The sequence below is a fragment of the Myodes glareolus genome, chromosome 6 (genome assembly GCF_982192425.1).
Source record: "Myodes glareolus chromosome 6, mMyoGla1.1, whole genome shotgun sequence".
Classification (NCBI taxonomy): Eukaryota; Metazoa; Chordata; class Mammalia; order Rodentia; family Cricetidae; genus Myodes; species Myodes glareolus.
This window is the reverse complement of record NC_142031.1, coordinates 18,151,439-18,392,288: the sequence shown is the minus strand read 5'-3', so window position 1 is coordinate 18,392,288 and position 240,850 is coordinate 18,151,439. Positions and strand designations below refer to the sequence as shown.

Below are 240,850 nucleotides of genomic sequence, written 5' to 3'. Positions count from 1 at the left end.
TCACCAAGGAAGACTGCTCCAACAGGAGTTTAAGCTAATAGAAAACCTTTATTAGCCGGCTGGCCACTACTGGGTGTTCCAGATTGCAGTGTAGCCCCCAGCCTTTCTCCGGGTGAGCTTCTAAGCCAAAAACACCATGTTCTAGGTTGACATACTTCAGTTAACAGGAAAAGTTAGGCGGAAGCAGAACCACAGAAGTCAAAAGGCAAGGCTTATTCCAGAACTATGGACGTGGATGGATTAGGCCTTTGTTTTGGCAGATGGTGCTGTCTATGTGCTGAGTTTTACAGCCAGAGCGGTACTTTTCCCCTTGGAGTCAGTTGCGCTAGCGGCCCAGGGCCTCCTAAAGTCTGGGGCCCCGGTACAGGTGGCTTATTTATTTATTTCTTCCACGGTGGGGAAGTTGACTAACAAACAGTAGGAGACAATTTACTGGAGGGAAATCCCATCCTGGGATTAGGGTGATGTTTACAAGGGTGTAAGGATCCATTAGAACTCATTGAACTACACGAATAGATAGGCCTTAAAGAAAAAAAAATGCAAGAAAAAAAATGTAATCAAGGTACAACTTATGTCTTGTGTGTGAAGCTTGTCCAAAATCAACAACATCGTGCTTCTGATAGAACTATACTGAGGGAACGGAGGTGAGAGCAATTTAGGGAAGGGTTGAGAATGTGGGCTGTGGGAAGGGCTGCCTGGGGCTAGCTAAGCCCTGCCCTCCCATCATACATTGCATAATGTTCAAAAAACGTAAGCACATTACTCTCCCTTCTCTCCAGTGGCTGGCAGCCACTCTTCTACCTTCTGCCTCTATGAATCTGAACTAGCCCATAGTTCAAGGTACACGGTGGGGTAGGGGAACCACGGCACCGGGAGCAAGCTGGCCACATCACGCCCACATCACCAAGCAGAGAGGGGCAGTTCAGCTCCCTTTCTCCATCTCCTACAGGCCAGCCTGCCCTTCCCGCTTCAATTATCATAATAAAAACCCGCCCACCAGAGGTGAGTCTAGGTTCTGCCACTGAGGCTAACTAATCATCACCGTGTGCGAGCAACTCAGCGCTGAACTGCATCTCCAGATCCCCACATTTTATTTATCCGTTCATTTATCAATGCAGAGTTGGTTGCTTCAAACTTTTGGCTTTTATTCCTTTTCCTTTTTTTGTTTTTTGGTGTTTTGTTTTGTTTTGTTTTTCGAGACAGGGTTTCTCTCTAGCTTTGGAACCTGTCCTGGAGCTCACCCCATAGACCAGGCTGGCCTTGAACTCCACAGAGATCTGCCTGCTGGGTTTAAAGACGTGCGCCACCACTGCCCAGCCCTTTCCCTTATTTTTAAAAGCTTTTAAAACTGAGTATAGTGCCTCAATCCCAGCACTCAGGAGGCAGAGACAGGTGGATCTCTGTGAGTTCAAGGCCAATCTGGTTTACAAAGTGAGTTCCAGGACAGCTAGGGCTGTTACACAGAGAAACCCTCTCTCTCTCTCTGTCTCTCTGTCTCTGTCTCTCTCTCTCTCTCTCTCTCTCTCTCTCTCTGTCTCTCTCTCTCTCTGTCTCTCTCTCTCTCTCTCTCTGTCTCTCTCTCTCTCTCTCTCTCTCTCTCTCTATATATATATATATGGGGGGGTGTCTGCCTGCTGTAGCATTGGTTTGGAAGTCACAGGCAACTTGCAGGAGTCAGTTCTCCCCTTCCACAACATGGGTCCCGGTGGTTAAATTCAGTTTGTCATGTTTACCTTCTGAGTCACCTCACTGTTATACACACATATTTAAAAAGTTAACATCTTCCAGGCATGGTGGCACGTGCCTGTAAGCCCAGCATGCAGGAGCCTGAGACAGGAGGGCCACACACTCTAGATTAGCCTGGCTACACAGGAAGATCTCTCTCAAAAAAAAAAATCAAACAAAATAAAAAAGTTAGTGTCTTAGTTAGGGTTATTATTGCTGTGATGAAACACCATAATCAAAAGCAACTTGGGGAGGAAAGGGTTTGTTTGGCTTGTACTGCCACATCACTGTTTTTCACTGAAGGACGTCAGGACAGGAACTCAAACAGGGCAGGAACCTGGGGGCAGGGGCCGATGCAGAGGCCATGGAGGGGAGCTGTTCACTGGCTTGTACTCTCTGGATTGCTCATTCTGCCTTCTTAGAGAACCCAGGACCACCAGCTCAGGAGTGCCACCACCCACGATGGCTGGTTCCTTCCCCATCAATCACTCATTAAGAAAACTCCCTAGGCTTGCCTACCTCTCAGTCTTAAAGAGGCATATTCTTATTTGAAGTTCCTTCCTCTCAGATGATTTCAGCTGTGTGTGTCGAGGAGACATAAAGTTATCCAGCACAGTTAGCAAGCTAGTATCTGACTTTCCATAGTAAGGCCACTAATCAACATCAGAAGTTAATTAAATTCTGGGGAGATGGTTGCATGTGTAAAGTGCTCGTGTGCCAGTGTAAGGGACGTGAGTTTGTATCCTAGCATCCATGTGAAAAGCCAAGTATGAGTGTATGCTTGCAGTCCCAGCACTGGGGAGATGGAGACGGGAGAATCCCTGGGAATCGGTGAGTCCCAAATAAGGTGGAAAAAAAAATAAGGTGGAAGACTCCTGAGGAACAATAGCCAAAGTCGTTCTCTAGCCTACACATACACACACACACACACACACACACATACACAAAAACAAAAGCAAGCAGGAAGTGCCACTTAGTAGGTAAAGGCACTGGCTGACAAGCCTGGCAACCCGGGTTGGATCCAGGAGACCCACATAGTGGAATGGTCTCATGCAGTCACACATACACAAACAATAAATAAGTATACTTTTAAAAGCAAATCAAACGTATGGCCTCCATGGACTTATTGACAGTATTCCAGTGTGGCTACGAGCATGCACACAGCAGTCTGCTTGCCTTATCTCTGCATTATGGCTAAGTTTCCTTTGCCATCCCCCCCTTTATGAGAGCAGGTGATCTGGTGGCATTGGCCATTTTGTTCCAGGGGGTACCCAGAAATCTTCAGTGAGAAGGGTACTACTGAGACCTACATCTCTTGGCTGCCACAAGCATGTCCTGAGATGATGCCTGCAAGCTGCCTGCCAGAGAGCCTTAAGTGGGCCCTTAAGACATAGGAGTACTTATTGTTATGCGACAACCAGGGTGGGGGTGGGGAACTGGTTATGAATCAGAGGAGTGGGTGGCCCTGCCTCCTGTCATGGAGGGGACTGCAGCAGGGTCCTGGGGCCTGTGCCCCTCTGTGCCATAATGCTGGGGGACCTGATATTTTTTCTGAGGAGTTTCCATGGGTTTCTTGCTTCTTCTGGCACCATAGGAGCCATCTTGGCTTGGCTGATAAGCTTTAAGCCAGCCTTGTTTGGCTTCCTCTTCCTTCTGCTATTGCTCAGCAACTGGCTAGTCAAGCATGAACTCAATCAGGCTCCCTGCCAGCCCCTGACGGTGAGCAAAAGGGTGCTTAGCTTCAACTTGGGTTATGAGACACTCAGAGCGGGACTGGGGGTGGGGAGGGGAGGGTTGGGGGGCATGGCTCAGCGAAGGTTAGTGGGGCCTCAGGATAATGGGGTCACGCTGAAGAATTTTAAGACTCCAGGCTAAGACCATGCTCGTGGCTTCCTCTTGGATGGTGGAGGACAAATCTTTTCAGTAAGGGATCTGCTTCAGCTGTGAAATAGGGGCCATACCAGAATACCAGACTCTCCTATGCCATTTTTCATTGTGTTTCAGCAACACTATCAACTATTTCAAGTGGAAAAAAACTTTAGATCAATGTACATGTACGTATATAATGTATATTTTTTTTCTATAATAGAACAATGAAGACATCAGAAATGCACAAATTGGGTCAGTTTCTTTTACCGCACCCTCTACCTGAACTAGTCATCTTATGAAGACAAGAGGGTTTTTTTGGCTCAAAATTTCAAAGGTTCTGACTTTTGCCTGGGTGGACTTGTTGCTTTTAATCCCCTGGCAAATGAATTATGGGAAGGAAAGGGCAAAAACTGAGCACGTCTGGCCAGGAAGTGAAAAGGAGCGAGGTAGTGGGTATTCGCTCCTCCTCTATCAGATAGCCCAAGGTCATGGGCGGAGCGAGTAACCACCACAGGGTACTGGAAACAAATCAGGGTTCTGTGTCTCCCTCTGAAGGCATGCCTGTGGAACTCCATCTCTTAAGGGGGTTCACCACTCCTCAAAGGCACCAGGGATTGAGCCCTTAATTTAATGCATGGGCCTTTGCGAGATCTTCTGGATCTTCATTTTAGCAGATATGTTAGCCTAGGCAGTGCTGTAAAATAAGGTCATCTCTAGGAAGGATGCTCTTGATGTGTGTGTGTGTGTGTGTGTGTGTGTGTGTGTGTGTGTGTGTGTGAAGAGGGAAGGGAGCACTGTTTAGCAGCTTCTCTGGCCTCTACATTAGGAAACACTAGTATCACTTTCCACCCACTTTGCCACAATCTAGAATATATCCAGATGTTGCCATGTGTTACTTGAAGAGGGCAAAAGAGATGGCTCATCCTTTAAGAGCACTTCTTGCTCTTGCAGAGGACCCAGATTGGGTTCCCAGCACCCACATGGTGACTCACCACTGTCTGTAATGGGATCTGACGCCCTCTTCTGGCCTCTGCTGGCACTGCACGCACCTGTTGCACAAACATACATGCAAAACTACCCATACACATAAAATAAAAATAATTTGGGGCTGGAATGATAGCTCTGTGATTAAGAGCCCTAGCTGCTCTTGCAGTGGACCTGAATTCAGGTCCTAGCATCTACATGGTGGCTCGCGGTTGCTCCTAGCATCGCACTTGCTCCAATTCCAGGGATCTAATGCCTTCTTCTGACTTCCACAGGTACCCAGATGGCGTCTCAGCCATCCATAATTCCAGATTCAGGGGATCCAGTGCCCCCTCCCAGTCTCCTGAAGGCAAAACACTCATAATCACAAAGTAAATACATCTAAAAATAAAATAAAATAATTTTAAATTTTTAAAAAAGCATCAGGGTTAGGGATGTGCCCCATTAGGCAAAGTACTTGCTGAGCAAATGTGAGGACTGGGATTGGATGACCATTACCCACTTAAAAACAAGTAGGTGTGGTGGTCCACCTGCAGTCCTAGTCTGTAGCAAGCAGAGACAGAGGATCCCCAGAATAGGCTGGCTAGCCAAAACAGTGAGCTGTGGGTTCAGGGAGAACCCTTCCTCAATATATTGGGTGGAGAACCATGAGAAAGGCACCCACCATCAGCCTGGGGCCTCTTCACACAGGAACACACACACTAATACACATGCCAGTGTGCAAATACACATGCACACCATCCACGTATACATTTGCAAACAGAAACGTGCATTCAAACACTAAAGACCTATTTCAGGGCTATAACCGAGGAAGTGACATTTGTGGGAAGGGAACCCCAGGGGAGAAGTTCACAGACATTTCAATTATATTTGTGAAATTTCCTTCCTCCTCCTGCCCTCCCCTTCTCCCTCCCTCCCTGCTCTCCCACCGAGCTGCAGGCCCAGCTTTTGATTTAGGTTGCTATAAAAAAGCTGGGAATTTGGAGTGCTATTTACTATTGCTCCTCACGTCATTTTACCTTGCCTACTGAGGCAGGGTTTCATGTGACCCGGCTGGCCTGCAGCTCACTGTGTAGTCAAGGACGACTTTGACCCCCTGATCCTCCTGCTTCCATCTCCTGAGGTGCTGGAATTATAGGTGTGTGCCACCATACCTGGATTATATACTGTTAGGGTTCAAACCCAGGACTCTAGTTATGCCAAGCAAACAGTCCACCAATTGTGTTAGTTAGATTCCATCCTGCAATAGTTAGTTTTAAAGTATTTCTTTCTGGTTTTATTTATTTTTATTTTTCGAGCCAGGGTCTCTCTGTACAACAGCCCTAGCTGTCCTGGAACTAGCTCTGTAGATCAGGATGGCCTCGAACTCACAGAGATCCGCCTGCCTCTGCCTTCCGAGTGCTGGGATTAAAGGCATGTGCCGTCACCACCTGGCACATGTGTGCAATTTTTAAAGACCAGTAGTTTGTAGCTTCATCCAAAGAGAGGAAGTGTTACTATAAACTGGGGGGCGGACTCATAAGGACTTGTGAGGGCTGAGTGCTTAGGATGTCTAGAGACCACCGAGACACTGCAGTTTGAGGTCTTACTGATTCTGACAAAATGCTCAGAAAAAAATTGGAAAATGAAGATTTTGGAGATAGACATACATATTTATGCAAAGGGCCTTAATTTTTTCTCTAATGTGTGCGGGTAATCTTGTGCCACAGTACACGGCAGGGTGACAACTTGCAAGACTTACTTCTCTCCTTCCACTGTGTGGGTCCTGGGGATCAGAGTCACGTCTGACTTTGTGGCAAGAACCCTTACCCAGTGAGCCATCTCGTCGACCCACAGAGCTTTATGTCTCCTACAACTGGCAGATCGTCCCTATGAGACAAAGACACCCGTGGGTTTTATTCATTATTTTTTGTTTGTTTGTTTTTGTTTGTTTGTTTGTTTTTTGAGACAGGGTTTCTCTGTAGCTTTGGAGCCTGTCCTGGAACTAGCTCGTGTAGACCAGGCTGGTCTCGAACTCACAGAGATCCACCTGTCTCTGCCTCCCTAGCGCTGGGATTAAAGGCGTGTTCAACCATGGCCCAGCCAACCATAGATTTTAGCTGTTTGGAGAAGGAAGTGCTGGCTGTAGGGTGATGAGAGTGATTTTCCCTGACTAGATCCCAATTCTCCCTTTCACGAATTCCGGCAAAGTTGCTCTCTCCTTGACAGAGGGCCTGAGAATTGATTAAATGGCCTGGAAGGCTGGGACTGTAGCTCAGTTGGTAGAGTCTAGCATGCATGAAGCCCTGGGGGTTCAATTCCCAACACTGCATAAACAGATGTATGCATGCAACCCCAGCACTAGAGGGGTAGACGCAGGAGGATCAGGAGTTCCAGGCCAGCCTGGGCTAAATGAGACCCTGTCCTAAAGTTGAAAAGTAACAGGGCCTGGAGCAGGTGTTCTGTGTTGGGAGGAGTGATCATTATGAATTGACTCTTTTCTTCTGATGGGGCTCCTAGAAGGTGGCAGAACAAACGACGGCTCCAGAAGTCAATCCCAATTATGCCACAGACAAGAGAGAGTTGGAGAAGATGAACGTTTGCTTCGCTCTCCAGGAGAAGGTCCTGCAACGGCTGCTGTTCAGTGAGATGAAGCTGAAGGCCTTGGAAAATCAGATGTTCATCATCTGGAATAAACTGAATCGCCGCCGGTGGCACAGCAGACACCAGAACTTCTCCAGGAGGCGGTACAGGCAGAGAAGGAATGGCTCTGCTTTCTCCACCGTCTCTAACTACACCACCAACACCCACACTGACTGCGGCTGAAATGGCCTCGCCTCTGCTGATGTGACCGTCACCCAGTGTCTGAGTCTGTTTTGTTGTCATCGCTCTAACAAAATACCCGAGCCTGGGAACTTATAAAGAAAAGAGCTTTGTTTAGTTCACAGTGCTGGACGGAGATTCAAGAACGTGAAGTGAGCAGTGGCTTTTTGTGAGTTCTTCAAAGAGGATAGCATCACATTGTGTGTGTGTGTGTGTGTGTGTGTGTGTGTGTGTGTGTGTGTAAGAGAAAGACAGACAGAAATAGAGAGACAGACAGACAGACAGACAGACACACACACACACACACACACACACAGAGATAGCAGTTGGTGTGAGAGGAAATAAAGAGAGCCAGGAAAGCCACAGCTGCTTTATGACAACATCTCCCGCATCAGGGGATGTAGTTCAGTGGTAGAGCACTTGCCTGTGATGTGGAAGGTCTTGGGTTCAATCCTCAGTATTTCCAAAATGAAGAGAACACGCTACTCTCTTCAGCTCACTGGGTTAAGGCACTTCCCATCAAGCTACCCTGACAGCCTGAGTTCGATTCCTAAAACCCACGTGGTCCAGGGAGAGAACTGACTCCCACAAACTGTCCTCTGACCTCCACACTTGTCAGGAACAGACACATGAACACACACACAAGGTAAGAAGTAACATAAAAGCCACAAACACCTTCTCTCCTTCTCGAGGTAACCAGTCCAGTCCCAGACTGTTGCTAGGATTAAAAACAAAACAAAACAAAAACCAAAACACCATGATTAAAAGCAACCTGGGGAGGTAAGGGTTTATTTGGTTTACAGGTTACATCATCAAGGGAAACTGAGGCAGAAACTCAAGGCAGGAATCTTCTGAGGAGCTGAAGAGAGAGCACGGAGGAACGCTGCCTACTGCCTCAGTCAGCTTCCTTTCTTTTTATTTTTTTCTTTTGAGGCAGAGTCTGGCTACACAGACCCAACTGGCCTAGACCTGCTCTGTAGACCAGGCTGACTCTGAACTCACAGAGATCCATTTGCCCATGACTCCCGAGTGCTGGGATTAAAGGCATGCACCGCCATATCTAGCCCTCAGCTACCTTTCTTATAAAGCTCAGGCCCACTTCCCAGAGATGCTGCTGCCCAGTGAACAATCAAGGAAACGCCTATGGACCAACTCTTAAGTTAAGAGTCCCTCCTCCTAGGCGTTGCTCTGACAACCAAAATTAGCCACCACACCACTCTCGCAGAGGGCCTAGATCCTGTTCCCAGCGCCCACATCAGGCAGCTCACCACCACCTGCAGCTCGAGCTCCGGGGGATCCGGTGTCGTCCTCTAGTCTTCCTGGGTACCTGCACACATGTGGGATACACATACTCACACAGGCACACACACACACAAATTTAAAAAGAAATCTTGACACATTTTGTTTCAGTTCTTTATGCGTGTGCAGGCGTCCTGAGGATCCAACTCAGGCTGTCAGGCTTGGCAGCACGCACGGAATTGTCTTGCTGGCCCTGAACTGTACTTTTAACTTTGTGTGCGGCAACTCCTTAGACATGTTTCTCAATTTTTCCTCCGGTGACTGGTTAGAGTGAATTTAGCAGCAATACAGCTGCTACTGCTCTGAGTGACAGCCGGAGCCGTCCATGCAACTTCCCACTTGTCCCTTTGCCTAGGAATCTCAGCTAGAGGATGGCCTACAGTTCATCACTCTTCTCTTTTACATTCTAGCGTCTCCTTTTTAAATATGTACGCGTGTTCTGCCTGCGTGTGTATATATGTACACCACCTCTGTGAGTTTGAGGCCAACTTGGTCTACAGAGTGAGTGCCAGGACAGGGTGCTGGTGTAGGAGGTCCTTCTGTCTTTGTGTTGCTTTCATTGGTTAATAAAGAAACTGCTTTGGGCCTTTGATAGGGCAGAACTTAGATAGGTGGGGAAAATTAAAACAGAATGCTGGGAGGAAGAAAACAGAGTCAGGAGGGCTGAAGAGATGGCTCAGTGGGTTAAGGGCACTGGCAGCTCTTCCAGAGGACATGGGTTCAATTCCCATCACCCACAAGACAGCTCACAACTGTCTGTAACTCCAGTTCCAGGGGATATGATACCTTCATACCAATGCACATAAAATAAAGTTAAATAATATATATACATATATGTACATACACACACACACACACACACATATATATATAAAACAGAATCAGAGAGACATCATGGAGCCTCCAGAGACAGACATGCCAAATCTTTCCTCGTAAGCCACTGCCACGTGTCAATATATAGATTAATAGAAATGGGTTAAATTAATGTAAGAGTTAGCCAATAAGAAGCTAGAACTAGCCGGGTGGTAGCATGCCTTTAATCCCAGCAACCGAAGGCAGAGGCAGGCAGGTTCTCTGTGAGTTTGAGGCCAACATGGTATACAAAGCTAGTTCTAGGACAGGCTCCAAAGCTACAGAGAAAGCCTGCATCAAAAAAATAATAATAACAATAATAAGATTTAATGAATACAGTTTCTGTGTAGTTATTTTGGGGCTAAGCTAGACTGGTGGCCGGGATGAACAAGTGAACAAGCGGGCCCTCTACATGTAACAGGGTGCAAAGCTACAGAGAAACCCTGTCTCAAAAAACAAAAGCAAGCAAGCAAACAAACAAAAAGGAGAACAAGCCTAAGACAAGCTGAACTTCTCTATTTAATAGTACAGTCTCCTGCTGTGGTAAATGCTCTTGGAAGATTTGCCACTCATATTGGTTTAATAAAATGCTGATTGGTCAGTAACCAGGCAGGAAGTATAGCTGGGGGAAACAAACTAAGAGAATTCTGGGAAGAGGAGAGGCAGAGAGTCAGTTGCCACCCAGACATGGAGGAATGCTGCACTGATAAAAGGCACCAAGTCACGTGGCTAAACATAGGCTGATAGAAATGGGCTAAATTAAGAAGTCAGAGCTAGCTAGACTATGCCTAAACCATCAGCCAAATAGTATTGTAATTAATATTGTTCTGTGTGATTATTTGGGTCTAGGCATCTGGGAAACGAAAGAGCAGTCTCTGTCAACAAATGACACACAATGTGGGAGGTTTGGATACAGCTCTGGCCTGTGCCGGTGGCTAAAAAGCCTCAGGCAAACTTTTTTTTTTTTTTTAAATAAATTCATGCCCCAAAAGTTGAATGCCAAATAAAACATGATTAATAAAAACTCAGAGACTGGGGGGCTGGAGAGATGGCTCAGTGGTTAAGAGCACTGCCTGCCCTTCTAAAGGTCCTGAGTTCAATTCCCAGCAACGACACGGTGGCTCACAACCATCTGTAACGAGGTCTGGTGCCCTCTTCTGGCTGCAGGCATACACACAGACAAAATTATGTATACATTAAAAAAAAAACTCAGAGACTGAAATTGGGGTTCAACCTGAAGATCTGAAAAGCAAAGAGGCCAACCACTGGCTCTTTCCTTGACCTCAATCCGAAAATAGCAATCCTGCCTCCAGGAATCTCAGAACAAGACTGTGTCAGAGAGCTGTTTCCCGCCATTTTATACTCCTCTTCAGGGCTGGGATTAAAGGTGTGCACTCCTGGGATTAAAGGCATGCACCACACAGTTTCTATGATGACTAGTACGGCTACTGGGATTAAAGGTGTGTATTACCACTGCCTGGTCTGTAAAGCAGACCAGTGGGGCTGTTTTGCTGTCTGATCTTCATGCAAGCTTTATTTATCAAGATAACAAAGGAATGCCACTACAGTCTCCATGTCATTATTGTGGGCTGTGGTCCTGATGAGAAAGTACCATTATAGCTTTCCCCAGTAGCTCACGATTTGGAAGCTTGATTACGAGGTGACCTATATCTGGGCGGTGGTGGCGCACGCCTTTAATCCCAGCACTCGGGAGGCAGAGGCAGGAAGATCTCTGTGAGTTCGAGGCCAGCCTGGTCTACAAGAGTGAGTTCCAGGACAGGCTCCAAATCTACACAGAGAAACCCTGTCTCGAAAGACAAACAAACAAACAAAGAGGTGACCTATAGACTCTGGAGATGAAGTTGAATGGTGGAACTCTTGCCCGGCGTGAGTGAAACCCTGGGTTCCATCCCCACATTTCAGAAAAGAAAAAAAAGTGGCATAATTGGGTCATGAGAGTTCTTAGTCTGATAGGGAAAACTGGGAACACGTGTGGCTATGTAATGAGTACACGAAGTGGTCTAGGGATGTATCTGGATGGCACAGCACTTGCCTGGTGTGACTGAGGCCTGGGGTTTCTGTCCACAGCCCTGCAAAATCGATACATCCTGCAAGTTGTCACCCCCAGGACGCCCCTGTCTGCCTCCCAGTGCTGGGATTATAGGACTGCACTGTTGCATCTAGCTCTCCTCCACCCCAGCCTGTGTGCTCAAGTACTTTGCCCACCGTGCCATCTCCCCAACCCTGTACTTTTTGAGACAGGGTCTCACCAAGTTGCTCAGACAGGCCTGGCACTTGTTTGATAACCTTTGGCAGGCTTTAAGCTTTTGGTTCTCCTGCCTCGGCCTCCTGAGTGGGTCACTTGCCACCAGGCCTCAAGACTTGAGTTTGATCACTAGAATCCATAAGCTAAGAGGAGGGAACCGACACCAACAGGTTGCCCTCTGACCTCCACGTGCATGACTGCAGGCACCCCACCAAAAATAAATAGATGTAATTTTTTTTTTTTGAGACAGGGTTTCTCTGTGTAGCTTTTTTGGGACCCTGTCTTAGAACTCACTCTGTAGAACCGACTGGTCTTGAACTCGCAGAGATCTGCCTGCCTTTAATCCGAGTGATGGGATTAAAGGCATGTGCCACCGCCACTTGGCTAGGTGTAAAATTTTTAAACTTTAAAAAATGACAGAGTTGCCAAGTGGTGGTGGTGGCATGCCTTTAATCCCAGCACTCAGGAGGCAGAGGCAGGTGGATCTCGGTGAGTTCTAGGCCAGCCTGGTCTACAAAACCTAGTTCCAGGACAGGCTCCAAAGCTACAGCGAAACCCTGTCTCAAAAAACAAAACAAAGCAAAACAAAAGACAAAGTTTATAGAAAATAAAACTAAAAGGCAGCTGTGGGGCTGAGTAGGGCGGTCATCTCTCCGCTGAGAGAAGAGGCCCACAAGGGAATGGCAATTACAGAGACTTGGTTGGGCTCTCTTGCTACCCGGCGGCCGCGTGCTCCTACCTGTGACTACTGTGTTACTAAGTGTTCGCGCCCACATCTCTAGGGTAGTGTCTTCAATCACCCATGTACAGCTGAGGTCCAAGAAGAGACAGAATAGCTGACCAAAGTCACACCATTACTAAGGAGCACAGCTGGGTTGAACTGCAGCATGAATTCGAATGGATTTTAATAATAAAAACCAGGAGTCAGATATGGGGTGAATGCTGAAAGATCAGAGAAGCAGAGCAGCCGGCCACTAGTTCTTACCTCTGCTGAGTCCTCAGACCGAAGGGCCTTACATCCCCCCCCCCCAGCCACAGCACTTCCTGTCTCCACCTCCCTAGCGCTGGGATTAAAGGTGCTGGTTACCACTGCTTGGCTGTGTCTCTTTTAGATTGATTTCAGTCTCGTAGCCCAGGGAGGCCTTGAACTCACAGAAACCTGTCTGCCTCTGTGACCTGAGTGCTGAGATTAAAGTGTGCCACCTCTGCTTGGCCTCTATGACTAACTAGTGTGGCTAGCTCTATACTCTGATCTTCAGGCAAGCTTTATTTGTTAAAGCACAAAAAATATCACCTCACTGAACTCTGCACAGGGGTCCTGCAATGGGTAAGCCTACACTGTGCAGTCAAAGGAGCTTGTTTCCCCAAAGATCAAGAGACTGCTGGAGGCTGGAGAGATGGCTGAGCAGTTAAGAGCCCTGGCTGTTCTTCTATTGGACCTGGGTTCAATTCCCAGAACCCACATGGTAGCTCACAACTGTCTGTAACTTTAGTTCCTGGGGATCTGACACCTTCACACCAATGTACATATAATAAAGTTAAATAAACTATAAAAAAATTTCAAAACAAAGAAGAAAAAGCAGGTGCTGCTTTTGCAGAGGACTTGAATTTGGTTTCCAGAGCCCATGTCAGACAGCTAAGAGCTACCTGTAACTCCATCTCCAGGAAATATGACATCCTTTTCTGACCTCCACAGGGCACTACGCTTCTGTGCACAAAGCGGTATATGCAGATAGATACACAAACGCAATTAAAAAAAAATGTTTAAGGAGGAGGCAGCTAGTATAATACGAGATATCTCATGTAGAAAGAGGATGCATAATTCCTCCCTTCCTGGTGTGTGTGTGTGTGTGTGTGTGTGTATGATTTTTCTTATTTCATGTTTCTTCAGCCCGAAATCTCTAGTGAAAAAGGGACACAAGCGAGGAACGAGATTTTACCTGTGTACATATGCTGCCACCTAGTGGTTATGTTGCTGTATGACATGGTGTGGATTCTCTTCTGGCTGTGTTGTGAATAACCCTGGCCTTGCAGGTGAGAAAAAGCTGCTTCAGGAGCTGGGTCAAATTAAGTATCCAGGAGGAGCGCCACAGAAGACTGGTGGGTATCCCGAAGGGGAGGCTTGCAAGCTCCTGCAGTGAGTTAATTGACTCAGTTTATCAGCCCTAGCTCTGAGATGTTATCCTTGTCCTGAGAACCTCATAGTCGGTCAGATGTGGGGCAAGAAAGGCGTTCCCAGTGGCGCTCCTGTGCTCCAACCTTAGCCCTGGCACTTCCTGGGAATTTCACATCTCTGAACGTCAGCTTCTTTGGATGGGAAGTGTGACAAAATATTCTGCTTTGTGTAACTGCAGGACAGGTCAAAGACACAGACAATGGCCTGAATTCAATCCCTGGGACCCTCACAGTGGAAAGAGAAAACCAGCTCTTGCAAATTGTCCTCTGACATTCCAGAAAATCCACTAAGAAAAATCTAAAGTCAGCCTTAGGATCAGGCTGGGGGTTTGATACCAAAGTCAACTCATGGGAGTCAGCCTTGGCAGGGTCCTTCCTGGAGCCAGGTCCCCAGGCTTCTTGCTTTACAAGTAACTCGCCCCCTCTTAATTAGGTGTAGTTATTATTGTCCTCAATTGCAAAGAAATCAAAAGAGTGCCACCTCCAGGTCGCCAGGGTGCTCCTGCACGTATCAGAAGTGACTGGGGAACTGGCTAGAGGTTTCAAAGTGGTCTTGGAGGCCTCTGGGTCAGATCCTGGTGGCAGTCCTTTGTCACCTCTTTTCTACTCTGGGCCTACAGAGATGCCTGGAGAGAGAGTTACTTTGGGCCCACACTGTCCCTTATTTCCCCATCTATAGCTCCAGAGGTCACATGGAGCATCTGACACATCTGCCCAGCTTCCCTGCTGCTGGGGCTTCTGGGAGTTAATCCTCTAGGCAGAGAGCAGGGAGGGATTAGCACGGGAGAAATGAGGGTCACATCTGTCACCGCTGGGCATTTGGGTAAAGCCCAGGCAGAGAACCCAGGAGGACTCTCCTTTCTCTCAGAACCCTGTGAAAGGCCGAATTGTGGGGCCTATTGGATCCTTCCAGAAGTGGGTAAGATGTGAGACTCGGGGGGGCCTGGCAGATCGTTGTGGGACAGGCTGGGGAGGGGACTTGGAATTAAGTGCCTGGGTCTGTTGGGAGATTTGGGGTAGGTAAGGTGCCCACCTGCTCAGGTTTGTCTGAGATAGAAGGGTTTGGGGGAATGTGGGTCTTCCAGTATAAAGACCAGGACAGTTCTGGCCAATCGGGCAATGTGAGTTGACCTGGCCAGGGCTTCTGAGCTTGGGAAGGGTCCTCTTTCCCCTACATCCAGTTATTCTCTGTCCTCTCTTCTCCCAGGACCTTTTATTATTATTATTTTACATGTGTGTGAGTGTTTTGCCTACATGTGTGTTTGTATCTTGTGCATGCCTGGATGCAGGGAACTGTGGTTACAGCCTGGATGCAGGGAATTGAACCCAGGTTCTCTGGAGTAGCACCCCGTGATCTTAACCCCTGAGTCACCTCTCCGGCCCTCATCTCCCTACTGCTCCCACCTCCTTTTGCATTTGCTCCTCTTGTCTCCTGCCCACAGGTTCTCTTGGGCTACAGGCCTGAATCCTCAAGGATTTGGAATCTTCCATGCCTTAGAGAGGATGAAGACTCGGGTGAGGCTCAAACCAGAAATCATGCATCATCTTGGTCACCATCCTGGTTCCTCCCCAACCACCCGCTCAGTGACTCCACCCTCCTCCCCACCCTGGTTGGTTCACCTGCACCCCTCACCAGAGCCTCTGCCCTTGCCTGTTTCTCTGTGGAGCAAGCACAGCAGCTGTGAGGGCTGCGCCAACTCTTGTCAAACGACTCATTCACCGGCCCATATGCTTGCTGCACAGCCTTCTAGGGGCTTCTATCGCCTGAGCTCTCCAGAGGAGGGGCTCCAAGAGGTGAAGTAATTTGTCCAAAGCTGGAAGGCACAGAGCTGAAGTTAGGTCTGTTTACTGCCCTTCCCAGAGTGTTATGCAAGTGGTGTGCAGTCTGCCACTCTTTGAGTGGAGCTTACTCTGCTTAGCCCCGTGCCTTTGAGATTCATCCACATCACTGTATACATCAATACTCTATTATTAGCTGGGCGGTGGTGGCGCTCGCCTTTAATCCCAGCACTTGGTAGGCAGAGGCAGGTGGATCGTTGTGAGTTCGAGGCCAGCCTGGTCTACAAGAGCTAGTTCCAGGACAGGCTCCAAAACTACAGAGAAACCCTGTCTCAAAAACAAAACAAAACAAAACAAAACCTCTACTCTTTACATGTTTGTGTAACATTCCATTGCCTGGATGCCTGTACCATAATTTGATTTCTCATTCATCACTGAGAAGGGCATTTGGGTTGATCCAGGCCTGTGAAAATTTGTAAGTAGATAGGGAGCTGGCTGAGTCAGGAAAGTGTAAGCATGAGGACCCAAGTTCAATTCCCCAGTACGGCGTAAAAACTCCGGGGTACAGTGGTGTGCTCCTTCACTCCCAGTGTTGAGGAGGCAGAGACAGGTTGATCTTTGGAGTTCTCTTGCCAGCCAGCCTTGCCTAATCACTGAGCCTCATGTCCCACGGAGAAACCCTGCCTCAAAAAACAAGGTAGAGTACAATAAAGAAGATGCCTGACTTTGGCTTGTGACCTCTACATGTACAGGTACACACACAGAGGAAGCTTCAATAAAGAACGGCTTCTGTGTGGACCCCAAGCACTAGAGGTAAAAAAATAATTCTGAAGCCCACTGGGATTTCCAGATATAAAAATAAAGATGTGGCTGGGGCAACGGTGATATACGCCTTTAGTGCCAGGCAGGCGGACCTCTGAGTTCTAGGCCAGCCTGTTCTACAGAGCAAGTTCTAGGACGGCCAGGGCTACACAGAAAAGCCGTGAAAAACAAGCAGATGAAGAAAGACTCAATAGAGAATTCCATCCTCTCCTTCACACTGAAGAGCTCCCTCCCCCCATCCCGAGGGGTGCTGTCTAGGGTCTCAATGGATCCAGGAAGCAGGGCTAAGTTTGAACTGTCTTTTAACGTGCCGGCAAAGTTCAATGCTTTTTAATGTCAAAATGTTTCCCGAGAGGCAGGGAAATAACAGTTGCTGCTTGCATTGAGGTACGAGGATTAATTACACGGACCTGCTGATGTGTACGTTGGCTGTTACCGCTGCACCAGAATGGTCGAGTCAGCTAGCTAAGGGTCCAAGATGCTCTGTGCCCACAAGCGTCACAGGCAGCAGGCACTGTCTGGGTGGCAGCTCCGTGAGGGTGGAGATCCCTGATGCCTCACTCCAGGAACCTGGCACAGTGCCTGGTGCCTAGGGGCTGCTCAGGAAAAAGGTGTTGCTAGGACATGGACAAGGAAGAGACCAAGGAAGGTCAGATGCAAGCCACCTTGTCAGATACAAGGGTTGAGAACTGGGCAGAATGGATTTACTCTTGTTGTGTAATTTCCTGGGGAAACTCAAACAAACATCCATTCACCCCTGAAAAAGCACCAATGACAGACCGAAGAAATGATCCCACCCAAGTGAGCTTGTGGGGTCATGCACAGGAGTAGGGGTGTCCTAGGTTCATTCTGTTCACCGCAGAGGCTTTTCTACCTGTTTCGGAAGACTGGTACAGTGGTAGGATGTTATGAAGAGCCTTCTAGAACCACACTGAGTAGTACCCACATGCTGGAAGCTTCAGGCATGCCCGCTGGGGGCTCTATCCTAGGAACCTGGAGATGCAGAAGAGGCAGGTGCCCGGGAAGTAGGGTGTGACAAGGCCTGTGCTGTGCAAACCTCTGACATGTACTGAGTAACCAGTACACCAAAAAGGCTAAAGAAGAAAAAGGGGACAGGTGCCCCTGGCGTGGAGGATTCACCCATTAGGGAGGCTGGCAGTGGGAAAGGTGGGGAGGTATGCCATGGTTCTACACTTAGGAACTTCTATTTAAACTCCCAGGGTCACAGGTGAGGCAAGGTGGGGAAGACTTCCTAGAGGAGGCAGCATTTCAGTGGGGCTCAGGATATCTTAGGTGAGGCGAGGAGAGGCCAGGGCATCAGGGCCAGACAGGCGTGGAGAGTTGATGAGGCGCTTACCCTGGGGAGGCCCTCGGCTTCACGGGTGAAGGTACCCTCCTCTCCCTGCAGACCCTAGAGCCCATGACCTGTGCCTTTGCTTCCCCAGGCCTGCCACCAGCCTCGTCTCCTAAAAGGGAAAAAGAAATGGTTTTCGCGGGCCCTCATCGGCTTCCTCTTCCTGTTCTCAGTGGCCATGACTGGCTGCTTCCTGTGGCAGTACCATCTCCCCAAGCTGCAGACTGGTGAGTGAAGAAGCCACTTGCAGCCACCCCCAGGGCTTGGGTCCCTGTTGGGCCTGGAGCAGCCAAGGACGCGAGGGTGAATAGGGACAGTTAAGATTTAGACTCAGGAGCGGAGGCCTCTTCGCTCCAAGTCACACTGCTTATCTCTGGCCACAGGGCACTCTGCACGCGGTCAGGTTCTTTTAAACAAAACGAGAATCCTATTGTCATCAAGGTTTCAGAAGCCATCCAGCTTGGGGGTCAACTCAGGGTTCCCGAGATGCTCAAGCAGAGGCTGGTGAAATGGCTCAGTGGGTAAAGAAGGGCCCTTGCCAAATAAACTTGATGGCTTGAGTTCAATCCCCAGAACCCATGTGAAGGTTGAAGACGAGAATTGACTACGTAGATTTGTTTCTTTGACCTCCACATGCGTACACACGACATGCGTGTGTACTCCTGTGTGTGTGCCTCAGATGCATATACGAATTTAAAATTTTGATTTTAAAAATCCAAGTTGAAGGGCTGGAGAGATGACTCAGTGGTTAAGTGCTCTGGCTGCTCTTCCGGAGGTCCCGAGCTCTTCCCAGCAACCACATGGTAGATCACAACTATCTATAATGAGATCTGGTGCCCTCTTCTGGCCTGCGGGCATACATGCAAGCAGAACACTGTATCTATAATAAATAAATAAATCTTAAAAAAAAATTAAAGTTTAAACAGTGCTTCCCTTGCTCAGTGAGCTGACCTGGCCCTTACCCCTTCCAAAGACCTCCTTGTTCCTTCTAGGACTCCACAGGGGCAAGTCACAGATGGACACCACCCTGTTGCCATAGCATCCAGCACCCCAAGTCTCCGCTGTATCAGGGAGCATCTTCTCCCAGTCCTGTCACTCATATTGCCAACTTAGAGCTCAGCCGATGCCTGGGGCTCCCAGGGGCCCAAGAGCCTTCAGCAGACTCAACCCCTCTTACCAACTCCCCAGTATCTCCACCCCCGACCCCAGTCCTTTCTGGGGTAAATTCCTTTTCTTTTTTTTCTTTTTCTTTTTTCTTTTTTTCTTAATTCCTTTTCAAGGGACTTTGTGGTTGCTCAAGCAAACAGCCCACAGCTGGGTAAGCATTCAGGACCACTATTCTCAGACTACCAAGCCTTAATGGCCAGGTGCTATTATAAGTCAACAAAATGAATTCGTCGTGGGGAAACTTCAAGACATTTGAAGTGTGACCTGAGCTGTGTGAGCAGATCCAGTGGGTGCAAAGTCAGTGTCAACCTACTGCAAACTTTCCAGAGTCTGGGTAGACCAGATGGCTAACTGGATAAAGGTACTTGGTGGAAGAAGAGGAAATTCCTACAGGTTATCCTACTGATCTCTACACTCATGCTGGGGCAACCCCCAACCCTACCCCAATGTAGGCGCTTTCAGGCCCCACCCAGATTTGTTGACTCGATTATGTATTTTGAGGCTCCCCGGGGCCATCTGTGTGTAGGGCTACAGATGCCAGACCCACCCAGATCCCAAGGTGACAAAGCTAAGGCTCTGTTCAAGACTTCTACTCCAATGACAAAACCCGCACTATCTACTTAATTATCTGTCTAAGGAATAAACCACCCCAGGGGCTAGCAATGTAGCTTAGTGTCTGCCTACAGTGTACAAGGTCCTGGGGTCTCCTCAGCACCACAGGGGAATAAACAAACACACCAACATCACCAGCCGATTATTGATCATGGTTCTGAGAGCTGGTTGACAGTTCTACTGCTGGTCTAATCTGCTCTCGTCAGGGAAGAATGCAAGTCACTTGGGATTGGAACCTCCTTAGGATCTTGTGCTCTCGGGGATAATTTCTCAGATTTGTCCATGTGATGATGGCCACTACCTGGACAAGGACAGGAGAGACTCACCCCATGACCAGTGCCTGTATTCTGGGAACAGAATAAGCTGCCCCTACTGTTTCAGGCCTGAAGCCCCACTGGGGTTTCAAGCTCATGTAACCCAAGCATACAAAACTAGCAAGGTTTTTTTGGATGGGCAGAAGGATAGATGGACAGATGGATGGATGGATGGATGGATGGATGGATGGATGGGGCTTAGCCTGTCAGGAGGAAGGGAGGGTGGGGACTAGTAGCTAAGATCTGAAGGGGCTCAATCTATGACACTATGCCTTGGTCCTTGGTCCCTTGGCTGGCCCATGACTGAACATTTTCTGGGAAGGCTCCCACTGGTGGGAGGATGTCTCCCAAGGCACAGTTCTGACCTTTGCTGCAGCCTTCCTGTCTTCTAAGATGTCCCTTTGCCCTTGATCTGACCTCTTCTGTATTCACCTCCTGATTTGTCCTCTAGGTTCCTTGAAGCCAGAGGTGACCCCAGCCCCAGTGAAGATGTGTCCGCGTCACCCCGAGCTTGTGCCTCTGGCTCACCCCCTCCCGGTACTGAAGGAGGCATTGGAGAAGGTTAGTGATAGCCCAGGAGGTTATAGGTAAAGCTTGGCAGAGAAGGAATTGCTCTCCATGCTGTGGCATTTATCCATCCATCCATTCATTCACTCAGCATGCTTATATTTGTTAGTTTTTGGTTTTCAACATGTTTTCTCTGCATAACAGTGCTGGCTGTCCTGGAACTTGGCTTTGTCGATCAAGCTGGCCTTGAACTCCCAAGTATCCACCTGCCTCTGCCTCCTGAGTGTTGGGAATAAAGATGTGAGCTACCACAACCAGTTTTCAACACAAATTTGAGTGCCTGTTCTGTGCCTAGAATTCTGGTGCTAGGGAGGAAGAGGCAGGAGGATCATTGCAAGGTGGATGCCAGCCTGGGCTACACCAGAGCAGGGTAGGGACAAACTAACCCCTAGTCAGTCTGTTAGGTGAAGGAAGCAGTTAAGATAACACACATTTCTGACTAAGGGGCAAGAGTGAAAATTAGGAGCCTGGGGTTGGGGTGGCCCGTGCTTTTAGTCCCAGCACTTCAGGGGCAGAGGCAGTCAGATCTCTGAGTTCAAGGACAGTCTGGTCTACAGAGCAAATTCCAGGAAAGCCCAGTCTACACAGGAAAATCTTGTCTCAGGAGAATTAAAAAAAAAAAAGAGTGAAAATTAGTTTCTTAGTTTCTATTGCTGTGAAGAGACACCATGATCACAGCAACTCTTGTCAAGGAAAACATTCAGCTGGGTAGCTTACAGTTTCAGAGGTTTCGACCATTATCATTATGACTGGACATGTCGACATGCAGGCAGACATGGTAATGGAGAAGGAGCTGAGAGCGTAGGAGATACATCTTGATCTTCCAGGCACCAGGAAGTGGTCTGTGACATTGGGTGTGGCTTGAGCATATGAGACCTCAAAGCCCACCTTCACAGTGACATACTTCCTCCAACAAGGCCATATCTAATGCAACAAAGCCACACCTCCTATGAACTCCACTCCCTATGAATCTATGGATGTCAATTACATTCAAACTACCATAATTAGGAAAGTTTTAGGGACTGTGGGGCTGAGATGTGAGGTCCTGGAGGCTGGCAGGGCCCTGCAGGGCCAAAGTGGAGATTTGAACAGGTAGAGGATGTCCGATGACATATGTATGGTAGAGAAGTTGAAGGAGTGCACTCCAAACAGTGAGACCAACATATGGAAAGACCCAGGGGAAGTGGAGTGAGCATGGGGCACATAGAGAAGTCGGGAAAGATGAAATGGGAGAGTGACGGAGTCCATGTCACAGAGGCCACTGTAACGTGGTCAAGCGCACGCATGGGTGCACACACATACGCACACCAGGGCACAACTTGCGCCACTTCAGGCTGGCTCTCCTTGGTGTCAGTCAGTTTCTACTGTGTGGGCCACTCATCTTAGGAGAAGAGACACAAAGGGATCAGGGTCAAACATCTGGGCAGCTGTGCACTCTCTGATGACCAGGAAAGGGTACCAAGTTCACAGAAGTATATATCTATATATATTTTTGGTTATTTTTGTTTGTTTGAGACAGAGTTTCTCCGTGTAGCTTTGGAGCCTGTCTTGGAACTCACGCTGTAGCCCAGGCTGGCCTTGAATTCACAGATATCTGCCTGCCTCTGCCTCCCGAGTGCTGGGATTAAAGTCTGCCACGCGCTACCACGGCCTGGCCATATAAGTTTTATACTTAAAGCTAAACAGCAACTTTTCTAGTAGTGCCAATGACAGATTGCTTTTATTCCTGGACTGAATTGCTATTCTTATTCCCTGTTATAGAACAAGGGAAGGCAGCCCATCTCCAGACAAAGGGTCTCGGAAGACACTCTGACACAAACATACTTGGGTCCAAAATGGTGGCGGAGATGACTCCACTTCCACAGCAGCTCAAACAGCACACGACAATTTACTGATATAACTTATGTCACAGGGCCACAGGACTCAATGACAAAGCAGCCTCCTCCTGCTGAGCACTGGGGTGTCAACCAGGGCTATGCGATCCCTTTGTATACATGTCTAGGGAATCCCTGACTACATCGGTGAACTGAGCGCCCCCCCCAAGACTGCTTAGGGCATGTGTCTAGGGAGAAGGAACTTAGCATGGGGCAGGAAAAGCCACGGGGCAAGGTGTCTGGTAACTGATTAAGTAGAGGGGTTGGAAAGATGGCTCAATGGTTTGTGCGAATATGAGGACCAGAGTTCAGGCACTCCACATGGGTGTAAAGGCTGGGTACGTGTGGCCTTCCTGAATCTCAGCGCTTGGGTGGAGAGAGGATTCCCTTAGAGCAAGATGGCTAGCCAGACTAATTGAGCTGGCAAGTTCTGGGTTCAAGTGAGAGACCCTGATACGATACATAAAGGTGAAGGGTGTTTTAGACATCCAGAGTCAGCTTCCGGCTTCTATGTCACGTGCACACATGAGCACCCCTCTCGTGAACAGAAATACAGACACATGCCAACCACACGCACACCCCCAAATCCTTTAGGGAGCCCTATGTCTAAAATCGGTGGGAGGGAAGCTGATGAGAGAGTTAGCCCTCACAGGGCATGGTACTGGAGTTGCGAGGTCTGGAGCTTCCGAGGGTACAGCTGTGGCAACAGGTGGGTGTGCTGAGACAGGGGCCTTAGCTGTCACTCTACCCACCTTCTGAGCTCCTATTCTTCTTCCGCCAGGTGGATGGGATTCTGCGCAAGGCGATGTTGGCCCCAGGCCTTGCTGCCATGTCTGCCCTTGTTGTCCACAACGACACTGTGCTCTGGACTGGCAACTTTGGGAAGAAGAACGGCTCGGATCCAAATTCTGGGACCCCTAATGAGTATACGATATACCGGTTAGTGGGGTGACCTCCGGGGTCTCAGAGGGGATGTGGAGGATGGCGAGCCGAGCAGAGATAGGAGGCGGGGACATTCAAGAGAACAGTGGCTGGGGTCCCAGCTGCCAGGGCCTGTGGCTCAGTCCTGATGACTCCATAGGAGACAGTGGTCCAGAGGAAGCCAGGAAGTCCAAGTGCCCAGTGCCATACCACAGGGACCACAGGCACAGGCACAGGAAAGAAGTCCATCTCCTCGCCTCTCAGTGTGCCACCAGGAGCGATAGCAGCTCCCAGGCCTGTGAGTCAGTATCACTGGCCCAGCTGGAAGCAGCTGGAGACACTTGGCGGCGTGCCCAGAGCCTCTCCTTTCATGTGCTGTCTGCAGAGTCCTCAAAGCTATAACAATGGATACATTTGATCCCAGGGATGCTGTGGGGACTTCAGGGGCCTGATGGGATTTAGTCTCACACCGCACCTTTGTGGTGCCAGACACAGGGCCCAGAGTTCTATTTATCTTGCTTACTATGTCCTCGTCACCTTTTGGCCATGCTGAGTGCTCTGTGAGCGTGTGTACTCGCACACTCACACACATGCACACTCACACATACATGTACATACTCACACACATGCATGCGTATGTGTGCACACACATATCTCACCCCCCATTTTACCACACGGAACCAACAGTCAAACTCTCAGAAAGGTCTAGTAACTTGCCCAAGGCCACATAGTCAGTGAGAGATAGGATTCACCAAATCCAGGTCAGGCCCCTGGTACAAGTGGGCCTTGATAAAAGGCCTAGCATGGGGCAGGCGCTGAACGGTCCATTCTATCTCAGCTTCTGGTACACTCTACGCATCCCAAGGCTCTCTCCAGAGGCTGGGCCCAGGGTGGGGAGTAGGTCGGGAGGGTGACAGGTTGCCCTCCGTACTCCTGTCCCCCAATACAGGATTGCCAGCATCTCCAAGATCTTCCCTGTGCTTATGCTGTACCGCCTGTGGGAGGAGGGCATCGTGGCCTCCCTGGACGACCCTCTGGAACGCTATGCCAGCACTTTCTCCATCAACAACCCGCTGGGCAAAGCCCGAGACCCTGAACCACAGGACCCAGAGGGGAAATCTGAAGAGATGGGCTCCCTCCTAAGGCCTTCTTCTGTCACTCTCCGGAGGATGGCCAGTCAGCTGTCAGGTGAGCCTCAGAATTGCCCAGCTGAGCCAATCCACATCTGAGGGCCTTAGGGGGCAGGCACAGGACACAGATTACCATCCATTAGGACTCTGCTCTGGTTCCTGAATGGCCATGGGTGGTAGCCATGGTAGGAAGAGCCATGGATAGTTTCTAACTTGTATTAGAAATGTGTGTTTGTGCATGAGTGTATGCCATATGTGTGTGTGTGTGTGTGTGTGTGTGTGTGTGTGTGTCCATAGAGGTATGCATGCACTAGACCCTCCCCAGCTGGAGCTACCGGTGAGTGCCGTGAGGTGAACTTGGGTCTTTGGGAAGAGCGGCTTTAACTGTTATCTCTCCAGCACTGGGACTTACTTTATTTGAGACAGGGCCTCCTGTAGCCCAGGCTGGCTCCAAATTTGCTGTGTGGCTCAGGGTGACCCTGAACTTCTGGTCCTTCTTTCTCTACCTCCTGAGTGCTAAGATTACAGGCATGTGCCACTCCGTTTTGGATGTATGTCATTGGGGGAGGGAACTCAGAGCTTCACACGTGCCAAGCTAGCATTGCACCAGTTGAGCTCCGTCCCTGGCCCAAACCTGGGAATACTGATCAGGCAGAGAAAAGCCCACGGACAAATGAGCTGGGATCTGTGTATCATGCCAATGGCAAGGCAACAAATGAAAACTGGTAGGGAGCTCTACAGTGAGGACCTAGACTCCCTGAACACACACATAAGGGACACATGGAAAGCCACAGCCCACAGGGGACAGAGGGGGAGGACAGGGAAAGACTGACATGGCACAGAAAAGGCTGTGGAGTATTTAATGATGCCAACCCTCGTTCACCGAAACACACACACAACTTAAAACCACACGGAGACACACTGTTCGCGTCAGACTGGCAAGATCGAAATAGTGGGTGCACTGATCGGGGAAACCATGGAGATGGTGTCCTCGTCCACCACAGTGGAGGGAATTTAAACTGACTTAAATTTAGCCCCCCCCCCTTGCTGGCTAGTGTTTTGTCAACTTGACACAAGCTAAAGTCATCCGAGAGAAGCGAACCTTGATTAAGAAAATGCTGCCATTAGATCTGGTTGTAGACAAGCGTACAGGGCATTTTCTTAATAGTGACTGAAGTGGGAAGGCCCAGCCCATTGTGGGGGATGTCACTCCTAGGCGGGTGTGGTCCTGGGTTCTATAAGAGCTGAGCAAGCCAAAGGGAGAAAGCCAGTAGGTAGCACTCCTCCATGGCCTCTGCATCAGCTCCAGCCTCCAGGTTCCTGCCCTATTTTAGATCCTGCCTTGGCTTCCCTTGAATTGTGATAAGTAAGTCAAATAAACCCTTTCCTCCCCAAGTTGCTTTGGTCATGGTGTTTCATCACAGCAACAAAAACCCTAACTAACCCCCCCCAATAAACAGACAAACAAATGACTCAAATCTGTATGAAGGAAAATTCAAATATTGATCACAACAGTGCTCTGTCTTTCTGAGTTAGTGTCTCAAGTAGCCCACACTTGACACTTGAGAGTGTGGGGTTCCTCACACTCTCTAGGTAGCTGAAGAGGACCTTGAACTCCTGATCCTCCTGCCTCCAGCTCCTGAGGGCTGCCACCACCCCAGTCTGTCACCAGTAAATTAGGCTGGGGGTCAACAGTACAGTGTGCACTTGGCATGTGAAAAGCCCTGGGTGGAGGCCCAGCAACAAAGGGGAAAAAAAAGAGCATACATTCCCTTGGACTGAGAAATTCCACTTCTAGAAAATTCTGCTGCAGATGCAGTCACCCCATGTAGCATATTCACTGAATAGTGTTTACAGTAATGAGGGGAGCCAGTGGGAAGATACGTGTAGACCAGCACTTCCAAGATGGAGGCAGGAGGATCAGGAGGTCAAGGTCACCCTGGGCTCTCATGAGACCCTCTCAAAACACAAAAACCAAAACAAGAAGAAATGACCTACATGTTCGTCACTAGGGGAATGCAATCAAATACAATAGCTCTAAACCAGTGGTTCTCAACCTTCCTAATGCTGCGAGCTTTAAAAATAGTTCCTCACATTGTGGTGATACCCCCCCACTAAAATTATTTTCGTTGCTACTTCGTAACTGTAATTTTGCTACTGAATGGTGTCTCAGTTCCTAAAAACATTCGGAAATATGTGTTTCCTGATGCTGTCGACCCACAGGTTGAGAACCACTGCTCTAAATGACGTTCTTTGTTTACTGATATAAGTAGGAGAAAAGTTCATGTATTATGTGCTGCTACAGAAATAAAGATAAAAGTTACGTAAAGACTATACAAACATGCCAATTATAAAAACATGTTTATGTATGAGGCATGTACAATACATATGATTATATACCATGCTATGTATGATATGAATATTAATTTCTTTTTACATTTTTTTGTCCGTGTGTGTAGTGTGGTAGCGTGCACACCATGGCATTTGTGTGGATGTCAGAGGACAATTTACAGGAGTTTGTTGCCTCAGGACCGCCACAGGGGTCCTGGGGATTGAACTCAAGGAGTCAGGCTTGGAGGCAGGCGCCTTTACCGGATAAGCCATCCTGCCAGCCCTAAATATTAAATATTTCAGGTTGTATTAAATGCCTTTGGAAGGCCTGGTCTTGGTGGCACCTGCCTGCAATCCCGGCACATGGGAGAGCGGAGAGAAGAAAGAAATGAAAACAGTTTGCTTCCAGGAAGGGGAAATCATGGCCTGCTGGGGTGGGAGGGTAGGGGAGGCTTGTGAGAAAAGGTGATTTGGTGGTGGTCTAGAGATGGGACTTCCCTAGCAAAGCACAGGTCCTGCAGGCCTGACCACTGCTCTTCCCTAGGGCTTCCCCGAAGGCTGCGGGGCACTTCGCTGTTGTGGAGGGGGAGCACCCAGGAGGCTCTGAACCTGCTCAGGGATGACGTGCTGGTGGCTGACCCAGGAAGCAGGTGAGGAGTGTGCCCTGAAGTCCAGCTACACTTGAGGAAGTGTTTCTCCCAGATGGTTAGAGTCTGCCGGGATCTGGGAATCACTAAATAAAGTTCATCTTACAGCCAGAAATAGAGTACATCCTACTGAGGGCCCCACGGGCAGGCACAGCGAGGCCTGGAAGAGCTGGGCCCAGAACCCAGGTCTGTTCCAGTCTCCAGGTCCCTCAGCAACTGAAGTGTTTAATAAGCATCTGCTCTGGGGATGGCGTGGTTGTGCACATTTGTCATCCCAACACTCGGGAAACTAAGGCAGGAGGATGGAGAGATGGAGGCCAGCTTGGGCTGCACAATTGAAATTGTTTAAAAAAAAAAAAAACGAACAGGACACAAAAAGCAATTAGGGCAACTACTCCACCCAGAATCTGCTAAGCGCTGGATATACCAGCAAACATTTAACCAAGGCCCCTTGCTTCAGTTTACACTGATGAGGGAGACACAGTGAAGAAATAAACGACACAAATACAGATTTTGCCACGATGGATGATGGTATGCAGATAAAAGTCTGACAGTTGAACAAGAAGTGTAGTTTTGAGAGCTTGAGGGTGGGGGTGGAGGACGGACAACATACATATGTCAGACAGAGGCTGCTGGCACTCCTCTGACACACTGAGCCAGATTTTCCTCTGCTTCTCCAAATACTGAAGGTCATGTGTTCTTTCCCTCCTGGCGCCACCACACTGTCCTGGAGATCATATCCTGGACCCCGCCCCGATGCCCCTTTGTCTCCCTCCAGATGCCACTACAGCACCCTGGCCTTCTCGCTTCTGGCCCATGTGCTCGCTGCTCACACGGCGCAGGGCAACTATGAACGCTGGGTATCTGAGCAGGTGCTGGAACCGCTGGGGATGAGCGACACTAGCTTTACACTGACTGGAGCTGTGCGCTCTCGCCTGGCTGCTGGCTTCTATGGCAGCGGCCGGTCTGCGCCACTCTACGATCTGGGCTGGTACAGGCCATCGGGCCAGATGTACTCGACGGCTGCAGACCTGGCCAGGCTGGCGGTTGCGCTACTGGGCGCAGGGCCCCGACGGCTGCTGCGGCCAGACAGCCTGGCCACGCTGCTGTCACCGCTGCGCGCCTGTGCCCAGGGCTACTTCGCTCGCGAAACTGGTACACCCTGGGAGTTCCACGAGCAGCGCGGATACCGAGTGGCGCGCAAGGACGGCGACTTGGACGGCTACGCCGCCAGCCTGGCGCTCGTGCCACCGCTGCGCTTAGGGTTTGTGTTGCTGCTGGCGGGGCCGCGCCCACCCACGCGTGACCTGGTGGCTGACGCCCTGGACGCGCTACTGCCTGCTCTGGAGCACGCTTTGCGCGATGCTGAGCGCGTCCCTGCGCCCCCGCCCAGCGCGCGCCCGTTTGCCGGCTTCTTTACCTTTGCTAACCGCACTTTCTACGAGGTGCGCGCTGCGGGGCCGCGTGGCGAGCTGCGCTTGCGTCAGTTTGGGCCACGCGTGGAGGCGCTCGTGCCCGCCGCCTTCCGATCGCTCGCTCTGCGCCACGTGCGCGGCCGCATCTTCCAGCTGCACGTGGCACGTGAGTTCCCGTGCACGCTGCCGCTCGCAGACGCCTGGCTGTCTCTGGAGGCGCAGCACGGCCAGCTGGTGCGTTTCTATCCACTGGACCGCCACGGGCTGGCGCCAGGCTTCGACGTGCCCGGACTCAACACTTATGGAGTGCTGCGCTTGCAGCGCAGGCCGGTGTTCAGCTCCCAGTGAGCTGGCGATCCCTGCGCGCGCCCTAGCGCAGCTCCCACCCATGCCTTTGCACTGCTCATGCATGCAACCATCCCCATACCTCCAGCCCGTCCATACCATCCTGATGCTCTCCTCTTACCTGTAGCCTCCTCCTGCAACCTCCCCCTCTAGCCTCTTGCTTACAGCCATTCTCCCTGACATTGCCTGCCTCCCTCTCACCTTCCGCCACTGCAGCCTTGCCATACCTGCAGCCTCCCTTCAGCCTCTCTTCCCTGAAGCCTCCGCTGCATGGGTTTGTCCAGCTCCAACCTTGCCCTTCCTCCAGCTTCCCACCCGAGGTTGGCAGGGAGGCCCACCAGAAAACACAATAGTTGACAAAGTGGTGTGTGTGTGGGTCTTCCTTGGACCACAGCTGGTTTCAAACGGCCCTTATTCACCTGGGAGGAGGAGTTATACAAGAATTTACAGTGAGCATTTAAACATGTAAGCATTGCTCCTCCACAGTGATACAAGTCAGCACTTGGGAGAATCAGGAGTTCGAGGCCAGCCTGGACTGCAGGAGACTGTTCAGACAATCAAACAAATTCTGAAATATTATTTTTGTGTCTTTTGAAACAAAGACAAAATACCGGGACCAGTGCTGCCTTTTAAAAACAGCTTTTTCCTTCTGGGCTGGGAATGTAGCTCAGAAGGTAGAGCGCTTGTGTAAGACTGCTTAAACACGGTATGGTAGCACATACCTGTAACTCCACTGTTGGGGAGGTGGAGGTAGGAGGATCAGGAGGTCCAGGCCAGTCTGAGCCACATGAGATGCTGTTTAAAAGAACAACAGGTTTTTGTTTTGTTGTTTTCGAGACAGGGTTTCTCTGCAGCTTTGGAGCCTGTCCTGGAACTAGCTCTTGTAGACCAGGCTGGTCTTGAACTCACAGGGATCCGCCTGCCTCTGCCTCCCAAGTGCTGGGATTAAAGGCGTGCGCCACTACCGCCCAGCTTTGTTTTTGTTTTTAATTGAGTTACAATTTGCCTAATATTAAAGGCACCATCAGGTGCAGTTTATATATTCATTTAATGGGGCTGCAAATAGAACCCAGGACATTGCATACTAGGCAAGTGCCCTACCAACTGAACTACATCCCCAGCCTGAGTTTAAACGATTTAGAAAAATCTTTATACCCGTCACCACAATCAAGGTCCGTGAGATTTCCATCACCCCCAAAGCACCACCCCTGCTATTCCTTTGCAGTCACCTCCCTCTCTCTCCCCCTCCCCCAGCCCCAGGCAACCACAGGATGGTCTCCTGTCATTTTAGATTAGTTTCGCCTGCTCCTGAGTGTGGTGTGAATGGGATCACACCGTAGAGGTTGTGTGTGCATCTCCTTGGGCTCAGTGTGCTGTTTTTGAGGTCTGAGTCTTCATGTGCATCTGTAGTTCACTGCTTTTTATTCCACGGCATGGCGGTGCCATTTCATCCCTTCCTCCGCTGATGGACATTTGGGTTGTTAGGGAAAGACGTTGTGTGCAAGTTCTCCTGTGTGCATAGGCTTTCATTGGCTTGGGTAAGTTTCTAGATGTGACTGCCAGGCAGTCTTCCAAAAGCTTGGTGCCATGTTCTATCCCCGCATGGAAATGTGTGGTGGTTCTGTTGCCCACGTATGTGGCAACACTTGGCTCTGTAAGTCTTTTTAATTTTAGCCATGCTGGTAGTTCTGAAGTCATATCTCACTGTGGTTTTAACTGTATTCTATTTATTGAATTGTAAAAGATATATATATATATGATATATATGTATAGATGCACACACACACACACACTCTCTCTCTGGATACAGTTCCCTCCACTCTTTGGATTGATTTTTTTCATTTTCCTTTGTTATGTACATCAGTACTTATATATTTTGAGACATAATCTCCCGTAGTTTAGGCTGCTGTGGAACTCACTCTGTAGCCCAGGGTGACCTTGAACTTGTGAATCTCCTGCTTCCACCTCCTGAGTGCTGAGATCATGGGCATGTACCACCACACCCCATTTATGCAGTACTGGATACAAACCCTCAGGGTTTTATGCATGCTGGGCAAACTGTTCCATCTGAGCTATACTACCAACCCCTGTTCCTCTTTGTAATATATATATATTTTAAAAGTTTATACGTGTGTATGGTAGTTTGGGATATGTTTTCATGAGTGTAGGGACGATGTCAGAACTGGAGTTATGGACAGGCTACTGTGAACCTGTGGGTGTGGATGCTGGGAACTAAATTCAGGTCCTCTGCAATAGCAGTATGAATTAATTTTTTAAAAAAATGATTTATTTATTCTTATTTTACATGCTTTAGTATTTTGCCTGGATGCATATCTGTGTGAGGGTGTCAGATCCCCTGGAACTGGAGTTATAGACAGTTGTAAGCTACCATGTGGGTGTTAGGAATTGAACCCAGGTCCTCTGGAAGAGTAGCCAGGACTCTTAACCACTGAACCACTTCCCCAACTCTCCCATCCCAGGTTTTAAAATTTTAAAGACAGGGTCTCACTACATTGGCCAAACTCCCTCTGAATTCCTATCTCCTTGGCCTTCTGAGTTGCTGAATCACAGTTATGTGCCCTGTGCCCATTTTCTTCATGGTGTTTTGAAGAACAGAGTTTCAACTTTTTTGTTTGTGTATTTTTTTGAGACAGGGTTTCTCTATGTTAACAGCCTTGACTGTCCTGGAACTCTCTTTGCAAACTAGATCGGACTCAAACTCACAGAGATCTGCCTACCTCTGCTTCCTGAGTGCTAAAATTAAGGGTGTGTGCCATCATGCCTGGCAGGTTCTAACATTTTGATGAGATTTATGCCTGTTAAAACCAGTGCAAAGCTAGGGGTTACATTTTGTATCACACACACACACGCACACACACACACGCATGCGTGCACACACACATACACACGCATGCACACACACGCACACACACACACACACACGCACACTGGAGTGTGAAGCCAGGGCCTCACACTATGTGTGCTAGTAGGCAGATGATCTTCCGGTACACAATATGCCCAGCTCCTGTGTGTCTTTTAAAAGCTTCTGCTTTTAATTTTGAGATAATTACAAATCTCCATACAAGTGTCAGAAATAACTGGAGTAGCCTTCATGCAGTTTCTTCTCCCAGGGACATCGTGCAGAATGTTGTAAGACACTGATCTAATGCAGCCAAGATCCAAAGCTCTTTCCTCAGCGCGACAGCCCTGCCTTCCCCACTCCTAACCGTCTCCACCTGCTCTCCCAGCTTTGCCCTTTCCTTAAGCCCCAGCAAGCACAGCCTGCTCTGTATTTCTGGAATTCTGTCATTTTAGTACTATCATCACATATTAGGGGCTGGCAGGACGGTTCTTCGGGGAGAGGTGCTTGCCTGACAGCCTGAGTTTGATGCCCAGAGCCCACACGATAGAAGCAGTGAATCAACTACCCTGAGTTGTTATCTGGCCTTCACCTGTGTACCATGACACCTGTGTGTAGACACACACACACACACACACACACACACACACACGGATACATATATGTGCACAAGCACACTAAATAAATGAAATATTTAAGTAAGGGAGGGGGCTGAAGAGATGGCTCAGCACTTGAAAACACTCGCTGCTCATGCAGAGAACTGGAGTCTGATTCCCTCCTTAAGCAGCACACAACTGTCTATTACTCTAGTTTCAGGGGGTCTGATGTGATCTTTTGGCTTCTGTGGGCACATGCTACATGCACACACATACACATAAAAGTAATTGCTTTTTTTTTTTTTGAGACAGGGTGTTTTTGTGCAGCCCTGGTTGTCCTGAACTCATTCTGTAGACCAAGTTGGCCTCAAATTCTGAGATCTGCCTCCCTCTGCCTCCTGAGTGCTAGGATTAACAGCAAACACCCCAAATAATAATAAACTCTTTAAAAAAAAAAGGAATTTCAGGTATTAAATGGAGTTGGGAGGAAGCAGGTAAACTTTGGGGATTTCCCCCAGCATTTAGGATGGGTTTCCAGGCATTTCAAGTGGCTGCAAGCATCAATAGTTTGCTCCTTCTGGTTGGAGAGTAGTGGCTCCCTGGATGAATGGAACACTATTTGTCTAACCATGCGCCACTTCTTCCTCCTCCTCTTCCTCCTTCTCCTCTTCCTCCTCTTCTTCCTCCTCCTCTTCCTCCCCCTTTCTCCTCCTTCTCCTCCTCCTCCTTCTCCCCCTTCTCTTGTTTTCGAGACAAGGTTTCTCTGTGTAACAGTCCCAACTATCCTGGAACTCGCTCTGTAGACCAGGTTGGCCTTGAACTCACAGAGATCGCCTGCCTCTGCCTCCCGATGTGCCACCACCGACTGTTGATCATTCACTTCTTGAAGGATGCTGGGCTGTTTCCAATTGGCAGTTCCTATGAATAAAGTTGCTATGAGCATTTGTTTACCCACATTTATGTGAACTTGCTCTTATTTCTCTGGGATAAATGCCCCAGGAATGCAAAGAATTGGGGGCCAATGGAAGTATTCATTGTGGTCCAAGCTGGCCTCAAACTTGTGGTACCTCAGATGAGACTCTTAGGTGCTGGAATTCCAGGCATGCACTACCAAGCCCAGCTTATTTTAATCATTTTAATAGATGCCACTGTGATTCTAATTTACAATTTCCTAAAAGCTAATGATGTTGAAATTTTTTATGTGCCCCTTCCCGTAGTACATACATCTTTTTGTCTTTGCTCTCGTTGGGTTAGTCATTTGTTGAATGCATGGTTTACAAGTGTCTTCTGGTACATAGCTCACCATTCGATCCTCTTAGCATCGTTTTACAGAGCAACGTTTTAAAATGTTAAAGTTCACTGGGCGGTGGTGGCACATGCCCTTAATCCCAGCACTCAGGAGGCAGAGGCAGGTGGATCTCTGTGTTCAAGGCCAGCCTGGTCTACAGAGTGAGTTCCAGGATAGCCAGAGCTACACAGGGAAATCCTGTCTTGAAAACAAAACAAACAAAACAAAAAGAAAAATTCATTTGAACAAACACTCCGATATACACATTCTAAAACCAGTATCATTATGTGGCAGAAAAGGACTTCAGATGTGATTGAGTTAAAGAGCTGTGAGTGTCTGTGTGCGCGTGCGCACGCACGCACGCACGCGTACATGTACATGAATGTAGAGGCCAAAAGGCGATGGCCGTTGTCTTCATATGTCACCCTTTGCCTTATTTTTGAGACATTCTCTCACTGAACCTAACGTTCACTGACCAGCTAGACTGTCGGACCAAGTCCCAGGACCCTCGTGCCTCAGCCTCCCTAACACCTGTGACTGGCATCACCGCCACACCTGCTTCCCCATGGTGTTGGGTATGAGAACACAGGTCCTCTCATGCTTGCCCAGCAGGTAGCCATTTCCTCAGTGCCTTTGCTTCTCGTCTCCCGTTATTTCATTCCTTGGCTGACTTTAACTTTATTGTGCTTTAATTTTTTTTTTAATTTTATTGCATGCTTTGCCTGCATGTACGCACATGCACCATGTGCATTCCTGGTGCCCAAGGAGGCCAGAAGGTGGCACCGGAGCCTCTGGAGCTAGAGCTACAGATGGTTGTGAGAGTCTATGACAGTGCTGGGAACGAAGTGTAAATAAATCTTTAAGAGTTTGACATCATCCTTGGCTATATTCTGAGGTTTTTTTTGTCAGCCTGGAATACACGCGACCCCGTCTCTAATAAGCACACAAATGAACTGGTGAGCTGAGGCCCGGCAGCTGAGCCTGAGGAGCTGAGTTTGACCCACAGAGCATATGACAGGGAGAACCGACGGTTCTGTCTCTGACCTCGTCGTGCAAACTGTGTTGAATGGCCCCTCCAATAATAAATATGTAAGTAAACAAATATACAAAACCATCATCCACATAAAAGACCTCTCCCGCCAGCCGCCTCACCTCTTTTGGTCTTTGTTTGACCTTCTCGAGAAGGTCAAGCTCTCAGTGGGTGTTTTGTAGATGTGATTAACAGCTTCATCCACTGACTTAAATTAAGGATTGTTGTTGGGGAATATTATTTTAAGGTGTGTGACTTGTTTACGCTGCGTTTGTTTAACTCTGTGACGCTGTGATTCTTTGCCTGTTCAAAACGCCTGATGTCTAATAAAGAGATGAACGGTCAATAACGAGGCAGGAGCAAGGATACACAGGGCTGGCAGACCGAGAGAATAAATACAAGGAGAACTGAGGAAGGAGGAGGAACAAGAGACCAAGGAGAGGAGAATGTCAGAGGTCAGCCACCCAGTTAAACAGCAAGCCACTGAGTCAGAGCGAAAGTAAGATATACGGAAGTAAGGAAAGGAAAAAGCCCAGAGGAAAAAGGTAGTTGGGATAATTTAAGTTAGAAAAGCTGGAAAGAAACAAGTCAAGCTAAGACCTGGCATTAATAAGTAGGAATAAGTCTCCTACTTATTATATGTATGTATGTAATACATACATAAATATAATGTATTTGGGAGCTGGGTGCTGATTCCCTCCTAAAAGCCAGAAGAGTAAAACTGCACAAGAGATTATGGTTTATGTAATCTGGGTGGACCTCATTTAGCAGCGAAGGATCTTAAGAGAAAATGAAGTGGTTAGGTTAGAGAGAGAGTAGCCTCACCATGGTCAGTGGTATCTACCCGCTCCAGGACTTCCTGCCTGCTGCTGGTTGGTCCTACCAAATAGGGATTTGCTGGGGAAATGCTGAAATAGAATAAATCAATCCCCTCCCCCATTTTTGTATTTTGGTTTTTCGAGACAAGGTTTCTCTGTAGCTTTGGGGCCTGTCCTTGAAGTAGACCAGGCTGGCCTTGAACTCAGAAATCCACCTGCCTCTGCCTCCTGAGTACTGGGATTAAAGGCTGTGCCACGGCCGCCCGACTATACTAAATCTTAATGTATGTCCTGCCAGTTCTGTTTCTCCGGAGGACCCTGACTGAGATACTCCGCTGACACTGTGAGGCACGATTAGAGAAGGGATTCCTTTGACAAGCAGAATCACAGTCCCTGCATTCTCAAGCACTCCAAGAGCCTGCCTGTAGCTTACGTATTAACTGTAATGGGTTGGTGGGCAGGGAGGTGTTACTCTAGCTTCACCAAAGCACAGAGACATGGAAAGTAGTCTTCTGAAACTGGAAAGCTTTGCTTGTTCATATTTGTGCTTTTAATAAGCCTGGAGCTAATTTTTAGGCAGGCATGAGGTAACGATCTAGCATTAATCCTTTTGTTTAGACGGATGTTTCTACCACGCCATTGTTGTTTCCTGTCTGTTGAGAATAGACGTCTATGTTCCCATCCCTTCTCTTGATTATTTATGCATCCTTACCTTAAAGCCTCTCCATTATTATTATTATTATTATTATTATTATCATCATTACTACTACTATTATTATTATTATTGGTTTTTCTAGACAGGGTTTCTCTGTAGCTTTAGAGCCTGTCCTGGAACTAGCTCTTGTAGTTCAGGCTGGCCTCGAACTCACAGAGATCCGCCTGCCTCTGCCTCGAGTGCTGGGATTAAAGATGTGCACCACCTCCACCCGGCAAGCCTCTCAATTTTTAAGTGTTTTTTGTTTTTGTTTTTGTTTTTTCTTCCTGAGATCGGGAGTCTCTGTGTAGCCCTGGCTGTCCTGGAACTCACTCTGTAGACCAGGTTGGCCTCAGACTCAGAGATCACCTGCCTCTGCTTCCCGCGTGCTGGGATTAAGGGTGTGTGCCTCCACTGCCCAGTTTTAAGAACTTTTTTAAAAAGTTTTTTTTTTTTAAATTTGGAAAGGCCAATTTTATTATATTTGAATTAACAAAACCCATTTCTCATATTTTTTGAGATTATAATTATAGCATGTCTTCCTTTCCTCTCCTCCAAACCCAACTGGAATTACAACCTGGGCCACTTCTGCAAACAGCTTCCGTGTTGACCCTGAGGGAACACTTCCCAGAAGGCTTCGCCTCAGCGATGCTGCTCTCTTGTTGATCACGGCTGATTCTTCAGCCCCAAATGACCAGATACCATGGATTCTTCACACGAATGGCCCACTACAGTCTTTGCTTCCCTCTGAAGCGCCACAAGCCAGGCCGCCGCCTTCTGCACTGTTCTCAACAGTCTCATCTCCCGAGCTCCCACAGAACAACCCACTGAGCTCTCAACACTCAATGGCTCTTCTAGGCCAAAGTTCCAAAGTCCTCCCACAAGCACCCCCAAACAATATGGCCAGGTCTGTCAGGGCAGAACCCCACTGTCCTGGTACCAACATGTCTTAGGGTTGTTATTGATGTGATGGAACACCATGACCAAAGCAAGTTGTGGAGAATAGGGTTAATTTGGTTTACACTTACACATTATAATCCATCACTGAAGGAAGCCGGGGCAGGATACCTGAAGGCAGGAGGTGATGCAGAGGCCATGGAGGAATGCTTGTTCTTCCTGCTTTCTTATAGAACCCAGGACCATCAGCCCAGGGATGAGACTACCCACAATGGTCTGTGCCCTTCCCCCTTGATCACTAATTAAGTAAATGCCCTACAGTCTGGCCTACAGCCTGGTTTTATGGAGGCATTTTCTGAACTGGCGCTCCCTCCTCTTTGATAACTCTAGCTTGGGTGAAGTTGACATAAAAACTAGGTAGCACAGCATCCCAGCCCTACCTCTGGTTCCCCAGAACAGAAGCCAAGTGCTGGTCAGTTCTGCAGGGGTCTCAGGAGACGCCCTCTGCAGAGTGGGAAGCCACCCATGAGAACACATGGGAAGAGGGAGATTCAACACTGTGACTTTGGCACACTCAAGGCTTGGCAGTATCCTGACCATCTTAGCCTTGGATCTGCTAGATATGTTGGGACACAGACCCCTCCTCTAACAGCCTTCACCTGACATCTCCATGGCAGACACGGCTGAATGTCAGCCTGAGCTGTGTTGTGGGCACAGAAGTTGCATGTGACAGATGTGGCCGTGCCATTATGGGTTCCTGCTCACTTGGCCCTCTTCATGCGCATTTCCTTCATCACCACCCCCGCCCCATCCTCTAGTTAGACGTCACCAGCCCATTTTACGGAGTTGGCAACGAAGCCAAGACGGTTAATCTCCACTCTCACCTTGACTGCACTGAGGATGTCCAGGAGTTTGTAGTGTTTTCAAGGATGTTTCCAGATACGATAGCTCACAGGGCTCTGACCAATGAATGATTTAATTCATTGATAGATTTAGGATGTGAATAGAAGGCCAAGGAGTCATCTTTGTGGGTAAAAGCACTTGCCACCAAGCCTGATGACCTGAGTTCAAGTCCCGGGACCCATGTAACGGAAGGAGAGAACTGACTCCTTCCTCTGATTTCCAACATAAATACGTAAATGTAATAAAATATGATTATCCGAGGTGGTGGAAATGCGAGAAGGGTCCACTGGAGGAAGCAGTCACTGTGAGGTGCATCCTTGGTGGCTGTAGAGACCCATCCTATGACTGCTTTCTCTTTTGTCTGTTACAAGGCCAGAAAACTCCCAAGACACACATTCCCACTGCTGTGATGCTCTGCCCAAGCAAATGTGGACAAGTGGCCATAAACTGAGCCGTGAGTTAAAACAGCTCCTCCTTCCTCAAAGGTGTCCCCATCCGCTGGTGTTTGGTGACAGTGACGAGACAGGCACCTGACACAAGGGCTTAGCTGCTTATGTCATCTCTCCAGGGGCACAGGGGCCACAATGGTAGAGTCTGGAGACATAACCAACAGTAGTGTTCAAGCCTTGCATCTTGTTACTGCTTCCGGGTGACACCCTGCCTTTGCCCAAGCCAAATTCAACCCAAGACTCCATCTTTAGCACTGGCAAACTCCTGATCATACTTCAGAATCCCATTCAGGGCTTCTGGGAATGCTCATTTGGTTCCCTGGGTAACTCTAGAGGAAATAAAATACTGAGCCCAAGAATTTATTTTTACAATTCACATTTATTTTGGAAAAAAAAGGTTCAGCTAAAAATACTCCTACAAAGACATCGGAGTAACAGGGGCAGGGTTGCCATTGGATGCAGCTGGTGAGACTTTCTTGGTCACAGGAGTGGGGTCTAGAGGAGCCCCAGCCACACCCCTTTCTAGTCCCCCACCCCCGACATTGACTAGAGGAAAGGGTAGTCCTGTGAAATCTGCCAGATACCCCAGGCCCTGGTTGAGAATGGTGGCCTGTATAGCACAGGTTGGTGGAGGTGGGGGAGAGGGTCTAGATAGCCCTCTCTGGCTCTGATAGCAGCTTGGGGGGGGGCGGGGTCCACACGAAGAGTGCAATGACCCCCTGGGGAACCTGGGATCTGCCAGACAAAGGAGCTGACCATGGTGAGGGCCGAGTGAGGACCAGTGATAGCAGAGAATAGTGACATACGTGTGTGGTACTGGGGTCCAAGACCTCTTGCTGGCTCTATTGCATCCGTCTCGCGGAGTTGCAGGGCTGTGTCTAGAGGTGATGCACAGAGCCCCTGGACATTGTTGGCACTGAAGAAATAGCAGCTGTGATGAAAACCAAGCAGTCATTGCTCTTCCCCGGAGTCCAGAGACTGCTGGTGAGTGAGGGTCCCTCCCAGGTCCACCGGGGATCAGTTGCCGAGGCCTCAGACTCCTCTGTCCACAGAAAGGAGGACGGACGGATGATCACAGAGCTCTAGGCCACTCACAGCCCTTCTTGGAACTGGTCTCATTGTGGGGGGCAGTGGCTAGAACTGGAAGGGACAAGAGGGCTCCTTGGAGGGAGCAGGTGCTGACAGCCACAAAAACTGCAAGCGTCATAGGGAAGGAACTGGGCTGGAAGTTTGTACGGAGACCAGTATAGGAAATGCAGTCTGGTGCCTCTCCACCCCCCTGCTTCCTCTCTGGGATGGGGAGCTCTTACCCCAGCTGACCCTTTCCAGGCAGAGTCCCCCAGCAAGTGGGTACTGCCCCCTGTGTGAGGGTTTTGAAGAGGAAGCTGGAACAGTTGGGCTGCCTTCTTCAATCAGGCCTGGTGAGGGCTCTTCTGAGTCTCCCTAGAGACGGTGCTGCCCCACACTTCAATGAAGGTTCTGTAGTCCCTAGGGTCCCTCTCCATCCAGATTCCAAGATGAGGCTGTTCTAGTGTTTGGATTCCTCTGTCCCTATCTCTTCTCTCTTTCCCTCTCTCTCTTTGTGCTTTTTTTTTTCCCTGCTAGGGTCCCCATGTTTGGGGAGCAGCGAACCATCGGGCTTGAGATGTCAAGAATTAGCACAGAGTCACCTAGTGTGGCGTCTCATGAACACAACTCTCTTCCGCTGGCATCTTAGGAGACTGAGTTTGGCGGATCATAGAATCTTGGGGGTCTTTTGGCGCTTGGAATGCTAGAATTCTTGGCTCAGCAGGGCCCAGAGTATATGCGGCCCTGGGTTATGAGATGTTTTCCAGCGGCCAGTCCTTCTTGCTCTTCTTCCTCCTACCGAAGCTCTTTTCCCCAGCAGGGGGTGCCAGGCCTCGAGGAGCCCCAGGTGCCTTTGTCCACCTGCTTCATGTCTGTTTGGGTGGCAGAGATGGTGGGCTCTGGGGATTTGAAGGTCAGATTTACCTAGAGGCCCTGCTCAGCCTTACTCTGGTGCACCAGGTCAGGTATGTAGCAAGCAGGACTACGCAGTGGCACTGGAGTGTTGGGCCTCCACAGGGTGGTCCTGGCTGAGATACAGGGCCCCTCTGAAGTATCAGGTTCCCATTTCTTCCAGGATCAGCTTTCCTGAGGCGGTCATCCTGCTGTGAACTTGACTCAACTGGACTCTGGGGCTGTGGGTTTTTTTTTTTTTAATTTTTCTGAAACACTAGCCCAGTCTGAGTACATTCCTGAGGGTCTGTGCCTCCTCCTCCACTGCCAGGGTCTTAGTTTGTGTCTGGGTTCAGGCATCATATCTGATGTGAAGCTCCGCCCTAAGTCTTGCTCTGTACACTTGGCGCAGCTGGTTAATAGGGTTGTGGGGTGGGGGTGGGGGGAGGGAAGAGCTAAGGGGTGGGCGGAATCTCCCACTGTTCAGATGGGGAATTCTGACTCAGGGGGCCTGGGAAAAGGGGGAGGAGCCCTGGAATCCTCAAGTTTGGCACTCAGGAGTGGGGGTGATACAAGCACTTGCAAAACTCTAGCTAGGAGGCAGAAGGAGGCTGTAGGTGAAAAGCCGGGCTGGGGTCCCTGGGGAGTCCCCCCTGAGGGCCGCATTCCTCACTAGCAAAGAGGGGGCAGCAATATTTTGGCACTTGGCATAGGGTAATGTGTTCAGCTATTGGTCCTTGAGGCTTCAACCTCCTGAGATGAGCTTGAGAGGTGGGGGTCGGGGGGCGACACGCTGAACCCACTTTGGCCAAAGTCCTTTTCTATGACCAACACTCCAACCCCGATTTCCTGGCAAAAAACACCCGACTGGGGCCAAGATCATTCTCCAGTCTGTCTTGTGGTAGCAGTCACTGGCTGGGAATCTGAGTCAAGGCTGGTTGGTGAAGCATGCCCATGTGTGGACGTACACCGCTACAATCAGAAGCAGATGGGCTGACGGTGTGGCTCAGTGGGTAGAGCACTTGCTTTCTGTGCACGAAGACCCGGCTTCCATCCCCAGCATTGCAAAAACCAGGCACGGTGCTGCACGCCTGCAATCCCAGCACTCGGGAGGTGGAGGCAGGAGGATCAGAAGTTTAATAATGGCCATCCTTGCCTTTACAGTGAGTCTGAGGCCAGTCGGGGCTATAGGATACTCTTTCAAACACAAAAAAGGATGAAGCAGAGACTATAAAGCCCCACCCCCACTGTCATGAGCAGCTGAAGTGAGGCTGGTTTATCCGTGCTGGTGGCAGAAAGTAAACAGCAGGACCTGGGCTCCTTTGGAGTCACTAGAGCTGTTTTTGGAGGCTCTTTCTTCCAGGGCAGGGATGGCTGAGGAGTTTTGGTTTAATGGCTGAACTGACTCTTCTTCTAGAATCTAATGTCTGTCCTGCGGCTCTCTATTCAAGAGTCTCTGTGGCTGGACCGTAACACCATGCCCTATGTGTCTTCCCTATCTTTACACCAACCCAGGCCTCCCAACACAAGACACCTTTGCGCTGAGCTGTTGAGGCGGCTACACATTAGAGTGACCTTTCTCTCATCCTGCCACCTTCAGGATGGCCTCCCCTGGAGGTGCCTCGCCATCCTGATAGCCCATCTCATCTACCTTTTTCTTCTGAGCCAAAGCCAGATCATCCCTTTGCTTGCCGCATCAAAGTGATCATGCTCCAGTGGGCACCGGAGGGGGTAAACTGAGGCTGTCCCTTTCAGGAGCTGTGACTCTGATCCTCAGTGTTTCTCTTAGGTCCTCTTTGCAGGACTGAGGTGAACAGAGGGCTTTCCAGGCCTGGCTCACCCAGCCTGATGCTCTTGTTTTATAGACGGGAAGCTTTGGCCCAGTGAGCGACAGCATTCTCCTGGGGCCCACGGCCCTAGTTAATGATTGGAGTAGGTAGGTTATATCCTGTCTTTTGTGTTTGTACCACTCCCTGGCTGGGTGATTCCTCTGGGGATCATCCCTGGAAAAATGACAGGGTTCTGGAGAACCAGGAGTGGGTGGTGGCCTGGGGTGGGAGTCTTTCCTGTGCTTCTGCAGAAGTGGGAGCTTCCAGATTTCTGGGTAAGAGCCTTTGATCTGTGAGGGGTGCAAAGTTAGCAAGTGCCCACAAGGGGGCAGCATAGAACTCTCAGGCAGTCACAGAATGGGTGGTGCTCTGGATGCTAGAAAGGGTGGGCATGAAGCCCAGCTGGTAAGTAGATCGCCTAAGTGTCAGATCTGCTCAGAGGCTGTGGGTTCAGCGCTAAGGATGTCACTATTGATCTGTCTTGCCCATGACTTCTCAGGTAACTTTTTTCCCTCCCAGAGACAGGGTTTAGCATGGCCCAGGCTGGCTTCGAACTCACTAAGTAGCTGAGGATGATGTTGAACGTCTGATCCTCCTGCTTCCATAGCCTCAGGACTGGGTTGATAGTCACATGTTACCATATCTGGTTTATGTAGTGCTGGGGATGGAACTTGGGGCTTTGTACGTTCCAGGCAAGCATTCTACCAACTTACCAGCCAGACCCTTTCAATACCATCTCAGCAACAGGCCTGTTGATCACCACCATTGGGGGCTTCTGGGGTGGATGGCAGAGCTTCCTCCTACTTAGTCTGGCCCTGTGTGACTCTGCCAGGCATACTGTCCCAGAGCAGCTGGCCCCATTTCCATGGTGCCCTGGCTTAGGTTCATAAGACAGCTTTCTTTCCTCAAGCAACAAGCCTGCACTGAGCAGCCGGAAGCGGCTCCTGATGCTGGGCAGGTGGGAGCTGGTGCTTGGGGAGGCAGAGCCAGGAAGGGATTAGTAACTAGGCAGCAGATAGCTCCAAGCTGTGTGCCCATGTGAGTGGGCAGCCTTAGTGGAAGGCGCTTGGCAGCAGGGTCTACCACTCCCTGCTGAGCAGTCATGGAGAAGTGGGGGAGGACACTGTCCCACGATTGAGAAGTGAACAGTACCTACACCCAGGACAACCACAGTGATGTCCGTCTGATACCCTGAAGAGGAGACAGAGGGTCTGGATAGCACCCGTATTCTGAAAGGAAACCTGTCAAGTCCCAGGGCTCTACATGAACATACTGGGCTTTAGGGGGGCGGGCAAGCAGGCGAGCTGGCTAGAAGATACCAGCCTAGTGGCTCAAGACAGGAAGCCATCTGACGGAAACACTGACTGCCAGGCCTCATGGGGCTCTGGAGTGGGGGTGGGGGAGGTGGGCTGGGGAGACAGTTAATCTACAGAGCATCAGGGTGGCTCCCACCAGAAGGTGACCTTGTGTGCTGGGACAGCTGCCATCCGTGCTGGGCATCTTTGGGGGCATAAAGGGATGGCCAACGGGCCACTGTTGGCCGCTTGGTGGGAAACTTGCCAAGACTTTCCCTGTGGCCAGCCCCGCTGTCCTCACCCCAGGGACAACTTTCTTCTCTAATCCCTTCCTTCCCTCTGCTCTAAGGACAGGTGAGCAACAGATGACAGGCTGGGTTACGATGGCTTTGCTGACTGTGGGGCCTTTTGCTGGTGGCCCGTGGCCCCAGTCTTCCCCACTGGACAGGCTCCTCAAAGATGCTCAGCAGACAAAGGGAAAGGTTCTGAGATGCGGTGTCTCTGGGATAGATATCCCCTCCTCTTTGACAGACTTATCTGCAGAACACACACTTCCTGCCGCCTCCTACTGCACACACACAAAAAAACCACTTACAGTAAGTCTGAGCCCTTAGCATGGGACAGCACTGCGCGGGTGAGGGGACTGTACCTGTGGCTGAGTGGGGGTCCAGAGGCCCCACATCACAACCACCTGACCACAGCTCACCAATACCTATAGTCCCTGACCTCTGGCAGGGGCATTCTGAGTTTTGTGCATACCCCTGCTTCTAATGTGTCTACCGTGCGGCTCACTCTGCAGAGCTGAGCTAATCTATTGTCTGCCTGTGCCTCTGATGACCCTGAGCTAGGAAGGCTACATGAGCTCCCCCCCACCCGGCCCCTCCATGAATTTCCTCAGTCTGGGCCTTGAGGATCCTGAAGGAGGGGGGAGGGCAACATGGGGGTTGGGAAGAGTCCCTCCTTTGCAAGAGCATTCAAAGTCATTTGGCAGGTCCCAAAAGTGACAGGGTCTTTTTCTCGGAACTTACAGAGTACAGGGGTCATTTTATAACTAAAGCATTTATTTCCATTCAATTCACTAACGGATTGTTCTGCTCGGGTTCCTGCGTTGGCCCACAGGGGAGTCTGTGGCCAGACCCCTTGGCTGATGATGTTCCTCTGGCCAAGACCTTCAGACCTGGGCAAAGGCCTCAGGGAAGGAAGAAGTGAGAGAGAGAGAGTCACATGGTCTCCGGGAGGTTCCCTTGGAGGGCTGGGGTGTCACAGTGAATGATCAGGGTCCTGACGTCCTGGGTAGCCTGCTCCAGGCTCCCAGAGGTGAACTTGGATTTTTTGGCCATCGGAGAGCACCCAAGAACCTGAAGGGGCCTCTGTGCCTGCAAAGTACCAGCTAGAACAGGGCAAAGAGCGTGAAAGTGTGCAGGGAGGCAGGGAAGACTTCCGGCCTAGGAGCTCCATCTGCCTCAGTCAGATTTCCAAGGTGGGATGCTCGGTGCAACTCCTTCCGCTCCCCCAGCCCCACTGAGGTCTCTGAATGACCCAGGTGGCCCTGTGACAGTTGGCTTTGGTGAGGCCTGGCAGCAGGTGGGAGGAGGGAGGGGTGTCAATGAAAAGCATATAAAAATCCAGAAATGTGCATATAAAATCTCGCCCTTGGTGTATTGCCTAAGTCAGTAAGCAGAAAGCACCTTCTTCCTGGAGAAGGATCAAGTCCTCAAAAGGTAGGAAATGTCAAAGTGTCTCTTCATTGTCATTTAAAAAAAAGCCCAACAAACAAACCCTCCCCAGACCAAAGCCACCCCGATCAAAATACCCCCAGTCCATGAATTGCTGTAAACAAACCCAGATGCAAGATCAATGCTTCTCAGTGGCAGTCGTAGCTGATGACAGTCACCCGCAGCATTGTCCTCAGGGTGAGGCTGAGCGGGGAGCAGGCACCCGGGCAGGGCAGGACCTCCTGGGGCTGCAGACCTGGGTGGCTGGCCTCAGGAAGATCTGGCCTGTTGGGTGTGACCTGGGAGGCCAGAAGCTCCTCTTCTGCCTCCTGAACCATTAGCTGAAAGTCTCTCGGAGTTTTTGAAATCGTCTCCCAGGACAAAACTAGTCTCCTGTCTGCTGGCAGCAGCTGGAATGGACTTCCTCGGAGCCTATTTGGGCTGACTGCCTGTCTCTCTGCCCCCTGTGCCTAGGGCTGGGCCGTTAGTGACGCTCCAAGACACAGCTAAGGCCAGGCAAGGAGGGTGGCCCATCTCTTCCCTTCATATTAATTATCCTGGAAATGTTTCCTGGCTCCGGCCAGCTCAACCTTCCCAGAAGGAGCTGGAGAGAAAATGCTCTTGGCTTCCAATGGGACAGACCGTGTGTGGCTCTCCCAAGCCCTTTTCTTTTCTCCCCTAATAACCATCTTCACTCTTCTTATGAGAATCCTCTTGGAACAAACGGTCCTTGCCTGTCCCGCCCCCTCCCAGATCTAGGTGCGTGTTCCCCCCCTTTCCCTTTTCCTTCCTTTGACTTGCATGGGTTCTTGGTGATGTCTTGTTGGCTGGAGTGCTGCTTGGTGCTTCCTGTTGCCTTGTGGCCTCCTGGCAGGTGGCTGACCCTGCAGTGGACAGGGCAGCAGAGGGACCGACGTAGGGGGGGCTAGGGGGCGGTGTGAAGGTAGAGGCGAGCCGAGGCAGGCAAACGTCAAACCTCCACAGACTGGATCTGGTTCATCTGCGCCCGCATCACCTGGATACTGTTCAGGATTTTTTTCTGGTGGCCAGCTAGGGTGACCCCAACCCGGAGAATGTCCCTTGGGGAGAGATGGACACAGTTAGGAAAACGTATGTGTTGAGGGAACCCTTTTGTGCTGAGGGATAGGGAAAGGATGCGGGGATGGGTAATGGGTGTCAAGGCTGGACTAAGAGACTCTGGGGCCAGATCAGCCGATGCAGAGGCAGGAGGCCCGTTTTCCTTCTGCCATCCAAGAAGCATGGATGAACTTGTATTGGCCATGTACCCACTTCCTCGGTTCTCCTTCACTAAACCCTGGTTTGCAGATGAAAACTCTTCCCAGGCTTTTGGGAGGCGCCAGGCGGACCCGGCTATAGATCTGGATGTGTTTGACTCCTTAGTCCCTGCTACCCCTGCTGGGTCACTGCCTACTCACTCTCCCGAGCCCCCCATCTGGCTGGTGGGGTGGGGAGCGGGGGTCAACAGCAATGGGTGGAGGTCGCTAGGCACTTACTCCATCATCATCTGAGATACAACGTCAAAGGAGGTGAAGCCGGCGTTGGCGAAGCTCTCCTTGTACTGGCCCATCTTGATGGCTTCCAGCCACTCATCCACCGTGTTAAAACTGGTGTAGTCAGGGATCGTTCGGTCCAGCAGTGGCAGGTTGATGCTGGGGGAGGGGCAGGGGACAGGGGATGGTCAGGGCACATACTTATAGCCAGGTGGAGGACAGGAATGCGTGTGGTAGCTGTGTGGGTATCCCTGTGTAAACATAGGTGAGTGTGTGTAGGTGTTTATGCAGAGTACGGACATGAGTTAGAACTTGTATAAGGGTGTATCTGTGAGTGCCGGAGGAACCGGGAAAGCCGGGGAAGGCGCTGGGAATCCCCAATTAGAGGAGGGCCTTTGGTTGGACGATGGTGCCAGCTGGTCCCTGCTTCCTCCCCTAGAGCCAGTCTTCCTCTTTCTCTGACCTTGGTAGGTGCTTCCAGCGTCTAGACCACCACCATCAGATCCACCACATGCGGACAAGGCTCAGAGCTAATGGGGACAGCCTCTGGGTGGGCAAGGCATGCACAGCTCCCATGTGGGGAAGGGCTCAGCGGCTTCATCTAGCGCAACAGTTCTCAACCTAGGGGTGGTGATCCCTTTTGGGCTTAACAGCCCTTTCACAGGGGTCACCTAAGATCATCGGAAAACACAGATACTGACGTTATAATTCATAACAGTAGCAAAATTATAGCTATGAGTAGCAATGAAAATAATTCGGTTGGGGGGGGTCACCACACAAGGAATTGTATTAAAGGGTCGCAGCATTAGGAAGGGTGAGAACGGCTGTTCTAGAGAGAAGAATGACTGATACAGGGTCGGGGTCAGGGTGAGGGCCACAGGTGGAAGTCAGCACAAAGACCTCATGGCCACAGGCGGACTCTGACTCAAGGAATCTGGGTTTGGCTGGTTCTGGTGGAGGGGTACCTGGTTGCACACTCTCCCGCTAAACCCCGTGGAACTGAGGGTCCCTGATAGTGGGGCCAGCAGCTATGTGACCCATGAAAGTCATATGACCTGTATGATAGCTGTCTTTGGGTTTCAGAGAGTAAGACTGAGCAGGGTCAGCAGCCACCTGACCTTGTAATAGCCACCTCTGGAAGGCAATAATGGGGCAAGCCTAATGGAGCATATCCTGGGACCTCAGAAAGGAAGTCCCAGGGTTCCTGAACCCTGTCCTGGAGCTGAGCTGGTATTTCCACCCTGGGGACATGTATGTGGTGGGTATGGCCTTCTGAAGTGGGGGGGCATGTATGCACTGGTGGCTATGTAGCTGTGAGTGTGTATGTGTGACCAATCATGAGTGCTTGTGCCTCGCTCTGTGCATGCAGGACTTTGCACAAGTGGTTGTGTGTGTGTACATTTGTACCTGTGCCAACGAGGGCACAAATACACGCTGGGAGGCTCAGCTTGGGTGTGGAGAGGAAGAAAGAACAGAGGAATCTGTGCTGAACACAGCCAGTTACCACTGAGACTCCAGACGGTAGGTAGTGCTTCCTAAATGCTGTCCTCTCCAACCCTGCTTTACAAGGGTCTTCCTCCACCACCCCAGACTGTCACGGCGTAGGGCCCAGATAGCACCCAGATGAGATGGGTGGGGCTAAAGTGAATCACACGCAGAAGCAAGGGCTTGGAGACAAGGGTGGGACCAGGGCAGCCATACCCAGAGGAGAGGGGCGCCATGGCTTTGAGGCTGTTGGGGTTTCTGATCATCTTGTCCAGCGTGTTGACAATCTGGCCAAACTTGGGCCGATGGTTGCGGTCCTTCTGCCAGCAATCCAGCATGAGCTGGTGCAGAGCGCTCGGGCAGTCCATGGGCGGAGGTAGCCGGTAGTCCTGCTCGATGGCGTTGATCACCTGGGGAATTGCAGAGGCAGAGTGGGGCTGGGTGGTTGGGGTGAGGACTTTAGCCCCTGCCAGGAACATTAATCTCTGGAGCATTGCAGACCTGACCCATGGGGACTGCTTGAGCTTCTGAGGCTGCCTTGGGTTCCACCATGGGTTCCACCATCCACCGCCTGTCTGTCTTCTGTGCCAAGTCCTGGCCCCTCTCTCTGCCAACCTTGGAAACCCAGAGACCTCAGGTAGCCTGTTTTCAAGACCTATCAGGGTGACTTTCCTGCACTGGGTTGTCCTTCGTTTTCACCATCTGTGAGCCCCCTTCTGGCTCTAACGGCTGTGGACATCCCTGCTGGCCCCATTTGACTCTAGGGTAGCCATATCCTTAATCTGAGTGCTCACAGAGATCCGGATAGAAAGCTGGGCCCTGAGCTGGCCGGTGACCTTAGAGCCAATACCGGCCCCTCTATCAGAGACAGGAGGTCAAATGTGGCTTCGATTTGCTCTACCACCATAAAGATAAGATTCATCTAATGGAACTTGACCACGGCTTAATGGATTTCCCCTTCAAGGAGCCTCATCTTTCCAGGGCATTTGTGTGAATGAAAATCCCTGGGGTGACTTCAGACTCCTCCCCTGAAGCCTGCTACAGTGTGGATCTCAATGTTACTCAAAAACCCATGTGCTGAAGGTTTGGTCCTCAGTTTGGGGGCCTACGTGAGGGTGGTAACTCTTCTAGGGGATGGGGCCCAGCGGGAGGAAGGTAAACCACTGGAGGCATGCCAAGAGGGGGGCATTGGGATGCTGGTCCCTTCTCCATTCTCCTTGCTTCCTGTGGCTACGAAACAAGCAGCTTCCCTTACATTTTCACAATCACGTACGGTCCTCAAAGAGATGGGCCAACTAGATAGACCGAAACTGTGAGCACAAACAAACCTTTCTTCCTTTAAAGGTGATCGTTTCAGACAGCTCGTTATGACAGACAGTTGACCCAAACAAAGCCTCACTATCCGTTCTGACCGAGCTTCCGCTCCAGGCTCCTGACCCTGTTTCTCATCCTCGTCTTCACACCTTTGCGAGAGCCGTTCTTCCCACCGCAGGCCCTCGCTCGCCAAGGGCTACTGGTTCTGTGGAGTTCTTGGCTGACCTTGTCCTGACTGTCTTGGCCTCTACACCTACAGGGCTTGACACTTGTATTCTGCACTTTGGTACCTGACCATAACAATCCCTGATGCTTGTAGCTGGTTCTCTGAAAAATCATCTTGGGGCCAATGAGATGGCTTAGCAGGTAAAGGCACTTGCTACCAAGAACTCAGAACCTGCATGGTGGAAGCAGAGAACTGATTCCCACAGATTGTCCTCTGGCTTTCACACATGTACCATGACACTTTAGCACGTGTGCACGCGCACGCACAGACACACACACACACACGCACACACGCACACACGCACACACACACACACAAGGCAGCATGGCTTCTTGGGCCTGGCCGCTCCCACATGCTGAGGATTTGCCTATTGGTGGTTGAGCAGGTGGACCTCCCTCATTCTTCTTTGGCAGGTCAAGTTCGTCTGCCTGGGAGGCGGGCCTTCAACCTTAGGGAAATCAACCCAAGGCCCAGAGTCCCTGGTCTTGCACTCCTCATTCTGGCGGCCCAGGAAAACCTTACCCACATCCTAGAGACTTACGTCCTGGTTGGTCATATCCCAGTAGGGCCGCTCCCCGTAGGACATCACTTCCCACATGACAATGCCATAGCTCCACACGTCGCTGGCTGAGGTGAATTTCCGGTACTGAATGGCTTCCGGCGCTGTCCAGCGGATGGGAATCTTCCCACCCTGGGGAACAGAGAGGAGAGGTTGATGTGGGAGATGGTGACCTGTCTGACCTCTTCTCTCAATACTCCCCACACTGCACTCTTTCAGAGCCCAGGAAGAACCTCATTGCTTTCCAAACTACTCAATTATTTTCAACCACGGGACATTCGTATATGCTGTTTCCTCGGCTGGAAAAGCCTTTCCCCCCACTGCCATCTGGACTCCACCTTTTCAACCTTGAGTCCCCAGAAAGTCTTTCCCTGATTCTCAGAGAGTTCCCGCTCCCCCAGAACCCACAGCGTGCTCATGTCTCTCTTGCCTTCCCAGGCCATGTTCTGGTGCCCAGTCCTCCGCTCTCTTCTCCCATCTCCCTGCTTCCGCAGCCTAGGCGACCCAAGCGCCCAGGAGGTTTTCTGTGTGTCCCTTCCCGTCTCCAGGGCCCAGTGAAGGCTTGGCCTGGGCAGGTCAGTGGAGACACACAGCTTGGAGAGGTGGCTATGCCCAGGGACCCTTGCTGTCCTCTTACCAGAGCGCTGGTATAGGTGGGGTCAGAGGTGTCATCCTCTAGGAAGCGTGAGAGCCCGAAGTCAGACACCTTGCAAACCAGGTTGCTGTTGACAAGGATGTTGCGTGCGGCGAGGTCACGGTGCACATAGTTCATGTCTGCTAGGTACTTCATGCCAGCTGCAATGCCCCGCAGCATGCCCACCAACTGGATGACTGTGAATTGCCCATCATTTTGCTGTGGGGAGGGCGGAAAATAGAGTCGGTGGAAGAGCAAGTGTCTGCCACCTCTGTACACACCGCGGGAAAGACTCAGATACCCAGGAACCTCAGCGTGGCCTAGGAGAGGCCAACTTGAGGATGGTAGAGAGAACACTAGTCTTGGTGTAAGCGTGCATAGCTTGACCCCAACTCTGTAAGCTTAGGCACATGACCTACTCTCTGAGTCTAACTGCTCACCTGTTATACAGGGCAGAGGTGACACACATCCCTTAGGGCTGCTCTGACATAAACAGGAAGCTGGTGCTGGGACCAACTTCATCATTTGCTGAATGACAGCTGGCTCGGTGGCACACTCCTGACACCCAGGCCAGAGCTCTCGTCTTGATGACTGACTGTGCTGTCCCGAGGGGATTCATCTGTTGGTCTTATGCTTTGATTTGTCTCCTTTATCCTGTGCAACTTGGGGAAGCTACAAGGTCTGAGGAACACCCCGAATGGGTGTCAACAGCCCTGGCTGTGGTCTAGGCTCTCCCTTTGGCCCTCTGACCCTGGGCAAATGCTTCTTCTCTCTGAACTCTATTTTGCTGTGTCATGAGAATGCTTCTTGAGCATCGACAGGCAGGCACCGCAGGTGGTACAACCCTGAGGGAATGCCTAGGCTTTCCAGGGAACCACATTAAGAAGTACTCTGAGATTGCTTCTGAGTGAGAGGAAGCTCTGGGATTGATTAACAGTGCCTGTCAGGGTAAGACAACGAAGGTGGTGATCAGTAAGCTATTCCTGGCCTAGCGCTTTCTCGAAATCCAATAAATTTATTCCCAGCAGCCTTTTCCTACCCTGCTCATGACCCTGGGGCTCTCCATACCCGGAGAAAGGAATCCAGTGAGCCGTTCTCCATGAACTCAGTGATGATCATGACAGGTGTGCTCTTGGTGACAACCCCCTCCAGGTGGATGACATTGGGGTGGTCGAACTGGCCCATGATGGAGGCCTCACTTAGGAAGTCCCGGCGCTGCTTCTCCGTGTAGCCCGACTTGAGGGTTTTGATGGCTACAAAGATCTCTCTCTTGCCTGGCAGCTTCAGATGGCCACTGCAGACCTCACCAAACTCCCCTGGGATAGGCACATCGAGACAGGCATAGTGTCATGTGGGAAGTGTTACCTCCCTGTGGCCTCCCACTCCCATTGTAGGTGCATTATGACCTCATTCTAGCAAACACAGGATCCCGTTGTGAATGTAGGACCTAGAATAGGCCCAGCCATCTTTGGGAAAGTGGGTCCTTCATGGCTGTTCTGAGGTATCGGGATGAGGACATGGGAAGATTTGGGGAGCTGGGACAAGACCATGGTGGAATGTGGAAAGGACAGAGCTAGGCTCCAGATCCAGTTTAACCTCCAACTTGCTGTACCTATGTCAGCCTCAGTTTCCCCTCCATGCATATGATGGTTTTACAGGATGACCTCTGAGGGTCCTTTTTACTTGGAAATTCTGAACCTTTAGGACGGCCCTCTGTGGTCCTTGATCTTCAACTTATCATCAATTTCAGGGTTACACTGTGATCGCCCACCCACGGCCAAAGCCATGGTACCTTGAGGCGTTTGCCACCTACCTGCTCCGATCACCTGCTCAATCTTGACACAGGAGATGTCAATTTCCTTGGCAAACTCCCGCACTGCCTCATTAGGGTCTTCATAGGTGAAAGGGTCAATATAGATCTTCATGCCTGGGGTCACTGGGGGACGAGATCAGGCTGGGTTACATGGGCAGGCTCCAGAGGTGCACAAATGGGAAAAGGGCAGGCAGTCCCCTCCCCAGGGGAAGGATGCTCCTAAACGGCCCCCTTCTGAGTTCACCTGACCCCATCTAGGTCTCACTGAGTTGATGGGCAGCAAGTAGAAAGGTGGTGGGTGGGGGATGGAGATCAGGAAAGTGACAAATAGGTTCTAGTCTTGTTCCAAGATCACAGATCACTAATAGCTTTCTGGAGCACCTAAAAGACTTTGGGATTGACTAGCGATGTCTGGTTTGATAATGGCATAGAATAAAAGGCTGGACAGGTTTGCTGTCCTGTGATACAGAATCCAGGTGCAAGGACAAGAAAGAGGAAGTTGTAAACAAAAAGAGGGCTTGGAAGATGGCTCAGTCAGTGACGAGCCTACCACTCAAGCACAAGGACCTGAGTTCAGAACTCTGGTACCTATGTTAAAGCCAGGGCAGGAGTATGATCATGTAATCCCAGCACTGGGGTTTGGGACACGTGGATGGAGGTGGGTGGATCCCTAAGCAGCTAACTTAGTCAAACCGATGAGCTTCAGGATCAGTGAGACCCTGTCCCCACAAATAAAGATAGAAAACTTGACACTAACCTTAGCACTCACAAGCATGCCTACATCTATACAAAAAAGCACACATACTCATATTAGCAAGTACACCACAATATACAAACACGCACATTCATGCACGTACACACATACACACTTGCAGCCAGTTCCATGAGCTTGCGGGTGCCTCACTCACCACATCTTGAGTACCCTACACGCCTGTATCCTCACTAGCTGAGGCGCAAGCCTTTCTGGATCCCTGGATTCCCTGGTGAGCAGCCTGAAGTCAGATCCAGGACACACTCATTTCATTCCTGACCTGCTGTCAATGTTTATGTGTGAATTCAGAGAGAGAATCTGAACAGTCTGGACAGCAAAGTCCCCTTCTGACCTGCGATGAGTCACTGAACTGCTGTGATGGAAGGAGGGGCGATCAGTCTGTCTTCCCCTTCCGACTTGGTATCCCGACACCCAGGCCTTCTGGGCTCCCAGCTCCCCACTCTCATTGTCCTCCATGCTGGAAGCTACATCACTGCAGGCAGCCATTCTAGGACTCAGAAGCTGGAGCCCCTGGGTCCTCCCCATAGGCCACCAACCCAGCTCAGCTGTGTGACCCTAGAACCACATGATGACTGTTCTCTGCTTCTACTTCAGACAGCCCATGAATCTGGGAGTCCAGGCCCCTCTGCTTGTGTGACCAATAAAGTTTTATTGGAACTCAGACATGCTCATTGCTTTTATACCAGGGATGCAGGATGGAGCACTGGAAGAGACCCATAAAAATGAAACAGCTCAGCATATGGCCAGCCCTAGCTCTAATACATCAGCTATGTTTGTGACTGTGTGTGTTTTTGTGTGGTGCATGCACGTTCATGTGTGCCTACGTGTTCTAACCTGGCCCTTTCAGTCAGGGGTTACAAACTGAGTCTATGAGCCTTTTGGCAGCCCCTGGATAGGTTTTTAGATGCCAAAGACCCCCAGGTATAAAGTATAATTATTACTGACTTGTCTTTGAATTAAAATAGTAATTCATGAGTTGGCAAGATGACTCACTCAGCGGGTAAAACTGCTTGCTGCATGAGCGTGACAACCAGAGTTTAATTTCTGGAAACGATGTTAAGAAAGTAAAAACAAAAAGCCAGACATGGTGGTAAACACCACTAATTCCAGTGCCCCCAAAAGAGAAACAGGCGGGAGAGAAAAGGGAATAGCCTGGAAGTTTGTGGAGTCTGCAGCATGGCGGGAGCAACATGAGAGGTCCTGCCTCTGTGAGGTGGGAGGACAGAGCTGACGCCAAAAACTTGCCCTCTGATCTCCACACGTATATATGTGCACATCAACGCTTAAACATAGTCATCTGTATACACACCATAATAACAAATAAAGACTGAAGAATAGAACTGAGCCACATTGTTTTCAAAATGAAATGTACGAAGTCCAGAATTATGGTAATAAATATGACAAAAATAAAATATCTTGAAAAATTCATCACTGAGTATACATGTCTAGATTTTTCAGCTGCAGAATGTTATAAATGGGGATGGGAAGATGGCTCAGTGGGTACAAGTGCTGGATCCAGCAGCATCTATAATCCCAGCACTTCTATAAGGAGATGGCAGGAAGGGACAGGAAACCCTCTGGAAGCTCAGGGGTTAACTAGTTTGGAGCATGCCATAGAAAAACAAGAGATTGCTTCAAAGTAGAAAACAAAGCCCAACATCTAAGGTTATTCTCCATCCTCTATACATACACTGTGGCATATGTGTGCCTGCATTTACACACATGCACATCACACACACATACACTGTTTTTAAATAAGAAACTTATAGGACTGCAGAGATGGCTCAGCAGTTGCGGGTGCACACTGCTCTTGCAGGGGACCCAAGTTTGGTTTCTAGCACTCATGTTGGGTAGCTCTTAAGCATTCATATCTCCAGCTCCAAGGAATCTGGTGCCCTCTTCTGGCCTCCACAGGCACCTGCACTCATGGGCACATACCCCAACGCATACGCACACAGACACACAGTGTTCTTCTGGCCGTATGCTACAAAACTTTCAGCAGAGTTGTACAGGAGCCCAAGATTTCACAAAGACAATAAGAAGCACCAGCCAAGAGCGAGGGCTTGGGAGGGGAGCTGGGCACAGGCCCTCGTCTCATTGCTCTCTCCCTGGCACATGTCTCAGAACTCTGCACACAATAGATGCTCCAAGTCTGGAGAGCGGAGGATCCAGGCGACAAAGATGAATTATAGTAGCAGCAGCTGTCACTCGCTGAGCCTTTATCGGAGCCTGACACTATGCCAGGCTCTTTGCATGTATTGTCTGATCTCCCCCTCATCCTCTCAGGAGTTGGGAGACAGAACTGCAGCTCCATGTGCTCAGCACTCAGGCCAAGGCCGCGTATCTCAGGGAGCCCAGGTCTTTCAGATTTGAGCACAGGTGTGATTCTTTTCCTTCTTAATTTTTAAAAGGTACTTATTATTTTTAATTATGTGTAGGTGAATGCATTCAAATATGGCATGTGCACATGAGTACATGTGCCTGCAGATGCCAGAGGTATTGTATTCCTTGGAGCTGGAGTTACAGACAGCTGTAAGTCACCTGATGTGGGTACTGGGAACTGAATTCCTGGATGTCTGGAGGAGCAGCAAGTGCTCTTAACTGCTGAGACAGCTCTCCAGTCCCAAGGTTGATTCTCTTATATTTATGGGACTGGGGATTGAACTCAGGGCCTTGTACATGCTCAGAAAATGCTCTATGACAGAGCTATATATGCCCAGACTTCAAGGATGGCTGTTTAACTAAAAACATTATTTTATAGGTATGAGTGTTTTGTGCCTGCATGTAAGTTTGTGCACCCCACGTATGCAGTGCCAATGGAAGCCAGAAGAGGGCGTTGGATCCCTGGAACTGGAGTTACAATTTGAGCAGCTATGTGGGTACTGCAGAACCCAAGTCCTCTGCAAGGGCAGCCGGTGCTCTCAACCACTAAGCCACTGCTCCAGCCTCCAGGATAGTTCTTTGTCACGATTCTCACTCCTGCTGGCCCTGGCATAGGCTCCCCTAACCTGGCATATGAGACGCATCTCCTTCCTTCCAAGTCAGCCTCCTCAGGGTCAGGAGAAGCCCCTTTTCACTCAGACTCAATACCATGGGTCATGGCGCCTGGCTTTCAGCTTCTTGAGTTTTAGCACAACTCCCGGAGATCCTTTCTGACAGGCCAGCCGGGCAGGGAGGGCAGGAATGAGGTCACTCCAGGAGCAAAGGAGATACTCAGCAAATGTCAGCACCTCTATGGGCAGCAGCCAGAGGCCATCCCAGCCTTAGCAGGGGGCATGTCAGGATAGTGGGGCGGGGGTGGGAGGAAGAGACGACAAAGGTAAGCACCTCTGCAAGTCACTTATGACTGGTCTGACCCAGCCCTCTGCTCAGGTTTGGAAAATGCCTGTTCCTTAGCAGGTCTATATGTATGAGGCTTAGTTTTCAGCATGGCGTGTGAGGTGGTGGGCCCTTTAAGAACTGGGGGAGGAATGGAGGCATGTTTTGGGACCAGGGAGACTAGTTAGTTCTTCTAACTAGTCTAGAGATTAAAGAACAAACCCAGAGATTAAAGAACAAACCAGAGATTAAAGAACAAACCCAGTCCCCCCACTGGTCTTTCTATGTGGCTTCTCCCTGTCACACAGGCTCCTGTCACGAAACCTTCTGCCCACTGCAGGGCCTTCAGCAGAACAATGGATTGAGAGCTTGATTAACCTCCTTTCTTTACGCCTGATGCAGACTCGGGTGTTTTGTGACAGCAGCAGACAGCAGACTGAATACAGGTCCTTTCCTAGGGGCTCCAGGCACGTCTCAGCCCTTCTTGTTTCTGAGGTCATGCTGTTCTTACCCCCTCAGGGCACCTCCTCTTCCTCCCTGAGACCATATCAAATGCCGTCTCCTCTGTGAAGCCTGACTGGACTTCTCCAGAAGGGGCTGTGGCTATCTTTAGGTATTACAGCCCTTCCTCCACTGTCGATCTATGACCCCAGTGTCTGTGACTTTTCTGTCCTGGTCCACAACTTCCAAACACCCATGCCCACAGCTCCCTGCATCCCCTTTCTGGAACTCTCTGGTGCCTGGCACATTTTACCTTCTCCCCTCTCCGCCAGGAAGGCAGAGGTAATTCTGTCTTGTTCCAGCTCAATTCCCAGGACTGGTATACAGCAGGCACTCAATGAATGCTTACTGTAAAATCCCCAGTGATTCACTTATGAACGAACCTCCTTCTCATTTAGGGTCATGAACACCTTTGAGAATTTGGTGAAAGTCACACACAGTTCTGCCCCTTGGAGAAGGATTCCACGGCTGTGTACACTCCCGTGTTCCACATGCAGTACCGGAGTTCACAGTCCATGGCAAGCTCCCATGGTCTATTCCCAGGTTAGAAGCCCTTGCTGTAATGTGTTTGCTTGACCATGAGTGTGAAGGCGGTATAAGCAGATACTTAATAGACACATGCTGCATACACACTCAGCGTAGATTTATTGGGTATGAATCTGTTCTATAAAGTTGGCAGTTTCAAACCCAGCCATCCCTTTGAATGATCCTGCCAGGTAAAATACTATCGGCGTTCATATCTACCTGTGTCTGACTTACAAAAGCAGCAACTTCAGCCAGGCAGCGGTGGCTCATGCCTTTGATGTGCACACACCAGAGGAAACCTTGAGTGTCATTTCTCAAGAACCACCCACCTTGGGTTTTTTGAGACAAAGTTCCTCACTGGAACACGCAGGTTAGGCTAGGCTGGCCGGCCAGTGAGCTCCAGAAATCCAGCTATCCCCGCTTCCCCTGCAAGTGCTGGGATTACAGTTGGGTACCACCATGCTTGGCTTTTTTCCCCCACAGGTTCTGGGGATCAAATCAGGTTCTCATGTCTCATTACACGTACTTAGTGAGCCATTTCCATAGCCCCGGAGAAATTTTCTAAAGGACTTAGCAGAGCATTTGGCAAATAGAAAGCAAAAATAATTGTTGCCTCATGTAAAGTAGACTTGGCTTTTGTTAAATGTTACTATTATAAGGACATTATTATGATGCTAAGATCCACGGATTCATCCGAAGGGCCCATTACTCTTTCTGGGGGCTATAGAAGTATACCAAGGCTTAGAGAGGCTCAGTGCTTTTTCCCAGGTCAACCAGGGACCAGTGGCAAAGCAGAGATGAGAAATAAGGTTAGCCCCTCCGGCTCCGCATCCAGACACCCCAGAGCTTGGTCCCCACTCAGCACATGCTGACGGCTGGGAAATCTGAGTCTGCATTGGTGACCCCGAGCCAGTCACACATTTCTGCCTCTCCACATTCTCCTTCATCTTGGCTGTGTAGGGCTGTTGGAGTGGGACACGGGATCCAGGACACATTCTGCATAGCTCTGAGAGTTCAGGGCAGGGAACGAAAACTCAGTATTAAAGAATATTGATCTCTGAACAAATCCTGGGGTCTACTTTAAAATTTTCAAGCCAGGCGGTGGTGACGCACGCCTTTAATCCCAGCACTCAGGAGGCAGAGGCAGGTGGATCTCTGTGAGTTCAAGACCAACCTGGTCTACTACAGAGTGAGTTCTAGGGCAGTCAATAGCCAATGTTACACAGAGAAACCCTGTCTCAACCCATATACACACATATATATATGTATATATGTATATACATATATATATATGTATATATATAATCTCCATTTCCTTATTAGTGGCTCAGGTTTCAAATTACCATACTCCCAAAAGGGTGGTAGAGCAGCTTGCCTTGCTGTGCTTTGATAGGGTGGACACAGCACAGGGTGGCGGTGGGACTCAGTTCCTTCCCAGATCGTCTGTGGAGTCTGGGTGCTAGAATCCATACTCACAGTGGGACTGTTACAGGGATTGAATGGTACCCATGCATTGAACATGAAAGTGGGTTCTGTTTTTGCTGTTGTATGTATGGATGTGTGTTACATGTATGTGTGTAGGTACGTGTGCATGCGTGTATACATGCATGTGGAAGCTGGAGGTCAACTTCATATACCTTGTTTCCTCACTGACTTGGAACTTGCTAAGCAGGCTCGGCTGTCTGGTTAGGGGGTCCTAGAGAGTCCCAGCACAGGAATAACAGAGTGAGAAATTCAACAGTTTTTACATGGGTTCTGGGAATTGAACTCGGGTCCTCATGCTTGAGAGGCAAACACCTTACCCGTAATCTGTCTCCTCAGGCCATGAAAACAATTCTACCCTTTTTTTTTTTATGTCTTACAAATGTTCTGCCTGCTTGTTATGCGTACATACCAGTTTACATGTCCAGTGCCCAAGGAGGCCAGCAAAGGGCTGCTGGATCCCCCTGAGACTGAAGGTTGTGAGCTGCCATGCAGGTGCCGGGATTAAAACTGCTCCGGAAGAGCAGTCAGCGCTCTCCTCTTCTGCGCCATCTCTCCAGCCCCGACACCTCTTAACACCTAAGCGCACACACTGTGTGTCCATCTCTGACCACAGTGGCGCCAGGACGGAGAGCTGCGGTCAAGACTTCTTCCTAACACGTTAGCTAGTGAAATGTGACCGTGACTTCCCTGTGACCCTTCCACTGTTGTGACGCTTACGATGGCCTCCCACTGCTCTGTTCAGTTGTCACTTGGAGATTTTAATGGAAATGCTAACAGGTTATGTTTTATGCCCAGAGTGATTTCCGAGCCCAGGAACTTCCCTTTCAAACTTTTTGCGCCGGAGGGAGTCTGCATGCCGAGGCTCTGCTATCTTGCCCCACCTCCAGGCCAGCCGGAGATGTCTGAGGGCTGAGGATATGGCTCCCTGGGTACAGTGCATCCTAGCATGCAGGGTTCTGGGCTCTAACCCTAGCACTATGTAAACTGGGCGTGGTAGCACATATCTGTAAACCCAGCACTTGGGAGGTGGAGGTAGGAGGATTATAAATTCAAAGTCATCTTTGGCTACATGGTGATTTCAAGAAGAGCCTGGGTTATTTGGGACTCAGTCACTCACCCATACACACACACACACACACACACACACACACACACACACACACATACACACACACACACAGAGGCTGAATCCAACCACTTCCTACCAATGCCCCTGCCACCTGGTGTAGCCACCACGGTATCTGACCTGGATGACTCCAAGACCAACTCCCTGGCTTCCTAACTTCAACATCTTCTCTCTGTATTCCACACAATATTGAGAGAGCCTTTGCTAGGATTGCAGCAGAAAGTCAGTCCCCAGCTCAGAACTTGCTGGGGCTCCCCACTTCACTTAGAGGAAAAGCCAAAGTTCTACATGATTGACAATCACTCCCACCTCCTATTCCCACCTCCACTCCATTCTAGCCAAGCCTGCTTCACCTACAAGCTTCTGGCTAAACCCTTGGCCTGCAGTGTTCTCATTGGCTAGCCCCCTGGCCTGCAGTGTTCTCACTGGCTATCCCCCTGGCCTGCAGTGTTCTCATTGGCTATTCCTCTGGCCTGCAGCGTTCTCACTGGCTATCCCCCTGGCCTGCAGCGTTCTCACTGGCTATCCCCCTGGCCTGCAGCGTTCTCACTGGCTATCCCCCTGGCCTGCAGCGTTCTCACTGGCTATCCCCCTGGCCTGCAGCGTTCTCACTGGCTATCTCCCTGGCCTGCAGCGTTCTCACTGGCTATCCCCCTGGCCTGCAGCGTTCTCACTGGCTATCCCCCTGGCCTGCAGCGTTCTCACTGGCTATCCCCCTGGCCTGCAGTGTTCTCACTGGCTATCCCCCTGGCCTGCAGTGTTCTCACTGGCTATCCCTCTGGCCTGCAGTGTTCTCACTGGCTATTCCCCTGGCCTGTAGTGTTCTCACTGGCTATTCCTCTGGCTTGCAATGTTCTCACTGGCTATTCCCCTGGCTTGTAGTGTTATTGGCTATTCCCCTAGCCTGTAGTGTTCTCATTGGCTATTCCCTTAGCCTGCAGTGTTCTCATTGTCTATCCCCCTGGTCTGCAATGTTCTCATTGGCTGTTCCCCTGGCTTGCAGTGTTCTCACTGGCTAGTTCCCTGGCCTGTTATGCTCTTCCCTGGAGATAGCTGAGCAGCCCACTCTCCAAGTGCCTTTGTGTCTTTGTTCAAATGAAACACCCTCAATAAGGCCCTGGCTTAACCCCCCATTTAAGCCCACAACCCCCCACCAGCTCTGGGTCCCTCTCCCCACATAGCTCACTCATGTGTGTGGTACCACTATGTACTGGGTGACCTGTTAGTGCCAGGGAGACAAGTTCAGATCTGGAGAAGACCTGCTATATCTGCAGGGAGACCAGGCAAGAGTTAGGACAGTGTCCTTGGTAAGATGGGTGGTACCCACTCAGATTAGGGCTAAGATCAGAATGGATGGAGTAACGGAAAGATGGTGGTGGCGCATGAGGGGGTCATCACAGAAAGTGCACATGGAACGGCAGCTGCAAAAGCCAAAAAGTTAAGAGGCAGCCTGGCACAGCCAGGACCTCCTTGGCCTTAGAGAGGGGTAGGAGAGATGACTCACGGGTTAAGAGTACTTGCTACACATCATGAGGACTGGAGTTCGGATCCCAGCACCCATGTAACAAGCCAGGCGTCCCACAAGCACCTGTCACTCTCGTTCCAAGGGATGTGATGTCCTCTGTGTGGGCATAGTTAGGTGTACATCCCACAGACACCCCACCCCTCCACAGCTCATACGCTCACACAGATGCCTAGACTCATGCACACGCAGACGCATTTAAACACGAATAAATCTTGAAGGAGAAGGAGGAGGAGGAGGAGGGGCAGCAGCAGCTGGAGGGGTCTCCATGGACACGGCAGAGGAGGGCCCCAGGGCGGGTACGTACTGTGGCCACTGGTGTAGTGCTGCAGCTTGTCGGTGTATTCTGAGTCGGCGCGCTCAAACCCCCGTCTTCTGGAACAAGAGCAAAGGGCTGGAGCCACCTGGAGGCACCCGGGGGGGGGTGGGAGCCACAGTAGGTGATAGGGAGAGAGGGTGGGCAAGCCTTTAAGGCCACTTCCTTGCTGGAGGTGGTGGTGTCTAGGTCTGTCCTTTGTCTGCCTTTGCCCTCGTCCCTCTTGCCCTTCCCATTTCTCCCTCCTCAGACCCGGGCTCACGCTGTCCCATCCTTTCTGCAGCCAAGTCCCTTTAAGGGAAGAAGCAAAGTCCTCAGGTTCTGGTTGTGGCTTCTGACGCCACTAAACTCAGGAGCTCTGTCTGTCTGTCTGTCCACCTGTCTGCCTGTCCGCCTGAGCTTACTCTGGCCCTTGGTTGGGAAGTGGGGTTAGGGGGATCTCTTCAGGCAGGAAGCATCTTGGCATCGTGTCCTATGGCCATCAGGGATTGGCTCCTCCCTCCTGTCTCTGCCTTGCCACCCCCACCCATGCCCAGCCCCTCCATCTTTTCAGCACTTCAGCCTCTGCCTGGAACGAATGGCATCTTCCTTCACCATCCCCTTGGCTCCAAGCTTCCTGCCGGCATCTTGCCCACTGTTCTGAAATGGTCCTCACTGCTGAAGTGCCTCCGTGTGCAACCCTGTCCATGTACCTGTCTGGACAGCACCTGATGCTACTGAATGGATGGTCGGCGGTCACCAAAGGTGTCCTGGCCTACTGCAGCCTCTCCCTGCCACCAGTGGCTGACAGAAAGTCCCCATTTGCTCCCAGCTATGGCTGAAGACCAGGCCCAGAAGCCGCCACCCACCTGTTACACACGATGGCAATGACGACCACAGCGATGAGGAAGACTAAGCCAGCAGCAGAGGAGCCGACGATGAGGGGCAGCTTCTCCTTGATGCTGGTCTGGTATTCGGCTGCAGAGACAGTGCAATGGTTATTTCCGTCTGATCGGGGACCTGACCCTGCCTCCACCCTCCACCATGATGGTCTCTGAGGTCACCCCAAGACTCCTCTCTTGCTTCTAACCGAGCAACTGCCTCATAGTGAGCAGGAAATGAGACGTGAGAAGGAATAAGCCTATGACTGGCTTCAATCCTCACCTCCTCATCTATAAAATGGGCATAGGGAGCCCTGCACTCCCACGCTGACATGGTAATAAGCAAGAACGGCTGGGACCCAGCTCCCTGGGCAGGAATCCTGACCATGCCGGGCAAGCAGTCTACCAGCTGAGTAACGGGGAGACTGACAGTTCTCACCCTATAGGATTGTGGGTAAATCTATGACAATCCATGGCTCACAGTGAACACTCAACCAGCTTGGACTCCTATTACTGTTTGCCGATCACTCACAGAGATGTCCGTAACAGCCCTGTGATACGCTCCCTACAGTGGTCACTCACAGAGACGTCCCTAACAGCCCTGTGATGCACTCCCCTGTAGTGGTCACTCACAGAGACGTCCCTAACAGCCCTGTGATACGCTCCCTACAGTGGTTTCTCATGCTTGAGGAAACCAAGCCTATGGAGGTCAGAAAGGGCTTGAGGCTATCCAGGAAAGAAGAGGTCAAAGCCAGCATGTGCGCTCAGCTGCTGGCCCCAGGCTGGGATGTGACTGACAGTGCACAGATGCACTTGGCATCGGCTGGGCAGGTGCCAGCTACCCTAGCACTCTCCCCCAGCACTCTCCTCCATGGTATTATTAAGAAGAGGGGCTTGTCAAGGTCAGGGGGGTGAGGTCATTTTGGGCTCTCAGTGCCTGCACATGGCCTGGCATACAACAGGACCCTGGAACAGAATTGTGGAGTTAATAAAGAGGTCTTGGGACGATGCCCAGTGCCTGGCCAGTGACCTCATCTGACACGGAGGGGCCGCTGGTGAGGAAAGGGCAGAGGGCAGAGAAGGCAAGTGTTGGAAGACAGGTGAACAGACAGGGAAGGCTTTACAGCAGGACAGGAAGTTAGGGTCACCCAAGAGCCTCTGAAAGGTTTAGCCAGATGAGAGCCAATGCCCATGCTCCAAGGTTGGAAGCTAAGACGCGACACTGAAATCTAGCCATGAGAATGTATCCTAGAACTTGGTTGGCTGGTGACAGGCCCCTGGAAAGTATACTATTCTTAATATCTGTATCCTCAAACCAATTCTGAGCTAGGTCCCTGAGACTTATATATGTTTGATGTTCTTGATGATGATGGTAACATAGTTATCATCTCTTATGGATGAAAGGACACGGCCAGGAGAGATTAGGGGACTTGTTTTCAGCTACACAGTTAGGGCCAAGCCAGAAGTGGGATCCCATCTGTCTTGCTTCAGAAGTCCACCCCTTTATAATCTACTATTCCTCAAGATTATTAAAGCAGAAAAGGTACTCAGAAACCATATAATCCAAGATTGAGAAACAAACATAGCACATAGACCCATTCCTTTGTCCAGGGCAGACATTACTAATTTATCCCAGCACTTCTTTCTGTTGAGCTTAGATGGGGCTTTAGAATTCTCAGTCTCATTGCAACTTGCTGGAATTGGAGATGGGCACAATGTTTACTATCTCAACTAAGCACAGTGCTCTTTTGTTTGACAGATAAAAATCCAGAGCAGGGAAAGAAAAGGATTTGATTAGCATGGATTTGCAAAGTAGGTCTGACCTCTTAAGCATCCCAGAAGATGAACCGGTCTTGCTGATCTGTGGTAATAAAGCAGGGACCTTTGTGGGCCACAGAAGTGCAGGCTATAGAGCTATAGGGCTAGCCACACAGTTTGTGCTATGCACAGAGGTTCACATCTGGGAGGGAGGGAGGTGGCTGCTTTCTGGTCGGCACAGGCTTCCTAGCAATGGCGCCCCACATTTGTGCACTGGCTCACTGATTGGCGGGCTGGTGCTTGGTGCCCTCTACTCACCTTCTGTCATGGTTTGGAAGTACATCTTGCCGCTGTAGCGCCCATAGCCTGCAACGGTGCGTGCCCGCACCTGGAAGACATAGATGGCGCCGGCTTTGAGGCCCTGCACAGTGACCGTGTTGGTGGGGCTTTTTATGGCTGTGGCGTTGTACTCACTGAGCTCCTGCTGGGAAACAGAGAAGACGGTTAAAGAGAGCAGGAGCCAACCATCTTCTGCTGCTCCTTGGGGCAGGCCCTCTCGGGTGGTAGGTTTACCCAGTCATGCCTGTGCCGAATAACTCAAGAGTGTTTCCCATGGCGAGTGGAGAAAAATATATAGCTCAATAAAAACAATTAAAAACTAAAATAAATGAGTTAAGAAAGAATGCTTCTCATGGAAGCAGTCGTATGATCTTTCTGTTTTGGATCTGGACAGGTGACCTGCTTTGGCCATGTGAACACTCTAGTAGGCATGGAATGGGGCACAGTGTAGACTCTGCGTGTGCCTGATGGTCTGGCTTGGCTTCCATGATCCCACCATCTGTCAGAAGAGGGGCTTGAATCAGGTTCCAGAACCAGAGAATTGTAGCTGGTTCCAGAACAAAAGATGTGTGAAGACCCTGACCCAACTCTCAGCTGAAAGAGGGCCATTTAATTCACATATGCAAAGCTATGAGGAAGAAAAGTAGCCACCTCTTGTTGTATGCCATGGTGTCTGTGGGACTGCTTGTTTTGCAGCATTATTCCAGCAAGAGCTGACTAATACACATAGGCTGAGTGGCCACTGTGCACAAACTCTAAAGACTAGACTAAGTTCTTGAAAACTGCAGTGGGGAGACCCATTCATCACTTCTGCATCAGACTCTGCCCTGGGCCTTTTTGTTTGTTTATTTTGAGACAGGGCCTCACGAAGTCCAGGCTAGCTTTGAGCTTAATATGCAGTAGAGGATGGCTGACTTTGATCTTCCTACTTCAACCTCCCAAGTACTGGGTTTATGGGGGTGTACCACCACGCCTGGTTTTAGGTGGGTTCTTTGTATTTCAGGCAGGCACTACAGCAGCTGATCCACATCTCGTGCCTTGATGGGTTTTTCAGACGATCCCCTGCTTGGTCTTGGTACCCTAGGGGGAGGTAAGAACCGAGGCTTGGAGAGGGACAATGACATTCAAGTTCACATGTACTGGGTAGTGGCTGCTGTGGGGCTCAAAACCAGGCTTCACATGGAGCCATTTCTAGTGCCCAGGACTTTGAGTACATGAGATGCAACGTTCCCAGACCACCATTCTGACTTCCTGGGTGTTGCCCCAGGCAACCTGAGAACAGGACATAGATCCAGCTGAGCGGTGGGATTGCAGATGTGGCAGGGCTAGTCTCACGTGGTGCACACTTACTTACACATCTGCCAGCTGCTTGACACACCTTCCCCAAGCACCTTCCTTACACGGGGCCTTGGCTGGGTACTAGCGTCCCATAGGAGGCTGAGGGGTAAGCCCCAGCCTCAGAGCTCCAACTAGGACAGATGCATGGGGGTTCAGGCTCTCAAAGAAAAGTAGCTCTGGATCTTTATCTAAGACAAAGACACCCGGTCACACATGTGGATCATGCATGTGTCCCGTATAATAGTGCCCGTTTTTTGTTCTTGATTGTTTGTTTTAACACGGGTGCTGGGAACTGAACTCAGGTCCTCAAAGCTTGCATGGCAAGCACTTTACCAAATGAACAGTCTCTCCAGCCCCCGTGTTGTAACATAACTATACCCTATGCTCTATTTGGGGGGGGGGGCTACATTAAAATTTTCTTCATTCAAATTTAATCTTGGGTCCCATATTTTTATTTATTTCTGTGGATGGGGCCCAAAGCCTCAGACATGCTAGGAGAATGTTCTACCACCAAGACGCACACCCCCTACTGGGTTTTATCAAGTGACCCCCCCACTTCTTTGGACACTAGGCTCTTGACCAGGTTCCCCAGTCTCAAGTGTTCTTTCTTCCTCCATCCAGCTGCTCCCAGCTCATCATTCGAGGCTCAGCACAAATGCTAACTCTGATGGGGACCTTTTGGATGTCCCAGAAGGAAGTAGTGAGTGCAAAACCTCTTCTATTGTTCTAATGCATGTGCCTGTCTTCTCTGAGCATGTGGGTTTCCCGAAGGCAAGGGCCACACAGTTATCTCTAGATCCCCCTCTCAGTACAGAGCACGGCCAACCTAGGACGCAATTCCAAGACTGACCAGTAGGTGTCGCTGTGCAACATGATATCTGCTCCAGCACAAAGGTTGGAGTTCACATTCTGGGTGGGCACTACTTTAGGGACACTTGGGGTTTGAATTCCTAATGATACGAGGACAAGAGATGTAATCTTGGTGTCATAGGTTCCCCCAGGGGGCAGGCAGTAAGGAACCAGATTGCATCCCTAAAGCCAGGCAGAGGATGGAGATGGTATCAGATGCCTTTTTAAATACCAAGTTTCTCTTCTACTTAGTTACAGTGTCTCCTCAGGATGGACCCTTTGCTCCCCTGAGGCTTGGTGTGCCAATCCAGAAAAATGGAGCAATAAATACCAAGCCTCTAGAATAGATCAGGAAGCACATGGCTCATGGAGATGCCAGGCAGACTGTATTGGTCTAGCTTTGTCTCTGCAGTACCATTGGCTGGGTATTACCGGGTGATGGGAGAAATGCAGGGAAGCCTACCGGGGTCACTAGAACCAGGCCCCGGCCAGCCTGCCTGCTTGTTTGTTTCCTCCCTCCCTTTCTATCTCTCCCTCCTTTCCATTTGAGCCAGACTCACACAGCCCAGGCTGGGCTCACCGTGCATCTGAGAATGTGACCTTGAACTCCTGATCCCTCTGCCTCTACCTCCAGAGTGTTGGGATGGCAGGCCTGCGCCACTGTGGCTGCTTTTCGGCAGCCTTGGCCTTCTCATTGGTGAAGGAGGTAACAGCAGTGGGTTAGCCTGCACGTGACTGTGGAGATCCCACAGAGTATGGCTAGAGCTTTTAGCACACAGATATGGCCACTGTGCACAGTAACTCTACAGATGTCAGCTCTCAAGGCCACCGTCATCAGCGCTGCCGCTAGCGAGCATAGCCTTGCGGACGGTCACAAAATAGGTAAAGGAAGGCTGAGTTGAGGGATGCTCAGACGTCTCTGGACAGATCCTGCTCCATTTCACCAAACCCAGCTGGACAGTTCATCCCATGCTCCGTCCAAGGAGGATGCCTCTCTCAGCTACTGACTGGACCTCTCTGTTGATTGACATTGACACGGATGTCAGGGCCCCTGCATCGTCCAGTGACTCTGCTCCCAGCTGTGGAGAGTACGAACCCTTGGGCTCTGGGAAGCTGCTAAAGGAGGCCACCTCCCCAGGGACACTGGGTGGATGGAAATGCATGGTCTGCAGTGAGCCTGCTGCCCATTTCCCCAGCAGCCTCAGGCAGCCTCAGGAAGGCAGCAGGTCTCAGTGGATCAGGGGAAATGCCAAGCTAAAGAGACCTGAAAGTTACTGTCATTCCTAAAGGGCCTTTCTGGAGACAGAGAAGTGGGGAAGGTAGGGGTGGCCCTCTGGTGGGGGGAGGCCCAGTGTTTGTTCTACAAAGTTCTGGAGCCTTCCAGAAAGGAATAGATTGTGGGCACAGGGCAGATCCTAGATGCCACAGCTTGCCAGTTATGCATCCCACTATTGCAACCTGGCCACCCTTACCAGGTGATGCTAGAAGGCTGGACATCAGAGCAAAAGTTGATCTTGCTGCCCTGATACCACCCTGAGTTACTCCTGCCTCCCCTTGGGTCTTAAATGATCCTAGGCTGCACTCTCTGCTTCTACTGACCCTGGCACATGCTTCAGGGTATCCTAAGCCTCCTTGGCAAGTGCCATGCCCCTGGAAGCAGCACCATCCCCAGGGTCATCCTGTCATGTCCCTGGGGACCTGGACATTCAAATGTCTAAACCTGCCACCTCTCACCGACTCTGCTGCCAGCCTTCTCCCAACCCAAGCAGTCACTGTTTCTCACTTGGTGTCTCAAACATCGCTGAGTCCCCCCTCCCCCAGGCTATTCTATTCTCCACACAGTGGATGGATAGATCTTTAACACAACCGGAGTCAGATCCCAGCATTCCAGAACCTTCTATCACACCCTAAATCAAATCCAGACTCAGCAGGCCTGGAAGGCAGGACACGCCCCAGCCGGCCTCACTTTCCAAACGCTCCCCTGTGGCGCGCTCTCTCGAGCCGTGTTGTTCTTGTTGAGATCTGAGATCATTTCTCTGTTCTCCTAATGCAGCTGCTCGGCTCTGCCCCAGGGCCTTTGAGCCTGCTGCGCCCGCTGTCTGAATAACTGCCTTCATCACACATCCCTTTGTGAAATTCTCTCAGTTTTCAAACCTCAGCTCAAATGTCCAGGATACAGGCCTCCCTCACTCATGCCAAGACTGTGGGCTCCTCTTAGATACCTCTTACCCCCGAGGCTTTTGCTGGCCCTTCTGAGGCGGACACCGCACGTGACTATTAAGTGTCTCAGCCTTTGTTCTTTCTCAGACGGTGAAGTTCTCTGCAGCCAGAATCAGCTGGTGATGGTGGAAGTCAAATGGCCCAGTGGCTGTCCTTTGATGGCACATACACCCCAGGCTCTGAGCAGAGGGGCTAACAGAAGGGGACTGGGGCTTATCTACATGTCACCAGTCATCTCAGAAGTGATGAAAGAAAAAAACTGAGAGAAAACTGAGAGGCAGGAACACCAGGGAGACCAAGAAAGAGAGATCGAGGCTGAATCCTTTTCTCTGCCACTCAGCATGGAGTGTTGATAGGTCATCGTGTCTCTGTGCCTCAGTTTCTCCTTCCTTTAGGGCCCCAGAATAACTGTGGCAATGGTGTGGTGTGCCCTGCACACAGAGAGGACTATGAGAAGTGGGTAGGTGGCCACTTGGCTGCCGTGGAGCCATCTAGCCCCCAAGAAAGTAGAGCAGTGGTACCCCAGCTTACACCGCTGCCAGGCTCCCAGGCGTGCCTGTTGCGATAGGAAATGGGTCGCAGTCAGGACTGCACTGGGATTCCTCATTTCCGCTCTGATCTTTGGGGAAAAATACTTCCAGTTTCATTTAATCGCAAAGCTTCTTAATTAGTTTTCCCCCCTTTTTCTTTCTTTTCTTTTAAAAAAAAATCGTTGCTAAGTTGCCCTGCTGGAGGGAGCAGAGACACTGGCTCTGCAAGGCAAAGCTTCCTGGACCAGTTCCCCAGGCTGGCCGCCCCTTCAAAGTACTTCTGGACCCAGTGAGATGCAGGACTGCTTTCCTCAGTGGAGACACTCAGGCCCTTCCGTGACCCCTTCCCCAACATCCAACAAGCACCCGCGGAGCACCTACTGTGTGCTAGGCGTGGGATGCAGCAGAGCTAAAGTCTCACCCTCGCTGAGTTCACTAGGTGCTCAGTGCTATCAGTAGGGGGCAAAGAGAAGGTGAAATGTTGGCCCTGGTCTTGACAGGATGCGAAGGCTTCCCAGAGAAGGTCAAGACGTTGGTGCTGAGACACCAGAGGATGAACGGGGGCTGGTCAGGATGGCGAGGGGCAGGAAGTGACTGGCCCAAGCAGCCAGCCTGCCTCTGGTTCTTGTTTCATTCATAGATTCCATCCCTCACTCTCTGCTTCATCCACACAATGCTCTCATTCATCATTCACACCCTAGGGAGACCAGGGCCCCCGCTGCCAGCATGCAGGCTTTCCAGAGACTGTGGGAAGATGGTCGCCGAGGTAGTGATGGCAGTGTTTCTGTGGTACCCCAAAGATGTTGCTAGGCAGATAGGAGAGACCAGAAGGGGAAGGATGTGGCGGAGAGGTCAAAAGCTGGGGTGTAGGGGAGAGGTGGGAATCAGGGGTGTGCAGGTCTCTCTGGGGGAGACAGCTGGTTGCAGTGACTGGGCACAATGATGAAGATGGGTTCACACTTCACTCAACTCATCCATCTGTTTCTCGGCTTCTGGTTCAGGGCTCTGGGGAGAAGGTGGTGGCTAGAGAGAGGTGGTCCCTGACCTCCCAGACATGCAAAGAAGCCAGTGACTAGGAGCACTTGAACAAGAGGCCAGGTTAGTGTGTGACAGAAGACATCAGCTACCCCAGAAGCTGATGGGGTGCTAGGGCTAGGTGAGGTCTCAGAAAGTGGGTTCCAGTGGACTCAACTGTCACTGTCTCCAACTGTCTTCTCTGAGCCTTGATGGTACGACTCCCCAGCCATTTCTTGCTCCCTGTGGGCTCACAAAGGACTTCCTATCAGTTACTGATACCTTAGTCTGAACAGAAGTTTACGTCACCTGTATCTCCTTTCCCTGGGGTCCTTGTGGTCTCTCTGGGTATAAGTAAGAGAGGTTACCAGTCAAAGGAGCAGGTCATGGGGCCTCTGGTGTTTATCTGTATGGGAGGCCAACCGTTATGTCCACTCTTTCAGCCCTGTAGTGTGTGGACCTCACGCTCTCTGGTCCCATGTGGTACTGCCCTGATGTATTAGGCCACCCTGTAGGAGACAGAGCAGGGGAGCAGGGAGGCCAGGGATGTGCCTGGCGCTGGTTCCTGCCTCCTCTCTTTCTCCTCATGGTCCCCGTGGAGTGCCAGACTTCTCTCCGACCCATCCATGTGGAAATAGAAGCTCAGAGGAGAAAGGACACCTGCCTGAGGATTCGAATGGGTTCTGGCTGATTAGTCTTCCGTGCATGCGTGGCTTCCAGCCACAGGTCCCTGAAACAGCAGTGAGGTCTGTTCGAAAGGACTGGGGAGAGATCTCCCCAGCCAGTCAGCCCAAGGTGCCTCGGTGCAGACAGCGCCACAGCAGACCCAGAGTGGCTTAAAGGAAGTGTAGCTTTCCTCTCAGCCTTTAGGAAGAACCCTCTTGTCCGCTGTCGGCTCACTGTAGGCGCACCCTCAACTGTGTCTCCTATATAACAGTGACCGCCTATTCATCACTGATACCTTAGTTTGGACAGGAGTTCATCTTTCCCAGAGGCCCTTGTAGTCTCTAGGGGTACACCCCTACACAGGCGCCTTTAGTAGGTGAAGTCCAGTTATTATCACTAAGTACAGATTTTTGTTACTGTTTTTTTTTTTTTAAACAACAGTTTATCACAACCTCAGGTCTCTGAAGGTCAAGTCCAAAGAGGTCTTGATAGCAAAAGGATCGAGTGTGGTATGTCATTCAGAGTGTTTGCGGGTCCTCTGGACCAGAACAGTGAGACTCAGAGAGGTCAAGGCATCTGCCCAAGACTTCACAGCAGGGGCAGTAGAGGCAATGGAGAGCCAGGCAGCCTGATCCTGAGGCTGGCAGGAGCCAGGCCTCTAGGCTGAGATTGGGAGAGGAACTCTTGGGGAGTTGGGGCAGGTGGGGACACGGATACCTTCTCGTAATATTGTAGTTCGTAATCCAGGATCACACCGTTGGGCTGGTCTGGCTGGGACCACGACAGGGTGATGCTGTCCACGGTGCGGCTCACCTGATGCATGATGGACACGGCCGAGGGTGCTGTAAGAGAGGCCAGAGGTCAGGGGTCAAAATAGGCATGAGGGAGTGTGGCTTACCTGAGAAGGGCCTGGGTAGATAGGGAACTGTGAGACCAGTGAGAAGAGGGGGAGGGCAGAAAGCAGGGCAGTGGGGGTCAGGAACCAGAGAAAGGACTGATAGGGGGTGCTGAACTGTGGTAGGGGCTGGGGTTTCTCTCATGGCCAGTGACAGTGTGCCAGAGCTAGAGGCGGTACAGTAAACACACTGCCAATGTGTCATACATGTTGAACCAGTCAGGTGTTTGCCACAAGAACTTTACCCTCAACCAAGTCCATCAAATAGTCAATCTACAAACCCCAGCCCACCAGCAATCTGTGTTCTCAGCAAGGGGGCTAAGAGGGGGATGTGAAGTGGGCTGGAAGGATGTCGCAAATTATTTACTCCCGTTTCTTCGTTTTGTACATATGGAAACGAAGACCTCAAGAAAGCCAGGCGCTGAGCCCACGTCAATGCCATTTCTCTGATCTGTTCGTTCTTAACACTCTAGTTTGGTTCTTGCCTCTTCCACCAGGGCACCCTGCACCTGCTGTGTGTCACAGTGGCCCTGCGTAAGGGGGTACATAGTAGTGGGGACCAGGGTGGAAGATCTTCAGAGCCCTGCTCTTCCTTGAGGGGGCCCATCCACGCCTGGGTTCCAAAGTGCCTCTCTGGCCTGGGTTTGTGGTCCCCCGGGGGACTGAGGTCTCCTAGGGCATAGGAAATGCTTCCTAATCTCTTTCCTGGCCCTGTGATGGGCAGGTTTCCCATCCTGGCTAACAAAGAGATTCCTGACCACTGATGCTAACACTTCTCACAGGTCCTACCTTGCTTCCCAGGGCTTTGGCTGTACTGGGCATCAGCTCGGCTTAGTCATTTGGGAGCTCAGGAGCCTCTGACTTTGGAGATGACTTAGCTATTTCCATTCTGCCTTGTCTTCCCCAGACTGCCCTCTGGCCTCTGGCCATGCTGTCGGATTTGCAATCCGGCAGCTCCAGCAGAGAGCTCCAGCACGCTGCCTGTTTCCCCAGACCCCTCAGCCTGGAGGCCAGTGTGACTGAGTCTGCTCACTCCCCCACCACTCACTGACCTGTGGCCTGGACAGGGTCTCTCACCTCGAGGAACCTCAGCTTCCACACCCCTGTCGTATGCAGTAGGGTCACTGTAAATATGGAAGGGATGCGTGTGTGAAGGCTGAGCAGGTAAGAAGAACTCCTTCTGGGAATGCTAGGATCCTTCCAGAGTGAAGCCTCTCCACCCGGCCAGTCAGAGCCATACAGACTCATGGGAGAAAATGTGCTTCTTTCTGCCCGGTGAGTTCCCCTGCCCCTGTCCCCTAGGCCAGCACCACACGAGGTTCTGTAAAGAGGAACCAGAGAACCCAGACTGGAGCCAGGGCCCCCGGCTGCTGCTTCTGGAACCTCCGGTTTACTCCAACTGCAAGGCCGAGTGGTAGAATGGGTCCTGTTGCTTGCCCCTCTTTTTAGCTCGTGCCAGTGTAACGGGGAGTCCTGGATACGCCTCACACTGCCTACCCACCCCCGGATGTTGACCTTGCAAACCTGCGAACCCAGACTCCCAAGCCACTGCCAGGTGAAGCTGACTTTGCTAGGAGCTAGAGCTTGCTCAGAGAGGAGGAGTGGTCTGCCTAAGGTCACACAGCAGGAGGCAGGTCCCTAGCAGCTGAGCCCTGGTGGGGCATATGGTCCACTTTCCAGGTCACCTTTCACAGATGATGCCCAGGTCACACTCTCCACAGTCCCTTTAGCTGTAAGTCACAGAGTGGCCTCTCTAGAGGGGTGGGAACCATGTCGCTGAAGCACGTGGGCCCAGCCTTCGGAGTCTGGCCTTGTCCTGAAAGCCCTGGGGTGTGAATGCCTGTTCCTCTGCCCACTCCGCTCACTTTCTTGGGGGACCCTGTGAGCCCATGATGCCCACCCAGAGGAGGCCCTGGTTACTCATACCCACACGGTCACTTTTCATCAGCTAACTCAGTTAACATGCATGTCGTCTGTGAGTTGGGCATTATTATACCCACTCATCAGAGGAGGAAGTGAAGTCGGGGGTGGGGGGTAAAGAAACATGCCCAAAGAGACGTGTAGCAAGGAATGGACCCCAGATTCAAACCCAGGCAAACTCAAGGCCAATCGGCCTTCTCCCTCCAGTGAGACAGGCAGACGAGGGAAGCCTGCGAGGGCTTGTGAGGACACCTTATGCTCCAGACTGTAGACTCGAAGCCAATCTGCCCCCCTCCAGGCATGGCGGGTACCACAGGCTTGAGGGGGTCTGGGTCGCAGCAGGCTTGGGTTTCAGGCAGATCCTGGGCTCTGAGCCCCTAAGCCCCGTGACTCAGGCATGGAGAGGAGGCGGCATCTGCCGGGAAGATGATCAAGGCAGGCCTGGGGGCTGGCCTCTCTCTCGGAATCCAAGGATTAGAAGTGAGAAAAGGGACAGGCTGGAAGCTGTCCGGAGCCCCTCCTGCCGCCGCGCCCACCCTGGGTCAGGTTACCCTGGAAGTTGGACATCAGGGAATTCTGGTATTTTCAATTATCAGCCGGGCATGCCAGCAGGCTATGGGGTCAGTGGTGCCCTGTGACCCTTGCCAGGAGATGGAGCCCCAGGGGGCAGAACACAGAAGAGGCCTGTGGCCTGAGGGGATGGGGGAAGTCGGTCAGCCAGCTCTCCTGCAGCAGGTGGTCAGGGGGCCTGCTGGCCTCTAGCAAGACCTGGGAAGAGTAGGGAAAGACATCCCTGGCAGGGATTTAGGCCAGCTGAATTCTCTGTGAGTTATGTTTCTTCCCTAAGGCATGGTGGGGCTGATGAGGGATTTCTGAGGGCAGATGAGGAGGATCCTACAAGGTGGTCCCCACAGACTAAGTGGAGGGCCAGCTTTTAGTTCTAGATGCCAGCAGAGGTCATAGAAACAGGAGGCAGGAATGCTGACTGGTCACGTCACACCTCACTTCCTGTGACTCAGGATCTCAGAGCACTGAGGGTGAAGGAATCCATGACCAGGTGAGAAGAATCAGTAAGCTAAGGCACCACGGGGAGAGGTAAGCACACACTGGGCAGTCCGAGGCCCCACCTCAGACAGACCCAGGTAGGCTATAGTTCCTCCCAGAACCATCTGCTGCCCTCGTTCCCATGAATGGCCCCACAGATGCCCCACCTTGCCATGGAGGCCCTGCCTGGTACCTCCTCTTCCTCATCCCCCCTCTCTCAAGCACCATCCATTCTGTTCCTTCACGTTCTCAAATATACTGAGCTCCTTCTCATCTGGGTCTTGGCTCCTGCTTTTTTGCCTGGAAACCTCTTCCCTTCCGCCTTCCCGAGGTCAGTGGCCCTCATCTTCATTCAGGTCTCCACCCAGATGTCATCCGTTCAGAGACATCATGCCTGACTGTCTCTCTTCTCCGCCTGATATACATTCAATCCTTTGCCACCAGTGCCTGGAACAGCGTGTGGCTCAGAGTAGGTGCTTCAAGGGTATTTATTGGCAGGGTCAGCGAGGGAGGGAGGGAGGGAGGGAGGAAGGGAAGAAGGCAGGCTGACTGCAGGCAAGTTTTCACTCTGTCCACCCAGGCTCCTTTCCTTCGACACTTCCTGCTGCCTTCCCAATAGTCAATCTCTCTGACATGGGCAAAATTCAAGTTTTCAGCTAAGCGCACTGTGCCCAATTAAAAGACTACATTTCCTCAACCTCTCTCCTAGCCTGCGTGACCATGTGTGCTTGCCAGTAGATATAAGCTGAACTCTTACATAAAACCTGAAGGAAGTCACTTAACAAGGAAAGCAGTCTCCTCCTAACTCCCATTATCCTCGTGTCTGGGACATGTGTGTGACAGCTGGAGAGGCTGCAGCCAGTGTGGCCCATGAGGATAAGATGTGTTGAGGAGCCTGGGCTCCCGATGACTCCACATTTCCTATTTTCCAATATTTTTTTACACATCAGAGAAAGAACACCTCCATTCTGACCAAGCCACCATGGACTGGCTGTATCGATTGTCCCTCTAGAACTATACCCCTCTGTCGGTCACTTTTCAGGGTTCATTTCTCTGCTTCTGAGACTGGCTATGGGACTTCCTTTGGCCAGCGGGACATAGGCAAACATGACTTGAAAAGGCCCGTGTGTCTGTCTGGCTGCCGTCTCAGTTCCCTGTGTCTGCCAGGAGTTTGTACCCAGGATAACCTGCTAGGGCAGTGGTTCTCAACCTTCCTATCGCTGAGACCCTTCAATACAGTTCCTCATGCTGTGGTGACCCCCAACCATAAAATTACTTGTTGCTTCGTAACTTTAATTTTGCTACTGTTATGAATCATCATGTACCTATCTATGTTTTCCTATGGTCCGAGGTGCAGAGGGGTCACGACCCACAGGTTGAGGAATGCTGTGCTAGCGGCTTCGCATTGCACAGCAGCTGGAGCCACTGCAGACTAACGGACAGACAGCTCTCACCGCCACACAGGGAGCCGAACCCTCACGATACCCACAGGGCCCTGGAGCGGGTGGATGCAAACACAAGCAAGCCTCTACCAGGCCCGAGACTGCCATGGGCTGTCCGGAGACTTGCAAACTTGCTGCATGTGCTTCTCTTCTGTCGCCGGCTTTGTCATTCGGCCTGTCCCACATCCCTCCTGCACCATGCCGCGAGCCTGTGTCGTCATGGATGGCACCTTCAGTCAGCACTGCCTCCCACCTCCAAAGGATCAGAGCACAGGATGCGGTCTCCCTCGCCCTCTCTCTCCTCTCTCTCCTCTTTCCCCAGGCCCCTGCTCGGAGTTCTCTGATCCTCTCCGCCTCCCAGGGAGAGAAGAGGGTGAAGACAAGTTCTTATCAGTTCCAGAGCAGAAGGCATTGTGTGCCCAGACCCAGCAGGGCACCGGGATCAGAGGAGTACGGGACGTAAAGGGCTTTGGAGAGTTCAAAGTCTTTCGTCAAGGGAGCCACGTGGCATGGTGTCATGGACGCAGACCTGGGCAGGGTACCTGCTCTGCTAAGCACGCCCGTGGGATTCTGAGAAGCCAATTAGGAATCTCTCCTGAGCCTCAGTTTCCCTCTGTGTAGCAAGAGATATGCATGAGATGACCTGGGGCCCCTGTAATGTGGGGTATTTCAATATGAACCTCGTTACCTGCTGTGATGAGCAGGGCCATGACCCCAAAAGGTGTCTACACCCCCATCCTGGGGGATGTGGTCCCTTATGTGGCAAGGAGGCCCTTAAGCTGGGAGATTTCCCTGTATTACCTGCATTGAGTCCCAACTTAAAAGAGTGGGGTTTTCCCAGTGGGATGCTCAAGAATTTGGGAGGCTGAAAAAACTGGCACACTGTGGGTGAAGGAGAGCTATCAGGGGTTCTGGGCATGGACTTGAAGGGGTCTCAGTGGCACAGGGTGGCTCATAGCTGAAGGAAATCGAGACATGCCTAAAAGAATCAGAATTTTGCACACTCTCAATATACAAGGGACAGAAGCTGGGTCTGGTGGTCCAGGGGCTATAATTCTAGCTACTCAGGAAGCTGAGGGAGGACGATCTCAAATTCAAGGTCTATGTGGGGGGTACAGAATGAGTTTTAGATCATCCTGGGCAATTTAGGGAGACTCCACTTCAAAATAAAAAGGGGAAAGGTATATAGCCGAGCACCCACGTGTACTGAACAAGTGTGATGGGCTTTGTGCTGATGCAGGGGACCTCTGGGTTTTACCTGCCTGTGCCATGCAGCCTGGTGGCACCGGGGACAGTAGCTGAATCCCTCACCTTAGCCCTCTAAGGAAGGAGGTCCACGGGGAAAAGAGAGCAGACGTGAACTTATTGGCTAGCCCTCGTGACTGAGATGTTCCTCCCTCCACCTTCACGGCCACCCAGCTGTCTTGCTTCTCATTTGGATGTCCACATAAACATTACCTCTTCAAAAAGTTGTCTGCCTCGTCCTGTGGTCTCGCTGCCCTTGTGCGTTCTTGTGTGAAGGGGCAGGATGGCTGTGTGACAGAGGCCAAAGGCTCTGACAGCTGGGCCCAGACCTGGGTCTTTCATTCCTAGATGGTGGGCCTGGGCATGTGACTTGGCATTTTTTTTCTAGTGCAAGGCCTGAAAGCCCAGCCCAGTCTCCCTCCTGAGTCCCCGAGTGCCACTTGTGACTGGGCAGAAGGCACTCCACAGAGGCAGAGTGTGGGTGGAGGCGCGTGACGGCTTTATGAAGTCAGAAGACAGCTCTGGCCCCGGCGAGTGCCAGGGGACTGTGAGCGCAGCCCAGTGCTTGCCCAAACGAAAGGCTTTTTCCTTTTAAGGCAGTGAGCTAGATATTTATAAATTGAATTTTAGGGTCTGTCCAAAACCCACCACTGAATGCACTGGTCTGGACCTGAGGTCCCTGCCTTGTTTCTCTGCAGTCTCCATCATCGCCAGCCGCCCCCCAACCCAGCTCTTCATGTTGTCCTTCCCATCGATGCCCTTGCACAACCCCTCCCGACCGGTCCCCTGGCACAACTCCCCCTCTCATCCCCTTGCACACTTCCCCGAACCAGCTGAATGCTTCTGGACAGCTCGCTGTGGGGTATCCCCTCCTGGGTGCTGGAACAGTCTCTGTGAGGAAAAGCAGACCGTTGCACGTGGGCGGTAATGGTGAGGCAGACAGACAGACGCATAATGACCAGAGACATAAAACTAAATCTTAGCTGCAGGAATGCGAAACCCCAACGCTGGGCTGGGACGAGATGCCTGAGTCAAGACCGTCAGTGTGATGAGCTCAGGTCTGAAGGCAGGCCAGAGCCACACGTGCAAAGGCCCTGCAGCAGGAGGAACAGGGGGCCCTCTGTCCACTACCTCCTGCACTTCTCTCCCTACGGACACCTCCCTCTCTATCCATCCCATCTCTCCAGCCGGCAGAGCCCAGCTCGAATGCTTATTTAATGCAGGAAGTCTCTCGCCTGAGAAGGCAGTGGTCTGCACTGGTGGGCACTCCCGGGTCTCATCCCAGGAAGCTGTGACATGGGCTCTGTATATGGTCTACCTTGTACCCACAGTGGAAGTCCTTACAGGCAGAACCGTTAGTTCCAGGCTGGACTCAGAGGCCACTGGTCCCAGGTTTAAATCAAGAGCTGAGCCGCTTAGTGATAAGATCGTCTCCCAGCCTCTGTGTCTCAGCCTACTCACTGGTAATGTGGGAAGGCTGGATGTGGCTGCCCAGCTTCTGGCTTGGCCGTGAGATGAGGGGCTTTTCAGAGGGCTTGGAACGGACAGAAGTAGGAGAAGGAGTAAAGCCCAGGGACCTGGGCTCAGTTGGACTCAAGTTTCTCAGATCTGAGAGTAAGAAAGACTCAAGTCCCTCGATAAACATCAGATGCCACTCCTAGGCTCTCCCTCAGGAGGCCTGGATGCAGATCAGGAGCCTGAGTTCCGAAAAGCTCCTGTGTGGTACTGGCAGCGCACAGTTTGGTGGGGGAAACTGAGACCCAAGTGAGGAAGTGACTTCATGGGTGTCTCTGGTTCTCAGCCCAGGAACAGCAGGGCCCACTCTCTGCAGGCAGAACACACCTCCCACCCCCTCGATGCTGGCCTTGGCCGTGGACTTGCTGTTACTGCTGAGGGATACAGTGTGGTTCCTGCTACACACCCACCCTTCACCTGGAGAGGAATGAGCATGGGGATGGTGTTGAGTCATAGAAGAGACTGGAGAGAGAGCCTACACCATGGATGCCTGCTTAGCACAGTAGGCCCCGCAAGGGGAGCCAGTGAGGGAAAACACAAATGTTCCTCTAGTCTACTGAGCTTTTGTGTTTTTGTTACACAGCACTACTGCAGTAATAGCTGACCATTGCACTAGGACATAAGTAAGCAAATGTCAATGCTAGGATGGAAAGCCATGTCCTCCTTTAGTTTATGTGTGCCTTCATGTGAGCCCAGAAGTTAGCCTTGGGTCATTCATCAGGAATTGTCCACCTGGGTCTCTTACTAGTCGGGACTTGCTGTCCAGTGAACTCTGGGGATCCTCCTGTCTCTACCTCCCTGGGACTGGGGTTAGAAGCTTGGACCACCGCACTTAGTTTTTATGTAGGTTCTGGAGACTCAACTCGGGTCCTTATACCTACACAGTACTTTACCTCCTGAGTCATCTCCCTAGCCCCTCCTTCTGTTTTTCAATCCTGAGGGCTCCCCCAAGCCTCTCCTTCCATAAGCCTCACCCCTCCATGACCTCTCCTGCACTCCCTTCTCTGAGCATGCCCAGTTTTAGACAGGACAGACCCTTCTCAGCAGCCCAGGCACCAACCTTTGCAGCTAAGCACCAAAGCTCTTAGCAACAGCTCTCCCTCTATCTTGGGTACCCAGAAGGTGCTGGGGGAGTTCTCCAGAGCCCAGGAAGAGCTCTAGAAACTTCCTTTTTTACCTTCTCCCAGTGAAAAACATTGCTCCCTCCCCTTGCTGTAGCTTGGGCTCCAGCTGAGTTTTTTCAAGATGGAGAGCCTCACCACTGAGCCCCATGGGCTGTTATTGGTATCTTGGCCAACAGCTGTAGCTTCTGAGGTTCTGTAAGGTGTCTTACCCCTCTGGACTCCAAACTAAGGAAAGCTCAATGTTCTTATAGTAGTTTACTGCTCTAAACTACTGGATTTGGGGTACATTTGTTACTTAGCATTATCATCTCAGTAGCTGACTGATACAGCCCCTCACATCTTCAGTCAGTTACATCCCACAGTCCCATGAGAAGCCATACTTCTTCTCAGACACAAAAACAGACAGCAGAGCCACATTTATAGTCAAATATAGGCCCTTTCCATTCCCCAGGGCTGAACACACACATGCTCACAAAGGCACATGCAGATAAGCTACAGGGCGCCAGGCAGATACCCTAAAAACATAGTTATCAAAACACATGGACCAGTAGGGCTACATGTTCTGACACAGAACACAGACCCACAGTCACACTCTAGCACCAGAGTCCCTTAGCCCTGACCTCTCCAACTCTCATCAGGGTGCCTAGAGATTCAGTGGGTCCCCTTTCTTCCTTGAGGCCCCCTCCACTGCTGTCCTGGGTTCCCTCAGTTCTGCAAACTATGGCTGCAACAACCCACCTCCTCCAGGAAGCCTTCCTGGTCTTCCCTGAATATCTGCCTCCAAAATCTCCCAGAAAGGAGATTTTCCCAGATAGGGCAAGCTGAGGAGTAGCTTTTCTCTCCTCTGTAGGCTGTAGTTCTGTTGAGGGAAGAGCTCATTATTTGGCATTATACTCCATGGTACCACAATATACCAGGGACACACTGTCTACTCCATGGTACCATAATACATCAGGGACACACACTGTCTACCCCATGGTACCATAATACACCAGGGACACACACTGTCTACCCCATGGTATCATAATCACCTAGGTTATTCCACAGAGTCCACAGTGTGGAGTGTTCCTGAATGGGTCAGGGGCTGTTGCTAAGACTGTTGCTTGACACCCTTCTACCTGAAGGGACGCAGAGTGGACCATGGAAGTGTATCACAGAGCCACAAAGAGTATTGACAAAGAGGAGTTCTGGAGACTCACATCTAGGATCAAACTTGCGCTGGGGTTAGGCTGGACGGGGCTAAGTGTCCTAGGATCAAACTTGTGCTGGGGTTAGGCTGGACAGGGCTAAGTGTCTTAGGATCAAACTTGTGCTGGGGTTAGGCTGGACGGGGCTAAGTGTCCTAGGAAGCATAAGTGGACACTACTGGAGGTCCCTCCAGATCTGCCATGACCACTTAGCCCCGAGACTGCAGAGATGACATCTCACATTCAGGGGACCCAGGAGGCCACTCAACCAAGCCCAGCCACTCTCACCCACCTGGATCAAGCAGCATCATGTCCTGGGGCTCCTCTCTCCTTCCTGACTCAGTTTGGGCAGAGTAGGGAGACACGTGGGTCAAGAGTTCCACGGACCAGACACCCACAATCTGCAAGTCTCACCTCTTCACCTCTTTTTCCTTAAGCCACCGCATGCCAGGTCTTCTTGTGACGTGTGCACCACAAGAGGCAGCCACTATTATAAACTCCAGGGCAGAGGGCCACTTTGTCCCCTTGGGAGTGCTGAAGCACAGGCAAGCCTTTTTTTTTTTTTTTTTTTTTTTAAAGTGTCAGGAATCAAATCTAGGTCCTATACCTTTTAGCCAAGTGCTCTAGTACTGAGCTACACCCCTAGCCCTAACTGTTGATTTTCGGAGACAGGATCTTGCTATGCAGCCTAAGCTGGCCTCAAATCCAAGATCCTCCTGCTCCAGCCTCCTCAGTGCGAAGATGATGGACAGACATGACCATCTTAGCACATAAACAGTCTTGAAAGAGAGACGGCCTCAGTTATCTCCTGAGCCTCGCAGGGCACGATACAGCATGGAGTGACAGTCCCCTTCCCCTGTACCCTCGGGGCTCACCTGCTTGGTTGGTGGTGATGTTCACAGAGGCGAACTGGGGTGAGAAGGGGCTCTGGTCAGTGACACCATTCACAGCCTGGATCTCGAAGGTGTACTGCGTGTGCGCCAGCAGGTCACTGATGTAGATGCGCGGCTCGGTCAGGCCCAGCTGGCGGGGTGCATACTGCACATTGTCCCCACAGCGGGTGCAGGCACCCCGGCCTGAGCCGCAGCTCTTGCAGATGATGTTGTAGACCAGATCCTCGCGGCCCCCTGAGTCTCGGGGTGGGGTCCACTCCAGCATGAGGGATGTCTCATTGACGCTGGAGATCACAGCCTGGGGCGCAGATGGAATTGCTATGGAGAGGACAAGAGGGTCAGTGGAGGCTGTGGGTTCTTCCCCACTCCATGCCCACTGCCTCCCCCAGCCCCAGCCCACTAAAAAGGCTTCCTCCATATCTTTCCATTTACCCAAAGAAGCTTCTAGAACATGCCATCCTGCTGAGAATCAATACCTGCTTCCCTCCAGGCTCCAGCCTCGTTAGTATTTGTTCCTGGGGATGGTGTTTTCATGTTTGGGGTGACACCTACATACTATCATTTCTCTTTCCCTTCCTCCCTCCCTCCCTCCCTCCCTCCCTCCCTCCCTTCCTTCCTGTGTGGTGTGCATGTTCTCCAGCGAGAAAAGGCCAACAGTGTGGGGCTGCTTCTCTCTTTCCACCTTTATGTGGGTTCTGCCGATTGAATTCAGGTCACCAGGCTTTCAGGGCAAGCCCCTTCACTCATGGAGCCATCTTGCTGGCCCTTTCCCTGTACAGCAGAACCCAGTTTCACTGAGGGAGGTAATTTGTGTATCTGAAAGATTACACTTCCCAGCCTTTGTGATTGATCAAGCCACTGATCAAGAGGAGAAGTTGCTGAGTAGTATATTTTATGCGTGTTTATGTGTGTATACACATGAGTATGTGGACATATATGAGTGATTGTGTGCAGGTATGTAAGCATGTGTATGTGTGACTATGTGGGTGTGCTGCATGCATGTGATCACATGGATGTGTGTGTGTGAGACCATGTGGGGGTTGAAGCAAGGATATCAAATATCCTTTTGGATCATTCTCTGCCTTGCTTTGAGGCAGGGTCTCTCACTGAATTGGAAGCTCACTATTGTACTCGGCTGGCTGGCCAGCTAGCTCCTGGGATCAGCCATTTTCTACTTCCTAAGTGCCTGGCCTTTTATATGCTTGTAAGGGATTTGAACTCAGGTCCTCATGCTTGCAGAGCAAAGGGCCCTTACCCACTAAGCCATCACCCTATCTCCCTAGAGCTGTGTCTTAAAATGGAGATAGATGGCTACGTCAAGTCTTTTTCTCCTTTCTGCTGCTCTCTCTCTCTCTCTCTGTGTGTGTGTGTGTGTGTGTGTGAGAGAGAGAGAGAGAGAGAGAGAGAGAGAGAGAGAGAGAGAGGAGAGAGACAGACAGACAGACACAGAGATGGCTGGAATTTCAGTAGCTGTGCTAGGAGAAGTGACTGTAAGGGGGGAAGCCAGATGCCTTAGAGGCCATCATGAATTCACCTTCCACACGACAGAATAGGTCTGTGTGGTCTAAGCCCCTGGGGTCAGCTCTGTGAATGTCATCCCTGACCGACGTAGGGAATAGAACTTTGCTGTTTTCCGAGAGTCCGTTGACCTTTGACCTGAGGTTGCGGCTGCAGGTCCAGCCTGGGCGCTGAGCAGCCCCGTTGCATGTGTCACCTGGCTCTTCTGCCAAGCCTCCTCCTGTCCTTCTGTGAATCGAGACCTCTGAGTGGAAGGGGGTGGAGCCCAGATGCCGACGTGTAGTGCAGATCCGGGAATGGCTTTAGACACCCAGCTCCACCAGGTACCCGACTGCTCTCAGCCATCCCCCTTGCTTGAGCCTTCCCATGAGTGGACTGGGGTGGGGGAGAACGTACTTGTGCAAGGCATGTCTAAGGGGTCCAGGTCAGCCCTGTAGTAGCCGTTGCGGCATACACAGTTGGTGGCGCCCTCAGAGGTGGTGCGGCTGTTGATGGGACAGTGGGCACAGGCCTCATCCCCCTGGTTGGCCTTGAAGGTTCCCGATGGACAACCTGGGAGAGAACACAGGATGGGTCACTGAGGAGGCCAGGTGAGAAGAACAGAGGCTGTAACATGAGGGACCCCTGGCCATGGTCCGGGGGACCCGGATCCCGAAGTTCTGGGGTCTCAGGTGCAGCTTGGCAGTCTGGCGCTGGCCCAGGGTTTCCAGAGGAGCTGTTATTTTTGTCTCTGAATTTGCCTGTGGATTCAGCATCCTCAGCCATCTACCCCTACTGTCCTGTACCTCAGCCTGGAGAGGCTCGGCATAGTCTGGATTCCTAACCTGGTTAGCCGCTAGCTAGCCTGGAACTAGGTAATAGGACTCTAGATCACAGACAACGATTTTGTTACAGAATCCTGGGCAGTTAGACAGCACTGTGAATGACTTGGTACATGCTGAGGGCACTGCTGGAGTCACATAGACCTGAGTCTGAGTCCCTGTCTGTGTCGCTCTGGGCAAGTGGTTTACCCACTCTGCAATGCAGGTTCCTTATTTGTGAAAGTGCCGTCCTAAGGTGAGCATTCTGCACACGTATGTATGATGCCTGATATAAGCCCACGCCAGGTTAGGCATTATATAGTTTGGCCAATGTGTTGAAATAAAAGGGGTTTGCAGTACCAGGTTCAGCCTGAGGGGGCAGTGCCCACACTCAGTCAGCACCTGGCACTCCAGAGCGGCATGGTCTCAGGCTCTTGATGAGCAGCAGCCTTGCAGTCAGGCATGCATGGGTTAGGTTCTACTGCAGGCAGCCATGGGAGTGTGGGTGGTTTCAAATCCACCCGCCCATCTCTGCTGGTCCGGGAAGGGAATCCAGAGGTTGCGGGCAGGGCCCTGTCTCTCTCAGTCTCTAAGTGAGGAGGTGGATGGGAAAGAACTTCAGAGGAAAAACTCCCTGGGATGAGACGCTGCTAGTTTACCTACAGGCCAGGGGTCCTCACCTGGAAGACATCGGTTCCATGTCTGGGTGCTGTGCGACTTTCAGCAGTGACTGCATCTCTCTGAACATCCATTTCCTTGTATACAGATGGCTAACATACATGGTCCTAATTTGTCTTTCCAGCCCTGGGCGTTTGGTGTTTACTTTTCAAGTCCTAGTTTTAGCAATTCATCTTCTGACAGATGAGCCTCCAGGTCAGAGACTCTGCCTTTTTCTGGGGCTTGAAACAAAACCTGAATTCCAAAGGCTTTACCCCCCCCCTGCCATAATGAGCCAGGGACAGGGTTTCCTGGCCATTTTCTCAACTGTCCCAGAACCGAAGCCACACTGAGTGACCACTGCTTGGCTTCTGCCTAACTAACAAGTTGGTATTCAGCAAGTGCTCTATAAATGCTTCCTGAAGCTGCCTGCTTCCGTGGGAAGAGAACTTGAGAGAATTACGAAGTTAGAATAGCAGTGAACACGGGTTAGGAAGCAGGGCGCCTGGAGAATCCCCATCCACCTGGGTGTGCAGTGTGACCAGGGACCCAACCCACTTCTGCGTCCATGAAACAGGGCAACAGCACTTAGGGCTCCTGAGAGCATTCTGCTGGTTCATGTCTGCACAAGATGGTTGGAGCAATCCTGGCATTAGACACACATTCACCAAGTTCAAAACCAAGCTGCTGAGTGACCTTGGATGAGTGAATTGACCTCTCTGGAATGCAACGTCCTGACTGGTGAAAAAAATTTCCTGCCACACATATGGCTATGGAGTTATAGGGAACACAGCACCGGGCACAGGGCAGAGAAGGGGCTCTGCTCTGTACCAAGCTGACCACAACTCCCTACAGACACAGGAAACAGCCCCTCTCAGGCCTGCCTCTCCTGCTGGCTTCCAGGACATAGGTCAGTAAAGACAGTGACCGAGCTAATCGATGGCCACCCAGGCTCTATGGGAACACAAGGGGTTCTTCATCACAAACAGCCAGGCTCCAATGACAGCACCGAGGAGGTTCCCAGGGTACCAACATGCATACAGCAACAGTTCTGAGTCCCCTGGAGAGGTAGCTCTGGCCTAAGGATTTGGCCATTCCCATCTCTGGAAGCTGACTGAGGCTAACAGTCACCCTGTCTCTCTCGCATCCAGGCATGGGAATGAAAGCACGAAGAGGGAGAGGCACTGTCTCAGGATGGGGCTTTGGCGACAGAGCTGGCTGGGGTCAGCCCCAGGCCGTCCGGCTCCTCTGTTCCCTCTACATCTTAGAGTCCAGACTGGCTTCCTTTTCAATCCACCGTCCCCAAGTGTTGGCAGAGAGGAGGTGGATTGACAATCGCTACTCTGGACACTCTCTGGGAAACTCTGCAGCTCTGGCTTTGTGAACCCGACTCCTCACTCACGAGTTCTTGCTGTGGTGGAGTATAATAGGGCTACCATCTCGGCATGGTCCAGGGATCCTAGGGTGTCGCAGCTATAGCGGCTGCTGACTGACACCGGCTCAGGGCTAGCCTCTCGGAGTTTGTGTCCTCTGTACGTGGGAACGTGGGGGCTTGTGGGAGGGTCTAGAACTACCCGAAGGATACCCAAGGATTTGGCCCCTAGCTTGAGCTCCTCCTGGCTCTCTCATCGGAGCGTGTACAGCGCTCAGTGCCTGTTCCATCTGCTGGCCAGTTCCCGTCTGCCTGGCAGGTGGCTGCTCTCTCCCCTCTGTGCCATGCCAGCCATCTGGACCACCTTCCCAGCTGCTGTGCTGGGCTACGGTGTCCCAGGCCAGCCTGATCCTAGCCGGTTCCTCAGTCACCTCCTCCCTCCTCAACCACCTTCAGTCTCTGAACTTCCTCAAACCTTCTCCTCTTCAACCTGGGAGGTCGCCTCATTCTCCACCCGGTCAGCAGGAGTACCCCTTTCCCTGCCTGCACCTCCTCTCCTCCCACCCCCTGCAGCCACTCAATTACCAGGTCTTCCCTCCACAGCAGGGTCCCATGCCTGCCTCTTCTTGGCCAGCTCCCACCCCTGCAGGCATCTAGAAAGCTCTTTCCCACCCACTCCTTGGCCTTACAGGACCATCTGGCCTCCTCCTGCCCAACCTCCCCAGCCAGCTTTCTGAAACACAAGTTGTTCCATGTTACAGGAAAGAGAAGCAGCAGCAGACAATGGAATATTATTTGGCTGCAAAAAGGAACGAAGCCCGGGTTTGTGCTCCCACTGGGGAACCTTGAAAACATTGTTCTCTCTCAAAGAAGCCGGTCACAAAAGTACAATTCCATTTATAGGACATAGGCGCAGGAGAGCCGCATCTGAAGAGACAGGAAGTCGATGTGTGGCTGCCAAGGGCAGGGGACAGGGGAGAATGGGAAAGGGCTCCTAATGGGTAACAGGCTTACTTTGGGGGTGGTGAGCACATCCTGAAATTGATTGTGGTGGTGTTTGCATGGCTCCGTGAACCACTAAAACCCCTGGATGAGCTCCTCTGAGCAGGTGAATTCAGAGGTGTGTGCAGAACGCTTCACTGGGCAGCTGCTGCCCCAAGAGCCACCTCAAGGAGTCCAAGATCCTCAGGGTCCCATAGACTTCAAGCTGGGGCACTGCCCGTCTCTCCTGCTTTGGCTGGCATCCACCCCGTGTCCCTCCACACTCACTCACATGTGTTGCCCTTGCCACCCGGACTACCCTCCCTTGGTCGCTTGGCCAATGGTATCTACTCCAGAAAGTCTCCCTGAGCGGCTGCCTTCATGGCTTTCTTATGAATCCGTGTGCCTGGTGAGTTGTTTACCCAAGAGGCCTTGCCAGTCGCCCAGATGGATGAACAGAGAGTAGTGGGAAGAACTTCAAGGCTTCTATTGGCATTTGGAGAAACTGAGGCCCAGAGAGACTTAGTCAAGGCTTTTGAGACTCAGATTTCCCCTCCTCCTCTGACCCCCAAGAGAGGTCTGGGCTGGCTCCCAAGTCCCAATCCTTGGTTGTCACATGCAAGGGTTCAGGCCTGAGTGCAGAGCAAGCATCTGAACCTGAGCAGTGCCCAGTGCCCAGGGGCCTCCCTGTCCAACCTTTGTCCCCACCAGCCCGCCACAGTCAAGGTAGGGATCTGCTACATAGCAGTTCAATGGCTAAATGTTGTTTAACTCAGAACAGATCCACGAGGCCCAAGGAGTCAGCTCCAAGCGTCTCCTGTCTACTTCCTACCATCCCAGCCTCCATGGGGCTCTAGGCCTCGTGGGTTTCACTTCCAGGCCTCTGCTAAGCTGTACCCCCTGCCTGGTGCTAGGCTTACTTTACCCAAAGGTTACCTACCACCTTAGGAAGGCCAGCTAGACTATTGTGAAACTTTGACATTGTTAAAGCACCAAAGCAATGCTGGCCTCTGCCTCAGACTCTTTCCCTTTAGCAACCTTCAACTTGGACCAGCATTAGACAGCAGCGGCCAGGGGGCTTGCAGGTCCCATGCTGGAGATGCTAAAGAAGCTCCGAGCCTCTGTTGGACCCCAGGAGGTATTGTTGGACATTCTCACTGGACAGAGAAGCAGGGAGGGATGTGGATCACCAGCATCTTTGTGACCCATCAGACCGCTTCAGTGTGCAGAGAGACTCATGCTTGTCACTTGGGCCTGTCTTCTAGGGTGATCAGTTCTTAAATTCAAAGTCCCGAGTCCCCAAATTCCCAAGTCTGAGGCCAGCCAGGAGTGCTGGAGTCCCACTGGCCACTTGTTTTCGTTTTTCCTGTAGCCCAGCCTTTGAAATCACTGTATAGCTGGAGGTGGTGATGACCTTGAACTTCTAATCCTGAACCTACCTCCTGAGTGACAGGATTATAAGGCTGTGTCACCACACCTGATTTACTCCGTGCTAGGGATCAAATTTGGGCCTTTGTATCTGCCAGACCAACACTCCACCAACCGATCCACATCTCCACCCCTGACCCCATCAGACACTTTAGCTCGAGGGGCCACTTCTCAGCCACTCACAGGCACTTTGGCAGCCTGGCTGCAGAGCCTGCTTCTTTTCCTCAGAGCATTACTGTACTGCTTTTCCCCATTTCTGCCCAGCAGCCGGCCAGCACCGACCTGTTCTGCTGGTTAGCAAGTGAGAAGCCCCGACCCACATTTCTGTTCGAGTACTGTGTGTGCTTCCCCGAGAGCCGACTCCAGGTGACCGGCCTGAGACCAGGGCCACTGTGCTGTTGGAGACATGCACAGCTGTCTTGTAAGCTCCCCGATACAAACCAGAGTCAGTACCGCTGGGTGAGGTGACTCCTGGTTGGTGAGTGGTAGATAGGGTAGGGCCGAGCGTAGTACTTTACACACACTAGGTGTGCCAGCGTAGCACCTTGCACACAGTAGGTGTGCCAGCAGATGACACTGGAAGAATGAGCAGCTCCCAGAGGTCAAATGGATGAGATACACAAAGTTCCTGAACTCAGGGCCTGTTCTCTGTGACTCTGGGGGCTCCAAGGCTCCACCAGCAAGCTCTAACAGCAGAACTGCCGCTGCCCAGAGCCTTCAAGGGGCTGGGTCAGTGCTCAGCCCGGTGTGGCTGGACTCATTCATTTGATTCATGTCATTGCACATCAGTGTTTGGTAACGTTATCATTTGGACTTTATAGGAAAGGAAACGGGGGGCCAGCAGGATGGCTTCACTGGGTCAGCCTGAGTTTGATTCCTGAGGCCCACTTGGTGGAAGGATAGAACTAATCCTAACAAGTTGTCCACTGACCTCTCCATGTATGCGCCCAGCAGGAACACGCCCACAGCAACACACACACACACACACACACACACACACACACACACACACACACACACACACACACACCAAGGCTCAAAGGAGTAACTGGCCACCTTAAAGTCAAGTAGCCAGAAAATCAGAAATGGCAGGGCTGGAGTTGGACTTCTGGGTTGAGTAATTGTGAATCCTTGAACTCAAATACCACCGGCTCGGGAAAAGGTTGCAGGGTCAGGTGTCGAGTGCCAGAGCCGGAGACTGGCTTGTTGAGGACAGTCATCCAGCAGGACAGAGGCAGAGCTCTGCTCTCTAGCCCGGGACATCAGTCTAGGCAGTCTGTGCCTGCCTTCTTCTGCAGATGCCCAGAGTGCTTCGCCAGGCGAGCGGATGGCAGCCGGCCGGAGACGGGAGGGGGATTGCAAGGAAGCAGATTTTCTCCCTGTCTGCCCCCTGGGCTCCGGGGATAGGTGATAATTGACCAAATAAGGCCCAAGCCGGTCGAGGCAGGGCTCCATCTGGGCCTGGCATGGTGGGCCTGCTAATTGGCACCAAGTGATCCTTGGTAGCTGGCCTGCCACTTCTGCCCCCTTCTTCAAGGGGGATGCCGGTTTAGTACCAAAGATGACTGATGTCATTTGGAGTCAACTGCTTAGTCTGGCCTGATGTGTTAGGTGGCTTGGGGGAGGGTACTTGGAAAGAGTTTCTTCTGGGAGCACTCTGGGCAGAAGGCTCTTGGTGACATTGCAGAATGTCTCCTCTCCTCCTCCACATTCTACCTGTCATTCCCCTCCCTGAGCAGAGAGCTCTGATGAGTCGGAATCTGGGCATGGACTGTCGAGCTGCTGCAGGTCTGGTCCTACCCCTCATTAACTGTGTGACCTCAGGCAAATTACCTGACCTTTTCAAGTCTTATTTCATGAGAGTGCAACAAGAATAATGATACTGTGGAACTTGAATTTGTTGGGGGAAATTAAATGAGTGTGTAGTACAGGCCTTGGAACGGTGCTGGCTCTGTGCTAAGTACAAAACAGTGCCTGATGCCCTCGCTGAGGCAGAGTCACCCTTGCTGGAAATACGCAGGTTCAGAAGTATTTTAGATTTCAGATTGTAGAATATTTGCAAATGCAATGAGCTCTTGAGACCCAAGTCTGAACATGAATTCATTCATGTTCACACACACCTTACGTACATCACCTGAAGGGCATTTGACACAGTATTCTAAATTGTTTTGTGCCTTAGAAAAGCTTCTTAGAATAGAATTTCTGGCATCAGATTTAGGATTTGCACTCACTGGCCGATGCCTGCTGCACCAAGCCTGGAGACGCAGGGCAGCGGACACAGCCCCCGTCCTTAGAAGTTCAGGCTGGGCTACAGGCTTCTACCACAACTATAACACTGAGACCAAAGGCCCAGGTTGGGCTGCTCCATGCTTTCCTTCAGCCAGCTTCTCCGCCTGATGCAGTAGAGGAAAACAGGGGTAGGCTCTGGGGTCTGTGAAGCAGTGGCTTCCTTGACTGTCTTGGAAAGTTCCAGGTTCCAGGTGGGGAAAGGAGTTTGCTAGGTAAGAATTCTGGGAACAGAGCTGGGTGGCAGGATCAGGACCCAGGCCATTTCTTTAGTTCTGTGCCTGGCAAGACAGGTGCTGGAGGCAACACGAGGTTCTGTCTTTTCACTTTGCACTGTGAGAAGGCTGGTCTCCATGCCGCCAGGATCTGGTCCTGCGCCAGGTCAGGGAGGGGCTGCTGGAGTCCCTGTGGCTGAGCTGAGCAGAAGGGTTCCAGTCAGCCTTGGGCATAGGGACTTTGGTACTCTGCTGTTTCCTGCTTTTACCACCTGGATTAACTAGCAGTAAGTCGCCTGGACCAAGACAGGCAGGTTGCCCAATCGGGTCCTCCAGCACAATTGTGAAACCACACGGAAGCTCTTGGCAGGCAAGGAGACAGCTTCCTCGCTATCCTTGTGGGCCCAGCTATACCTGGAGCTGGGCAGGAACTTCTCCAGCCACACTTGGCTCACGGCTGTCCTGTACACAAGGAGGTGACACCTCCATTTTATTCTTCTGCAAAGCTGAACCCAGGAGCCTGCGTGCATGAGACAAGCACTCTACCACTGCACCCCGGTCTTATTTTTTCTTTTTCTTTTAAAACTTGCTTTTTCTTTTAAGACTCACTCTATAGCCCAGACAGGCCTTAAACTTACAATCCTCCCGTGACAACCTCTCAAGTAACTGGGATGACGGATCTAGACCACCAGGCCTGGCTATTGGTGTCCCCATTTTCTTTTTTTTCTTTATTTTTTTAAAAATTTATTTATTTATTATGTATATTCTGTCTGCATGCCAGAAGAGGGAACCTGATCGAATTGCAAATGGTTGTAAGCCACCATATGGTTGCTGGGAATTGAACTCAGGACCTCTGAAAGAGCAGTTAGTGCTCTTAACCTCTGAGCCATCTCTCCAGCCCTGGTGTCCCCATTTTCAAAGTGAAGGATACTGAGGAAAAGAAGTGGCCCATGAAACATCACACGTAGCCAAGGGCCTGGGAGGTGAGCACAGCCCTGGAGGGTACAAACTTACACTTAGGGCTAGCTAGCTTACCTGTGGACCAGGATCTTGGAGTCAGTCTGGATTCCCCAAACCCCTTCCCATGCCCCTGGCAATTGGCTTACTAAGAATCCCACCTTCTTGTCTTGCTCCTCCTGCTGGGAACTTCTTGAGGAAAGTCCCTGAGCCACCTGGCACAGAATCAGTACTTCTGCCACAGCCCCCAAGTCTGATGGCTCATGTCGCCTGGTCTTCTATGGTGGCATGCAGGGACAGAGTTCATAGAGTTTGAGAAAGCTAGACAGGGGATCCCACGGCATGCAAAGCGGACTGGGGACATTTGGCCGCTCAGGTTTTTCAGTCCCCAGACCCTATGTCAGGCTCCGGGTTCCTGACAGTCTTCCTTCTTTCAAGACATCCCAGCTCCCCACCAAGAGGCCAGAGCTCCTACCCACCCAGCAGGCAGCCCCATTCCTCCAATTTCCTCTCAATTAATCAAGCTCTGAACTTTTTAATTATCTGCCTGCAGGGTGACTCCCCGCACTGAAGCAATTAAGGACATTTCTAAGGGCCGTGTGGTTGTGGTTGCTGCAGGCTTTGGTGCATAGGCTGACCAGGCCCTGGTGGAAAAGGAAGGACAGGAGGGTTGAACAACACTCCCGACCCCTGGGCTGCAGGTTATGGGAGGGGGCAGAGCTGGAGCTATGCCAAGCATCCAGGGCTACACTAGCCATCATGATCACCCTGGTAGATGTCCATTCTTTGTCTTCTCTCTGTAATGAGACTGATCTGGGTCCTAGCAGCTACCAGGTACAGGGCAGGGGCTTAGGATGCCACTGCATCTTCTCCTTGGCCCTGAGGGGGAGAGAGATGAGGAAACAGAGGCTGAACATCTGGCTAGTTTGTGCTGCAGCTGGACTGGAAGGCAGCTCAAACCCTGTACCCACTTCCTTCCGTATTCGTTCTATCAGGGGGCATTGCCCAGGAGCGCAGAGAGAGTGGACGCCCTGCAGAAAGTGTCCTTCAAGCTAGAGGCCTGCTTAGATGGGAGCTGCAGGTGGGAGAGGACTTCGCAGGCAGAGTCGGAGGCTGTGTGGCGGCCAGGGTGGGAATGGCACAGTGTGTGCGCTAGGAGCTCAGAACAGTGCAGGGCTGCTGAAGCATGAAGTTCAAGGCTCTTGGGAGGTAGGTGGTGCTGGAGAGGCAGGAGGGGGTCTGGAGAAATCAAATTCACAGAGCTTTTAGAATGTGCTGTCTAAGTACCTACCTTGCTTTATGACTGTGGACTCCACCACACAGACAGGGCTAGCACCTTACCTAAGACAACACTGTCAGTTACCGTGGAGAAAAAGAGAGACAGAGGAGGCGCAGGACCATGCTGGCAGCCTCCGGACGTTTCTGGCTTTTGTCCTTGTCCTCCCTTCCACGCTCCGTTTAGGAGCTGCTGGCAGCTCTCCATACTGTGGTGGGGGTTAGGGGTGGGTGGGGGAAGGCATGGGGCTGTAGATGGGAGTAGGGGTGGGGCTATGGGTGGGGGTAGGGGTGAGGCTGTAGGTGGGGCGGGGGCTGTGGGTGGGTATAGAGAGCCCAAAGAATAGGAAACAACTCAGGAAGCTCTGCTCATGAACAAAACACCCACCTTACTTGGAGTAGAAAGAAATAAATAAAAATAAATAAAATCAGTAACCCAGAAGGTCCCCTCTTCCTCAATGGACTTCTAGCATTCCTCTAGCCTCAGGGCCTTTGCACACACCGATCTGCCCGTCTGGTTCAAGTCCTTCTCCTATTATTGAGTTAATACCACCTACCACATACATCCTTCTGAGGAAAGGAAGGATCGGGTGTCCCCTCACCCCCAGTCGGAGACTCTGTAGGACAAACATCTCTAGACTGGTGCCGCCCAGTGCTGGAACTCACTGGTTGCTGGAATGTTAGTGTTAAATAATAATCACCATTATTATTGCCCACGGGGAAGCCGGATGTGTCCAGAAAGCTTGACACATCTGGCAGGGCCAGCACCAAGCCCCCAGGCACATTTGGCTGCTGTATTGCCACGTGGTGGAACAGGTCATAGAGATGGGGCCTGGTGTCCCAGGCCTGGTGACAGACTGGGCGAGCTGTCAATATCCTTTGTGTGGCTCACTGTGCCTCGGTGACCACACTGAGATCCAGACCCTGGCCTACCAGATTCCAAAGTCCCTGCAATACTCCATTGCCGCTGTCACCCCTGCTGCGGCTGGGGGTCCTAAGGAGGCTCCCTCCCCTCTCCAGCTGGAGTTCTCTCTCTGGGTCACCTCCTGCAGCCGTCCCTCTGCTACTGTATCCAGAAATCTGGCCCTGGCCCCACCTGAGGGAGCCTTGGGCTGAGGCTAGCCTCCCTCCTACCCCCGCCCCAAGAAAGCCAGGCTCATTAATAAAGGACACAATTGGCTGTCAGCAGAGAACATGTCTGGAATTTTTTACCTGCTTGGTGAGCTGGGTTAAGGCAACAAAGTCCGGGACACCCGGAGAGGCAGCTGCTACGCACCTTTCAGACTCTGTCAGTGGGCTGGGGCGGGAGTGTCAGCTCACAGGCCCTGGCCTGTGTGGGGTGGTTATTTTGTTTTAGTTTTTTCCAGGCCAGTGGTGACATTGACGGAGTGAGAGAGATTCCTGGCAGGTGACTTCTCCAGCCTGTCATGCGGTGTTCTGTCCCTTGTCCCTTCCCAAGTCATCATTCAGAGTAAAACAGACTTCCAGAAAAAGCTTTTTTTCCCCTTAGTTCATTTGACAGCGAGGGAAACTGAGGCCCAGCAAGGGAGCAGCACTTTGTTCATGATGGAGAATGAACAATTCTCTTTCTGCATCTCTGTGCACACTTCACTGTTAACTCCATTAGAATGCTCTACAAAAGTCCTAAATGGTTTGTATATACCATTGCATAAACCGTTTAGCCTGGGCCAGGTGCTAGCGCTACAGTGAGGAGCTGTGGACCCTGCCCTCACAGAAGGGAGAGTCTAAGGAGTGAGACAGAAGGAAGAGGGAAGGAACCATGGAAACAATGTGCCCTGCTGTGATGGCTGATAGCAGAGACGTGAGGGCTGGGAGGGGAAACCAGGGCAAGCACTGGAGGAACCATGACAGTTAAAAGGCAACAACACCTTGGCTGAGGGGAAGTTAGTGATAGTACTTGCCTAACATGCATGAGGCCTTGATTTGCACCCCTGACATAACAAAGAGAAAGACAGGAACAAATAAATAAAAGTTAGGGATGCGGTTCAGTTGGTAGAGACTTGCCCAGACGCATGAAGCCCTGAGTTTAATACCTCAGCAAGGCACAAACTGGGAGCGATGGGTGCTTGCCTGTAACCCCAGAACTTCAGAGGTGGAGGAAGAAGAATCAGTTTAAGGCCATTTTAGGCTATATAACCCAGGCTATGTGAAACACTGATTCAAAATAAATAAAGTTAATACTTCGACAAAGTATAGTGGCGCCCCATTTGTAATCCCGACATTTGGGAGACAGAAGCAAAAAGATCACTAGTTCAAGGCCAGTCTGGGCTAAAGTGAGTCACTGTCTCAAAAATAAATAAATGACAACATGGGGGGAAAGAGATGTAACCAACCTTGGAGTTGTGGGAATTCATCTGAGTCAGGGATGTAAGTCACAGGGAGAATACTGGGTGTCGAGTTCCTATCTGTTCTTATTCTGTGGCCCCAGACAGAAGAAACAATGATGTTTTAGAAATGATTTTCCACTAGGAACTTCTGTCTCAACCACACCAGGACACTTGGATTTGCCACTCTACGAGTCATTCTCCAGATGAGAAACAGGCTCAATGTCACTGAGTCCCATCCATGGGGCACATAAATGCCACACACAGTGGCTTCAGCCTTCCACACCTGTCTGTTTCTCTCCCTGTCTCCCCTGGGTGGCTTCCAGAACCACCACTTCCTGTCAGGTTTGTCTGCTTGGATCCTGGGTGCCTATGACTTGAATGCTAATTACAACCTGACAGGAAAGGACTCAGTATAGAACACCTCAGGGAGCAAGGATTAGGAAATACACCGGGGTAGGGGAGCTGACTCACATCCACATGGAGGCTCTCTCCTCGGGGTACAGAAACCATCACCCAACTCCTGTTGGCTTCTGGGGAGCATGAGTAGCCTCAGCGAACCTAAGCCATAAATCAAATGTACATGATGTGGCTTGGCAGGCATCCCGGGGAAGAGATTTGGGGGTCTGAGTTGACCACAAGCCAAAAGCTGCTGAGAACACAATGTGGTCGTAGGCCTTAAGAACAGAAGGGAATGCCAGCCAGCGTCCTCCTGCTCCCCTGGAGCTCCCAATAAGGAAGTCACCGAGTAACAGCAGATAGGATATGTCAGGTTTGTTCTCTGCCACAGCCATCTTTTAGTGGTGCTGGGGATACTTGGGATAATACCCCATGTTTGACCTTGTCAGCAGCCGTGGCTAGAGTCCTACAGAATCCTGTCTAACCCCTCCTGCCTACAGCATCGTCTTATCCCAATCCCTGGGAAATAGGAGTTATTCTCCTAATCTTATTGGGCTCTGCCTTCCAGGCCAGGAGAGACTTGGGTCCACCATCAGAATGGCCTTTTCCCAGTGACCACTTTGTGGCTGTCCTTCGCCCACCTCTGTGGAAGGAACCTGTCACAGAGCGGAACACACCACAGTACTAAGCCTTGAGGTTCACTGTCTGGCAGAGGACAGTGAGCAAGACAGCAGGGGTTGTCACGGAAGGCTCTCCAGAAGCAGGGTCATTTGGACAAGGTGTTCAAGAATGAAGAGGAGCTGGCTAAGGCCAGAAGAGACAAAGACCTTGTGTGAGACAGAACAGTGTGCTTAAAGGCCCGAGGGGCAAACTCAGGGCAGAGGGGTCAAGAATGGGATGTGTGGAGGGACTCGGGCAACAGGAGGTGACCACTGTGTCACAAGTTTGTGTCTAGAGTTTTACCTCCTAGGTATTGGAAAGGCAGGGGCAAAACTTTGCAGGGTCCTAGACCCAGTGTCCTGAGCTCACACCCCAGCAGCCTACCTGTTTGGGTGGCCGGTTCTCAGGTCAGCCCTTCCCAGTCTCCCCTGTATTTCTCCAGTGTTCTTTCCCCACATCTGCAGCCAGTTCTCTGCTGTAGCCAGTCTGCTTCTCTATTAATTAAAACTGACCAACGGTCTGGACTAACCAACGGTCTGGGGCTGAGTTGCGAGAGTGCCCGCCTCGCACGCACAAGCCCTGGGTTTGACCCCCAGCATTGCCCTGGGTGTGGCGATATAACTATAACCCAGCACTGGAGAGGTGGAGGCAGAAGGATCAGGAGTTCAAGGCCGTCCTTAGCCATATGGAGTGTCCATCCCAGTGCTCTTAACCACTGAGCCATCTCGCCATTCTCTGGGAGATGGCCTTAGATGTTGCTGTTACCGGGAGGGGCTGGCATTTGAGCAGGCTTGAGAGATAGAGCAAGACAAAAGAATGAAAGGAGGACGGAAAGAGTGCTGAGCAGACAACAGCCCAGCAAAGGTGTAGACCTGGGAAACAGCAGAGCTGGAGAGTCTCTAGTTCCTTCCCTGTAGCCAGAACCCTGTGTCGGGCCAGTAGGTCAGGTGAACAGGTGACACCATGAGACTTCCTCCAGCCTGGAGCCTGGAGTCCACTGACTGAAGGAGGTGATGCTACTTTTGACTGGGGAAGCAGAGTGGGGACCGGGTGGTGTGTGCCTTTGCACAGGCTCCTTCATGTTCGCCTGACTGCAAACACTCCCCAGGACAAATTGCTTCTTAAAAAGCTGCTTTTTCTAGGGCTGGAGAGATGGCTCAGTGGTTAAGAGCAAGGTACTACTCTTGCAGAGGATCCAAGTTCAGTTCCCAGCACCTACTCTGGACTGCTCACAACCCCATTGAGCACCTGGAACTACAGCTCCAAGGAATCTGATGCTCTCTCCTGGACTCCACTTGATGTGCACACACACACACACACACACACACTAAAAGCTGCTTCTAGGGAGGGCTGGGGAGATTAACTCCTTTGGTAAATTGATAATCAAATGACAAGTATGAAGACCCAAGTTCAATCCCCGTGATCCATATAAAAAGCCAGCATAGTGGTATGCATCTGTATTCCTAGAGCTGGGGAGGTGGAGACAGGATTCCTGGGGGCCCACTAGTCAGTCAGAACAGCCCAAGTTCTAGGCTGGTGAGTGACCTTGACTTAAGAAGCCAAGCTAAACAGCTCCTGAGGAACACCTGAGGTTGTCCTTGACTCTCACACATAGGAAAACATGAATACACACACACACACGCACATATGCACACACATGCATTGCCATACTGCCTACAAACACTCATGTGGACACGGGAAGCCCACACCTTCTCAGTTTTAAAAGGTCAAAAGTTGAAAACTGTAAGCCAGCCAGCAGCAGAGGCTTGTGCGAGTGATCTTAGGTCAGCAGCCGGGAGACTTTACCATAAAGTCGCCCAGTTGTCGTGCTTTGGAGCAATCGCCACTCAACAGAGCCTCAGCTGAGCAGCCCCTAAATGTCCCCTTTATTTGAAGATCATGTTTATGGGGCCTGGGGCTGCTGCTCCCGGCCTGTGCCATGGTCTGGTAACAGTGGAAGAAACTGAGAGGAGCCAGTGTTAATGCAGCAGGATGATGACAACTTTCTAATCTCATAAACCCTTCTCTTATCTCAGCCCTTATAAACACGGGCGCCGATTGTTCCGAAAAGTGGTTTTGAAGGCTCATAAATTTGACAAGCACTTAGCTCAGCACCCACAGAGAAGGGCTCTAATCCTAAGAAAACTGAGGATGAATAGCAGGGAAACAACTTCTGGTGAACGACAGCCCACAGAGAGAACCCACTTGTCACCGAGTGAGGACTTCAGATCACAGTGTCCGTCCTACCTTGCATCCATTGACCTGATGGAAACACTGTTTGGGAGGGTTTCTTTACGGCTGCAAGAGGTCAGAACTAGTATTTCAGCACTGGAACCTGATAAATAACAGCTTCTGCTTGGTGCTCCCTTTGGGCCAGGCCACATCCTAAGTACCCTCAGTATCCTGTGGTGAGCTTATCAAAGGATACTGTAATAGTCTCAGTCAACAGGGGATCCAGGTGCAAAGTGGGCTGTCACCTGCCCAGTGTCACCAGTCCCAAGTGGCAGAGCAGGAGTTTAATTTTCATTTGATTGTCTGTGCTTGTGTATGTGTGTGTGTGTGTGTATTTGTGTGGGTGCACACGTATGTGTATATTCATTTGCATATGTGTTAATATGTGTATGTGGGGGGAGCATATGTATATGTATGTGTATGTTCATATGTGTTTGTGTGGTTGCATGTATACATGGAGGGAGCAGATTTACATTTACAAGGAATCTAAGACGACATTCCTTAGATTTTTTAAAAATACATTTCACATGGTTTTTTTGACACAGGGTCTCTCAGTTGCCGGGGCTGGCCAATGAGGCTAGTCTGCCTTGTCAGTGAGCCCCAGGGATCCTCCTGCCCCTGTCTCTCCAGTGCTGTGCTACAAACGCATGCCACCACACCTAGTTCTTTAAATTAATTAACTTTCAAAATATTTATTTATTTACTTTTGGAGGGGGGCACACACGTGGATGTCAGAGGAGAACTTGGAGGAGTCAGCCCTCTCCTTCCACCAAGTAGGTTCCGGGAACAGATCTCAAGTTTCCAGGCTTGGTGGCAAGTGTCTTTCCCAGCTTAGCCATCTCCCAGGTCACGTGCCAGACTTTCGCGGTGGGTGCTGAGGCTTGAACCCAGATCCTCATGCTTGCACAGAAAGCACATGAGCGGCTAAGCCCTCGCCCCAGTCCTCGGAGAAGGGGTTTAAAAGGAACCAGATGTCACACGCTTCCTCTCATTCATGGTTAGCTTGTCACCTAAGAAATGGGGATGTATCTGGGATGGGCCATGCTTAGCTGTCACCTTCCATCATTACAGGGCCCCGAGGAACTGGGTTCTATCTATAGCAGATGACACTGGGTTTCTAAGCATCTGAGTAGCCAGCAGACACGATAGGGGCCACGGGAAGGGCGAGGGACTTCCAGTCACCCGACTCAAGGGTCTGTGTTCAATGTGGGAAACTGAGCTAACAAAAGACTACAGCGGGCACAGAGCAGAGGGGACTGGGCAGGACCTGGGGCCCTCAAGATGAGAGTGAGCACAGAGCAGAGGGGACTGGGCAGGACCTGGGGCCCTCAGAACTGCAGTGGGCACAGAATGGAGGGGACTGGGCAGGACATGGTGCCCTGAAGACAACAGTGGGCACAGAGCAGAGGGGCTGGACAGGACCTAGTGCCCTATATACCTGACTAAGGACTCTGAAGGGTTTGGATCAGTTAGGACCTGGAATATATGGCTATGGTTACCTCACCCTGGGTTGGGAAACTTCCTGAGGCTGCGGTTGGCTCTCTACAGAGCGGCAGTTTGGTGCGGTAGTTACCTGTGTGCACACTGGAACAAGGCCTCCTGACTGTGCTTCCTCAAATCTCACCCCATGCCTAACCATTCTTTCCCGTGCCTCAGTTGTGCCACTTGGAAACTGGCACAATACTCTCCTTCCTGGGGTTGTAGAGAAGATGGTTGCTACCTAGGAGACGCCGGAAACACTACTGAAGGCTCAGGAAATGCCTGGTACATGCCAGGTGACAGCTGCTATTTTTGTTACTGCTTTGTCGATGGGCTGGCCTTGAACTTGCAATGTGCTGTGATGACAAGCATGAGCCACCATGTTTGGCTTCATATGCTACTTATTCTTCCTGTGAGCTCCTCTCCCTTGGGGGTGTTCCCTGCCCTGGATCTTGCTGTCACCCTGCATAGCTTCCTGTTCCCTGGTGAGCACCTAGTGGATGCCAGGGCACCCCTGCAAAAGAAACAGCACTATGGGGTCCAAAGTCAGCCTCAGCTTTTCCTGGTCAAGGTCTTCAGAGCATTCTCTGATCCTGAAACAAGGGTGCTGACACTTGCTTTAAAAACAGAGACCCCAGAGCAGGGTGTTAGGGGTCACAGACCTGCCTTTGACGCTGAATGTCTTTGGGGGAGTTGCTTGAACCCCCAGAACTCCAGCTCTCTCAGCGGTGAAGTGGGGACACTCCCTAGTAGAGCTTTGCATAGAGAGAATAAGGTGAGATTTGCAAGTGGGCGGTGCCATGGGCCTGCAGGGACTCAATCAATGGTCATTCACACCATCTGTGTCTCCTTAAACGAATTGTTCATTCCGCAGAAATGACACCTATAGCAGGGGCTGATGGCTATATGCCCTGTCAGCCCAGTCACTCAGGAGGTTGAGGCAGTAAAATTACAAGTTCAAGGCTAGCCTGGGCTACAGGAGGAGTAAAAAATGGGTGTTTGGGATATGGCTCAGTCCATCGAGTGTACACACAGGAAGCCCTGAATTCAGTCTTCAGGACAACCTAAACTGAATTTGGTGGTACACACCTGTAAACCTAGCACTCAGGAGGTGGAGATGGGATATTAGGAAATCGAGGTCACCCTTGGCTACATACCAAGTCCACATAATAACACATGCCTCAAAAAGGAAAAGACGGGGAAAGGAAGAAAGGACTGGCGAGATGGCTCAGCGGTTAAGAACACTTGCTCTTCATGCAGAGGACCCAGGGTCAGTTCCTAGCACCCACATGGAGGATCACACCCATCTGTAACTCCAGCTCCAGGACATCTGATACCCTCTTCTGGCCTTGGACACTTGACATAAAAGTGGTACACAGATAATACATACAAGCAAACACTTAAATATATATATATAAAAGAGGAGATAACCCACTCTGGGTGCAGCTCAGTGGTAGAGCATTTACTTAGCATGCCTGAGGTCCTGGGTCCAATCTCCACTACACCAGCTGCTCACACAGTAACACAGCAAACACATTAGGTCTCTACATGGGAGCTTAGAATTAGGCAAGGAGAAGGAGCGGCTAACAGGTATTGACGCATCCACGGCGGGCAACACAATAGGTCAGTAGGTGAAGGTGTCTGCCACCAAGCCTGACGACTGGAGTTTAATAGCTGGAAGCCACATGGTGAGAGGAGAGGTGACTGCTGCCAGCTGCCTTCTGATCTCTGTATGCACCCATGCACACACGGGGAAATCGTTACAGAGTGCAGGGGAGGGCAGGACTTTAGCTGGGGCAGGGCTTGGGAACGTCTCTGAGGGGGACACCTGAGCTGGTGCTCCTAGGGCAGACAACATCCTCCTAGGGAAGGGATGCATATGGATGAAACAGAGCTTGCCAAGGTCCCTCTCAGGAGAGGGTGTTGGAGGAGATGCAAGTCTGGGTGGCTGGGGAGGGTACCAAGGGGAGTAAGCTGGGCAGACATGGAGAGTTATCAGGAGGGCAGGCTTGGTAGATGGGAGGATGGCAAAGGGAGGAGCAGGCCCCTTAGATGGGGTTAGAGCAGTAGGAAGGAGGCAGAGTCCTGGACCTCATAGCCATGGGGAAGAGACCAGGCTGGGCTTTCCCTACAACGGGACGCCACCAACGGTTCTAGCTGGGTTTAAAAGTGGCCTGTGGGTTGGAATGGGTCCCTCCATGTGTTTGGTGAGGAATGGGCTATGGTGAACAGGGAGGCTACGGAGGAGGCCTCCCTGTGGCCATGACTGAGTTGGCCATGAGGAAGAGATGCAGGACGAGGTCAGAGTTCATCAGGACTCTTAAGCAAGTTCAGCATGAGGGCTGAGAGGTGCCACGGCATCCTCCTGTGAAAGACTGGAGGCATTCCTCCATCCTGCCTGTTTTACACGCAGCTCTCCATGGCCCTCAATCTGTGAGCTGGCAGCCCAGAGAGAGTGGGTAATTAGGCTTCTGGGACAAGTGCCCAGGGGGCCAGCAGAGCTTTGCAGAGTCTGTGGTCATGCCGCTCCTTGGCAATAAGTCGAAAGTGAAGAAAGCGGCTTTTGGCAGCTTCTCATACCATTTTTAGGGTCCTCCTGCTTCCTTGGAGGAGAACACAGCATCTTAGTCCCCAGGCGGCGTGTTGCCCTCAACACCCTTTCTGGAAGCCTCAGATCTGGCCCCGATCCTCCTGGCTCTTTCCTTCCAAACTCAGTCCATGCCAGGAAGAGCCCTATGCATTCAAATAAGATCCCCCCAGAGACACAGGCTCTCCGTTTCTAGAGTCCACTCAGCAGTGGGCATTCCCTTATTGTGACAGATATGGCAGGAGTGTGTGGAGCACAGTTCACAAGGCTGTTCCTGCCCTGACCTCAGTCTGGGCCTTCCCAGAGCAATCTGCTTCCCAGATTCCTACCCTAGTGACTCAAGAGTCAGGCTATCATCGCTGTGCTGATGAGGACAGTGAGATTCAGAGAAGGTAGTGGCTATCAGATGACAGGCAGGGGTTGATGGCAGAACTGGGCAGGCCCCACCTCTGGTGCTAAGGGCCTGGTCTCTTTGGCCCTCAAAGTTAAACAGCAGCAGGTGGTTCTGCTTTAAGTCAGTGGAAGAGCAAAGCCATTTATGTATGGCAGGACAGGAATGACAGCAAAGCATGTGTCCTAAGAAAGCTGTGAAGAACCATATGGTAACCACTGAGATAAGATCAATCACCTGAGATGCACGAGGCAGCCCAGCATCCTCTACTTACCATCATTACAGAATGGTGTACTACCCAGAGGGTTGGTGTTATATCCATCCATCCATCCATCCATCCATCCATCCATCCATCCATCCATCCACCCACCCACCCATCCATTTTTTCTGTCCATCCATCCATCTATCCATTTTCTATCCATCTATCCACCCATGCATTCATCCAGTTTTCTTTCTATCCATCCTTTCATCCAAACATGTACCCTCTCATCCATCTCCCATCCATCTACACTACTCCATTCTTCATCAATCCTCCTAGTCACCCATTCCACCCATCTATCCCATTTATCCACTCATCCATCTCACCATCCTCTCATCCTCCCATCCAACTATCTCCCCACCCACCCACCAGTCAAGATTCACCTTCATAAGCCAGCCAGGGCTTCCAGTCTGCACGGCAAGACCTAGGATAGATACTTAGGAGTACACTGAGGGAGTACAAGGCATCACCACTGAGTTCAACAGAATCTATATGGCAGAGCTGGGTTCAGCCTAACTAGGGTACAGGCTAGTGATTTCTATCCTATACCCCAGACCACCCAAGTTTCATCTTCATCCTTCTCGGCACTGCAAAGTCTTATTCACCAGGCTGGTGGCCTCACCTGTGACACCATCGTCTGATCTCACAGTTTAAAGTTTCAACTCCAAGAAACCTATAAAAATGAAAATCCTGCACGGGACCCCATGAAGTGTCATTTGCTTACTGGCAGAGTAGGAACTTCCACACCCCCTCCTTTGAGAAGGCTCCCTTAACCACACTTTGGGAAGGAAGTGAAATAGGGGTGAGCCTTTAAAGCTTGGCCCCACTTCTTGCTCTCTCTCTGGTTTCTGATTGCTGAAGTGTGTGATGGACCGGCCTTGTGGCCCTGCCACCATGCCTTGCCAGCCTCCATGGGTTCTACTCCGCTAGAACTATAAGCCAAAAGAAGCCCTTTATCCCACAAGTTGCTTTGCCAGCATTTCATTATGGCAACAGGAAAATAACTAAGCCACACACTGTGTCCCCAGCCTTGTCTCTGAAGACCCAGGATGCTTCCACACCATAATTACAGGATCCTCTCCCCGGGCCCTGACTCTGAACCTCTTGTTGATAACCAGGCTCTCCTCACCTTTGAGTTTCATACAAAGCTGGACACTTGGTGAACTTTACTAAGAATACGGGAGGGTAGAGTGGAAGAGAACACCTTGCTCTGGGTCCCAGCCGTGGCCATCTGGTCCCACCTTAGAGCCGTCTGCAGAGTTTCATCTTGCCCCCAGACTCTGATCAGCCAAGTGATGGCTGCCTGGAGCACATTAGGAAGAACCCTGAAATAGCATCTGGAGAGGTTGAAAGAGAATTGATCTATTTGTGGTGTCTGCCCTGAGCACAAGAGAGGGGTGACGATGGGTACACCTCATTTTTTACATCTTGGGAAAGTCCTCTGCTCCTTTGTGAACTAAGTAGGATACAATAGATACAATGTAGAATTGAACGTAATGGTTTGAGTTCAAACACGCAATGCCTAACTAGATTTCTTTTCTAAATCTCTGTCTTTCTGTCTCCCCCCCCCCCCGCCTCCTCCTTCTTCTTCTCCCCCCCACCTCTCTCAGTGTTTTAAAACAGGGTTTCTAGAGAATACTGGCCTAAAATTTGTTATGCAGCTGAGGATGACCCTGAATTTTTTTCCAATCCTCCTGTCTAGTGGAAGGGAATCCCTCACCATGTCATCCAGTTTATGAGGTGCGGAGACCAAAATCCAAGGCTTTGTGCTTGCCAGGCAGGTGCTCCACCAGGTGAGCCATGCCTCCAGGGCCCCTTTCCGTTCTTTTTAGCTCCTCCCATCCCCTGCATCTGCACTGTGAGCTATTTAAACTCAATTATATCCAACACAGCTTAGTTCCCTTTCTTGGGAAACCAAGCGCTACCTTGTGCAGCCTCTCAGAAAGGGTAGGTAGCTAGAAGGGGGACAAGGGGTTGTAGACCTGAGCAGGAGGGAACCAACTGCCAAGTGGATGAGAGCTCTCCAGGGACTGTCCCATGACCCCGGCTTGGCTTGCACCAGCTGGGTAAACAGGATCCAATTCCTTATGAGCTCTTGGAGTGGGGGTGAGGGGCAGCCTATGTTGCTAAGGATTCTGGGAAGAAGGAAAGGAAGGCTGAACTGAGGAACCGATGGGAACAGTCGTGAAGGACTAGGCTGACACTATCATGAGGAAGACAGGGAAACTGGGAGGCAGGATCTGACATCCATACCTTCCATACATATCTGATTTAATCCTTTTGCTTGTTGATGTTTTTGAAGTAGCCCATAATGGTCTTGAACTCATGAAGCAGCCAAGGGTGAACTTGAACTCTTGATTCTCCTGCCTCCATCTCTTGAGGACCAGGATTTCAGGTGTGTACTATCACGACTGGTTTAACTTCATCTTAGGCACACCTTCATTGGTGTTACTTGTTTCTCTGTGGCTCAGTGTCCCCATCTGGAAAATGGGTTTGGACGTTTCAGGACCAGAGAAATACTTCTTCCACTGACTACACTCCCAATATAGAGATCCTACCCAGCTATAATGTCCCATCATCCTTTGCCCACCACACAAAAGAAAGCAGCGAGAGATGACCTTAGGCAGGGATGTGGGAGCCAGGTCCCCAGACACAGAAGAAACTACTTCTCATCTTTCTTCATAGAGCTCAGCTGAGAGTGGAGTACCTTCAGGAGCCTTCTGGCTGGGACATCTTTTGATGATCCTGCATCCTGGGTTCCTTGCCTTACATATGCAAATCTACCCTAGGTCCCGGTTTCTGTTCCCACCCCACCCCCATGTCTGCAGTCTCTCCTGGTCTTCCTCCAAACATCTGAGTCACAGACTTTCTTTCTCCTTTCTTCCCCCACCTCTCAGGGTTTGTCTGTATCTAGAACACAAATATTCTGCCTTCTTTTTTCTTTTTTTAATTGTTTCTAGGCAGGGTTTTTCTGTGTAACCCTGGCTGTCCTGGAACTCGCTTTGTAGGCCTCAAACTCAAAACTCAAAAGATCTGACTACCTCTGCCTCCTGAGGGCTGGGATTAAAGGTGTGCGCCACCACTGGGCTCCTGCCTTCCTTTCTTATCAGTGCCCTGGGCTTCTTCCTGCAGGGACTGCTGGCCCTTAAAGCAGGACTCAGACTCCCTGTGTCCAGTACAAGGAGCATCCAATGGAGGTGTGGTTCCTGGACAGACAGAAGAAATGGGTAAAAAGGCTGCTCGTACCCCTCCCTCACCTGGGGCACCCACAAAGGCCAAGGGCATAGCATCTCTGAAATCCTTAAACACACAGAGCAAGTGAGACACAAGAAGAAAGGAGGGAGGGAAGGTTTCAACCATTGGTGAGATCTGAAGCTAAAGGCCATTCAAGGGTCCCAGAAGGTCAAGCACAGAGAACAGCTGCCTGTGAGCCCCAACTCGCTTGATCCCCGATCAGCAGGTCTCTTTATACTCCCTCAGGGCCCAAATACCCAAAGCACCACATATCATAAACCATTGTGATAATCGATCATAACTCACCATACCCAAGCTACAGGGAAGTAGGGAGAGGCAAGGGGCCCCCCACTCCTTTCTTTCTACTTCCTGGTACTGCATCAAATTCGGAGAGCTCTGGGAACAAGTGGTTGACCCCCCACTTGGTGCCCAGGCTGAGCTCGCAGCATGCAGCCCATGGACACCACACACACACACACACACACACACACACACACACACACTGTAGAGTGCAGCCCACCAGACAGCTTCGAGACATCAAAAGCAGTGACTTTGGGAAAGGCCAGGGCCCCCGCTGGAGAGGCCACTCCGCGGGACCACTGGGCCCTAGGCAGGGGATTCATGTTTCCCTCACTTGGGGTGGAAGCTAGGGCCGAGGCTGCGCTGAATTCATAAAACCTGCTCTGTTTTATCTCACAGATGTTTCTGGGATAGAAGTGTCAAAAGGGGGGGGGGGGAGGGAGAGGGAGAGGGAGAGAGAGAGAGAGTGGAGAGAGAGAGGGAGAGAGAGAGAGTAGAGAGAGAGAGAGGGGAGAGAGAGGGAGAGAGAGGGAGAGAGGGAGAGAGGGGGAGAGAGAGGGGGAGAGAGAGAGGGAGAGAGAGAGAGAGAGAGAGAGAGAGAGAGAGAGAGAGAGAGAGAGAGAGAATGAAGTTAAAAAATTCCAACTCAGCACATGTGCTCCCGCCTGGGAGACGTGACAGGGATGAAAACTGCTTTTCTCCTCTGCCTGTCGGCTCATGAGGAAGTTGAGCTGTGTCCCCATCAGGCCTGTCGTAGCACCTGTTAGCAATGAAGATGCGCTGCTCATTAGCCCGGCCTTGGGAACAAGCTCACAAAGCCATATCATGGATGCACATGTGCCGTACTGCTAGCCCTCATACCATGTTCCAGAACCTGCTTGTCTGAGTGCTTGCTGTGTGTTGAGCAGGGCACTGAGAACAATAGTAGCATGTCCTTGCAGCCACTTGCAGCCTTGTAAAAGACACCAACTATGTATTTTGAGACTATGTATTTAGCCCTGGCTGTCCTGGAACTCACTACGTAGTCCAGGCTGGCCTCGAACTCACAGAGATCAGCCTCCCTCTGCCTTTCAAGACTTGTCTGTTTGTTTGAAAGGGTTTTGCTAAGCAGCCCACAGTGGCCATAAGCTGGCAATTCTCCTGTCTCTGTCTTGCAAGTGCTAGGCTTACAGGCACAGGTCCATGTTTTTATTATTTTGTCCTAGCTGATTTGCCTGCATGTGTGAAAGCATGCCTTTTCACATGCATGTTTCCTGTGTGTGCACTAACTGTGTTTACATGTTTTCTCGGTCTTTAAATACACACACACAAACACAGGTGCATACACGCACATTTGTGTGCCCTTGCCCGCATGGACTCATTCTCTGACTGTGCCCACCGTCAGAACAAGTGCTTTCTAGCTTGGCACGGTGCTATATGCCTGTAATCCCAGCATGCAAGAGGTTGAAGCAGAGGGGATCAGGAGTTCAAGGCCAGCCTTGGCAACATAATGAGAACTGCTGCATGGAACAAAGAGAAACAGAATAGGTGCTGGTTACTGAGCCTCCCTTGTGTGACTGCCACCCACGGCTATTATTCTTTGCACCAGTACCATCTAACTGAGGAACAATAGGAACTACATTCTTTAGAGGCTGGAAAACTACGACCAGCTGGCCAGGTTTAGCCCTTTTCTTTGGTGTGTGTGTGTGTGTGTGTGTGTGTGTGTGTGTGTGTCTATGCACACATAATGCATGTGTGTAGAGAACAGAGATCAACATCAGGTAATTTTTTCTTCTTCATATTGATTTATTTTATTTTTAAGTGTATGAGGGTTTCACCTACATGTATGTGAACCATCCAGAACTCATTAATGCCATCAGAGGGTGTCAGACTCGCCCTGGAACTGGAGTTACAGATGGTTGTGAGCCGCCATGAGGGTTCTGGGAAGGGAACCCAGTTCTTCTGAAAGAGCATCCAGTGCTCTTAAATGCTAAGCCATCTCTCTCTACCCCCACTCAAGTGATTTTATTGGTTTCTACCTTACTGTGTGTGTGTGTGTGGTGTGCATGCATCTGTGGAGGCACAAAGCAGGATATCTTTCTTGATAGCTGTCCACTCTATTTATTGAACCCAGAGCTTGCCAATTCCAGCTAGTCTAGTTAGCCAGTCCTAGGGTCCCATCTGCCTCGTGAGTGCTGGGGTTACAGGCAGCTGCTATGCCTGCCCAGCTTTTATGTAGGATCTGGGGATTTGAACTCTGGTCCTCATGTTTGAGCGGCAAGTGTTTAACTATAGGACCACCTTCCCTCCCCGAACCCTTATTGTTTTGAGGCAGGATCTCTCTCTCTCTCTTTTTGGTTTTTCAAGACATGGTTTCTTTGTAGTTTTGTAGCCTGTCCTGGAACTAGCTCTTATAGACCAGGCTGGCCTCAAACTCACAGAGATCCGCCTGTCTCTGCCTCCCGAGCGCTGGGATTGAAGGTGTGCGCCACCACTACCCAGCTGAGGCAGGATCTCTTACTAAACTTGGAGGTCACTGTTTGAACTAGACTGGCCGGCTGGAGAGCTAGGTATGGAGAGCTACTTCCTGTATTTCCCCAACCCTCCTCCCCCATGCTGGAATTATAGGCACTTGGTGCCATGGGTGATGGGAGCCAAACTCAGGGGTTTGCGTGTACAGCAAGCACTTTATCGGCTGAACTGTCTCCTTAACTCCATGTCTGTCCTCTTTTTTTCTTTTTCTTTTTGTAAAATAAAGTTTTATCAGAACACAGCCATGCACTTCGTTCAGGGCTGTCCAAGCTGCTTTTTATCCGATAGTGGTTGAGTAATGGCGTGAGAGCGTGTAGGAAACCCTGGAGGCAGGAATGTCAACTCTGCTGGCCTTTGTGGTTCACTGATCCCAAGTCAACATTTTTCACATAAGGAAAGTGAGAATCAGACAGCATATTAACTGTCCACAGTCGTGGGCCAGGAAGCGTTTAGTTAGCTCAACACCTGGCCGCCCCCCACCTGGCTGTCTCTGGGGGAGCTAACAGCAGCTGTTTCCACATGCTGGTCCCTCTGTCCCGTACACGGCTACATCTGGGGGAAGATTTATTCGCCTCTATGAGCTTTTCTGGCATATCCGAGGGAAACGCGTGCATTTTTCTATTTGTTGGGAATAGGGTTCTTATGATATGGGTCATTGGAGTCAAATAATTGGTGTCTACTTAGTTTCTGAGAAGTCTCTGTAAAGATAGATATCCCACTAAAAACGTGGGCATGGCTTGACAATTCCTTCCTGCAAAAATGTCAGGGGTTCTTTTGTTGTTATTCTTTTTTTTTATAACGTGTTTGGAGACTGTGTTTTGCAAGTCATGACTATTTAATGTCTAATGCCTAGCATTAAGTAAATGAACTTCTTTGTCCCCGACAGTGCTCCCATCTTAGCTCCTGCCCCCTGTAGTTATCTTGCTCCCAGTTTTGTTCTAAGGAAGTCTGTGGATGTACACTTCCTGTCCTCCACTTCTGCCCTTTGCGTTATTATCTCATGACCTGCCTCTGATGAGCGGTTACAATTGATGGCTTTCCTTCATCTAAACTAGGAGCTTCTTTCTACATCAAACCCATGGCACATGCTCAGCCCAGACTGCGTGTGTATGTGTGTGTGTGTGTGTGTATGTGCACCCGTGTATACTGCATACGAGGCCAGAGGAGGACATCAGTGTTTCCCTCTATCTCTCTCTATCTTATTTCCTGGAGACACAGTCTCTCACAAACCTACTGTTTCAGCTAGGGTGGCGGACCACTGAGCACCCAGGTCTGCCTATCTGTGCACCTAGAAGACTGGGGTAATGGGCTTGCATAGCCATACCTCGCTTTAGACATGGCACTGTGGATCTGAATTCAGGTCACCACGTATGCACAGCAAACACTGCTAGCCACGAGCCACCTCTCCAGCTCTGTTCGTGTAGCTTAGGCCTTGGACTCGCGATGCAGCCAAGGATGACTTTGAACTCCTGATCCTCCTGCCGTCACCTCCCCAGTGCTGAGAATCCAGGCATGCACCTACACTCCCAGTTTATATGGTGTGGTAGCAGGGATCAAAACAAGGACTCCACAGACGCTAATTAAGCACTTTACAAACAAGGCCAGAGCTCAGCTTTCAGAATCTCTACTTTAAACAATTCGGTTTACTCTGTTTATTGTGGCAAACATGTGACTTACATATGCTTATATTGTACATTTCATTTATTATTCATTTACAATTCTTTTTTCTTTTCCTGCACTTTGTGTAACTGAAAAGAAAATTCATGTCTTTTCATTCACTTTACTAGTTTAGAAGTTGAACATTAGTACACACGCGCGCGCACGCACACACACACACACACACACGCACACATTTTTATTTATTTTCTGTGATGAGAGGGGGACCCAGACCCTGAGTATGGGCTTCACCCTAACCCACCCCAATGTTCTTAGCATACCCATTTGTCTTACCTAAGTAAAAAGTTATTTGATAACCTTATCTACTGGGAAGTGATCCTGATGTTTTAAAATTTCAATCTTTTCCCTTCCATCTTCTATTTTACGACTCAATTTTGTTCCATTTACTATAGAAATATTCCCTAAATAGAAAACCATGAAAGATACTCAGGTCCGTCAAGCACATGTCAATATCGATTCTAGTAATTTTATGTTTGTGTGTGTGTGGGGGGGAGATGGGTTGTCCACACCAGCTCAATCCCTCACGTTCTAGAAGGCTCTCCCTCACTCTGTAGGCCACATCTGCATAATGTACATGCATGACTGAGTCTATGTGCACGCCTCTCCATGAGCTCAGAGACAGTCATTTTCAAAGCTTTCATTGTAGCCCGTTCCCCATACGGGGAGCAAGGCTGGGCCTCAGGGGCTCAGACACTGTGACAGCATTTGACCAAAGTTCTGATGGAGGGAGGAAGGTTGTGTGAGGGCGGAGGTGTGCTTAATGAGGTCTGGTGTAGTCAAGGAGGGTTCTCAGAAGAAGAGACACTGTCCTGGCTCCTGTCAGAGGAACAAAGACCAGTCAGACCATACAAGAGTGGCCCGCCAGGGACAGCCTACTGTGTCACAATCACTGGGGTTGTATCCCAGACCAAAAGTTGGGAGCTCTATGATTCTGAGAAAGTAACTTTAACCTCTCTATAAGAAAGCTGCATGCCCTGCCAAAGCACCATAAGCCTCCAACTGGACAATGGACAGGGAGACAGGTGCCTCTCGGGTTGAATAAAGACATCTGAAGTCAAGATTTTTAAACTACAGTAGTGGTGGGGCTAGCGATGCAGCTCAGCAGGTAAGGGACAACCTGACAACCTGCATTTGATTCCAGGGACCCAAATAATGGCAGGAGAGAATCAACTATGCTATGGTAAGACTCGCACAGTGCTCCCCTCCCCAATAAACAGTTTTGAAAATGAAATTACCGTAGCAGCAACAGTGCCTGTTTCTTACACTAGACCCAGTACTGGCTAATCTGCCTAGCACCATGGAGGTGGCACTGGCTGCCCATACTATCAAGGAGGCACCTAAAGACCAGACAGGTGCTGTGATTTACCCAGGTCTACACCGTGGCTAGGCAGGCCAGGAAAGCCAGGGCTTAGTGTGCTGGTGGCATCCACCTGTTCCCATTGCAGCACCCCAGCCTAGATTCCCGACTCTCTCCTTATTCCCTGCTCAAAGAGCCTGGGGGTCTTGCAGGCCCTCCTGGACCATGGGAGAGAAAACGAGCATCGTTGGCTGTTCATCTGGGGCCTCGGGAAGCCAAATTCTTTCCTCCCCAGCACCCCTCCCTCCTGGGGCTCCCTCTGCAGGTTTATGTGGGGCAGAGAATCAGGTTAATGGAATCTGGGCTACCTCTGGCTAGAGGGATGGCTAGGCCCCCTCTGGAAGCCATCATGGTCAACCCTGGGTTTCTTTTTGAGCCTAACAGAGCTTATCCTGAGCCTTAGAGTACACGGAGAGGGTGGTCTTATACATCTTCTTGGAATCTGGCCAGCACCAGACAAGAACCACTGAGGGGCACAGTTTTCAGACTCACCATGGACACTGTCTTATATGCTCTACACCCTCGAGTCAAGCACTACAAGGTACTGCAGAGAGACTCTCTAGTCTGGTGGGTTTTACTTTGCTTCTGTTTGTTTGTTTTGAGACAGGGTCTCTCTCTATATACCTGACCGTCCTGAAACTCACTCTGTAGATCAGGCTGGCCTCAAACTCACAGAGATGCCCCTCTGCCTCTCGAGTGCTAGGATTAAAGGTGTGTGCCACCGCCACGCCAAGCTAGGCTCTGGATCTGTAAGTCCAGGCCTCCTATCTGGAGATCTGACTGACATTAGGGAAGCCACTCAGGCTCCTAGACTCAGTTTCTTCATCTATGAACTAGAAATAACCGTGCCTCCTGTGCACAGACTGCTGAGTTTAGATGGCTACCATACAGGGCCTAGGAAAGTCACCCATGTTTGTAGCATAAACAACTGAGTATGTGTTCCTGAGCTCGTAGTCCTCCTGCTGGCACCTCTAGGGGATGGGCTGAAGTTGGTGATGTAACAGGGCACAGCGACTTCCCATCCCAATTCTATGTTAGGATCTAAGGCTCAATTATGTCCCTGACACTCTGTGTGCCCAGTCTTACCCACCCTGTCACTGCTCCATACCCTCATGGGTGCCACAAGCCTTCAACAGAGTGAAGGGCTAGTTTGTGGGGACTGGGGGAGTCTTGGGGTTACCACCTGCCTTAGTATTCAGGGTCAGACCCACAAACTTACCTTTATACTTCATAACCAACATAGACCCTGACCTACCTTCCTTGGGTATTTTTGCCTCTAGGTAACCAAAGGGCTGTGCAGTTCACCTCTGAAAGGTAGCCAAGAGTTCCCAGGGTCTGCTTTCCTGCTGGTAAGATGCTGGTGGCTGGACAAATGTCTTGTGTGTGTGTGTTTGTGTGTGTGTGGTGTGTGTGTGTGTAGGTCAGAGGATAATCTTCAGTGTTGTTCCTCAGGTACAATCCACCTGGTTGTTTGGTTTTTGATAGAGTCTCTGACTGGCACAGGTTGTACTAGGCTGGCTAGCCAGCCCTAGTGATCAGTTTGTCTCCAGCCCCCATTTCCCACCCCCCCATTCCCCAGCCCCCTAAGTGCTGGGATTACAAGTACCCATGTGCCATCATTCCTGGCTTTTTTTTTTTTAAACATGGGTTTTGGGGATGGATGTGGCAAACAGTTTTCCAGATGAGCAATCTCCCCAGTTCCTGGAGGAATGTTCCTTTGTTGATTCTAGAACCACTAACACAAATGTAACGAACATGAACTTTGAAGTCTATGAGGGCCCAGGCATCTGTCTCCTTGCAGTGGCCTGGCAGGGACGGTTCTGCTATTAGCTCCACATTACAAATGGGTAATGCCATTTGCCCAATTCTTCTGGCAAAAGCCACCTGGCCCTTTTCCTGCACACGTGGCCTTTTGGCTTCAGTGGGTCTTTGTAGAGGCAGCTCAGAACCAATGGCATCCTGTGGTCTGTTTATGGTCTATTTAAGATCTGAGAGTGCCTTGTCCTTTCCCCCAGTACTGGGTGTCTGATGCCAGACTTGTGGACAGAAGCTCCACATGGCAATTCATTCTCTCTCTCTCTCTCTCTCTCTCTCTCTCTCTCTCTCTCTCTTTTGGTTTTTAAAGACAGTTTTTCTGTAGCTTTGGAGCCTTAGCTCTTGTAGACCATGCTGATCTCGAACTCACAGAGATCTGCCTGCCTTTACCTCTTGAGTGCTGGGATTAAAGGCGTGTGCCACCATCGCCTGGCAAGATGCTCATTCTTAAAGGAAGGGAAAGAAAACTGTAAGCAACACTCTTTCTGACAGCCAAGATGGGAGTTTACAATCCCAGTCCTAAAGGCTGACTGCAGCCTCTCAGCATCTCGGCCCTTCCTACTCTGCTACCACTGACCAAGAAGCAATTCCTGGTAACATCTGAACATGTCCCCACCCAACCATCTATGAGTCTCCGTCCCTGCTGCTTCCTTGGCCGGAAATGGCCTCTTCATTTTTGCTGCCCTTTCCTCCAGGGAGGCTTCCAGGATGCCCTTGGCCATCCTCTGAGCCCACAGAACTTTCCTGGTATTTTCACGTTTCTGTTATTTAGGGAAGGACATTATCTTCCTCCATGTCCGTCTTCCCAGTACCCAGGACACAACCTGACCCTGCAGAAATGAACTGAAATGACAAACGGCCAAGCGCATGAATGAACAGCGCGAAGCACGCTGAGTGAAAGCCAACACGGTTGTGTGCGTGCAGCAGACAGGACGATGGGGGCGGAGACAACAACACAAGTCTTGGGGGAGATGTCATGCACCCAGGGTCCCCCAGAGAGGCCCCCACACACCCTGGCTAGGAATCTGGGTGGAACCAGGCTTCAGGCTCCTGCCTATGCCAGCACCCATAGACCCGGCAGGGCCCTCAGGCACACTCTACAAAAGCAGTCTGCTGACCTGCTGAGCCTCTCCCCCCTGGGTGTGCGAGGGGCAGAAAGGGGCCATGTACAGGCCCAGACAACAACACCCACATTCCCTGCCAAGACTCTAGTCCTGTCTCCTAGCTGTCCCTGCCAGAAGGACCAGACCACATCACCAGCTCTCGCAGCATCTGACACAAGATATTTGTGTGTGTGTCGGGGCGGGGGGGGGGGGGTGGAAGCAGGGTCTCATGTATCCCAAGCTGGCCTTGAACTCACTGTGTATCAAGGATGACTATGAACTCCCTGAGCCTCCTGCTTCCACCCCGAGAGCGGGTTATAGGAATATGCTACCACATCTGGCTTCTGTGGTATTAGGAACGGAATCCAGGGCTCGGTGCATGGTAAGCTGCATTCCCATACCCTGACCTCTAATTCTTATTGGGACATGGTAACATTTGAAGAATAAAATTGTCTCCATTCTGGAGCCTGGATGGCAGGGTATGTGCCTAGCATGTACAAGGCCCTGGCTAAAACCCCAGCAGCACATGAGAAGAAGAAGAAAAAAAAAAAACAATGGAAAGGAGAAAGAGAAAAGAGAGAAAGGAAGGAAAAGCAAAAAGAAGCTGAGAATTCAGACAGCTTGTGCATGAACAGAATGCTGGGTGTGGTAAAATCCCACTGTAACCCCAGAGCTGTGCCTAGGGGCTCCCTGGCTGGCCAGCCTAACTGAAACAGCAAGGTACCGGGACGTGACACGTGTGCAAACAGGCGTGTCTATGCATCCTAACACAATGAGACCCCATCTAAAGAGCAAGGCGGGGAGCAAACAAGGACGGCACCTGACTTCTTCCGGCTTCCATGTGCATCCACTTGGATAGGCGAGCACAAGCGCACACGTGCACACGCGCACACGCAACTACACAGACACAAAGAAATACTCTCTGGCCCATGATTCCGACATTCTGAGATGCTAGCATCCTGTCATTCATGCCTCTAAGTTGACAGAGGATGTCCCGTGTGCCTCTCACGGCTCCGCGCGTGTAACAGTCTCAAATTCCTGCTTATAAGCTACAATTTTAATAATCTGTAGCTGTAAAATGCTCTAATTCCATGATTACGACCTTTTTACACTGCAGCATTCTCAGCTCTTCCAGAAGCTTCTGTGATTACACGGCTGTTGACTCACAATCCCATGATTATAACCTTGCTGGGCCTGTAACACGCTAACACTCCTGCCTGCCTGAGATTTTTAACACTGTACTATGTGGCTGGAACCATAGACAACAGTACTGTCATGTGGCTGCCAACCCCTGACTGCTGGGAGAACCCACTGGGTCCAAGATGCCTCCAGAAAGGTCCTAGCTTGCTTTCCCCAGCCAGAGCTCTCTGGCCTCTTCCTCCCGGAATGGGATCTGTGAATGTTCACATTCAGAGCAGAATGGGATCAGAGCAGGTTCTGATGAACACCTACCCGAGTTCTTAGGAGTTGGAGGGCAGACTTAAGGGATACTTAGAAGTCTGGTGCCCGGGGATAAGATAGAAACTTCAAGAGATGCAGCACAGCTGGGTGTGTCTGACTTGAGAGGTGGAGTGGGAGAATCAGGAGTTTGAGATTACCCTCAGCTAAATACTGAGTTCAGGGCTAGCCTGAGACCCTTTCTCTAAACAATAAAATTTTTAAGAGATGCAGGGACAAAAGCTAGATGAAGCCTAGAGTCACAAGCTGGTCAGGGGATAAGATCATCCAAACCTGATGTAAAAAAGTCACTGCTTTGTGTAACTGGAGACCAGTCTTATCCATGGGCCAGAGACCAGTTAATCCATGGGCCAGAGACTGGCCTAATCCATGGGTCATAGACTGGTCTCATCCCTGGGCCCTGGCTAAGAACTCTCTAAGGAGGAGGGCAGGGTTTTGAGCTCCTGGAGACCATACTTGGAGACAGGTTGGAAGCCTGGACATAGAAATGAAGCAATTCCTAACCCTGCCAATGGAACACAAGGTCTACAGACCTCAGTGTGAGAAAGTGGGTGGGGACGCCACAAACCTTGAACCTCAACCAGGGACAGGACTGAGCCCAGGGCTCCCAGGACAGAGAGCTGTGTCTAACCGGAGGCCTGTCTGAAGTAGATGAGCAGCATGCTAGGAATGAAGGGGCAGGCGGGAAAGGTGAGGGTCTCCCTCCTTCCCGGGACTCCGCTCCAGTGAGCCCCTGAATGGAACACTCACTGACTGAGAATTTCAGGAAGAACTGGTTTGGCTCTGGTAGACTGGAGGCAGAGGTCAACTGGAGGTCAAAGTCAGGGGGAGAGCCTCAGGGGGACATCAGAAAGAATTTGTTTCAATCCCCCAACAGGGTAGGGTTCAGGCCTGTGCTGTGCTGAGGTGTTCAAGGGACAATGTCCAAGGTGGCCCTTCTCCAAGCTAGACAAGGCCGGGCTCCTTACAGAGAGTGTTCCCAGTGGCCTGGGAAGCTTTTTGCTGGGGCCTGAGAGGGAGCAGGGAGGTGAGGGTGCTCGGCTCTTCAGGGTCCCTGTAAAGGGGGATGCTGCAGAGCTCGCAAGATGAACTGTAACACCCTCAAAATCTAAAAACAGAAATTAAATTCTCATAGGTTTCTTGAACCACCGGGAATATACCTGACAGACCTCAGGGTGAGAAAGTGGGAGGGGGTGCCACAAGTTCCAAACATGCCCAGAGCCCAAGGCCCTGAGGAGAGGGAGGCTCACACAGCATCTTTCTCAGAGTCTGCGGTCCATGTACGCTGGCCGGCTCTCTCTGGAAGCTTCTCTGAATCTGCCAAGACTTCCCTATAGCCTCATCACAGGCCTTCCTGCTCCCTTCCTCCGGTTCACTCACCACCTGCCCATCATTTGATCACGCCCCTCTCCTGTTCAAAGTCCTGCTGTGGACTTCCCTAGTGTCCTCAGAGTGATAGCTGAACATGTTGGCCAACACACAGACCTCCCAGGGCAGGGGTGGGCTTCTCCATGTCTACACCGCCCACCTTCGCTGCTTCCTGCCTCAGTTATCCGCCGCTCTGGCGGAAGGGGGTTTCTTGAGAAGCCCCAGAGCTCTCCTAGGCAACCTCTCTTCCCCTCACATGATCCTCATTTCTGCTACTTCCCTGTATCAGACCACACAGCCTGCTCCTTTGTTTTCCCGCCTGAAGGGCTCTTGTACCCCAGGTAGGCACAGCCTCCTTGTGAGAAAGAGAGGCCTCATCTGCCCCAATGGACTCCCATCCATTCCTACTTCGTTCTCCTGTCCCAGGTATGGGGCTTTCTGAGCCATCTATACATCTATTCTTAACCTTCGGGTGGGAACGAGGGGCAGGCTCAGGGACACAGGGACTTGGAAGAAGATGGGCTCTAACGGGGACCTGTCTCTCCTGAGTTCTGCTCCCAGACTCATCCTTGAGACAGATCCCTTCCCAGCCCCCTTGAGACCCAATTCCTGTCTGTTCTGTGACCCTCTGAGGGGAGCTGGCTCTGTGCAGACTGGCCCTGAGAAATCACACCTTTGCAGGGAGCAAAATGTTGATCCCTAGTCTATGAGCTCCATTTCACAGAATCTCAGAGAGGCCAAGGTTTTTCCTTAAGGTCACACAGCTGGAGTCTGAGAACTAGAAGGAAACTTCCTCAACCAGAGACCACGTCTAGACAACATGGTGGGTTTACGGTGTCTGCCCAAGACTAAGGAAGAGCTGCAGTGCCTCCTGTTTAAGAATGTTCTGGGAGCTTTTGGCCACCTGAGAGTGCTTCCTAGAAAGGGAAAAGAGAAACCTTATCACCAAGCTGTCGCTCCCCAGGCCTAGGAGAAGCCAGACTCTAGGTCTCCATCTCTACCCACTCTGAGCCACCCGGTAACGGCTCTGGGAAGCCGGCTGCGGCCAGCCACCCTGCCCTGGCCATGAGAGCCCTGGGACAGAATGCGCACAGGGCTGCCATCCCAGGCCGAAGCTGAAAATTAAATTAAAACCACGACAGGGACAGTTAATTAAAGCAGATTAACGCGAGACTAATTAGGGACACTGACACAGGAACCATCGCACTCCAAGATGTTAATTAGCTGTTCATTAATGTCAGCTCCCTGTTCAAAGGAGAAATATGCACGGCCCATTCTGCGCTCATCGGGAGCTGAGCAAGAAGGGCGGCTGCCCAGTGGCTGCCTAGCCTGCTGGCCTCCCTCCTTCCTGTTGGCCCATGTCTGCCGCTCCTTTGTCTCCCACCTAATACCGGTTCTAAGCATAACAATTGCCAGGGAGACCCTGGGCTCAGGAGGGAGGAGCTGGGCAAGGGACCTAATGTGCAGAAGGTCTGGGAGCCCTGAGCAAATGTGCTCCCAAGATGGTCAGGCACAGGAGTCCCTACCCTGACTCCCACCATGACCTGGATCTGATGGAGTCCTTTCTTCTGACCTCCCTCCCTTCCTTCCTTCTCCCTACTCATTCCTCCCACTCCCTCCTCTTTCCTTTCTCCTTCCATCAGTCTATACATCATCCGTCCGTCCATCCATCCATCCATCCATCCATCCATCCATCCATCCATCCATCGGCTCATCTCTCCACTGAAACATTATAGCTCTCATATACACGCATGCACGTGCGCGCACACACACCATTTTGTATGCAATTTACACCTATCCATCAGTTTATCCAATCTTGTCTATTAATCTATCAATTGATCCACCATCGTCCACCCTTCCATCTGTCCCTCCACCCATCCACCCACCCCTCTATTCAAACATACTGCATGGCTGGAGGAAGCAGCGGCAGTTCCTAAGGGGACAAGCAAACAGGCCTATGGCAGCAATTCACAAGAGAATCTCATGTAAGTTATGACCACTGCCATATGAACAGTCTCAGTGTGCCTCTGCCCTTCCCATATGCACACACATTTATGTACAATCTCCGCTTGCTAGTTAGCTCACCCAGTCATTTGTTATTATCTTTTTTTTTTTAAAAAAAAGATTGGATCTCAAGCCAGGTGTGATATCACACGTCTTTAATCCCAGTACTTGGGAGGCAGAGGCAGGTGGATGTCTGTGAGGGGGCGGTTGGACAGCAGGCCACATGGTGTGTGGCAGGCATTCTGGAAGCCTGTCCTGGCTGTTGTGGTCTGGAGGCCAGACCAGATCTGCAGAGTGTGCTCTGTCCCAGGACTGGTCTCCATTGCCAACATAGTTTGGTCATCACTGGCCTGCTCTGGGATGGTGACACCAGCCTCCAGCTCAGTGATCCATCAGACCAAGGTCAAGATGTAGATACTGCAGGGGAGAAAAAACTCAGGAGTCAGGAAGATATGGGCATAGAGAGTCACACCTCTCCACCGAGGCGCTCTGAGATCTCAGATGAGTCATTTCCACCCCAGTAAAAAACACAGATATAATGGCCACACCCACTTCCCTTCCTCAAGGGGTCCTCTCATCCCTTTACTCTGAGACTGGCTCTTCTAAGTTGCCTTGTAGCTGAGGCTGTCCTTTGGAGTGCTGGGGTTAGGGGTTAGAGTCATGATGCTCACATGGAAATCCAAGTGTGGTGGCTTGGTCTGTAATCCCAGAACCTTGGAGGATACAGGTGCATTCCTGGGGCTTGCTGGCCAGCCAGTCTAGTTGAATTGGCAAGGTTCAACGGAAGATCTCATCTCAAAAGGATGATCAGCGATTAAGGAAGATACACAATGAAAACCTCTAACCCTCATTCCTATGTGTATATACATGCATGCTTACATGTACCCATATAATTACTCGGATACACACACACATACACACACACACACACACACACAGAGAGAGAGAGAGAGAGAGAGAGAGAGAGAGAGAGAGAGAGAGAGAGAGAGAGAGAGACATACAGAAAGAAGACAGACAGAGAGGGGAGGGAGAGACACACAGAGAGAGACAGGCAGACAAGAGAGGCGAGAGAGAGAGACGCGGGGGCAGAGGGGAGTTTATTCTATTTTTAACCCCGAGTGACTGCTTATCACACAAGGACGTAACTTGTTCAAATTTACTGTAGTCCTGTAACTGGCACACAGCGGGTGCCTAGCAACAACGATCTCTCCTCCCAGCATCATTCAAGGACTTTATCCTGTTCCCTATCCTCAAGTCCCCACCTCTGGAGCTCATATACGAAGTTGTACGTGATCCTGCTGGCACTAGGTTGACATGATCCTGTTGGCACTAGGGTGACATCTGTCAAGCAAAGACTAGCCTTAGCTTCAGGTTGTCTCATAAACCAATGGACAGGGCAGGGAAGACTTAGCATATGATCAGCACAGAATACAAAGGGCCAAGATCACTCAGCTCCAGTATCAGGCCAGGGAGCGGACTCATGGCCTTTGTTGCTCAGTCCAGGGGCCACCAGTCTCCAACCAACACCGAGAGACAGAGGAACAACCTGGCAATCAGAAGAAAGATCCAGAATGCAAGAAGGACAGGGGGACCTGAGTGCACTTGGATTTTATGACTTTTTTTTTTTTAAGTATGGGTGTTTTGTCTGGCATGTGTAACTGTACACCAGAAGAGGGAGTCAGATCCCATAGGACTACAGTTGTAAACTGCCATGTGGGTGTTGGGAATTGAACTCAGAACCTCTGGAAGAGTAGTCAGTGTTCTTTTTATTTTTTATTTATTTATTTATTTATTTATTTATTTATTTATTTTTGTTTTTCAAGACAGGGTTTCTCTGTAGCTTTGGTGCCTGTCCTGGAACTAGCTCTTGTAGACCAGGCTGGCCTTGAACTCACAAAGATCCGCCCGCCTCTGCCTCCCGAGTGCTGGGGTTAAAGGCGTGCGCCACCACCGCCCGTCGTAGTCAGTGTTCTTAACCACTGAGACACCTCTCCGGACACTTGGGTTTGTGATTGATTCTTAAGGCAAGTCTACAGGAGGCCCCCATCCCACACAGTTTCATTCCTAGACATTTTCCCCCCAGGAGCTCCCAAGAGCTGTGGGACTTGCAGCTTGCTGGTTTTTAGGTCTGTAACATCTGCCTTCAGGTGTGATGATGTATTGGAAAAAATTCTGGGTTCTGATTTCCAGATGCCACTTATTGGCTCTGTGACTGTGGCCCAGCTCCAATGCCTCTCTGATCTGACTCTTTTCACAGCTTTCTGGAACCAACCTCCCTTCCTCCCTCTTTCTTTTCTTCCCACCCACCTTTTTTTCCCTTTATTCCTTGAGACAGGGTCTCATGTGTAGTCCAGGATGGCCTTGGACTCACTCTGTAGCTGAGAATGATCTTAGATTTCTGATCTTTTGGCTCCACCTCTGGAGTGCTGGGATCACAGGCCATGTATCATCATACCTGGTTTTATGCGGTTATCAACGCAAGCACTCTGCCACCTGACCTGCAATCCCATGTTGAGAGGAGGCCTCACTCTGTAGCCCAGGCTGACCCGGGACTCACAGCAACTCTCCTGTCTCAGCCTTCCTAGTGCTGGGTGAAGATATATATATCTCGCCACATTCACCTCTTTTAAGAGATGCTGGCACCGATTCCACTGGGGTCTTCTGAAAGTTTCCACTCTTACCCTTGGGGAAGACCTGGGCAGATTTACTGACAGGAAGATGGGGCCCAGGCATGTGTGTGGCATGGAGGTCCCATGTGTGGAAACTGGAAGGCCAACCCTGGTCTCAGATCTTGGAAGAGTTGAATCTCCCCCATCACTCATCTTTTGGCCTAACTGACCCTGGGGGGTGTTTATAGTTCAGGGATTCAAACCAATGCCTCATCTTAAACACACACACACACACACACACACACACACACACACACACAACCAATCAATTTGCAGCAATCCAAATAAAAGCCATTAGTTGTGGCTTCCCTACGGGAGACTCCTGGGGCTTCTTCCTCACCAGGCTCCCAGGAAATTGATTGGCAATTACTGACACTAATGGGGGCCAGAGAGGCCTGGCGATCTCCCTGATCTCCCCATTACTCTCAGGGGACTGGGATGACATGTCAAGATCTGTCAGGCTGAGTCTATCCAGGGGCAACTGAGACCCCAGATCCGGCCAGAGACAGGGAAGCCAGCTGGGGTGAACCCCCTCTGAGACCCTCACCCTTTTACTTATTTATGGCTCAGTTTGACTCATGGTAAGTTAATGGTGCTCCTGGGGTTGTGCAGATGGTGGATCTGGTGACTGAAGGATGGTGGGCGGCCAGTGCAGCCTCCAGTACTGCCCTTTGACCTGAAGCTCTGACCACATAAAGGAGGCCTCAGTCCGCACAGGAAGTACAGGGCTGAGAGGGACAGATAGGTCAACAGAGGCTAGGGACAATGGTGGAACAGAATATAGCTGGGAGAGGCAGTGGCCGGAGCCTGCATGTGTTCGTTCATTCATTCATTCGTTCGTTCCTTCCTTCCTTCCTTCCCTTCTTCTTCCCCCACTGCCTCTCTCTTTGTATCTCACTTTGTAGCTCTGGCTGGCATGGAACTCATTACACAAACCAAGCTAACCTTGAACTTGTGCCCCTGCCTCCCAAGGACTGGAATAGTACGTGCATGCCAACCATACCCGGCTTGAATTTTGAGGCGAAATGAAAAGACATCACAAGACAAGCAGGAGGAGATGCAGGCCAGCAGCATCTGTCTTCTATTACAGATGACACTGTAGGCACAGGAGGAGAAGGTACTGACTGATGTCTCACAGCATGGTTCTGGGGAGCTGGGACCAGAAATGGACCCTAGCAATCAGAGAATTGGGAAGTAAGGTTCCATTAGGAAAGTATCTCCAACTGGCAGAAACCACCATTTGAGTGTGGGCTTGGAACTGTACCTAGTGGTGAGGGACATCTAAATCAGACTGACAGGTTGAGCACTGGGGGTGGGAGGCATGGACAAGGGTCCCTATAGGGGGCATGTCAACCTTGAGAACTGAGGAAGAGGTGGGGTGAAGATGAAGGCTGTATCCCATTCCCGAAGCTGTCAAGGCTGGGTCCAGGGCAGAGCGGCACCTGCAGTAATAGGAGCTCACATGAGTTCTTGAGGAGGAAATTAGCAGCCTGAGATGGGTGAGAGGCTTGAGGGAAGAGGTGTGAGTCTGTGGGCCAGCCAGATGTTCTGAATGTTAAGAAGGGATGGGTCAGGCATCCATCCCTGATACCCGTTAATGAAGATGGACCACAGGGTCCTGGGGAGGGTGAAGGGGCTAGCTAAAGTGAAGTGGTTGATGGACTGAGGCCCAGAGAGGTTACACGCCTCATTCGAGGTCATGTGGCTCAGAGTAGCCCCCAGTGGAGTGGTAATCCCAAGCCCATACCTATCTTACCAAAGTTCCTCTCTGGGGAGGAGCTGGTACAAGGTACTGAGCAACTGCCCGCCTCCTAGCTGAACCCAGGACACTTGGGCCGCCAGCGTCCTGTCCCACCTGCTAGGGTCGGAGCTGGCAGAATCCCAGGCTGACCGCCTTGGCTGTTGGCATACAGTCCTATGAGTGAGGCCACTGCAAACAGGGATGCAGGCCACACCAGTGGAGGGAGGGTAGAGCTCTCCCATGCCTGGACTGCAGCTTGCTAAGAACCCACTGGCTGGTGTCTTTCCTACCGCCTCAGGGAGCTCTTGCCCAGGGCCACCCCATCCCTGACAACCCCAGGCAGATCAAAGGCCAAAGCCTCCAATCTCCTCACTCTTTGAGAAGGCCCCCAGGTCAGGGGCAGCCTGAGCAGGGAGGAGCTCCTGAGGGGACAAGGCCTCAGAGTGGCTTCTACAATCAGGACAATAGAACTATCTAACACCAGCATGGGCTGTGACACTGGAGGACCTGAGTTCTGATTCTGCCTGGGATACTTTCTGTGTGACCTTAGTTAGTCACCTAACCTCTCTGTGTTGCGCCACCTTCCAGCTGCAAAATGGGACAAGGGGGTATATCAGCACCTGCTTCAGAGGGTGCGAGATGTTAAAAAACAATCAGAACAGGGCAAACACAGTGGGGCGCCACAGGTGGTGATGTCAGAGCCAAACCGTTCTGGCCTGGCCTGACCCTGTGGAAGGAGCAAGCCTGGTTATGTTTATTCTTGGCTCCTCTCCCCACCGGGACCGCTGTGGTGTGCAGCAAGGCTTCCGGTTCACTGAGGTATCGATCTTCCTGCCAGGACCGTGGAGTGGATTTTGCTCCTTGGCCTGTGGGCTGCTGCGGATTCCCCAGTCAGGAGTCATTCTTCGCTGACAGCTCTACAAATGGTTCTCAGAGGCCTGCAGCATGGTCCAGGGCTCCTGGGAGGCCGGTCGGTACCCTGGACTTGGAACTTGTGAGGCTGGCCTCCTTCCTAGGAGGAGGACCTAGAGTGTGATTCGGCATTCCGACCACAAAAGGGGATACTGAGGCTCGGAGGGCTTAGCTTCCTGCTGACTGAGGCCTCAGTGCGGGTCACAGGCTTTTCTTGCCTGGGTTCTGACTCTGGAGTTGGGGCCATAATGGAATTGCCACAGTGAGCTGCCCGACAGTCATTCTAGCCTAGTGGTCAGATGGTCAAGCACACGGGAAACAGAGGCAGGAGGATCTCTGTGAGTTTGAAGCCAGCCTGGTCAATAGTGAGTTCCTGATCAGACGGGGCTACCCAGTGAGACCCTGTCTCAAAATAAACAAACTTAAAGAGTTCTCCTCCAGGAGTGCCAGAGCTGGGGAGGGAGCAGTGGGGCACGGTTGGGGCAGGAAGAGGTAGGGGTGGAACAGCACTCCAGGCAGAGGGAACGACACAGTGGAAGCCTAGAGGAAGCACAGGCCCGCGTGAGCCACAGGGGAGACTAGGATGGGAAAGCGCTTGCCAGCCCTGGGGTGGGGCTTCTCTGCCACCCATCAAATGTCAGAGATGACATGGGATGGGGGCAGCGGAGCCTGCAGCACAGGTGAGCAATTCCCAGTTTTTACACATGGCCCAGGGAGGTTAAGTAAGCGTCCTCAGGTCGCATAGCATGTGAGGAGAAAAGCTGGATTCTCAATCTCCTTCCCTGCTGCTGACACCCACACGCCTTCTGCTCCTCAGAGTGGCAGATGCTCCTTCCCAGACTGGGACCCTGGAGAGAAAGCTGGACGCTCACAGTGCCATCCGTCCACCCTCAGTACCACATAGATCCTGGCCCTGCTTCATTCACGGTTTCTCTGGAAACCCTGAACAACAGCCCTGCAAGCAGAATGGATTCCGGAATCTTAGACAGTCTCTGGAGCCACGCACGGCTTCCATGACTGAGAAACTGCTTCCAAAATGCCCAACTGCCTTCAGAATCTTTGAACAGCCCCCAAGGCGTGGGCTGAACTTGAACATGGAGGAGGAATGGAGCCAAGGAGGGCTCTGGCCAGCCTCCTTTAAGAACTGCCTTCCCACATGTGTGTGGGTCCTGCTGGGCCAGAGCAGTCAGCCACTGACTTAGGAGAGCCCTATGAAGACCTAGAATGAGCCGAGACCAGAAGGCACAGTGGGGTCTCGTTTGTGACAGCAACCTCGGAAAAATCACTTCTGTTCTCTGGACCTCAGTCTCCCTGTCTATATAGTAGGGTTTCGGTGTGAGGATTCGGGGTGTTTGAAGCCAGGAGTCAGGACTCAAATTCTGCTTTAACCTGTCTTGGCTCCAAGGGTGGTGGGCAGTGAAAGGTCACAGCAGGCCCTTGCCCACAGAGCTCCATGGTCGTGACACGGACTGACCTTTCCACTTTTCGTGGGACTAGGTTTAGCCTGTCCTCCTCCAAGAGTGCCCCTGGGGTACCCCACACACTTGGCTGCCTTCGTGTGTAGCCACAGAGGGCAGCGACTTCAGCCACCCAGAGCTGTCTCCATAGTGACAGCCCCAGAGCCAAGCCCGGTGTTTGAAAAACACTCGTAAAGGCACAGCAAACGTGTCCCAGATGACCCATGTGTGCCGGTGAAGCGAAACATCCCAGGCTGGCCTGTGCCTGGTCAACGTCAGCTGCCAGTGGCCTTGATGGCCTGGCATGCACCCAACACTGGGCTTAGAGCCCCTACTTCCTCCCAGCACCTCTGGGCCCTATCTCAACCCTCCCACCTGCCTCTCCCGAGTCGCTTGGAAGGGGGCTGTACCGGAGCTGTACTGGGCATCTCAGCTGTGTGACCTTGAGTCTACAACCGCCTCTGAACCTCAGTGCTCTCATCTGTGAAGTGGATGTGAGGAGGCTACCAGAATGCATTGCGGAGGGGGGGGGTGATGGGAGGTACCGGATGTGAGTCATGTTTCTCCATTCACCCCCACTTCTCAGCAACCCTGCATGGAAACACTGGACCACTTTCTCTAGCCAGCACCAAAACTCTCCCCCAGGCTTTCACGACACCTCAGGTATCAGCAGCTATCAGAGAGCTCCCCGAGCAAACAGAGCTGCGTCAGTCTGTCCACTGCCTCTCCAGTCAATCTAAGTCAAGGACCCCGGGATCACTTTCTTCACTGGGCCGGGCTGAGGCGCCATTTGTCAGGACCTCAATGAACAACACAGCCGCCCTTGGGTATCTGCATGTTGTGGTTCCAGGGCTTCCTTGGGGCTTCGGGAATTGGATACCCACGTCATTTACATACCCTATGTAGAACGGCATTTGTACAGAGCCTGCATCCTTTAACCCTCCTGACGACTCCTAGTACCTAGTAGAGCGAGCACGCTGGGTAAGTAACTGCTCCCTCAAGTGTGTTATCCATAGCTGACTGAGCCCATAGACATGGAGGACACGTATGCAGCACTGACTGTGTATGTGATTAAATGGGCACAGAGGCACCTGACTTCTGAAGTTCAGGGAGTGCACTTGGGATGTCAAGGTGCAGACCAGGGGAGAGCAGAGGACAGACATGATCCTCTGCTCGCAAGGGGGTAATGCTTCTTTGTAAGTTGGAACATCAAAAGCTGATAAGTGTGCGGAATGACATCTAACATACTGAGCACCCTGGCTCAGCCACATACCTTGCTGTTGAGGACCCTCGTGGTCTAGGCTGTCATGGAACCGTCACCAATGGCTCAGTACCACACTGCATACCACCAGGCCAGAGAAGATCAATGTTTAGACTTGAACCATGGCTCCCAGCGAGCACGTGTTGCTTTTACACCCTCGTGAAGCAGAACTAACAAACACAGCGGGTTCCTGTTCATACTGCTGGGTCCCAGGCAACGGCCCTGAGGTGTGAGAGACCCAGCCTTGCCCCCCTGGAGCCTCTTCTGGCAGCAGAGACGCCTGAGGCACACCCAGGATGGTGGCCACATGGTGGCTGGGATGGTACAGCCTGGAAACTGATGGGGAAGCTGTGGGTGGGTCTATCCACCCAGGGTCCCATGATACCCATCAGGATCCTAACTCCCGGCTGCCCTCCCCGGGTTTCCAATCGGCTGCCTCTACCCACACCCTGTGGAGACAGCACTTCCTGTGCACAGGCCCCTGGTGCTCGCCCCAGAGCCAGATGGCAGCTTGGGACAGAAACTCCATTCCGACTCGGATTCTCTCCTCTCCAGTACCCTCACCCCGCCACCAGTGCCTCCTTCACCATACACACCATTCCAGCAGGCAGAGACCATAAAGCCAAAAGATGCCGAGTCTGAGTTCTAGTTCCACCAATTAGGAGCTGTGTGATCTCTGAGAACTTACTGAACCTCTCTGAGCCTAGGTTTCCTCAGCTGGGAAATGGAAACAGAGCCTGTGCGCAAGCTGTACAAGGATCCTACAAGATGGTAGGTGTGGCCAAGTCTGTAAACAGTGCAGAACTAGGTTGGGGCCGGGCTGGAAAGAAGTGTAATGGGGCCTGGAGAGCTCTTCCAAAGGATGCAAGTTCAATTCCCAGCACCCACGGCAGGCAGTTTACAACTGTCTGTAACAGCAGCTCCCGAGGGATCCAACTCCTCTGGCTTCGTTGGGAACCTGCAATTATGCATACATATCCATACACAGTCATACAGACATACTCACATATGCGTAGGTTTACAAAATAAATAGGCCCAGCAATGGTGGTACATGCCTTTAATCCTAGCATTCAGAGCCAGAGGCAGGCAGATCTCTGTGAGTTCAAAGCCAGCCTGGTCTACAGAAAAAGTTCCAGGACAGTCAAGACTACACAGAAAAACCCTGTCTCAGGGCGGGGAGGGGAACCAAAAACAAAAAATACAAGTACAAATAAAGATATATAAAAGAAGTATATTGGGGGGCTAGGGAGATGGCTCAGTTTGTAAGGTGTTTGACACTCAACCATAACAACCTGAGTTTGGGTCCCCAGCACCCACATAAAATCGGAACGTCAGGTCTGGAGAGACAGCGCAGTATTTGTAGAGAACCAGGGCTCAATTCCCAGCACCCGAGTGGTGGCTCACAGCCCTCAGCAACTCCAGTTCCAAGGGATTCAGGGCCCTCTTCTGGTCTCCGTAGGCACCAGGCACACACGTGGCGCACAAACATACACACAGGTAAAACACGTGCATTAAATAACTAAATAATTATCTGGGCACAGCAGGGTATCTGTAATCTCAATTGGGGAGAGTCCAGACTGGAGGATCGTTAGAGGTAGCTATAGACAAATCAGCGAGGTCTGGGTCAGCGAGAGGCCCTATCTCAGGACATAAGGTCGAGAGAGATGAAGGAAGACACCGGTTTCTACACGTGTTCCCCGCTCCACACACTGAAGTATACTGGAAGGCTTGGATCACAGCTTGATCGGCAGAGTTCTGGCCGAGCATGCACGGGGTTCATTCTCCAGAACCCCATAAAAATGGGGGTAGTGCCACACTTACATAAGCCTAACAGTGACAGATGGAGGTAGAAGGATCAGAAGTTAAGGTCATGTGTGGCTACACAGTGAGCTCCAGGCCGGCCAAGGGACACATAGTGAGACCTTGTCTCAACAAACAAAACACTTCTAATAAATATTGAGCTGTAACATAAGTTTGTAATAAAATATGGCCAATGACTGCATTACAATCATCAATGACAGGGGCTCTGGATGTCAGGGGGAAGCTGGGTGCACACACAGAGAGAGAGTTCTGTGCCTAGGGAACATGGTCTTTAGACATTCATTCCTCCATCCCTTCCTCCTTCCCTCCCCCATCCATCATGCTATCTATATGGCCACTCTACCCACACCTGTGGGACACCTGCCATGCCTGGGAAGGACATTGGCAGCGCTGCCTGTGGTGGGAACAGCGCGCCTGTCTATTACCATTTTGTACCGTTTTAGACATTTACCTGTGTCTATTTATCCACTAGGTAAAGTGACACTAGACAGGCTTGCTGAGTCCTTTGAATCCTCACAACCGTTTCCAGACACTGTTTACAATAAGGACATGGGGACCAGGGCCTGGCTCTATGTGGGTGGCCCTCTGGCCTCAGTGCCACATGCCTGTTCTCAGGGCTGGTCTCTCATTATGTTGGATGAGCATCCCACCATCCACGGCTCTCAACTTCCCTTAATGCAAAGTCCCTCTGACCTGCCTGCATGGCACCTCTCCGAGTGCCACCTGCCCTGTGACTCCCAGGGCCTATGATGTCGTTTCCCCCCCTCATTTGCTCATTTGTTACACCAAGTGTGCCCCATGGTTTTGCAGGTACCTGACTATCTGTGCCTGGTGGAAACCTAGTGGAAATTCACAGGTGGCCCAAGTGCCACCTGAGTGCTTCTGAGCCCCAGGCCATCCTTGTAAGGAGGCCATTTTCTGGGCCAGGCAAGACCCATGGAGTGACAGGAGCTGACAGATGGGACCCAAGTCCCCTAGATGCTCTGTTCCTCCCATGCACAAGTAGATGAGGCTTGTCTTTCTGAGCACCAAGAGGTTCCAAGAGGGCACCCACATACCCCAGGTTGCACAATGAGGCAGGACTGAGCCCCGCAGGCTCTTTCTCTATCTCACCACCCATAAAGGACAGATGTGCTTGGGGACAGTATGCTGAGTGCAAGTGAGGGGGAAGCTGGCTTCCGCTGGGACACTCGGCTATCTGGAGAACAGTGGGGCTGCCAGGGTGGACACCGCCTTGCTCTGTGAACCTCAGGGGCAAAGCATCAAGGTTGGACCAAGCAGAGAGACATGCAGATAATCAGGATCCACTGTGGGTTCACATATATTGGAGCTGAACTTGGGGACCCAAGTCACAGGCTGAATGAGTCCTCTACAAATGTTCATTCACACTCGGAACTAAGAAGCAATAATTTATCCAAACCCATCATTTTATAGGTGAGGAAATGGAGGCTCAGAGAGGGCAAAGGATACGTGCCGGGACACACAGGAAATGGGTGGTCGAGACCTGACAGATTGTTCTGAGCATGGTGTAGGTCCTTGTCACCTCACTCCAAGGACAGAGAAGAAGGGCTTTTAATGAGGCCACTTGGAAGCTGTCATGGGGCCAGATGGGTCTGGGGAGCCATAGGGTCTCCTGTCTAATGTGTACCTTCCTGGGTGCGTCTGGATGTCTGAAAGGCTGTCCCGAGAGCTGTCATCTCTCTACCTGGTGGGGAATGACGCATCAAGTGGCATTTCAGGGAAGAGTAGCTGGCCAGAAAGAAGGAGCTGTGTCAGGGTCAGGTGAGAAGGCAGAAGTGGGAAGATGAACCTCCTGTGTTGTTGGTCTGGTGTCTCAAAGTGTGGCTGACCCTCACAAAGTCCCTCCACCCTGCCTTGCCCCTGCTACCGGGAAAATCCCCAGACAGGATTGCTCACATATTTCTTAGGGATCCGGCACAGGAGATGGAGTGACCTGTGCCCATGCTCCTTCTCGGACTCTTCGGGAACCCAGGCCTACATGGAGGAGACTAGCCTTGAAGACACGCTGAGTTGGTACGGACAAGACTCTGAGGTGAGGTGGCTCAGGAGCTTGGAGGCAGCAGGAGGAACCAGCCCAGTGACCCAGCAGTCAATACATTGCTCACCTCCCAGGACGCCCAAGGAACTGAAAACAGACTCAGAGGACAGCCTGACACACTTCCTATGTCCACTGATGACCTTTCCTGACACAGGATCACACTGGCTGCCATGGGTTTACAGTCCCGTCTCCCAGGCCTCTCCTCCTAGGTCCGTGTCCTGGTCTGCAGCATAAGATTGCCTGGTCCAACCTTAGCCCCCAATCCCAGGAAGCGTATTAAACATCCAGGACAACGGGCAGGCAGGCCGCCTGCCTCACGTGTGCACCACCACTGATGTTTCCCCTGAATTCTTTCCCTGGAAAGCCTTATCTGACTTATCTCACCTGGAAGACTTCTATTCAGCCCGCAAAGCCCAGCACAGGTTTGTTTCCCAAGTGAACGAACACACACACTACTCCAGAACCAGTTCAAGCCAGCTAGCCTGTCCTGGACTCACACTGCTCTTGTGGGAATTCATTCAGTCAATTAGCTTTTGGGGTACTAGCCCTTCGGGTGTGGTTTGCGGTGCTCTCTTGCTCCGGGCTCTTGCTTAGCGTGAGGGGAGAGACCCAGGACAGTGGAGAGACAGCAGGAGAGCGAGCATGTTCCTTCTTGCAGCTTATCGGTGGACATACAGCACCTCAGACAAAAGCTAATTGGCTGAATGAATTCCCACAACACACTGGGGCAGGATGGGTCTTCACACGACTGTTTTTGAAAGGGGAAGGGTCTCCATTCATCTCTGAGCCGGTGCACAGTGGCCTCAGAGCACACTCTGGGTCCCCTCTGGTTACTGGCAAAGCCTAACACTGTGCCTGACACCGTACCTGATCTGTTCTAAGACCAGGAAGGAGCCACTTCTAGGGTAAGAAGTAGATGTGTAGGACTCCGGGGGACCTGAGTTCAAATCTTGCTTCTCTGTGCGGGGTGGGATAGATCTACGTCATTGAGAGCTTCCTCGTTTGTAAAATGGGAATAATTACACATATTTTGCAGAGAGATTGTTGAACCCTCTGCCTGGTACATAATAATGGAACAAACGCCTCCACTGTAGTATGCTATGTAAATTAACACAGCGTATTCTAACAAGAGCAAATGAACACTATGGTTCCCTCTAGACTGATCTCTTGGGAAAAAAAACATCATCTTAGGAGAGGCTGCTCTGATCTTAGACAACCTGCACCCTGCCGAAGGCCCTCTTAATTGTCTCTCAGAGGTGCCAGGCAAACACTCCTGGCCAGCTGGTGCCCGGAAACTGCCAAAGGGTCCATCCTTGAGTCCCACGTGGCAGCTTCTGCAACTCATCCTGGAGATGGAGTGAGGTGGATCAGACTGGGGTCAGGGGTCACTGGAGATGGGGCTGGGGGGGTGCCAGGGGACTTGAAAGGCCCTGCAGAGGCACCATGGAAAACAACCCAGGCTACAGGAAATGGGACCGAAGCTGACGACAGGCAGATGGACCCCAGGCCTGGGTCCTAAGCTCGAAGCTTCCCACATCTCCCAGAAGCTCACGTGAGACCCGGTGTCTCCAGCCCTGGGGATCACCAGGTCCACAGCAGGGAGGGCAGGATGATAGCCCTGTAGTGGGCAGCCTGGCTCTGGAGCTGCAGCCTTACAGGATTCTGATGTAAGTCCCTGGGGAATTACTAATCTAATGCCTATGCTTCCTTCTCTCCCCCACCTCCCAATAGAAGGAGGGGTTGGGTGTGGCTCAGTTGCTATAGTACTTGCCCAACATGTAAGAGGACCCAGGTTCAATCCCAAGCACCACGTAAAACCAGGAGTGGGGTTGGGTTTCACGCCTGGAACCAGCACTCAGAATACAGAGGCAGGAGAATCAGAGGTTTGCAGTCATTGAATTTGAGGCCAGCCTAGGATACACAGAACCCTGTCTCAAACTGAGGGCAGCCTGGGCTACAAGGAGACCCTGTCTCAAAACAAAACAAAACAAAAAACCCATGCCGTCCATTTCATCCCTTCCTGAAACACATTTTAGGGCACTTGTGTTTCTTTATTGCCCAGCAAGGACAAGGGATCCTAGGAGAAGACATGGGGCAGTCCCATTGTTGGCAAGCAGGGTGCAGAGAGAGGAAGGTGACGTCCCTTGAAGGTACCCTGGCTGGACCTGGCACTGCAGGCTATTCTTCGTAGAGCAAGGCCACCATCTCGTACCCTTTCCCTGACAGAGGAAAGTGTTCCCACCCCTGATTTCTCAGAGGCGCCTCTGAGAAGTATGATGGTAATAAAGGCACCCCTGTGTGTCTCTGGGGAAGCCGGGCTGGGGGCCGCAAGGGGGGCCCACAAAGGCCCCGCAGCTGTGTGTTTGCAAACAGAGGAGCTGAGCTGTGCAGAGGGGCTGAAAGCAGTAATTGTCTTTAATTAAAGGAGGTTGGAGGCAGCGCGGGCTTTGACAAAAGAGATTTCCAGCCTGTGAGCAGCTTCAGCCAGCACTGGGTCTGGGCACCCTCGGCTTTGTCCCTGTGGGGCCTGGCCCCGTGGAGGGCTTGGCCAACACCTGCCCACTGGGGGTGGGGGGGGCGGCACACACGAACAGAGGGACCGTGCCAGGGAGCCGGCTCAGCCTCACTCACTCCTTTACATACCCACTCACGCGGTTAGCACAGTGGAGTACTTGCCATGTAATTGCGGTTAGTGCTCCTGGCTCTATTGGGACACAGCTGTGACAGTACCCATGTCTTAGAGGTTGAGCAAACATAGACTCTGGTAGGTAGAGCTCATGTCGTACAGATTAACCTGGCATCACCATTTGCTCTTCCTGTTACTGCAAAGCATCGTGTTTGTAACCCCTTGGCACAAAAGGTGAGCAAACACTGCTGACTTGGGTTCGAATCCTGGCTTGGCAGCTTATTGGCTGCGCCATCTTTAGCCAGTGACTTCATCTCTCTGTGCTCCTGTGTGTCCACCCACGAGAGGAGGGTGCTCACACAGCACATCATTTATAGGATATATGAGGGTCTGACTGATCCAATGATGTCCACTCTGCATCCACTGCCACTGCTCTTTCTTTTATTCACTTCTGTACCTGTCTGGAGTCTCAGGAGGCATTCAGTTGACAGGGAGAACTCTGGGACAGGAGGCCAGCTGGGTTCCCTAGCCTCAGTTTCCTCCCTCACACAGGGAGGTAGGGGAGAACTGCTCTGTGTTTGGGGGAGCTTGGCAGGCAATGCCTGTGGAAGGAAGCAGGCTTCTCAGAAGAGCAGCCCTGCCCAGCCAGCGCTTGCTCCCCATGCATACAAATGGGCTGGCTTCCCACCCCAGGCAGCCGCTCCCTCTTTTGTCTTCTCTGTCTTCTCGCACCAGGCTTGGCCTCAGAAGCATCTGCAGCCCCCACAGCAGGCACGCACATGTTAGTGAGCCTTTCTCTCTCCACAGGTGCATGTGTGTGAGAACACACAGAGACATGCGCACCTGTCCGGTTCTCACTCACCAGACCCGACCAGACAGAATCCCAGCATCCCTCCAACACACTCCAAGCTCCACGGTCTGAGGGGTAGGAGAACGAGGCTGCTTCCAGTGCCTGAACCCCTCCAGCTGGTTGGTCTGGGTGGTCGAGAGAGGTGGAGGGAGGGGCAGAGGGTGAGCATCTGGGGCCAGCCTCTTAGGCAGCAGGAGGGGAGGGGACGCTCTGACAGGAAGGCCCAAGACAGCTTCAGAGAAGGGAAGGGCAGGATGCCCACCTTGAGGAGTTCTGTGGAAGGCTGGGGGGATACTGTGCCCCATATCCACTCAGAATCTGAGGTCCCCGATTCATCTACTCAAGGAGAGACTGGGTGGGCACAAATGGGGACAGGTGCCTAAGTACCCGGCGTTGTTCAGAATCAACAAACCAGACTTTATGTGGCTAGCATGAGACTAAGATGACAGGCAGCTTATGTGGGTTCAAAACACACACACACACACACACACACACACACACACACACACACACACACACACGTGCGCGCACGCGACTCTGGCTCTGAGGGAGCAGAGAGGAGAGGTTAGGCCAGGCCTCAGCTGGATCCCATTAACTACTTTACCCATTGCCCCCATGACCATGTGACCACATCACCTCCAGCATCTGTGAGGAGTGTAGGCCTTGAGAAAGAACCCTTTGGACTCCATTAGTAGCTACTTAGATATTAGCAGGCTTGCAGGGCTTTGGGAGTGGATCCTTCCCTCATACTTAGCAACTTGTAAAAGTAGAAAACAAAACATTGGGAACTAGTTACAGAATAAAGGTCTGGGATTAGAGTGGCCTGGGTGGCCCTGAGAGAAGCTGTGACTCTGAACCCTGCAAGGACACTACCAAATAACTAGCCAGAGACCCTCCCTCCCTCCCTCCCTCCTTCCCTCTCTTCTTCCTCCCTCCCTCCCTCCCTCCCTCCCTCTCTCCCTCCCTTTCTCTCTCTCTCTCTCTCTCTCTCTCTCTCTCTCTCTCTCTCTCTCTGGTTTTTTTAGACAGGGTTTCTCTGTGTAACAGCCCTGGCTGTCCTGGAACTCTCTTGTAGACCAGGCTGGCCTCGAACTCACAGAGATCCACCTGCCTCTGTCTCCTGAGTGCTGGGATTAGAGGTGTGCGCCACCACTGCCTATCCAGAGACTTTCTTATAAAGCACAAGGACTTCCTATTGTCCCCTTCTGTAACAGTCAATTGCAATAAATGTGTCAATCATCTGCCCAGGAAAACAGTGCTTAGGACAAGGTGCCTGCTCTAGAGACATGAGTTAATGAATCCCTGGTGTGTGTGGGGTTGGGGGGAGGGGTTGTCGTCCTCTGTCACTATTCATTCTAGGTTTTGAGATGGGGTTTCTCACCGAACTGGGAGCTTGCCAGCCAGGTGAGCCCCAGGGATCTCCCTGTTTCTCATTCCAGCACCGGGATTACAGATGTGCACCACCACATGCAGCTGGGTTGGGTTGTGTTTGTTTGTTTGTTTTTCTGGAGACAGGGTTTCTCTGCAGCTTTGGAGCTTATCCTGGAACCAGCACCATGTCCGGGGTCTGGGCTCCTGGACTGCAGAGTGGAGAACCAGACTGAGCACAAGTATGAAGCGTTTGGCTGCTCTCCGCGGGACTGGGGATGTGAATGGTTACTTTGGTTCTTGCTTCCGTAACTTCCCCATTAGAATGGGCCATAACCTTGAATTACAAGCTAAACTACACCCTGTGGAGCCCAAGTTACTTTTGTGAGAGTGTTTTACCATGGCAACAGGAAGCAAAACAAAACTAACATGTTTGCCTGGCAAGCTTGTTATTGATTGAGCCATCTCCCCAGCCTGAGACTTCAGGGATAGTCTAAAGCTGGCCCTAAAACGTATGTTAGCATGGCGGTCCCTTCGACTATTGCCCACATTCACCTCCGAGGATATATGCATATTTCTACAGTAAACCAGAGAATTGAGAGGAGCCCAAAGCAAGATCCCCTTTAAAGAGCGAGTTCCATTTGTCTGGCTCTTGGCCTCTTGGTCTGCCCCTTTGACCTCAGGAACCGTGGGGCTGTGAGCAGGGCTTCCCCAGCATGAGCCCAGGTAGGGTGGCTGGGTCCTCCCTTCATCTCTGCATGGGGACTGTGAGAATGGAGGCCACAGCAGCTTCTTGCTTCCTCTTCAGGGCCTCCGCTAAACACTGCATATGTCCTGGGAGACTTCAGTTCCTGGCCTGCTCCAGCTCCCATGGGCCTCACACTGGGCCCTCCGGACCAGCCTCCCACCATGGCAGATGAGATAGCAGGGACAGAGCTGGAAGTCCCTGGCCAAGGCACAGAGGGGCCTGGAACTGAGCTGAGATGGGGCTTTCACCAAACATACAATCACACCCACCCAGGCAGTGAGGAGAGCGCAGACCTGGCCAGCTGTCCCGAGGATTGGAGCTGGAAATGAGGAGATTGTATGTCACCATGTCCCTCTCCAAGGGAAGCTGGGGCTGCTTCCTAAGCCCAGCATGGCTCCAGAGGATGCTGTTGCTGCTACCACATCTCTCCCATGGCCCTGCCCTACTAGAGTAGGCAAGCAGCTCCTTAGAGTCTCAGGGAAGATGAGAAAGGGGCTGGAAAGACTGGGAGAGGAATACAGGTGGAGAGAGACAGCATGTTGGGGAGGCAGAGACAGGGAGACCCCAAAAGAAGGAAAAACAGAGGGGAGTGGGGGGACATGAGAGGAGGGAGGAATGTGGTGTAGTTTTATCTGTGCTCTAACAAATAAAATTTCCTTGAAGATCCGAGTGCAGAGCTAGGCCACTAGTTAGCCAGAGGGGCCAGACAGTGGTGACACACACCTTTAATCCCAGCACTTGGGGACAGAGGCAGACAGATCTCTGTGAGTTCAAGGCCACACTGGGCTACAGGAGATTGATCCAGTCTAAAAGAGAAACAGAACCAGGCAGTGATGGTTTACACTTTTAATCCCAGCACTAGGAAGATGGAGACAGGAAGGGAGATGATTGGGCCGATGGGAAGAGACAGGAGCTCAGAGCATTCATTCAGAGGCTTCGGTAGAGGTAAAAAGTCTCCTTTACTTCTCTGATCTTTCAGCATTCAGCCTGATCTCTGACTCCAGGTTTTTATTATTAAGACCAATTAGAATTTGCGCGACCAAGAGTGACGTTCAGAAAGGCTAGAAAGGGTGTGTACAACAAGGCTCCCGGTACAGGCCTCGGAAGCCTGGAGCAGCCTGGCCTGGAGCAGCCTGGCCTGGAAAGATCTGTGATGCTAAACGTGGTGGGGTATGGGGAAAGGTGGCGAGCGAGCGGGACAGGAGGAACAGCCAGTCTTCAGAGTCAGCTGGGAATGAGGCCAAGGGAGCATTTGAGTACAAGTGAAGTGTGTGTGTGTGTGTGTGTGTGTGTGTGTGTGTGTGTGTGTGTGGAGTGTGTGCTGGGGCCCAGGCAGGTGTGAGCTCAAGGGCCAAGTGTTTCTTCTCTCGTGAGTCCACACACTCTGCCTGTCTGTATCCCTAAGAACCAAGCTGCAGGCGTGACTTATACAGAATATATCTTGTGCTATACAGAATGTATCTTGTACACACAAGGTGGGTGCGGTGTAAACAGTTTGAGGGGGGAAAGGGGAGAACTGGAAGATTCCATGCACCCATCTGTCCATCCTCTACCCACAGATCACCTCCCATTCGTAGGGCAACAATCCTCCACAGACCCAGCTCAAAGGCAGGTCCTGTCCTGAGCATGGATGTTATTCTATAAGGTAACATGCTCCAGGATCCGGCCCGAGTATTTGCACACCTGTAAGACGGGGTGTAATCCCAAACCCCTGGGCTTGTTGAAGACCAGGCAGCATGCTAGAACAGAGCCGTCTCTCCAACCACATTGGCTCCCTACCCACTGTCCCACCCTCTGGTGACTCTTACTTCTCTAGTTAGACCCTGAGTGTTCAAAGGCTGCCAACTCAGCCAGGCCTTGTGGGTGGCCACAGCTGTGCACCCTGCTGGGGCGACAGGCTGGGTGAGCCCTGCCCAGTCTTGGCAGCTGTGGAATGAACATGGAGGGGCACGCACCCACCCCTAGATGCCCCACACCTGCCCTGCCTCCCAAGCCTGGAATACTCAGGCTATTTCTGCCTGTCCGCCAGGTCTCAGCTCAGATGCCCTTTCCTCCAAGAAGACCTCTGGGCTGTCCATGTTGGATGTGGTCCCATCTCTACCTCCTAGACACCCCTACAGGTCACCTTGTCCTCACTCTCCCTCCAGACACACCACCCGTCCTTCACTGGGGTCTTCTTGTCTATCCCACCACGAGCCTCTGGAGGTAGAGGCCAGGCTGGATCAGTGCGGGTCTGGCACATTGTAGGCTGTTTGCTGGGCCCTGGGCTGAGCATCTGGCCAAATACTCTCTGGTATTGCTTGCCTAGAGGATCACACCCACTTACATCCTTCCCTGTAGCCAGCATACAGACTGGGCTCTGGGAGGAGACATCCCAGCAACTGGGGCTGAGTCTAGGGGTACAGGGATACAGATTAGGGAGAAGGGATGAGAAACCAGCTCTGCCAGGAGCTGCCCTCGTGTCTTTGAGACAGATCTTTCTCATCTGGAAGCCTCGGTTTTCTCAGCTGTGAGCCCGGGAGAACGCAACTTTCTACCCAGGTGGCTGGGGAAGAGGGCCTGAACTTGGATTTGGGCTGCAGGTTGCACTGAGGTGGAGCTGGTGAAGGCAGAAGTGTCAAGAATTCTTACAGTGGCAGTCCAACCTGTTATGTCCTTCCCCAATACACGAAAAGTGCTTTGCAAATAAAAATTCAAGATGTATCCAACGAATGCTCCCAAGTCCTTTTACAAAAGAGCAGGAATTCTGGTGCCCCCTTCTTCCAAGCCACAGTGAGCAAACCCTGAGCATGCCGGCCAACTCCAAATAACCCTAACCTCAGCAGGCTTCCTGAAGTGCCCCCTATAGGTGGGGATGACCCATTCCTCTCCAAGGCTAGCCTATCTCCAAACCCTTCCTTCCCGTCCCCCAAGCTGGACTCAGCTGCCCCTGCCCCCCTCCCTTCTCCATCGGGACGTGACATTCACCAGCGTCACTTCTGGTCTCATCTGCGGAGCGCCCCACCCCCGGCAGCTAATCCCCACAAAGCCCCGCGCTGGGCGCAGCATGACAAGCAGGCCCCTGCCGCCTGCAGCTCGGCCGAGCGTGCTCGCAGGGGCCGAGGCGGGATTCTGCGCGGCTGTCACTCTCGCCTTCCGCGCCTCTAATTGGATTCGCAACACGCAGAGGTCAGCAGAAACGCTACGGAGAGGAGAATCAAAGGGAAGGGGCGTCCGGATATAAAGAGAGGCATTCTTCCCGGGCCACAAAGACGGCAGCCCGCGGGGGCGGTGGGGACCCCGAGAGGGGCTGCCCATCTGGAGGGGGAAGGAGAAGGAACGCGCAGGGAGCTGCTTCTCCTGCACCTCCCATGACTTGCTTCGGTCTTGGGCTTGGTCACTAGGGTGGGGTCTGGGTGGCATTCAGGGCCTGCTGTCGGGGGCATTTTTGGAATGGATTTAGGAAAGCTCAGGAGTTAACCACAGTGGATCCTGGTGTAATTACCACTGGCTCCCTGGAAGGTGCAGCAGATCCTCCAGGGCCACAGTTTCCTCATTGGTGAAATAGGACACTCTCAGCTGCTACTGGCTGGTGGTGTGGGGCAGGGGCAATTCATGCACCCCTACCCTTCACAACATGCCCATGTCGGTACAGAGCAGAGGTTAGCCTCTCTCTTCAGAAAGCAAATTCATTCGACCAAAGTGAACCATCCCCAGGCTGAGCAGAGCCAACAAACAAGTGCCTTTTTGGCTCATAGGGACCTGGAGGGTCAGTAAGTGTTAAGTAGGAAATGGATAGGAATCCATACTGGAAAAGGTTTGAGTGTGTACTGGAGCCTGTGTGCTCTCCTGTACATAAGCAGGTTCTGTGTGTTCATGTGTGTGCATGCACACACACACAGACTGTGGGCAGCACACACACATACACACACACACACACAGACTGTGGGCAGCACATACACACATACACACGTACACACACACATAGGCTGAGGGCAACACACATGTATGCGCGCGCGCGCGCGCACACACACACACACACACACACACACGTGATGTGGGCAGCCTGGGACCAGTCCCGCTGCAAAGCAGGCCTTGTTCGCTTTAAGAACATTGGCAACACTGACTCTGGCTCAGGAAAGACACAAGAGGCAGACTCAAAGGGAATTTCTAAGAGACAGAAAATCGATGGCCCTGACATCCTGGACCCCGAAAGTGTTTCTCTCACACATAGGTGCATGTGCACATACACCCCATCCAGTGTGCACACACATACTCACAAACACCCATTTTCAAGTGCACATATATTATGTCTGGCTTGATATGATATATACATGAACCTAGGAATAAGATCTGTGGGAGGGTGTGCATCTGTGTAGACACAGTGCCTGTGTGTACACAGCAGCAGCACGCACACCAGGGCACTGACAGCTCTCCGTCAAGGATGGACATACATGCCTTTGGAATACAGAACATAGGTTCCAATCTGTGCACGTGATGGCTAATTCAGCAATCATGAGTGTACTCCCCCCTGCACATTTATGTGCCAAAGAGACACAAGAGTACACAGACACAAGGGTTGTCATGGCTCACAGTGAGCTCTAGAGTCACCTACACAGGCAAGGGCATGTGTGCAGCCTATGTCTGAGATGTCCAGGTACACTTTTTGATCCAGGGATGCTCTGAACTTGCAGGTGCTGGGGTGGTGGACCGTATGTACACATGGGTACACAAACATGCTCCCAGCAGGCCCAGCACATACGTATGCATAAAGGGCTCCTCTAGGCTGACCCGGGTCTCTAGAGAACTCCCCTAGACAGACACTTTTGACAGGAGCGTGTGGGGGAGGGCGGCTAAGGGGCTGGGGTTGCCAGGGAGACGGCTGTGGGTCTTCAGGGGTTCCCAGAGCTCTCTAGCCTGACCAGGCAGTACAAAAAAAAAATGCCAGCAAGCACTCCTTGGACTTTAGAGTTTGCCCATCACACAGAGCTGGTTTTAGAAAGGGCAGGAGTCTGGTTTCCCCCCAAGGATCGGCATAACTCTGATGGGTACCAGTCAAGGTTTGCAAAGCCTGCAGGGTAGAATCTCTTTTCAAAGGCTGTCAGGAGGCCCCGAGACCAGAATCTGCTGGGGTTACAGGGACCCAAAAGACCTTTGCACAATCCCTAGGCCCCCACCTAGGCCACACCCCATGTGTCAAGCTAACAACCAGGGTTTAAGTAACAGTCCTCTGCTAGATGTGTAGCCCGGAGCAAGTTCTTTGCTTCCCCTGAACCTATTTCCTCATTTGCAGAACGGGACGGGAAGGACTGCAGTGTGTCAGTTATTGAATGTCACCTCACAGTGTAGCCAGGCTCCCTGGAACTCGCTGTCCTCCTGCCCCTGCCTGTAGAGATGGTAAATGTTACCGCCAGTGTTTGCCTGCCTTGCCAGACCTTCCCACTGCCTGATGCCCAGGTGTCTGAGTGTGGAAGGTGAGGAAGGTGGAACCTTTGTCCGCAGATGCTCACAGCTTCCCTGATGGTCCCGTGAAGACTGTGGGGCCCACGTAGAGTCAAGGGCTATTTGTATCCAAGATTCAGTCTATAGGTAGAAACACTGAGCTCCAGGGACAAGTGGGGGCAAAGTGCTTTGCCAAGTCCCAGATCAAGAGATGCAGGGCCCAAATTTGAACCTAGGAACCCTGACTCTGAGCTGCTCTTGGGACACCCACTAAGAGCCCCCTGACAGGAGGACAGAAGGCCAAGCCGCAGGCACACACGTGGTACCTGCTGCATACCAGGCTCGCTAGCACTTGCAGGGACACCATCGCCATGATATGTGCACGCAACCCTGCTCTAGCAACCTGACCAGGGTCCACCTGTATATCCCTCTTAGAGTAAGACCACCATCCTTCTCCTGTCTTTTGAGTTCACTGGACACTTTTTAAAATCACTATTTATTTATGAGGTGGGGGTAGGGGCAGGGGCACGCGCATGTGCATGCCAGAGTGTGAGTGTGGAAGTCAGAGGACAACTTTCGGTAGTCAGTGCTCCTTTCTTCCTTGTTGGGGCAGCATCTCTCTTACTGCTTCGGCGATATCTTGAAGGCGATGCCCTGCTACATGCAGCATTCTGTACAGGTTTCAGGTGTTAACTTAGGTCACCAGGCTTGTGCAGATAGCCATGGCGTACACAGACACAGACAGACAGACAGACACACACACACACACACACACACACACACACACACACACACCATCCTCCTGGCTCCCCGAACACTTTGCTCCTCCCTCAAGCCTTGGGAAGCTGGAGTTACTGCTCCTGCTCTACAATAGGGAAACCGAGGCTCAGAAAAAGGAGCTGCTCGATTGAGTCCCGGGACTGGTAAGTGGTGGAACAGGCATCTCTCCTTGTCCCTAGTTCCGTGTCTGCACAGACCCAGGGGATACAGCTGTTGCTCAGGCCTCTGTCGTCCCCCCCCCCCGCAGGCTCTGGTCAGGACCATGCAGGGAAGTATGTGGCCACTGTCCAGCTAGAACAGAGCAGGGAACTGCGGCCAAAGTCACGTTTGTCATCATGAAGGACAAGAAGGAGCCTCCAGCTCCGAGATCTCTGGGGAAATTCAACTACAAGCCCTGCCTATGAGCATCTGCCCAGCCATAGACAGTGCCTTGGTCATCTCCAGGACTGGAAGTATTCTAGGCTCTCCAGCATGGTGGTGAGGGGAAGGCATCTGAGATGGGATGGTGGGACTCACACACCTATGAGGCAAGCATCACCATGGACCCCAGAGTGGCCAGGGTGTCTATCCAGGTGAAACCTATACTCCCCTGAGGGAAGACAGGTAGCAAAGGAACATTCTAGAAAGCACATAAGGGCTGTTGTCAGTAACGTGTTTGCTTCATGAGCTTGAAGACTGGAGTTTGGAGCCTTGGCCTGTGTGGAAACAAAGGGAAAGCTGATGGTTGTGCACATATCCAATCACAGTGCTGGAGGTAGAGGTGGGTAGGTCCCTGGGACTAGCTGACCAATTAGTCTAGCCAAATGGGTGAGCTCCAGGTTTGGTGAGAGACCCTGTCTTGAAAATTAAAGTGGAGAGCAAATGACATAACTCAGAGGGTAAAGGCACTTGCTGCTAAGTCTGACAGCCTGCGTTTGATCCCCAGGACCTATGGGGTAGAAAGAGAACTGAGTCCCAAAAGCTGTCCTCTGACCTCCACACTAGTGACTTCTCTCTTCTCTCTCTCTCTCTCTCTCTCTCTCTCTCTCTCTCTCTCTCTCTGTCTCTCTCTCTCTCTCTCTCTCTCTCTCACACACACACACACACACATACACACACACACAAATACACCCTACAACTATGAAAAAAAAGTAAAGTGAAGAATAATTGGGGAAGATCCCTGATATTGACCTCTGACCTCCACATGCACATGCATGTGTACTCACACACAAACAAGCACACACATACAAAACAGAAAACACATAGAGGGCTGGAGAGATGGCTCAGCGGTTAAGAGCACTGCCTGCTCTTCCAGAGGTCCTGAGTTCAATTCCCAGCAACCACATGGTGGCTCACAACCATCTGAAATGAGATCTGATGCCCTCTTCTGGCCTGCAGACAGACACACAGACAGAATAGTGTATACATAATAAATAAATATTTTTTTTTTAAAAAAGAAAACACATAGACCGTGTGGCTATCTGAGCAAAGAATCGTCCATGTAGAAGAAACACCAAGAAAGCCAGGGTGGTAGAGGAAGACACTGAAGATGAGGACACAGCATTCAGGGCTTCCTGGGTCACCTCAGGACACTGGCCTTGTCCCCTTTCTAGATGAGGAACCTTTGGTTCCCAGAGCAGACGGTGTTCTGGGGAGCCCTCTGGCTGACATGGATGGATTGAAGGGTGAGGTGGGGGCAGGCGGGTTCGTGGGGCAGGCTGGACTTTATGAAAGATAACGGAGCTAGACAGAAGGGAATGTTGGGCCCCAGGGAGAGGTCAAGGGACTTCAAAGAGACAATCAAGGGTGGACAGAGCAGGACCAGTTATGAAGCACCAGGAGAGCGAGGTTGCTTTCTCACATCTGGAAGGGCAGGGGACCACCTCCTGGACTGGCCTCATGGGCATCCCTTGCCAACTGCTTCAACCCGATGGGAGAGCAATGCCTGTCCCAGGTGGGTCCTGTGGGGCTTGGTAGACATCACTGGTCATCAGTGGAGCTTCAGAATGGAACACCCTTGGGGACTCCATCTTAGTCCAGCTCTTGCCCTTCCTGGTGTGAAGCCTGGGAAAGCTCACAGTTGTACATCAAACCTCAGACAAAGGGAGATGATATCCCCTTTCCCTCTCCGAGCTGCCAGGATGGAGTCAAATCTGTGATCATTGAGGTCATTGTAAAGCTTTTTTTTAAATATATAGATTATGAAGCTACAGATGTCCCTGCTCTTGCAGGATGAGTAGAGAAGTGTGTTTGGAGGTAATCTCTAACTTCTCCTCCCGGAGCTGTGTGACTTTGGATAGGTTGCTTGACTTCTCTGAGTCTCCAAACCTTCCCCTGTCAAAGTCTTCTTTATCGTGGATAAAGAATTTAGTAAAAATTTGATGCATTGTGAACTGGAGAGACTGCTCAGCATTTACAAGCACTGGCTGCTCTTCCAGAGGACCCAGGTTTGAAGTCCAGCATCCACACAGCAGTTTATAATCATCCGTAATTTCAGTTCCAGGGGCTCCAACTCCCTTTTCTAACCTCCACAGGGACCGGGCACACACACAGCACATAGACATACATGCAGGCGCACAACTATACACATAAAATAAATACATTTAAAAAAATCATCGTGTGGATGTGTGTGCACACACGCGTGTGCACACACACCAGGGCAAGGGCTGGATACACACTGAACACAAGACTGATACGTGTTAACTATCTCCAGGGCGTTCAACACGCAACTCACCAGAAGAGTCCACGAGAGGCACAGACTTGGGAGCACCATGGAATGCGGAGTCTGAGCCCCGGCAGTCTGGCTGTATAATCCAGGGTGGCTTAGAACTCACAATCCTACCTCAGCCTTCCAACTGCTGGAGTCGCAGACATGCTTCACTGCACCTGTCCTCTCAAGCCGTGTGTTTCCCTGGGCCTGGGTGCTTACAAGCTACACAGCTAGCGAGCAGAATACTTGCCTCAAGCCCCCTGGTCCACGGCAGTGGACAAAAGAACAAGAGACTGAAGTGTTCCAGTGGTGTTAGATGTGTGGCATGGGGGTGACTGTGGCCCTTTCTTCAGCCTGCAGGTGGGGCGGCAGACATGCCACACACACGCACACATGCACACACACCACATATGTGCACACCCACACACGCAGGCACACACGCATGCACACATCACGACAGCCATTGTGAAAGGGGACTTGGCTGAACAGCATGAACCCAGGTTGCTACAGACTACGTGTCTCCAGGCCAGCTCACCCTTCAGCGGGACCCCCCAGTCACAGGTCAGTTCAGTGTTCTGGGGGGTTATCTATAGATTGCCAACTCTACCCTCAGACCTTTACATAGCCGCATGGAGTCTGGGCATGACAGCCCCACCCAGCTAGGGACAGCCCTCTTCCCTTGCCACCCAGTCATAGTCCAAAGCCTTCTTAGGACCTTAGGGAACTCTGGGATCACCCCTCCCCGCCCCCACCATGAGAGGGAGCACAGTGGAGTGGGGCACTCCAGGCAGAGGTGATGAGACGCAGGGAACACCCAGGCCAGGGAGGCTGCCGGCTGCATTTGAGTCCTAGCTCTGACCTCACAAAGTGTCCAGCAATTCGGCTTTGGTTTTCCTGTCTCTACAACGGCAAAGGCAACCACGTGGGCATCATTAAGATCAAAGCATCTCATAGGGTAAGGCTTGATGACTCAGAGAGCCCTCGGGCTCTGCTGCCGTCAGGCGGGTGTCAGTAAATAAACACAGCACACATGGGAAACGTGTGACCATGGTGCAGAGAAACCACTGGGCAGGCACAGCGAGGAATTATTACCAGGGACTCAGCAGGCTCCGTACCTGGAAGGCAGTGAGTGAGCTTGGCGAACCTCGCATTCGTGTGCAAGCCTGGAACAGATCAAGTTGGTATCTGGGCATTATGTGAATCTGTTAAACCAGGCATTTTAACGGTATAGAATATGGTCCCTCATTCCCAAGTAGATTTGGAGGGAGGAAAGGGACTCCCACAAACCTTAGTGCAGGCCTCTCTTTTTACAAATTACATTTATTTGTTTGTTTGTTTAATGACTTACTGTACATAGGCATGTACCCTGGTTCACATGTGTGGAGGTCAGAGGACAACTTGTGGGAGTCTGTTCTGGCCTTTCATCAAGTGGATCCTGGGAATCAAACTCAGGTCCTTAGCCTTAATAGCGAGCACCTTTACCCACCGAGCCTTCACGGAACCTTCTGGTCAATCCAATTGGGTCTCTTATGGGCTGTGTGGCCTTGGGCAGCTGCTAGTCTCTCTTTGGGCACCAGTTCCTTCTATAAAGTTTAAAGTTCATACCTGAAGGCGTGGGGTGGGAGGATGAGGAGAAACAGTAGGGACAGGACTTAAAGACAAAAGCCCCAGGGAGGGGGCACCCCAACAGGGTGGGGCAGAGGCCAGCACAGGCCAGTGGGCCCTGAGCCAGCTGCTGCAGAGCAATGAAAATCTCTTAACCACACAGCATTGTTAACGGCTCCCAAATCCTGTTGTACCACAGGCTTAGAAAGGCTTAAACTGTTAAATGCATAAACTTCCTCAATAAACGGGGCCTCTCTCGCCAGATCCCGGGCCCGGCCAGATGAAAAGGCAGTGGGCCGGAGGGAAGGGAATGTCTCCAGCAGTTTATGAGCCTGTTCGAATGTGGTGGAGGCAGCCTGGCCCAAACCTGTTACCCCGGTGCTGTCTGGGTCAGCAGCAGTCGGCATTGGGTCAAAAGGATGACAGAACATGGCTCCAGGGACAGCCAACCTGAGCCAATGCCCAACCTCTTATAGCAATGTCATCTTGGACAGCTGCAAAAACTTCTCTGAACTTCGCATTCTTTTTCTTTAAAATGGATGCAACCCACGGGAGCGGGGAAGCTGTGAGAGACACACTGGAGAGCAAGAAATGAGACGTAGGAGGCCATGAGATCATAGCTCTGAGACTGCTGCCTATATGGGGTCCCATGGTGGCCTTGTCTCTGCTTCTGAATCTGATGGGAAGTTTAGAAAGGGGTCTGGACAGGAGAGAGACACTGGGTAAGTGTAGACATATGGGGGAAGGCATAAGTAGCTTCTCTGGCTAATGGGGGCCTGAGGGGGGCACCTTCTCTGGGGTTTCGTGACCACCTGGAGTGCTTCCCCCACCCCTGGGACCATTCCCACCTGCCACTCTCTGGATGGGAAGCAATGGTCCTGCATGGCTCACCATGGTCTACTTCACCTGAGGGTCCTTCTGATTGCCCCTCCGTTTCATAAGCCCCACATCCTAATCCTTCGCTCTTTAATGCCACCCTCATCACTCACTTTTCCAACTCTTCCTTTGCCCCAGACCAGGGGTTTCTCAGTAATGGGGGTAGGGTAGATTCAACACCCCTATTTCTCCGGTTCTTTCCATAGATTTCTTAAATGTGGAGGATCCAAAGCCAGGAAGACGGCATGGATCTCATGGCTGTGATACAGAAGGAGAGTCTGGGGGACAGGGACATGGCCCAAGCGTGAGGACCTAAGTCAGGACCCCCAGCACTCATGTAAAAAACCCGGCAAGGTGGCTTGTGCCTGTTCTGTAAGTACTGGGGAGGACTTGCTGCCCAGATAATCTTGCCAATCATAGAGAGACACTGGCTCAAAAACTAAGGTAGACAGCAGCTAATGACATCACTGATCTCTGGTCTTCACATGTTTGCACAAGTGTGCATGAGTATCAGGACAGGGACACACACATGCAAACACACATACACACACACACACACACACACACACACACACACACCATACACAAAGAAGTTGGTGTTCAGGGAATGTAGAATGGTGGATTAACTGGGGGACCAGAGGGTGGACAAAAAAGGGAAGTGGAGGAACCTGTGCCATCTCTAAGGCTGAGGGCCTTAATAGCTTTTGAGCAGGGGCCAGGATCACAACCTTGGCCAATCTGCCCAGCCCTCCCCGCTCCCTAAAGGCTGGGCTGTGTGGTCCTGGTTTGAGCTGAGTCTGGAGGTCTAGAGGGGTCACCCATGACCCTACCCTCCTTCCCCCTGCAGGGTGTCTCCTCTCCCACCAGCATTCCAGCCCCACCCCATTTCCCTAGCCAACTAGTGCTTGAGGCTACTGCCTCCCTCCTACGCACCCCCAGACTGACCAGGCCCCACCGCCAGACTCCCTCAGGACACATTTGGGCCACTGGTCACTCTAAGGGAAGGGCTGGGGTTGAGAGCAGATTTGGAAGGAAACCATCCCAAGGGCGCTGAGAGTGGACCCCTGCTCCTCGTCCCACCTCTTCCCTCCCTTTGCTAGAGAAGCATTGGATTCCAGGAGCAAAACAGAAAACAAAGCCACAGTCCTAATAGCCATGCTGGCGAGCATGCCCACAGGCAGGCAGAACAGCAACTGCCAGGAGGGAGCCAGAGCCAAATGCTCCACCAGGTTGCCTACAATGAGTGTCCAAAGCTCTAAGAAGAGTCCATGACCAGGGACTTCCTAGCTCCACGCTGGTGGTATCTCCTAAACAAATCCAGGCAATGGGGCTTGGGAAAGTTCACCCAGCTCAAGTACGAGGTATGCATGCAGTCAGCCACCTACAGGCCCCCTATGGGGTGCTAGCACACCGGTAACTGCTCATTTCTACCTCAGAACTCCACCTGCATGTAATGTGTCTGGGAGAGGGGCTGGAACGTGAAGTAAACAAACCCATGGGCTGGGATGTGGCCAGTGGTAGAGAAATCTTAGAGGCTGAAGGTCCTGGGTTCCATTCGAACCACTATGCAATACTCTGATTAGTTTGAGCAGGAGGTTTTTTTTTTTCCATATTTTTTCCTTTAAAAAGATCCGTGAGAGCTAGGTGTGGTGGCAAAAGTCTATGATCCCAGCTCCCAGCATTCTGGAAGAGGATCACGGGTTCAAAATCACCCTCAACTACCTAACCAATTAGAGGCCAACCTGAGACTTTGTCTCAGAACAAAACAAAAAACCAACTAGATAATTAAATTAAATATTAATGATATGAGTTTGATGGCATATACCTGTATTATTAACACTGGAGAGGCTGGAGCAGGATGATTAATTCTGAGTTCGAGGCTAGCCTGGGCTATGTGTTTTTACAATGTGTAAATACGTAAATACTTGCCCATGTATTTGGAAGGCTCTCCTCCAGTCTGTAAGCCCTCCTCCCTAGTGATAAATCCTGGGAAAATTTAATTTTCCCCTTTTTGTTTATCAGTGCTTTCTACAATCCTACAAATAACCTCGAGTGCTTCTGTGAGTAAGAAGAAAGTTATTGTTTCTTCAAAATCAAAAGCTCATCAGGAGAAAATATCAGCGCACACCCAAGACAATGTTTGTAAAAGTCCCTAGGTCTAGCTCCTCAAACTGCTGAGCGCTGGCTCAGCACCACAGTTGCCTTTCTGCGCCCAGCTTTGCAGGACAGAAAACAGAGCAGTGGCTTGCCCAAGGTCACAGGGTTAGCAGGAGGTTGGAAAGGAAGCCTCTGAAGCCAAAGTCAAGGAGAGGCTAGGGTCAAAGAGGAGCAGGGCTGGGCAGAGTGTGAGGCTGGGAGGCCATGGGCTAAGCCTCACTACTAAGCAGGCAGTTTGACTGGAACCAGCCAATCAGTATTGTCACAGGCTGGCAGCCATGGTGCTTACCCGGGGGTCTGCAAAACTACTGCAGAGGGCAGAGAGGAGGACAGGGCTCCCAAAGGCAGCTGGGCTAGAAATCCAACGGGGAAAGGAGCTGAGGTGGGGAAAGGGAGGCAAAGGGAAATAGGGAGATGGAGGGAGGCAATCCAGAGAAACCTAAGGCACGGCACTTTATAATCACAATGGTAATACACCAAGAGTTAAAGAAACCCATGGCGTTGGGTGGGAACTACAGAAAACACCTGCTGTCTCAGCAGATCTGCTAGGGACCCCCAGGGTGGAATCCTGGGGTAATGGCTTCTGTGCAGGGGTCCCCACCTGCTAGATGGATGCAACAGGGGGCCCATGTCCAGCACTCAACAAATTGGGGAGAGACAGCATCTGAGGTGTGTCTGACCTGGGATTCACAGTCACACTTGCCCTAGGATAGTTTGAATGTATTTGTATTTTGTCCAAATTCGTATCTGAACATAAAATAATGAACTTACTTAAAACAGCATATAATTTTTGGAGGTTTTTAAAATTAACTTAATTGTACAGTTTAACTTTGTAGATGGCAACATTATGTCATCGTGTTAAAAGGATGGACACACCAGCCCACCGGCCTGCAGTGGTATTAAGAGAACTAAACCATGCTTTGGTCCCGTCTAGAACAATTCAGCACCCTGTAATGCCACACTCTGGGGTCTTTATTTACATAGTCCCCTCCACTCTCTCCTCTCAACCACCCACTACTGCTTCCGGACCAATGCCAGCATCACTTCCTCCTGGAAATCCTCTGAGATCCTGGGCAGAAAGGATGCTTTCCTCTCAGTGGCTCAAGGTACCTCCCTGGGAGAGCTCATCTCAGGCAGGACTACACTCTCCATGCTACTCCTCTGTGGAACTCACTCTGGAGGCCACGCTGGCCTCGAACACACAGGGATACTCTTGCCTCCTTCTCCTGAGTGCTGGAATCTGAGGTGTGCCCCTCCCCCCATGATCAGTGCTGAAATCTGAGGTGTGCCCCCCATGATCAGTGCTGGAATCTGAAGTGTGCCTCCCAGGATCACTGCTGGAATTCCAGGTGTGCCCCCCATGATCACTGCTGGAATTTCAGGTGTGCCCCACCAAGATCAGTGCTGGGAACCCAAGCCAGGACTTAGTATATACACTAGGCAAGCACCCTACCAACTGAGTCACATCCACAGTCCTCAACTGCCAGTATTGGAATTCCTCTGGTACCCTTAGTTTGGGATGGTCTTCCTGAGTCATCTTGGGAAGACCCCTAGCAGCTCAAATGACATCTTGGGGGCAGGGCTTTGTGGATCTCTGCCATCATCTGGGATCTCCTCTGGACTCATTCCAGCCTGTGACTGCTTTATCTGATCATTAACCTTTTCCCTTCTCTCTTGCCCCATCTGCCTATACAGGCTAAGTTCTGGAAAGAGGTGGCAGGGGTCTGAACGCTGCTGGGGGCTATGTGGCTCACTTCTGCACGGCCCAGGGGATGAGTATGCATGTGACCCACAGTGGTACTCCACCCACCTTTGTTCATTGTAGGGCTGCACGGTACACAGAGCGCGTGCAATACCTGCTGGGAGAATGGCTGGTTTCCCCACTAAGCTCTGCATACAACTGGCTCCAGAGAAAGTGGATCAGACTGAACCCAGTTAGCCCTTAGTTTTAAAAGTCATTCTCTACATAGAGCATTAGAGTCCCTTTGTTAGGTATTGTATACACCGTGGAGCAGAGACCATGCATCATGAGAACCCACTACTGCTCACCTGCCAGGAAGACAGCATTCATCCAACCTTATCTTCTCAAATCAAGAGACCAGGAGAGAGTTTTTCTCCCATCAGATCATGCTCAGCTGATAGGAGAATCCCTCTGGTCTTCTCCCACCCTTAGACTGAGGCTCTTGGGGTAAGGCTAGGGCTAGGTTTGTGCTCATCTAAGCCTTCAGCAGTCCCAGGATGCTCTAGTCAAGCTATGCAATGCCCCTCCCTGCCTGCCTGAGCTAGCAGTCTTAGGACAGAATCATCAAGGCTGCTCGCCTCAGAGACACGTGACCAGGCCTGAGGAGAGAGGGGAGCCATATCTAGACACCCGTGTTTTCAACTATTTGCCAGCTGTTTCTGGTCCACAGGAAAAGCCAACAACCCTTAAAAAGAATGAGGGAACACTGGCTCATCACGCCATTGTGAACCATGGCGCCCATCCTACCGTGCCAACGCATTTGGGTGCCTTTTCCAGGCTACACAGCAGTTAGGTTCCCGTGATTGTTAGCTATGCCCCAGTTGGTCCGTGTGTGTGTGTGCAGTGGCCAGGGTAGGCTGTGCCAGGCCAGGGTTGGGCATGCCCGCCCTCATCTGCAATTTCACTGCCTGAAAAGAAAGCTATGACCCTGACCTTGATCCCAGGAACCTGCCACATGAGACTGTTCCAGGCTTTCAAAACTTGGGTCTCTGGGAACCACCCTCTAAACCATAGGCCGATTCCAAGGACTCACGTTGAATGAATGTGCCAGAGATAATAGGATGCTACTTCTAAGGCTGAGTAATAAAGATGCTGGCCTTGGGCGGGGGCGGGTGCATGGCTCATTTGGTAAAGTGTTTGCCTTGCAAGCATGAAGATCAGAACCTATGTAAAAATTCTGGGCTTGGTGGTGCAAGCTTGTCATTCTAGTGCAGGGAGGTGGAGACGGGAGAATCTCTTGGGCTCATTGGCTGGCCAGTCTAACCCAATTGGCCAGCGGGAGGTCCTGTCTTAAAGGAAGTAGATGTTTCTGAGGATAATACCTGAAGTTGTCCTCTGACCTGAGCACACATGCACACACATCTGAATCAGTGTATACACACACACACACACACACACACACACACACACACACACACACACACGGCATTAGCTTTGTCTTGGGTCCTCTCTCTGGGTAATCCCATTTGCATGTTGAGAGGCCAGGTGACAGTCTCAGGAGGGATCAAGGAAGAAGACCCCTCCCTAGGCAGTACAGGACGACACTGAAGCCCTAGCTGGCGGCAGCCAGAGGCAAGCTGGACCGCTTCTGTGCCTCCGAAACCACTTGGTGATCACCACTGGTTGCAACCTGCTAAGTCCTGGGAGGCTCTGCTAAGCATCAGTAGATAAATGAAGGTATCTCCTCGGCTGAGCGCTCTCAGATATCAGTTCCTACCATATCCCCTGGACCCCTCAGTCCCAGCTAGGCCAGTCAGTCCTGCAATGGGTCCAGCTGACTCAAGTCCTTAGACCTTTTAATCCATGCAGATTCATCCTTTGGAAGTTCTGGGTCCTCAAACCAACGCATCCCTCTTCCCAGATACCCAGAGAGATACCCAGAGGCTTAGGTATCACTGCCTCTGAGATATCCCCTGCTATTTCCAGCACCCTCCTGTACCCAGCTGTGCTGCAGTATACCCAGCTCAGAGGAAGCTAAGTACCAGGCCTCTGCCTCCTGCCTTTGTTCACAACAGAGCTGTTCTCTCCGAGAGCTGTGAGACCCAGAGGGTGGGACTGAAGCCGCATTCCCTTTGGTATCACCTGAGGCTCAGCACAAGGTCTGATAAAACACAGGCTCTGGGAGAGATTGATGAAGGAATAAACAACCATTGCGTGCAACTGGTCCTTGCCCCATCTCTGCTGTCCTCTTCCAACGCTGTGCTGCGTTCTTCCCAAGGATGTAAAAACTGAACCTGTGGGCTAGCGATGCAGCTCAGTGGTGGCACATACCTTTAACTCCAACACTCAGGAGGCAGAGGCAGGTGGATCTCTGAGTTTGAGGCCGGCCTAGTCTACACAGTGAGTTCCAAGAGGACAACCAGGGCTACACAGATAAACCCTGTCTCGAAAAAAATCAAGGTGGGGGCACTGCCTACTGGTGTCAAGAGGCTGGAGGGAGATGCTTAGGAAGGGTGGATTTTATCCGAGGATTCTATTTCCATTCCCAGGGAAACATTCTCCAGCTTTACACAGCCTCTCTCAGCCTGGCATTTGGGACATCCCAGCACCCCCACCCAACCCCATATTTGATGGGAAATATAAAAGGAAATGATACAGTAGGCTCCAGTCCCTTGTGTAACAACCACTGAGTGCAGCCCAGCCAACTTTTTGTCACTGTCGCATTAGTGGACTGCGATGCACTACCCGTGTCAGCATCAATGACAAGCATTTTACAGGCTTAGTTCTTGACTCTCCACACCCAATGGAAGATGTCTTTGCACTTGGCCAAGGTCACCGGGTTAATGGGGGGCGGGGTTGCAACTGGAAGCAGGTTTAATAGCCTTCTTGCCAACCTGAGATCCCTCCTGCAAATTTCTTATGCTTGAAAACCATCCTTCATGATTCTTTGTCCTATGCACACATCGCCTGTACTGTTGTTCAAGACGATGCCTCCATAGGTGAAATAGCCACTCCCAGGTTCCAAGGATGGGCTCTGGAGCCACATCCCCTGAGTGAGACTCTCCTGTCTCCCGATAACTGTGCGACCTTCCTGAGCCTCAGTTTCCTTCCCAGAAAACAGTACTTTGTCCCTTGACTATTTCACGTGAGTTGTGTGTCCTATGCATGTCTGACACATACTAAAAACAGTCCACAGTGAGGCCTGGTTAGCCAGCACTTGCCCTATCTCTCAACTGCAAGTGACCATGGGTGCATTTTGGCCACTGGAATGAGCAGAGCTGTAAAGTGTGAACTGTTCCAGATAGCCACACTGTGACCTGTTTTCAGCCCACCACAATCTCCCTTTCTATCTGCTCTGATGACATCAATATTCCAAACAGTGGCTCCTCTATGGCTCAGTTCCCAGGGGAAGGAATCTCAAACTGGCCCATCATGGTCACGTAGCACGGAGGAGAAATAAGCATTATTGTCTTGTCTGGCCTATAGAGACCCAGAACAAGCTCTGTGGATGCTAAGATCTAACAGTCATTTATCATGTCTTACTCCTTTTTTTAAACATAAAAACCCATCACTTCCACAAATGAACAAGGAAAAAGCACCATCCACCATCCTAAGTAATCACGCTATAATTAAAACAAGGCCCCTGCATTCTCTTACTCCCTAGGGCATCTGTATTTGTATAACTGCTCGATGAACACAACCCATTGCCCAGGAAGTGCTAGCTAAGGGAGCTTGGAAAGCCAGCCACGGAAAGCCTTGGGGTTACCCCAGACCTCCGCCCTGGCCAGCCAGAGCCAAGTCTATCACCACATCTCTGCAGAGCTCTGCCCCATTGCCCCTTACCTCTGCAGACGGTGCCGTTCTCCACAGCTTCGAAGCCTGCCTTGCACATGCAGCGACCGATGGGCACCAGCCATTCGCCGTCCCCGTTACAGTAGAGTTTGATCGGCACGTCCACTTCCTCCGCATTGGGGATGCAGCTGCCCCTAGCCGCCACCAGGGAAGTGCTCTCAGCGCCCGACAATGTCTCCTGGAAGATTGCACCATTCTGGATGACTCTGGGACACTTTCGGTAGAATACACGCACAGCAATGAGGGACATACAGCCCCCGTAGTCCTGGAAGGCCAGGTAGAAACCGTTGCGGGAAACGGGACCAAAGCTTCGCACCTCAGTGTTGATTTTCATGACGCGGCCACCCAGATCCACCTGGGAGAAACTTTCGTCGGCCGCAATGGTGTCGACCTTCACCCATGGGTTCTCCATCCAGTTGGGGAAGGTCTTGGTGGCTAAGTCAAAGTCAGCCTCATAGTAGTAGAGGTTAAAAGTCTCCTTGCAGGAGCCGGGCACGCTGGGAATGCTGCTGCAGTCACGTACTGAGAACTTCATCTCCACGTGGATGCGGTGGGCGCCACGGCGCCGGATGAATTTGGTCCGCAGCCAGTTGTTCTGGCTTGTCTCAAAGACATTGCACACCTGGTATGTGCGGATAGTGTTCATGTTCTCATCGTAGCCACTGACCTCTTCCCACTGCGGGCGAAACACCAGTCAGATGGGGACAGTGGCACTCGGCCACAGCAAAGACACCATCTGAAGTGGGGGGGGGGCAAATATGGACTCTGCTTTGGGGAGCCCTCCAGTCTGATGATGGAGAGATGTTTCCATCTGATGGGGGGGGGGGGAGACACGGCCTCAACTTTAGAGAATTCCCCAGCCTAAGAGTGCCACACCAATCTGATGGTGAGAGGAGCCCTCTCTTGGTATTTATCCCCTAGTCGTCATGGGATATGTGACTCTGATCGTCAGGGGTTTGATAGTTGGCAGGGACTTGGAAGGGGCCCACAAGGAAGGAGCGCTTTCTGATACAAAGAGACATGCATGGGGGTGGAGGATGGGGACACAGGGACGGGGCACTGGGAAGGTGGGGGATGGGCACACATGACTACTACTTACTTGGTGAAGGAGGCAGAGCCTCTGCCACCCTCAAGAGTTCCCTGTCAGTGAGGGAGATACTATCTTTGCTCTCTGGAGACTCCCAATCTATGGAGGAAGATGGCCTATACCCTTACTGGTCGAGGGTGACGGGGAAGCCAACAGTAGCTTCCCTCAGAGGCTTGCACCGCCTGAGATCTCCTCTGGGAGTTGATGTCTGCCGGTACCTGGAAGGAGCTAACCGCCCTCCCTGTCTGGAGAAGGCTCAGAAACCTCCCTGAGTCCCTTCCTGAGCCATGACTAACTAAAGAGACCCTCTAAGTCTCCATGCTGGGTGGGCCGGATTGCCTGTGAGCAGAGGGAAAGAGTGTGGGACCCAGTCATTTAAGCAGACTCAGGCTAAGATCATCTTCATGGCTGGGCCTCTCCGTGTCCAATTCTGTGACTCTCTCAAACGCCCTTGGTTCATTCCCCGCCCCTGTGGTGCTGAGGATAGAACGCGGGACTGGCACACGCCCCACAAGTGCTCTGCCACTGTAGAGTCCCGGCTCTCGCACACCCGCAAACATCCGGGCCTGTTCCAGCACCTGTCCACAGCCTAGCACCTGTCTCAGCCTCCGGTGTTTGCATTTACTGACACGCCCTGGGGACAAGGCACACTCAGCCTTCTGGGTCTGGTCTCCCCGTGGACTGGAAAGCTGACTAAGGGCACTTCCTTCTCTTCCTCTGTGCTCCCTGGGGTAGGGCTGGTCCTCCCACCTGGGCCAGGCCCGAGGCTAATTCCGGCACAGTGTCTTCATTCTTTGGCATGATTCTTACGCTTAGCATGTGAGCTCCATTATGCAGAAGGGGGAGATGAGACCAAACAGGTGAGGCCACCTGACTCCAGTCACAGAGTCTTGGTCCTGTTCCCAGGCTTGCCCATGTTGCCTCAGACTAAGCACTGTTAACATACTGCATGAACCTGGGCAATCCCTCTCCCCTCTCTGGGCCTTGATTTTCCCATTTGTCAAATGGGACCATAGGGATGGCAGATGACCATGGAGATGTCAGTGATCCTTGAACCATCCTGGGCAGGACTTGGAGGGAACAAGATGCTGTGTAAGCTACATTACAGGGGAAGCCAGAACCAGAGCTTACTGGCCCAGCCTCTACCTCAATGGCGACTCTGAATCTCCCTACGTCGCATTTAATTTTTTTTTCCTTTTGGTGGCACCATGTGACAAAGTCAGCCCCTTGTTACAACCGCTGCTCTTCCTCAGAACTTAATTAGAGCACTTAATTAGAGCACTCTGCCTTTCTCCCCTCTCTCTAATTAACATGCGGAGGCCCTGCAGCCCAAACACCCCAAATAATTGCGTCCGGGGGCCCTGCAGCCCAGCCTGGCCTCATTATTGGCAGGGTGGGGCCATGGGCCCAGCAGTCTTCGCAGATGGAAAATTGGTGACAAGAAAGAGCCACAGAAAGAAGCCTGACCCTGGGGCCCTGCCTATTGAGAGCGAGGCCTGAGGGGGGCGGGTATGGATCCCTAGGGCTGCAGCTGAGTCCCCTTGGAAGACTAGAGTGGGAAGGGGGGATGGGCTGTAGAGTCCAGGGCCTCCCCAGAGACCATGGGAGGGTGAACAGTAAAACTGATGGTGATGATGATGATGATAATGATAGCAGCTCTCTATCAGGGGCCAGCCCGGGCCAGCCTCTGTGTTATGCTCTGGGGGAAGCCTTTGGTAACGGTGGTGAAGGCCTCTGTTTCACAGGTAAAGAAAGCAGAGTTAGACAGGCAAAGGGCTACCCACGGACTCAGCTGACAGGTGGAACTGGGACAGTGTAGGGAGAGAAGCCTATCTAGCCTCATCTTCCTCTCAGGGTACTCGGGGCAGACATGGGCTCGGACCCTACCCGAGGGATGCGATAAGAGAACTCAGGGAAGGGCTGGGGATGTAGATCAGCTGGGAGGGTGCTTGCCCAGCAGGCACAGGACCCTGGGTTCCACTTCTAGCATGGAACAGAACCGACCATGGTGGTGTACACCTGTTTTCACAACATCCAGGAGGTGGAGGCAGGAGGAGCAGAAGTTCAATGTCACCCCTCGTTACACAGCTAAGTTTGCAGCTAGCCTGTGCTACAGGAGACCCTTTCTCAAAACAAACATAAAAGAACCCAGGGATGTTCACTCGGGGGATCCTTGTGTTATGGAGATCCAGAGTAGGGGTGGCTAAGGGTGGGTCCCTGATACAAACCTGAGCCCAGTTGAAGTACAGCTCAGTAGTAGAATATAATCATGAGGCCCTGGGTCTGATTCCTAAGCACCAGAAACCAAACCACAATCAAACCACCCTGAACCCTTCATGTGAAGGTGTCAGGCCCTGGCAGGTGGCTACATCTCCGAGCTTCTGTATTGGAGAAGACACGTACAAGGTGTGGTCTCTAACCCAGAACAAAATCTCAAGCGGTATACTTCCCTCCTCTGAAATGGGCGCCATGTAAGGATCTACTTCTCAGCCTCCCCTGGGGAATTCTACAGGATAATGGCCAAAGTGTCCACATGTTGTCATGGGAACGGGTACTCGACCAAGGGTGGGTGGGATGGGGTGGGTGAGATATGAGAGGAGAGGGGCTGGGATATGAGGGATGTGCGAGGCATCGGTAGACTCTGGGGCATGCTGGGAGCCAGCCAAGCAGGGTTTGAGGGATCAGAACTCACCCCTGATGGGGGATGCACCATCCAGCCCAGCTCAGCCGTTGCCGTGGTAGAATCCATCAGTGTTTCTGTAGGAAGAGCAAAGAGTCACCACCCGCCCCACCTCCCGGTGCTGTCAGTTCCTCTGCAGACCCTGGGACCCCACCCTTTAAGGTTCTTCCTTACAGCCACTTGTCCTGTAAATCTAGCCTCCCTGCTCCACATTCCCCCTTACTCCCAACGCCAGGCAATTGTTAGAGTTCATTTTTCTGCTGTACACCTCTCTCTGCGGTCAACCCCATCCCCAGCTAATCACATCTCACCAACCCAGGAACTAACTATCTTACTCTGTCTTTCCTGGTAGAGGGCTTTTTTCTTTCTTTCCTTTCTTTTTTCTTTCTTTTATTTTCCTCCCTCCCTCCCTCCCTCCCTCTCTCCCTTCCTCACTTGGGATTCTAGTTAGGTTTTTTTTCTGTGTAGCCTTGGCTTTCCTGGAACTTGCCTTGTAGACCAGGCTGGCCTCGAATTCAGAGATCTGCCTGTCTCCGCTTCCCAAGTTCTGGGATTAAAAGTATGAGCCACCACCACGTGGCCTGGTGGAGGATCTTAATCTAGGGTTCTCTCTTCAATGTTCCAGAGGTAACCACCAATCCCTCAAATTTTTACATCAAAATTCAACTATCTATTTGCTTTCCAGTTTATCTCAACGGCTTAGACACTGGAATGACAGTCTTGGAGGGGGTCTCTCTTCAACCTCTGGAGAGCCATCATTTGTCTGACTGGCCTCGGGACATATGCCATGCTGGCACCCTCTGTCACATCCCTCCTCCAGTGTTCAGCCAGATCCACCCCAGGAGAGTTAAGGACAGACCTCAGAGTGTGCTTGTCACTTGCTCTATGGGGTTCCAGAGATTCAAACCAGTAGCTGGTGGGGAAAAAAACACCCAGCTTAAAGTGAAGGAGATCTATGGGCCCCGGAGATCCCGTTAATCCCAGGTCGGAGTCAGTATCCTTCCCTTCTAGTCCTTTCCTACCAAGGGCTGTCAAAACTTAGCTGAATTATAACACATGGAATGGATTTACACAGATGCTTTCAAACACTCATTCAGCAAATCTATCTTAATGTCCGTTATATAACAGGCACTGGTCTATGCTGTGAGACCATGGTCTTGTAACCTGTAAAGATTTATCACTTGTACTGGTTTAATAAACTGCAGTAGCCCGGCAGGAAGTATAGGTAGGGCGACCAGAATAGGAGAATTCTGGGAAAGAGGAAAGGCTCCGTCTTCAGTCATCACCCAGATGCAGAGAAAGCAAGCTGGGAATGCCTCACTGATAAAATGTACCAAGCCACGTGGCTGATACAGACAAGAATTATGGGCTAATACAAGTGATAAGAATTAATAAGAAGCCTGAGCTAAGAGGCTAACCAGTTTATAATTCATGGAGGCCTCTGTGCGTTTCTTTGGGACTGAATGGCCACAGGACCAGGTGGGGCAGAAACCTTTGTCAACAGGCCTAGGTACCACAAGAGAGAAAAAAATGACTCAACCGCAGGGAGGCCAGTGAGAAGGCTCAGCAGATAAAGGTGCTTGTTGAACAACCTGAGCTCAAGCCCTAGAACCCACATGAAGGTGGAAGTAGAGAGCCAACTTCACAAAATTGTCCTCCAACATGTACATGCATGTAAAGGCATGGGTTAGCCCCATCATGCACATATGTGTGCACAAACATACTAATAATAAATAATTACTTATTTAAAGAACCCTATTACAGAGCAGTTTATAGACTAGAGATAGAGAGGAGGATGAGTATAAATGATTATGAGGGAATAGGCATAGAGCCCTAACTCCAGCTCCACACCACCCAGGTCAGGAGACATACTACTACATACCACCTGTGATAGGAGACATGCTACTACATACCACCTGTGATAGGAGACATACTACTACATACCACCTGTGATAGGAGACATACTACTACATACCACCTGTGATAGGAGACATACTACTACATACCACCCAGGACAGGAGGCATATTACTACATACCATCCAGGACAGGAGACATACTACTACATACTATCCAGGACAGGAGACATATTACTACATACTACCCAGGACAGGAGGCATATTACTACATACCACCTACGACAGGAGACATACTACTACATACCACTTACAAAAGGGCACATACTACTACATACCACCTACAACAGGGGACATACTACTACATACCACCCAGGACAGGAGACACACTACGATATAACGCCTAGGGTAGGAGACATACTACCACATACCACCTGTGACAGGAGACATACTACCAAACTCCAATTCTGTGCCCAGTACATGCATCATTATTCAGTACCCACATTATGTGGCCATCTCTGAATCCAGAGCAGGCATCACTAATCAATCTCTATATACTCTGTGGCCACTCATCACTTTCTCCGTAGAGTTCCAGTAAAGGAAAAACAGACCATCTGAGGTGCTTGCCTGGTCTTGCCTAGTAGCCCCACTACTGTAGTAGAGAGAGGCATCTGGACCAGTGGGAGAGGACTGTACAAGAGTTGGTGAAGGACTGGGACACACAGTCGTCCTGCCTCTTACTGTTGACATTTTAGGCACTTGGAACAACTAGTCACTTGGTCTATGCGAGATGCGCCAGGCCGGGGAGGGTCCAAATGGGAGGGGATGAGGGTGTGAACTATGGCAGGGCGGGGACTATGGAGGGTGGGAAAGGGAGGAGTGTCTGGGCGGAGGTGACCCCAGCCAGACCTCTGAGCTGACAAGAGAGGCTGCAGAAGAGAGCCTCATGACCGCCCGGGGCTCGAGTTTGTGGTCACTGTGTCCTTTTGCGCTTGAGAGGGGGTATTTGGGGGGAGGGTGCCAGGGACAGTGGGAGCCAGTGCCAAGGGCATCCTTTTGATGGCAAATTGGGGGGAAGTTCCATTGTGCAGCTCTGGAGCTGAAAGAAGGTTCCTTTTCACACTCGAATGCTACAGATTCTTCTTCCTGGAGAGAACAAGGGCTGAACTTTTAACCTGTTTTCTCTCATCGGACTCAGCCAGAGACGCGCCAAGCTGGGCTCTCAGCCTGGGCCCTGTAAGCAGCTGCTGGGGGCAGGGAGAAGGGAGCCTCTCCTGGGACAGAGTGGGGTCGAATGGGAGGCCAGCCCGCCAAGCAGGTGGCCCCACCCCTTGGCTAGATTCCTGGGCTGACCCCAAGGAAAAGCACTAGAAGATTCTATGGCTTAGAGGAGGAAGAGCTGGGAAGTGACGAGAATGACCCTCCACGAAGCACACTGTAAAAGTTGGGGCTTAAATATGACTCCCCAGAAGTCCTGGACACTGTTCTTCTTCCACCACTGGCCAAGTAGGGTGGGAATCTGCTAGAAGAACAAAGAGGAGGGTGGCCACGTCCCAGGAAAGAACCAGAAGTAAAAGGTGCAGGTAGGGTCCAAGTGGAGCACTGACCCTGTTCTTTCTTCACCTGGCTTTGTCTTAAACCAGCTTTCTGGAAACTGTGGCCCCTTGGGCTTTGGCGTGAGGGGGCACATGGCTGTTCTCCCCCAAACCCATCTTGGTTTTTTAATTCTAGTATCTCCTTCTACCCTTTGCCTGTGCAAAGGGAAGTGAGTAGGGCAGGGACTGGGACTGTGTGTGTGTGTGTGTGTGTGTGTGTGTGTGTGTGTGTGTGGGCGGGGGGGGATCTCACTCCAACTGAATTAAAACTCAGTACAAGACCAGTAAGAAGATTCCATTGAGAAAAGTACTTGCCACCAAGCCTGATGATGTGAGTTTGAGCCCCAGGGCTCACACAATAGAAAGAGAAAACTGACTCCTGCAAGTTGCCCTCTGACTCCCATATATATATATATATATATACACATATATATATATATATATACACACTATAGCATGTGTTTATGTATATCACATGCACACTGAATAAAAAAGTTTAAATGTAATATCTAAAAAAAAAAAAGAAGAAGAAGAACTCACTATATTATCCAGGTTGGCCTAGAATTTGCAATCCTCCTGCCTCTGACTCTGCCTCCTGCCTCTGACAAGTGTATGCCACCAAGGCTTCGCACGTGCTAGGCAAGCACTCTACCATCAAGTTATATTCTCAGCCTTTTTTGTATTTTCAAAGGTTTTGTGATAGTTTCCCAGGCTGGCCTTGAACTTGAAATCCTCTTGCCTTGGGTTCCCGAGGAGCTGGGATTATTGGCATGTGGAACCAAACCTTGCTAAACTTGACTCCATTTTCCTCACCTGAATTTCTTCTGGGTATGGACAGGGGGTGACCACGAGGGGAACAAATCAACCATGGCCCTTACACTGTAGGTCCTCGAGGCGTAAGTGCTGACCATTGCCTCAGGGGCAGCACGGGCTCCTGGGCCCATCCAGTGCCATACACATTCACCACTCATGAGCTGACCTCTTAGACAAAACATGGCGGGGTGGGTCCAAAGCCTCCAGAGCAGTCTGCCCAGCTCTCTGGCTCAGAGAGACGACAAGAGACAACAAACATCTCATGAGCATCAGACCTCACTGGACAGCCACAGCCTCCAAAGACCCCTTCCTGTTCCATCTGAGGCTGCTTTCCTGGAGCATCCCAGCTTCTTTGTTCTACTCAAACCTGTCAGAGAAGCCAGGCTCCATGCCCTGAAAATCTGGAAATCATAGTTCTTGCCTCAGGCAACCGGGTGGGCTCAGGAAAACAACTCTAAATTCTTTCGCCAGCACTTCCTCTCATGGTACCCTACACAGCTCTCTAATCCCCAAGTCTGCCAAGGGAGAGCAAACTAAAGTTCACTGAGACCCCATTAAGACCCAGAAGCCAGGCAGGCTCACGGGCAGGCCTTAATCTCGGCATTTGGGAGGAAGAATGGGAGTTCAAGGCCACCCTCACCTATATAACGAGTTCCAGGCTAGCCGGAGATACTGGAGACCCAGTTTCATTCAAAACAACAACAGGCCTGGGAGATGATGCAGTGGTAAGGGTTTTTGCTACCAAACCTGACACCCTGAATTCAATCCCAGGGACACACATGGTAGAAGGAGATAACCAGCTCCCAGTTGTCCCGTGACCTCCACATGTGGGTCACAGCACACTCTCCCTCACAAAACAAATATGAGAAAAACACTGAAAACAAAATAGCCAAAAACTCGCTCACATCTGCACAATGCCAAGAGAGACTCGGCACATTACCATTTCACAAACAGGAAAACCGAGGCCAGCAAAGACTTAGGAAGCCACCAGGCTGCCCGTCTGTCCTGCTGCCCTGGAGGAGCACAGGCTATGCGGCACAGTCTGACCCACAACTCCTCACATGCACAGCCCTTCTGAGCCTCTCCCCTCTACATGGCCTTCACCTGCCCCGCCACCTGCCCCGGCGATATTCCTGAGTCAGGTCACCTCCAAGGAAAGCCCTAATGAACCGTCACCCCACAGTGCTACAGCTCAATGTGCTGTGAGGACCTAGGGCTCACCGGAGTCCTTGTCTTGTTTGCCACCCCTCTCATTAGCCTGTCCATCCCTGAAGGGTGGGTGCCACGTCCCCAGGACCCAGGATGGATTTGGCACATGGGACATCCCCTCATTCCACTTGCTGGAGTCTGCACCACCAGTCTTGCAAGTTGGAACCTGTCATGTAGACAGGACTTTGGCCTTCCTACCTCCAACCTGAGCGCGGACTGCGATGATTCATGTACTTTTTTCTTTCCAATTGACTTTTTTTTTCTTAAGTGCATTTTAAAGAGAAAAAAATACCTCATTATAAATGGAAAAATCAGTATCACTGACGTTAGGAGGAGGAAACTAAATATGAGAACTACAATTGCCAATGTCCGCCTGTGGGCCACTTAACACTACCTCACTACACACACTCCGGGGGTCACTGGGTTCCCTCAGTCTCCCTCACCCTCATGCGCACGGTGACAATGGCAATCACTCACCCAGGGAGACGGCTGCCTCTGCACACGGATAATTAATTACCACGTGGATGTGGCAAGGACCACAGCTCAGAATGTGTGAGGTGTGTGCTGTAGGTTGTGGGAGGTGAGTTTGGGAGGATAGAGGTGGAAGTGCCAGGTTGTCGGGACGGCTTCCTGGAGGAAAAGAAGCATGATGGAGGCTTGGGAGCTAGTTAGGTGGGAGCCAGCCAATCCTGGGTGGGTGTCATAGTCTGTTTTCTGTTGCTACGGTAAAAACTGACCAAAACTAACCTTGTGTGTTATGGAATAATCTTTTTGTACACTGTGAAGATGTGTTTTTGCCAAGGTGCCTTCTGATTGGTTCAATAAAAGAGCTGATTGGCCAATAGCTAGGCAGGTAGAGGTTAGGCAGGCCTTGCAGACAAAATGAGAGCTCAGGGAAGAAGGGCAGAGTCGCCAGCCAGTCACACAGGAAGCAGGAGATTAACACGCCATGCTGAACCAAAGATACTGCCACGTGGTAGAGCGTAGATAAGAAATATGGGTTAATTTAACATGTAAGAGCTAGTTAGTAATAAGCCTAAGCTACCGGCCGAGCATTTACAATTAATAATAAGTCTCTGTGTGGTTATTTGTGGAGCCATGATAAAAAACTCCACCTACACTTGTGGAAGAAAGGTTATATTTGGCTGACAGGCTACAGTTCATCACCAAGAGAAGCCAAGTAGGAACTTAAAGCAGGAACCCGGAGTTGGAACTAAGTATGCTCACAGAGGAATGCTACGAACTGGCTTGGCCAGGATGGCACTGCCCACAGTGGGCTGGGCCCTTCCATATCAATCAGCAGTCAAGAAAATGCCCTCACCTACATGCCTACAATCCAACTGACGAGGCAATTCCTCAACTCAGACTCTCTCTTCCTGAGTAGGAGTAGGTTTGTGTCAAGTTAACAAAAACTATGGTGGAGGGACACCAGAGGCAGAGGCAAGGAGGCGAGGAGGGAGCCAGCAGAGGCGGAGCTTGCTGGGGGACACTGGTGGGAGAGGATCTCTGAGGGCTGGGCCTGGGTTGGAGAAGGGCTGCCTGTTAAAGGGCAGCAGCTTGCCAACCCCCTGCCCTGGACCATGCCCAGCAGCCGACATCCTCAGCAGCCTCGCCGATGTCACCTGCTCAGCTCCTGTCTGACACAGCTGTTCCTCTGCCCCCACATCGCCTGGTAACCAGGAAGACCAGTTACCAGGCCTTGGGTGAAGCACCATCAGAAACAAAAGGACAACAACAAAGACCCCAACGGAGTGCTGAGGAAAGCAAGGCCACACAAATTCTCAGCCATCAGGCAAAAACTGGAACCAGAGTGTGTTTCCTCTGGAAAAAACAAGGTTTGGGCCACGGGAGTGGCTTTGGCCCCGGCTCTGCTTGTACCGCACCCCCTCTGCTTCCTGGAGACTGCACAGAAGAAAGCAATCAGGGGGCCCTGATTGCACAGGCTGGGGAGGCCCGCCGGCCCCTCCGGCTACGTGTGAATGAGCAGTATGCATTTCAGAAATATTTGAGCTAAAAGGGGAGACACACTGAAGTCGTTAGCATCAGGCCGATGGGAGGTGGCTGCACGGGGCCCCGGCTCACAGGCTGGGGTAGATGTATGCCCCCTGCTCCTCAACCCACCTCGTCAGCACTGCCCAAGCCCATGCTGGCCTGGAACTCTCTAGGGCCACGTACGCTGTTCATCTGCACTAAGTGTGTTTAAGTCCTAAGGACATCAGGAGGGAGTGTTCATTAGGTACTGTCGGCGTATTTAAAGGTTGGTCAAGTCTTTTAGTGCCATTTCAGGCTCCTGACAACTTACAGGGGCCATGCCCTGGGACCCTACTTTATAGATGAGGAAGCAGATGTCAGAGATGGGAAAATAAGCACACTAGGATGTGGGTACACTTCTGTTCATCGCCACATCTGTGTTATTTCTAAGATGCCAGAACTGTAGCCACAAAAATGAGACAACACAGAAGAAGAAAAATCACTAATGCTTGGGTGGTGTGTTGGGGGGAGAGGAAGAGGGAGAGAGAGAGGGAGAGGGAAAAGGAGAGGGAGAGAGAAAAGGAGAGAGAGGTGTGCGTTCTCTCTATCTGAGTGGGCAGGAGGTAGGAGGCACAGATGGCCCAGGTAGATCCTTGGCTCCAGTACTTTCTAATGTGACTGCAGGGAAGTGGCCTCTCCTCTCTGGACCTCATTTTTCACATCTGTACAATGGGTCATTGTAATGTTAGCGATGCGATATCTCCTGAAGCCCTTGCTGTTTTAGGGACGAAGTCTCACCAAAACCTGGCTGGCCTTAAACTCACTATGTAGCCCTGCGCTCCGATCCTTCTGTCTCTACCTCCCAAGTCCTGGGACTGAAGACAAGCGCCATCATGCCTAGTTTTATATGGTGCTAAGAACTGAAACCAGGGCTTGGTGCATTCTAGGCAAGCACCCTCCCAGTTGAACCACAACCTCAGCCCTCCTGGAGCCCTCCATCTTGAGTGAGGTCAACATCTGCCTGTTCATTATAAGCCCAGCACTGAGAGCCTGGCACTGGTGGATACACTGAGTCTGTACAGGGCAGAGAGGAGACAAATCTAAAGTCCACATCCCATCACCTAACACCCTACAGTGTCCCACGACTACCGGATAGAGTCCTAGCTCACCTAGCAATAAACACACCCCACGCCCCTGCCACACAGGTTAGTACACCACAGGCCATCCTTTCCACTCGCAAGGGCCCAGTTATCCTGTGTGCAGAAGACACTATGCTTCTCTGAGACTTGATGACTTGACTTTTCCAGAATGTTCTCCCTGGAATGCATGGCCCTTCCTGCTCTGTTGGCTTGGCTCATTCTCCTCCTTCCTGGCAGCTGTCCTTGGCCGCTCCCCCTCTGGCTAGGGTAGGAGCAGAGTCACAGCGAACACGGATTCCTGCAGCCTGTGCCAAGGACTTCGATGCAGAAACCGACCCACGGGTCCCTGCCTCAAGGAGCACCCAGACTCGTGCCCGGCAGATGAACTCACAGCAGGGAGAAGCAGCGGGCGTGGCTGATCCAGGCTGGAAAACTGGGTCACACGTGGGAAAATCAGCTCTGGATATGAAATTGGAATCAGGAACGGCGTCTCAGAGGAAGAAGCGATTGGAAGGGGTGGAGAGGGCTCAGCAGAATGGAGACACAGGTGGCACAGCACTGGGGCATCGGGACACAGGTAAAATAGATGGCCAGCCTGCAGTGGGCTCGGGGCTACACATCGCCGCAGTGAGAGCCATGTATGCAGAGGCTAGAATGGAGAGGACCTTGAATGCAAGTCTGAGGAGTTTGGATTTTATTCACAGGTATCAGGGAGCCATGGAAGATGCCTGAAGACGGTAGTAATGTGGTCTGTCCTAAGAACTACAAGGTAATAGAGCAACCCTGGTGTAAGAAATGAAGCCAGAGTTGGAATCCAGCTGTGGCAAGGGCTTGGGATTGAAGATGAGTAGTCCCCTGGTAGCGGTACCCAGGGGCCTTTGCTCCAGCTCCTCACAGCCAGGGTTGACACGTGGTATGTACTTATACCCTGCCCATAGCTCCTGCTGTACCTGCCTCCATTGGTGGGGCTGAGGTGATTTGAAACTAGACCTGGAAGGCATTGTACCACCTGGTGAGAGCCAGGCATAGCCATGAGTGGTTGGAAACCAGAACATTCTTTCCACAGCCCAACTGAAGAATTCCAAAAGGACGCCAAGAACCAGGAAGTAAATTCAAGACCAATAACAGGCTGGTCTCTTCTCTGAGCCTTGATTTTTCTCATCTATAAAATGGGGTTGAATAAAGCCTTGCTCTAGGTCCCTCACACCATGGCTTTGAGGAACCGAGGGTATGCCGAGTGCAAAGTCTATTGGTTTGTTTTCTAACCTTCTTTTTGAAACAGGGTCGTGCTACAGAGCCCAGGTTGGACTTGAACTTGATAAATAGCTGGGTTATCTTCAAATTTATGATCCTCTGGCTTCAGCTTCATGTGTGCTAAGAACTGGGCTATACGGAATGCCTGAGGAGGCCACCGCTAGCAGGTACTTCAAAGAGTATCATCTCACTGTTATACCAAAGCAAATTTACAAGGAAACTGAGGCACAGAGAGATGGAGGACTCTTATAAGATTGATAAGAGACAAGACAAACTTTGACCTTTCTGGGTCCAATTCCAGAGGCCACTAGGTCACCCGGCCTCACAAAAGGGATAGGGGATCATTCCCTCCACCAAAGCCCTCCGTGCCAGGCCCTCACACACTCTGGAAGCTGGCATTGTCATCTCCCATGACAGAAATGAGAAGACTGAACCTGGAGAGTCCCAGAGACCTGCCTATTGTCACACAGCCAAAAAAGAAGCAGAGGCTGGGATCTGAACCCAGGTCAGCCTGTACAGCCTTCCAGAGACCTCTCTTCTGTGTTGAGAGTGGGAGGGAGGGTCGTTGGCCAAGGGTAAGGCCTGTTGTGGGACGATGCTGGAGAAATCCTGAGCCAGCTCCTGGAAGGTTCTGGTTTCCTAGCGTGAAACTTGCCAGCAGGCATCGTGTTGTTTTCCCAGCTTTGCCGGCCTGGCCCTTCGGCTCGAGGAAAGGGGACCCCGCTAATGTAAAATCCTTACGCAGCGCTCTGCACTCTTCCCTGTCACGCTGCTCCTGGCCCTCGCCTGCCTGGAGCATGCTTGTGTTTTCTCAGGCCCGGGTGGAGGAGTCCCTGTGACGCCAGCTCCAGCACCATGTCCCCAGCCTGCCTGCTGCTGGCCTGGGCATCCGCCAGCGCCGGCTGCCCCGGCTGAAACCCAATCCGGCGGGCCAGCCAGGCTACTCACTAACAGCGGGCCGCATTGTGCAGCCCGAGCTTCGGGGGAGTTTGGATTCGCTGCTCAGGGACCCACTTAACCTCCGCCAAGGACAGGATGATGGATGGGGGTCTGGGACGGGGTTGCTGGGGGTGGGGTGGGCGGTAAATGAATACCAGGGCTTGCTGAGGAAGGGAAGGAAGGGAGGCAGGGACCGATGGCCTGGACACATTAAGAGTTCCTTTCGTTCCCACAATAACCCCAGGGATGCCGTTACTAGCCTGGTTTCATAGAGCAAGCTTAAAACTCTGAGATGTGAAGTGACCTGTCCACGATCACACAGCAAGTCAGAAACTAAATCCCAGCCGATGGCTTCGGAGCTTTCCCAACACATCCGGCTACCTGTTCATCAACACTTTGGCTTAAATGAATTCATGTATCATTTGTACCCAATGAGTAGATTATAAAATCTCAGCAGGGGGCAATATTGCGCACCTACTATGAACACCTACTACATACACCTACTATGTATGCCTACATACATTACATACACCCACAGTCCATGACTGCGCCATTCATGAGAGAGAACTGTTAGTCTTCAAGGCCATTTTAAGAATAAAGCTTAGAGGGAGAGTTACCTGTTAACTCCAGGCCTCAGTCATTTACGTGGGGTAGTTACCAAATATTAAAATATTTTATTGGACCAGCAAAATGGCTCAGCAGGTAAAAGTGCTTGCCACCAAGTCTGACCACCTGATTTTGATCCCCAAAACCCCACATGATGGAGAATGGACTTCAGCAAGTTGCCCTCTGACTTACACACACACACACACACACACACACACACACACACACACACACACACACACCACTATAGCATTCAGGAGGAGGCAGGGGCAGGCAGATTTCTATGAGTTTGAGGCCAGCCTGGTCTACATAGAGTTCTAGGCCACCCAGGGCTACACAGTGAGACCCTGCTTCAAAAACAAATACAGGCTGGCAGTGATGGCACATGCCTTTAATTCCAGCACTCGGGAGGCAGAGGCAGGCGGATCTCTGTGAGTTCGAGGCCAGCCTGGTCTACAAGAGCTAGTTTCTGGACAGGTCCCAAAGCTACAGAGAAACCTTGTCTCAAAAATCCAAAACCAAAACCAAACAAACAAACAAATACAAATGACAATGCAAAGTGCAAACAAAAGTAAAATAACTTCCTCCCCTTTGCCTGTCACCCTGGGTAGATCGCCTGCGTACAGTGGTTCTTCAAGACACCGTGCTTTCCCCTGAGACAGTCCCAGCCCTTCTGGGGCTGCACTTAAACGTATGGTTTCTATCCACTTCAAATGTCACTTCCCCTGAGATGCTGCCACTGATGAGCTAGAACGCAGGGAACCCCATTCACGGGGTTGTCACCCAGCCCCAACACAACATTTTTCTTATTAGCCTCGACCTTGGACTGCAAGCCCCACACAGGCAGGGCTGAGGCTGGTGATGTCACAGCCACTCAGCCTCACTGTGAAAATTTCCTTAGCTCTACACCACCATCCTGTCCTCCCAGGCTCGTCCCGGGTCACACCACCCTCCTGGTTGCCTAGTGTCTTCTTCCAGCAAACACACTCACAGGTTGTGAAGACAGTTTAAACACTGTACGGGCGAGGGGCTGGGTTCCAGGAACCCCACAGATACCAGATGCCAGAGGTCAGGTACCAGAGTCCCTTCTACTTAATAGCAAAGAGACTGCACAGAACCCACAGGCTCCTCCCAGGAACCTGAAGTCATCTGTACATTTACAATATGGAAGACAACACGAAGGCTGTTGAAACCATCATACCTCATTGTTGGGTTGGGGAGCCAGAGCAAAGACAACAGTCTGTATGTGATTAGTGAAGAGGTGATTTTTTTTTTAAAAAAAAAAAAATGACAGGCCTCATGCAGCCTAGTCAGGCCTCTAACCCTGCAGCTGTGGATGACCCTAGACGCCTGATCCTTCCGTCTCTACCTCCCAGATGCTGGAATGACGGACGTGCACCACTGCGCTCTATTTCCTGCAGAGCTGGGGATGGAGCGCAGGCAGGGCTTTGCGCCTGCTAAGCAAGGACTCTACCGACTGAACTGCATCTCCAGCCACCAGATACAAAGTTGCTTTAGAATCTTTCTGATGCACAGTTGGCTGGATCCACAGAGGTGGAGCTGTTAGATACAGGAAGCCAACTGCGTAATTTGAAGCCCTTACTTTATGGCAACCACTGAGCTGAACTGTCACATATGCTCAAAATGTCCTATGAGATGGAATTAGTACTGTCCCCACTTGCCGATCCACCCACCAACACCCATATGTCTATCATTCTGTTCACCCAATAATCTACCGCCCATTCACCCGCCCACCCACTCCTGTAGTATCCACGTGGGCATCCATTCTCCATCCATCCCCACAGCACCGACCTCCTTTCTTTCTAGAAAACAAAGTTTCAGAGAGGTTATGAAGCCCACCTAACACCACACAGCTAGAATGCCACAGAGCCCGGAGGCGTACCAGTAACTCTTCATCCTCCCCGCTCTGTGGCCTTGCCGCTGTCTCGCTTAATATCTAACTGTCCTGCTGTATGCAGGCTTAATCGTGTAAGTCGCCTCAAATCCTCTGGATGTGAGCGGAGTGTAAATTACAAATCAATATGACACAGGCCACTGTGAAGTCCACGCCAGGCCTGTGAGGTTGAAGTCAATTAGCAAGCCTGCTGCAGGGCCTGCAGGAGCTGGGTCTTTTTGCCTAATTGGCCCTGGTTTCCCCCAGTGAAGGGCAATTACCTCAAACCTCAGAACCCGGAGCGCCCCTCGGCTTCTGGGCAACGCGTCGGGCATTTAGCCACATCAGGATTTAGTGTTCAATCATTCGTTCACCAGTGACCCCCGCACACATATCCGTCTGGCTTTCCAACCATCTGATCCCTCAGTCATCAGGAAGGTGCTGTAACTTCCACCCGCCACCCATGCACACATCCACGCCCATGCCTGTCCACCCACCCATTCACAGATCCAGCAGAGCACCCAGCCGTTCTGATTAGCATCCACTGAAGCACCCAGCCCAGGTAACGGTTTATGAACATACTCTGCTCTCCTCTCCGCCCACCCTCTCACTCCATTTACTCAGCTGCCCACACACCCAGCCTCTCACTTAGTTTACCCCTCTGTCTCGCCCTCCCTCCCTCTCTTCTTTTCCTTCTCTTTCCCTCCCCCATTCAGCTCTCCATCGACCCATCCCTCCATTCCCATCATTCATTTACACACCCACACATCTGCTTTCTGCTCCTTCTATCCAGTCAGCCTGCATTGGTCAAATGCCTACTGAGGGCCAAGCCTGCATCAACTGTGTGCCAAGTCAGTATTACATACTGGAGGACAACAACAACAACAACAAAAACAGGCACCATTCCCCAAAAATCAGCTAATCTGGGGCAAATTCTAAACTCCTTATGGTTTTCATTCTCAGTTTCTCAAGGGCCTTGCACACTTCCATCCTCAGCCTCTGCCACTTGCTTGCACTGCCAACCAGCTCTGCCCTGCCGCCTTTGGGTCTGGCTTCTGCCTCCAGACAGCTCGGCTCACGTAAGTACAGGATGTGCCTGAGGCCTACTGCACCTCCTAGAGGCCTCCCCTACACCCCGTCATGGCTCCCTGCTGCAGGGAGAACCCTAGGCACCAGATGACAGGCATTCAGATTCCAGACCTCACTAGATGGGCCCCAACTCTGACCAGGGGCTGGAGGAGACCCCGTGTGAGTGGCACTTGGCCTGAAACCCACATATAGTGTAGGAAACAGCTAGACAAAAGGAAGAAGGGGAAGAGGGGCAACAGAGCTGGGCACAGGATGTTCCAGGAAGAAGGGACAGCTGGTGGTCAGGTAGGGAAGAGGTGAGCTGCCTAAGAGAGAAACAGCCCAGGAGACAGGTACGCCACACCCCACAATCCTCAATGGCAGGTCGAAGGGCTATGCCTCACCTCTCCAAGGAGAGTGGCCTGACCCATCTCTCCCTGCCTTCTCTTATGTAATGTATCCATTCTATAGATTAAGAATTGCAATGTAAATTCAGAGAGGTAGAGAGAGCCATGCAAGCCACACAGCACGCCCAAACAAAACTGATTCCACCCTACGTCGTATGGCTCCAAATCTCTCCTTTTCTTCAAAGCGTCTGCCAGCTCAGAAGAGACATTTCTAGAATGCCCGAATGGCTCCCCTGTAGGCCTCTTTGTGGCCATCCATAGCATGGGCACACAGATAAGAAACCCCCAGAAACCATTTCTGCTCAGGTGACCGTCATCCCCTGACATCTGCTTTCTTGCCAACCGCTCCAGCAAGTCAGGTGGTGAGGTGCCAGGTCTGCAACGTGTCCTGCGTACTGGTTTCCCAGAACTACTCAGTGACATCTCATCCCGAAGCGCCTCGGAGCCTCTGTCATCAATTACTGCACATTTCCTGCCAACCTAGCAGTGATACGGGTCGAAGGGGAAATGCCAGGCACAGACTCAGGCGCACGAGCTTCTCGAACCAGGTGGTGGTGGTGACACTGTGGGGCACAGAGGGCTAATGACAGCAGAAAGGGCTTGGGAAGACTGGGCTTGAAATAAAGAGGGCTCTGAGTGACTAGACATGGGGGTAGGGGTCTCCTGAGCCAGCTGTGAGGAAGAGCCCACCCTACTCCCAGCATCTCCATGGCCATGGCTACTGCTTACTGAGCATCTAACTGTGGGCAACATGCAAAATTCATCTAAGCCTCTTCAAACCCCTCAAAGTCGAGGTCACGCACCCTATTTTACAAATAAACATATTGGGGCTCACTTAGTAGACTGAGATTGCCCTCTCCCCGCCCTCCCAGATTGGTAGTAAACTGGTAAGGGAGATTGACTTTAATTTCTGGGTTATGTGACCGGAATTCCTCTCCCTGCCCCAAGGAACCTTTTCAGTGACATTCTCAGGGGATGGCTGGAACAGATGGTAGGGACTTGGAAGGGTGGGCTCCAGGCCTGGGCACGGCAGCATGGAGCGTGGGAAGCAGGCATGGTCTGATCCAGAGGCAGGAGGCTGCTGCCAGGCAGAGGGAGGAAGGAGGGTTAAGGCTACCTCATCTGTCCACCACACCTGTGGATGCTTTTGCGGCCTCTACAAAACTGCTGGAGAGGTGCGTGAGGGCCGCGGCTCTGCCACTGTGGAGAACTTTCCTATTTTCCGGTGAAGTTTGGCAGGGGAGATGTCATGACTGTGCTGGAGACTCATTTGCATGATGGCAGAGGGGCTTCCCTGGGGGAAGCAGAGAACTTCGAGATAGATGCTCTTCAAATCTGCACCCTGCGCCAAGAAACTGAACATTGCCAATGGCAGGAAGGCATGTTTCTTTACCAGCCCAGAGGGGGGCAACCAAGATCAGCGTGACATTTCTGCCTCTCATAATGGCACCCCAGCACAATCCCCGGGGTGTCTGAAGCCCACTTGGCTGTTCTGCTCAGCTATCCCTGCACTACCTTGCCTAGAAAGTCGGGTTTATTGCAGGAAAGCCACATAAGAGGTCTCAAGTTGCCTCTACATAGCTGGCCCCCTTCTGACCTCCCTGTGCATGTCCACACTGTTTTCCCTGTCCAGCTTGGCTAACCCTTTCCCTTGGGAAACTCTGAATTAGCCTTGAAGACTCAGCCTACTATGTCTTCCTTAGGACATCTTCCCTCACTGTGCAAGATGCCCCTCCTCCAGGTACCGACTCTCCTTCCAACATCTGAAGTCACTTCCTGGACTCATGTTTGGAGTGAGCCCAGGTTCATGCCTGTGACCAGCAGACATGTCTCTCCCTGGCCTGAGGAGAACTCCATCAGATGATGAGCAAGTGACCAGCTCAGCTGTTGAATGGGACAGGCCTGGCCCTCTGCCCTCATTTCTCAGCGCTACGAGGCGCCTCCTCACTAGGAATTCTGCAGTGGTGGCAGCAGGCAGCTGGCGCTGGGGGTTGGGAGGAGCATCAGACCCACTGGCGCTGGGAGTCAGGTTAGGAATTTCTGCTTTGATTGGGAGACAGGACCTAGAACCTCAAGCACCTCCTATGCTGGCATCCATCCCAGTAGGGCAGGTGCTTCTCTTACAGGGTTAAGATATATGGTAGGTGGTCCCCTCAGGCTGATGGGGGACCCTAATGCCTGCACATCATACACACACTCATCTGGAACATGGGGGTGGTAAATACCCACTCAGGGGGACCAGTGAGAAATTCTTAACCTAAAGCCTGTACTGTGTCCACCGTCCCGCCTCCTGGAGGCTGGCGGAGCTGAGAAGAGGAACAAGGGGGACCTCTAAGGTGGGCAGTGTTGCCAGGCTACTGCATGTAAGCTTCAGGTCACCGAGTACCTACCTGGTGCCCCTCAGAGCATCTGCTAGAGACCACGGAGGCACCTTTTCACAGATCCCCATCAGACAAACGTGACAATTGAAGCCCAGACAGGGATGGTGCCATGTCTGAGTTCTCCAGGGAGCTGGGATGTGCTGGGATTCTGGGCATCACCCGAGGCTTCCTTCTTGCTACCTCCTTCCACGGCTCGGAGTCCCCTGGGCCAGGCCTGGCAGGGAGCTTTAACTTGGCCTTATTTAAAGTTGCAATTATCTGTCCCATCTCCCGCTGGCTTTGCTCAGCTCTCCGGGGAGGGGGGAAGACCCTGATGGGGGATCCAGAATGGGGAGTTCCCAAGGAATCTCCCCGAGGCTGCTGGTGAGGGAGGCTGGAGGCCTCGTCTCCACACCTCTAGAGGCCTTTTCCCTCTAGGTTCTGGGCCTCTTTCCCTGGTGCGTCTGTCTTCAAACCCAGTCAGGTCTGCAGAGCTTCTACAGGGTGACAGAGACGCCTTTTCAGTCCTACCTAACGGGTCACGGCAGGCGGAGGTCTAAGAGGCTGTTATGGTGCCGTGCAGGGAGCACCCAATGTGGAGATGGATGGGGGTAGGTGAGTCCTCATGGCGAGGTGGCAGATGGTGGGGATGAAAGTCAGGATGATGAAGACAGAGACGAGGGCTCTGAGACTGAAGAGAGCAGGGCGGAGCAGAGAAGGGCCCGAGCAAAGGACAGCGATGGCAACTATGGGGCACAGTTTGGGATTCAATGTGCTAGCGCCTCGTGAAGGACTTGGAAGGGCACGGAGCATCCCTTAGCTCTGAGCGGCCGACAAAAGCCTTGGAAGAGGTCAGTCTGTCAAGCGCTTGCTTCAGAGCATGGGTGGCAAGGTGGCAATACTGGCAAGCGTTGGGATGATTCAGATCTCGACCTGACTTGGCACAAAGCGGCCACTCAATAAAGAGAATTAGGGACCGTTGCCAGCGCAGACATGAGACCATCCTGTCTGGCCAAGGCAGAGGTCAAAGAGCTTTCTTGTCTATGGAACAAAGGATAATGACACACACATCCTAATCCTTGGAGAGTGAACATCACCTTAAATGGCAAAAAAGGGCTTTGCAGGAATTAAGGGTCTTGAGAAAAGGAAGGCTGCCCTGAATACCCAAGAGGGCCAGGTGTTATCATGAGATGGTGGAGGGGTGCAGAAGGGGCAATCAGAGAGTAGAGGTGAGGAGGGCGGGGGGGGGCAGGGCGTGCTGCAGTAGACAGCCCAGAAGCACAGTCCAGAAGAACAGCCCAGGAGCACAGGTCTCCAGAAGCCCAAGGTTCCCTGCGGTTTTAGAGGGGGTGTGGCCCCCAGCACCCACTTCAGTGATCCTACTTCCCTGATCTCCCGAGCTCACGAGATGAATTTCGTGCTGCTGGGAGCCACTGAACTGAGTCTGCGGTGATTTGTTACAATGACGACAGAATGAATGGACCATTCATGAGAGACCAGTTAGCGCCGAGAGCTCACACCCACGCCCATTGATGAAAACAAGCAAGGCCGGGATGGGCATGGGGTGCCTCTGGCTACTTTCTCTCTACGCCATTTCTAACTCTGAATCAGGCACACATGGTGTGTGGGGGTAGGCCTGAGCTGGTGGTAGGCTGGATGTGGGTTCTGGGCCACAGTCCCTGCTCTGCTCGGCGGGATACCACGGCAGGTGGCTCTTCCACTATGAACCCAGTGTCAGTCACATACCAGGTCCCTGCAATAGAGAGGTCTTAGAGGCAAGAACTATTATGAGTCCATTCTACAGATGAGGAAGTCGAGGCTCAGAGAGCTTCTCAGGGCCCTGCTCATTCCCAGGCTGTTTGGCTTCTGGCTGCTGTGGGCTGCTGGGTGGCTCTAGGGCCACCTCCTGGCCAGTACTCAGAGCCTTGAGGTAGAAGCCATGCCCTGTAATCGGACTCACAGGGATTTATGCAGTAACTGGGCAAGGAGCAAAGTGCTGCAGAGAGCCCACAAGGACAAGTGACACTTTGGAAAATGGGGATGCAAATCAGCTGGTAGAACACTTGCCGATCATGCTCAAAGTCCTGGGTTCGATTCCCGGCACTGCCTAGAACAGGTATGGGAGTGCATACCCGTAATGCTAGCTCTCGGGAAGGAAGCAGAAGGATTTGAAGTTCAAGGTCATTCTAGGCTACACAGTGGACCTGAAGCTGGCCTGGGACACATGTGACTCTACCTCAGAACTCCTTCTCCTCCAAAAGAGAAAAGGGATGGCATTCCAGGGTCACGGGGGAGCTCCCCTGATTGCTGTCCCTGCCTCTACACAGTAGCTGTGTGGCCAGGGCACAATGCTTCCATGATTCTGCATCCATATGACCTACTTCAGGGTCACCCTCACAAGGTGTTCAGGTCATGGATGGAAATGCTTGCTGGGTCTACCCTTATTCTCTCCGTCTTACAGGCAGGCCCCAATATCATGGAAATCGAGAACGCTGGGGTGGCACAAGGGGAAGAGCTTCTCTGGGTCCCTAAGCCTGGAAGAGGCCCCACAGGCCCAGAAAGACTCCTGACCTCCCTGGCCTCTGGTGATGAGGACATGGTGAGTCGGACATCCCAGCCAGGGTTTGCCTTGTGGAGCCCTTGTGCTTGTCTCCAGAGACTGAGGCTGCAGGCATCCCTGGGGACCTACTGTCCAGAGCCTGCCCGAGACACGGCTCTGAATCCACTCTCCTTTCTCGGTAGGTCCTCAAGGACCGAGCACTCCACTAGCCAAGAGCAGAGACGTTGGAGTTAGGGTCTCAAGTGGTGCTTGGCTGGCGCTCTCGGGGCCACTGTCTGCACCCTATCCCTTCCCACACACTCCTGGGAGATGGCCTCAGATGACTCCCGGCAGCGTTGGTGCCAGGCTCGGGGAGGAGGAGGCAGGCTGGATGTCTCTGCCACAGCAGGCCTCAGCACTCGCGCGGAATCCCAATTGAGCTATTTTTAATGTGCTTCAATTTTCATTTTCTTTTATTGGAAAACACAGATGGTGACTTGCTGCCCCTCATACTGAGTGGTGCTGGCAGGAAGGGAGGCGTGCAGCACACACTCGGGTTCCCCTTCCAGAGCTGGAGAATCAGAGCCAGCGCCAAGCTCTGCTGCTGTCTTCAGCCTCAGCTTACCCTTTTATGAGGGTCTAAGCTGGCCTGGAGATAGCGCCCACTGTACGCTGGCAGATGCAGGCATCCAAAGTCAGGGCTTGGTTGTCAGGGGAAGAGAAGCTGGGTTGGCTGCAGGAATCAGGAGGGACCTTACTCAATCCCCAAATCAGGGTGGAGGGCTTCTCCCCATTTCACAGATAGGAAAATGGAGGCTCAGAGACCACGTACTGGCCCAGGTCATATAAGCTTAACTCCGATTTCGATACTCACTTCTCTGCGGTCTCTCCTATGCTGAGCAACCATGCTGACACATTCTCATGATGAAAACAATCATAGACTGGAGATTAACTCAGTTAGTAAGGTACTAGTTGTGAAAGCAGTACCCGGGGACCTGAGTTTTAGCTCCAGGACCCTCATAAAATTACCCAGCTTTAAATCGGGCAGTGGTGGTGCACGCCTTTAATCCCAGCACTTGGGAGGCAGAGGCAGTTAGATCTCTGTGAGCTCGAAGCCAGCCTGATCTACAAGAGCTAGTTCCAGGACAGGCCCCAACGCTACAGAGAAACCCTGTCTTGAAAAACAAAAATAAAAAAACAAAAAAAATCTACCCAGTTTTGCTTCCTCTGTTTGTCCCAACCTGTGACACCAATGAGGGATGGGTCTCGGCCAGCTGAGGCTCACCACATGTAAGGACACTTCCAGCAGCATTGGCTTTAGCATCCCCAAGTCCCCACAAGACCACAGTCACTAGGATCATGGGACCCAGCTGGCGATAGTACCTAGGCTCTGCATTTCCGCCAAGGCTCCTGGTGATGCTCCAGTTGGCCCAGAAGAGACAGCAGACCTGCCTCAGCTACACCACTGGCTCTGGGGGCTGATCTTATTTCTAGGTTTCCCTTGGCTGAGCTGTGTGACTCTTGGAGAGTACATTCACCTCTCTGAGCTTTGGTTTCCCTATCTGGACAACTGAGACTTCCCTTCTCCCCAGTCACACAGGCCTGTGAAGAGCCTGAGATTACAAGACCAGATAAGACACATAGCCATCTTCCCAAGGCTGTCATTTTGACTGTCCCAACATCACTGTCCTGGCCAAAGGGGAGCTGTCCAAGGCAGGAATAAGAAAGCGGGTTACCGTGAGTTACAGGGTAATGTGGAAGTGATTTCCAGACGTTTTGGGCATAATCAGTTGACCCAAGGTCCCCTTTCCCCAGATATATGAACTCTATATGGCAAGTGTCCCGCCCCCTATAGTTAGGATGACAGGAGGCCGATTTTTAGGAGTTTGGGCTCAAGAAACACAAGGCGATGCTCCCCAAAGGCACAGTTGGAGTCACTTTAGTAGGGATGTGGGCCCAGGAGAACAAGAATAACTTGTGTGGGCAGCCAGGACTTTCCCTGAATCTCCTGTCCATTACCCAGCAGGCATTACCACTATGCCTCAACCTGAGCACAGCCGAAGTCCACAGTTTACCCCGGCGGCCTGGCAAAGGCTACTGCGCTCCCTCTGTGCACTTACCTCGCCCCATACCCTGGGGTATATAACTCATTCCTCATGCCCCAATCCCACCAAACTGCAGGAGTTGGGAGGGCAGGATCAACGGTGAGCTGGGAACGTGGTCAGGCGAGCTAAGCACAACCATGTCTCAGTCTTCTCAGCTGTAGATGGGTGAGCTAGGCTGTCATTTCCACCTGCTCAGGGGTTTGGCATCTACAGGTTAGAGGGCCCAAGCTCTGGGCAGAGTGTAGCCCAAGTGGGGTATGGGGATGGTTCTTGGCCTTTTCACCTACCCTGAGGGCCATCAAATGTGGCTTTGAGACTATATGGGCAAGGAGAGAATGTAGTTTTCATCAAGGAAATTCAATGTTAATTATCTCTCCTAAACATGACACCTCCTTCTGGAATGGGGTGACACAGAACATACAGGAAGTGGGGTGGGGATGGAAGCAACATTGAATCCTTGGTCCTATGGAGTCAGCTGGGGCAGAACTACAGTGTGGACCTGGCTGCATACTGAGCTCTAGGCCCCATAATGCACAGTTTGCAAAGCATGTCCCCTTCATTGCCCCATGCTCTTCTTATAACTGTCCTACGACAGGGACACTTGCTCATCAGACCTTCACTGAGTGGTTGTCATCGCACTGAGCAGAGCAGGGTGATGCTAAGGGAGATGACATCAGGCCCTCCAGCCACATGGGTGATCTGGAAGCACAGGAAGGGCCTACAACAGACAGATCACTGCTAAGTACGGTAAACAGCATGCTGGGTCATACTGAGAGGCACAAGCCTCAGTGTCACCATGTTATACATGAAGGAACTGTGGCTGTGTGAAGCCATTAGACCTGGTCTCTGAGTCTAAAGCTTTCCAGAAAGCTTTGCGGCAGGTCAGAAGACCAGCCAGGACATAGCCTGAAGATAAATGTTCCAAGAAGAAATAGCAAAATACTAGAAATGGGTTAACTTAAGATACACGAGTTAGCCAGGAATATGTCTAAGTAATAGGCCAAGCAGTGTTTTAACTGATATAGTTTCTGTGTGATTATTTCCAGTTGGGGCGGCCAGAAAACGAACAAGCAGTCTCTGCCTACACAACGGTCCTGAGACATAAGTATCCATGATTCCATCCAGTCATTTATGGATGTGTTTTTCAGTTAGCTAACCCATCCATCCGTCTGTCTGTCCATTCATCCATCCATCCACTCACTCACCTTCCCATCCATCACTCATTCATCTACCTGTCATCATTTACCCACCCACCCGCCATCTATCTGTCTGTCTGTCTGCCGGCCCGTCAGTCTGTCCGTCCGTTCATCCATCCCCTATCCATATCAGCTGGATCCCTCCATGGGTACCAGGCTATAAGATGGGGATACGAGTTGGTTTGACTAACTAGCTGACTTCATTAGAAAAGATTAATGTAACCTCAAAGGCGGGTCCAGCTTGTCTCCCATCCACATGATCCAACGGGAGGAACTGAGGCTCAGAGGGACCACTTAGCTCATGCAAGGAAATAAAAAGACACAGCTGAGAGGTGACAGTGGGACTTGAGCGGATGTTTCTCAGACCCTGACTGGCAGCCTGAATCCTGAACTATCTTCAGAGTCACAGAGTTCGGGCTGCTTTGAGGCATCCTGCTTGGCAGGTGTCCTCGAGCCCAACTGAGAGGCAAGTGCTATGAGAACCATGGCTAGTTTGGGCTCAGCACTCACACAGGGTGGACCTGGATCCAAGGGATGGCCTGGTGTCCTGTTGAGTTGCTATGACCTCCCTGCTCATTTGCCTGCCAAGGACAGGGTGTTGGAACTCTAGCAGCGTGCTTCCAAACTCTCAGGAATCGGCTATATCCTAGTTTGGGCGATTGTTGCACACACACACACACACATGCACATACACAGCTTTGGGGGTGGGGTATAGCTTCGTGGTGAGGCACTTGCCTAGCATAGCTGAGGGCCTAGATTCCATTTCTAGCACTGTGGAACCCACTGTGTAAGCTGGCTGTATGTGAGCAAGTGCCATCTGATGTTTAACATCATCAAAACAACCACTGCACGGACAAGGACACCAAAGCTCAGACAGATGAGAGAATCTGTCCAGAGCCCCCTGGAGAGCGGCAAAGGCCTAAGGCGAAAGGTCTGCTCTTGGTCTCCCTTCTGAAACACCCCTGCTCATCCGGTTAAATTTTAGCACCTTTCAATGGCTGCTGACCTTTTCCTGCCTTCCCAGCCCCATGTGCTCAACCTGAAACCAGCCTGTACCTGCAGGATTCTGGGAGCTCATCTGGGTGGGCCCTGAGGCCTGCAGCAGAGAGGGTCCCCCAAGAACTCCAGATGGTCTCAAGAGAGCACTGAGCGCTCTTAGATCTCTAAAGCCAGCCACCCACCACCCACTGTCAAGGGGAAGCCCCTCCCCCAGCATCACCTCTACCATCACTCTGCGTTTAAAAAAAAAAAAGAAATTCTTAAGTGAAAACAAAATATGCTTATTATGCGATATTGAGACAATATAGAAGGGTCTACAGTGAAAAGTCAAAGCCTTCTCTCTGGAGGTGGGCGCAATTAGCGATCATTTAGACATTTTACCACACATTAAATGTATTTTTAGAGGCATAAATGGGTATTTATTCCTTTGAAAGTCACAAATGGAATCACATTCCTACCGAAATTCATACTGTTTGTAACTTGCTTCAAGTCATACACATCTGTCAACCCAGAAACACAATGAGGTTCTGGAACATTCTACAGCCTTCCTGCCTATAGTTCTTCTGTGTGACCCTGATCTACTCACCCTCTCAGAGAATCGACAAGGAGAAACTGAGGCCACAGGTGCTACCTGTCCTGAGCCTGGCTCTCAGGAACTGTGGCTGGGACCAGCATGCTCACACTGTGGACTGGAGAATGTCCTTAGCTCTCCCCTTTCCCAGCAGGCCCATCTTACCCGCCAAGGACCTGTCCTCCCTGGTCATGTTCCCCACACCTCATAAATCTGCAGCCAGCCAGGCCCACTCAGCTCAGTCAGGATGCCCCTTACATCCGAGATAGCAGCGCTATACCAGCAGAGGGGAAACCCAGCATTTGTACCCACCCGAGCATCTCAGCCCTGAGCCCTGACCTGGCTGGGCTTGACGGGGGTTCCAGGTCAGCCTGTTAGGAGACCCTGTGCCTCTCTCTTGGGACCCCCCTCTTCCTAGGCCAGCTGCCCAGCCGGGCTTCCTGCCTCCCCTGTGAGGCTTCCCAACGCCCATTCATCGTGAAACCGCAGCCGCACAGACCGTCCTGGACACCCCTTTCATCATGTCACTCCCTGACCGTGGCCTGCCAGTGGCTCCCCAGGGCCCGTGGGAGAGAGTGCAACCCTCTTCCCCCAGAATTCCTGAGCTGGCTGCAGCCCCTCTGGCCCCACAGCCCCCATCCCGGCCACCCTGGGCTGTTTTAGTTCAGCCATCTCACTTGGCCTGAGTCCCTACCTATCCTGAATCTCAATGTGCTGGGTGAAGATGTGGCTGGACCCTTCCAGGGTGTGGCCCTAGACCATCGCCAAGCTCTCAGACAAAGACCTCATCTTCTAGACTCTGAGAACTTCCTGAGAGGAGCCACACAAGCTACGGGCACAGCATTCGGCCGCTTCTGAAGACCAAACACCTGTTTTCTTCCCTCTTCCTAAAGCCTGATAATATTAGAAATCCCAGTGAACAAACGGGGCATGCGCCAGACCCCACACAACTTACGGAATCAACGTATTGAATCTAAACATGCTTTTGGGAGAGGAAGAATCTCATGTCACATTACAGATGTGGAAATCAAGTCACAGACAGAGTTAGGACAGAGTAAAAATTCAGTCCAAGGTTTCCAGCTGCCCCTGGGAAGTTCCTTCTCCAAGAAACCCTCCTCTTGAAGGATGGCTTGGCGAGAGGGCCCCAGTGCCTTGTGTCTGGCCTCCAACGCCAACGAAGCTCATCCTGCGGCGGGACAGACAGAGCAGCAAGGCGGCCACAGCCCGGCTGAAGGTATCTTCTTCCCCAAGCCAGTGAGATGGTTCGGCAAGGTAACAACGTCTGCAGCCAACGCTGATGGCTTGAGTTCAATCCCTGGGACCCACATGGTAGATGGAGAGAACCGACTTCCGAAAGCTCTCCTGTTCTCACGCATGGTATAGCATGTGTACACCCATACACACAGTAAATCCATATATACAATCAAAACTATTTTTAAAACGTTTCCTGGTCTTTGTTAAAAATTGGTAGAAGGAGAACTGGGATGATAGCTTAGTCGCAGAAAACTGAGTTCAACCCCCAGAATTCATGGGGGGAAAAAAAACAGGCAGGGTAGCCTAGGCTTAGAATGCCAGCACTGGGGAAGAGGAGACAAGCAGATTCTTGGGGCTCACTGGCCAGCCGACGTAGCTTGATTGGTGAGCTCCAGGCCAGTAGGAGATACTGTTTTAAAAAGCCAAGGTGGATGGCACTGAGAAACAATGCCTTCATTTCTCCTCTGGCCTCCCCATGCCTGAGTGCACATCTGCATGCACACACAACGGTTAAAAGCAAGCATGGGGCCCTCAGATCCACACGGAGGCCTATCTCAATGAGCACCTCAGGCTAGACCTGTCTCAGCTCAGGACCTTAGTTTCCCCTTAGAACAGTCTCGGGGATATAGCAGTACGCAGCACTGCACTGGCAAATGTTATGTATGACGTGAGAAATATCCCCTCTTTCCAGCTCTCCCCAGTTCCCCAAATTCTCCAACAGACACATCCACTCAGCTGCTGAAATGCTAATAAATTTCCAGTGCTCACTGGTTTTAACAGAGCACAACGGCTGGGCAGCAGACACGGGGTCTTATTCGACCTGACTTTGGGGCTCCGCTAGCCTGGAGATACTACTGTTCCCAGGCCCTGGGCTTTTCAGGATGGCCAGAGCATGACCATAGCACATGGGACCTTGGAGCAGCCTGAACAGAGAAGACAGTGCTTTCTGAGGCGCAGGCTCTATGGTCCGCAATCGGTTCCCATGAGTTTGGGCCTCAGCTCCCAGTGCCTGCCCATCTCTGGGTCCCCTTCCAGCTCACCAGTCTCTCGTTCGCACGGACCCCAGCAGCGGCTGTGACTACAAGCTGGACCAGACGCAGGCCACCGCTTTGCGGCTGTTGCGGTATTTATAGTCACAGTTACCTTCTGTTTGTGTCAAGAGACATCAGGGTTTTATTTACAGCATGTGGCCTTTTCTTCCTCACACACTGACTCTTACACTCTAACAAATAGAAACGTGAGTTATTTCTAGACCAGTGGCAAGAACATGGCCCAAGATGCTAAAGACTAAGAGGAGAGAACCCACGGGGAGTCACACGACAAAACAGCTTCAGAGCCCCTGCGAGGCCTCGCTCTGTTGGGCATGGGGGCACAGCTGGTATCTTTGTGGGCTGTGAGAGACTCGAGGGTGCACTCTCACCCTGGGAATGACACAGTGGTCCAGTGTCATGGTACCCGAGTTCAACCTTGGGGCCCCGACATCAGCTCAAACTCAAGCACCTAGGGCCTGGGTCAGGGAACAGGGCGGGGAGCAAGCTAACTAAGTCTTCCCTCATCTCCCCATCCCACGCCCTTGGGTCTGAGGGGAAGACTTGGGGAAGGGCCCCATCCTCACATCTGGAGCTCGTTACACTGGGCTGGAGAGGCGTAGGATACAAATGGGTCCGGCAAGGGTTTAGATAAATACGGAATGATAGATCCGCACCAGGCTACAGAGGGGAAGTGCGGGATGTTCCCGGAAGACGCTTAACCTTGTCAGGCTCCCCGACAAACTGTCCCCAGGGGGGGTGTCTACTCAGCAGCTCATCTTCTGCCTCTGCCCCACTGAAGTCTGGGGGTGGGGACACCCCCATCTCAGGACTTCCAGCCTCCTCCTGAGGCCAGGCCTGAGCCTGGAAGGCACTCAACTTTCTTTCTGCCCTACTCCAAGAAGCCCTCCCTGGCCACCCAGGCTGGTGTAGGGACTGAGGGTGACTCACTGGTCAAAGCCATTCGGACGGGCCAGCAAAGTCTGGCAGAGGGCTTGGTGTGTCGTGACCATATGATCACTATCAAGTGCCTACCAGAGTGCTATGTGTATGCACCAACCTGAACTAGCCACACGTATGTATGGACAAGGGGTCTGAGCTCAGAGAGGTAGAGCCAACTGCCTGGAGTCACACAGCTCTTGGGCTACAGAGCTCTGACTCCAGTATTCTCATTCAACACCGAGTTACCTCGCCCACTAGGAAGAGGATGGTCAGAGATGAGTAGTTCATTGATAAATACGAAGCAAGAGTCGGGATGCCACTAGGGCCAGGCCTTCTCAGAGGCTTGCTGCAAAGTGTTTTCATTTCCTTGTATATCCCATTTCTACTGTGGTTTTAATGAGGCTGTTTGCTGCTTTTTCTGTGTCCACAGGAACAAAGACCATGACACCTAACATGCAGACTGCATGGGACCTTTCTAACCATGACACCTAACATGCAGACTTTACGGGACCTTTCTACCATGACACCTAACATGCAGACTTTACGGGACCTTTCTAACCATGACACCTAACATGCAGACTGCACGGCTCCTTTCTAATCATGACACCTAACATGCAGACTGCACAGGACCTTTCTACCATCACACCTAACATGCAGACTGCACAGGACCTTTCTAACTATGACACCTAACATGCAGACTGCATGGGACCTTTCTACCATCACACCTAACATGCAGACTGCACAGGACCTTTCTAATCATCACACCTAACATGCAAACTGCACAGAATCTTTCTAATCATCACACCTAACATGCAAACTGCACAGGATCTTTCTAAGGGCACTCATCGTGTATAGCCTCATGGTAAGTATCATTTGATAGATGAGGAAACCCAGGCTGGGAGAGCACACATGGGGCTTGTGAGCAGAGTCTGTGTCCGTGCTCACTGTCCCCTGGGTGGAGTTCCTGACCAGGGCTCATTTTGCAAGAAGCTAGGTCTTCCTATTTCTGCTGTTGAGCCTTGTGAATGACCTGCTTCCTGGGATCTCCACGGAACAGAAGGGCAAGCTGGCAGCTTCTATAATAGAGAAATGGCCCCTGTGGCAAGGTGACTTGGAAAGAAAGCCAAGCAAAGACACGGCCCGCCTTCTGTGAGGCAGGCTCCCTTGGCCTGCAATGTCCTTCCAGGCCCAGGAAACTTATACAAGAACAGCCGAACTCTTAGGACCAGCCATCCCGAGGACGGTCAATTGGGACCAGAACCTGGGTCTGAGACTGGGTAAGCCCCCATTTACCAAGGCTGGGGCCACAGAGCTTCTGCAGCAGCGTGGTGCTGGGTGTGAGGAGCTGGCTCAAACCAGAGCTGCTGGCTCCCCACAGACAGAGCCTCCGCAGAGAAGATGAGGCGTGGAAGGGGACTCAGCAGGGATGACTACTGAGTCCCCTTCCATGCTGGGCCTGTCTATCTCTGCCATGCCAGGAGCAGCTGGGAAGGATCCTGTTACTGGGACACTCCTGGACAGGTGAGCGCACTTCCCACTCCTGCCAGCTGCCTCAGCTTAGAGCACAGGAAGCAGACAGCGTGGGTGGTAGGTGAAGGCTGCTCCTAGCTGCCCTGGCCACTCACAGTGCTGTGCAACCTTTGTCATGTTGTTTTCCCTCTCTGGGCTCCAATGCCCTTTTCAGCCAATGAGAAGCTCTGGCTGGCTAGCATTCTTCTAACTCCAGTGGCTGCTATTAGGCCTCTAGCCATATCTGTGTCATCATGCGAACCAGGCTTTACCGTCAGACTGACTCACCTATTCTTACTGAAATAAATTCATTAGTAAAGGCAAAAATCAGGTTAGGACCGTAAAAAGAAAGCACTAATCCTAACCAGGGGCAGTTTGGATTCTGAAGATGGCTGCCCAGGTTTACGATCCTGCTCCGTCTGATACTACACAAACCTCGGGCTACTTTCTTTGCTTCTCTGTGACTCAGTTTACTCATCTGACAGCCAATATTATAGGGAGGATGAAAGAGTCTGGTGCGTGCGTACATGCGTGCGTGTGTGTCATATGTGATATGTGTGGTGTATCTATGTGTCTGTGTATGTGGTGTGTATGTGCACGTGTGTGGTGTGTGCATGTATTTTGCATGTTGTGTAGTGTGTGTATAGAATATGTGTGTGTTGTGTGTGGTATATCTATGTGTTGTATATAGTGTATATGATGTATGTGTGTGTTGTATGTCTGTTACATGTGGTATGCGGTATGCGATATGTGAATGTGTGTGAGTATATATGTGGTATGTGTATGCATGCGATATATGTATGTGTGTGCATATGTATGTGTATGCATATGCATGTGGTGTGTATGTGTGTGTGGTGTATGTATGTGTATAAGTATGGATGTTATGTGTGTGTATACCACATAAAAATGAATCCACTAAACAGCACACAACCTGCCAAGAAGATGCCCTGGCATTCGGGCTCCCTAGCGGGGTCTGCAGCAGCTCTGAGCTGGAGACTGGCTTTCTCCACTGAAAAGGAGATTAGGGGCTGTCAGAGAGGTGTGAGAGAAGCAGGAAAGGCAGGATATAGACTTTTCTCCATGAGTGTGAGTAAGCGTGAGTAATCGGCAGGTGTGGGGGACAGGGATGGGGACTTTCTCGTCAGTGACTCAGCGTTATTCAATGTCATTTCCCTGTTCCCCCAAGCCCTCTCTGCCCGACACCCTGGTAAACGTGAACACGGCACGGCACGTCTGAAGTCTGGCTCCATGACCCAGGACTCCAGGGGAGGAGAGGGCTTGCCCAGGTGTTGCTTCCCCTCCTCCTCACTCCCATCTTCCTCTTCCTCACTTCCAGCCCGGCATGGCCTGGATTTTCCTGTTTGGCCCCTGTATGAACCTTCCTCCTGCGTGCTCACATAAGCCCCGCCGGGGAGAATTTGGAGTGTGGATTCTGAACCTTAAATTTCACTCATGCTCATGAACTGTGTGACTTGGAGCTAATCATGTCCTGCTCAGTGGGCCTAAAAGGCTGTAGGGGTGGCTCAATGTTAGGGTACTAGCTGAGAGCTCAGGGCACTGCTGGATACAACATACTCAGTAAATGACAGTTGCTAATGCTATAAACAGAATCGTAAAGTTCCACTGAATCAAACACAGGAGTGTGATCCCAGCGAAGCGCCTCTGGCCCCATAGTCTCAGCACAGATCACAAGGCACAGCTGAACTTAACAGTGCCTGGGGGAGACCCTTGTAAACAGAAAGTGTCTTCTTTCCTCTCTCCACTCTGGCCTGACACCTGACTCCCTCCCCTGTACTTCACCGAGGGACCAGGATAGCCAACTTTCCAATGGGAACTGATGGGATGTGGAATGCAAGACACCAGACCACCCAGGGACCCCTGAGTTGACAGGGGTCCCTCAATTCTGGGTCTCTCAAACGCCAGACACACACACACACACACACCCCAAAAACTTGATTTTTGCTTACTACTCTCGATGTGCCCAGCCCTGGGCTCCTCAACTGGAACAGCAGACTCTAGAAGTCTCTCTGTCTTCAGCTCCCTATTTTTCCGGGAGGTCACCAGGGCTGGTAGTCAGCAAAGCACAAAGGGATAAAGACAACCATGGCCCAACAACAGGGAGGCCCCAAGCAAGGGCTGGTATTTACAGCAGGCCCTAGGTTACTCCAGAGATAAATGAAGGGAACTTAACTCATATCCATCCATCAGGAAGAGCATGCAGTGGTCCTTTCGGGTAAGGGAAGGAAAATGCCCCTGTGAATCGTCACTTCCCGGAAGTCAGGGAGGAAAAGTTGATGGGTAAGATAAGAGTAATCTGCTCTCGGCATTAAAAGCTGTATGGGGACACTTTTGTGACCTGCTGAGACGGTAAAATTACTTGCTCCAGTTTTCAGTGAAACCAGAGAATAAATGATCTATGGAGAGGCGGGATCTGAATGGGAAACTTCACAGTTATTCTGGTCCCCACCCATGAGACTGGTCTCTGGGGCATGTGGTTTTTCTCACAGATTTGGCACAGAGAGGTGAAGCAACCTTGCCAAATAGGCACAGCTCCTCAGTGAGAGCAAAGGGACCGCCCAACTCATTGTCCCCTTCCCTAGCAGACTGGCTCAGCTTCTTGGCATAACCTGGCACGACAGGTTCCCGAGCTCATGCCACCCACCAGAGTAGGTAAACATGTCCCTTCCAGGTGAGGAGACATGTCACTTCTGAGCCTCCCCACCCCGGCTGAGGGTGCTTGTCTGTTTTTCCACTGGCTGCCCCTGCTGACAGAGACCCAGATGACTTGGGGTCTGGCAATGCCGCTCACAACCACACACCACACCACAGCGTTTTCTCCGCTTCCCTGGGTGGGTGAGTCACTTGGGCTCTTCCATCCAGTCCCCGCCGCGTAAGACACTAGTGGCTGGGCTCTGGAGGGTCACAGATTCTTGACTTGCTCTGTGAATTGACACAGAGAGGCTAACTCGACCTGGTCGCCAGACCTTGCCCAGTCTATTCTTGCAAGCTGCTATCCTACCTGGAACAGCACCAAGGATAAGTGACATAATCCAGGTGGGGTATTTAGCATAGTGCTTTGGCTCGGGGACCCGAATGAACATGGCAGCCCTTATGAATGCAGTCAATCTGGCCTAGACCAGCACTTGGTTCACAGGTCATGGTTACTGACCAGGACAGACATACAAGAACTAGCTGAGCTCAAGTCCCAGCTTGGAGGTGAGGGAGAGGGGCAACAGGCTGTTTCTGTTACCAACCAGCCATTCAGAAACCCAAGTTTCAACCTCAACTGAGCCACCACACGCTGTGTGACCTTGAGCTAGCTAACCTCCTCTCCCCTCCCCCCAGTCTGGGCTTTCTGTAAAATAAGAGGCTTGAAGGGGACTTGTAGGATCTGGAAATTGTTCCCTGCATCTTTTACTGTATTCAGAGCACCCTTGGGTGAGGAGACAAGGCAGGGTGTGTCCCAACTTCCTTCTTTAAGGGAGTAAAACAGGGCCGGGCAGAAGGAGGGGCTCACACTGCATGGGAAGTGTGGGTGTGGCCTGAGAGCAGGTCAGTGTCCTGGCTCCTCCTCTTCTCTGGAGGACACAGTTCAGACCCACTTCTGCGGGACAGGGAAAACCTCTTTGCAGGAGGTCTGGATTTGGAAGGGCTTCCCAATGGCCTGGGAGGCACGGGACACCGTGGGTGGTCTCCCCAGGACACTTGGCTTTGCATAGGCTGACCCACCACCTCCCCACTCCCCCACAAAAAGCCAGGCTGGCTTAGGGATGCTCCCAAGCAAAGCTACCCAGGGCTTCACCACACCCCTTCCCCTTGGCCTCTATCTCAGACTTTCTCTATCCATTCAACCACCAGAAACACACGCTCTCCTGCCTGGCCGCCATCAGAGCTGTCTCCCAACCTCAGCGCCTGCCATCCCCACCCTGTGATCCAATCCAGCTCTGGCCATCCTTCAGGATCCTGCCTTGAGCCACCTCTTCCAGGGAGGTCTTCTAGGTCCCCTCCTAAAGTCACCATCCACAGTGCAGCTGTCCCAAATCTGTCAGGACCCTCTGACCTGCCTTCAGGCTCAGCGGGGGTGGTGGAGGGGGTATAGGGGGTGTCCAAGGGGCCAGAGCAGGTGCACGGTTATATCTGGAGTCTGATCAGAACACAGCTGATCTTGCTGTGGTTGGAAGCCTTCCTCACCTGGTTCATGGAACAGTGAGGATCCCCACATGGGCCACCAACGGGAGAGTGGAAGTCCTAGTGACAGGGGCTTCTCACTGTGATGCAGCGGTTCTCAACCAGTGGGTCACAACTCCTTACAAGGGGTCGCCTAACACCATCGGCAAACACAAGTATTTACATTACGATTCATAACAGTAGCAAAGTTACAGTTATGAGATAACAATGAAAGTAATTTTATGGTTTGGGGGTCATCACAACATGAGCCATCTGCATTAAAGGGTTGCAGCATTAGGAAGGTGGAGGACCACTGGTGTGATGCCAACCACTTAGGAGGCTGAGGCTGGAGGCTTCTGAGTTCAAGACCAGCATGGGCAACTTAGTGAGGCCTTGCCTCTAAGTAAAAATTAAAATGGAGGTTGGGTGATATAGCTCATCCCTGATTCCCCACATCCTGGACCAGACTTGACGTAGCACCAGGGGTCATCATGGGTGACAGAGGCCTCCTGTGTACCAGACACCAAACTTGGAGTTTTGGGACTGTCACTGCCTCAAGCCTCCCAGGTGTTCTGTGAAAGCAGGGGTAACCCCTCTTCCTTTTAAAAAAGGAAACTGAGGCTCAGCAAGATAAAGAACCTCCAACCGGACTCACTAAGGGTAAGGCGAGCTGGTCGCTGGTGTCAGCGCAGGGCATCTCTGAGCCCAGGTGCTCACAGCAGTTAAAGAAGCCCAGGCCTCAGAAGATCAGTGCTCCAGAGGGTGACCTGTAACGGGCTACACGAATGTCACTAACTCTTGTCACTAATGTCACCAATAACTGCTGCAAGGGATGCTGGGGAAACCTGGCACTTGGACCTCTCTGCCCACAAATGCATCAACAAAAGTGCTCAGACCAGACAATCCCACGCTGGCTCTTCTAATCTGGGCGGGACACAGTGCACACAGCCGCTATTCCAGCCTTGCTCCCTCTGCATTCCTGCCTCATTCTGCTCTGGCACAAGGCCCACCCTCAATGCAGAACGGACAATCTGTCTCCAGCCTGCCTCTCCTGGGCCTCCTCCTACTTTAGTCAGTGACTTGCCACTCTAAATGCTTTCTGGGGCCAGCACAGCCCCCAGCTCTTAGGACTAAGCCAGGGATGGGGCTCTGACCTGGCTTGGATTCTGTCTACCCATTCATCTTGGGTGCAGTCTTCTCAACGAGTCTCAGTTTCCCCCATCTGTGGATGTGTGTTGACTGTGTGCACTGGTTGTGGAGGCACAGGTCTGGTTCCATGCTGAGTTAGAGTTTCCCCTGAACCACATTGGGTCTAGGTCTCTTCGCTCTGAAACAGGAAAGCAGAGCCCCAAAGACCTAGGTGTGCTCAGGCAGGTGACTACCCTCAAGGCAAGACTGATGGGGTGGGCTCCTGGGGTGGGGGGGGGAAGAGCCAATGGGGGTGGGGCAGCACACCCTGACTTCCCAGTTTCTTGTGCATTCCAAACATGCCAACAGGATAGGCAGATGGCCCTAGCCTCAGCCTAGGCTAGCGGCTAAGTGCCTACTGTGTGCCCGGGACTTGTACAGACATCCGTGGAGGGACGCTTATCTCCAGAGGAGAGACAGGAGGCTTAGGATTTAGATAAGAGGGAGACTAGGGGGCGGAGGTGGAGGAGGGCAGCCAGGCTGTCCCAGCTCTGGGGAAGTATCTTCAGGCATTTATTTAGCAGGATAATAAAATGGGGATGGATGTCAGAGAAGGCAGACAGATCCCAGAGCAAGGCACTCAGACAGCATCCAAAGACAGGTGTCTCCAGGGCCAAGTGACCCCAGTGCCCACTTTCGGCCTCCTACAGGGTCTGCCCAAGCACCATATTTGTCGATCTGGCTGCTGCTGGTTTGGGGGAAGGGTTATGTGTGTGTGGGGGAATGGGATTCACCTTCTACCACCACAGGAGAGTTCCAGGGGAGGCAAACTTCTGTCTGCAACAGAGCAGGGTCCATGAGCCAGGCCTCGGCCCCACCTCCATCAGAAGAGGCTCTGCCACCTAGGGACAGTCACGGTCCCTGTTATTGCTGCCCCACAGGAACGCTAGAGTCACTTATCCTGGGGACAGGCCCTGCTCTGCTCCCCACATACTGATGAGAACAAGAGAGCGAGAGCGGAAGACCCAGTCTGAGGCTTCCCTCACTGTGAGCTGATGCTGTCACGACAGCTCTGGGCAGTGGGATGGGGGGAGTGGCAAAGGCAGAGAGTCACAGGAAGCCTAGGCAGAGACAAAGGAAGGGAGTTGACTTCAAGCTCATGCAGACAACAGTCTCGGTCTCGGGGGTCCCAGACTTGAGGCTGCCTCTCTAGTGGTTCTCACTTGGGCATGGCGCCCCCAGAGGACACTTAAAAATGGGCAGAGTGGTGTGATGTGACTCAGTGGTAGCAGGTTTCAGGCCCTGGGTTTGATCCCAACACCTCATAAAATGGATACCGTGGTGCATGCCTATAACCCCAACACTTGGGAGGTAGAGGCAGGAGGGCAGGAAGTTCAAGGTCATCCTCAGCTTCACAGCTAGGGAGTTTGAGGTACCCGGGCTGCACGAGACTCATCTCAGGTAAAGTTTGCTATGAGGACCAGAAAGGCCTAGAACACTCTTGCTTATTCTGGCGTTGTCCCAGCCTAAAAGATGCGGAGTCCCAGGGCCACAAACCTGCCTTCTTGGAGAAATATGGAGACACAGTGACCATGAGGGGATGCACGGGCATTCCATGGGACAGAATCTGGGGTCCTTAACATGCAATGAGCAGCAAGTACATCCTCACAAAGACAGAACTATGTTACTAATAGTAATTTTGTTTAGAGTGTGTGTGTGTGTGTGTGTGTGTGTGTGTGAGAGAGAGAGAGAGAGAGAGAGAGAGAGAGAGAGAGAGAGAGAGAGACCTATCCTCCCCAAAGAAAGAATGATAGAGACTCCAAAGGCCAGGCCCCTTACCCGGGGACGGCCTACTGCCCTGGTTCCATGGAAGACTGTCTCAGCGTCACCAGCAACCATAAACCAAGTACAAGAAAGTAACCAAAGGCTCAGGCAAATCATCTGGGCCCCCAACCCGAAACTTCAAAACATGGTTTATTTAAAAAATCCTTTGCCAGGCTTCCTGGCCTCAGTGCCTGGCTTCTCTGAGGATTTATTTTATAAAAATGTCTCTCTCAACAAGTAAGTCATCCTACCCTGAGCCGATGAGGGAATTCTCCTCTGAGTTCAAAACCACAAGGTCTGGGCAGGCCACTCTGCAGCCCGCACCCTTTCTGCAGCGTCAGGCTGTGAACCAGGGCAGTCCACGCTGGGCTGGAGAAGGGGCATGCGCCTTGTGACTCTCCCACTGCCTCTACTGCGATGCTGGGCTCCCGGGCACACCAACATGGGATGCCTGGACGCCCGTGTGACGGGTATGTCTCCAATACTAGGCTTTTCAAGGGCTGAGCATTCTGCAGCCTCAGAGGGCCTGCTCAATGGTATCTGGTAACGCACTAAGGACAGCGGCAGCATGGAGGAGGTACTCAAGAAGGAGCAAAGGTCACAAGTGTGGCTGTGCAACTCAGCAGAGTACCTGGCATACAAGAAGTCCTTCTGGGTTCTATCCCAAGTACAGCATAAAACCAGATGTGGTGGTCCATGCCTGTAATCCAGCAACCCCAGTACTCTAGTGGTGGAGGCAGAAGAATCATTAGTTCAAGATTGTACTTGGCTACATATGGAGTTTGATGCCAGTCTGAACTACATGATAGTTTTATCTTTATACATAAATATGTGTATGCATGTGTGCACGCCAGTGCGTATGTGTGTGTGTGTGTGTGTGTGTGTGTGTGTGTGTGTGTGTATTCCTCTCCAGAAATTAGTGGAATCAAAGTGTGGCCCATGGTGCCAATGGAGCCCCCAAGAGCATACTGGCTCACTGCCACCCCAACCTTTCAGAATAGAGAAGGTGCAGGACCACAGACAGGTCTGACCTTCAAAGGACAAGGAGGCACCCTGCCCTAGAGAATGTCTCTCCTATGTCCCCATGCCAACTTCAAAACCTTCAGCAAACATAGTAGGTCTTCAGCAAGCAACTCTTTAGTACAGGGACAAATAAGTAACTAAAACAGGAGATAGCACATCTGCATTAAAATGATCATTGAATGGATGGATGAATATATGGACGGGTGGATGGATGGGTGGATATAAGGATAAATGGATGGGTAGATATATGGATAAATGGATGAATGATATATGGATGGATGGATGGATGGATGGACGAATGGATGGATGGATGGATGGGTAGAGGGATGAATAGGTACACATACTGACCAGCAATGTGGTCCTAGAACAAGGAGGCACAAGGAACTATCCTGGAGATTGAAGCCCTGGCTCTGCCAAGCATGGATGACCACTGAGAAGCCACTTTGCTTCTACAGCCTCAGTTTCCTCACCTGCACTGTAAGGACACAAGGTGACTGGGGGCTACATGAGACCAGCAGGGGCCAAGCTGCTCCTTGCACCTGAATAAGCTCAGAGATGGAGCTGCTACCCCATCACCATCATCACGGAGACAGGACTTGAGAGCTTGGGGACCAGGAGCTCGTAGGGTTTTGGAGACAGAGGCAGAGGCCTGGAAGGGCTTGAGGATGACTTGGTTAGGAAAGTGCCTGCCGGACAAGCCTGAGAATCTGAGTTTACAAGAAAAACCAGGTAAGATGGTAAACCGGGTGATGGTGGCACACGCCTTTAATCCCAGCACTCGAGAGGCAGAGGCAGGCAGATCTCTGTGAGTTCGAGGCCAGCCTGGTCTTCAAGAGCTAGTTCCAGGACAGGCTCCAAAGCTACAGAAAAATGCTATCTCAAAATAAATAAATAAATAAATAAAGACAGTGTACCAGAATAAACCCAGCACGGGGGAGGCAGAGGCAGCCAGCAGGAGGGATACCTGGGCTGGCTGGCCAGTCATTCGAGCCAACTGGTGAGTGGTCAGTGAGAGACCTTACCTCAAAACCTAAGGTGGAGAGTCACGGCAGAAGACACTCAGTGTCTGGAGTCCAAACCCACGCTCACCCACACGCATCTGTACCCACGCATGTTCACGCCCACACACCAACACACGTGTCCACAGGACAAGGAAGGAAGGGAAACTGAGCTAGGCTCCCCGGAGCAGACAATCATCTGAGCTCTGTAGAAGCTGTCCCCAAAGTACGAGCACAGCCCCCAACCTCAGGACCCAACGTGGAGATTTCGGGTCCTGTCACCCTAAAAGCGCTTTCATCCGGCTTGGCAGGGTCTATGAAGCATGGGAACAGCTTGACTATTTTGATCACTTCCTTCCACCTCCATGGGCTGGTGGGGGTGTCACGCTGAGTTGTAAAAGCCTCTAGGAGAAGTTATTTTTAGGGGCAGACAGTGTATTCCCTCATTCATAAAACATGGGCTAAGAACCCGCTGGGAACAGCCCTGTGGTGTGCACTAAGGAACTCGAGTGGAGGTGAGAGTCTCCATGGTCCACACCTCACTGTTCCAAGGCCATCTATAAAAGAGCTGTGGGTTGAAGGCCAGAGGCAGGTATGGAGCCAGATACCCTAAGGAGCGGACATTGTTTTGGGCCTTGAAGGATGAGTAGGAGTTCACCACACAGAACTGGGCGGACAGTAGCTAGGGCCTGAATAAAGAACTGGGTAGGATGGGGTGGGGGTGCGGAGGGGGCTTGTGACACAGACCTGGGAAGATCAGTTTATGGGCAAGAATGACCGAAACAGGAATGATTTCACCACAGGCCAGACCCTTAAGCAGCTGCCCCATCCCCACCCCTGACCTTGGTTTTTACACAACAAAGAACAGAGGCGTAAAGAGGGCTGACCTCTTGGTCCTGCTGCCACCAATAAGGCAGGGGAGAGGAAGGGCGAGGTCTGAGGGCAGGAGACCACAGTAGGGCTGGATGAAGGGGTGGGGTATGGCCAGGGGGACTGTCTAGACACAGCCAGCTCTAGCCCACAGGGGCCTCTCTAGAACTCCAGGCTAACAGAACAGAAACTGAGGTAGGGCTGGATCCACTGATTCCTAAGGACCTCAGAGGTTGTATTTCTGCCTCAGGATTTACCCAGAGGCCATTGCCAAGGTGACTTATTGCTGAGTTGTCCCTGAAACCACTCCTCCTCCCAGGCTTGAGGGGCCACTGGGCTGGGACAGGCTGGGCCCTCCGCCTGTGGTTAGAAGCCCTATTATCTGCAGGGCCTTCTACCGCCTTTTAGGAAGAAAGGCTTTCCTCTGAGTAAGTCCCGCCCCCCACACCACCCCACTCAGGGAGGGCAGGCAGCTTCTTTATCTGGGCTGACCCTTCCCAGTGTCCTGCAGCCTGCCCTAGGACCTCCTCCTGAGGCCCATGGGAACCAGACTGGCCCCTAGACAGCTTCCCAGCCTCCGGGGAATCACATAGGGCCAACATGGGGGCCTGTGCTGTCCCTGGGTTAGGGGACAATGGCTCTACTCTACCACTTTGTCATGAAGGTGACTACAGGCCCTGTCTGGCCACCAAAAGCACTGAAAGGTCGGAGGGCACAGACTTTGCGCCACTTGGGGGTGGCTCTGCACCCTATGCCCCAAACCAGCCAAACACAGTGGTCTTTTCCCCATATGTACCCTCCATGCCGGCCAGCTTGGTCAAGTACTATGATCTTTGTCTCTGATGGTGGAGATCTTGGACCCTGAGCCCACAAAGCAGGCATTCTCCAGTGCACCTGCCATCATCTCCAGCAGAGGCTTCCTCTGTGCGAGACTTGGCGTCTCTGTGAGCCTGCCACCTCATTTTACTGATGAGAAACTAAGGCTCAGAACGGCAAAGCGGCCCTCAGGAGATCACACGGCATGTAGGGCAGGATTTGAACTCAGGATTTAAACTGCTAATGGCTTCATGCTTAACCACTACACAAGACCCCCTCCCCTTTGCCCCAGACAGCTCAGCTGATGGCGAAAACGGCAGACTCCCCATCACATGGAGCAAGAGGAATTCAGGCTACACTGTGAGGAAGGAGACCTGGGGTACCCTGTCTAGTCTCCAGGGGACTTTCAGACCTGATAAAGAAGGTTCCTCCTTCTGTCCATCCTCCTAAGGCAAAAATTACCAATGAACTTCCATAGAACTCCAGTCTGACCACAAGGAGACAGTGGCAGCGAGGTGTTCCCAGGGTCACAGAGCACAGGGCCATGGCCTCCAAGACCAGGCAGGACCAGCTCAAACCTTCCTGTGCTCCCGTAGTGAGTGACACCCTCTCAGAGCCTCAGTCCCCTACTGCACAAAGGTGTTAGAAGAGAATAACCGGAAAGCACCCCGCCCCAGGCTCAGTCCAACCACGCAGGCCGCAGCAGCAACAGCGTAGAGACACATGGCAGCTTTTGAGCCTTTCGAGGCCTTGTTGGGTATGGTGGCACAGGCCTGCAATCCCACATTTGGGAATCTCAGGCAGGAGGATTTCAAATTTGAGATTTTGCCTGGTAAAGGTGGTGGCACACTTTTAATCCCAGCACTCAGGAGGCAGAAGCAGGTGGATCTCTGTGAGTTCAAGGCCAGCCTGGTCTACAAAGCGAGTTCTAGGACAGCCAGGGCTGTTTCACAGAGAAACCCTGTCTCAAAAAAGAAAAAAAAACAAAAAAACAAAAAAAGTGCAGCCGGGCACAGAGGCACTCAGGAGGCAGATGCAGGGGGATCCCTGTGAGTTACTGGAGGCCAGCCTAGTCTACTTAGGGAGTCTGAGGCCAGGCAGGGCTCTACAATGAGACTTTGACACAAGCTAACACACAAATAGGGTCAGCAGGACGGCTCAGTGTGTAAAGGTGTTTACCATCAAGCCTGTCGATCCGAGTTCCATCCACAGGACCCTCATGGTGGAAGGAGAAAGGTGATGCCTATAAGTTATCCTCTGACCTCTACACATGCACCATGACACGCATGGGTGAGCGCGCGCACACACACAAACACACACACACACACACACACACACACACGATAAATATGAAATACAAAATTTAAAACGCAAACAGCTGGGAAGAATCCTGAAATGATATCTAAGACACAGAGATATCTGTGTGTGTGTGTGTGTGTGTGTGTACAGGTGCACTTGTACCTACAACTTTCAGGGAGATGATTCACAATTTTAGCATTTTCTTAAAGTTCTTTAAGGCCCAAGTCATGAAGCACAACTAGGGTAGCCTCATCGCCCTGCTGCAGACACATCTCTGGCCTGTTCCTTCCCTTCCATCCCCACCCCCTTACTCCACTCCCCAGAGCCCAGAGAGCCTGCATGGCCTATCTCTCCAGGATGTCAGAGAGCTCTGGGAGGTTGCAAAGGGGACAGGACACTGTCAACTGTCCTGGATTGTGCTGGAGACGGAATTTATCCTGCTGCCAGGCAGCCAAGGTGATGTAGGATGCTCTCCAGCCCCCTAGAGAGGGCTGAGAGGGCTTTGACTTTCCTGGCCAAAGGGGGCTAAACATGAGCAAGTGGGAGGGGCTGCTGCTGTGCTCTGGACATTCTGCGCTGGCTCCTAGCTCGGCCCCACCAGTCCTCATCAGTCTGTGCTCTGGTTTGGAGCATGGGCTTGAGACCAGAGGACTGTGGGTTATACCCAGTTATGACTCTTTCGGACTCTATGGCCTTGGGCAAGTACCGAACCTCTCAGACATATTCATAACCCAACACAATGTCTCGCTATGCACCCCAGGCTGGCCTCAAACTCTCCATCCTCCTGTTGCAGCTTCCCAAGTACTGGGATTCTAACATCTTTCCTGGCTCTCAGCCAGAGCAAGGAACCTTCTTGCCCCAAAGGCAGAGACTCTGCAGCTAACGCGGATGAAGCAGCAATGGTGTGACCAACACAGCACCAACTCTCTAAGTCCAGCTTCTAATCCCACGGTAACCTGGCATCCTGCGCTGGTCATCTCACTGCACCACCCTACCCTCTGTGATCGTGGCCAGCATGCAGGCAGGAATCTGGACGGTCCTAGGGTAGAAGCCGGGACAAGTCCTCGCACTGTCCGGAGTCTGAGTCTCCATATTTGAGTGACAGGCCTCATGGCTGCTTCTGTATTGAAAAGGCAGAGCTAAGCGTGTGAATGCATCGGCCAGGACTATCACTGTGATAAACAGTGCACGCCATGGTCTTGTCACCAGCGGTGACCACAAGGAGCGTGCCGTTGGATGCCGCAGCTCAAGGCCTCTGACTGAGAATCAGAAAATAAAGAGGGTCCCTTCAATATCTACCAGTTGGGCAAAATAGGAACCTTCAAATGGGAGGCACAAAAGTCAGTTCTAAAACTTAAATATAATAACAAACGTCAAAAAAAAAAAAAAAGTAAAGGGTCAGTGAGATGGCTCTGTTGGAAAAGAGGGTTGTTGCCAAACCTGATGCCCTAAGTTTGATCCCGAAGTCCCACAGTGGAAGAAAAGACTGGACTCCCATAAGTTTGTCCTCTGACTTCCACACACATGCTGTGGAACACGTGTACGCTCCATTCCCCCATCACATACACACACACACACACACACACAGAGACACACACACACAAACATAAACAAATATTGTCTCAAGCCCAATTGTGTGTATATGCATGAGTGCATGCGTGTGTGCTCACTGTGGGGTGTGGAATAAAATGAGGTCATATGGAAATGGGCTATTTTTATTTCAACAAGGCATTTTAAAAATACTCTTAATTATATGAAGATGGGGGAAAGGTTCTCTCAAAAATTAGAGAGCACTGTTACAGCTGCTCTCTGGCCCCCCACACCCTCCTAAACCCTCCAGGCCCCTACCACACCCTCCTCAGCCCCCTCACCTTTCCCAGGCCCCCCAAAGCTCTTGACATCCACCCCCGCCCTTGGGAGGCAACTGGCCCACACATGTGGGCAGAAGGGAGCCAGACTCCACCAGGCCCCGCCCTCCAAGCTCTTTCCAGGGTTCTCGGTTTATCTAAACAGCCCTTGGAAGCTTAGGCTGAGCAGAGGGGAGGCATCAGCCCTGGAGGCCAGTGCCGTCCTGGAGCCCTTCTGCCAGAGGGCGCTGTCTGCTGGGGTGGCTGCTGCAGAGGCTTTGTTCTGAGATCCCTGGGTGGCAGACCTACGACTGCTGGGCCCAAGGCAAACTCCACTAGACTAGACAGAGATGGGGCCCAGGCTACCGAAGGCATTCCTGAGGCTGCTGGGAGGGGGGTGTCTTTCTCTACACAACGGTCATTTTAGTTTTGTTCCTTGGGCAGTCACTACTCTGCATTTTGGAGATAAGAAAATGGGGTTCTAGGAGGGAAAGCCTCTTATCAGGTCACTTAGGACAGGACCAGGTGCGGTGACTCCAAACCCATTGGCAGTTACCCCCCAGTACAGCCCGTTTCCTGGAGGGAAAGGCTTGGGTCAGGGCCAGAGCCCAGGTTCCTCCTCACCCTCTGCCCTCAGGGCTCCACCCTCTGCCCTCAGGGCTCCACCCTCTGCCCTCAGGGCTCCTGCTGGATGGTGCAGCAGGCATGGAAGTCACAAGCTCATTGCCAAGGAGTCTGCCAGTAAACTACTAATTTTGTCAGAAACAAAAGGTCAAGTTTGCCTCGTTTACAAGAGGAGCTGTCCCAGGGGGCCAGAGTGAAGAAAGCACAAGGCAAGTCCCATCCCCGGCACCCCAACTTGGTGAAGAGGGCCAACCCTGCCAGGTTCCTTTCACCACCTGTTGTGGTGGCTCCTCCCATCCCTCCACTCCCCTCCCCTCCCCACACCCTGATTTTCTGAGCCTAGGTTAGATCCAGCATCTCTTCAAAGGCCTCCAGCACTGTTACCAGCTCACTTACAGAAGAAACCAGTCCAATCAGGACCCTCCCGTCAGCCACCGGCCTCCAGCCCCTTACTCTCTGTCTCCAGCTACGCAGGCCTCCCTGCAGACTTCTGCCACAGGGGCTTTGCTCAGATTGTCCTTCTACCCTTCTACCTGACGCAGTCTCGGCATGCATAAGACTCCCTTCTCTTCTCCTTCCTTTCCTCCTGCAGGTTCTGCCCAGCCCAGAAACACTTCTCCTCTCAGCCGATCTCCCATCTCCCGCCCTCGGGTTCTCTGCCTACGTTTCCAACACTTCATGGTACACCTGTCATCAGTCTGGCCCTGGAAAAGGAGAGATCAATGGAGCAGGCACGCTATCCTCACAGCTTGCCCAGTGAGGCCCGGCAGTACCCATCAGAGTATCCGGCCAGAGTAGGAGAAGGCCCCAACTGCACATCCACCAGGTCTGAATTCACGCGTGCCCTCCACGTCACTTCCCCTCCCTGAGCACCAGGGGCCTCTTCTGTCTGCATGGGAGAGGAGCTGCCCCAGTAGGCCCTCCTCCCAGGGGCTGTACACAGCCGCGGCTCTTGATGCCTGCTCCACCTCAGCTCCCACACCCCCACCCTGGGGTCTGGCCCCGTGCCAAGCCCCTGCAGACTTCAATACCAGTCTGTTCAATTAAAGGGAGATGACGGATGTCACAGCACTCTGCCAACTGTCACCCTGAAGAACAAACAGAAGCGTATCCCCCTTTCAGGGAGGAGAGAACTGCGTTCACTCATTCATTCTTCCAACTGACGCATTAAATGAACACTTACTACGAGCCAGGCCTGAGGTAGGACTGGGGAATCCAGCGGCAGGCAGTGTAATCGCCCCTGCTTTTGCAGTATGGTAGGGAGGAAAGAATACTGACCAAAGACACGAATTAACTTAAAATTAGGATTTTGACAAACACTGCTTATGGAACTTTCTGGGAGAGGGAGACTCGCCCCAACAGCGGAGCATGGGTAAGCATTATACAGACAACAAGGGGGACGGTTTTCCAGCTTCAAGGATCAGTCAGTGCAAAGGTCCTGCGGTAGGTGAAACCCAGATATTCTAAGGGATCTAAAGGCCAGAGCAGCTACAGCTACTATGCGGGCAGCAGCCAGACACATGTGGCCTCTGGGCACTGGTAAGGTTAGTGGCTCCATCTCCAGGGTAATAAGGAGCCACAAAATGCTAAAGAAACAGCGTGATTGGATTCAGAGTCCGATCCTGAACCATGTTCCACTCATACACCCATGTGACTCTGTATGGCTGTGCTTTGGGCTTCAGGCTCAACTCTCCCAATTTGAAAGTTTTAAGGCCAAAGGTCACCTCCTCTCCCCATCCCCTTCCTCCTCCACCCCCACCAGGTGACAAAGCCCACTACCCTCAACCATGTCTGTGCATGCCCTATGGCTGAGGGCTACTCTGCAGGCCAAGGTCTACCCCACAGCCTAGCTGTAAGAGAACTGAAAGGGGCCCAGAATTCCTGGCTCCTTGGTGCAGCTCCCCCGTCAGCTGACCGGGAGGCATTACCCCGAGTGAGCATATTATCACGATGTGTAATTTCTGGAATAAACACAGCTGTGTTTGTTTCTCTGCATGCACAGCAGACAGAACAGCAGACGGATCTGCCGCGTGCAGCTGGAGCTTCGCACCTTGGGACAGCCACGCACTGTAGAGGAACCAAGAGGATGATGGGTCGTCCCCGGGGCCTCCAGATACCATCATCCGGGTGACACCTTCAAAGGGCCAGCTCAAGGCCCCTTGGGAAAGCAGTATGGAGATGACAGCAAGGGCAGAAACTGGGACATCTGTCCCTTGGAGATGGGTGGGTCCTGATCAGTGGGGACAGCTGACCCTGGAGGTATCCGTCATGAGCAAGTCCCTTAGAACGAGAGGCCACTTAGATAAACCCCAACAAACCAATTCCAGCCTGAAGTTTTCCAGATGGGAAAGCTGATACCCTGGGATCGCAATGGGGCTAACCCGACAAGAGCTGGGACACCCTCTGCTACAGCCACTTTGTGCCAGGCCCTGCAGCAGATCCCAAGGATGCCCTGGTATCCACTCAGGTCCCTAGCAGCCTGTCCAATCACATGAGTTTCCTTGTCCGGGTGCTGTGAGCATGTGCGTTTCAGGCAGCCTTGCCACAGCTGTTTCCTCATCTGAAATGGGACCAGAGCAGTGATGTCTCAACCTGCGGGTCACAGAGACCACCTGCATATCAGATATTTACATTACAATTCACGACAGCAGCAAAGTTACAGTTATGGACTAGCAACGAAAATAATTTTACGATCGGAGGTCATCACAACATGAGGAACTGTATTAGAGGGTCACAGCATTAGGAAGGGTAAGAACCACTGGGCTAGAGAATTAAGAGTCTGCATGTGAAGCCTCGGTGCAGGGACAGGAGGCAGGCACTGACACATGACAGTCCCTACTCCCTCAGTAGAAGCCAACTGAACAACTGCTATGTCCCAGGCAAGCACTGGACTTGCAAGCAAGACATAAATATTTCTGCCTTTGGGAAGCATGTGTTTTGTGTGTGTGTGTATGTGTGTAGTGTGTATTGTGTATATTGTGTGTGTTGTATTGTGTGCTATGTCTATTGGGTGTGTAGTTTGTGTTATGTGTTGCATGTATTGTATGTGTTGTGTGTAGTGTATGTTATGTGTGCTGTGTGTGTTGTGTGTAGTGTGTGTGTTATGTGTATTGTGTGTCTAGTATATGTTGTGTATATTGTGTGCTGTGTGTTGTGTGTGTGTATGTGTTTTTGTGTATGTGTCTGTGAGATTTGAAGCAGGGACTCATGTATCCCAGACTGGTCTCAAACTTGCCATGTAACCAAAGATGACCTCAAACTTCTGGTCCTCCTGCCTCGACTTCCAGATGTGCTGGGATTACAGATGTACACCCACTTAGTTTATTCAGTGCTGGGATGGAACCCAGGGCTTTTGTGTACGCTAGGCAATCACTCTATCAACCATGCTACACCTCCAGCCTGAAGCTTATACCTGGACAAAAGGAGCAAATTAAGTTTTCCTTTGTTGTGATTATTGTACCCATTTCACAGCAAGTTGGGTGGATGTTCAAAGAGGACTTTTAAAATCCCCCCTTTCCCCTCCCATCCCACCTAACACTCAAAAGGGCTAGAACCAGATGCTAAAAAATCCATTCACGATCTTACCAGGAGAAAAGGGGAGCCACCAATTTCAAGGCACTGTTACCCCCAAAGGGTTCTAAAGGCTGTGGATCCAGCCGGCCACAGGTTTTACAGGACCTCAGGAAGATGGCAGTTTGGGCTTCAGTTTCCCTACATTTGGACACTCTGAATTCTGGGGTGAGCCTTGGGTTGTCCTGGCTCTGTGAAAGACCTGGGCTAAATGAGGTGTCGGAGCTGTTCCCCGGCTGGCAGGAAGGGCTGACTCTGGTATGGGGAGCTGGGGGCCTGGGCAGGGGAGACAAGTGAGCCGGGAAGGCAGGCCATGGTCCCTACGAGTCTGCCCTGTTTCCACCTGTCTCCCATTGACACAGTAGCTGACAAGCATGTACAGCCTGCACACGGGGGCTCGTTTATTGGGGGCTGTGCCCGTCATCTTCCTCAATTGCTTCCTGCTTTGGGGTTTTTTTTTTTCTTCTTCTTTTCTTTTTGGCAGTGCTGGGGATGGAACCAAAGGGCCTTGCACGCACTAGGCAAGCACTCCACCACGGAGCCACATCCCCTGCTCCCCGCTTTGAATGTCTTTTGTCAGCCTTCTCCTGCTCCGAAGAGCAACCACAGCTTGTCACTCAAGGCCACTTTCCTTGCTCACACCTCTGCCGGGCTCACCTCCCGTCTTCCACTTCACACCCTTCCGTCTACAGTGACATCCACAAAGCAGCCTGCTTCCAGCTCCTGGGCCTTTGTTTAGGCCGTCCCTCCACTGAGAATGCCGTTCATTCCACTTGAATGCGCCTTCTCCCACAGCACAGGCTGGAACACACTTCTCTGCAGCACACTCCATGCTACACATGTGTATGGGATTTTTGGTTTTCTTTTTGCTTGTTTGTTTAGATATTTACATATACATAATAAGGTATCTTTTGATTAGATTGGGGGGAGCGGTTTTGGTTTTCTTTTTTTTCGAGACAGGGTTTCTCTGTGTAACAGTCCTGACTGTCCTGAAACTCGCTTTGTAGCTCAGCCTGGCCTTAAACTCACAGAGATCCACCTACCTCTCCCTCCCAAGTACCAAGATTAAAGGCATGCACCACCACCACCCAGTATAACACAGTATCTTAAGGACAGACCTCAAGTCTAGACACAAAGGTGGCATATTTCATGTACACCTTCAATTCACAGCTGGGAGTGTCCCCACATACCTGTAATCCCCACATACCGGTGGTGGAGCGGGAGGATTAAGACCAACCTCAGCTACACAGGAATTTGAGGCTAGCCTGCACTAGATAAAAATCTGTCTCAAAAAAAAAAAATTCAAACAACATGGCTAAGTGGGTAAAGAGCAGGCTGTGCAAGCAGGCAACCCTGAGCTCAGACCCCCGGCATGCACAGAAAAACCAGGTGTTCACAGCCCTGGGTGTAGAGATCGGAGGCTCTCAGGGTACGCCAGTCAGCCAGTCTAGCCAACCAACCAGCTCCCAGTTCAGCCGGAGACTCCGCTTCAAAAACTAAGGCAGCGAGCATGTGCGCCTATACACAAAACACCACACAAAGTAACAAAATAAGACAAAATAAAATAAAACCCCGAACATCACCAAAAAATAACAACAATAAACCAACTACCCCAGAACCAGCTGGAAGGTCATTTTATGTGGTTTTTTTTTTTTTTTACTGTGTGGACATTTCTTTTTTGATGTGTTTGTGTGAGTATATATGTATGTATAGTCACATGCATGTGTGTGTGCTTGTAGGCCAGAGGTTGATGTCACTAAGCGATTCCCCCGGCCTCAGTGTGCCTGCATTTTGACTATGACATGTCATGCGAGGTCAGGTGTGTAATTTCCTACTTGTGGCCTCTTGTTGGTGGGGGAAAAAAAAGTTTTGGATCTTTTTGGGTTTCAGGTTTTTCACATTAGAGAGGCTTGAGCTGTTTCAGTGACCCTGGGTAGCCTGCATCTGTTTTAATCTGCCGTATGAGTTAATGACTATTATCAGGGTCGCTGCTCAGGACAGAGCCAGCTTCTCCGTGGGAGCTGCTCTGATGATATTAATGAAGGAAGAGGAAAAAGAAAGGAGGAAAAAGAAGAGAAGTGATGGAGGGGAAGGAAGAGGAAGAGGCTTTGCCCAGCTCTGCTGGGATGCAGCTCTGATAGCCAACGCTAGTCTGCTTAATCTCTCACAAGGTCCCCTGGCATCTCAGAAGCCGTCCACAGAGAACGATGAATGGAGAGACGGATGAATGAACTGATGGGTGAGGGGGAGAAAAGGATTAAGGGAAAGAAGGATGCATGGACAGATGGACAGAAACAGTCTGGAGGAGGCTGAAGGCACTAACTGAGCCCAGCGGCACAGAGCCCCACCAGCAGCAGAGGCTTCTGAGACCAGATGCTCAATCTGTCCCCAGCTGCCGCACCTCTCCCTGGCTGTGAGCTCCTAGATTGGAGCCAGCATCAGTCTGAGCATAGGATGGAGAGAGTGGAAGCATGGGGCGGCTGATGCCCAGGGGAGCCCCAGTTCTTCCCCCACCTGTCACCAGCTCTAAGCACCAGCTCCTGACAGCAGGAAGATATCTCTAAAAGCATGAGCCAAGTCGGCGGGAAAATAGGATTTACTCCACAGACATTCACTTGGGGCAACTTCTCCGGAACTCTACAGTGTAGCAACTTTGGCAAACCTAAGTGGATGGCTCAGAAGATCTTTCTCTCTAAACCTGGGGTGTCTGTTGTTTGCCAGCATGATCCAGAGCCAGAAATGGGAGAATAAGGAAGTATGATCTACTCAGATACCAAAGGGAATTTCAGGACAGAAGGACATCCAGGCTATTGTTCATTCTTCTGCTCATTTTACCACCTACCTACCCAAAACATGCAAACACTTGACTCTGCATATACACACTACATACATACATACATACATATATACACCATATCCATCTACCCAGCCAAGCAGTCAGCAACTCATCAAACACCTGTCTACTCGTCCATCATCAATTCCATCCATCTATCTATCCACATATACATCCCATCTAAACATACATACATACATATATACATGCATATGCATACATCCCACACATCTATACATACATACATACACACATACATCCCATACATCTACCTACCCACCACTCATTCATCCATCTATCCCATCTATCTACCCAGCTGGCCAGCCACACTTATCTATTCATCTACCATCAATTCTATCAATTCACTCACCCATCTATCCATCTACTCATTCACCCATCCACCTGTCCATCTGTTCATCCATCCACTTATCCATCCATCCACCCTCTCACCTACCCGCCCACCAGTCCAGCCATCCAACCATTAGACCAGTTCCAATCCATCTAACCATTAGACCTGTCCATCATTTGCCCAACCATCTAATCCATGTAACTTCTCCGGCATTCTTCTTCTGTCTGTCTAGTCACTCATCCATCCAACCATCACCCAGCTGTCCACTGCTCGATACTCATCCCTCTATACCACTATATACCATCAACCATTCCAGCTGAGGATCTCCCACTACAGCTGGGAGGAAGTGGACATATTGACTCATTGTACAACGGATATAATCTGAGAAATATGATAGGGTTACACGCAAGGTACCACCAAGGACACAAAGACCACCAAAGACAAGGCAATCAGGGCTTCAGATAGGAGAAGATCTACAAGCTTAACCTTACTAAGGGGCAGGAAGGTGCCAGAGCAATAAGATGGAGGAGTATTGAACGGGGGCAGGGCAGTATTGAACAGGGAGGCAAGAAAAATGGGTTTAAAGGGCTAAAAAGAATAACTCAGTGTTAGAGCACTTGCCTAGCATGTACGATGTCCTAGGTTCTACCCCAGAACATACACACACACACACACACACACGTGCAAGCATGCATGCACACACACATACACAAATGAGAAGTTCAAAAGCACATACCACCCCACCAACTAGCTATGGGCCAGGGGCTTGTGCTCTGATGACTACAACACAGGTCCATCAGAAAGAAAATCAATCTCTAGAAACCTCAGGGCCAAGCAACCTCATCTATGATACCCGCATCACCTTCTGCTGCAATTTCTTAAGTTTCTGTGCCTTTCTTCTACGGCAAAGGCAAATCTGCTAGCAGCCCCTCAACAGCTGGAACTGGGTAAATGGAGAAACACCCGGCAGGCATCAGGGAGGCTGGCCCTGCTTCCCCCGCTGAGATTCAAGGCCCTCTATGCACCAGACCAGTGGTTAAAACACCAAACTGATGGACTCTGTGTGCTCAGCGGAGCATATGCTCCTATCCTCACATCCCAGAGGGGGGCAGGAGGACTGGCCCCACAGGCCATCCCCGTACCCCTAGAGATGGCTGGCAGGTGACACTGTCTCTCTCCAGAGCAGTGGAGGGGGATGGGAGACGAGCCCACGGCTAAGGTCCAGGGAGGACCCTGAACACCAAGCTCTAGGGTGGGTGGCCACTGCTGTAGAGTCTAGAGAGTAGAGGCTTAAATGTTTTGGTAGCGCAAGGTCACTATCAGGGATGGTTTGCCAATGCAGACGGTAGTTCTCAGATCAGCCATGGATAAAAGGCTGTATCTCTGTCCCTAGAAGAGGGTCGGTAGGTAGGTCGGTCGGTCGGTCTCTCTCCCTCTCTCTCTCTCTCTCTCTCTCTCTCTCTCTCTCGGGCTGGAGAGATGGCTCAACGGTTAAGAGCACTGACTGCTCCTCCAGCAGGACTCGGGTTTAATTCCCAACACCCACATGGCAGCTCATGACTGTCTGTAATCAAGTTCCAAGTGATCTGACACCCTCACATGGACATACATGCAGGTAAAACACCAATGGACATAAAATAAAAATAAATAATTTTGAAATATTATTTTTAAAGTATTTTTATTATTACATGATTTCACATATGTGTGTGCATTCTTGTGTGTGCACATGCTTGTGAGTGGAAGTCAGAGGGCAATTTGTGAGAGTTCTATTCCCCCATTAGCACCTGGAACAGCGGGTCTTCCTCTCATTTATGGGTGAATAACTAAGACTCAAGAAGCTGAACCATAGCTGGGGATACAGCTCAGCGGGTAGAGTGTGTGCCTAGCATTCATAAAGTCCTGTGTTTGATAGCCAATACTGCACAAACTAAGCATGGTGCTGCCCATCCCAGCACTTGGGAGGTGGAGGCAGGAGGATTAGAAACTCCGAGTCATCTCTGGCCAGTCCCAGGCCGGTTCACCTCAAGTGACAGAGCTGAGAAGCAGAGAATCCAGGATAGGAGCTCTGCTCTGCCCTTGCCTGCACCTCCTAGCTCCCCTCGACCCAGCCCCATCACCCCTCTGGCTCCAGAAGGGACTGATCCAAGGGGGTCCCAAGTGCTGCGGGCGCCTCATCGGCTCAGAAGCCTTCCCACTGCTTTCCTGGAACCACAGGAGCTGCCATCTGAGGCTGTGAGCAGTGACAGCTGATGCTGACGGGCACAAGCAAGAGGATGTCACAACCGGGGCCCTGACTTGAGCAGACTCCCTGGGCCCCAGCTTTCTGTGGGTTCCAAAAGGGCCCCTTGGGCTCTGGCCGAGCTGTTCCCAGGCCCTGCCTCCTGGGAGAGGCGGAGAAGGCCCATTCAGGAGGGTCGGGTCCCACTGTGCTCCAAAGCCGCTCTCTCCCCACTTACACGGCTGAGATGCTTTTTGTCCTTCCGGCTTCCCATGGACTTGGGCCAAGTGACAAGTTGGTGCTGTGGACATATGTCGTCGCCATAATGGGAATGTTGACCTCACGCTCTCCCTGCTGGGGCCAGGCAGCTTGCACCCCGCCTCTGCGCTTGGCAGCTTCTGCTCTCGGGCACACACAGGACTCCATCCTGCAGTCTAGCTACGCAGTGCATTCATGGGCCTTCTATCAGATCTTAGCATGCACCGTCTCCATCACCCGCCTCACACTTCACCTGCCTGTGCTTTGGGAATCTCTGAGGAGTCACCTCTTCCAGATGCTGGGAAGACAGCTCCGTCAGTACAGAGCCGGCTGTGCAAGCAAGAAGACCCTAGAATCAGGCACAGTGACATCAGAACCCCTGCTGGAGCTTGCATACTCTTAGCCTGTGAGCAAAATCCAGCCGGCAAACACGGTTAGGTATGATAGCTCCCCCCATAAACATATGCAAGACTGAGCCTCAACTCCTGCAAAAAAAAGGGCGCTCGGGGGTATAGTACCTGTCTTCTTTGGACAGGACTGGTGCTCTCTATGGGACACAACTGTCCTTCTCACATGAACTGCACACTTACTTGACCACAAGCCAGTCCAGCTCCTTAACCAAGGAGTCTTTAACCAAGATCCTTGTAATTTATTATCTGTCCGACTTTGAACTTGATCTCCCATTTAGGCAGCAGATAGGAGCCGTATTTCTTGCCTGTCAAAGGTTTAACATAGTGGATCTCAATCTGTGGGTCTTGACCGCTTTGGGAGCCGAACAACCCTTTCACAAGGGTCACATATCAGATACTCTGCATATCAGATATTTACATTATGATTTATAACAGTAGCAAAATTACAGTTACGAAGCGGCCGTAAAAATAATTTTATGGTTGGGGGTCACCACCGCATGAGGAACAGTATTAAAGGGCTGCAGCATTAGGATGATTGAGAACCACTGGTTTAACACATAAAATCCCACTAATGCACTGCCTGGGTCCACCCTCCACTGGGTCTCTGCAGGTGATGCCAGAGCGGTCTCTCTACCCGCCCATGTCACTGCAAGTACGCATCTCCCTGTGCTATGAGCCACCCTGTGCTCTACAAGCAGACTTCACAGCAATGGCAGAATCACATCCGAACCTTTCCCATCCTTCCCTTGCCTCCCTGCACACGTGATGGCTCCTGACCACATCAAGAATGACAGCCACAGTCACACCTTCAGATTCTTTTATAGTTGAGTAAAGAATACAGTCGCTTTTTGACACATAGCACAGGTGGCTGATTATAACTCCTCGGGAAACTGAGGCCCAAGAGGGTGAAGTCACCTATGCCAGGACCTTACCCCCAAATCCCATGTCACCAGCCCAACGCTTCTTTCTTTGACCCCGAACCTCAGACAAGGTCTTGAAAAAGCTTGTCCCTGGCTATCCTCACTAACTTGGAGGCTCCCTGATTTTTACATCTGTTAGAAACTAACCTGGGCATGGGTCACAAGGAGCCCCGGCTTGCTCAGGGACAGATTACACTAGGAAGATGCAGAGGGAAAAGTGTTGGGGTGGAGTGGAAGGAGCAGAGGCAAAGAATGGGCCTCCCGGCTTCCCGTTCTCCCGATAGCTGGGCTATCAGCTGCACGGAATAACCCGTCTAAAAGGTGGTAGCCTTGAGTCCTTGTCCCAAAGAACCCAGGGCCACTCTGTTCCCATAGCAGCCTAGATCACAATCTGGAGCACAGGCTAGCCCAGAGCATGTGATGGTGTGAGATGGGAGGAAATCCGGAACTTTGAGCATCTACTCCCAGGTGTGCTTTGGTGAGGAGACAGTTAATGCAGTTCAACAGTCTCTGGCGGGAAAAGGGCTTCTCTTGAGGTCTGAATGGAAAATGGGACCATGGGTTTCCTCCCTTCCTGGGAGCCCACAGGAAGGAGCCTGACGTGTCCCCAAGCTGGCTTTGGGACTGGTGCTAACTCATAAGATGGCGGAGGGTAACATTTTGTGACACCAGCTCCTACTGTTCAAGAGGTCTCCATGGAAACTGGGAATGGTAGAGCACGCTTGGAATCTCAGTACTTGGGAGGCTGAGGCAGGAGGATTGCCACAAATTTAAAGCTAACTTGGGCTACAGAGACCTAGTCTCAGAAAATCCAAGCTGGTGAGATGACTCAGTGGGTAACAGGTTCCTGCAGAAGCCTGATGACCTGTTTGGATCCCTGGGACATCCGTGGAAAGTGAGAACCCATTCCTCTGACCTCCACAGACATGCCATGACACACGCATGACCACGCTCATACACATACATCGCACACACAGTAATATATAATTATATATATTACATATTATACATTACATTATTATATTACATATTACATACATATATATCTCATAATTTTATTTATGTTCTTACTAAAGCTACAAGTCTTACATGGGCTGGGAATGTAGCTCGTGTAAAGCACTGGCCTAACATACATGAAGCCTTGGTACAGCCTCAGCACAGCAGAAAAAGCAAGAAAGGAAAAGTCTGGAGTTCCTCTTTGTCCCCTGGCTAGACCAGGGATAGGTGAGAAACACTGAGGAGTGAGGGGGTCCAGCCCTCCAGCTGTCCCCAGGGTCACATTGGCATTTCCGATCTCACTATAAGGATCCTGGCTGACACCATGTGGAACAGAACAATACCTCCCCAAACCATCAACCTGCTGGAGCAAAAGCCCTAAATCACCCATCTCTGAGCGAGGACTCGGGGGCTGCTTGTTACCCAGCAGCAGACCACAGATGTCCTTTCTGTAGTGTTCTTCCTGGAAAGGGCCAGCACCTGGCCCTGAACCTAAGAGTTGAAGGAGCCCGACCCACGACGTAGAAGAGGCGGCCAAGGCCCAGGAGACCCCTGAGCAATTATCTTCAGGCCCCCAGAGTCTGGGCCGGACTCAAGGGTTCAGCTTGAGCCTGCAGAGCCCGGAGAATAACAATAACACGTGTGTGAGGTGGTGGCGAGTCACCCAGTGCTCGGGGAATCCGAGGAGGCAGCTGCCGTTGGGCTCCCACTGACCGTGGCCACATGGCGACCTGGGCCTGGGAAGCAAGATCGACTTTCATGGAAGCCGGAATCATGAATTTTTCTATAAAGTTATCCTTCTTTACGCTGTTTAAGCACTCAGTAGGAATGGTGACTCCTGGGCTCCGTGGAGAGGATCCATTTACAGCAAGCCACTGGCTTTGGATAAGTCACACTTTTCTCTCGGCCCTCAGTTTCCCCACATCTGAAGTGGAACCGCTGGCTCCTGCCCCCTTGGAGGGTGGCCACGGCACACACAGGGCACAGGACCCTCCAGTCCTATCAGCAGCCTTCCCGTGACAGCTCCGCCGTCCCCGCTCTCAGTGGCGGCACCCCCCCACTATACAGTGTTAACACCCGATTTGTCTAACTTACAACAACATTATTCTGACCGTTATGACGGAGATTGTGCTTTTATGGCCGGTTTGTGAGTTCCAGAACACTCCCGACTGCATTATCTCAGGATGCTGATGGAGTCGGAGGCTGGACAGCTGCCTCGGAGACCCTTGCCGGAGCCAAGCCTACCTCTGAGCTTGAAGCCCAGTTGCAGTGGCAGCTGGAGGGGAGGAGGCTCCCCCAGTGCCACCTAGACCCAGTTTGAATCCCAACCTTGCCGTTCCCTGGGTAACCCCAGGACAGTCAGTATCTGGGTTTCCTTTCCTTCATCTGTAAAATGGATATGACCACATGGTCACCACGGACCTGTGGGACACACAGAGAAGCTCAGCAGTGTCTGCAGCGAATCACAACTATCGGCACCTTCCTGGCAGGAAGTGGAAACTAGGCAGGCACTGGGCCAAAAGCGGGGTGTGGTCATGGAGAACCTGGAGGGGTTTGGGGGTGTTAAGTGGGTCAAGGCCTTTGAGGAAATGGGGGTGATGTTAAAACTAGGGCAAGGCCTTTGAGGGAAACCCTCCAAGACAGGCTGAGGGGCCTCTTGCTATCCAGTCAGGGTCAGTTAAACCCCGGCTCTAGAACGCACAGGCCTGAGGTGTCTTTGCTGTTCCCCTGCAGGTGAGGGCGGGGCCGGGGAGAGGTGGGGGACAAAGGGCCTAATGAAACAAGCCCCACCTTCCACTGCTCTGAGCCCAGTTTCTCACTAGGATCCAGCAACTGAGGCTTTCTAAGGTTTTATTTCCACTCATCCGGCCGGAAACTCACTGAGCTCACGTTCCTCCAGGGAAGGGAACAGTTCCCGCCTGGAACCACCTGGAGAGCTAGGGGCATTATTCCCGTATGACAGAGTACGAAACTAAAACTCAGAGAGGGTAAGCGACAAGCCTAAGGACACACAGGATGGGATGGTGGGACTTCACATATTGCTCTGGGTGTGTGTGTACATGTGTGTATGAATGAATATACATATGCTTTTTACAGGACAGGAGGGAAGGGAGCCAGGGCTACACCCAAGGACTTGGGGACAGGAGGAGAGAGTACCCACATCTCAGTTATGCCACCAAATGAAGCGGGGTGTGGCTGAGTATCAGGTCACTGTGCTGGTACAGACCTGGATACTGGCTCTCACCTCACCTCACCGCACAGTGCCTCTAGCAAGCCGTCTGATACTTACAAATGAGGAAACTGAGGCTCTGAGTGGAATGCTGGCTTAAGGTCACAGGAGTTGGAAGGGTTTTCCTCTTCAGAGGGTGTTCCCACTCCCAGGGCATAGACGGGTGGGTGGAAAAAGGGGGAGCAGGTGGCTCTGGGATGCTCACCTAATAAGGCCCAGACTTCAGTGGCCTCAGTGAGCCCCGGGTGACACAGGAGTTCCCTTCCCCCACCTTCCGGAAGGCAGCTGCTTTAAAAGGGCCCTAAAATGCTTTCAAGGCCTTATCAGGCCTGCTTCGCTGATGCCAATCAGGAAGCTTCCAGGTGCTGCACCAACGGCCACCCCACCCCTTGGAGCTGTACAAACATTCCTCCCTCCCACTCTCCTCCTGCTGGGCTTCCTCCTCCTAGTCAGCAGCCACCAGGTGCCGGGAGGTGGGCACAGGCTCCGTTGGGCATCATTTCAGCCTGGCCTTTCCCAGATTCTAATGCCTGGTGAAACTTGTCTCTCAGAAGTCCTGGGTTGTATCTCAGGTCACTGGGGACAAGTGTTACTCGCTGACAGAAAGATCAGTGGAATGCTTAAAATGGAGACTCCCCCACCATGCTCCCCACGCCAAATCGCCAAGCTGGGGCCAGTACACAGATCTGATCTGCCTCTGCCAGGGACTCCAACCTGATGTGCACACTTCAACCTCAACAGGAGCCTAGGGCCCCTCCTGCCAGGCCTAAGCCTTCTGTCACCAGCCAGCTCCACCCTCCACCTACCCTTTCTATGTTTAAGGATCTTGCTCGGCCAAGACTCACAGGTGAACACAGGCAGGCAGAGTTGAGAGGATGAGACCCCGGGTTAAGGGTTCTTAAAGATGCCCAGAGAGGACTGAGGATGCATCTCAGTTCGCAGCAAGGATACTTGCCTAGCATGCAAGAGGCCCTGAGTTCAAGTCTCGGCACTCCATAAACCAGGAGTGATGGTATACAACTGTAATCCCAGCAATTGGGAGACAGAGGCAGGAGAACCAGGAGTCCAGGTCTTTCTTGGCTACAGAACCAGTTCGAGACCAGTATGAGCACCCAGAGAATATGCCCCTAGCAGGATGCTTCAATGCAGGGGTCAGAGGCAGTACAACCTGCATGAGGCACTGGAGCTGCAGCAGGACAGACAGATGCACTGACAGATGAAGGGACTCCGGAGGTAGGGTTACAGAGGTGAGAATCCTGACAGCAGAGGTGCCTCCACAGCCAGGGTTCTAGGACAACCTCAGGGTGACCAGAGTGCAGAGCTGTGGGAGTCTCTAACCCACAGGGTCCTAGATGGGAGGTCTGAGTCTAGTCACAGACTCAGAGCGCTGTCCCAGGGCCAGGGGGCGGCAAGGCACCTGTGGAATGAAGTCAGGACAGGGGCCTGATACCCAAACAATCACAAGCCAAGTGAGCAGGCACATCGAAGCCCAGACATCATGGACTACACCTACAGACAAGGCAAGGAGCCCTGAGCCCAAACCAGCACATCTCTATGCTGAATGTCTGGCAAGGGAACCATACGAGATGAAGCCCAGAGAGTGTGAGCACCTTGTCCCAAACCACACAGCAAGCAATGTTCATTCGAACCCAGATCCATTGCTCCCGAAGACAGTGTCTTCACACACCATCTATGAGGTCAGCAGCTCTGTTCTCTACTACAGCCAGACTGTTTTCCACAATCTGAAGATAGACAGACAGACGGATGAATGAATGAATGAATGATGGACGGATGAATGGATGGATAGATGGATGGGTGGAAGGAGGGATGGATAAATGTAGGACAGATGCAGAGACGGAGGGGTGGAGGGTGGAGGGGTGGATGAAGGATAGACGAGTGGATGGGCGACAGACCAGGTTCGTCTGATTAGAGTTATCAGTGCTGGGTTTTAAAGTGAAGCCTTGCTTTCTACAAAAGCTATCTCCTCGAGAAACAGAAAAAAACAAACTTCCATAGGAAACAACTGTAAATTTACCCCACATTCACCAGGGCTCCAGACATATGAAGCCCCAGAAGACAGAGCTGGGCTCCCAGCCCTCATCAGAAGGAATCCATGTGGCCCTCTGGCTGAACTGTCTATCCCTCACCCTGAAACACTTCCCGTTTGGACCATTCCCAGACCCTCTCTCTCCAGGAAGGTTTCCTTGGTTACCCAGGCCCTTTCCTTCTACGATGCTTGTCCCGCGTTCACTCACTCAATACTCCATCTTATGCACACTTGTTACCCGGTGCCCTGGGTATCAGAGCAAGGAGCTCTGCACACTGGGATGCCACAGTGAACACAGCAGCTTGAACCACTTCCTCTGGGGTTCATGGTCCCGAGTGCCAGACAACATGAAACAAGGAAACCAACGTTGGTGTTAGGAAGCCAAAACAAGCAGGTAGGATACAAAGTAGCAAAATTGGTATCTGTTTTAGGTGATACTGTCAGAGAAGGCCTCCTGGAAACTGGCATTTGAGCAGTTCTATGTACCATAACTACGGACATACAAAAGGCCCAGGAAGTCCTTGTCTTTATCCATAAAACTCACAATCCAGAGCACTGGCCTTACTGTGACTCTGTAGAACCAAATCTAGATTATTCTCAACATCCCTAATGACTGAAGTCATCCCATCTTTTCAAACACAAATCTGGCCAGGTCCCTCAGTAAACAGCTCAAGAACCTTCAATGGCTCCCCACTTCCCTCTGCTTTAGTCGGCCATCATTCCAGCCTTTCCGCCACTTCTCTCTCCTCTGTGTCACCTCACACTGGTGCCCTCCAGGCACACTCCCCTAGGTCACACCCCAGGAAATGCCAGATCATCCGGCCCCGGGCCTTCCCATATGCTGTTGGCTTGCCAGGCAATGTGTTCCTCATCCTCATCCTCATCCTCCCAAAGTCAACGGCCTCAACTCTGCAGAGATCAATCTGTAAAAAACGCCAGGTGGCTAAGAAAGTTCATTGCCGGGAGAGTGGGGAGTGAGAAAATGAAACACAGCATCGAGCCATAAAAGACGAAATAACCCTTTTCCAGCCCAAACTGCACCCCCAGGTGGCCCTCGACTTCCTCCTGGCAGTGCTTGGGGATACACTTCACACATTCGCTCTTGCCAACTATTTTCTCTGTCAGCCTGTCCCCTGCCTCCCCGCCTGCCCCAGGGTCCAGCACCACCCAGCCAAAAAGGAAGCACCATAAATATTTGGAGAGCAAACGAAGGGCTGTGAGAGGGAGACCTCAACCTTTACATTCCATCTAGCAGTGAGCCAGCCACCGTCCTCTGTCAGATGTGTCCTGGGGCTTCTCTGCCTTGTGACGCCCCAGCTCCAGATGTTCAGTGCTTTGCTCTTCCTGGTGGGGTCTTGTGGTTTGGGGGATTCACTATGCTCACTATTCTTGCAGGATGGGGTATGGGGGACTGCTCCCCAGCACACACACATGCGTGCACACATGCACGTGCACCCCATCTCCTCTTGAGCACCCCCTCTCCTCTCGAGCATTCCACAGGCTGGAGCTGGGAATTCTTAGGCTGAAAAGCTCAAGCCGGCCCTGGAATGGGCTGGAAGACAGAGCGGCTGGAGGAGAAAGGAAGGCAGGCGGTGGGAGACTCATGGCTCTCCATGCCAGAGACAACAAGAGCTGTCCTCCCTGGCCTCTGGCCTCCACGCTGTTCCGCAGATGGGGCTGCATCCAGGAGAATCCAAGTGTTCCCTGGATTTACAGGACCATTCATGCCACCTTCACAGCACAAAGGCCATACCCAATTCTTGCAGTTGGACTATTTCCCCATCTACTATTCAGTGTGGTTATAAGAACCACACAGGTGAGACGGCCCTGTGCCCACCCTTGAGTGACAGACGAAGAAAAGGCGACTTGTAGAAAAGATTATGGGATGGTGGGTATACATAATGGAATCCCGAGAGAATAGGCAAAGACCCTATCTAGGGAAACTGAGGCCCCTACAAAGAAGAGAGCTAGCTGGCCCAGGGTCCCGAGTGAATTAGAAGCAGACCCCTACCACCCACCCCACACCATTTCTCGGTCCAATACGAGCTGATCATGATGGATTAAATTCTCTAGTGTCCTCCTACTCCTGCCCCCAAACGGGCAGTCATCCCATCTTGTGACATCAGCCACCAACCAGCCCTGTGTCCAGGGCCAGGGCTCAGTCAGGCCACGGCCCCCCAGATTCTAACCACCCACTTGCCAGAACTGGACAGACGTGGCCCTTCCATCTACCTCACGGTAATTAAAAACACACCCAGGCCTTCTCAAACGCGCAAGAGAGGCCAATTTTCCTCCCCTCCAGCCCCACTGACTGCAACCTAAATAGCAATATTTATGCCAAGCTCCCCATAATACTGTAAACATCCCAACGTATAGCGGGCCAGCACATGAGTCATTTCCCCAAAGCCAGTGTAATAAGTGGTACACCAACCAAATCCCAGGGTGCTCCCCGCCAGCAGCCGGGCTCCAGGGCTGCCCTCCACACCCAAGACCCATGGCACCCTCAGTGCCCTGGCCACCCCACTCTGGAAAACCGCAGGCAACCGCCAAATCCTGCAGGAGCCGGAGGACAGCTGCCTTGGTGCCAAACACGATGGCTGCCATCCAATGACCCCCCCTTTCTCTCCTCCCCCTGCACACCCCCCTTCCCCCCCCCCCCCCCCGTACTGCGGTCACTAAAATGCTCATTACTAAGAAACTAAGTTCTAGCACAGGGTCCCCCACCATGTCTGTAGTGGCTGTCCCTGGACCCAAGGCTTCTTCACACTTCACAACAAAGTGGCCCAAGAATAAGACACTCTATGCCGCACCTCTCAAGCACCCAGTGGCATACTCCTAGGAGTCACCCTCTTCAGGGGCAAAAAAGCAGTCAATTGTTTCTAAGACCTCAGACTCAGGGCCTATTTTTAACACCCAATGGCTATGGGCAAGATGGGATTTTTCTGAACCCGCGGGTTACCCTATTTGTTAAAACCAGTATAAAAAAATAAAATAAAATAAAAAAATTCGACCCAGCTGGCTTCCCGGAAGACTTCTCTTGAAGGATTCAACACGACTGTCGGCCGGAAAGCACTTTGCAAAGAAAGCTTCAAGTACCTTGTCAACCGTGCAGCACGCAGTAAACCACTGAGAGCAAAGTACTTCATAAACTGTGAAGCGATTGGCAAACTGTAAAGCGCAGTACACGTGAGAACCATTATTAGGATTCACGCCTGGTCCTACCATCCCACCCATTCCTGGCGGACACACCCAGACCCCCGCTAACAACTTTCCCTCAAGAGCCAGCGAGCTGCGACCACCTGGCAGCCACTCCCGCCCCCGGGGGGTCGGGTGGTACCACAGCGCGAGGCCTCGGGGAGAGGCCCTGAGACCCAGGCCAAGGCCAACAACACATGGCAAAGCATCTGGTCGGGGCTCTGACGGCAGCTGGAGAGTTCTCGGGGCTCCAGACTCCACGCTGAGCTCTGTCGCCCTCGGGGCGGTGGCCCACAGAGGTACCCGGAGGACCCCGCGCGCAAGAGAGATGTCCATTGCCCCATCCCCCGCTCAGTCCTTCTGGGGAGGGGACCCCATTGTACGCCGGGGGCGACCGTGCGGGCACGGACGAAGGGGTGGGGGGCATGAGAGCTTCTCTCCGCTCCGCGGGTCCTCCGTCTCTTAGGGTTGCCCAAACTGCATCCAAGGGGGCGCGGCCCGGGATCCCCCAATCCTTGGCGCGGCCGCGGTGCCTCCCTTGGAACGCTCCCTGCCAAACTTTGCAGCGCCCACTGCGCGCCGGGCCCGCGCCCCTGAGCCGGGTGCCGAGCCAGGCCGGGCCAGCGCCGGGCTCTGCGGGGATGCAGGGACCCGGGTGGCGGGCGCGCAGTGGGCAGAGCCCCCGGCCCTGGGCGGCGCTCGCCGGGCTGGCTACAAAGCCTCGGCAAGATGGTCCCTTCGCCTCCTCCTGGCACAGTCAATCAGCGCACGCCGCTCGTCCAGGCGCCCGCGGGGCCCCGCGTCCTCCCCAGCGGTGGCCGCCGGCCACACCTCCCTGCGGCCACCTGCGCCCGGCACCGGCCCCCGGGCAAACTTTGCGACCGCGGGGCCGAGTGAGGGGGCGACCCGGGGCCGAGGCGGCCGCTCCCCGCCCCCATCCCCGCTCACCTTCCACGGCGGCTAGCAGCGGCAGCAAGAGCAGCGCAGCCCCCAGCCTGCGCACGGCCATTGCTGCGCTGCCGGGAGCCTCGGGCCGCGGCGCCGCGGGGACCCCGGGGCTGGAGCGCGCGCCCCGGGCTCGGGGGGCCGGCGGGGAGCGGCGGGGCGCGGCGCACACACACACGAGCCGCCGCCGCCGCGCAGCCAGCAGAATGAGCCATCCAGCCCGGGCAGAACGGGGACCCGGGCTCCGCCAGCGCTGGGCACGGCCCACCTGAGCCGCGGGCGCGGGGGGAGCCGGGATTAGGTTGCCAACCTTGCGCCTGTACTCCACGTGCCCACGGGTTGCACCACGCCCGAGACACGGCCCTGTTATTCTTTCATATCCCTTCGGGGGGTGCAGCAGCCGGGCTGAAACACCGTAACCCCACGCACCCTGGCGTCCGGTACCCCAGATTCCCCCCCGCGCAGCAGTGGTCTCTTCCGGTGCTGTGGCTCCTCCAGATAAAGCAGCGATTTCAGCCCAAATGTTTCTCAATTTTTATTGAATGCTGCAAAGCCGAGATCGTCTGGCGCGGCTGACAGGAGCAGAGAGAGGGGACCCGGGGCGGGGGGGGGGTGGGGAGCGAGGAAGGGGCTGCCCAAAGCCGGGGACTAGCTCTACCTGTCAGGGCCGGGGTGCCACCCCCTTGCCTGAGCCTTGCCACTCGCGTCCCTGCGGCTTCGAAAGGGACTGAACTGCAATGAATGAGGGGGGGGGAAAGGGAAGGGGTGGGGGGGGAGCTGGGAACAAAACAGGCGGCTTTCCCAGGCTCTGGGACTGTGCTGGGGCCTCCGCCTGGGAGAGTGGGCTTTGGCGCTCGCCCGCGGGCCCGGGGTTCTCTCTGGCAGGGGTGGCGGGTCCTGGCAGGCAGACCCCAGGCCTTCCCTCCTTGCCTTGTTGTCTTGCGCGAGCCCACCGGCCCCTCCCCGCGGACCTTTCCAGCCGCACATTGTATTTCTCCTCTGTTGATCTGGTTCCCGGTGCAGTTTGCGCGCAGGGGTGTGGAGGAGGCCCAGGGGGATGCCTAGCGACAGCCCCTACTCCACCCCTCAGTGGAATGGACCTGTCTGGGCTGCTTGGTTTTGTGCATAGCTGTCCCTTCAGAGAGGACACAACCCCTTGTTCCATTTCTGTGGGCCCAGTCTGCTCTGACAGCCTTCATCACCGTCATCATTAGCGGGCTTGCTGAGGCCGGTGGTGGGCGGACTGTAGGGACCCTGCGGGAACCGCCCAGGCAGGGCCCCTGGCCTTTGGGATCCGCGCTCCTGCAAACACGCTTAGCCAACAGCACTGGCCATGGTCTTTGCATTGGGTAGAAGAGTCCGCTAGAGGGACAGTCTGTTAAAAATCCAGTGCAGACCTCTCTAGTCCCTTTGTCCCACAAACTAGCAAAATGTCCCAGAGATGTATTCCCTTCAAGGCCCATCAAGCAGACAGTCCTGAGACACCAGCCAAGGTTTGGAGATGTGGGTCACCTTTTGAAGCTCTGAGAGTCCATTGGAAATGAACGTCAACCTGGGAGGCCACCAGGCAGAGGTGGGTCCTGAAGGCTGCAAAGGAGGCGGAAGAGAAGTGAGCCAAGGCGGGCGGAAGAGAATGGAAGATACTCCCCTCAGTCAGCACCCTCCACCCAGCGTTGCCTGCAGACTCCTGCCTGGAGTAGAGATGAATTGGGTGCCCCTGGCTGTTATTCTGCTTCTGCTTGTCAGACGTTCCAAGGGACTTAGGACTTGGTGGACTCTGAACCTATTCCTCTCCATCCCAGGGAGCCCCTCCCCATTTCCAGAAATAATTATAGGACACTTCTTACATGCTGGGTGGGTTCAGCCCTGTTTGCTTTCTATCCCCTGGGGCCCTTACCATCAACACTCCCATAACAATTGTGTCCTCCTTTGATGCAAATTTCAAATACCAGACACTAGCTTTCTTTGAGGACCCTGGTAGCAGGGAGGGGGCTCAGGGTTGTTTAGGTGTGCAACGTGTTTGACTCCTCCGTTGTCTCAACCCTGGTGGCAGGTGCTGACCACCTCAGGTAATGACACTGAGGACCGGGTAAGTCATCTGCTCAAGGTCACGTCGCACATTGGAGCTAGGATTCAAGGTCTGTCCATCTGACACCAGTGCCCATCCCCTGGGCCTCCCATAGGTCCGTAGAACATGTTTATTCAATAAATTAGCTTCCCACTGCCAATGAAAGCCTTATCATTAATAGGTAACAGTCTGGACCTTTACCTGGTTTAACACAAAAATCACAACAACAATAAAGTCCCTCATCTTTTCCATCCGTTCTCTCTACACTTTTTTTTTTATTCCCCATTTGGGATCCTATAGAACGGCTGAGTTTTGTCATCCAGCCAGGGCCTTCCTCTCTGCTCTCTTGGCAACTGCCTCAGCCTGCCTTTGTCCCAGTCAAACTGTACCCAGCTCTCTCTTACTCCGTGGCCGGAGTTCCACCTCTTAGACACCCTACTAAGAGCCTCCACTAACTTTGACCGCCCCTTGCCTGACTCCCATTTGCTTAGGATGTTCTCTGACAGGTGACGGGCGGTTCTCCAGCTAGGGCCTCAGACTAGTCTGATTGTCCTCAATTTGCCTATCTCCTCTCTAACCCCAGCAGGTTAGGTGCTCCCCTTGTGGGGAGACCAGCTGCTGGGAAGCTGCCCCTCTCCAGGTGCAGAGCTGGAGCACTTTGGATCCAGACCTGGGTCCCTCACTGCAAAGGGAGAGCAGGCTGGGAGCTTCATTTGTCTAATGACAACAGCTCCTCGCATTTGCAATCACGCTTTAACAGTTTACAAAGCAGTGTTCACACCCATCAGCTCATGATAATTCAACCCGCCGAGCCTCCCGCCCCCAGCACCGGCTTTTAGAAGGGGAAACCCGGATCCAGAGAGGGAAAGGTACTGGCCCAGGTACTCTGTGCACAGTTCCCTGTGCGTTGCTGCAGCTGCAGAGGGACTTTGATGCCCTGGCTTGTCTGTGTCGTTGTCTCATTTGATTGACAAGCATGAGTTGGGCATCGCCTGCATGCCAGGCACGGGGGAGGCAGGAATGCAGCTGAGGACCTGTTAGACAAGACCCTGCAGGGAGCCTCAAATAGGGACAAAACGATGGACAATGATCCAGGCCAGGAAGACAATAAAACGGAGTGACAGACCGCGGTGGGGGTGTGGGGGTGTCATAGAAGCCTGTCCGAGGAGAAAATATGACAGCTGAAAGCCAGGTCAAACGAATGTGAGGACGGGACCTGCTGGGCGTCTCCTAGCCCACTGTCTAACCTGCCCAGTTACTAGACTGAAGGAGACCCTTGGCCGTGTGGATCAGAGCACACCTCCAGCCACTGCCCAGCTGGAGGATCTGAGCATACAGCTCTAGTTCCTTCCTGCTATCTGTTTGCTGTGTGACCTCAGATAAGACTTTGACTTCTCTGAGCCTGAGCCGAAGTGTATCGAGTTCTACTCTTACGGAGCTCACAGGTCAACACTGCCCAAAAGAAATCTGATACCAGCTCAAATGTAATTTTAAATTTCTTGGGGCCTCATTAAAAAATTAAATGAAGAGCTGGGAAGTGGTGGTGCATGCCTTTAATCCCAGCACTAGGAAGGAAGAGGCAGGCATATTTTTGTGAGTTTGAGGCCAGCCTGGTCTACAGAGTGAGTTCCAGGGCTGTTACACATAAAAAAAAACCCTGTTTCAAAAACCTCCCCTCAAAAAGAAAAGAAAAATTAAATAGAGGACTGTGGTGCATGTGTCTTAGAGGAATGCTTTGTGTGTTTAGCAGGTGTGATATCCAATTGTTTTTTTTTAATAAGGAGTTGTTAATTTTTTAATTTAAATGTATTTTATGTGCACTGGTCTTTTGTCTGTATGTCTGTCTGTGTGAGGGCATCAGATTCCCTGGAACTGGAGTTACAGACAGTTGTGACCTGCCATGTGGTTGTTGGGAATTGAACCTGAGTGCTCTGGAAGAGTAGTCAGTGCTCTTAAGCGCTGAACCATCTCTCCAGCCCTAGCCCTGGGTTCTAACACCACCTCCAAGAAAAATAAAATGAAGCAGGCAAAGTTAACTTTAACTATTTAAATCAAAAATATTACCATGTCAGCATGTAATTAGCAAACCATTTCAAGGGTTTTTTTTCTTACATTCTTTTGTTGTGAGACAGTGTTGTCTTGACTTGTGGTAGTCCTCCTGCCTCAGCTGCCTCAGTATTGGGGTTACAAGGGTGAGTAATCTGGTATCTCACTTTTGTTACTTCTCGGTTTCCATCTGCCCAGTGTTGAATGCTGAGTAGCCCCATGTGACGGGGGACACAGATGTAGACATGGAGGATGAAGCTGGAACGTGGCTCAGTTCCTAGACTGTTTGCCTACCATGCACAAGTCCTGGGTTCCATTCCCAGAGTTTCATAAACCGGACATGGCGGTGCACACCAGGATCAGAAAGTCAAAGGCATCCTCAGCTACATAGTGTGAGGCTAGCCTATGCCACCTTGAACCCTGTCTCAAATAAATGTAGACACTGACAGCCTTAACTGTCCTGCATGGTGAAAAGTGAGATTCGTCCAAACTCTCCCAGGGAGAGGACAGAGGGTGGATTTGGATTCGCAGCCTCTCCCTGGAGAAAGGATGGGGGTGGGGCTTCCCAGAGGAGGGGCTGGGAAAGATCATCTTGACAGCTAGGATCTGACCCATCCCCCCTCTTTATTTTTGCCTGAGACAAGGTCTCCCTAATGTAGCCATGGCTGGCCTGGAACTCGTTAGGTAGATCAGGCTGACCTCAAATTTATGATCCTTTTGTCTCTCAAATGCTGGCATTACTGACATGTGCCCGCATGCCTGCTGGCTGCGCTCCCTATTTTGAGAAAAGTTTTTTTTCTACCTTCTGAGGAAATCACAGCACATTCTCAGTGTGAAGAATGAAAACGACAGTGAACACTTCAGAAGAAACAAAATCAATAAACAAGAATCGCCCAGTGTCCCACCCCAACCTGAGGCCTCTGCCCACGGTTTGTGACCAATTTTATTCTCAGCACTTTTTCTTCTAGGCACGCGTTTTGGGTACAGCTTTGCTGCATGCACAGTGCTGAGTCCTGGTTTTCTTCTCCTAGTGTGGGGAGTATGTGTTGCTAGATCATGACTAAGGGAGAGACGCTACCCTAGGGACCAGGGGGTGAAAAAACATCAGCAACTCTTGATGACTCCTTGCTCCTCCTGAAGGCGACTGGGAACATAGCCCAGCTGTGGATGATCCTCTGAGTGCAGAGCAAGAGTGGACAGAGCAACCAGGAGGGAGGATTGATTTCTCTGAAAGCCACTTTGAGTCTGAAGCCAGCCCTGAGTCTTTGTCACTGGGAGGTAGAAGTGACTGGGCTGGGCTGAGGTTCCGGGCAACAGATCCCTCTACTGCCACCTGGTGGCCTCTAGTATTAGCGCACTCTTCCGGGAGCCTGAGCTAGGCAGACATCTAACAGAGGCAGGAGGTACTGGGGTCTCATCTAATCCAGTCCTCTAGATAGGTTTCCCCAAGATCAACATCTCTGATCAATCCACCTTCCTGCAATAGGCTTCCATGATTCCTTATTGCAGTAAATACTACCCCCCTACCCTGACATTCAAGGCTCCTCAGAGATTGTACCACTCCTTCCTCCAACATCATCTCTGTTCAACTCAGGCCCTATTTTGTATTCTCCTCCTCATGCCCCAGTTCTTATCAACCTCAGCTCCACTGTGCCACCTTCTCCAGGTCATCCTCCAAGCCTGTCACATGACGCCTACTCCCTGAGCCCCGCCACAGACTCCCTCACCAGCGGGCTGATAATACGCGCCTTGATTTTCTTCACCCCCTAATTGTCTCATGGCACAGAAAGATGGGGGCTCGGAACTTAGCAAATGATACGTTGAGGCCACTGAGGCCATCTGTGACCTTAACTTTCTTGATCCTCAGTTTCTTTGTTTTATTGTTCGTTTGTGAGACAGTCTTGTGTGACTCATGATCCTCCTGCCTCAGACACCTGAATGTTGGGATTCTATGTTATATGACTTACTATATATATTCTATGTTGGGATTATATATTATATTATATGACATGCATCATATGCCTGGCTCTTGGTTTATCTACAAAATGGATCCAAACCTTGCAGATTCACTAAGAGGACAGAGGAGGCTGAGTGTGGTGGCATACGCTTGTAATGCTAACACCAAGTAATGCTCATGAAGATTGGCAGTTCCAAACCATCCTGGGCTACATAGTGTCTCAAATACGACTACTAATAAAGAGTGCGGTGCATACTGGGTATGGTGGGTATATGTCCATAATCCCACCATTTGGGAAGTGGAAGAAGGAGGCTCACAAGTCAAGTTTGAGGACCACCTGGGCTATTTCGAAAGAAAACAATATAGAACGAGGTGCCAATCCGAACATCTGCCTTAGCGCCTATCTGAGACACATCGGTCTTCCAGCCTGCGAGCCTACAACTCCTGTGTCCATTGACAGGTCCACATCCTGCTCACCTCGAGATCCCAGAGCCCAACCGAGGGCTGGAACCTGGGTGCTGAGTTGATCGACACCTCTCCCACTGATACAAAGAAACAGCCTGGCACCAGAAACAGGTGGTAAGACACTTTGTTGTATTCGTGAGCAACCGAAACAAAGATTCACTTCTTCCCTAGAATGGTGCCGGCCTGGAGCAAAGGGTCAAGTCAGAGGTGGGCGGGACCTGGAGTGGGCGTGGCCAGGGTGGGTGTGGCCCAGCTGGCCGCCTATTCTCCTATCATCCTCTTTGATCTTCACAAACATTTTGTTGAGGCCTCCTCTCTTGACTGCAGAGGAAACTAAGACCCAGAAAGGAAGAGACTTGGCTAAAGTCATTCAAAAGACTGAGGACATCTAAGCTGGGTGCCAAGATTACCCGTCCCCGGGTTAAGACTTTCTGTAGCTTGTGGCCACAGTGAGGTTGAAATCGGATCTGAGTTCCAATCCCAGCATAGTTTTTTGCCTTATACGCAACTTTCATGGCATGGAACTTCCTGAGCCTTGGTTTCCTTGTAGCAGGGGGCCCTGTTGGAAGATGAAAGGACCTAGAGATGGTGACGCCTCTGTAAACGGCCGAGTGCCATACCCAGGTGAAAGGTTGACGCAGTTGCTTATCGAGCCTGATACAGGTTGCTTTGATCTTGGCGCCTTCGGTAGTACAGAGTTATATGACTGGCGGTTCACCTGACTGCCCATTTCCCAATCTACCTCTCTTCAGGAGTTTGCAAGATCTCTTTGGATGGGTGCCTGGCAGCAGAGGCGCTGCAGAATCAATACATTGAATATGGGAGCAGTGATGCCCAGGAGAACTGCCCCATCTAGGTACATGTAGGCTGGATGCTGGGGCTGAAGAAACACGCCAAAAGTGTAACGCAGGGATCATTCTTTATAGACCCGGGTGTATGAGAAGTATTGGTATCAGGTAGAGTGATGAAACCCCCAGCAAGAGTGAGTCAGGAAGAGCAAAGGTTACAGCTGGATCACATTTAAACAGGATCAAACACCAAGAGGTGTTCTAGAAGTACTAGACAACAGGATAATTGGATGGATGGATGGATGGATGGATGGACGGATAGATAAGTAGTTGTGTAGATGAATGACCAAATGGGTGAATGGATGATAGGTAGGTAGATGAACACAGGGTAGACGATGGATGGCTGGGAAGGTGGACGGATATACGGATGTATGTAAGCTTATATGGGTAGATGGTTGGATAGCACAGAGGAAAATGACAAGCAGGTTGGCTTTCAGGAGGTAGAACCATACGAATTTAGAGAAATCTTGTGTGTAAATTGATTTGTGAGGTTTTCAAAAGGGCACAACCAACTTTCAAAGCTGAAGAGATGCAGAAGCAGCCTCTGGAGTTCTGCAGACTCCTCAGCCTTGAGGTCTCCGAAAGCACTCGGATGTGGGGACGACCGTGGCTGCCAGGTGCCAAGACGAGCATCGTCCTGCAAATCCTCCCACGGTGCTTTTCGAGGCTTGTGTGTGCTCCTCTCATTGGCTATGTCCCGAGCTCCCATCTCGCCCACCTGGCACCTTCAGTTCCTCTTGGGAGATATTTGGACTGGGGAGCCGAGTACCAACCCAGCGCAGGTTGAGCTGTCCTGCTCTGCATGTTCTTGGACCTTGTGGGCTTGGTGCATAGAGATAGGGAGCTGGACTAGAGCTCAGTCCCTATCTCTGAAACCATAGCAGGGAGTGCCTGGGATCCACCAGAGGATCTGAGATACGGGGACAGGAGCTTTGGGGGAAGTGACCCAAACATTTCAACTTCACAGACGTACTTAGGGTCCCTGAAAGTGACCTTCAAGGTGCTCAGGTCAACTGCACCACAGAACACCGTTCCTGCCAGCGCTTGATCGGATGAGGACAGACACTCAGCAGACCTGTATTCAACAGGGCCTGACATCCCACCCATCTCCATCATTTTATGAATCAACAGGCTCAGAGAAGGAAACGGATTTCTTCAAGGTCACACAGCAAGGTAGCAGGACACAGTGATATGATGTTTTCCAGCTCCTGGAGGGGGTCTGGCAGGTGGCCTAGACTTCAAGGAGGAGTTGGTACAAAGAGACCAAAAGGAGCCCAAGGAGACAAGGAGGGCCGTTGTGTTCTAAGACTGGGCTAGAAAACTGGGCAGAGCTTTGCACCGTGACTCTCCGAGATGGAATTGGAGAGCAGCCAACTTGTCGACTCTAGCTATTAACTAATAGCCTATTATTTCCCCCTAGGATTAATTTTTAAATGCAAATGGCATGTTTTTATCACACGTTAGAACGTTTAGAATTCACAGATCCCTGGTCGGAGCAGGGCAGGCCTTTTCTACTGTCTGGAGAGGCCCAGGCAGTCCCTGGGGACCGCAGGCACAGGGAGGCATGGGTAGCAGTTTCCTCTTCTGTTTTTGTTTTTGTTTTCTTTTTTGAGACAGGGTTTCTCTGTAGCTTTGGAGCCTGTCCTGGAACTCGCTCCTTGTAGCAGGTTCCTCTTCTGTTCCTTAATTCCAACCCTATCCCCTTCCCATGGGGAGTTGGGGAGGATCAAAGCTGCAGAGATGACATGAGGAGTCACGGTGGAAAACGGGACCAATCTCCTTGCCTGGGACGGTTTCCCCTTTATGTCCATACAACCACAAAGGGAAGCTGTGTCTGCATTGGATTGTGGGGATTATGCAAATGAAATCCTGCACTGAGGTTTCTGAATGCAGTTTGGTGTAGCTGCCACCAAGGCCTGTCCAGCAAAGGACCAGGGCCACGACTAGCATTAGCTCCCTCGTTGATTCTAAAGCACAGGAAGGCGAGCGAGGGACCCCAACAGAACAAGGTCTGGCCTAGAGGGAGTCCAGAGCAGGCTGCCCTAGTAGAGAGGAGCTGATAACAGTTTCTTTGAAGGGAACCCAGCCATTAGGGGCAGAGCCAGCTTCTTATGCAGGTGGCACCCGGTTCCCATCCCTGCTCTGCCACTTGCTGGTTATGTGACCCTGGGTGAGGTCAAGCCTTGGTCTCCTCCTTTGTGGAACAGGAGGGCGGTGATCACTGCCCTGTAGAGTCAGTGTGAGCGAACATCAGATGAGTGACCGGTCAGTTGGTAAAGGTGCTCGCTAGCAAGTCCGACAACCTGAATTTGATCCTGAGACCCAAGGGTAGGAGGAGACAACTGACTCCTCTAAGTTTTCCTCTGCTTCTCTCTCTCTCTCTCTCTCTCTCTCTCTCTCTCTCTCTCTCACACACACACACACACACACACACACACGTGTGTGCTATGGCACGTGAACATGCACATACATTCTCACAGGTACATACACATAAAATAAATGTAAAAAAAAAACCTGGAAAGGAGGTATGATCAGTGCGTCAGTGCGAAGCCTGGGACCCTGCTCCATCATGCCGACAACGATGGTGGTCCCTCTGCGGAGCTCCTGGGGAGTGCCTGCGACAATAATTCATGCAGTATCATAATAATGGTATATAATGTAACAGTGAGTTTCAGCGGCTCAGAGGATAGCTGAGAGGTGGTGCTCTTACCTAGCAGGTAAGGGACCTGGGGTTTGATTCCTAGCACTATGAAAAAAAAAAAAGAAAACAAAACAAACAAAACACATCATCTTTGACTCTGAAGGAGAAGGGGTGCAGGATCCCAGGGATACCAGGACCTGCAGGCACCCCAGTTCCTTATAGAAAATGCCATCGTGTTTGGCCGTAACCCACGCAGAATACATCCTCCTGTACACATTAAACCGTCTCGAGGTTACCTACACCAGCACAATGTAAATGCGATGTAAATAACTGCCCAACTCCCTGCTTTGGGTACAAGAGCAAGAAGAAAATCTGTCTCTCTGCTACAAATGTGATTTGTTTATTGGATATTTTTGATTCCACGCATACTGAAAGCCCAGGTGCAGAAGCCGAGGAAGAGGAGGGCTGACTGAATACGGTGAATACCTTCAGCACTAGGAGGGGCTGCCCTGAGCACTTGGTGAACGTGAACTCACTGAAACTCAGGCACTTAAGAGTGCGCAGTTGAGGCACGGATGTGGCAGCCTGTGATGAGAGGGCACCTCTTGTGCATTCTCCTCTAAGCAGACCCCGTCTGATCCCGTGTCCCCAGCACAAGCTGTATGCATGTCCTAAGAAGGGCCCTGATATTTGGGCCAGGAAGATGGCTCAAACACCTGAAAGGTGTTTGCTTTCAGGTCTGACACCCTGAGCTTGATCCCCAGGACCCCTATGGTGGAAGGAAAGGAAACTTCACCAAGTTGTCCTCTGACCTCCACACAATCGCCATGGTGTACTTGCACACACACACACACACACACACACACACACACACACACACACACACACACCCCACACATAAATAAACATGATTCCTTTAAAAAAGGTAATATGTGGGTTGCATGCCTTTTCCAGGCAGCACTCAGGAGGCGGAGTAGGTGGATCTCTGTAAGTAACAGGCCGGCCACAGCTACACAGTGAGACACTGTCTCAAAATCAATTAAATTTGAAAATAAAAACCAGTATAGCATTTGTCCACGTTGTTTATGCTGTGCCCGGTGCTGCAGGCTTTTTGACCTTCATTCATTTTCATAGGACTCAACCAACTGTGTAATGTTGTGATGATGCTCTGCAATGATATAATACTGATGGAATGACATCATACATAGACTCTAATAGTATTAAATATTGAACGATCTCACATCGAGAATGTCACAATCATTTTACGGATAAAGAACATGAAAGTTTAGAGACCGAGTTTCTAACTAACCCCAGCAGCAGACAAAGGAATCCACACCCACTTCTGCATTCTGTCCAGTATGGCGACCATTGGTGAGGTGCAGCTATTGAACGCGTGCTGGGCTGAGAGGAGATGTGTCTTGAATATCAAGTGCACACTGGATTTCAAAGATTTAGTAAGAAAAAGACACTGCAAATAGCCAGTGAGTTTTTTAAAATTGTGTTTATCCTTTGAAAGGGGGAGATGCATAGGCCCTGACACAGGTACGGAAGCCACAGGATAACCTGTGAGAGTTGATTTTTTTCTTTCCATCATGTGCGGCCCAGGGAACAAATTCTGGCTGTCGGACTTAGTGGCAGGCCCCTTTACCCACTGAGTCACCTCACCGGCCTTTGGGCTATTAAAACTTGTTGGCAAAATGTTGAGATAATATTATGGCATAGTGGGTTAAATAAAATGTCTTATCAAAATTAGTTTTGCCTGTTTCTTACTTTTCCCAACAGTGCTATTTGAAAAAAAAAATTAATTCCACTTGTGGTTTGTCTTACATTTAATTTCTTTTCTATCTTTATTGTTTCAAGATGGGATCTTACCTAGCCTAGGCTAATTTTGTTGTTGTTGTTTGTTTTTTAAGATAGGGTTTCCGTGTATAGATCTGGCTGCCCTGGAACTTCTTTGTAGACCAGATTAACCTCGAATTCGTAGAGATCTGCCTGCCTCTGCCTCCTGAGTGCTGGAATTAAATGTGTGCACAGCACGGCCTGGCTGAAAGCCTAGGTTAATCTTGATGCCTCTGATTCTCCTGAAGAGCTCCACCTCTGAAGAGCTAGGATTATAGACATGGACCAAATGTCTAAGTCCTCTTTATTTCTCCTCCTCCTCCTCCTCTCCCTCCTCCTTCTCCTCCTCCCTCTCTCTCTCTCTCCCTCTCCCCCCCCCCGCCTCTCTCTCTCTCTCGCTCTCTCTCTCTCTCTGCCTCTCTCTCCACCTCTTTTTGTTGTTGTTGATACCGTGATGGAAGATAGGACCTCAAGCTAGGCAAGCGCTCTGAGCCACACCCTGGTCCTGTTGCCTGTGGCTCAGCCAGGCAGTCTCAATAGACCAGGCTGCCTGCAGAACTTTCTAGGCTGATGAAATGATGGACTGTACAGCTCTGGAAGATCACCTCCAAATCTGTGGCCATTGAGAGCTTGAAATACGACTCATGTCATTGGATAAGTGCTCTTTAAATGCTATTCTGCTTTAATTAATTTGCATTGCAGGGTTAGTAGCCACATGTGGCCAGTGGCTACAAGATCTGGCAGCGCATTTCCAAACAATTGTAATTGCCTGTCTAGAGAGAGAGGAAGAGAGAGAGAGAGAGAGAGAGAGAGAGAGAGAGAGACCCCTGTCTAGAGAGGGAGACAGAGAGAGAGAGAGAAAGAGAGAGACAGAGAGAGACAAAGAGAGACAGAGAGAGAGAGTACTCCTGGCGGCCCCATAGGTTTCTTGGACGGATTATGGGTTTCTGTGGATCTGTCTGTCTGTATTCTAGCTGTGGACATGAAGACTCAGAGAAGAACAGAGATCGCCCTAGGGCACACACTGCTTGGCCATGGTAGAGGGGAGGTCACTCCCAGGGCAGCCTCATTCAGCTGGGGAACTGTCTCTAGGGGTCCCTCCAAGCCTGATCACTTTGGGAAGCCCCTGATGTGGTGACCTGTGTTTTTCCCCCGGGCCACCCTTTCCCTGTCCTCTCACTCAGCTCCTCACACCTGAATGGGGGCTTCCCCTCAAGGGGCTGCATCTTGTCCCCTACTCGCCAGCCCCTCTCAGGCCCCACACATCCTGTCCCCCTATGCTCTCTGATCCCTGGGACCCTGTTCCACCCTCAGCTCCTGTAGAGTATAAAAGCCCTGGCCTAGAGGTTGTTCATTTCCACAGCCCCTCAAGCCCCGTAGGCACTTTTGAACAGGCTGTGAATTTCCCGGTGGAGCCAATAGCAGAAGCCTCGGGCTTCCTGCCATCCTTCCAAGCTAATAACGGGCTGGGTTCCCACCCCAGCTCTGCCACCCACTGCCTGTGTCTCTCTGGCCAAGGCTCTTCTCCCTGTAAAATGGAGAGGCAGACAGCCCTCCAGTAACAACAGGAACCCATCAGGAACCCATCCTGATCAGTCCTCCTGCTGATCTGCCCCATATTGAGAAAACACAAGGAGTGGAAAACGCGTTGGATCATCTCCCCAGCTCAGCACCCCAGCTCAGCAAGAACCAGTGCCGCCAAGCATCAGTTTCTCCGGTAACTGCGCACCTAAACAGCCATCTGGCGGGGGGGGGGGGGGGGGGGGACGGGACGGGGACATTTATTTATTTATTTTTAGTTTATCAAGACAGAGTTTCATTGCATAGTGCTGGATGTCCTGAAACTCACTATGTGGAAAAGGCTGGCCTCACAGAGATCTGCCTGCAGGTGTCGGAATTAAAGGTGTGCACTACCACCGCCCAGCCAAGGTCTCTTTCTTCTGTAACTCTGGCTGTCCTAGAACTCACTACAGAGACCAGGCTGGCCTTGAAATCATAGAGATTCACCTGTCTCTGCCTCCTAAGTGTTGGGATTAAAGGTGTGCACTATTATGCCAACTGGAAAACTTTTTTAAATATTTCAAAGTAACATGTGAGATCCCAGGAAATAGCTGTGTTGTTTGTGGCTGGGCTCTCTGCCAAGTGTTAACCTCACACTGCCCTCCGGCTGCAGTGATGTGGTGATGTGTCCCTTTAGGTCCTCCTCCCTTCAAGAGACAGACTTCTGTGCAGGCGGTCTGGAGTTAGGGAACAGCTTCTAATCGGTTGCAGAGAGGGAGAGACAGCCTGCGGTTGGGAGCTGTCAGGAGGCTTTGACCTACTGTCTTCAGGAGAAGCTCGACTGTATCTCAAGACCCCTATGGACAAAGGCTTCTGACTGGCAGCCAAGTGAATGGGCCACCTGGGATGTGAACCCTCCCATGGCTGCCACCCCTGCTGACATTCTGACCTAACGTGGGAGAGATCCAGAGTCAGCTCTGAGTTCCGGGCCTGACGAAACCCGGAAAGCATGACCGTGTTCATCTTTTCAGCTACTGGGTTCCAGGGAAAATGTGTCACACGGTAAAGGAGATTTAAACACAGGTTCTCTTACCATATTCTCACCACGTAGCCATACAGGGTAGGGCTCA

The 240,850-nt window shown here is 51.6% G+C and overlaps 4 protein-coding genes across 7 annotated transcripts; 3 read left to right on the top strand and 1 right to left on the bottom strand.

The window, feature by feature from the left end:
* Positions 1-3,195: 3,195 nt before the first annotated feature.
* Positions 3,196-7,502, top strand: Tex46 (testis expressed 46). Its single transcript, XM_048443123.3, has 2 exons — positions 3,196-3,444; positions 7,078-7,502. The coding sequence occupies exons 1-2, from the start codon at positions 3,253-3,255 to the stop codon at positions 7,381-7,383; spliced, it is 498 nt and encodes a 165-aa protein (XP_048299080.1). The 5' UTR covers positions 3,196-3,252; the 3' UTR covers positions 7,384-7,502.
* A 7,973-nt stretch (positions 7,503-15,475) lies between these two features.
* Positions 15,476-29,253, top strand: Lactbl1 (lactamase beta like 1). Its single transcript, XM_048443125.3, has 7 exons — positions 15,476-15,487; positions 18,019-18,154; positions 20,472-20,581; positions 23,243-23,400; positions 24,332-24,570; positions 27,388-27,493; positions 28,269-29,253. The coding sequence occupies exons 1-7, from the start codon at positions 15,476-15,478 to the stop codon at positions 29,251-29,253; spliced, it is 1,746 nt and encodes a 581-aa protein (XP_048299082.1).
* Positions 29,254-44,908: 15,655 nt separating this feature from the next.
* Ephb2 (EPH receptor B2) lies at positions 44,909-226,469 on the bottom strand. Of its 4 annotated transcripts, none has more exons than XM_087907009.1 (16): positions 226,360-226,469; positions 162,550-162,614; positions 158,762-159,446; positions 85,444-85,599; positions 83,512-83,847; positions 72,982-73,106; positions 65,627-65,792; positions 63,539-63,647; positions 62,682-62,749; positions 53,126-53,248; positions 52,381-52,628; positions 51,316-51,531; positions 50,661-50,810; positions 48,796-48,989; positions 47,098-47,253; positions 44,909-46,662 (listed from the first exon to the last, which is right to left on the bottom strand). In XM_087907009.1, the coding sequence occupies exons 1-16, from the start codon at positions 226,418-226,420 to the stop codon at positions 46,554-46,556; spliced, it is 2,967 nt and encodes a 988-aa protein (XP_087763135.1). In that variant the 5' UTR covers positions 226,421-226,469; the 3' UTR covers positions 44,909-46,553. The 4 variants fall into 4 exon arrangements, with proteins under 4 accessions (XP_087763135.1, XP_087763136.1, XP_087763137.1 ...); XM_087907010.1 differs by having other exon boundaries at positions 62,682-62,746; XM_087907011.1 differs by having other exon boundaries at positions 65,627-65,789; positions 226,360-226,468.
* Positions 169,624-172,337, top strand: LOC146894113 (uncharacterized). The gene is made up of 4 exons (XM_085690467.2): positions 169,624-169,680; positions 171,356-171,695; positions 171,823-171,887; positions 172,185-172,337. The coding sequence occupies exons 1-4, from the start codon at positions 169,624-169,626 to the stop codon at positions 172,191-172,193; spliced, it is 471 nt and encodes a 156-aa protein (XP_085546593.2). The 3' UTR covers positions 172,194-172,337.
* Positions 226,470-240,850: the final 14,381 nt, after the last annotated feature.

Excerpts from the sequence above, each read along its gene's own strand:
- Tex46 (XM_048443123.3), top strand. The coding sequence starts at position 3,253 with ATGCTGGGGGACCTGATATTTTTTCTGAGGAGTTTCCATGGGTTTCTT. Across the intron at positions 3,445-7,077 it reads CTCCCTGCCAGCCCCTGACG|AAGGTGGCAGAACAAACGAC; the intron begins GTGAGCAAAAGG and ends TGGGGCTCCTAG.
- Lactbl1 (XM_048443125.3), top strand. Across the intron at positions 18,155-20,471 it reads TCTCCCCAAGCTGCAGACTG|GTTCCTTGAAGCCAGAGGTG; the intron begins GTGAGTGAAGAA and ends TTTGTCCTCTAG. Across the intron at positions 24,571-27,387 it reads GATGGCCAGTCAGCTGTCAG|GGCTTCCCCGAAGGCTGCGG; the intron begins GTGAGCCTCAGA and ends GCTCTTCCCTAG.
- LOC146894113 (XM_085690467.2), top strand. The coding sequence starts at position 169,624 with ATGTCACCTGCTCAGCTCCTGTCTGACACAGCTGTTCCTCTGCCCCCA. Across the intron at positions 169,681-171,355 it reads CTCTGCCCCCACATCGCCTG|CTGTCCTTGGCCGCTCCCCC; the intron begins GTAACCAGGAAG and ends CCTTCCTGGCAG. Across the intron at positions 171,696-171,822 it reads ACTGGGGCATCGGGACACAG|GTATCAGGGAGCCATGGAAG; the intron begins GTAAAATAGATG and ends TTTTATTCACAG.
- Ephb2 (XM_087907009.1), bottom strand. The coding sequence starts at position 226,420 with ATGGCCGTGCGCAGGCTGGGGGCTGCGCTGCTCTTGCTGCCGCTGCTA. Across the intron at positions 162,615-226,359 it reads GCTGCTAGCCGCCGTGGAAG|AAACACTGATGGATTCTACC; the intron begins GTGAGCGGGGAT and ends CTCTTCCTACAG. Across the intron at positions 48,990-50,660 it reads GGGATATGACCAACCAGGAC|GTGATCAACGCCATCGAGCA; the intron begins GTAAGTCTCTAG and ends GCAATTCCCCAG.